The sequence below is a fragment of the Seriola dumerili genome, unplaced genomic scaffold (genome assembly GCF_002260705.1).
Source record: "Seriola dumerili isolate Sdu_G_001 unplaced genomic scaffold, Sdu_1.0 BDQW01000230.1, whole genome shotgun sequence".
NCBI classification, from domain to species: domain Eukaryota; kingdom Metazoa; phylum Chordata; class Actinopteri; order Carangiformes; family Carangidae; genus Seriola; species Seriola dumerili.
In genome coordinates, this window is record NW_019174485.1 from 2,911,466 (window position 1) to 3,192,842 (window position 281,377).

General features: G+C 40.6%; 13 protein-coding genes across 13 annotated transcripts in view; 7 read left to right on the forward strand and 6 right to left on the reverse strand.

Annotated features, from left to right (window-relative positions):
* The window catches only part of mvb12a (multivesicular body subunit 12A), a 5,886-nt gene extending 2,575 nt beyond the window's left edge, over positions 1-3,311 (forward strand). Inside the window, exons 3-10 of the mRNA XM_022755633.1 lie at positions 193-276; positions 714-813; positions 983-1,112; positions 1,268-1,405; positions 1,589-1,698; positions 1,794-1,852; positions 1,959-2,024; positions 2,140-3,311. Of these exons, the coding sequence (XP_022611354.1) occupies positions 193-276; positions 714-813; positions 983-1,112; positions 1,268-1,405; positions 1,589-1,698; positions 1,794-1,852; positions 1,959-2,024; positions 2,140-2,226 (774 nt within the window). The 3' untranslated portion in view covers positions 2,227-3,311. The remainder of the gene's footprint in view (positions 1-192; positions 277-713; positions 814-982; positions 1,113-1,267; positions 1,406-1,588; positions 1,699-1,793; positions 1,853-1,958; positions 2,025-2,139) is intronic.
* A 2,823-nt stretch (positions 3,312-6,134) lies between these two features.
* On the reverse strand, positions 6,135-10,047 carry LOC111229466 (C-type lectin domain family 4 member F-like). Its single transcript, XM_022755798.1, has 8 exons — positions 9,963-10,047; positions 8,671-8,739; positions 8,325-8,393; positions 8,034-8,090; positions 7,513-7,581; positions 6,557-6,681; positions 6,364-6,438; positions 6,135-6,149 (listed from the first exon to the last, which is right to left on the reverse strand). The coding sequence occupies exons 1-8, from the start codon at positions 10,045-10,047 to the stop codon at positions 6,135-6,137; spliced, it is 564 nt and encodes a 187-aa protein (XP_022611519.1).
* An 8,727-nt stretch (positions 10,048-18,774) lies between these two features.
* LOC111229390 (CD209 antigen-like protein E) lies at positions 18,775-23,886 on the reverse strand. The gene is made up of 9 exons (XM_022755707.1): positions 23,737-23,886; positions 23,165-23,254; positions 21,611-21,679; positions 21,265-21,333; positions 20,974-21,030; positions 20,453-20,521; positions 19,490-19,614; positions 19,271-19,371; positions 18,775-19,077 (listed from the first exon to the last, which is right to left on the reverse strand). Exons 1-9 carry the CDS (start codon positions 23,864-23,866, stop codon positions 18,927-18,929), a joined length of 861 nt encoding a protein of 286 aa, XP_022611428.1. The 5' UTR covers positions 23,867-23,886; the 3' UTR covers positions 18,775-18,926.
* A 2,774-nt stretch (positions 23,887-26,660) lies between these two features.
* On the forward strand, positions 26,661-33,872 carry LOC111229299 (transcription factor AP-4-like). Its single transcript, XM_022755577.1, has 7 exons — positions 26,661-26,820; positions 29,346-29,511; positions 29,740-29,838; positions 30,856-31,026; positions 32,294-32,440; positions 32,685-32,855; positions 32,980-33,872. Exons 1-7 carry the CDS (start codon positions 26,732-26,734, stop codon positions 33,133-33,135), a joined length of 999 nt encoding a protein of 332 aa, XP_022611298.1. The 5' UTR covers positions 26,661-26,731; the 3' UTR covers positions 33,136-33,872.
* Positions 33,873-36,545: 2,673 nt separating this feature from the next.
* LOC111229310 (sarcalumenin-like) lies at positions 36,546-53,349 on the forward strand. The gene is made up of 8 exons (XM_022755592.1): positions 36,546-36,600; positions 44,044-45,144; positions 46,901-47,002; positions 47,808-47,903; positions 49,211-49,327; positions 50,236-50,469; positions 50,920-51,290; positions 51,617-53,349. The coding sequence occupies exons 2-8, from the start codon at positions 44,199-44,201 to the stop codon at positions 52,115-52,117; spliced, it is 2,367 nt and encodes a 788-aa protein (XP_022611313.1). The 5' UTR covers positions 36,546-36,600; positions 44,044-44,198; the 3' UTR covers positions 52,118-53,349.
* Positions 53,350-58,777: 5,428 nt separating this feature from the next.
* On the forward strand, positions 58,778-96,970 carry LOC111229246 (adenylate cyclase type 9-like). Its single transcript, XM_022755487.1, has 11 exons — positions 58,778-62,838; positions 83,024-83,223; positions 83,733-83,840; positions 84,004-84,278; positions 84,847-84,949; positions 86,164-86,381; positions 87,577-87,736; positions 90,720-90,862; positions 91,369-91,398; positions 92,644-92,920; positions 93,155-96,970. The coding sequence occupies exons 1-11, from the start codon at positions 60,948-60,950 to the stop codon at positions 94,196-94,198; spliced, it is 4,449 nt and encodes a 1,482-aa protein (XP_022611208.1). The 5' UTR covers positions 58,778-60,947; the 3' UTR covers positions 94,199-96,970.
* A 3,782-nt stretch (positions 96,971-100,752) lies between these two features.
* On the forward strand, positions 100,753-143,874 carry LOC111229253 (CREB-binding protein-like). The gene is made up of 31 exons (XM_022755504.1): positions 100,753-100,840; positions 114,160-114,890; positions 119,958-120,137; positions 121,314-121,581; positions 124,248-124,361; positions 125,715-125,990; positions 126,388-126,487; positions 126,641-126,778; positions 126,938-127,055; positions 127,222-127,393; positions 127,610-127,672; positions 128,029-128,150; positions 129,203-129,415; positions 129,793-130,095; positions 130,417-130,596; positions 131,227-131,398; positions 133,050-133,168; positions 133,294-133,533; positions 133,874-133,962; positions 134,916-134,996; positions 135,990-136,046; positions 136,833-136,910; positions 137,006-137,073; positions 137,554-137,704; positions 138,722-138,868; positions 138,969-139,082; positions 139,269-139,434; positions 139,734-139,901; positions 140,236-140,397; positions 140,647-140,928; positions 141,183-143,874. Exons 1-31 carry the CDS (start codon positions 100,753-100,755, stop codon positions 143,472-143,474), a joined length of 7,452 nt encoding a protein of 2,483 aa, XP_022611225.1. The 3' UTR covers positions 143,475-143,874.
* A 2,936-nt stretch (positions 143,875-146,810) lies between these two features.
* On the forward strand, positions 146,811-158,792 carry slx4 (SLX4 structure-specific endonuclease subunit). Its single transcript, XM_022755594.1, has 13 exons — positions 146,811-147,267; positions 148,057-148,246; positions 148,387-148,614; positions 149,015-149,214; positions 150,456-150,784; positions 151,151-151,370; positions 152,227-152,426; positions 152,648-152,794; positions 153,264-153,433; positions 153,773-156,144; positions 156,797-156,896; positions 157,127-157,462; positions 158,006-158,792. The coding sequence occupies exons 1-13, from the start codon at positions 146,811-146,813 to the stop codon at positions 158,388-158,390; spliced, it is 5,334 nt and encodes a 1,777-aa protein (XP_022611315.1). The 3' UTR covers positions 158,391-158,792.
* Positions 158,793-158,870: 78 nt separating this feature from the next.
* On the reverse strand, positions 158,871-165,806 carry mcrip2 (MAPK regulated corepressor interacting protein 2). The gene is made up of 5 exons (XM_022755593.1): positions 165,207-165,806; positions 164,958-165,027; positions 163,501-163,634; positions 161,754-161,861; positions 158,871-159,372 (listed from the first exon to the last, which is right to left on the reverse strand). Exons 1-5 carry the CDS (start codon positions 165,259-165,261, stop codon positions 159,302-159,304), a joined length of 438 nt encoding a protein of 145 aa, XP_022611314.1. The 5' UTR covers positions 165,262-165,806; the 3' UTR covers positions 158,871-159,301.
* Positions 165,807-168,219: 2,413 nt separating this feature from the next.
* Positions 168,220-175,838, reverse strand: LOC111229231 (glycerophosphodiester phosphodiesterase 1-like). Its single transcript, XM_022755468.1, has 6 exons — positions 175,547-175,838; positions 174,511-174,686; positions 172,734-172,839; positions 171,601-171,693; positions 170,473-170,684; positions 168,220-170,085 (listed from the first exon to the last, which is right to left on the reverse strand). The coding sequence occupies exons 1-6, from the start codon at positions 175,814-175,816 to the stop codon at positions 169,938-169,940; spliced, it is 1,005 nt and encodes a 334-aa protein (XP_022611189.1). The 5' UTR covers positions 175,817-175,838; the 3' UTR covers positions 168,220-169,937.
* Positions 175,839-176,053: 215 nt separating this feature from the next.
* On the forward strand, positions 176,054-178,105 carry tmem186 (transmembrane protein 186). The gene is made up of 3 exons (XM_022755469.1): positions 176,054-176,105; positions 176,400-176,453; positions 177,162-178,105. The coding sequence occupies exons 2-3, from the start codon at positions 176,451-176,453 to the stop codon at positions 177,825-177,827; spliced, it is 669 nt and encodes a 222-aa protein (XP_022611190.1). The 5' UTR covers positions 176,054-176,105; positions 176,400-176,450; the 3' UTR covers positions 177,828-178,105.
* A 7,341-nt stretch (positions 178,106-185,446) lies between these two features.
* Positions 185,447-189,783, reverse strand: LOC111229233 (heme oxygenase 2-like). Its single transcript, XM_022755470.1, has 7 exons — positions 189,722-189,783; positions 189,033-189,152; positions 188,770-188,887; positions 188,052-188,219; positions 187,389-187,712; positions 187,091-187,223; positions 185,447-186,740 (listed from the first exon to the last, which is right to left on the reverse strand). Exons 2-7 carry the CDS (start codon positions 189,122-189,124, stop codon positions 186,613-186,615), a joined length of 963 nt encoding a protein of 320 aa, XP_022611191.1. The 5' UTR covers positions 189,125-189,152; positions 189,722-189,783; the 3' UTR covers positions 185,447-186,612.
* Positions 189,784-218,916: 29,133 nt separating this feature from the next.
* LOC111229327 (stromal cell-derived factor 1-like) lies at positions 218,917-232,194 on the reverse strand. Its single transcript, XM_022755615.1, has 4 exons — positions 232,020-232,194; positions 229,544-229,661; positions 224,446-224,529; positions 218,917-221,952 (listed from the first exon to the last, which is right to left on the reverse strand). The coding sequence occupies exons 1-4, from the start codon at positions 232,084-232,086 to the stop codon at positions 221,913-221,915; spliced, it is 309 nt and encodes a 102-aa protein (XP_022611336.1). The 5' UTR covers positions 232,087-232,194; the 3' UTR covers positions 218,917-221,912.
* Positions 232,195-281,377: the final 49,183 nt, after the last annotated feature.

Here is a 281,377-nt window from a genome sequence, read left to right on the forward strand (position 1 = left end):
AGATGGGAGCTTCTGACTTTCCCCTTGACTGAAAAGTCCAACTGTTGAACCACCACTAACATTAACCGCTCTCTTTACGCCTCAACTCATCATGTTACTTGCCTACTTTTAATTTAAGATATGTTCATGATGTCAGATGTGGGATATCTAACTGGTACCCGTTCTCTTCTCAATCCCTCTGACCTTGTGCAGATCAGCATCACAGAGGACGGAGCAGCAGCGAACTTCACACGCAGCTTTGCGATAAAGTCCGGATATTACCTCTGTTACAGCAAGGTAACAGTGATGAGGAGCCTTGCATACTTTATATAATAGGGTTGAACAATATGCAAAACATTTTTAAATTTAATTTTCATTGAAAAACATTTTTAAAATGATGATGATGGGATTTTTTGCTCGGGCTCTTACCAAAGGAGCATGATCCCCTTACATCTGGAGAATATGATTTTGCATCTCTGTAGCACCACAATGCTTCATTTATGGTCTGTTGCGACACATTTTTCCTTTATCAAAAAATTGCAGCTCCTGCCTGTCATTTGGATATTTCACTTGGTGATTTCGATTATATTTCGACTAATTGTGCAGCCCTACTTTTTAATACCTATATTACTTGTGTCTTTGCAGTACTACAATAGATCATGTATGTTTCCCACCAGCCCTTGCACTTGTCCTTCCAGTCTTCACACATGGACTGTATCTCTCTCTCTTTATAGGACCTGACAGGTGGTATGGTAGTGTCAGACATTCAGCTTATTTCTGACAAGGACTCTATTCCTCACGGTTACTGCTACATAGCGGAGCACCTCGAACCCAGTGAGTACACACACAGAGTTGTAAACACACAGTCCTAATATGTGATGCAGATTTTTTGAATGTGTGTCTCATTTACTCACTGCCTTTCTCTCTTTGTGTGTGTGTGTGTGTGTGTGTGTGTGTGTGTGTGTGTGTGTGTGTGTGTGTGTGTGTGTGTCTGTGCATCCAGAGGCCTCCGTTTCGAAGAAGAAACGTGTGTGTGTGCGCGTCGTCCCAGTCGGCAGTGTGGACACAGCTGTGTTGGATATCAAACTGACAGCCAAAAGCAAAATGATGTTGCAGCATTACACATACGTGGGGTTGGTAGCGCTCACACATACAAGCATTTGACTTTCCCCTCTTTTTTAATCAATGCATTTCTTAAATCAGTCAACTCAAATCAACACAGTGGTTATTTAAAGTGGTTTATTTAAAGGCCGTTATTAATGTGTCATTAAATGTGCCGTATCTCCAGAGACATCCATGGCTACGTGTTGTGGTGCAGGAAGGGATATTTTTCCAGCCCCGTACCTCAAACCAAACCCCGCAGTGTGAGCTTGGACCTCCGCAGTCTCTCACTGGAGCAACCATCACCCCTGCCCCTCAGACCCAGGTATAGTATTTTTTGAAATGTCGAATATAGAGAAGTCCTAATTGACAAAATTAGTACTTTTATTGGGGGATGATGTACAGCTCCAGTGTATACAGGTGTTTAAAACATCATCATATCACAGCTGGTCTCTCTTTATAAAAGATATAAAAGATAGGAGAAATATCTTTCTGCTTGTTTCCACAGCAACCCTCCTCCTCCACTGCCGCATGGTAAACTGAGTCAGAGACGCTACAGCCTCAGTTCAAAGGACAACTTGGACAAACCTGTCGACAGCAGTGTCCAGGGAATCACAGGTACTCCAAGTCCCTCCTCAATATAATTGATGTATCACATGTATTTCTCACTGCAGACAACCCACCCACCTGTAACCCACCTTCACTCTCTGCAGCTCTAGATGGAGTTCCCTTTTGTCTGCACCCAAAATACGACGTCCAGGCAAACGGGACGGTACGTTTGACATTTTCCCCGCTCACTTCATCTTCTCCTTCTCTTCCTTTTTCACTTCAGGCATCAAATAAAAACATGTACTCTTTGTCATATCTCTCTCTCGTAGACTCCTCACTTGAACTCCCAGTTAAACAACATCCGTATAAAGTCTCTCCAAGACATCGAAAACGAGGTTGGCTCAAGTCTGACTCTTGATTTCAGCCATATCATTCTTACTGGAGAAGTGAGTACATCAACTTCTCCCAACAAAGAACATGCTCACTTTGTTTTGCTTTTGTTTTTTTCAGTATAACTACACTTTTACCGTGGAGGAATCTGCTGCCAAGAGGACCAGACCATCACTGCCAACAGGAGGCGCCTCCTCAGCTCAGTGATCTTTGCACTTGGTCAAAGCAATAATTATTTTTGCTCTGTCCACAGGGTTTTTTTTTTTTTTTTTTTTTTAAGGATGACATCTCATATCATGGTTCAGATGAAGGATGATCATGCCTACATTTAGGTTTATAAGATGAAGCTTTAAAGGGCTTTGGGTGTAAAGAATTTATCATAGCGTGGAGTCAATTGAAAGGTCATCTTAAGGGCACTTCCATTCTTCATGAGACAGACAATCATTTAGATGGTTTGGCTGTTTGGATGCCGTGCCATGTTTGTCCCTTAAATTCCTTTTTATTTTTACCCAGAATCTTCACACATCCCAAGTTTCCATTTGCCAAAGGAAAGACCTGTTTGAATGCGATCATACGTGTAATTATATTGTCTTATATTGTCTTCAGACTGTTCACCTTTTGTAGGAATGCAGCCTTTAAACATGTTACAGGGTTAAAGATGTAAAGGACCTATGAAACTGTCGAGTGGCCGCTGTGTGGGGCTTCTCATCTGGAGCACTGTCATCATCACCATCACCATCATCTTTGTTTTCAAAATTCAGAATAACTGCTAAAAATGAAGATGCACTTGCCGTTCATTTAAGACGTGTTCTACTCGCTCTGTTGTATGTTACCTGATATTCTGATATCCACCTTTCACTGTTTCAGTTATTAACAATTTCTCAAGTGGAGCTGTAATATTCTATCAGGGCTGATCTTTGTGGAATAACTTTGCAGATGATGTTTAGCTCAGTAGATACACACATGTATCTAAATGTAGGATATAGTGAATTTCTTGTATGATGAGTAGCCTATTATTAGGTTTGTAGTATTCCAAAAAAATAATTAATATATCCTATTTTAAGGTGAAAGAAGGAAGGTTATATATTTTGCTCTTTGTGTTAGTCATACTAAAACCAGATATGTTGGGAAAAAGGGGGGAGAGAATCTGTTTTTTTTTAACTGTTTGGTGGAGTAAGCGCCAAATATTTATCTGCCTCATTGTACAATATATAATATGATTTTTTTTGTTGTTTATGTGACTGTGTAGCAGACTTTTATTGCATGGGAAAAAATAAAAACCTAAAAAACAATACTTCAGGTGTGTTGGTTTTATGCACAGTGTCACTATTCAGCATTTAGGCACATTTCAGAAATTAAGACTGTACGATGAGAAAGACAGTTTGAGAATGTAAATGTGTAACATGCAGTAGGCAAAGGGAAGAGGAGCAGTGTAGTATAGGAGCTGGAGCGATTCTGGAGGTTCGACGTGCATCCGTCTGCCAGAATCTGCAGGAAGAAGCAGCAGCTGCAGGTTGCTTGCAGAGGCTGTTGTTGGTGGACTGGGCGGTAGTTGCCGGGAAGAATCTGCAGGTGGAGGGGCAGTGCTGGCAGCTGGAAATGGCTGGAGATGGAGGTCCAGACTGCAGCTGTCTGACAGAATCTGCAAGTGGAGACGGCAACTGCCAAATTTCTGGCAGTCAACTCATGAAAAAATGGGAGCAAAAACAAAAGTGTTGCGTTTATATTTTTGTTCAGTGTATATACCATGACATGCCTTTTGCAGGTGTCATGACAACGACAGAATCTGTAATTGTATGTCTTAAAGACATGCTGTAAAGTGAACATGCAGCCCAAACCTTTCCTCAAATTATAACATTTCAATCAGTCAAGATAATTCACTTTAACAGATGTGGCCCCTACGTGGACGCTCTACTCCTTCAGGATGTGGTAGCAGTCCTCCACCACATGAGGCCGCAGTAGCACAAAACCTTTCAGTAGAGTAAAAATTGGAGATGAATATGGACGTCCATGAGAGCAGATGCAGCCCTGTGGTAGACGTGTCCAGGCCGTATCCCACCTCTCACCCAGTGTCAGCTGATTGACTCCACTCCTAGTACAGGTGTTACTATTGACATTGACAGTGACTGCATTATATTCGGTCACGCTTTATTTTAGACTAACAAGACGTCACAAGCTGTACTTTGTATCAAATTATACAAAACTATAAATAATATGTTTTTTATTAGACAGTCACAGCCTCATTGGACTCCACTCTGAGCTTGTTCACACGCTGCAGGGATTTAATGAACTGTCTTTCATCCTTTTTTATTAATTGAATGATCTCGCATTTGTTGGGAATTATTAGTTACACGATCTTTAGGTAAAGGATGCCACTATTAAAACTGTCAAAATATCTGAGGCCTTGCAAGTTACTTAGATCTCACACTCTTTTCTATTCGAGACACAATTGTCGCAAAAGTTGAGTCAATTAAAAACAGTCATACACAACACTGGAATAACTGCACATACATCTATGATACAACATTTAGACAGTATGCATTAAGAGCGTAGTTTCCCACAGAAGAAGTGAGAGGATGTGCACACTGTGGCACACATGATAACAAGATAAACTTCCTCCTTTAAAAAAGAAGTGCTTTTCATTTAGAAGACTGTTTTAACTTAAAGATTGAGAGTAAAACCTGAATTTCTTCACCAACTGTATATGATGAATGAAAAATACACAATTGTTCTGGCTGAAGCAAAATTCCACAACAACACAAAATGGTATCTGCTGCAGAAACACAAAACGAGTCATGAGCCGTAGAGTTGGAGGGAAATTAGTGATCTGTCTGAAACAGGTGCTGGCAAACAGAGAGAACTGATCTGTTCCCTAAAACACAGCAGAGGTATGTGATGTTAACAAGTCACTTATATCAGGACTTTCTGTATGTCTGCCTTTTACGTCACTAATATGCACAGACACCTAGTGCATTTCAAATGCCATTTTCTGATCCATGTTTGCCTCATCTGTTCATATTTCCATCTCTGCTTCTTTCTCCTGCCATGTTCAGGATTTCAAGCCAAGCGATAGTGATCAAGTCAACACAGATTTAAAGGAAGTGAGTGTCATGGTCATGTCAAGTTACAGTCTTTGGGGACATTGGAAATATCATGTGTCACATAAAGCAGATTTTGATGGACAAAGAGGAGCTATTTAAATTGATGCATGAAGTACTTTTTAGGAACTTCAGATCTTTTATAAACCAGTTCTTGAACATAGAGAGTTGTTCATTTAATCTTAGTATGCATAGGTTAATTAGGTTTGAAGTGATCTTGCATCTAGTAAAGTTAAATGGATTCATAGATACACTTTTTAGTTCATGGTTCACTATTTAGCTTCACTGTACGGGAGGCATGGGTACTGGGACATGCACCTAATGTGCATGTCTTTGGACTGTGGGAGGACGCCAGAATACCCAGAGAGAACCCACGCCGGCTCAGGGAGAACATGCAAACTCCACACAGAAAGGCCCCAGACCCGGGGTTTGAACCCAGAACCTGCTCACTGTGAGGCGTCAGTGCTTACAACTTTACCACTGTGTCGCCCTATACTGCATTATAAATATGTATATAAACATTCATAGATTCAGTCATTGTATGAGGAAGTAGCAGACATTTATTCAGCAATTAATCAAAGCATGCACAATACATTACACTCTTCATTATTCTTTGCATTATCTTTTGCAAACAAAGCAGTGACCACAGTTGGACATCTGTTCCTGTATGTGGCCACTTTCCCTGCAGCACAGTAACAGCATCCACACAAAGCCGACCGATCTGAAAACATTTATATATAAAAGCATATATGAGCATATTCAGGTTGTGAGGATGTAAGTCCACAATGAAATGCCAAAACAATAGGAACACTCTCTTCTTGGCAATGATTGGATTGTCCTGGGTTTAACAAAGACGTCTGCAGAGTTGGGATGGTGAGTTATGGAGGCAATTTCAATTCACAGATCCAGAAGTTTAGATCATCACATGGTAAGTCATTCCAGTTATTTTCCAATTGATGCCAACGCATTTCTCCACAGTTTTCTTCTATGTTTCCAGGGCCACTATTGTTAGGCTCATCACTCGCCCAGTAGCTGAAACCAAAAAACAAAATATACATTTTCATAAAGAATACACAAAACATTTCCTCTGCCATGTTGAACAGCACACTATCAGTTCAAATGTAATGTATTAGAAACAGACTTTCATCGCCACTAATACTATTTTTAACACGAGAAGATTTAAAGCTTTTTCTTGCTTAGAGACTGAAAAATGTGTGAACCTTGTTGTCATTGGAGTCCCATCAACCCATTTCCATGTTCCCTCTGTCTCTCTGTCAGTGAGTCCAATCCACATAAAATCCTTCAACTGTCTCGTGAAATCCTTTTTATACAGAGAAAAAAACCATCAATAACTTAAACTTAACTTGATTCCATCCTCCACCTCAGACAATGTGCGTTCATCAATGTGTTTTTAATACGTACACATAGACATACTCTACCTGTTCTTCTTTGCTGTTGATAATCATCAGGTCTGCACCTTTCTGAAGACAGTCATTTCTACTGTCTTGCCAGGTTTTCTTGGTAGAAGAAATGTAATAGACACTATCGCTGAAATACACCCATCCTTTTTGAGCATAAAGACAAACAGAAGCATCTCATTAACAACAGGAATTAACAAATCATTTCTCATTGGGATGAAAGGGAGATTTGTTATTTGTTTGTTATAAAAGGGGAAAAAGTAACAGCTACTGCTGCTGTATGGTTGAACTGTTATGATGTCCTTAATTGAACTGCCTTTGTTCTTTTAGTGAACAATGAACCTTAATCCAAACTAGTCTTTATTGTATCAACAAGAACCTGTGACACCACGGTGACCTCAGCATATCTCCACTAAACATCAAACTGAGCAGATGCCTGATGCTACAGAGTAACTACAAACACTGTGTTTCATAGGCACAGGCAGACTAAGTGTTCACTATTCATAATCTTATACTATTATATATGGAGAATATTGGCACTGACAGGAGCTGACTGTAAGTAACACACACATATTCTCCCAATGTCCCACTCATACATCTTTGGATCATTAATTATTGATATAACTAATTGATGAAACTAACGAAACTGTCATTTTAAGTGGAGAGGTGACCATTATTTTCTCACTCAGTCAGTTATGTTCACAACCAAACGCACACTTCACTTTAAAACTTAATTTCCATATTACATGTATTTATTTCTTTTATCATTAGTAGTTTATTTAGTTCTGTGAAGACAAACTACTCCTGTCTTTTCACCATCACATCACATTATCTTCATTCCTCTTAGTTACTTGTTTGGAGAGAAACTATCAACTAGAATATTTAACTGGGAACTTTCTAAGTAACATAACACTTATGACTTTCACGCTGTGAAATCCAAACTCTTCTTACTGATGTAGTTTGATCATCATACTCACCAAAGGTTTTCAGCTTCCTCTCCAGATCATCTCTCTCTTCAGTCAGGGTTTTACATCTGGCTTCAGTATCTGAACCAGAATTTCATGGTGTTTTACATCAGTCTATCAGGTGCATTGTTGGTTTCCTCTAGTTGATCTAAAACTCTATCTTTAGCTTTATATATGCAACTCTCAAGTCTTCTAGAAATTACATTTATACAATAAAAAATGTTTAGTAGGAAACATAATTGCACATATTATAAACCACACAATGTTTTCTGTTAACATCATGAGGGAATGTTGTTCATTTAGATAAATGATGTGTTTCAGGGCATGAGTGTAATATGAATGTTCAAAATCAAAACCACTTTAATTGTGTCTCCTTTTTAAACTTTACAACAGTGGATTATTGAATGAGTTGTTTTGTTAGTGACTGGAGCTATCATCATATGTAACACTTGTAACACAAATGTGCCCAGAATTGTACTTGAAGCCTTTTGGATCCAAAGCCATGAGTGTTGGAGCAGTTTAATCTTCATTACCAGAGTTGATCCTCTTCAACTCATCTCTCTCTTCAGTCAGGGAATCGCGCTGTGAAACTGTCATTTTAAGTGGAGAGGTGACCATTATTTTCTCACTCAGTCAGTTATGTTCACAGCCAAACACTCACTTCACTTTAAAACTGTGTCACTTTATGTTATTGATGTGGAGAGAAACTAACTAAATTAACTAGAATATTTAACTGGGAACTTTCTAAGTAACATAACACTTATGACTTTCACGCTGTGAAATCCAAACTCTTCTTACTGATGTAGTTTGATCATCATACTCACCAGAGGTTTTCAGCTTCCTCTCCAGATCATCTCTCTCTTCAGTCAGGTTTTTACATCTGGCTTCAGTATCTGAAACAGAATTTCATGGTGTTTTACATTAATCCAACCAAAGTTGTAGAGATTAATTCAAACAATCCACATTAACACAGATTTTGTAAAGGCTAATGCAATAATCTATCAATCATAAATGGTGTAATTTCAACACACTGTTCTCTGATACAGCTACAAACCAAGACCAGATGCCACCTCATAATCTGTGACTAAATGTACTCTGTGCTGTAACACTGACTTTCATGCTGTGAAATCCAAACTATTCTTACTGATGTAGTTTGATCATCATACTCACCAGAGGTTTTCAGCTTCCTCTCCAGATCATCTCTCTCTTCAGTCAGGGTTTTACATCTGGCTTCAGTATCTGAACCAGAATTTCATGGTGTTTTACATCAGTCTATCAGGTGCATTGTTGGTTTCCTCTAGTTGATCTAAAACTCTATCTTTAGCTTTATATATACAACTCTGAAATTACATTTATACAACAAATAAATAAGAAACAAATTTGTATGAAACACAATTGTATATACACTGTCGCCCATAAAGTTGGAATAATTTTGTTTTCAGACACAATCCTCTGTTTATTCCTATTTAAATGCATCAGTAATCACTTTTGACCAGGTGCAATGATTACATTATGTGTCCCAATTACCCAGGTGAAATTAAATAAATCACATTGTCACAATCATTTCATGGAAAAAGGAAAAAGATATTTTATTCCAACTTTATGAGCAACAGTGTATCATAAACGATACAACAGCTTCTCTTAATATAATAAGGAAATGTTGTTACTTCACATATTTGGCCCTTGAGATTCATGTCCATGTTGACATGAATCTTCACATGATTGTCTGATTGAATAACTGCATTAATAAGAAGGTGCACAGGAGTTCCTAATAAAGTGCCCAGTGAGTGTATGTCATGTAGTATCCTGTGACTTCGTGCATGTTGGGCTGTATGTTTACTGGCTGAAAATTGTGATTTCACTGCATTAATCATTCGTCATAATCCATACTTTTCTGTTTTTGTTCAGTACAAAGAATAAAGAAAAGGTGAACTATGAGAATCTTTAGCATAGTGCATTGAATAGTACTGTTTTTTTTTCATTTATTAGTTTTTACTTAGTCAAATTGAGTCTGATTAATTTCAATATTTTTTTCAGGTCATAACCAACTCTAATCTCTGTGTCATTCCCTCTCTCTCCCCCCAACTTTCCTGTCTCTATCACTAAGACTTTAATAAAGGCAAAAAAAATGGCCAAACAATAACTTTAAAAAAAGGAGGACTCACAGAGAGCAAGACGCAGGGAAATGTTGAGAGTCGCTTGCAGGATACACAGGAGTCCAAAGCTCAAAGCAACCAGTCTGTACAGGTTTACACCTGTGGCACACACACACACACACACACACACACACACACACACACACACACACACACACACACACACAAACACACACATACAATTGGATCAAACTTCATTTAAAATTTAATACACAAGATAAAATTATTATGAACATTGTTGTATATTGTTGTTATATATTGCAGTTATGTCGGTCAACCTCAAAACATTTAGGATTTCTGCCTCACCAGGTGCTGGTCCTGTTTCTCCAGAGTGGCTCTTCAATGCATCATTCCTGACTGTGGCATCAGATTCGTCTTTATGCATAACCATCTCCATATTTCAGCCAGTCGTGAGTGATCAAGCTGTTGGTGAAAGTGCTTTCTACAAATGGTGCTAGTCCGAGATCTGAAGCTTCTTTTATATTTCACTCACAGCAAAACTCTTGCTCACTCTTGTTCTTCCTCATTTTTCAGTCAGTTGTCTTTTTCAGAAGCTTTGACACAGTGTGTTACACACACACACCTATAGTACAGGTGTGCCAATACCAGGATGACGCTCACCTCCTCCACTTGGACTCTCTGTAGGAGCTAGTGCAGGAGGAAGAAGGGAGGGAAGAAATATAGGAGGCCCTGTGGCCACTGATGTGCCATTGCATCGGTGCCCAAGGGAGGATCGTCTCTCCCTAAGGAGAAGAAGAGGGCACAGGGATCGTCTCGCCGGAGGAAAAGAGATCGGCTATGGCAGGACCAAAGTAGTCCCAGATCTGGTGCACAACCAGTGGATGCAGCCTCCATTCTCTGGGGAGGGGCCCGCCCCTGAAGAGCTGATGCGCCGCAAGGTTCAGCCAACCTGGCACATGCCATCACACTCAGGGACATACTGTGGGTATGCCCACTCCCACACTACCACTGCAAGCAAATACCCTGAGTCATGGTGCAAACCCCAAGTGTCTCCCAGGACAGGTGCTGTCCTAAGAGGCAGCAAGGGGAGAGAGAGCTCCCCTTGCTGCTGAGAGCTGTCAGGACTGAGTGGGGGGCTTGGGGGTTCCCTGGCCACGGGCCTGTCCACTCCGCCGACCATGTTTAGCTCTAACACGCCAGTTGGCTTTCAAATAGAGCCGTAGGTCACCTGAAGCCAGAGTCCAGCTGGGGTGGCCCAGGCCGTGGAGCTGTCGAGACCCGCTGTTCACGACCCTTGTTGGAGCATTCCTGACCTCTCCCTAGCACAACGGCGGGCATCTTGGGCCAGCTGTAGCATTTTATTTGCATCTGGCCCAAACATGGCAGGTGGCACCACAGGCAACCTAAGCAAACAGCAAAAACCATGCACACATGCTAGTCGTCTACATAGACCTGACCAGCAATGGGCCTCAGACGGTTTATCAAACTGCTTCAGTACCAGCACCTGGTCACCCTATGTCACCCTCCTTGTCTTTGTCTTGCTTCACCAAAATACAAAAAAACAAAGAAAGAATACTTAACTGGGAACTTCGTAAGTAACGTAAGACTTGTGACTTTAATGAAGTGTTTCCTGGGGACGCTAAAAAGTGATGAACCTGGATGGGACTTGTTGTTTAATGCCCAAATGTGTCTTTTGAAGTCAAAAGCATTGAAAAACAAGTGTGTCCCCATCAGGTTCATCAGTTTTTTCTTTTTAAGTTATTGTTTGCCTTAATTCTGATAGCAAGAGTAAGAGAGAGACGAGAAAGTCAGCGAGAGAGAGACAGGATGTTATGGTGCCAAGGGCCACGGGTTGGACACGAACCCAGGCTGCAGCGGTTAGGATTATGTCTTCATGGTACCCCCCCCACATATTATAAACCATGCTACGTTTTCTATTAATGTAATGAAAAAATGTTGTTACTTTACATATTACAAAATCAAAGTCACTTTAATTGTATCTGAGTATTGTACTTGCTCCCCTTTGTATCAAGGCCATGAGTATTGGAGCAGTTGTTTCCTCATATTTGCCAAAGTTGATTCTCTTCAGCTCATCTCGCTCTTCAGTCAGGTTTTTAAAACTGGCCTCAAAATCTGATGGAGAGGTTAATTCAAACTATTCACATTAACACAGATTTTCTATATCTCATCTCCGATTCGTCTTCATAGGTGACCATCTCCATATTTCACCCACTGGTGAGTGATCAAGCTGTTGGTGGAACTTTCTGCAAATGGTGGTAGGCTTTGGTTTGAAACTTCTTTTATATTTCACTCACAGCAACACACTTGTTCTTCCTCATTTTTCAGTAAGTTGCCCTTCTTAGAAGTTTTGAAACACACTGCTAGATCAAAACCAGATTAGCTTGTCTCAGTTGAAACACCATAAATAAGCACCTCTAAAATAACTGCAGAGTTTAATCATCACAGTGTACCCTTTGGTATTTGTGTACTTGTACAGTTTTAAACCATTTTGCTCTCTGTGTGACATGTTTTTAAGCCTTTATATATGCATGCTTCAGGAGTTTTGGTTAGTAAAATTTGGTAAAAATTACTTTTAAAAAAAAAAGATTTCAAAGTGTCTTGATTTATCTAAGTTTTTATCTTCCCATACTCTTACTGTATGACTTAATTAAAGTAATGGTCATCATGAAATAGAATTTATTTTACACAAGAGTAACACAACTGGAATTGGCATGGCAACTTTGGTCACCCTCATGGATCCGATGAGGATAAGAGAAGAGTAGGGAAATGTGCTGGACCTTTCTGCTGAAGTCTGACTTTTCTCTGTCCCTCTCTCCTGGTGTGGAGAACTGTAATGTTACAGTTATGCCCCCACACACATGACAAATCCATCTGGATAAACATGCTATTGGATCGGTCAAGGTAACTTTCAGTGTGACAAACATCAGTATAAAGCCAGTATATCGTTTCTCTACAAGTGGCATTCATATTTAAACTATTTATTATTTTTGCCAGATATTGGAGCGTTTTGCAACCATTCAAACACATAGTTGTGTAATTGCCCACACATATCCATGTTTATATGTTTAAGTTTAGTTAAAATGATATTCTGTTTATTACATTTACATTTAAGTCATCGTCATCACTAATGCTAATGCACAATGCATTAATGAAGCTATCATAGGCCCATGTTGGTCGTATTAAATGTGGTTTCCATTACAGCATATTACAGCATTGTATATGATTTCTGATTAGAAGGTGGTGTCTAATAGTGTATTAGGATATCCTATTTGGTCTGTAAGTAGAGTATAATTTGGTGTATTAGTGTCTAAGTATAATTTATTTTGGATCTAATAGAGAATTCAATGCAATTTCTAATTAGGGTGTCGCTGTGTTTGTTTACTGTCTAATATAGCATATATTATATTGTGCTATATTAGAGAACTATTTAATGCAATTATTAAATAGATGTAGAGCTCAAAAGTTATGCACGGGTCTCCTACTGCACCAAGGCTTTAGTAATGTCCCTCACTTGTAAGTCACTTTTAATAAAAGAGTCTGCCAAATGAGTAAATTTAAATATTATTTATAGTTTTGTTTAATTTTATACAAAGTACGGCTTGCTACATTTTATTAGTGTACAATAAAATCAAGTGACTAACAGTTGTTGTTGTTGCAGTGTAGAATACAAGACAACAAAAATGAAGTAGAAAGTTTGATGTGTTTCCCTTTCAGGAACTAAGTAAAAATGTACTAAAGAATTCACTATTTGGTTCAGTTCATTTTAACACACTGAAGGAGCGCTGAGTATGTCACTTCATTCTTGGCTTACTTTGGCACCTTTAAATTTTAATTAGCATTATGTGCGATATACAGTATTTTCAGTGATGATTTGTTTAGCAGTATGAAAGATATTGGATTAAAGAAATATGTGTTGTAACAGAAGAGAGTTGTTTATTAAAAGATAATGGAAATGGGGAAGTACCGAGGGTGTACATTACTGATTGCATTCAAAATACTTGTTATGCGGACATAGTTCAGGTGGAAAACATTGAGAATTTAACCTGATATATAAGTTTGGTATTGGATGAGAGAAGTAGAACAGATCTGACGCCAGACAGGTGCAACTGCAAAGGTCACAATTTGAAAAATACCATTATCTTTTAGGAAATGCTTACAAAAACAGGTTGAACCTGATATAATAATATTTCCAATGAAACCTGGGATGTGTATTAAGTGTTCAGCAGCTATTAGACCAATAAATCATAACCATGTAAGGTACCCGGAACCAGTGGTGTCAAATTCTAGGAAAAGTAAGTAATGTTATTATGGGTGTTAACATACCACTGAGTTCCTGTTTTTAGTCTGCCCCTACGACCAGCTCAGTTTCTTGTACTCTGCATCATAATTACAGTAAATCTACTCTATATTAGATTTCAGTGAGTTTTGTATTTTATTAAGTGATGATTTTAGATGATTGATGTGGTGAAGATCTGAACCCATCTGGCCCTGGTGAAGATTTACTCTAACAATTGATGAGTTGTTATTTGATTTTAAAAAGAAAATAGAATAAACACAGGTCAAAGAGTTCCCTTAAACTACCTCTTGGTATTGAGGGACTGGGCATGAGTATGTGGGAACAGGGGTAGAACTGTTCTGCAGTAGGTGACAGTGGGGTGAAACCTGTGCACTTATGAATAATATCTGGTGCTTATTGTAGAGGGGGAGTTGTCAGTAGTAACAAAAGTTATTATGTAGTGGTTGTATGGGGTTTGGTACGCTTGGATAAGCATGTGTATAGGGTTAGCTCACCCCCGTACTTACCTGAGCTGGTGGTACGCTCCAGTTAGAGGCGAAGGAGAAGATAGGATGCCAGTCAGGACTGAATAGAGAGAGACAGAGCAGGTGGTAGCTTGCTGTGAGGCAGTTTAATTCTTTGACATTATGGCTCAAGTTATTTTTTTGTTGAACTTCTAGGGGTTCATTATTCTCTGTTTTTTTTTTTTGGCACTTTGAGCCTGCTAACCTGTTTTTATTTTATTTTATTTTTGGAACATCCCTTTTAAAGTTTCCAGTGTCCAAACACCATCATCTGCCCTTTATATGGGGTGGCAGTACTACAGGGGACAACAATGCAATGAAAATAACAACATGTTGGATTTACTCACTCTGTCCCTGACAAACTGATATGTTGCAAGTATGTTGTCAATAAACCTATCCAAAGCAACAATATGACATACTATATCATTGTGAGATTACAAAGAGACTGTGACAATTTTAATATCTTTGATTATTACGCTGGGTATGGTAAAGAAGTGAAACATTTATTATAATAAATACATATGAGTGACACAAAACTATAACACATCTGCTCAAGACATTTTCCTATTACAAATGCAAATACTGAAAATTAAATAAATGTATTAATAAATAGCAGTGTTTATCTTCTATGTCATTGTGGTGCAGACAACCGTTTTTTATTGATACATTATTGATACATTGATACATAGATTTTTATTGATAGTGTTGTCACACTACAGACACATCGATTTAAGAAATATTACAACCATCTGTTTTCTCTTAAGTTTTAATTAGATTGGAGTCTACTAAGCCTCTAAGACTGATTGTTATTGGGAAGTGGCACCTGGGTATTTTCTGCAGCCATGATATTCACACCTGTTAAAGGTGAACCACATTGTTGACACTGGAACTTAAGTTTTGACTAACATTTTTTTCTCTGTGCTCACTATGTCCATAAACGCTTTGAAACAAATGATATAGTTCCCTGCTTGCCACAGCGATGCCCCCCCTAAATATTCATGCCTCTCTGTGATTCCATTTGAATAAATGGTCAGGGTTAATTATGTAGATCTCAGCACAATCAAAAGTACATAATGGTTCCTCTCATTTTATATCTAAGGCCCAACCACAGCCGTAGCTGGAGGCGTTATGTTTTCGGGTTGTCCATCCCATTCTTGTGAACATTAAATTTGAGGAACGCCTTGAGGAAATTTCTTCAAACTGGGCAGGGACATTTCCTTGGAGTCAAGGATGAACTGATTAGATTTTGTTGGTCGGTCAAAGGTCAAGGTCACAGTGACCTCAGAAAATACTTCAAACAGCAATTATGAAAAATTTCTGAATGATCTCTTGCCTCTTAAATTTACATTTAATGGTAGTTGGAAATTCACACAATGGTAAATCACTGCCACCTGCTGTTTGTACTGGATGTTACATAAACTGTACATTGCCTTTTATATCATTGTCTCCCTGGATAGCTGACTGTTATCCAACCTGGAGTCTTTCACACTTTTTTCAAATAATTTATTTTGTGATCAAGGAAAAACAGATGGGCTTGGCAAATTAAAACTTCACACATTGTATTTATATTTAAGGCTGCAACTAAAGAGTATTTTGATTATCTATTAATCTATTCATTATTTTCATATTTCACTGCTCCTACAATGAATGGTTAAATATGCATTATTTAGATTTATATTTAATATAACAAATTACCGAACTCCAAAGTGATGCTTCTTTTGACAAACAGGTATAAAATAGAGAAAAGCAGCAGTGACTTTATATGTGCTGTGCCCAGAAAAATATTGAGAGTTTTGCATGATAAATAACTTCAATGGATTGTTTCATTTTTTGTGGTTTATGGTCATTAGTTATTAATGAACAGTACTGTTCAAGAGTTAGGGTTGGGTTCACTCTTCATTAACATAACCAACAGAATGTAACTGTAAGTAAATTCACACAACTGTTTGCACTTTGCTCTAGTACAGTATTATATTATAACATAGATTTATGACCTTACAGAAATAAGTTGGCTTTTGTTTGACATATAATTAATTTTATATTCAATATAATATACAAATATTACGGAAGGGGTCATTTCAAATGGTAATCTGGTAAATGGGATGCCATTAAACTATTGTAATGCCAAAGGTTGTTGAACTGAAGAAGGAGAACACAGCTACATACATGACATAAAAACTGTACAATCTACTGTGCATTATTGTGATATTAGGTAAAAAATGCTGCTGCTACAGTAGATTTAATGTAAAGAAATGAATCAATGGCAGTAATGTTTCCTAAACTGCAGATAATGAAAATGTTTCACTTAATGTGTAACTGAAACTAATGCTGTCTTATTTTATGCTTATAATTTAAAGTTATTGTTTGTAATGTATGTATTTTATGCACAACCTGATCAATATGTTCCCCTGGATAATTCAGTCACACTTTATTTTAGACTAACAAGATGTCACAAGCTGTACTTTGTATCAAATTACACAAAACTATAAATAATATGTTTAGAGAGTAAAAAACCACAGTCACAGCCTCTCTGGACTCCAGTCTGAGCTTGTTCACATGCTGCAGGGATTTAATGAACCGCCTTACCTTTTTCTTATTCCTCAGCGCCAGCTACGGCCAGAGCCAGAGGCAGATTGTTTTCGGTTTGTCCATCCATACGTACATACATCTGTCCCATCTCATAGATATCTCAGAAACACCTTGACGGGACATTCTTCAAAATTGTTGGTCAAAGGTCAAAGGTCAAGGTCACGGTGACCTCAGAAAACACTTTTTAGGCATAACTCAAGACTTCAAACAGCAATTATACATTTCACACAAATAGTTGATATTTTATATGACTATGGATGAAAAGGGAACCTGAAACTAGTCTGAGTGGCAGAGATGAGGCGGTAATTCTAGTTATCTGAATGATCTGTTGCCTCTTCCTTCTGGTGCATTTGCCTCAGAGGTGGGAATCATTAGTTACATGATCTTTAGGTAAAGGATGCCACCATTAAATTGTTAAAATATCTGAGGCCTTGCAAGTTACTTATTCACACTCTTAAATTTGAGGGACAATTGTTGTAAAAGTTCAGTCATTCAAAAACAGTCATACACAACACTGGAATAACTGCACATACATCTATGATACAGTACAGACTGAAGTGACAGACCAGATACAGGCTCAGAGAACACGAACTCAACATTTAGACAGTATGCATTAACAGTGTAGTTTCCCACAGAAGAAGTGAGAGGATGTGGACAATGTGGGAAACCAAACTTCCTCCTTTAAAAAAGAAGTGCTTTTCATTTAGAAGACTGTTTTAACTTAAAGATTGAGAGTAAAACCTGAATTTCTTCACCAACTGTATATGATGAATGAAAAATACACAATTGTTCTGGCTGAAGCAAAATTCCACAACAACACAAAATGGTATCTGCTGCAGAAACACAAAACGAGTCATGAGCCGTAGAGTTGGAGGGAAATTAGTGATCTGTCTGAAACAGGTGCTGGCAAACAGAGAGAACTGATCTGTTCCCTAAAACACAGCAGAGGTATGTGATGTTAACAAGTCACTTATATCAGGACTTTCTGTATGTCTGCCTTTTACGTCACTAATATGCACAGACACCTAGTGCATTTCAAATGCCATTTTCTGATCCATGTTTGCCTCATCTGTTCATATTTCCATCTCTGCTTCTTTCTCCTGCCATGTTCAGGATTTCAAGCCAAGCGATAGTGATCAAGTCAACACAGATTTAAAGGAAGTGAGTGTCATGGAGAAGTTACAGTCTTTGGGGACATTGGAAATATCATGTGTCACATAAAACAGATTTTGATGGACCAAGCAACTTAAATTGCCATTAAGGTACTGTGATATACTTCTGACAGAAAGGATAATAATAATATATCAATTATTGGCTGTATATGGTATACTCAAAGAGGAAGGTGATGCATTTTCCACCATGTCAGGGAAACAAAGTACTTTTTCAGAACTTTAAATCTTTTATAAACCAGTTCTTGAATATAGAGAGTTGTTCATTTAATCTTAGTATGCATAGGTTAATTAGGTTTGAAGTGATCTTGCATCTAGTAAAGTTAAATGGATTCATAGATACACTTTTTAGTTCATGGTTCACTATTTAGCTTCGCTGTAATTAAGTCGTAATGAGTTGGAGGTAGACATCTTTTTTTTTTCTAGCAGTAGTCCTCACAGGAAAGACAGAAATGGGTCAGTGCTAACCACTTTATCACTATGCCAGCCTATACTGCATTATAGAATTTTTTATAAACATTCAGTCACTGGATGGAGAAATAGCAGACATTTATTCAGTAATGAATCAAAGCATGCACAATACATTACACTCTTCATTATTCTTTGCATTATCTTTTGCAAACAAAGCAGTGACCACAGTTGGACATCTGTTCCTGTATGTGGCCACTTTCCCTGCAGCACAGTAACAGCATCCACACAAAGCCGACCAATCTGAAAACAATGTTTACACCTAAAAAATCATGTTCATTTCACAGATCCAGAAGTTTGGTTCATCACATAATTTATCATTCCAGTTTTCTTTCATTTGATGCAACATCACTTCTCCACAGTCTTCTCTTTGTCCAAGGAAACCCTTGCTAGGCTCATTCTTCGCCCAGTAGCTGAAACCCAAAACCAAAATATACATTTTTCATGAAGAAAACAACCGAAGAAACGTTTTACCTGCCATGTTGAACAGCACACTATCAGTTCAAATTTAATGTATTAGAGATAATTTTCATTGCCAGTAATTGAATTTTTAGCACAAGACAATTTAAAGCTTTTTCTTGCTTAGAGACTGAAAAATGTGTGAACCTTGTTGTCAGTGGAGTCCCATCAACCCATTTCCATGTCCCCTCTGTCTCTCTGTCAGTGAGTCCAATCCACACATTATCCTTCAACTGTCTCGTGAAATCCTTTTTATACAGAGAAAAAAACCATCAATAACTTAAACTTAACTTGATTCCATCCTCCACCTCAGACAATGTGCGTTCATCAATGTGTTTTTAATACGTACACATAGACATACTCTACCTGTTCTTCTTTGCTGTTGATAATCATCAGGTCTGCACCTTTCTGAAGACAGTCATTTCTACTGTCTTGCCAGGTTTTCTTGGTAGAAGAAATGTAATAGACTCTATCGCTGAAATACACCCATCCTTTTTGAGCATAAAGACAAACAGAAGCATCTCATTAACAACAGGAATTAACAAATCATTTCTCATTGGGATGAAAGGGAGATTTGTTATTTGTTTGTTATAAAAGGGGAAAAAGTAACAGCTACTGCTGCTGTATGGTTGAACTGTTATGATGTCCTGTGCTCTTAATTGAACTGCCTTTGTTCTTTTAGTGAACAATGAACCTTAATCCAAACTAGTCTTTATTGTATCAACAAGAACCTGTGACACCACGGTGACCTCAGCATATCTCCACTAAACATCAAACTGAGCAGATGCCTGATGCTACAGAGTAACTACAAACACTGTGTTTCATAGGCACAGGCAGACTAAGTGTTCACTATTCATAATCTTATACTATTATATATGGAGAATATTGGCACTGACAGGAGCTGACTGTAAGTAACACACACATATTCTCCCAATGTCCCACTCATACATCTTTGGATCATTAATTATTGATATAACTAATTGATGAAACTAACGAAACTGTCATTTTAAGTGGAGAGGTGACCATTATTTTCTCACTCAGTCAGTTATGTTCACAACCAAACGCACACTTCACTTTAAAACTTAATTTCCATATTACATGTATTTATTTCTTTTATCATTAGTAGTTTATTTAGTTCTGTGAAGACAAACTACTCCTGTCTTTTCACCATCACATCACATTATCTTCATTCCTCTTAGTTACTTGTTTGGAGAGAAACTATCAACTAGAATATTTAACTGGGAACTTTCTAAGTAACATAACACTTATGACTTTCACGCTGTGAAATCCAAACTCTTCTTACTGATGTAGTTTGATCATCATACTCACCAAAGGTTTTCAGCTTCCTCTCCAGATCATCTCTCTCTTCAGTCAGGGTTTTACATCTGGCTTCAGTATCTGAACCAGAATTTCATGGTGTTTTACATCAGTCTATCAGGTGCATTGTTGGTTTCCTCTAGTTGATCTAAAACTCTATCTTTAGCTTTATATATGCAACTCTCAAGTCTTCTAGAAATTACATTTATACAATAAAAAATGTTTAGTAGGAAACATAATTGCACATATTATAAACCACACAATGTTTTCTGTTAACATCATGAGGGAATGTTGTTCATTTAGATAAATGATGTGTTTCAGGGCATGAGTGTAATATGAATGTTCAAAATCAAAACCACTTTAATTGTGTCTCCTTTTTAAACTTTACAACAGTGGATTATTGAATGAGTTGTTTTGTTAGTGACTGGAGCTATCATCATATGTAACACTTGTAACACAAATGTGCCCAGAATTGTACTTGAAGCCTTTTGGATCCAAAGCCATGAGTGTTGGAGCAGTTTAATCTTCATTACCAGAGTTGATCCTCTTCAACTCATCTCTCTCTTCAGTCAGGGAATCGCGCTGTGAAACTGTCATTTTAAGTGGAGAGGTGACCATTATTTTCTCACTCAGTCAGTTATGTTCACAGCCAAACACTCACTTCACTTTAAAACTGTGTCACTTTATGTTATTGATGTGGAGAGAAACTAACTAAATTAACTAGAATATTTAACTGGGAACTTTCTAAGTAACATAACACTTATGACTTTCACGCTGTGAAATCCAAACTCTTCTTACTGATGTAGTTTGATCATCATACTCACCAGAGGTTTTCAGCTTCCTCTCCAGATCATCTCTCTCTTCAGTCAGGTTTTTACATCTGGCTTCAGTATCTGAACCAGAATTTCATGGTGTTTTACATTAATCCAACCAAAGTTGTAGAGATTAATTCAAACAATCCACATTAACACAGATTTTGTAAAGGCTAATGCAATAATCTATCAATCATAAATGGTGTAATTTCAACACACTGTTCTCTGATACAGCTACAAACCAAGACCAGATGCCACCTCATAATCTGTGACTAAATGTACTCTGTGCTGTAACACTGACTTTCATGCTGTGAAATCCAAACTATTCTTACTGATGTAGTTTGATCATCATACTCACCAGAGGTTTTCAGCTTCCTCTCCAGATCATCTCTCTCTTCAGTCAGGTTTTTACATGTGGCTTCAGTATCTGAACCAGAATTTCATGGTGTTTTACATCAGTCTATCAGGTGCATTGTTGGTTTCCTCTAGTTGATCTAAAACTCTATCTTTAGCTTTATATATACAACTCTGAAATTACATTTATACAACAAATAAATAAGAAACAAATTTGTATGAAACACAATTGTATATACACTGTCGCCCATAAAGTTGGAATAATTTTGTTTTCAGACACAATCCTCTGTTTATTCCTATTTAAATGCATCAGTAATCACTTTTGACCAGGTGCAATGATTACATTATGTGTCCCAATTACCCAGGTGAAATTAAATAAATCACATTGTCACAATCATTTCATGGAAAAAGGAAAAAGATATTTTATTCCAACTTTATGAGCAACAGTGTATCATAAACGATACAACAGCTTCTCTTAATATAATGAGGAAATGTTGTTACTTCACATATTTGGCCCTTGAGATTCATGTCCATGTGGACATGAATCTTCACATGATTGTCTGATTGAATAACTGCATTAATAAGAAGGTGCACAGGAGTTCCTAATAAAGTGCCCAGTGAGTGTATGTCATGTAGTATCCTGTGACTTCGTGCATGTTGGGCTGTATGTTTACTGGCTGAAAACTGTATTAATCATCCGTCATTCTTCGAGAAATTACATTTATACAATAAGCCCAATACATTTTGTAGTAATCATAACTGCCACTGAAGAACAACTCATTGTCTTTTTCATGAAACCAGTTTGAGACATTTGCTTTGTGACTTGGTGCATTATCATGCTGGAAGTAGCCATTAGAAAATGGTAAATTGTGGCCATAAACCAACAATCATTCAAACGATGATTGATTGATATTAAGGGGCCCAAAGTCTGCCAAGAAAACATTCCCCACACCATTACACTACCACCACCACCATCCTAGACTGTTGACACAAGGCAGGGTGGGTCCATGGATTCATGCTGTTGATGCCAAATTCTGACCCGACCATCTGCTGCCTCAGCAGAAATCCAGATACATCAGACCGGGCTGCGTTTTCTCAGTTTTGCTGAGCCTGTGCCACTGTAGATTCAGATTTCTGTTCTTGGCTGACAGCAGAGGAACCAAACATGGTCTATACTGCTGTATGCCAGAGGAGTGTGTATATTACTGTGTGCTAAAGACAGTAATTCTGTATAGTTGAACTGTTAATTATTCTTCCCATTATGACAGTCTATTAATATTTTGGTCATTTAGGCTTAATAAAGAAGTCCTTATTTAATACACAGTGTAGTTAGTAAAAGAAATATGTGTCTTCAATTCAAGATCATTTATCTCCATATGTTTATTTCAGACCAGACAACTATACACTCCTGCACTGTTTATACAACCAAGTTGTCAAGCAATTGTCATAGCCTGTATGTGTAATCACTGAAAGTGTGGCGGTAACCCACTACACTTTTCTGGTGTTTCAGAGGTGAGATGTCAAATTAGAAACAAAGATGCATGTTAGGAAGACTCACAGAGAGCAAGACGGAGGGAAATGTTGAGAGTCGCTTGCAGGATACACAGGAGTCCGAAGCTCACAGCAACCAGTCTGTACAGTTTTATTCCTGTGGACACACACACACACACACACACACACACAAATTTGATCAAACTTTTTAAGTTACATTGATTTACATGAATTCCCTGGAGACATAGGCTACCCCTAACCTTAACCTTACTCCAACTGCAGACTGATTCACTAATGTTCCTCACATAATCATATTAGTTCACATCCGATGAATATAGCATGTATTAGAATGTGAAATTATGGCAACATTTACACATACAGTTGCAAATACAGTAAATTGGCAAATTATGACCATAACAGCTATATGAAAATAAAATGAAACATATGTAAAATCAAAAAGTTGTGACTAAAATAACATTTAAAAAATATCTGCATTTAGTACTGAGATGATGATTTTTCCTTTTCAGAATTAATTTCTAAAATTCAAATTTAGTATTTAATACACAAGATAAGATCATTATGAAAATTGTTGCATGTGTTGCAGTTATGTAAGTCAACCTCAAAACATTTCTGCCTCACCAGGTGCAGCTGGAACGTTACTGTCTTCTCCAGAGCGGCTCTTTAATGCATCATTCCTGACTGTGGCATCGTGGAAGTTTTCATATACCATAGACATCTCAGATTCGTCATCATAGGTGACCATCTCCATATTTCACCCACTGGTGAGTGATCAAGTTGTTGGTGAATTGTGCTTAAATGGTATAGTCTGGGACCTAAATCTTTATGTTCTTCCTCATTTTTCAGGAAGTTGTCTGTAGTAGAAGGGTTAAAACACACTGCATGATCAAAACCACATTAGCTCGTCTAAGTTCAATACCGTAAATAACCACCTCTAAAATAACTTTAGAGGTTTCATCTGGAGTTTCACATGCACACTCTTCCTTCAGTAACACAGTAACACAGTAACTACCTCATGTATATATACATACAGTATATACATATATATATATATATACATATATATATACGTATTTATAAATTTGTACTTCTCTCTGAGTGAAGACAGCATGTTTCTCACAGGAAATTATTCACTGAAAGCATAAATGTCAATATATTGCTAACCTCCCATTTGTCATAAACTACACTTAATACATTTTATACAATTCCATCAAAGTCTTCACTACCTATATTATATGAGTCTAGACAGATGTGGATGTAAACTGCTACTTGACTGGCAGTAATTCTGATTTGAAAAGATCATTGAGTGTCACTCATTTCCATTCATTCTGTGTGTTTCACTTTTTGCTACGTGACAGCTCCAACTTTTTTCTAAGTTCTAAACCACAGTCTCTGTAGAAGTGGGTTTATGGCAAAATTACTAAGTGGACACCAAACAAATCAAAGCTTTAGTGAATGTGGCAATAAGTTGGGAGAGTATGGGACAATTTATGTTTACTTACAAGGTGGTGGTAATTATTAATTGGAAAACAGTAAAAATAAATTTGAGTTAACTGGTTGAGTCTCTTCATTCATAAAAACAGGTTTGAACAGGATTTGCAAATTATGTTTTGTCAATTCATGGTTAACAACTATAAATTATTGATGATGTCTCTTCATAATTTCCATTATATCCAAAACATACCATTTAATTTAATCCGCAGGCTATTATGATATGATATTATGTTATCTTTGCACAACAACTTCACTCCTACAGTTCCAGATTATTTTTACAGCTCTTTACCATCTTGACAGTAATATTTGTCCATGTAAATGCATGCATCCTGCCTTTCTACTTAATGGCAGTTGGAAATTCACATAATGGTACATCACTGCCACCTGCTGTTTGTGCTGGATGTTACATAAACTGTACATTGCCTTTTATATCGTCTTCCTGGAAAGCTGACTGTTATCCAACCTGGAGTATTTCATACTTTTTGCAAATAATTTATTTTGTGATCAAGGCAAAAAAATGAGATGCAACTAAAGAGTATTTTGATTATCTATTAATCTATTGATTATTTTCATATTTCACTGAGCTCACATTTAATGATTAAATATGCATTATTTATATTCATACACACACACACACACACACACACACACATACACATATATATATATATATACTGTATATATATACTGTTGCTCATAAAGTTGGAATAAAAGATTTTTTACCTCTTTCCATGAGATGATTGTGACAATTTGATTTATTCTTGACAGATAAAGTGTATAGCTTCTCAAAACTTTGCAGTCTGCACCTGGTCAAAAGTGATTACTGATGCATTTAAATAGTAATATACAGAGGATTGTGTCTGAAAACAAAATTACTATTCAAGAGTTAGGGTTGGGTTCACTCTTCACATAACCAACAGAATGTAATTGTGTAAGTAAATTAACACAACTGTTTGTACTTAGTATGTAATATATTATAACATATATTTATATCCTTACAGAAATAAGTTGTTTTTGTTTTGATTCTTTTGTTTGACATATAGTTAGTTTTACATTCAATAAAATATACATATATCACAGAAGGGATCATTTCAAATGGCCCAGGCGTTTAGGGGCCCCTCTCCTTTACTTGCAAAATGTCACTAAAAGAAATACAAAACAACCACAAAGAGACACAAAATGTAAATACGTCATTTTTGGTTATTTTGCATCTCTTTCAGTCTGGGTGTCCTATGCAAAAGGGGTGGGGGTCTATTACATGTCATAGGTGCCCATTGACTCATAATGAATCCACGGATGTAGTGTTTCATAGCATATTAACAAGCTAATTAATTAATTGAATATAATAACTATAGTGGTATGATGAACCTGAAATCACCCAGCTTCCCACTTTGACAGCTGGTAAAGTAGCCTTGAGAGCAGAAAGATGATACGTATAGACTGATCAAACGACTAACTATAGTAAATTATAGTTATCTTATCTGCTAATGTTAGCTCTAACATTAACATTTCTTCTTCTGATAAGTTATATTATTATATAGTCATAAGTATTTCTGTTCACTGTTTGCCGACATGTGTTCTGTGAGGATTTGATTTGTTCCAGTTACACACTGACTCTTACTGGTTTGTTTGTTCTGCTTTCCGGAAAACGGTCTCTGATTCCAACCAGCTGTTTCCCGCCTCACACAGACCAGCTGCACACACACACACACACACACACACACACACACACACACACACACACACACACACACACACACACACACACACACGCACGCACACGCACACACACATAGAGTAGTAGGCGGAGGCAGCAGACACACACACACACACACACACACACACACGTAGTAGGCGGAGGCAAGAGGCCACACACACACACACACACACATTGGAGGGAACCCCATCAGCTGTGTGAAGCAACACAGCTATAACTTACTTTTATTTTTCTAACTCTTTGCTCCTCAGATTCACAGATTTTGAGGTAGTGTTTTAGATATGCGCCATTGAGGAGTACAGCGAGAGCTCTGCGGTAAAAACGAACATCTTTATATTTTAACAAGGGGAGCAGTGGAGGGAGAAAAAACAGAAAACACGGACTAGAGAAGGTGGCTTTGAAAGCATGGAATATTTCATGATGCCGACAGAGAAGATACCGTCCTTACAGCAGTTCAAGAAGACGGAGAAGGATGTCATAGGAGGTCTCTGCAGGTGTGTGGCTAGCTATTTGTGTTGATATCAAACTGCTTGCATAAATCATCTTTCATGTGACTGTAGCGCGTGTGTATGTGTGTGTGAGAGATGCGGTCCGACTTCAGTTAGCACGCTAGCCTTTAGCTTCGCCGCGATACCTTGGCAGCACGAGCGTGGTTGTGGAAATTAGCAGCTTGTTGTGCCAGCTGCTGCTGCTGTTGACGGCGAGGATATAGACGATCGTTTCATCCGCGTTGTTACATTTGCTGGCCGAATGACATGTAGTGACCCACAAAGCACCTTTGCGGCCATTCGGCTCAGAAACATGTAAATTGTGAGGATGAAATCGATACATTTGTGTCTAGTTGAACAACAACCACGTGGTGGTTAACGTGTTGCCCGCCGCCTCGCTGCTTTACACAGAATCACATGTTTGTAACGACATACTTTTTTTACACCACTTTCTATTTTCGCCGAATTACTTATGTGGACAATATATCCAAGATGTATTAAACAAGAAGGTGGGAAATTGGAGTTTCGGCTGCGGTATATGTGTGGTTAAGTAATGCTCCGCGAAGCAGCCATGGTTGTGTCGTGTGCTAAAATTAGCTTAGCTTGGCTAACTAGTTAGCTATCACTGCGCAGTCGTTTTCAAACCGCACTGTATGTGCCCTCACTTATTTTTTACTGGTATATACTAACTTGTTTAACTGTAACACATCGTCTTGTAGATGTGACGGCGGACACAGAGAGAGTATCTGTTAGTAGCGGGTTAATAACTCAGTGCTAGCTCGGCGCAAGAGGTGGAAAGCATTGTTCTCCATGATGCCAGGGGGCCTGCTGCTGTAGCGGAGTCACATTTCGCTGCTGCTGCCGTCCAGACGCGCCCTCCGCCGGCCATGTTGGAGGTCCGCAGCTCCTGGCAGCTACAGCTGACAACAGCTGATTTCATCCCTCAACTTAAAAAACCCCGACACGCTTCACCTGTGTGGAATAGATGTGGATGCTTTTCTTTGCTGTCTCTGGTCGAATATCTGATGGATCCGCGTTAATATTTTAATCATTCCTAGAGTTCTTTTTTGATGATGGACAAAAGAAGATATTTCATATTTACCAAACCTAAATTGATTATTTTGTATTTCACTACATTTGTAACAAATGGTTTGTACATTACACAGCACTGGGGGATAAAACCCCCTCATTATATTCCTCAAAGTCAACTTTAACATCTCATTAAGTGAGCATGTGGTCAGTAAATAACTTTTGAGGGTGGAACAGTTGAACCCTAATAGACTAAATTAAGCCCTAAATGTCGTTTATGCTCCTGAGTGTGTCAGTACATTGATGATGATCAGGGGTTTAACCAGTAGATCAATAGATTAAGATATATTTAAGAGAGCTGTTCCCACAGCTTTCAAAGTAAGATTAAAAAATCAAGACACAAAATTAAGCAATTCAAGGACCTAGAGCTTATTTTAAAGGCAGTGTGGGTGTGTTTTTAGGCTCCTTTTGAAGTGTGTTTAGGCTGCCTTTCATAGCTTTTAGTTAAGCCGATATCACTCGCTTGTAAACACACAGTTACAAATCAGATCAGACCATTTAATTTTAGCTCTGAACGTTAGAGGATGGCTGCACAGCCCACACACTCATCTTTTATAGAAAAGAGATGTTCAGAGCCATGTGAGCTGTGTCCTTTGTCAGACCTCTCTCATTTTTGTAAACACTCCGATCTAGTACTTCAGGTTTGTTGTCTTCTTGGCGTCATGTCCATCTTTTACCTTAATGGTTCACCTATTTCTCCCCCTGAGTAAACATGACAGAGATTTGCCACCACAACATCCAACCTCATGGGGTGGAGGTGTGTGAGGGGGCACTGGGTTCAGTCACACTCAAAGACCTCCAGGCAGCTAGACTGATGAATGTAGAGAGGTCAGGACTAACGCATGGTGAAGTTCCAGGTTAAAGGTTTAAAGTGTCAGAGATTGCAGCTGATTGTGGACTCTGTTGTTGCTTTGCGTCAGTTTAGTTTATTTAGCCCAGAACTGTGGATTTCTCTCAGAGCTGTGTGTTGTTAGCTGTAGAGGTGCAATGATTAGTCAATTTAATCAATTGGCAAATTGAAAGAAAATCAATCACCAACTATTTTTTAAAATTAATGAATTGTTTAGTGTGTTTCCAAGAAAAAAAGTCAATATTTGATGGTTTCAGGTTTTGGGGTTTTGGACTGTTGGTCACGCAAAATGAGACATTTGATCATGTCATGATTTTTTTCAGTGGTGATTCTTTACACACCATTGTTTTTTTGCCAAACGATTAATCAAGAAAATACCAAGCAGACTAATTGATTCTGAAAATAATTGTTTTACCAGCATTGCCTGCGATGTTTATTACTTGCTAAAATAATTTGTAAAAATACATTTCCACATTTTACATAAAACAAGATTAAGAAACAGGGAACAAATGTTTCATCAGGAATGAGCTTGTGCTGCCGTATTGGACACAAAGCTTTCATGGACAGAATAACAATCGTCTTTCTCCCTCAGCCTGGCCAACATCCCCCTCAGTCCAGAGACGGCCCAGGACCAGGAGAGACGAATCCGCCGTGAGATCGCCAACAGCAATGAACGCCGGCGCATGCAGAGCATCAATGCAGGCTTCCAGTCCCTCAAAACACTCCTGCCCCACACAGACGGAGAGAAACTCAGCAAGGTGCAGCGAGCATTGCAAACACTGACACTTAGCAAAGATCTCCCTTGTGATGGTGTAGGTCATCACATGTGATGATGATGAAGAAGAATGAAATGATTGAGCAGAAATGATAAATGACAAAAAATGTAATTTTGACTCACTGGTCTTAATTTCAATTTCCTACAGTTTTGTAAAGTTAAATGTCTGCATACTGTTGTTGTATTCACCTTTTGGTTTCACCTCTGTCAGGCGGCCATCTTGCAGCAAACAGCAGACTACATCTTCACCTTGGAGCAGGAAAAGACACAGCTCCTGGCACAAAACAATCAGCTCAAACGCTTCATCCAGGTAACAGCCTGTGCCATTGTTTTCCACCATATTTGTGTCTCCATGTGGATAAAACTAGGGTGCTTAAACAACAACAAGGGTTGCTTTAGTCCATTTTATACAGATCGCATACACCATACATTACTATGTCAAACTGTATAGTTTCGTCTCTTTCAGGCCACCACAGGCTTACTCTTGTTTACGTGCATTAGTCTACAGAGACTTGAAACTTCATCACACTTAATCTTGTGTTGTCTTCAGTTGCACTATTGCCGTTTGTTAATGCATGATAGCCTTTTCAAATAAAACTGTTCTTTCTAATGCATTACCACCCAACAATGACTTGTGTTTATTGTGATGGATCACACAGGCAATTTGTGAGATTCCTGAAAAAAAAAAAAAACATGTAGGTAGAGTGAACAGTCTTGTTCTAATGGGAAAACATTTCCCTGTCTGGTTCAAGTACGCCTCAGGAAAATGTCATTCTTCGGTAGGCCATGCCTCACTTGACCATGCCGGTGTGTGGCATGGTGGGACTTGAGTGTAGAGGCAGGTAGGAGGTTTGATGCTGAATCGCTATCAGCCAATGACCAAACAGCACTATGTAGTGTGTTATGCTGTGATAACACTTCTTACTGAGGTTGAGTTCTTTTAAGCAACTAGAAACAGACAAATGTCAGGTATTGAACATATTCAGTTATACTGCAACCGCCTGCAGCCTAACACTACTTTCATATTTGGACAGCTTGCAAGTGTTGGCAGTGACAGTGCAGTGCCTTTTTAATCTGTATTCAGTCGTGCCACGCCATGTGAAAAATGTTTGTTTACCAGTCTCCTTTGTTTATCCTGCTGTTGGTTCACCTGGTGTTATATTTTCTTGCTACACTGGCCGTTTGTCCAACTCTGTACAAGCAGCATGTGTTGTTTTTGAATGGAGAAGAAACTCCTACTCTGATGGCAGTGGTACTAAGTTTACATAGGCACAGTGCACATCAACTGATTCACAGTTAACTTTACTTGGCCTCTGTGTCACTCCAGGAGTTCAGTGGTTCATCACCGAAGAGGAGGCGAGCAGAGGAGAAAGATGAAGGGATCGGGTCTCCAGACACACTGGAGGAGGAGAAGGTCGAGGAGCTGAGGAGAGAGATGTTAGAGCTGCGACAGCAACTGGACAAAGAGCGCTCGGCTCGTATGCAGCTGGAGGAGCAGGTGAGACAAAAAGCAGAGCCGGAGTTGTAGAGGTTGTTCATGATTTGTCACCTGTTCTCTCTTCTTTACTGTGATCTCAAAAGATCTTAACATTAATTTCAGTTGCGGAGGACTGAAACTGATGATCACACAGATGAACATAATGATGTAAGATGGCCATAATTCATTCTCTTCATAACTACTGCTTATTTTGCAAACTTAATGTTTGAATGTCCAAACAGATTATAGCTCAAGCTTCAGTTCAGACAGATAAAACATAACAGCTGAATATAAAAAGGAGGAGGTATCAGAGATAAATTAAACTCCACATTTCCAGGTTACACAATGATCCTGTCTAGAGGTCACAGTGGATATTAGATGCTCAAATAAACAAACCAGTTTGTCAGGTTTACCAGCCATTTCAGCTTCAAAACTGCAGAACCTCCACATGGTCACCAGTCCACTTTAACAAGGTGGGAGCCGGTGGCGGTGACACCAGCCAGTTCCTCGCAATCTCACTTACTAGATTTCCCTGAACAGCAGGTTACAACAGAGGCAACTGAACAGTTGGTAAAGACAAACAAACTTAAACAGGAAGTGAACAAGGAAAGTAAACAGGAGGAACAATGCAGTGGTGAGGTATGATGAGTGTCAAATGAGCTGGGCAAGTTTTTTCTTTTAATGGAACAAAATACTGCAAATCTTTCCTCAAATTAAATAGGAAACAAATTATGCAACGTTAACAAAAACCTCTTGTTAACATAAATTAAAGGGGATTTCCAGAGTTTGAGCTTTGCGATTTCTTTTTTAAATTGGGTCGTTCACAAGAAACGACAACCCAAAAGAAAAGAAGCGGCAGAGGTATCCTGACTTTTAGTTCTTTGTATTGGTCAAGCTTCAAAAACACTGGATGTTACATTTTGCTAGAGCCTTACTTCCTGGGTAAATTCCATGTACCAACATTGTAACGCTTTCTCATAACAGGTTGAAGTCTTGAGCTCAACCCTAGATAACCTTGTTGACGCCAGGATTATTCTTTCAAACCTCACAAAGCTCTATTCAGAGCCACGGAAGATATTTTACAGCTGTTACATCACGCTGAATAGCACTCCTCGTGACGAGTAAACTGATGTTAATGTGTAACAACCAATGGTTGTAGTGATTGTTGTGACGTGTGATGTAACTTTTTTCCATGTTTGCTCAGTAATGTAGTTGGTATTACATTGGCGCTGAAGCAGTGCCTGACGTAGTAAAGACTTACCTCTGTATTCTGCGTTTTTGTGTGCAGGTGCGCTCTCTGGACACGCAGCTGCACCCAGAGCGTCTGAAGGTGATCACCCAGCAGGTGGAGGAGGAGCAGGCACTCATCCAGAGCCAGACGCTGTTACGGCTGCAGCAGATCCACGCCGCCGACAGACAAACACACAGTCCACAGGTTAGAAGCACAAATACACACATGCACACACACACTTGTACACAGAAAAGATGGTGGGCATCTCTGCTGCACTTCCCGAGCCTCCTCAACAGGCTGCAGTTTGCTCAGACGGCTTCTGTGGTGAGGTGATCAGGTTAATGACGTACATTGAGCTCAGCAGTTATATGTCTGTCATATGTAAATCTAGATGATCTCCTGTCATGAGAAACATTTTTATTTTATTCCTTTTCTGTCTGTCCTCCAGGTGCTGGCTCCTCCCACTCCCCCTGCCCCAACCCATCACCCCACGGTCATCGTCCCAGCTCCGACACTAACCCAGCACGCCCACCATCACGTCACTGTGGTGACCATGAGCCCATCTGTCCACACCAGCACTGTGTCCACATCCAGACAGAACCTGGACACCATTGTGCAGGTATGTGCTGTCTGTTGTCCTTTTTTAAGTAGAAGAAGTTAATGTTCGTTTTCACCTAATAATTGTCTCTCAGTGGTCTGAAACTTTGCCGCAGCCTTCAATGTTTCTCATCCTCTCCTCTCAGGCCATCCAGCACATCGAACGCACTCAGGAGAGGAGAGCCAGCGCCGAGGAGGAGCAGAGACGAGCTGTCATCGTCAGCCCCGCCCACGTCGCCATGGACACCGCCTGCTCGGACACAGACACTGACACAGAGGGAGAGGACTGCTCAATGAAATGATCCACTCCACGAACGAACATATACACGCACACACACATACACACAAACACTTAAAATACCTACTCACTGTAAGATTCCCTCCAGGAGCTAGACTACTTTTAAAAAAAAAATCTGTCTTTGGCATTATCCAAACTCCTAAATCCAGTGGTTAAGCTCGGTGTCAGTCTTGTACTGTAAAATCTCTGAAGATTGAAAACATAGGATGGTCAGCGTGCAGAGGAGGCCCTGTGAGGATTTCTAGACGCTGTTTTTTCAATGTCTGAGCCGGTGTGTCGCTGCTTGAAAACTTAGGGGTCTCCTTGTGTAAAAAGCTATCAGCATCCATCCGTCCTTCATGTGTGTTTATGTGTGCTACATACAGTCATGGTATCAGTTACCCGTCGTCACTGGCACGCTGACAGTATTATTTGTGCTAGAAATTGATGGATTTAGCATAACGGAAAGTTGAATGTAACAACACAATAAGCACGCAGCTCTTGATTCTGAAAAGGGACATGGAGTTGCAGTTATTTCTTCCCCAGTCTTAATTTTGTTTTTTCCTTCTTTTTTTTTCCTGGTTCCTTTACTCGAGTGCCAGTGGCCATGAAACCCGACTTAAACTACAACTGAGGGCATTTCTAAATTTAAAAGTTTGGGACAAATACTCACTTAATTGCAAAGTTAATTTTGAGGACACATGTGGAAAGAAATTTTGTCTGATTTACTTGAAACAAAAGGATGTGTTATTGATATCTAAATAAGCCCTTAAAAAAAAAAATAAGCTGTTGAACAATTTACATTGATCATCTTTTGCTTTTAATGTCGTTCATGTTTTTGTTAACATTTTCTTTTTCTGTCAGGGTTACTGAATGTTGAAGGTGAACATTTTGTTATATTGAGATTAACAACTTAAAATTGGAGGTTGGTCAGGTTTTCACAGGGAGCCGGAGGCCTTCAGATGAATTCATAAAAGTCGGTTTCAGTTCAGCTGATAGTGGTTATTGCACCCCTAACTTTAAAAAAAAAAAAAAAAAAAGAACCAAATGTTGGTTCGTTGCTTGGAAACATCTGCTGGCATTTTGTGACCGACTGGAGTTAATTTTCAGTCAGTCTCCAACAATTTCACTGCATCAGACGTAAAATATGGAAAGTTTTGCTGATGTGAAAATTTCGATGATTCACCGGCTAACAAAGCGTGAAGGCTTCCGGTGTCCCTCCAAAGACTTCAGTCTATCTTCTGGTCTTGGTTTGTTGATTTCAGTGACTATGCACTAGAGTTTTTGCTATTTATGCAATCCCATCTTCAGTACATTTGTTGGCGTCATTTATACATGAGGTGAAGTTATCTATGCACCGTTGGTAGGTGTGTACATTACACCTACAGTATATGTATGTAACTTGACATGCTTGTATCAAAGAATGTAGTAGTCTCTACTCGCAAGGTGCTCTTTGTCAACCTGGTGCTCTGCTGACGAGCAGTGAGCTGAGGCCAAAACCCTTCATGTAACTTCACACTTGATCACGCTTTTTTTTGTTTTTGTTTTTTTTGGAAATAACATATGTCACTTCCACATTTTGGAATTGCTCAAGAGAGCAGGGGCGCAGGGAAGAGACACACAGGTTGTGTTGTCTCGTTGTTCAAAAAGTAACTTTCAGAACCAAGTAGGATCACATCTCACTGAACTCCATCCCCAGAAAGCATCATTGTTTAAAAGAAAACTGTAAAAAGAGTGTTGGGCAGCTGTAGTTGAAAAAACTAAGCATGCAGTGAAAGATCGATGTATGTTTTCAGTGCATCAAATGCCACAAAACGTGCTAAATCATTGTCCAGTCAGAATGAAATTTAAATGAAAAAGACTGAAATGAATTGCAGATTTTCCCAACACAATCTCTGTCTATAAAATGCACCAAATCTGTCCACCTCATGTTATGTTGCTTGTACTTCTCTCGGGAATTTGACTGGAAATCCCTGCTTGGAGCCTCTCTCCTGTCATACTCGATTTGATTCGCTGACTTGACGCTGTAAACATTCCTTTTATTTGGATTTGTATCTGTCTTTTGATCTCTTACATGTTCTTTTGCCAATTGAATGCATGTTACTAATTGCTGTTTCCTCTCATCTGAAGCGGGCTTTTGTTTTGACATTTTGTTTATTTTTTTAAGGGATTTTGGTTTTTTTTTTTTTTTTTTTTTTTTCATGATCACATGACTGATGTGTTCAGTGTGAAACTGTCTTGTGTGCGACGTGTGGACACTATTCACTCACTGACATCAGTTTTATATCTGGTTAGATTAGTGTTTTTCATGCCAAACGAGGGAGGGGAGAGTACTCGTATTGTTTTTTTTTTAGTGACGCTTTGTTAAAGGGTTTGGTGTTCTTCTGGCAGATGTTTAGCCAAGGCCTGAGTTTAGGTGAGGTTTGTTATTGGTCAGAAAAACATTTTGCCCTCAAATGTTTCTGTACATTGTGTTGCAGCACTGCTGTCTTTTGGTGGAATTTTGAGATATTTGATATGAAGCACTTGCTGTTCTGTACTGCCTGAATCAGTGATGAGGAAGATTTTTTTTTTTTCCATTTATTTTTTGTAAGCTCTTTGCTGTGACGCAATTTAACATCTGTTTATTGTGTTCTGCTTTTTTGTCTTTTCATTTGTCTCTCTTGTCCCGGTTTTCCATTTTTTTTGGTGACAAGCATTTTTTATATTTTTGTGTGAATTTTGTCTTTGTTTTTTTTTTTTGTTTTTTGTTTTTTTTGTTTAGTTTTTTTCTTTTCCATCAGTCCAGGTCGATGAGAAGCTGTTATATTTTGTTTATAAAAAACTTGGGTAAACAGGCCTTTGTAAAGATGAAAAAAAAAATAAAATTTGTACTTTTTTTATTACAATTCTTTGGTTTGCTGGTATACTTGAGTCATACTTGTGACCCTTTCTTTCCACCAGGTGGAGATATCAAGCAGCTCCTAATTCAGCAGCAGCAGAGATTACATAAACACAGGTGGCGTACAGGCCTCATTTCAATCTTTTTAATAGGAGTACAGTAACTACAGATCCTCAGCTGTGAGAAATGTGTATATTATGCAGCAATATTTGAATTTGATGTGAATGAAGGTAGTAATGAATGGTACTGGTTAACTCGAAGGTAAAAGTTGCACTTGTAAGCTCACCAAAATCTATAGCCTTTGTATACTCTTCTTAAATGATTATTATTTACAATTGGTGTTTAAACTATAAGACTACAACACAACCAGCCAATCTCCTCCTGTTTCTTTCTACTCTCAACCTTCCTGATTGGGCCAGGCAGCTGCTCAAACACACTGGCTGGTATGGGTGCAGTTGCTGCGCCCCACCTCCACTGGCATGCCCTCTGACCTTCAGCCAGAGCAGTATATATAGCAGGGGGGGATGAGGAGAAGGCCCCTGGCAGTCAAAATGAAGTCGCTGGTGTCTGTGTGCTGCTTGCTGTCTCTGCTGGCCCTGTCTGCTGCAGGTATGGTGGAGGGCGATGGGGTTTGGGTGAAATACTTGAGATCTGTACCTCTGTTAGATGCATTTAGAGAATTATTTAAACAGGTGTGTGTGAAATTGAAATGCCGATCCACTGCTTTTGGATATGTGAATTAGGTCTGTGTCTCTGAACATAGAGTTTTGCATGTCTTGCTGAGAATTGGAGTGACTGTGAGCAACGATTTGTCGGGTCATTACTAAGGGATTCATATTTGTCGAGTTATTTAAATGTGTGCAAATGAATGAGTTTCATTAATTAGCAATGCATTGATATTGCTCAATCATTTTGCTTCCAACCAGCTTTAGGCTGTGAGCAAATGGGGTCAAGGTGAGAGCTACACTCTCAGGTTGATGTTTTTCAGATATGCATTATATTTTCCTGTATTTCATAGCCTAATATGGCAAGAGTTGTGTTGAAACATTTTAAAACTTTTGACACAGTATCCATAGAAGTGTCCTGCGTGTTACCATGGGGTGAAGTGCAGAGTTTTGTGGTTGGGCAAGTGGAAATGTCAGGGCTTGAGGTGTGACACCAGCTGATGGAAACTGTCCTGTCTGCCTGCTGCTTATTCTCTCTGCCCTGCAGAGAAACACAGTGACAGCACTGACAGAGTGACTTGGACTCACTACAAAGAGTCACACACTCTGCTGCAGCCAAAGCAAAAGCTGGCTGAAATTATTGGTTTTCCCACTGGATCTCTTTCAGTTTGACGGTCTTTTCACAGCAGTTTCATGCACGTATATAACTCCTCTCCACCAGTCAGTGCTTAAGTGAGGAGTTTGGCATTTCACGGACCCTTCATGTTTTACAGGCTAACCTCTTACTCCATGTCAAGCATGAGTGAATTTTTAAACTGAGCAAATCAGAAATTACAGCCATGCCACACTCACTCAAGGTTCATACATCGCAAATGCTTCTCTGCTCCTTGATTCCACAAGTTTCAGGAAAATGTTGATACTTGGCTAAAAGCTGAGCCAGAGAATACCCTTGTCTGTCCTTGCACTGGTTCATTTTGGTCCCCACAAGTTGCCGTAGTCAGGTGTCAGGCATCAGCCAGACAAACTCGTCACCAGATACTGTGGTCATCAATGCCATGCACTGATACACATCTCTCCCTGGACACACACATGTTGATCATGTACATATTCGCAAATATTCACTCACATGTTTGAAGCTATAAGTCCATCATTAAGACGTACATAAGTACAAACAGACTCCACATATACAGCTAAAGGCGGAGCTGCATTTAATGCCTCAGTAAAGCCTCATCACTCCCTCTCTGCTCTGTCTGCAGAGCTGCTAATCTGTCATTCCAGTCAGCAGGCTCCGTGTCCAGGGGATGTCCCAACTAAAACAGGCATGAGAGAGCTCAGCAGAGGGCATGTAGGACCAGAGTACAGTAGCCCAACAGTTGGGCTGTTTAAAGTTACATAACTTAACGATCAAGTACTATTAAAAGTGAGAGGTAAAGAGGTAAGTGGTGGAACTTTATTACAACAGTGACAGGCAGAGCTCAAACAGGTTATGTGGAGTAAGAAATTCAAAAGCTCCCCCTCCACTTAGGTCTAATCAGTCACAATTATTTAGATCATCAATTAACCAGACATGCAAAACCACTGCTGCTTCCATGTTTGCTTGTGTTCCTGATTACTTTAGGAACTGATGACTAAAAAGGAGAATTGGGCTTGTATGTTATCATTGTCTCAGTCTATTATCCACCAGTTGCACAGTCAACAGGTTGTATGTCATCGCTGCCAGTGCAAATGCATTTACTGTTCTTGATATTTGAAAAGATTCTGAGTCACGTACAGCTGCACACTGTTGCAGGAATGTGAGCAATAGTGCAGCAGAGCTACAGGCCAGCCTCATGACAATCACAGGGAGAAGAAGAGCGTCATGATTCCTGAAAATAGGAGTGGAATTATCCCTCCTTCTTTTCTCCCACTGACTCATTGTGGGACTATTTCAGTCTCATAGATGTACCATCCAGCACACAGGCACCTGTCCCACTCTGTCCCCAGAACACTGTGCTCTGCCGTGGCTTCTCTGCAGCAACAGCAGGGTCCTGGGGAGAGGAACACCCTCAGACACACATTGTACTATACATTGATAGTGGCAAAAACAGTCAAAAGATCTTCTCACTGGGCTAATGACTCCTAACATAATAAGCTGATTTTTTTTTAACTGCACACTCTTCACTGGCTATCCTTTGTTGCCTCCAAAAATCTTTTATTTAGGCCAGAAGAAATTTAATCTGTAAGAATGTAAGATGTAAGAAAGTATTATAACCAAACCCTGCAGCTTGTGTAACAGCAGGCAGCATTCAGCAACTGAAGAGCCAGATATTTCCTTCAGGAGATGGTGGACAACAAAAAGAACTAAAAGAGAGTTAATATATATGACAGGCAGGTAGTAACCATCATTGCACTTACATGTAAGCTAACACGGCAGAGTCTACAGCCATGCTAGGGGCTCTAAAGCTGTGAGGTTCGACTTAGGCACAGCAGAACTTTGAGCTAAATGGTTGCAGCAGCGTGCTAATATGCTGGAAACGATAAGGCTAACATGCTGATCTTTAGTAGGTGTAATGTTTAGCATGTTCACCATCCTAGTTTAGCATGTTAGCATGCTAATATTTACTTATTAACAAGCCACTTTCTTTAGTTTTGCAGTATTTAGTCATAGAAACATTGGACAAATTGGAATTTTGAGCTAAATGAGAAGTTAAAGGATCCATAAAGAGATTGTAATTTATCCTGAGCTGGATGTGAATGTTGCACCAAATCTTATTGTAATCCATCCAATGGTTGTTGAGATATTTCAATCTTGACCAACGTGGATGACTGATCAACCAACAGTCCAAAATTACAATGTCAATATTGTGACTTGGAAAACAGCTTATTTGGTTCTCCCAAATAATATAGTAACTTATTATTTTGAGCATTTGTCTGCTGACCATTCCCTCTTAATTATGTTAATCTTGACAGAATATGTCTCAAAAATCCAACAATATTATTTTCACGTGTATTGTCTTTCATATTTTCCTCCCCCCACTGGCACATATTTTTCCATCTTCCTAATTATGTTAACTTAAATTTAATTTGGTCATTACTCACCACTAGCACAGCAGAAAATGATCTCTCTGTTTTATCCTCATAACTATCTCAAGGCATGCAGTGTGGGGAAAAGCCAGTAAACTAAATTTAGCTTGTGTGATTGCAAAGGCCTTGAGTTTACATGATTCGTGTGAATAGCAGTAGTTTTACCCAATGTTGTCTGCTCTTTCAGCAGTTAGCAAGACAGAGGGCTCATCTCTAAATTACGATGTCAAGGTGTACATATATCTGCTTCTGACATGAGTATGGATAATTTATCTCATCCGACGAAACTGAAATAAACTGGTAAATGGTCACTGGCGGACTGATCGTGTCATGTAGTGACACTTAACTTTGGCAGCTCATCTTCACCAACTCATGTCAGGATCTTGGCCATTGCTGCTGTTCATGTTACAATGCAAACAATGCTGTAGCGCTATGTCTTTGGACAATATCCAAACCTCCCTCATGGCTCGATCAGAACAGCATCCGACCGCTGTCCTCAGGTTACCCCTCACTAAGCTCCCTCTCATTTGTTTCACTCAATTACTGACACCTACAGTACACTTAAGTATGGCCAAGACACGTTTTACGAGCCCTGGGCCATGGTGAAAACCAGAGTGCTGGACAGCCGTGGCTCATACCTCGACCTCTGCCAGTTACAGCGGGGGAGTACACGATTAATAGTGACTTTCTCTTAATCATCTGCAGTAGCATCTTTGCATACACTCATACACAGTCTCCCGGAAGCTGTCAAAATCACACTCAGAAGGACAAATCTAGCTTGATAAATACCAGTAGCCCATTCCTCTTTCAGTTTATGCACAGGTGATGTGTGTACTGCACTTCATTCTTTATCTCTGTTTGTCTCTGTGTATTTTTTTTGATTTGGGGCAAAAACTCTTAAGCCAGTTAGAATACATTACCATTGTGATCAGTGACGGCCAAGCCAAACACTGGCAATCCCATTGCTTTCAGTTGTTGTTGGACTGGGTTTTTATTACAATACACAGTGCCCTGCCATCGTCAGATTCTTAGCTTAGCCTTTGGTCACACTTGAAATGAGCCAAGCTGATTGTGACTGTATTGTACTGTAATATATTTGTGCACAAAACATAGAACATAGAAGAAAACTGATTTTCAAATAGTCCACACAGAACAAAGATGCACAGGGAACATAAGCTTGATGTTCTGGTCACTAACGCTGACAATCCCTTTAGAAGGTGATAAGCTAACAAAGCATCCAGATATTAGAAGTGACAAGCAACATGATGAGAACAAAATTGTCTGATGTGTGATTCAGGGCCTTAAAATAGGGGAAAGAAACCGTCACGGGGGATGGGGCCGGAACAGGAGAGTACATGGAGTCCTGCTAGCATCATTTAGGACAGCTGATTGAGTGTTAAGCCTTCCATCCAATCCCAAAATACAAATATATCTTGACTCAGAAGCAGCTGATTTGGGTTTTGTGGGCCCAGCTTCAAGGCTTCACACTGGTATTTTCACACACACATTTAAAACATATAGTAGTTGATTGCCATATTGCTTTGTCATGTCATGCATGCTTGTGATTAGAGCAGAGACAATCGACTGAATTGGAATTTAAGTTTTAGTCGAACACTAAGATGAAGGCTTTCTATCTGTGACTATACAAGCCTGATGATTAGCCTGAACTGTCATTTAGTTTCACTTTGCTGAACTAATCGAAGGTGTGTGATTCTGAGGTCAGGACCCAGGTTATCATGATAGAGGAATTTCATCCAAAACAACTTAATTAACATAGGTAAACAGACACAGACACCAATGTACCTAAAGAATGTGTGCCATGTCTCTCATTTTTACAGTATTGTTGCTTTATCTAGAATCAGCCAAAGTAATTGAATACACGCGTGTGTGTGTGTGTGTGTGTGTGTGTGTGTGAGTGTGTGTGTGTGTGTGTGTGTGTGTGAGTGTGTGTGTGTGTGTGTGTGTGTGTGAGTGTGTGTGTGTGTGTGTGTGTGTGTGAGTGTGTGTGTGTGTGTGTGTGTGTGTGAGTGTGTGTGTGTGTGTGTGTGTGTGTGAGTGTGAGAGTGTTAGTGGTCATTAAAGAGTCAGGACTGTGGGCTGGTTGGTCGGTTGTACTTCTGGTTCAGTGCTTTTGGTTGTTGCATCTATTGTTAATAATATAATGAAGTTGCTGGCTTAATCAGTGAATACTGGTTAATATCCAGCCGTACTCCGGGTGGTTTCAACCATCATTTTGGGAAAGAAGGAATTACTCTCTGGCAGATGTCGGGGCAAACACTAAAAATGTTACATCAACATTTCACAAAATGCATAACAAAATGAATACTTAATGCAATATGTTTTATAATAACAACGTATCAAATAACAATTTCAAAACAATGTGATACTGTGAAAGGGGTCGCTTGTAGTGATGAGAATTTCTGCCTCACAGTTAACGACTTGTGGAGCATTTAGTAGCAAGAGCCAGACTTTTCCCTCAGGAGTTGGTAGAGACCCAAAACAGAGCTAAAAACAAAATTAACATTTGATTTAAATTTGCCAAGTGTCGGGAAACACACACCCAACTGAATGATAATGTTGCTCAGTAACTGGTGGGTGTTTAAATAATCAACCACTTGCTAGCAAGTTCATCCTGTCAAATTAAAAGCAAATGATGTCTCCCTGTTGCGTTAACAACTTGTTTAAAAAAAAAAATCATTGCAGACATTGCAGGTTTAACAGTGTAAGAGTATTTAAAGCTCTCATAACACATGCTAGCTTGTGACTTAGCATTAGCCTGTTTGCTCATGACGGGCACTGGTCCAGAAGCCTTACAAACAAGTAAAACCCGTAACAGGATGCCTCCGGCTAGTCGTCTTCATCCCTCACACTGACCCTATCTTGTAACGTGAACTGTGGACATACATTTAGCTGCCTCGTATCACACTGTGCACCATTGTACGCCCGTCTGTCTAAAGACCACACCGGTAGTTATAATTAAAGGTCACGGCCTTGTGCTCTTTGTACACTGTGGTAGTGAAGAGTATCTAATGTACATGTATCATATGCATGTGGCATAACAGAGAGGGAGTCCCCTGTTTTAGATGTGGTTGTTTTGAAGCCATAGTAACTGTAATCTGCTGTGTGATGCTGAGCAGGGCTGATGTCTGTTTACCTCGATGTGATGTGAACTGTGTGTGCACGAACAGCTTGTAAATGTTTTCATCTGTATTTTAATGACATGAAATCTTTCATTTTGTCCTTGAGGAACAGTTATGTCAATGGAAACACAAGTCTAAATCAAAATAACCGAACTTATCTAATTTGCCAAAAATAAATGCGCAGAGTTATTTATGGAGGAAGCGCAGACATTAAGTATATGCTGAGTTAAATAACATAAGTGAATGTTCTGTGCCAATGGCAGTCGTAATTAAGTCCTAATTTTATTGTTATGTAACATATTAAAAAGACATGTAACATACATATGTTTTTTATTTATTAGAAGTATTGGTAGGACTATTGTAGTTTGGGCTTTAGACTTTTAGTTTCACACGTTTATACTAGTCAAGCTCTATTTTTATCTAACCGTTTTACATCCATTTTGGGGTTACTGATGTTTATACACAATATTCCTTCTAATTAATTAACTCAAATCATGACAACAGTAATAAATCTATGCAATGGCAGTAAATACATTATTCTATTCCAAGCCATCCTGTCCACTCAGCTGTCTTCTTTTAGATCCACCACACAACTGTCCACTGTACGTCTGCCGCAAATAGTCCATGCCTTAGTGTCGCCATTCAAGGAGCTGAAATCTGAGTCTAATTCATGGATGTGCTGAGCTTCTGATCTGCTCTGTTCTTGCACAGTGAATAAGCACTGGTCAAGCGCTGACGTAACGGACAAAGGTGACCGGTTATTGCAGATGTCGGGCTGGTTTACAGCGTGCAGTGTGATTGGTCAGGAACACATTCCATCGCATTTGCCTTGTTTCATGTTTTTCAGCCTGGATGCATATAGCTTTGAAGAAAACATCTCAGTCACTATAACTGTCATAGGTTTAGCAGTTCACCACATCATTGTTTTACTCATTAACATTAAAACTCTCCCATGACTTTTCAGTAAAGTTTGTTAGTTAATAACTGGAATATAACAGCCTCTGGCATTGTGCATAGATTTTGCTGATCAGGAAGGATTTCTATACATTTTTATATCAAGGTTTGCCTTGCTGTAAAACACTGTTAAAACACCGTCTGGCAGTCAAAACATATGCAAGCTGAACTGGTTCAAAAAGAGGCACAAGGGAGTCTGTCACATGGCCTTTCTTCTTTTGCGCTCACAGATCTCCTGGCAGGGCCGTCCATCCACGATGAGGAGCCTCTTGTGCGTCTGCAGCTCCAGCAGCCAGAGGGAGACCTGTTCTCCTGCAGATGTGACACAGCAGAAGAGCACTCCAGCCAGAGCTCCTCCAACGACACCCCGGCCCCAGAGAGGGCCATGTGTCAGCCCTGCAAAACCACATCAGCTTTAAGCACTGATGCTGAAGAAGAAGAGCCAGCCTCCACCTCAGAGCATGAAGAGCAGGAGGAGGACGCAGCTCCCACTAAGGAGGTGGCAAGTGAGGGACAAGAAGAGCAGGAGGAGGCAGCCTCCCAGGAGGAGGTAGTAGAGGAAGAGGAAGACGAAGAGGTGATCTCCGAGGAAGAGGCTGAGGAAGAACCTTTGCAGCATCAAAGTGTGGAGGAAGAGAAAGAAGCCGAGGAGGTTGCGTCATCTGAAGAGGAAGAGGTGGAGAAAACTGAGGAAGGAGAGGATGAAGCGGTGGAGGAATTATCTCATGAGGAAGAGGAAGTGACTGAACCTCAGGAAGAAGTTGCAGAAGAGGAGGAACCTGCTGCTGAGGAAACAGTTGAAGAGACAGTTGAGAGACCAGAAGGTGAAGACATACAGGAGGACACAGAGGCAGCAGCTGAAGAGGAGGAAAGCGTGGAAACTGTTCTGAACGAGGCTGTGGAGGAGGAAGCTACTGTTGCTGGCGATGTAGTTGAGGAGGAGGCTGCAGTGGCTGAATCTGAACCAGAGGAAACAGAGCCAGAGGTCACAGCTGAATCTGAGGCTGAATCTGACGTGACTTCAGAGCCAGAGGTTGAAGTGGTTTCAGAGCCAGAAATCGTTTCAGAGCCAGAGGTCATTTCAGAGCCAGAACCGGAGCCAGAAGCAGAGCCAGAAATCGTTTCAGAGCCAGAGGTCATTTCAGAGCCTGAACCGGAACCAGAGGTGATTCCTGAAGTAGAGCCAGAGCCTGTTGAGGAAGTAGCTTTACCAGTGGACACCACAGTGGAGGAAGCTGTTGTAGTGGAGGAGGCACCTGCAGATGTTGTTGAGGAGGAGGCAACAGTGGAGGAGGTGACTTCAGAGGAGCCCGTAGAGTCTGACACCAAAGGTAAATAACAATATAATACCATCTGACATCTTAAAAGTAAAGCTGCATCATAGAGGTAACTTAAATCTTTTCACTGACACCACAGGCCAATGTCTTGTCTTCATTCTCAGCTCCAAGTAGAGAAGGAGGGATCCTGTTACAGTAAATCTGTCCCCATCCTGTTGGTACTTCTGTAATTAAAGAAGCATGCCATTATCTGGTGTCTGGGTGTTGACACCTGCTATGGGGGCTGAGTCTTAAAAGAGTTTCCCATCTCTTACCCTGATTCCACTTCATTACTTCATTCATTATACTATGGTGAGGTGGGTCAATGTAATGTGTGCCGTCTTTTTTGACCTGGTGGTTGAAAATTCTTCAGACATCCAGGGTAATAATTTCAGAATTAGGATTTTTATTGTTAAATGAGTACTGTCACTTTTTAGTTTTTGATCCTCTGTACACAGTGAGTTATATATTCACATATTTATCTAGGCTGTCTCCAAATGTTGGTGTAATGATAAGAAAACTTTTTTGTGACGTTGGCAAAAAAGTTTTTGTTGTTCAAGTCATATTGTTTTGTGATGATGAGAAACCGTACTCTCATTATTTTCAGATGTCTGTCCTGGTTCAATATCAGCAGCCAGAACTGTTCTCTCGTGACAAACAATTATTTTGTCGGCTTCTCTCCACATCAGAATTTGAGCTTGATATGAATATTTTAGGTCAGCCTTGGTTTAAAGACACAGAATTACTTCATTATTTGTTTCATTGTTGTATCCAGTTAATGAATAATTCATTAATGCTTTATAGATCACTGACAGGCTAATAATGAGGACAGGTCTTCGGCTGCCACATTGTGCAAACATTCTGTGGCTGGAGGCCAATCTTCTCATCTAAGTCTCAACAAGAAAGCAAATAAAAGTGTTTATCAAAATGTCAAACTAATCCTTTAATTCATACAGATGATGCCTCTGGATGGACCATTCAATAACTAACAGTGTGGAAATGAGTCCACTTATAAATCCATAAATCCACTTGTAAATGATGTATTCACATTTACAAAAACAAATAAAGCCGGGGGAAGACATACACCATTCAAAGGGATTTTACACAACCTGGCATTGCAAATGTTGTTAAAGCGCTCATAAATTTTTATAAAGCCATTACTAACAACTTATAAACTTAATATAAAGCATGCCTTATGAGAACGTGGCAGCCTACTAAATATTCTATTTGGAAATATGAATCTTGTTTCACTGGATGCATTTAACTGATATGGGTCATGAAATGACAGCAAAGATCTCTATCCTTCTGTCTTCCTCTCGTTCTCTCTCTCATGCCAAGCCCCCAGAATATGACACTGTGTGTAGCTAAAGAGGAATTAGCAACAACCTCTTGTTACAGAAATAAACAGACTGAAATAGCAGAGGGAAGGAATAGACCAGTTAGATGGACAACAGCATAATATAACAGTTGGGCCTGTTCTCAGCCCAGCTGGTCTGGTCACTCACAACTAAAGTCATTTACCTAGGGGATCACCTTTGTTTTGTAACCATGTCCACCATGAGTTGTTGCTAGTGATTGGTTTTGAAAACTTTGGTGGATAAGAAGCTGTGGTTCATTCAGTAATTGTTAGTGTATGCCACATAAATATGGAAAATTGTTTTCAAGGCCTTCTTTGTCATATTAAGCATTGCTTATTTCCTGCAGTCACGGGTAAATGCATGTCAGGGCCATTGACCTTAACAGTTGACTGACAGTCTGGTCCTCTGATCAGGACATGAGGTGGATCAGGCAGCAGGCCCGATGCTGAGGGACCGCTCCCATATTGAGGACACACTGCGGCTGGCTACTGCTGAACCCTCAGCAGAGTTCTCAGGTAAGAAACAAATTCATATCATCTCACAATCACTGACATGAGAAAGTACACATATACTGTCCTTACATGTGAAAGAGCACTAACACCACCACAAGCACACATGCACCCATACATGCAAACACATCAAAAACTGGACCTCCAGTGATAACACTGCGCTGCTTCCCACCGTTTCAAATGTCTTTTGGAGCGGAAATGCCTGAAGTTCTGGACTGAAATGAAAATGCTGCAGAATGTTTACAGCTACTTTGTCAGTGGAAAAGAAAAACAGATGTTTTTGAATGTGAACGAATGGAAGTTTGAGACAATTTTTGGGGCTTTTCTGCTGAAACTATTCCGGAAAATTGCTTCATGATGTCTAGATCCTGAGGGCTTTATATGTGAATGTGTGTGTGTGCTGTATGCGTGCACGTATGCATGTGTGTATGATGTGTGAGTGTGCAGACATGTCTTGGGGCAGGTGATTAATCAGTGCAAATGTGTAACTCTGTCCTCAGCATGAAAGCCCTCTCTGTTCTGTTAAACCAGATTCATTTCAGGGGAGGCCAAAGTGCTGCAGCAGAGCCAGTCTCTTAATCACCTCAGCTCAATTCAATAAACTTATTGAGGGCAATTCATCACGTACGGCCAAAGCAATTGTTGTCATCAGTAATGGTAGCAAGAACATTAATAACACTCTTGTCCAAAATGTCTTCGCCTTATTATATCCCAATTATTACTTCCAATTCCTCTCTCTCTCTCTCTCTCTCTCTCTCTCTCTCTCTCTCTCTCTCTCTCTCTCTCTCTCTCTCTCTCTCTCTCTCTCTAGCTGCTATGAAGAAGCTGTTGAACATCTACCACACGGCCATCAAGCCAATGGAGCAAGCCTACAAGTACAACGAGCTCAGGCAGCATGAAGTCACAGGTAACAGGTTCTTGTTGGAGATTAAACAGCGTTTACAGTGCAGTACTGTTTGCTTGTGTAGGTAAATATCACACACGGTGTATCAACATTCTATAGGTCCACTTCAGCAGCAGGTTAAAACCAAGTTTTGGTAATGACCGGTATATTAAACTTTAACTGTGGTTCAGCTCATTTACTGCAAAGTAAGCTCTAAATTACAGAACAGGTGTAAAAGTCTGCATTTCAAATGCCTCCCTGTGACTGACATAAATCAACTTGTTATGAATGTGCGAGAAAGAAACCACAACTCTGGTGCCAAGACAAATACAACAAGAAAGACAGGTACTGCAGCACTGAAATTAATTGGCTGATATAATTAACTTCTCCAGTTTCCTTTCCAAACAGTTAACAGTCGTGTATAAAAGCACAATAACTGTGGAAATCTATGACCAACACATCGTATCTGCTCACCTGTGTGCCTTTATCAGTTAAACACGCTGTCAAACACACCGAGTACATGGTTGCACAGAAACAGTGAAGTGCAAATAAAGTAGTAATTAAGTAGAAAAACAGCCAGGACCTGACATTATTCAAACCAGGCACGCAGAGAAGCACAATAAGGTCTCTGTCCGCTGAAAATTAAAGGGAACGTTGTGTGGGCCAGACACTCAACAACTTTGTTCCAGCACTTGAGGGCAGAAAGTATTATTTTATGCTAAGGAGCAGGATGAAGCAGGATGTGTCATGTGACTCTGGGACACCTTGTGGTGCAGAATGGAAGGACACCTTCACAGTCGGGGTATTTAAACTCGGTCTTTTAAATGGCACTGTTTTTTATCTCATTTATCATTAAAACCAAATGTTTCTATTTCTTTTGAACAATAAATTCATTCAGCTATTTCATGGCAGTTGCCTACTGTGCAACTGAGATATAAGGTGTGCTATGTTGGCCTTTTGGCCTGAGGGTGGCACTACAGGGGAGCTCATGTAGTGTCAGGGGAGCAGAAATGTACTCAGTATCACTGAGTTAAATTTGCCTATTTGATTTGGATATTTCCTCTGCACAAGTGGAAGTTTTAACCTAAAGCTAGATATCACATAAGAAAATTCCTGTTCATGTCACAAGAATGTGGTGACATGAACAAAATGCACAAAAGGGAATGAATCAAGAGCGCTGTATTCGGCAGTGTACAGTAAGATACTGTTGCAATTCAATGCAGCATCATTAAAAAAATATATTTTTTGTATGAACCTGCCTTTTTTCTGTTTGTTTCCTGTTGCTCAATCTTTCTTGTTCTGTGTCTGCCTCTCCCACTCAAAAACTGCAGATGGTGAGATCACCTCTAAGCCCATGGTTTTGTTTTTGGGACCCTGGAGCGTTGGCAAGTCCTCCATGATCAACTACCTGCTGGGTCTTCACAGCACCTCCCAGGAACTCTACACAGGTTCACACTGAAAACACTCATCAGTGGCATAACTAAAAAATCAGAGACAGCTACTATCCAGTGATTACAAGTGTAAATCACCAGGGTTGTGGTGAATAAACCACAAGTTGCTCACTCTTTCACTTGTCATGTTTATTCACCACAAGACCTACCACATAAAGCAGTTTCACTTAAAGGGAGACTATGTAACTATTCATGAACAGCTACCCTTATGTTACAAGTGGCAACTGCAAAATCATTTCTTATAATTTTCACAAGTCAGTAACTTTAAAGTTATCTAAAAGTTAGCTAACATTAGTCACCATGAGCTAATGGTCCCTACAGATGAAGTAAGGTTGGAGAAACTGGAGCATATGTTGTAAAGAACAATGGGTTGCTTTGTTCCTAATTAATTCAACAGTTTATTTATAAGTGAAAGAATATGTTATTTCTTCTTTCTCTTTATTTCTTCTGTCAGAGTTACATGGTGTCTTTAAAAACATACTGGACTGCAGCTAATGTAATGAGGGAATATACAAAATATACAGGAAAGACTCGAATTAATGGAAATAATAATATGAATTATATCTTTTTTATCTGTTAAGAAAGACAGTTAATCATATGATGAATTAATATATTGATAGTGATTAAACATTAGCTAAACATGTCTTAACTTCTTAGTTAGTGAGGAAATATGAAGGTGTTATTGTGTCATTTAATGCTTAATTAGCTAGTAATTTAGCATTAACTAAGCACATGTCAACAATAACAAATGCTTAGTTAAGCCAAAATTACTAGTTAATTAAGCATTATTTTATAAAACTCATGTTTAAAGTAAAACCAAATATCTGGTAAAATTAAATCACCCAATAAGTTTAACCAACAGATACAAATAATTTTAAATCATTGCCTCTTCATCCTCCCACCAGGTGCTGAACCCACCACCTCTGAGTACACCGTTATAATGCACGGTGAGAAGTTTCGGTCCATAGAGGGCATCGTCATGGCGGCAGACAGCTCACGGTCCTTCTCTCCCCTGGAGAAGTTCGGCCAAGGCTTCCTGGAGCGGCTGGTGGGCATCGAGATGCCCCACAAGCTGCTGGAGAGGGTCACCTTCGTCGACACACCCGGCATCATTGAGAACCGCAAACAGCAGGAAAGAGGTGATCTTTACTGATGGAAATGTTTTCATATCAAAGCAGCAGATAGACAGGATTCATTGTCTTCATCTTGTTCCGTTGCCGTGGTAAAAAGCATCCTCTACCAGCGTGAAATGGCTTCTGAAACAGCATCTATGACTTTTTGATTTCCTATTAAATGAAATTGTTATTAATGCTGTTATTGGCTGGGTGACTCATTCCAATAAAAGTTCAACACAGGCTTACACACATATTTATGTGGCTGTGGTAAAGGTGGAATCTCAATCAATCACTGAGATTGGCAGAGTCTGTTTTCAGTGTATGTGCACTCATCACATCAGATCATCAAGACCTGAGCTTCACCTGTGCTTCTGATGGAAAATTATGTGTGAAGAGCGCTTCTCATATCTTACATTTTGTGTCTTGTTCTGCATTTTGGGCCTTTCACAGAATGACAAAATGTTAATTCTTCAGGCTTTATATCTTTAATATTCCTCATCTCCCACAACGAGGTGTGCCAGTGGTTCATCGATCGAGCCGATCTGATCTTCCTGGTGTTCGACCCCACCAAGCTGGACGTGGGCGGAGAGCTGGAGATGCTCTTCAAGCAGATGAAGGGCCGTGAGTCCCAGATCCGCCTCATCCTCAACAAGGCTGACAGTCTGACCAACCAGGACCTGATGAGGGTCTATGGGGCCCTGTTCTGGAGCATGGCGCCATTAATCAACGTCACAGAGCCCCCACGGGTTTATGTCAGCTCCTTCTGGCCTCTGGACTACGCTGCAGACACCAGCCGAGAGCTCTTCATGAAGGAGGAGAGCTCACTGCTGGAGGACCTCAACCAGGTACATCTTCCCGACTTGTTCTTGTTTACAGTAAGTGAGTAAAGATACACAGAGATTGATTTAGTAATTGCTTCATTAAACAACAGGTACATTCAGCTTAACCACATTTGCAAGAGTGTAATAAACTCATGAGGTCTCTCACATATCTACCTTGTGATTTATCTTTGTGTAAGTAGTACTTGAGGTGACGAGTCCTTTACAACTGTGTCATATTCAGCTCTCCCTATTTCTATAATTCAAATTTTCTGTCTTTCTCTTTCCCCCCTCTGTTTCCCTTTCCTCTCTCCCTCTCTCCCCTCTTGGTTCTCTCTCTTTCTCCCCTGCAGGTGATTGAGAACCAGATCGAGAATAAGATCGCTTTCATCCGCCAGCACGGCATCCGTGTGCGCATCCATGCCCTGCTGGTGGACCGCTACCTCCAGACCTACTACGACAAGATGGGCTGGTTCAGTGATCCCTACGAGGTGTTCCAAGACATTGTCAATGACCCGGACAAGTACTACATCTTCAAGTCCATTCTGGCCAAGACCAACGTCAGCAAGTTTGACCTGCCCAACAAGGAGGCCTACCAGGACTTCTTCGGTGTCAACCCTGTTTCCAGCTTCAAGCAGCTCTCCTCCCACTGCAGCTGGAGCGGCGGATGTCTGCTGGAGAAAATAGAGAAGGCCATTTCACACGAGCTCCCAGCTCTGCTCAGCAGCATCGGCAAGGCCTCGGGCACGCCTCCCCCAGCGAAGGCTGCACAGGCAACCCCACCGCCTCTCCCCGGTACTTGCGAAGGTCCCGGGTGTGAAGAGAAACCCAAGAATCGCTGGAGGAGGCAGTGAGATGGAGGAGAAGGGTGCAGGAGGAGGAACAGAGGAGGCAGATGGCAGCAGCAGCAGCCAGAGGGTTTCCTGAAGTATTCCCCACTGCTGTGATTTTCAGGACTGGATGTTGGGAGACTGAGCAAAAAGAGAGAACAAGGAAGGAAGAGAATACAAAATGTGCAAAGATCGAATGTACCAAGCAGACCTGAGTCAGATAATATTTAAGAATACTTCTTAGTGCTTGTTTTTATCTGTAAGATGTACCAAATAAATGAGCTTTACTACACTGGAACAGTGCAGATGAGTTGTAGATGACGGAACCTATGAGGTGTGACTATTATATAATGAGACTCGGCTTATATAGGTCAAACCCACATTAGTCTAATTATTTAATTGCCACACCTTCTGTATCCAACAGATTTTCAAACACTTTTCTGTGACTGTAACAACTCTCTGCTACACATTGCCTTATATGACACCTATAGTACTTGTGTCAGTCAAAACAAACAATGAAAAGTGTTTGCATGTAGTATTTATGACTGCTGTTTGGAAGAAAACAAGTTTAGGAAAGGAGACATGTAGTCAACTTTCAGTCTGAAACCATTGCTGTCTGCAAAACGTAAATGTGGGGAGCAGTGAAAAAAGAAAAAGGCCTTTATTTCTACGTAACTGCTCATGATATGTTAATGTAATCTGAGAATTCTCACCGGTTCAAGTTTGTACATTATTTATTCAAGTTTCTTTCTTCAGAGAAACATGCTGGCAGCCACTACGCTCCTCCAGAGATAAATGCTGCCACTCTTATGTCTTCTGTGTTGTTTGCAAAGTCTGAAGATTCTGTCATATCTGCTGTGCTGTGTTTTTACAGTTAAACCAGTGTAGGTCTGTACCATGTCAAGGTACATATTTTCACTGGTGGGACAAGAGAATAGACAGAAGGGTACTCTAATAGTGTTTTATTTATCAATGATCTAACCATGTTTAGTTACTGTATTGTATTGCACTACTGTATACTGTACTGTCATTTTTCTTTGTATGGCACTGTACTATAGGCTCATGATAAAAGCAAGTTTTGTTTTACCATTTCTCAGTACTGCACTGGGAATGGATTGACTGAATGAAACCATGGTATTTTCCTCAAAACACATCATTAAATGGTAACTTCCTGTCCATTTACAGTAAGTTTGTATTTGTGGCCTTTTGAGCCCTCTGAACTGTTGCTAGTTTTACCTCAACATGGCTGCATACCACATGGGCATTTCCTTTAAAATGTAATCTTTTCCTGATTCTTTTAGGTCTGTTTGTAATTGTCTTTCTTTCTTTTGTGTGATTTCTTTTGAGTAAATGACAAAAAAAAAAATCTGCAAGCCTGTTTCCTTTGTGAGGCTACAAAGACATTAGAGATAAAATCTCTTCCACTGAAACAATATATAATTCATATCATTTGGATGTTTAGCAGCAAAATGCAGTGAAAGGCGGTTTGGTAACCGTGGGACATACACAAGCTAAAATCAGCGTCACGCAGCTTCAGGCGGGAGCTGCTGCGCAGGCTAATGTGTTCACACATAACAGCATCATATGGATTAGAAACACGGTCAAATGTGTAACAGCTGGATGAGCACACATGCGCCATAGCCCCATTAACAGTAAAATAAAAATGCTGTTCTTTGATAGCTGTTGGTTAAATATCCCCTGCAGTGACAGAAAACAGCCACCAGGAGGCGCCTCTATTCAATGGGTTAATCAGACTGACTGCATTACAGAGGGTATGGTAGAGGGAAAGAAGTTTTATTTCTTTCTATCAGTTGCTTTCACCAAAACCAGGGGAGCATTCCCCTATCACAGAGAAAGGAACAAAAAAGGACGCATCTCCATCTATGTAATGATGAGTTTCACAATATGCAGTATACAAAAACAAAAATGACCTTGGTGCAGAAATGGACGGTCCAGGATATTCTGTAGACAGTAGAAACAAATCACATTATAAAGGTAAATTCAGTTATGTTCAATTGTATTTGCAAACAGCAATTCCTTATGAATGGCTTAACTAAGTAGGCCATGACTTTCTCTTTGAGGAAATGCACAGTAAAACAACATTGGACTGACACCTCACATCACCATGACAGATAATGTTATTGTTTATCAGAATATCACTCCCAGTGGTAACCAGTAACTAACTGGCTCATTCGCTTTAACTAATAGTTTATTTCATTTTAGTCTTCAGATTTACAATCAAAACCCTTTGCTCTGCTGATTTTTAACTGCGCTCGCATGACGATAAAAGTGGGTGCACAGTGAGTGCGGTTCTGAACTTCTGAATCACCACCCACATCTCAGATTTGTTCAGTGATTCGAATAGAATGAATAAAGTTAAACAAAGTGACAGTCCAGTCAGTAGCTGGAGGCAAAATTTCTCACTGCTGTAAAAACAATGAATAAAATCTTGAAATCAGTAACAACATGAACAGTAGCCTATTCCAAAATAACTGTTCTTAAAAACTATTTTATCCATATAAATACACGCAATGCAAAAGGCACATTATAAACATATTATGGAAAAGTTGAATTTAAGGTATTCTGCCACAAACCTGTTCTCTCTCATAACTGTCAGTGTCACATGGACACCTCCTCTGGTCAATACAGTAAGATAAATATATTAAATATTTACATTTTGTCTATTTTTATTCATTTTTCCACACATATGGATGGATCCTTGTTCTTTTTGCCTTTTTAGTGAGGAGTTAAGTTCAGAGAGGAACACTTGGTTGGGCACTGGGAAGATACCATATACCGACTGGTGGATTTGACGGTAAGCAGGATAGTCAGGATAGTTTTCTCATAATAGATTCAATTAGTGGGTGGGTTTATTTAATCTTTTTAAACCATTATTTGCTTGAATTATCTAAATTATCTTGAATTATCTACAATAAAAACATAATATGAATACTAGTAAATGGCCCAATAACCCAAGTACTATAGCCTGGAGTTGAGTCATGCCACCAGAGGCAACACAAGTATGCAAAACAGGACAAGTCTACAGCCATGCCAGGTGCTTGTGTGAGGTCATACATAGTCAGAGCGGTGTTTTAAGCTAAATGTTGATGTCACATGGTAACACTGACAGTACCAATATACTGATGTTAAAAGGGTATACCGTATATATGATCATAAACCAAAGTACTGCATGAATTAACAATTTGACCTGATGGTGGCAATAGATGAAAAGTCAAGTTATCAAAGTTGCTACAGTTTATCATGAAGGCGATGAATGTTTGTACTATATTTTGTGGCAATGATCCAATAGTACTGGAGACATATCACTCAAAACTTGTCAGTCTCATGGAGGAAAAGTCTGAGGACCACCACAGATACATCGTCTGGGAACCATAAATGTCTGACAGTCCTTCCAATGTTATTTCAGGCTGGACCAGAGTGGTGGAACGACTGACCCACTTTGCCATCCCTAGGTCATGGTGCTAGCATGGCTAAAACTGCTAATACTGTACATGCACCTTTAAGAAGTAGAATGCATTTAAGGGAAAGCCCTCACTGTTTCATAGGAGAGGCGTTAACGCCTATGTGTCACCATATTTTTTTGTACTTTGTTCCAACACAAAATTGTCTCCTCAACAGTGCTTCTCTTAAATACCTGCAAGACAACCTGCAGCTGTCCTGCAGATGACCGTCAGCTCTATAGCAAGAAGTTAATTTCCCCATAGCGGTCAACATACATCACACCATGACACAAACACACATGACATCAACACACCTGTGCACATGCAGTAAATATTAAACATGTAAATATGTGTTTGAGCTCATATTCTGTGTATAATCTGTGTTTGCTGAGCTGACAGGCAGCACTCCCAGGTTTTAGTCACAGTGTTAACACAGACTTATCGGTGTAGCTTTATCAACTCTGCAAACAGGCCTCTCTTGTAAGCTCTTCAACATCAGCATGTACACACACACACACACACACACACACACACACACACACACACACATTTGAACGGTGCATAGAGGGTTACCTGCTTTATTGGATTCAAAGTTTAAACATTATTGCTTCTTCAAAGGAGGAGGACATACACACACACACACACACACACACACACACACACGCACGCGCATGCACGCACACACTGAATCAGCACCAGCGCTATAACCCTGTGTTATCTTGTTTATCTACTTTCTAATTACCTGCTATTCACAATCTCATCACTTCACTATCTCCACCTAGAAAATACAGCCTGGTCCGGCACTAATGAAGCGCATACCACCTTGACCACCTTGGATACTTGATATCCGACATGCCTTAGACATAAATAACAATACCTTTGTATTTCCTCTGCAATGTTTGCCAAGGATATTTGTTGTGTCATATGTCACAGCACAATAAACCATCTTTCTTTCTTTCTCATTGTTTTTCCTTTCCTTGATAAACTTGGCCTTGAAGACTGAACTTTTCCCAAGCTGACAGCTTCCTTTCACATGTTTTTTTTTTTTTTTCTTCCTGTGGTCATTTGCATTGTGGAAATGTGATGACCCCACTCTAAAACCATGTGCTATTCTCCCCCTACAGTATTTGCCACAAATTGAATTCTGAAAGATCAGTACATCTTGTTAAATTATACTAATAACATCTAATAAATGGGAAAAAATCATAAGATCTATCTCAATTGTGCATTATTTTTCTCAATATAAAGACCACATTCAATTCTTTTGATTATTGTCACAAGAATTGCTGCTTGAAATGTGTTCCCTGTTAGTAAGTGGTTTTTCCATCTGGCTTTTATTTTGAGAACAGATTCTCCACCAAACCTGACACCACTGCAAATACAATCAGAGCACTTTTACTGGCAACGGCAAAGTTAAAAAGAGTCTTGATTTCAAATATTAGATATACATATAAAAGGTAGGCTACCATATTAGATTTCATTCTTTTCCTACACATTAGACCAAACTAAAATTTCGAGCAATTGCATTTCACAGATATGGATATGGACTTTGTGCTCAGCTTAACCATCCTCAAAACAGCGATTGAAATATGTAGCTCACCCCTTAAAGGAACCTTGGAAAATAAATGAATACCCACATAAAATTCACCTCAGCTACATACTTGATATTTTGTTGTTGTTTCAGTACAAAGCAGATGTAAGTAACAAAGGGCAAACTGAGCTATCCTCCTACCATTTGCTAAATTTGGGAGGTGTGATACCAGAAGTAAAACAACAAATAGAACATGTTATATATATTCTGAAGAGGGTAAACAATAACAAATTTGTTTTTTTTTAATTTTTCAAGTAATTTTAATAAATAAGTAAAATTTTAGAATCGTTTTTCATTCATATCTAAAGGCTACACTACTGTGATGTCAAATGCTGTAACTATATCAAGTGGAGCCAGTTATATCCAATAGCTATCAAACTAACAATCTAACTAACCCATGCTACTTACATTTGTTATTTGGTTAGTCAGTAAGTTTACCTTAATAAGTGCCTACCCAACTAATTTATTGTCAAGCTGCACTAGAGTAAAAGGAAACATAGGAATGACTATGAACTGATACCTTGAGTCACCAAGTGACCCCCCCACACACCCACCCACCCACCCATATGTTAAGGCAGTACTTAATCTGTCATGAACGTAGCTCCACTTTAGACACCCAACACAACCATCGACTGTCAAGTTACACAGACAACCAGATAACTACGGCAAGCCTTCAAATTAAAGGCGCCAACTTCTCTGTATCTTACTTTGGTACTCCTTACATTTTAACTTCACAATTTAGTTCATTTTGTGTGAGATAATTAACGTTAGTTTGTAGAGGACTGTGTAGACACGTCGACTTTTTGCTAAATTATATCCGGTCTGGACACCTGTCTTCAATTAAAAAACTAATGTAAGTATACAGAGGTTAGTAAAAAATATGAATCATATTAATATATATTTAAAAAGTCCGTGTTTCTACAAGCTACAAAGCTAATTTATCGTTGAGATAGCAGTTAGCTAGCTAACTATCTTGCTTTAACCGTCATGTTAACTGTCACGAATAAATAATTTTGAAAGCTACATTCAATTAAAAGAAAATACTAAATTGCAAACACAGTGAACTGTTTGTAAATATAGCTATTTATTTCTTACGTGTTATGGTAAGCTATTTTGTAGTTTAACGGCAGACAATGAGAAGCCTATTGTCTTTGTAAAATAAACTAATAAAAGTTTATAAACTTAAATAACAGGCTGCATTATAGATGTAATATTAGTGAATAGCTGTTAGCTATTTACAATTTATTGTTATCTGTGTATCTTTTTAAATTCAATAATTTAGTTGACTTATTAGCTTTTACTATTTGGCTTTTATTGTGGGCTTTAAACGACAGAAACTGGTGGTATCGTTTTCTAACCAACTAAACAGTCTATCGCATTTCAAAGCTTCCTGTCGTCTGCAGCTTTCTCGCCACCACTTTCTTCTATTAAGCCAGTTCGAGCGATGTGTATAGTCACGAGTTGAAATATTTAACTAGTCTATCTTATTGGCCTTCTTGAAAGGCAAGACCGGAAACCGTGTTTTTTAAAACTTTGGTTCGCTTGACAGGCTGGTCCCACCAACCCGCACCGCCACAACAGCTGGGGGAGGATTTCCGACCCAGTCACAGCGAAGATGGTGGCAGCCACAGGAGTGGAGATAGTACGCTCGCCCGGATAAGACGGAAAAGCAGCCACAAACTCCCGCTGTAGGTCTGTTTTTATTTAGCCCCCAACTTCAGCAGAGAGATATATCAAGGAGGAAAAAGGGTGGCAACCAGCGGCGGACGGAAGAGGACGCACCACAGCCAGAGCGCACAGTGTTGTGTTTGTTGGACACATGCATGCCAGCGAAAACTAGAGCTATCCAGACCTAAGGAATTGGTAGAGATAAGGAGACATTGCTTTGGTGGGGGCGGTTTTTGATAATCCCACCGAGGACACATCCAAAGGGGGTTCCTTTATTGCTCTGGGGATTTTCTACTTCTTTGCTCCGGGGGGAATGCGAGGGGAGGAAATCCAGCCTCAGCTCCAAATAACCAGAGACTCCTAACTGGGTCTCCTCTCCAAACGCAGGAAATACGGCCTGGGAAAAAAGTTTAGGAGCTTTTGGAAGCGAGAGGGGGCCTATCGCTGACGTTTTGCACGCGTTTTACGACTTGATTTTTAAGTATTACTTTTTTTGTATCTAGCGCTCCTGATATTCCACAGAATAAGTTTAAGAAAAGCATTTAAATGTTACACACCGTTGGTGTTGTTATTGCAAGAGTTTTGATCATCACTATTTATAGACCAGCCTGTTCCGACCGAGGCTGTTCCTCATAGCTGTATGTTTTGCCAACTGCGCGCAACAAGTTGCAGACACTCCCAGCAGAGGCAAACCTACGCTAATTTGGGCCAGCGGATGGTATTTTCTGCGCTTCTCTTTTCGGATTACGCCTCTTTGAATAGCGCATACCCCTCCCCGACCCCCTCTTTGGAAGGCAGAGGGGGAATAAACGGTGGAGATCCGGAGAGGGAGTTCAGGAAAGGACGGGGCTGGATCCGTGGGAATAGGCCTGCCTGTCAGGCCTCTTATGATCTGATTCTTGGACTGGACAGGGCTCCAAAATAACTCAGCTTGGAATATTTGCAAGGGCCCGCTGGAATAAAGATGGAAGGAGAATGTATGAGAATAAAAAATGTAAATCCTTAGGACACTGAGCAATACATGAGAAAGGGATGTAGAGGAAGGTAAAGTCTCCTTAATTACAGATCACCCACTTTGTTTTCTTAATTAACGGAATTAACAGTTTAGTCACATTGTGGGTTGGCATTACTTTGTGTAAAATATTCACTGCATATAAAATCAATGTAAAACGAGAATGTTTCTTTTTTAAAGAGAGGGCTGATTAATATTTTTTTGACAATATTTTTAATGTAGTTTTGATGCTTTACGAGTTCATGATGTCCACACATTTTTATTTCAGCAATAGCTGTCCATAAGGACAAGACTTTGGGTGTGTTTTAAGAAGGGAAAGGACGCATAAACTGACCATTTGTCACGCATGTTGTGGAGATAAGAGGGACAGTGTAACTTTTGTAGCCATTTGCTGTGCACAACGCCAACTGTTGACAGCCTATAGCTTATCTGTATCTGCTCATACAATGAAGCCCTGGACCTGAACGCTGTTTTTTCCACGCAAACATAATTATTTCGGAATGAAGAGAAATCTGGGCATTCTTCCTTAAGCTGTCTGACTCTGTCATGTCAGCAGTATCGAAATATTGCGCACATCCAGAGGAGGTAATTTCCAGTCATGTAACGTCAGGACTGACTTGATGAAGGCATAAAAAACCGTTGCATCACTAACCAGTCCTTTCCGAGAAGGATGTTCAATTCAGGAGGCAGAAAGAGTGATGACAGTGTTTTTACCGCAGCTGGAGAGAAAGCCGGGCTCAAACCCAGAGCCTCTTTGGAGAAGGATACATGTAATGTGAGTACTGACGCAAACCCGGGGTCGGATAATGAACTGCTCAAGAAACTGGAACGGCGCGTCTTGTGTGAGTGAGTGTGCAGGCTGCTGTGTGCGTAGCAAAGACGTCTGTGCCGTGCTCACCATTCATGCAGTGTGATTATTCCAACAAACACCTTTGCTCTCTCTCCCCCTCTCTGTCTGCCTGCCCGTCACTCTCACCGCCGCCCTCTCCCTCCTCTCCGTGCCACATGTGCACACACGGCGCCCACGCACCGCGTGTAATTGCCTGAGCGCCATCAGAAGATATTATATTAATATTTAACACCTCTCCCGCACCCCCTCGTTTCCGCGTCACACCAGTCAATATGGCCACTCTGCAACATCACCGGCAGCTTCTCATGCATGGCACGGAAGTGAGCTGCGACTCCAGCGGGGATGGCGCCGTCACCGTGCGGATAACCAACAGCGCGCCACACGTGCATCAACATGAGCCACTGAGGTCTGCCAACAGTGGAGCAGGAGCAGCTGGAGGCTATGGGGCTGTGAGTAAAACGAACCCTAACCTCCACAAATACAGTATCTCTTCCAGCTGCAGCTCGGCAGACTCCAGACCAGCCGTGACCTCCACCTCCAGGGTGCAAAGGAAGGCGCCACCGTTGTTCGAACGCTCTGCTGCGCAATGCTGGGACCCCAAGTTTGACTCCCCCATCCTGGAAGAGGCATGCCAAGAGAGGTGCTTTCCTCAGACACAGCGGCGCTTCCGTTATGTCCTGTTCTACCTTGCAGTGGCGGCTGTACTCTGGGGGGTGTACTTTGGGGTCAACAGTGATCGCTGCAACCCCATGACCTTCCTAGCCCCCACAGCCTCCTTTTTGGTCCTCCTAGTCCTCCTGTTTTTATTCACCTTCACTCAGCCTTACACACGGCTGTACAACCAAACCTCCTTGTTCCTGATAGCGGTCACCTTTGCCATAACCTTAGCTCCACAGATTCAGACTGCTGGTTACACTGAGCTGGAGCGGACTGGTGGAGGGAATGCCTCATATCTCTTACCAGATGATTTACCACCTTCAACTCGTTGCATCTCCCCTGTAGGCACCTTTTCCCTGTGTATGGAGGTTCTGCTACTGCTATACAGTGTCCTCCATGTCCGTTTGTATGCCTCAGTGATGCTGGGACTCCTCTATTCTATATTATTTGAGTTATTAGGATGGCTACCATTGCTTCACAGGAGTTATGACACTACGGGATGGGAAACAGAGTTAGTGGGTTCAGCTTCTGATTGGGAAGGAGACACACTCCGCTGGCTGGGCCCAGCCAAGGCTCTGCTCCACTTGTGTGCCCATGTCATTGGCATCCACCTGTTCATCATGTCAGAGGTGCGTTCCCGCAGCACCTTCCTCAAAGTGGGCCAGGCTATCATGCATGGAAAAGACTTAGAAGTGGAGAAGGCCTTGAAGGAACGCATGATCCACTCAGTCATGCCACGGCGAGTCGCAGACGAGCTGATGAAGCAGGGTGATGATGAGGGCGGTGGTGAGAACTCTGGCAAGCGTTATTCCTCTGGTGCTTGCTCTGCCTCGGCTGTCTCAGTGGGTGGTGGGGGAGTTGGTGGAGCTTCACAAGCCCAAAGTGCCATTAGCCCCAAAAATCACCCTCACAACAATCACAAACGCAAGAAGACCTCCATCCCCCGTGGACAGATAATATTTAGACCCTTCAACATGAAACGCATGGAGCCTGTCAGCATCCTCTTCGCAGACATTGTGGGTTTCACCAAAATGTCTGCCAATAAGTCAGCACCAGCCTTGGTGGGCCTTCTCAATGACCTGTTTGGACGTTTTGACCGGCTCTGTGAACTAACTTGTTGTGAGAAGATCAGCACTCTGGGAGATTGCTACTACTGCGTAGCAGGGTGCCCTGAGCCCAGACCGGACCACGCCTACTGCTGTGTAGAGATGGGCCTGGGCATGATCCAGGCCATCGAGCAGTTCTGTCAGGAGACGTGTGAGACTGTCAGCATGCGTGTTGGCGTCCATACGGGCACCGTCCTGTGTGGGATCCTGGGAATGAAGCGCTTCAAGTTCGATGTGTGGTCAAATGATGTCAATCTGGCTAACTTGATGGAGCAGCTGGGTGTGGCAGGCAAGGTCCACCTGTCAGAAGCCACTGCCCGATTCCTGGATGACCGTTACCAGAGGGAGGATGGTCGGGTGGCAGAGAGAGCTGGGCAGAGTGTGGTGGAGAAACTAAAAGGTAAGTGGCTGTTCACGTTTGACTACCATATGAGTTTTTTTTTTTTTTTTTTTAGATGAACTGAAAGTTAGTTTACTGTAGTTAGATATTAAAGAAATTCAAAGCAGTTACAAAGAGAGAATCACCGGTCTTGGACACAGGCTCCACTGATTAATGATTTGACTTTAAAATATAAATTTGCAATTACAAAAAATACCTGTAAGTTTATTTTCAAAGTTAAGTGAGCTTGTGATAACATGCTGAACACTGGACTTATGATAAAAAGCTGAAGAGTACAGCAAAGGCTGAAAAAAATGCATGATAAGAAGAGGCCATGTCATTTCAATAAACTCATACATATACAGGATAAAGGTTGAATGTCTACATTGTCTGAACATGGTCAGCAGGGTTGAGTGGGGTCACTGCATGCCTAGACAGCACTAAAATATGTTATCTGACCAGTTATTCCTGTTGAAACAGTCACCAAACAGGAGCAGATCAGGCTACAAGATCAAGAGTTTAGAGCACCAGGAAGAGAGACCTGTTTTGGTTTAGATCAACAACAGCAAACCTATTTAAGTAACTTAGAATGTGAAACATAGAGCAATCAATTATACATAACACAGTATACATTTAATGTCATATTGTTGCCAACTCAAAAAAGACCTAATTTCCTTATGCAGGTTTTATACGAATTTGCATAAATCTTTAAGTTTGTTTTTTTGGAAAAAAACAAGGTCCGTTTTGCTACACAGATCAGGCTTCCTCTTGAACTAAACACAGTTTTGAACCATACAAGAAGTGTATCACCTCCTTAGGCTGTTTGTCCTCCTCTCTCTGACTGTGTTTGTGGCTTGTTGTTGTGGTTGGCCAGAATGTTGGAGCAAGAGATCACAGTTGGTAAGAGGAGGGCTGACCGGCTTTACTGTTCTGAGGCAGGTATTGTACTGGATTCCACTGGATTAAACAGTTGATCACCATATTGTGTCCGCCACTTGTAGGATAGGAATAGTAGGGGGATGGTGCAGAGACTAGACAGACACCAGACAGAGGATGGTAAAAGATATGGAAAGAAATTTGACTTGACTGTCTGTAACTTGTCGATGCATGGATCATGCAATTTGCTTAGTGGAAAAAAGGAATTTGTTGTTCACTGGTGTTCAGCAATTTAGGCAACTGTGTACTTGGCAGTGAACTTAAAAGGCAGACCGTCCATTTAGTGCATGGGGTTATAATAGATTGCAAGGTCATTCATCAAATGACCTAGCAAAAATAAATTTTTTTGATGGTAACAGCCTCAAAGGCCAAGATTTGCTTTTCTCTGGTTTCTGCTGATTTGCTGCTGGTTACATCAAGTTATGTTTTTTTTAAGACATCACTTGTAGCTCTGGTAATACATTGGACCTTTGTTATAACACACACACAGACACATTCAGTCTGTCTCAATACTCTGTGAAAAGCAGCATCAATAGAGCTAATCTCTCCAGCAGGGAATTCCTCGTGGACCGTCTAATCTTAGGTCTCTTGCGAACAGAGACTGTCTGTTCTATTGTCAGGCCTTATGTCAGAGTATATTCACACTTGGCTCTAAATGGTGCCATCACTCTCTATTTCCAGACTAGTGAACAGTGACAGAGTGAGATATTGACATGCAGCTTTTGATGAGGGAGAGAAAAGGGGAGAGTGGCATGTAGTTGCCAGCTGAAACAGAGACCCACAGTTTCCTGCTCAGAGAAAGAGATGACCTTAACAGTTAGCTTCTGTAGCACAGAGAAAGAGAGTTTGGCACAGGTTTTTGTAGATAAATCGACCCCATTGTCTCATTTTGAGAGAAATCAACAGTCAGAATCATGTACTGAGTGATGTAACTACAGTTTTGCACGGGAGACTGAGTAGCTGGAGATGATGTTAGTTTGCTCATCTGAAATTGATTCATTTTATTTTTCACACCACCAGAATACCCTTTGTTTGTCTATTTGAGACATATTTCCCTCTGAAAACCAAATCCATTCTCTTTGAAGTTTGTAAATTGTTGTATCACTGGACTCACTGCCACTTCTATTTCCTTTTACTATCAAACATCTATTATATTATCAAATGTACATGAGGCCACTCTTCCATTTCATTTAAAACTCACAAACAGCAGTTAATACCTGGTCAGTTATTTGGTTTGAAAAGAAGTTGCACAGTAGTTATAAATTCTCAGTACAGACTGTCTCTCAAGTGATAAACTGATAATTTGTTGTATTTCTTTCATTCCTCACTTCCCTCTGTCTGTCTTTATCTCTTTCCCTTTAATGTTCCACATCTCTCCCTCTGCTTGTCCTTATCCTAGTTGTGTTATCACATTCATTGCCCCAGACTCTCACCTGTCACCCAGGCTTGTGCATGTGGTCTGTTGTGTAACACTGCTTTAGCGCTGTCTGTCTGTCTTTAGTCAAGGATTTGCTCTAGATCCCCCAGCAGGCTGAATGATTCGCCCCAGATAGTGTGCTTTCAACCTTTCGCTTTCTGTTAGTCCCTGAACACCCATTGCCCTGCTCTCCTTTAAACAAGAACTGGGCAAACCAAGCTTTGTTTGACCATGAATGCTGCCAGTTGGTAAGATACTGTAGTTTGCGAGTAGTTGTTTCAGAAATGCACTCTAAGTGATCTATGTAATGGATTGCGCGGGGTGATTGAGCCACAAACAATCTCCCATCACAGTGCAATGCATGGAAGAGATGAGTCATAGCTCTGTTGACAAATGCATTAATTATACAGGTATGCAGTGAGGGGTGTAAATATGAGGCAAAATAAGCAATATTCTCAAGGCTTGCAGCACTTCAGTGATAGATGAGAAGTTGAGGCTAGTTAAAGTTTGAACTGTGCGAACTTCTGAAAAATACACTGGTGCAGTGTACTTGCATATCATATCCACAATCTGTTTCATGAAATTAAAATATTATGAATAAGTTGCTAAAATGTAAAAAGGTAAAATAAAAATGAAAAATTACAATGGGACATAAAATTGGACTCATGCTTTCAAACTATAACTATTATTACCGTACTTACTGAAGATACTTTGTTCATCTGCAGACACAAGCAAAAACCACTAACTATCACTTACTAACTAGCAGAGATGGAGTCAGAACAGGCCGTCTATATGTAGATGGCTGTAGGTATGATATTACTAGGTAGTCAGTGCAGATATTTTAGGAACATTGCAGGATTTCCAAAGCCACTTGTAAATCGACACACAATGAATTCATTATTGCAGTTATTGCAACAGTTTTTGCGAAGCAACATTTACATGTTTGCATGCCATATTCAGGCAATTGCATTAGTTTGCAATTAGTTAGCAAACTTTTTTCAACTTTTCTAAATCGATGAATCCTTGTTTACACACAAGACTGTAAAGATACACCGAGTGACCAGAATAAGTGTACAATGCTGTTTACACACCTTGGATACTGGAGGTAGCAGCTACCTGTTTAAATGTGGCTGAATTTGTTGCTGTCACTTTGGCAGCCGAGCCCCAGATTCAGTGAGAGGGACAAATAGGAGTGTAGTCTGCCCAACTGCTTGTTGCTAGGCTAATTTTTTAAAAATAAACCCCCATTCCCAACTCCCAATGATTGCTACTTCCCAAACAAAATGAATTACTGTATACTACAGTACTATAGAATCACAGGCAGAGATTGCTTTTAAAATCCAAGAAAAAACGATCTACCGTTAGTTGCGTTGTTTTAATTGCCAGCATTAGCCATGCTGCTAGTGTGTTTATGTACAGCACTGGCAGCAACGAGTTACAGCCACTGAGAGCCCATGTATTCCAAACCACTCTCACCCATATTCTTTTCTTTTTCTTCTTGTTTTTTCACTGCACAAACAACTCTTACTGTTTTTTTGCAGAAAAACATATGTTTTCGTGACTGAACATAGTTTGGAGACCAGACAGTTGTTGGAGATTCCTCCTGTATGAAAGACCTTGCTTGTAACCCCTTGTCACTGATCAGTTATGTAGTGTGCAAACCAAAACGATTACAAGATTACAAGACAACTTGTGTTGTGTGAACAGCACAGCAATCTGACGACTTTGAAAGTCATGTAGTGTGTAAATGGCATTAGTTGACTAAACTAAATGTGCCTCATTGGGTCACTAGATGTCTCACCAAAGGTATCAACAAATACACACTCGTTTAGGTGATCATTGGATTGCGTTGAAACACGTGCATTTCTCACTCGTATATCCTTAGATGGTGACCTAGTGATGGTCACACTCTTCTCTTGCCTACACTTCCTTCATCCCTGACTAACTTTAAGTTTTAAGCCTTCACATTGTTGTTTAATGCTGTTGGGTTGTTTCACATCATACATCCATTTATTTCCAGTGAGAGACTATGATTTTACATCCTCCATTTTCCTGTTTGGCCTTGTATCTCAATTTCACTTGTGTTACTGGTTGTTACAAGTCCACCTGCTTGAGTGCTTGTGTCTCCTCCATCCTCTCTAATCCAGTCCTGCCATGTCTCTTTCTGTTTCTAGCATACAAACACACTTGTATTTCACTGCAGGTGGCAAGGACTGCAGTTTTCTGCCCTGGATTTTTGTACTGTGGACTTTATATCCTGTCTGTATCTGCTGCATTAATGCCTTTTTAGGCTCCCATTGTTGAGTGTTGTAGCGTGGGGAAATGAGGTTGTGGAGTTTCCAGACATGCCTGTGTGTGCATTAGACTGTCTAGATTTGTATTTTTCAGTGTAGAATAGTAGGATGTCGTACATCTGTAGAGTCAAGGTTTGGACCCTAACCTGTTCTCATGGTATCATTGGGTGACACTGGCACCTTGTCGGTTTCAATCTGTGTGAGACTGGAGGTACGTTCTGTGTGTGCATATTTGTGTGTGGTGCATGTCTGCATGTATCATGTATTCCAGTGCAGTGTGTTGCAGTGAGAAGTCCATGCCCTCAGGCTGGTTAATCTGCGTTAAATCAAATGTGTCACCTAAATATGCGGCAGCAAATGGCAGATCCTTAATCATAAGCAGGCCAGCCCCAGTGGGTCATGGGCTTTGATATTCCACTCTGTATTTGTCTCTATCCACTTTTTTCCTGTAAAGTTATTTGTAACTGTCTCATTTTCAAACATCAGTGACTTATGTGTTAGCCAGCTGGATCATTTTGATGTGAAAAATTTGTTTGTTTTCCAGCCACCATATGCTTTATCATAGACTTGTCAATACTGAGGACAGTGAAAATCCCTTCTTTTCTCTTGTGTTCTCCCATGCAGTCATGACAATTCCTCATGTAGATCAATATAAAACACTACCTTCTTTGACTGTGATCTAAGCGCCAAATATATACATTCATGAGTTTATGTGAAAAGTTTCAAAGGAATAGGTCAAGACATACAGTAACTTCTCTGACAGTGAAGTTTTCCTCACTCATTTATGTCATGTGACATTTATTCAGGCTTGTTAACAGCAGGCCTTTTTCACAGACAACATCTTGACATGTAACAGAAGGAAAAGCACAGGTGTATATAATAAAATGAATGATGGCTGAATTCCATTTAGCTGCTTCAGTTTCAGGGTCCTGGTATTGTTCATGCTGACTCACTGTCACACTGTCATGACTTCCTTGGACACTTGAATAGAACAGAACCATTGTTAATATTTTTAGTAACACCTGTGCTTCTCCTATTATGACGAGTCAAAATTTCCATTTGATTAATTGATTAGCTGATGATCAGAAAATTCTCAGTTGACAAACTTAATAATCTTAATAATTTGAATGATTTCTTTACTTATGAAAAGCTCCTTAGACACAACTTAAAACTAGCTCTTGCACAAGAGTGCCTTGATGGCAGCAGAGGAGAGACAGTATTACTTGTTTACTTTCTGCAGCCAAAGTTTATATGCTGTTTTTTAGTGGACTCAGATTTTATTACAGAACATGGGAGAAGGAAGAGGTGAGCAGTAAAGACTCACAGCAGTGACAGACACCTGTAAGTTTGTTCACTCTGCTGCATTATAACTGCCTCACCTCCTCAGATCTTCACCTGTCAGTGACAGCAGCAGCACTGAAGCCAAGTGTGTGTGTGTGTGTGTGTGTGTGTGTTTTTTTATGATAGAGATAAGACATCCAGGACATAAAACAAAATAGACTGATGAAAGTCTTTGTGGCTTATATACATATATACACATGTTTAAACTGAGATTTATCACTGAGAGGTGAGCACAGATCTTAGAAACTAATTTAGGCCTTTAGATGTTCTCTTTCTACAGTAAACTCCCTGTGTGCACATGTTTCATTTTCTTTTTTCTACCCTTTTTCTCTCTCTCCCTCTGCTTTTTTACATAGCCTTCCTCCTACACTGTCGCACACACCATCTTAAACATACCCTCTGTTTCTTTGTATACATACAGCACATCTCACGTCCCTGTGTGTCTGTGTGTTTGTGCGAGGGCGATGCTCTGTATAAAGTTGAGAGGAGACAGTTGCCCTCAGGCCTGTGACCCATCATGGTGTTGCTTCGCCCCTGCTACTCTTATATCACTGGTTCTCAGAATCACTGTCACTACAAGGTTCAAAGGTCAACTGTAATCACTTGACTAGCTGGTCTTGCAAGTGTGTCTGTGTGTATCTTTCTGCGTCTGGCTGTGTGTATGATAACAAAATGAAAAGAAAAATGCTGTTCGGTAGCATCAGAGCAGAGCATGTAAAAACAGACAGAGACATAACCAGGCATACATTTACTGGTGAAGGAGACAGAAAAGAAAGATAAAAATGGATTTTTGATGATGGATCATAGATTTTGAATGTTATAGTGGAATCACTTAGGTTGTTGTTTCATTTGTTTTAGCAACATTTTGCTGCAACCCAAGTCTTTATCCTGAGTGGCAGTCTTCTCTGTGGCAAGAGTGCTGGGGTGCAGTTAATGAGGACCAGGGTTCATGTTTTATCACTCACTTTATCTTGCAGTGTCTGAACTTGGCTTCATGTGTCTTGATGGTGATAATATACTGGTAGAAAGAAATCTTTTGAAATTTGACTTGTCTGCCTTGTAAAACACCTCTTCAGTTCCTTGACAGTATTGGGACAGATTACATTGATTTTATGTGTGTGTGTTTGCCCACGTTTAATAGACACTAAAGCAGTGCTTTGTTTCATGATATGAATCAATCTAATTGAATTTCTCAATGTTTTTTTTTTTGTTTTTACTGTAGTTAGGATTTGGTGGCAGCTGAGGTAAAACTGAGACAGTCCAAGACAGACTGAGACAGTATACAGTACAGGGAAAACACTGCAGTCAGTTTCTGTATGTAGAGCTCTCTTCTGTTCTGCCTTGGTACCTTTTGTTGCTTGTGCTACGTATAGTTATTCTCTTTGTTTGAAAGAAACTAGAAATATAAAAGACCTCACTTATTGTGAGCAACTCGGTTAAGAGCAGAAGATATAAAAACTTGATTTAAAATTATTTTTTTAAGAATTTCTATTTAATTTTATAGGGACAATGCCAATCGATTAAAATCACTGTACATGTGCCTGCATTTGCCAAAAGCCTAACTTTCAAATGTCCCATGGCCAGATGTTAGTCTTTCAGACAATTATTCATAGTACAACATTGATTACTAAGTCTATCACACATTTATAAACTGGTGGTTATTGTTCTAAAAAGACCACATGGTTGGTTTTTTATATATATATATATATATATATANNNTTTTTTTTTTTTTTTTTTACACATTAACTAGAAATTGTATATATTCTACATTACTGACAAACATGTTCTGAAGCATGTCATATGTTTTCCAGTCAGGGTGTGTTTCATTCAGTGTTTTGGAAATTAGCACCTTCTACATATGTCAATGCACAATGACGACAGACAAAGGTAACTTGTAACACAAACATTTTCTATACAAAACTGTCATCTAGCTACCATAACAAACTTTAAAGAAATTCAAAGATGGAAAAAGCATCACCTGACTGACTTTCCAGTGCTGCACACACACATACTGCACAGGACTGGAGCTACAATTTCCGGCATTATGCTCTTCTGCATTATTATATTAGGTACATCCTAATTCTGTTATCATTAATGCTGTGTGTTTCTTCCAGAGAGAAAAAGGATTGTGTAGATCTGGCACTAAATCATAATTTAACAGTGACAGCTACTAACTAATGAAGCAAACCTCCAGAATATAAGGGGGAGGCCAATCGCTCTGATAGCTGGAGCTTTCTGCAGATAGTTCTTTCTTCTTTTTCTCCAAATAGAAATCTAGTTGCTCTCTATTCGTTTACATCCTAATATACCTGTAAGAACACTTTCTTTTATCCTCCACATCTCCTTCTCTTAATGGATCTGTAGTAATATTCAGTCATTGTCTCCCACACAGCTGTCTAATCAACTTCCTTTCCTATTCATCCACCCCAAATATTTCACGAGAAGTTTGTCATTCCTATTGCTCAAGAATTTGTTGAGTCAACTGTGTTCTTGTGTGCGTGTTCAGTGTTGATAAGCATGCCCAGCCCTGTCCTAGTCAGATTGCAGATGTGCAGCATGCACTCACACACACACACACACACACACACACACATATAAATTGACTGGTCTTTCCAGAGAGTTTGCTGTCTATGCAATACTCTGTGCTGTTTCTGGTAGAACTCTGGGTTAATTTCAGTAGTTAACTGAATTCCAAACAGATGAGTCATCTGCTCATATTGTATTTAATTATTTTGACAGGTCTGTCCAGTCTTGTGTGTGTGTGTGTGTGTGTGTGTGTGTTACTTATAGTTTGTATGTTAGTAGTCAAGTCATTCAATGAAACATTACAAAAACACGAGTGTGTTCCCTGTATTTAAGAGACACTATTATCACAGAAGCCTATTATCTCAAAGCCTTTATCATGGCCACATGAACCCATGTAATGATTTACTGGAATGGGACTTGTTACAGGTGGATTCACTCACTACCTGGTCTCATTTGCTGTTCTATTACACAGAGGGTGACTTGCATCGTATTTCCATGTGCCACCATGTAGTAGTTTTGGCCCTGGGAGAGAAATGTGTAGCTTAAAATACCCCAAAAATATTTCATCATTAAGTAGATATTGATAAAGTCGGCTTGCATCAACACTCAAGTTGTGTGAAAACACAATAAAAATTCAATGTTCTATCGGCGTGGGCTTTTTTAATTTCAATGCATAGTATGCAGTACAGAGGCAGATAAGAATTGTGAGAAGAGAGAGCGAGAGATGGGGATAACATTCATCAAGGTCTGTGGCTGGGTTTGAGTCACGGACATTGCAGTTATGTGGTAAGCAGCAGCTCGGACCACCAGGCCACCATAAGTGGCTTTTTTGAACTTCTGCAGGGAAATTTATTTTGGGAAAATGTTGGTAATGTTGGACTCTATCTTGGTATGCACATTACTTCTCATCAAACTCTGGACAGTCCTGATAATTTACTTCTTGTGGACAAAAGCCTACCTGACACGCCTGCCAAATTGTTACTAATTGACCTGCTCACACAGAATGCATGACTCTCAGCATAGCACAGGTCAAAAACTGAATGTGTTTGTGCACGAGTGTGTGTGTGGTTCAAGGCTGGGTCAAGGCTTTCTGTAAACTTTTATTTTGGGTTTGCACACATATTTCTGCAGTGCATGAATATTGTTAGTTCTTTGTATGTGTGTAATATCACAGCTCCTTAAAATTCCACTTTTGTGACAGCTGTATGTGTCAATGTGGCAACAGCAGCTGATGTGTGTGTGTGTGAATGCCATCTACAGTGCTGGAGGTGCTGTGTTGAATAGCTGTTGTGAATAATAGATAAGGAGTTTGCAAAGAAAACAGTCTGAAAGACATTTTTATCATTTACAGTATGTATCTCTTTAACTGTTCAATTATGTCCGAAACCAGAGGTTTAAAGTGTCCCACACAAAAGTCCAGACAAAATCACAGAATATGAAGGCTAGTGAAGTTTTTTAAAGGAAAAAATCCCTTTCCATTAGACTTTTCCTTTATGCATCTATCAAATTAATTATAAAAAGGATGCATCTATGTTTGACCATATGCTCATTGTTTTTGGTGATAGTTGGGTACTTCATGTGGTGGAGGGGAGTTATATCAGTGTTTTTTCCTGCCTTCCCCCACAATGTGTGTGTGACTTCATCAGGAGTCATAGTCTGTAATGACTTTCTAGAGGGGAGTTGCCTGTTTACCAAAGGACCTTATTGCTAGATATACCCACTTTTCCTTAGCCTGCCCACTTCAGTCAGTCGTTTTGCCAGCGCACTCTTTGGGGACCAAAGGGTGCGCACCAACTTAATGTTGGAGACAGAGCACCAACATGAAGTTGTTTTGTTCAGTATTTGTTGGTGTAGAGTAACAACAGGAGGATATAGAGATAGAGTTTTACATTACCTATGATACATCCTGCCATTTCATTTCATCCTGGTCAGTTGAGTCAAAGTTAAGTGGAGAAACCAGCATCTCTACCTATGCTTGGATGGATTTCTCCCTGAATAAGAGTTGAATATTGATGCAAAGTAGTGAGACTCAAAATAACCACTGAATTTCAGATAAAATACTGCAAATGAGTAATGTTTTTAGCATGAAAATGGATGTATATTTTCAGATGCAGCGTTTCAGCATTATTTGAGATATCTTTTTAAAAATACATGTACTGGCATTCAAAATCTGTATCAGTCAAAGTCCTACCATAAAAAGCATGTAAAGCTCTGTTCCCTGGTGGTCTGTGGAAAGAGAGAGTTGTGTGACATGAGAGGGAGGAAGAGAGGGGGGGGGGGGGGGGGGGGGGGGGGGGGGGGGGGGGGGGGGGGGGGAGAAGGAGCATGTTTTCTGGTCATAACCCTTTCCCAAGGATTTCCCACAGTCTAGCTTAGGGCAGTGGGGGAGGTGTATGTGTGGTGTGTGAGTGCGTGTGTGTGCGTGCATGTGTGTGTATACATGTGTGTGGTTGATGAGGGGCATTGTGAATCCATGGCATACAGCAGAATGAATCACCCCATGCAACGACTGTATGACTCAAATGAGACTATGCAGTTCAAGCACATTTGTGCTCACCTAAAAATATGTTATGTGGAGATAAGGCCTTATAAGGAGAATAAATATCTGAGCCTGCTGCATATGCGTATTTAATACAATACACTGTTAACCTGCCAGTGTGTCTTGAGTTAATATGTGGCCAAGTGTGTGAACATGCATAAAACAAAGTGACGTGCCAGTCGTCATTAGTGTCCCCTTTGCAGCAGGACCAAGGTTGGTCAGTTCTTGCTCAAGGACTGTCCTCTGCTGCTGAGCGACAGATTCCCTGAGAGAAACTCAGAGCTTCTGTGAAGTGAAACACTAAAATTCCGTGTTAACAGTTGTGAGTATGCGTGCGTGCGTGTGTGTATGTGTGTGTGTGTGTGTGTGTGTGTGTGCGTGTGCGCGTGCGTGTGTTCATCAGAGTGACGCAATGACACTTGGAGTGCGTCACTGCTCCTGTAAACCCACTGCACTACATGTCACACACACAGAGACACACACACAAACTTGTAGGGATGGATACAAGTGGATGTTGCAAATGTGTTCTTTAAGCATTTTGTCTTTATTAGACAGATGAGCAAAAATTATGCTCAAACACTAGTCCCCCTACTAGTGTTTGAGCATAATTTTGATTTTATTGATTCAAATTCCAATTCTGCTTATCAATCTGTTGTGATTGAGTCGTGGTTCAAATTTATGCCATGTTATGTGAGCACAAAAAGAAACCAGAATGTGTATGAAAAATTTTAAAAATCACCTTTACTTTCAGCAGATTTTAGGCAGCTGTAAATCAGTGAGTGTTATTGTTTCTTGTTGTGTTCCACATTTCTTAGTCTTTTGGAGCTGGTTCCAGTTAGAACCTGGTCTCAATACTCTACCCTATGCTAGGATGATGTGACAAAGGTCCTGTGTTAGACCCAAACATAAGAACTCATGGCCACATGGTACATGCTCACTGATCCACCAGACTGCCCATAGATGCTCTATTAATTCCCTGGACTGTCATTTAAAGGGAAAAAAAAAAGATAAAGGAGGTAGAGAGAAACAAGAGACGGAGAGAGCAAGGAACTCCCTGGACTAAAATGATGGCACAAAAAAGGGAAGGGGGAAGGGAGGGATGGATGGGAGGGAGGATTGGGAGGGTATTTGAAGGAGGATCGTGTGAGAGCCTCATCCCTCGGTTCCATCAGCGTGTCCAAATATGGAGGCATGTGCTATTGCATGAGGCCTGTAGTCAAGACCCACCACCGACCAGGGAGAAAACCGGAGTGTAGTGGGGGGGGGGGTAGAGAGTAAAAGGAAGACGGCTAAAAAATGAGAGAACGAGACAGCAGAGACAAGACAGAGTAGCTAGGTATAAAGAGACGTAGTGAGAGGTGGCAAGAGATGTAAGGTTTGGCAGGACTAAAGAGAAAAAGTTGAAGAAGAAGGTTAGAGATAGATGAGGAAAGTTGGACAGTTGGAAGGCCAAGTCTGTGAAAAGGGAAAACAAGTTGAAGTCTATTTTTAGTGCTGAAGTTGTTTATTTTCTGACTGTTCCAAGCAGCAAGATGAAAGTGAAGAATTGGAGAAAAGGTTAGATGATGCTAGAAGAGAAAAGGGGAAGTTTAGCCCCTGTCTGTCTTCTCCTTCTCCTCCTCTGCCTCAGTTTTGAGGCAGAGTTTTGAGGTTGACTTAAGCTGCTTTGATGCTTAATTGGTTTGAGTTAATGTTGAAGTGCCTCTCTTCGTCTCCCTCTGTCTTTCATATTCACACACATGTTCATTTTTCTGTGTGTGGGACCAAAGGGGAGGCTGATGACCTTTGGGTCACTGGGGATGGTTTTGATCATGTGGTTGGATGCCGCCATAAGGTCAAAGGTCATTTCTCAGGAAGTGCAGAATCCAGATTGGGACGGCCCTCTGGGGATTATCCGAAATGTCATCTTCAGTCTAAAACGTTCATCCAGACACTCTCAACAGGAGGACTTGCTGAGCAGGGCCTGGATGAGCATTTGTGGAGCGACTGTCTTACAGCAGTGTGTGTTTTAGTGTGCAGTCTGGTTAGAAAGGATGAGTGTGTCAGTATTTGTAACCAGTAAGAGGACATCTTCAGATAGATTGTTTTGTCCATTAACCCCAAAAATATTCTTTTTACAATGACATGATGTAGAGAAAATGTTTTATGGTAATTCATTCATTTGCCAATGTATTTGTATGTGTATGTGTGTCAGTGTTTGGAAGGTGGAAGTGTGTCAGTAAGAGAGTCATTTTCTGATGTGTGTGTATGTGCGTGCGTGTCCACAGTGTGCTTGGTCTTCGGATGTACATGTGGAATTTAACAGCTCAGCTATGCTTCCTCTTCATTCCTCTCTCTGTTCATTCATTCATTCATTCATTCATTCATGTGTTCACACTCATCCCTCTGAAAGTGACCATGCACATAATGTGCACGTAATGTGTGTGTGTGTGTGTGTGTGTGTGTGTGTGTGTGTGTGTGTGTGTGTGTGGATGGATGCATGTTGAGGTAGTTTTCTAATATATGAGAACACGAGAAACAAAGGCAATCACTGCAGGATGAGTCATGCACATAGTAAATACCAGGTTAGTGTGTGTGCGCGCGCGTGTGTGTGTGTGTGTGTGTGTGTGTGTGTGTGTGTGTGTAGATCATCCATCTAATATGTCTCAGGCAGACAGTTCCTCCATATTTACTGGAAAAGGCGTCGTGTGTAAGGCCTTTGGGTGGATGTGGGTTGTATATAAACTCACACACACAGTACACGGTACAGATGCACATGTAGAAGCACATGCAACTTGTCAATTGAAACACTGTTTATTATATGGGTCATTCACTTAAACACGGGTGACAAATCAAAGGAAACTGAATAACTGAGTGGCGAAACATAACTAATGCAGATGCTCTTCTTTCACACAGGACACAAAGTGCTAACTGGATAGTTTGATGAATATAAAAATGATGTGTCTCGTTTGCTACGGCATTCGCAGTCACCAGATTTCAACCCAATTAAATAGCTACAGGAGATTTTGGATTTGGATTTTTGAGACAGAGCTCATTAGCACAAATTAAATCGGAGAAGAGGAATCTGCTGGAGTGAAGTGACATCCTGCAGTCTCTCTTTATTGCCCATCCCTGATCTAGGGGTCAGATGTGGCACTTCAGAATCAGTTAACAGCCTTGGTATGTGGTAAAGTGCATGTTCAAGCTCAAATTGGTGTATGCTTGCTGCTGAGACCATCATTAGAGTGAAGGGTTGGATTGAAGGAGAGAATTTGCATTTTTTATCTTTTGTCCTCCACTGAATTCAGGGTACATGTGTATCTGTAATAACCAGTAATTCTGATTCTAAATAATTCTTTACTGTATGTCACCTAACCCACAATTGTGTTTTTTTTTTTGTTTTTTTTAAAGTTATTTTTTTTGGGCTTTTTGTGCCTTTAATGGACAGGACAGTAGAGAGACAGGAAATGGGGAGGCAGAGAGAAGGGGAATGACACGCAGGAAGGGGCCGTCCGACGCGGGAGTCGAACCGGGGGCCAGCTGCAGCGAGGACTGTAGCCTCTATATATGGGGCGCCTGCGTAACCCACTGCGCTACGTGACGCCCCCACAATTGTGGGTTTAATACAAGTTTTGATTTGGCCTGAGTTTGAGCATGCTTTATTGGGGATGAGATTTTTTATTATTAACCTTAATTTACTTTAAAAAACTAGTCTAACAATGAGATGCGTGAGAGGGGACAATTGTGCCTGGGTGGGGGGGCGAGAGATAGAGAGACTGCACCTTAATTTGATTTGTAGTGATTTTTTTGATAAGGTAATTATGTGTCATTTTATGTAGTTCTGTGGTTTAGCAGTGATGTGTGTGTAACTACAGGTGCAGACTGTCTCATGAATGGCATCAAACTTAGGTTGTGTGTGTTAAGTAGTAAAGGTTTTCGCAAATTTTAACTTGAACCCTTGACTCGGAAAGGCTGTGGCAGTAATACACGTAAAGAGTAAAAAAGTATTAAAAAGTCTAATGAAAATCAATGGAGCAGCAGTCATTTCTGTTTTGCTCATGTTATCACACATAGTTTGGGTTGGGTTGGGACCTCTGGTCCGGTGAGTGTGATCATGACAAGTTTTATGTATATACAGTATGGGGATTTCTGTGTATTTGTTTGTATGTCTGTGTGTGTTGTAGTAGTAGTAGTAGTAGCTGTCCTCAGATGAACCCTTTCTGCTCCAGCCAGCTGGTCTAAATCAATAAAAACCATTGAGCTGCATTGAGACCTTAGAGTGCTGGTGTCAGTTTCTTTCCCAGAGTGCTGCCTTTACAGAGCCTGGAGAAGATCAATACACACACACACACACACACACACACACACACACACACACACACACAGTAGAAAGCACTGCAGTGTGTTACAATGACTGGCTGCAAAGACTCGGTTGTAAAGGATTAGCTCTGTTATGCCTTATAGCTTGTTTAAACACACAGAAGCTACATGTGGCACTTTATCTAGTAGGTAGTTGACACAAAGGTTGTTGATACCTTTGCACTCAAGCATACACACATTAACCTACTGTGCACTCGACAGTTGGAAAACTACTATTTTTCACAGTCTTTTGGTCAAGCCTTTCAACGCCCTCACAATTCAAGGCCTGTTTTACAGTTTAGAGTGGGCTGTTGATAAAGTTAGAAAGATGAAATGGAAGTAGACAAGGAATGTGGGTTATGTGAGGCATGCTAAACTCAGTGACCTTCAAAGTACTCTCGGTCTCTTCCTCCCCCTCGCCGTCTCTCCACTGTTTGCCACTTTGCTTTCGCTATCTCCTTTATCACTGTCTCTTACTCATTAGCATTTTGCCTCTCATGCTGGACACATGCTAGAGTAAGTCTGAAGATCACAAAAAAAAAAGCGCCAATCGCTGCCCACCTCTCCATCTCTAGCTAGAATATTTTCTGGCTTTTACTGACAAGAAAGTAACAGAAATTTACATTGAATGACATTTTCAAAATTCAAGACATTAAATCATTTCAGTTTCTTCTGTCACTTCAGCAGCCAACCCCAGCCAACTGCAAACTGGAAGTAAGTCTATATACACATGGTATATTTACACTGAACTTTTATAGAAGTAAGTGAGTTTCTTGAATCAGTCATTGTCATTAGAAGGTGATGGCTGTGCTGATCACTGATCTGTCTGTGGGCTGTGCTTGATGGATTTTGTGCCTTTGCTTTTGTGGAAGATTTTACTTTTGTGTAAGTTTTGATATCTGCCTAATAGATATCTCTCACATCAGACATTATGACATGTCACAGTCGGAAAAGCACTGGTGTAAATAATAAAATGAATGATGGCTGAATTGCATTTAGCTCCTTCAGTTTAAGGGTCCTGGTATTGTTCATGCTCGTTCACTGTTACACTGTTATGACTAGTTGAGACACTTAAATTGAACAGAGACACTTAAGACCAAGACCTATCCTCCAAGACAAACATTACATGAAGCAAAATAAGTTTTTTTTTTTTTTAATTACTTATGTAATAAAAATAATAATTTACTGACCTTGTAGTTTAAGATAATTTAGGGGTTTCCCAGCCAATTCAGTAAAGTTGGAGTTTTCTTGGAGCCAACATCTAGAAAAGATGAGAGAAATTGCATCTTAAGCTAATACTGCATTGGCTTCAGTGTTCAGACGTGAAGATGACTGCTTGAGTGATACTTAGCTGTCCCACATGATAAGATGACCACATTTTCTATTGATTGTTCTAATAGTAACCATTTTAAACTTGGGATGGGAAAGCAAGAACTGTTCAGCCATAGCTTTGGGTCCTAGCTTCAACACTCCTTGGTGCAGATTCTTACCATAGTCTATTAAACTCTGAATTAAACACCATTCTTCCAAAAGATAATAGGTTAAGATCTGGTGACTGTGAAGGGCACAGAATTTAATTCCCATCATTCTCACACTCATTAAACCATTCAGTGACCTCTCGTGCCCTGCATTCCTTAATGTTTTCCCAACAATTTATTGTTTTTTTTTTGTTTCTTCTTTCTCTTCTTTTTTTTTTGTCATCCATCTGTATACAATCCAGCCAACAAACATCTGGTTCAGAAATTCTTTGTAAGGAGATTTAGGAGATTAGGGTTTTTGTGTAAATTATCATCCTTACAATGTGTATACTAGCAGATAGCAGATAGTTTCTGACTGTGACTGGGTTCAGGATTTTCATGGGAAAGAATGATGAGCAGCATTTTATTTTTTACCTGTCCTCTTTTCTCCCTGTACAAAGTCCACTATTACATGACCCCCAAACACCCCCCACCCCCACCCCCACATCCCATTCACTTGTTCTAACTGACCGTCCCTCTCTGACAGGGCCCTGCTCTGTGTATATTTCTGTGTGACAGTCAGTGAGCGGTTGAAGAACAAATCAAGAACAAAATGGAGAGAGGCATGGAGCCATCATTAGGCAATTCACAGCCATATGCTTCACTTGTTGTACAGAAGGCCCCTGTTAACATCCATTAAAATCTGATAGAGTACTCGGCTCTTGCCTAAGAGCTAATGGACAGCAGAGAATAGCAGTGAACCTTTGCGTGACAGTGTATGTACGTGCGTGTTTGTGTGTGTGTGTATATTTGTGTGTATATATGTGTATGTGTGTGTGGCTGTGGCTCGAGATCTCATAAATGGCCTTTGTCACTTGTTTGGCAATGGACTCAACCCCAAAGTTAGGACTGTTGCTGCCCTAAAGGCTTAGGACATCTGCCAAGTCTACATTGTCCCAGGGCCCAGAACAAAACATACAGTGCCTCCAAACTCCCAAGATAAGTTCATTGTTAGTTACGTATTCATAACTAATTTTATTTATGCAAACAAGGAAGCAGGACAAAAAGCTATGGTGAAACTCAATCATGCTCACTGGTTCCATAGTGGCCAACTTAACCTCTAGCATATTGTTGTACGCATGCAGCTGACAGCACATTAGCCCTGCATCAGTGAAACAACCATGCATCAAATCATAGAAATTGACTTTAGTTCTGCCAATAATGTGAGAAATTTGCAACTTTTTAAGACAAAAACTTATTCAACTTTATTAAATCTTGAAATCACAAGGGTTCAATGGTTTTGTTTAGACTGTACGGCATTTACTGGTATTCAGACCTAGAGGTGGTAGTAGTACTAGTAGTTCTACAGCTACTGCTCTTCAAAATCTCCTGTATGAATCCAGGATATTATTGAAGTAGTTAGTCTCTTTGCATATTAGATTTCTGTTACGCTGACTCACTAAAAAGTGGAAGAAATGGAGTAACCTGTACAGAGGAGGAGGATTTAAAGAGATGGAAGGATGATTAAAACTGTAGATCCATACAGTGAAAGGAGAGACAGACATGAGGGGGAGTATGTGTGTGTGCGTGTCTGTGTGTGTTTAATTCACTAAAGTATACTATAGTACATAGACCGACATGAACACACCTACTCAGCATCAGACTGACGCACATGCTTGGACATATGGGTGGGAGCTCATCAGTCACACTTACACAGGCTGACACATCATCACATATATTTCCTTTTTCTGTTTAATAAAAAACCGTCATCATGCATCAAAGAGAACAGAGTTCAAAGGTTAAATGCTTTTGTGCCAGAAAGGGACAGGATAACCTTCTTTAAAGGATAATTTCAGATAACAAATCAGTTTGACCCATCCCCTTGGGCTCATTCACTCCAGATCATTCCCAAATTATAGTAAAAGTAAAACATTTCATAAAATGGAAGATGATTTTTCCACAGTTAGGTCTTCACTTGCAAATTTCTTCTATACTATGAGTAACACATGATATATTGAGACGATACAAAAGTTTGGACTGCAAAACAATTAAGACAAAGCAGAAACATCATATTTTTTTATTTTATACTTAAACAACATCTGCAGTGATAATGCAGTCAGAGCATGCCAAAATTCTTCAGAAAATTGTAGACAAAGCTGAACTAGGCATGCACTGATACACTATTTATCTCCTGGAAGCCTTTTATCTCGCACATTTAAAAATTCACTGATGCAGGAATGAGTGTCTGTAGGTTTTTTGCAAAAACACAGAAACGCTGTTGAAAACTGGCTTCAGTCTGTGCTGTTAGGACAACTCGTGCCCATGGAGCAGGGTTACCAAATGAAGGGTTCCTTTTCTGAGTAAATAGTGTACATAATAATAAAATGTAAGATGAGCAGTCAGATTGAGTCAGGGAGCCCGTAAAGACTCTTTATCACCATGCTGACAAGGTTAACATCTTTAGCTGTTTGAATGAAGAGGCCAGCTAGCCAGGTTACTGTGTGTTTGGTCAGGCTGATAGCAGCTGGATATGGGCCACCACTCTAATCCACTGTTTGTGTATTTCCTTGTTGGCCCTACAAAAGTGTGAACATGGCCCGAGCTCTGGACTGATTTGCAAACATTGTTGGTGAAACACCCAGTGTTGCATTACCACCTGATTGTCATTGTGTGTGTGTATGAACAAGGGTGGCTAATGATTGGCTTATGAGGGTATGTCTGCACCTACCCACTATTTTCCCAATTTTTTTGCCAATCACTCAAAAGTCACAATAGCCCATAATTTTATTTGGACATTTCAAGTCAGATTTAGTCTGATCAGCATCCAAAAGACAGTGTTTATTTTATAATGATATAAAACAAAGAAACACAAGCTAATTTGTTAAACATTGCTAAACGTTTGGTATTTTTATTTAATAATTGACTTAAACAATGTATTATCACAAGTATAACTCACTAAATGTCCTGTAGACTGACTTATTGTTTCAGTAGATCAGAGTATACAGTTGTAACATGCAGCAATCTTCATATTAGAGGATTTGTTGCCCAGTGAATGTTTGGCATAAACAAATTGCATTACTTTGTGGTGGTTAAGCCTTCTGAGCCATCTCAGGATTGCTTTCAACTTGATGGTTACCATCAAGAATTTTAGGAACATCTTATTAATTGCCATTATTTTAATATCTGTAGATGATAACAATGTACTGGAGTACTGAAGTGTGACCTCTCCTGTGCCCCTGATGTCTCTATTGTGTGCTGCACTTTTTCCTGTCACTTTTAAGTCAAACCAAGAAAATTATGAAGGTTATGATTATGAAGTTCTAAACAGAGGGTTTATTTTGTTTTTTGCTCCCCTTAGGGCTGAGGACCTACCTGATCTCAGGGAAGAAGGTGGAGCATGATGTGCAGTGTGGCTGTTCTCAGGTGGGACTGCCAGGTGGGGATTTTGTGGGAGTCGGCCTGTCTTCCTGTCCTCAACCCCACACACCAGACCTCATTCCCGGAGGAGCGCAGGCTGCAGAGCCCCTGCTGCCCCATCAACCATCAGACAGGATTGGGGTAAATGAAGTTTAAATAAAAAAAAAAAAAAAACTGATGACAATTGTTTTCATAGCTCCTACTCTCTGTGTGACGAACAACACACGTAAGGAACTCAAACTAACATTTACATTGTGCGTCTTATGATGACTGTGCACTGGAAAATTATACAACATGAAGAAAATTGTTGCAGCTGTTCTGATTCCTCTTCATTCATCTAGTTGTAGATGAAAGGATGCTAAGCTCTGACATTGTGAAAGTGTTTTTCAAATATCAGGTGGTGTCTGACCTTTTTCATTACTCCCAAATGTGGCTCATGCACCCAGTTATTTTGTCTCATATTTGCTCATATTCATTTCTGAGTGAGTTCATTTATGGGAGAGGTAAAGATGTCAGAGACTACACCCTTTGACCAAGTCTGACCTAACTGTCAGTCATATATAAAGTGATTATGTTATATTTCATGCTCCTTCTGTATCATCTGTTTTTATTTGTCAACCACTCCCCCCGCTGTCCTTTTCTCTCTCTAGCCTCCCTGTGTGTCCCGTGGTGTGGTGTTGTCTGCAGGAGCAGAGCAGGGTGATGATGTGGCTGTGTTGAATGGCTGCCAGGAAGAGCACAAAACTAGCAGTGCAAAGGTACAACAGACATACGTTTGTCATTTAAGCTACTTAAAAATCAATCATGCTGTCAGTTCCCTTTTCTTTCCTTTCCCTTTGCTCTTCTTCCCTGTCTTCCCCTCCATCTTCTGAATCTTGTTGCTCTCACCCTCTTCATTTTTTACCCTTTCTCCTCCTCCAGTTCATCCCAGGTCACAGCCCCAGGGCAGCCAACGGCCTCCTGAGTCCCCCAATGGAAGACCCAGTGCGGGCAAGCCAGAGCTCCCTGTGTGACATGCTCCAGGAGAAAGAGAAGAAGACTAGCACTAGCACAGGGACTGGCACCAGTCTAGGCATGACTGGTGGCACAGGGACAGCGGGTCCTGGTATGGACCATTCCGCCCTGATCCAGCTGCGTGCCAAGAACTTCAGAGAAAAGAGTGACGCCCATTTTGTGGATGTTATCAGGGAGGACAGGTGAGCAAAGATGTTAAAGGTAGAATATATGACAGATATTGTCACTCAAGAGTGATGGGTAATGTAAGATTAGGGCGATAGAGAAGAGGTGAAGGGATCCATTTGGTAAGCATCAGTAATCTCAATAATATAAACCTTTCTATTAAGGATGTGTATCTATCCACTGAACCATTTTTCTAAACCACCTATTATGTTCAGGATTGCAGGGATGAAGCTTATCCCAGCATGCACTGGGTGATGGGTTGCCAGTCTCTCACAGGGATAATACACATTATTAAACAGCTACATTCCCTCTTACAACCTACATGTCTTTGAAGCATGGCAGGAAACACACACTGGAATACAGGAAGGGCTCAGGATGCTCTTAATAACAGAATCCAAAAGGGTACAGTCTGTAAAATATTACAATCTACTCAAATACTTCATCTTATATTATATATCTTATATTCATTAAAAGGTATATACACTGCAAATCTTGGTATATTTTGTTTGTGAAGGTGTATTTTTTCAGTACTATTTAATTTCCACATATGACCTTATTTTTTGTTGTTTTTTCTCTGGTTCCTAGTCTGATGAAGGATTACTTTTTTAAGCCACCAATCAACAAGATCAGCCTCAATTTCCTAGAGAGACCTCTGGAAAAGGCCTATCGCAGCAGCTACAAGGAGGAGGTACACACACACACACACACACACACACAAACACACACACACACACACACACACACACACACACCTACTTCTACATTATTACACTTACAAGAACTTTGCTTTGTGTTTGTATTTTCATCACTCTACCTGTCACTGTAATTATAACCCTCATCACTGCCATCCTCAGTGCTAACCCTTAATCAGTCCCGAACAAAACAGACTCTGGAAACTTTTTCTCATTTTCAAATCCCTGTGATGATGTTTATTAAGTACATGGATAGGAAAAGCAGAGCACAAACAAACCACAAACAAATCACACATCGAGGGGTTTTGGTCAGTGATATTTGTCTATGTGTGTATGTTTGTGAGTGAAGGGGGAGGGATTATCCCAAATATGTATATGTATCCCAAATTTTATGCCACATTAGTGCCACACTCTCACACACCCAGGACCAGTTCCAGTTAGCCTTGCAGCCCCCTGCTGTTGAACCACTGTTACTACAGAGAAAAGAATCTTTGTAGTGGCTGTTGTTCATCAGGTAGACAGGTTGGCTTCAATTCAGATTTAGTTTTAAACGGTTTTAAACAAAGTTTCTTTAAGTTTTCTTTTCAAATTGATTCAATTTTATTACACCTGCCCTTCATCCCATGTGTCATTAGTCATTTACACTAAGGTAAAGCAAGTTTATTTGTATAGTATCTTTCATCAACAAGACAAATTAGTACATTACAAAGGATGTAAAATGGCAAATAAAAAAGGCAATAGATAGAAATAAGATAAAATGGAATGAAACAGAAGCCTCTGATTAAAAATAAAAAAGTAAATAAATACATAAAAAGTCCCAGCAGTTACCTTTTGATGGCACCAATGTTCCTTTCTATCTTTGATTTCAACTTACTTTATATATTAATGAAGTTGGTGGGTAGACCTGGAGCTTTGGTGAGTATTACAGACACAGAGAAATTAGGGAACATCATCTAAGATGGCATCATCAAACAGAGGCAGGAACATCTGGGATACTGTAAGAATGATGTCTGACTTTTCAGTGTGACACCCATCATGATGGCTGGTTTTGAAATGGAGTTGTTTGTTCTTCCCATCTAAACGCTACAATCATCTCCAAACAGCCATGTAAATACTGGTAAAATATGAATATGTATGCAGTGTAAGCATGATTTCTGGGAAATTTGAGCCACTGCGTCTCCTTACTTTCGTATCCATCTTCCCCTTTCAGGTGAAAAACCAGGCTCAGGTGCAGACATTTGCGAGCTCCACCTTCAGCTCCTTCCTGGATGTTCTTCTCAGCTGTTTCGTCTTCCTGGCCTTGACCCTGGCCTGCTTCCTTCCACCTCTCGTGAGCCCAGTCACCGTGGGCCATCCAGCTCCCGCTGCCCTGGCCCTGGCCCCCTTGGCTGGTCTGTTGGAGCTGGCCTCTCTGGTGCTGTCCATACGGTGAGGAGGCTTCTGGCAGATGACATGGAGATGGACTTTTGTTCGTTTGTGGATGTTCTATTGTGTGTGGTAGTGTGCACACATCTTTTGTATCAGAAAGGTTTCAACCAATATGGGTTTTTAAGGCCAAAAAACACATTTATATAACATAAATACTGTCTCAACCTTTGACCATTTTGTAAAACGGAATCATTGTGGACTCACTGTCCATCCATCCATCCATCCATCCTTACCGCTCCTTATAGGATTACCTGGGGGGGGGGGGGGGGGGCCTGGAGCCAATCCCAGCTGACATTGGGTGAGGGCAGGGTACACTCTGGACAGGTCTGTCAGTCTATCACAGTCGATTCAATGATTTCCACAGATTAATTTTTTTCTTGGCAAGATGGAAAAGCATCTGTCATTTAGGTTGTTGTCAGTGCTGTGCCATCGGGGCCTAAGAATATGCAAGTGTTTGTATCCTATCGGCTGATGTAGTGTTTGGTTGGAATAAAAACCTGTATCTCTTGGGCCTCAGTGGCACATTATGGCAAGCCACTGATAGACCATCCTGCAGCACTACAACTCCCGACTGAAACCAAAACAAATTATTTTATGTGTTGGTTGGCTCCCACACCACAATGGATTAACTTCCCTGTTCAGATACAACTGGCTCATGTCCAGTTTTTTGTGAAAGACCAGTATTGGCTCAGACATTGGCATAATGACATACTGGTACAAGTGCAGTCCCAACCCTGCAAAAACCATTTCTACTTGTTTTTTTCACTAATGGACTTTATTTATTTTGTGGTGCGTTTTCGTGGGTATGAATGTGTCTCAGTGGAGAGTATTTAAAAATGAATCAATTTTCACTTATTGCCACTCCTAAATGGGCAATAAATCTTCATCTTCTAGCTGGGAATTAGACAGCATAGTTGTGTTTTGTGTGTCTTAATTAAGGACTGATGAGAGTCTGCTGCAGTTTTTCCCTTACTGAGTAGGAAGAGGACTGAGAGTGGGATCAGAGTTATAGGATGACAGAAAATAGGTTTTTCTTTACTCTGTTTGCTGTATCATTTTTGTTTGAGTTCAGTTGTTGCACAAGTTTTTGTTCATTCTGATTGTCGGCCTCATTTAGACAAGTCAAAGAATTAACTGATATTGGTTTTGAGTTGTGTTGTTGGAAACTCATCCTCTCTCCTCTGCTCTCCTGCAGTATGGCCTTCTATTTGGAGGAGGTGATGAACTGTACTCGCTCCCTGCTCCTGGTGGTCTCTGGATGGATTCCCCGTCATGTGATTGGGGCTGTGTTGGTTTCCCTCCCTGCCATCTCTGTCTTATCCCACCTCACCTGCAGCGTCCGCCTGCCCCTCCAGGTAAACATGTGCATTGGAAAACATTGTGGGCACACATATTCTGTGTGTCCAGGATGGGACACACAATAATTACAGTGATACTTTATATTTTAAGTAAAACTTTGGAATCATGGAATCTCTGTGCATCAGCCAACTCTTAACTCAAACTAGTGCCTCAACAGATGATGATGAGATTTGCAGCACACGGTTACACTAGGAGCTTCAGTAATACTTTATTTTATGGGTCTGTAAATTCCAATTTATTTCCAAATAATCCTAAGAGGTTTCCTGGAAAGAAGCATATACTTTGGTACTAATTACAGGTAAAATAGAGACAGATCAGTTGGTACACTTCCAGTTACTCCTGCTTAGATAGCACCACTATGAGAGTTTTATTCAGAGCATGAATATGCAAAACCTGAAACGTTTGTCTATAAACAAACATATAATTCAGCATTCTTGTTATAGGAAAGTATCTGTATAGGACACTATACAAATGTTTTATATCTCAGAGGTAAAAAGTAAGTGTTACTGTCCCTACTACACTTGCTGCACAAACATGCTGGATGTCCCTGCTTCCTACTACGATTTAACAATATTGCTGCTGCCAGCACTATTACTAAAGCTGCCATAACTGTCATTATTTGTACTAGTATAGCAACTGATTGAACTACTGCTCCTACTCTCAGTACAACTGCTCTACCTCTGCTGTTACAGGGGCTACTGCTAATTGTAGCAGTGGTAATACCTGTGATTTCCAAGCTATAATAGTTTGCCCTCACTGATATCTCTAAGCTTAAGTAAGCAGAGAGGAGTTGGGCGGTTTGAAACCTTGCCCATAGTGGTCTGAAGCCAGAGATCCTCGGAGACCAGCAGAGCTGTTAGCTGGCATTAGCACTGATAGGAACTGTAGAAGGAAAACACAGAGGAGGCTTCAGGAGGTTTTGACTGTGGACCTTGGCACCAGAAATGTTGACATTTCTTCTTCTATAAGCCCTGCATGTGAGAAGATTGAGAGCAGCCATACTTTGCAGCGTTTTTGTGCTGTTTTGAGTCAAGGCCATATCCAACTCTGTATAAGTTTGACTCTTGCCTTCCAGCTTTGAGCCAACGGCTGCTTGCAAGATGTGTGGTGTTTTGATATCTTGTTTTTCAAGGATTTTCAACACCCCATTTCTCTATCCATTTCTCTCCCACCCTGCTCTGTCTATCCTCCACTCTCTCCATCTCTTTGGGGCTTACAGATCAAAGCAGTAGTCTCATGGAGAGTTGTTAATTAGACATGCAGTTTTCTGGACTTTAATGCCTTTGAAGATATTAAGACCCAATAACAGTGCTGGGGGGGGTGGGGGGTGGAGGACATGTGTAGGGATGAGAGGGAAAACATTTTATCCTGTCAATGTAATCTTTAACAACCTGTGAATGTCCCCAAATTACTACTGCTGTGTCCATGTGTGTTTGCATGAATCAATCCATGCACATTGCAAATCAGCATGTTTCGTATCAAACACTCTAATGACCTTGAAGGATCTTTCCCAGCATTTGATTTATGAATGAGTATTTTTTGCAATGCAATATGCTCTGGGTTTCACTGTTGGTTTATATTGCATTTGCCATTTAGACTTTGGATACCCATTGAATTGTATGATAGAACTGGCAGTGCAAACATAATATTCTAATCCCTAATAAGCCATATCTCCAACTAAATAGATATCTTTGTCTTACTTTTAACCAATACTTTTATCTATAATGAAATAAAAATGAGTTAGCAAAAAAGCAAAAACAAAACAACTAAGTTAAAACATGATGTTTGATGCCAGTATTATGTTACCCTGTTCATTCTATGTTAGTAAACTATAAGTGGCCATGGTTAAAGTCAAGTTATGACATCAAGTCCATGAAGGTCCCTGACAGTAACATAAAGGTTCAGTGATTTCACTCCATTTGGTCAGAGAACCCCTTTACAGAGCTATTTATACAGTAGGTCAAACTGAATTAAAGTTTTGCTCAGTATTGATAAATCTACAGTGTAGTGTTTTCAGTTTATTGGGTGATTGTTAACTTTTATTTTGACAGGACTGTTCTGAACGGGATGCTGATTCTCATTTCAGTTTAATATAGCTGGTTAATCTCACGTCTGAATGTTTAGTTATCAGTAACTTGATAACTTAATATTAACTCTTGATATTGTTTGAAAAAATTCAGTCCTCTGAGAAACTGCAAGAGACTTGGAGAGCACCAATAACGTTTACAGTCTTCATAAGGAAATTCACATTTTCATTCATCTTTAATCCTAATGAACAATGCCTGACAATAAAAAAGATACAAAAACAAAAAGTGAAACAAAAAGTGGTCAAAAAAATGAAAACTGAAACTCTAAACACACTGACCGAACTAACTAAAATTAAACTTAAATTGAAAGGACCAAAACCTAATCTGGGCCTTAAACCTTTAAAAGTTACACATACTGCTGCTTGCACCACTAGTTAGTGAAATGCAGAGTAAAACATAGTTTGCAGTGGAATAAAGGGGATGTTATCTGAATAGACAAATTGTCTTTTTAAAGCTTTTAAAAAGAAATATGATTTAGTGACAAAATGTATTGTACAAAAGGGTAAACGTAATCTAGGGTATCAGCCTTACGGAGTGCCTGTGGATAAAAGTCATCGCTTGCACTGGCATGAAAAGAGAAATTTTATATGTTTATTTTGCATGCCAAGATAACCAATAATTGTTTTAGACAGAACACGCTGATTTTACAGCTGGATTTGTAACAGTGGATTTCACAAATACACTTTTTGTTGCTTATCGAGTATTTTTTTCAGCAGTCTCTGCAGTTGGACCATTATTTTGATCTATAGTTTTTAATTAATATAATTTTTTTTTTTTTTTTGGTGAGAAAGCAGTATTAGCCAACATTGACTGAAGCCGTGGAGAACCCTGTTGATTTTTCCCTTTTGTTTCTTTGCTAAGTCACTTTAACAACCAGCGTTTTGTCTTCAAGGTGACCATGTTCCTGTGCTGTGCCACCATCCTGGCCATCATCCAGTATTGTAACTTCTGTCAGCTGAGTTTTTGGATGCGCTCCGTCCTGGCCACTGCTACAGGGGTTGCTCTGTTACTGTTGCTGTACAGCCCCTTACACAGGTACAGGTGAACACTCATTTGCACATAAATACACAAATACCAAATGCCAACCAAGCGTCAACAGCTACACATGCAGGAGCACATATATTCCTGTGAGTACATACACAGCCTCACATGACTATAGAATCCATGGTATGTACTATAAATACTTATAATCCAGTCTGAGCTGTTCTCTGTTCAGTACTACACAATTCTCTAGTATCAAAATAGATTTTACTGTATACAATCCTCATCCACCTCTGTCTTTGATAGCCATAGGTTTGGGCTCCAAATATTAATTCATGAATAAATTTATAAATGAATTAATTGTTCATGAACATCGTAATTTACTCCGTTGGTCTGGTACCACGTACCGCCATCTACATGTTCCTCAGCCAGCAAAGGGGATTTAATCTGATCTGTATCATACGTGCGTTCATGTGTGTGTATTGTGTGTACCTTTGTGTGTCTGTGTATATATGTGACCGGTGCTCTCTCCTGACTGACACCACTCTTGTCGCTTTCAGCTCCAGTAATAACAGCTTGCCAGTTCATGGGTGAGTGTCTCCGTGGAAACAGAGGGGTTTGATGGACGAGTGACATTTGAAGGGTCAACATTAGCAATGTCTCGCTTTAATATTTTTCATAGCTACAGCTCTCTCTGGCTTTTTCTGCTCTTTATTTCCCAGTCCTTCTCTCTCTTTTCCTCTGTGCACCAGTAGTAATGGCTGCTAAATGTCACTAGTGGTGAAAATGACTCATACAGTCTGTGCTGGCTTGAATTTTGTATTCGAGCCACAAGTTAACTAACTGCACTTCTGAGGAGGAAAAAGACACTGGTGAAAACTCTCCTTCTTCATCAGTTAGCATTTTGATTGGTAGTTCCTTCTCAAGGCATTCAGGAAACACCATCTGTCATTAGATAGAATCAGTTGCTTATACTTCCCATTTATCTTTTTGTTTCAGTGGTGTCAAAGAAATTCAAAAACCAAATTAAGACAGCCAAATTTCTTTTTTCCATTCAGTGACGGATCAGTGAGGCCACAGCCTTAGTGCTGAGAGTTTATGACGCAGTTAGCAAAGTTCCAGTCAGAATAAATTCAGCTCTCTATCAGTATTTATTAGTTTGTCAACCAGAGGTTGCTGAGGTGGGTTTTTAAAGGACAAATAACACCTCATGTGTTCTTACGTTGTGCTTATATGTACACCTGTGCTAATTACATTGACAGATCAAAAACACATTGATAAATTAAACTATATTTCTCAGAGCTTTACCTGTATCATCCACTATATTGAACTCCTTGTTGCTTAGTTACTGGTCTGCATTCCAAGAGTTTTTCTCTGGATGGAATAATATAATTTTATCCCTCATCTACTACAGTTACTGATTTCCCACATTTCCCAGAATTTCATTTGACAATACCTGCAGAGAAGTGGAATAAACATCACGTCATTCACTCAATGATGGATATACAGGCGTACAAATGTAGCTAGGTAGTCAAGTTGTGAGCAATGAGTGTGATTTATTTAGGCCAGTGGAGAAACTTGTATCTCTGCCTGCACTTTGATTTTGAGAAACTGACTTCAGAAATCTTACCATCAAACTTCATTAGAGCTGGACCAGAAATTTTTCATCATGATGGCATGTCATCTAAATTTAGCACCCATCATGTAACGATAAATTGGGCTATGGAAATATCAGTATCTTCTAGCCTTCCTTCTATTGTTATCATTTAATCATATTTTTTGTTTATTCCCACATTTCTTTGATCCCCATCTCATTCTCGCGTTTTCTCTCTCAGACCGAACATCTCCACATCAGGTGATAGTGATTCAGAATCGGGCCCTGATCCTCCCCCTCGGCCTCTTGACCTTTTGGTCCCAGAGGCGGTCCTGGCCTTCTTTCTGCTTCTTCTTCTGGTCTGGTTCCTCAACCGTGAGTTCGAGGTGAGCTACCGTCTCCATTACCATGGCAACGTGGAGGCTGACAAACATCGCTCCAAGATCCAGACGATGCGAGACCAGGCTGAGTGGTTACTGGGCAACATCATCCCCATTCATGTCGCTGACCAGCTCAAGGTTTTTCTTGTTGTTTAAACAAAAATATAAGACGCAACATAATTTTGAAGGTCATTAGAACAATGCTTAATACAGACTTCTTGTTTTGTAATCAAGAACACAATATTTTCAAGGATTTAAAAAAATACAGTCTTAGTATTTTTTTCTTGAATGAAAAAGAAGAAATATGGGAATCTTCATCGCTGCATCGTAACTCAACATTAGCTCATCTTTGTCTTGTGTTTGTTTCGTCAGGTTACCCAGAGCTATTCCAAGAACCATGACAGTGTGGGTGTGATCTTTGCCAGTATTGTAAACTTCAGTGAATTCTATGAAGAGAGCTACGAGGGTGGGAAAGAGTGCTACCGTGTCCTTAATGAGCTAATTGGAGACTTTGACGAGCTCCTTCGCAAACATGAATTCAAAAGTGTAGAAAAAATCAAGACAATCGGTGCCACCTACATGGCAGCGTCAGGACTGAATGTCCGACAGCTGGCTGAGAATGACGATGACTCCCCGCACGCTCACCTGAGGGCACTCTTCAACTTTGCTCTGGAGATGATGGGTGTCCTGGACGATTTCAACAAGAACATGTTAGGTTTTGGTTTCAAGCTCCGTATTGGATTCAACCATGGGCCCCTGACGGCGGGGGTGATCGGCACTACTAAGCTTCTCTATGACATTTGGGGAGACACGGTCAACATTGCCAGCCGCATGGACTCCACTGGTGTGGAGTGCCGGGTGCAGGTGAGCGAGGAGAGCCACGCTGTTCTCAACGCCATGGGTTTAGAGTTCGACTATAGAGGTACCGTGAATGTTAAGGGCAAAGGTCAAATGAGGACCTTTCTGTACCCCAAAAGTGGGGAAAGTGTATGTCAAGATCGCACGGAGCAGGCCATCGGAGTCGGACCCTCGGCCAATAAGACTTCAGGATCTGTTGCCCAAGCAGCAGTTCTTCCTCCTTCTTCCTCTTCTTCTACTCTTCCTTCCCTCTCTTTTTCCACACTCCCTCCTCAACCCCAAAGCGCTGTAAGGCCTTCAGGAGCAGGGCCTGAGTCTGTCCTAGTGAAGTCCACAGAGGTGAGGGAGGAAGGATATAGGGACGCTCCACACCTCCACAGGCAGTCCCCTGCCACAGACATTCACACCCCTCCCTGCTCTGAACTAGGCCCAGAACCTAGTGCTGTACAAGTGGCCTCCCAGGTTCAGCCTGCTCCTCTCGCACTTCAAGAGGAGGAGGATGAAGAGGAGGCCAATGAGCTAACGCAACTCAACGAGGAGTTTTATGCTCGTCTCTGATCCCTCCTCTCCCCTTCCCCAGTCTTCTGTCCCCCTGCTGCCCCCAGCTACTGCCTCTCCAGGACTGATTGCAGGTGTGGGCAGGATGTCCCTTCCATTAGGCAAGTGTCTTCGGCATGGATGAAGAAGAGGGAGTTTGTCACTCCAACACAAACAGTGGCCACAGTGGCTAATAAAATGGCTACTAACGTCTTTCATGGGAATGTTGCCTGAGTGCTGGGGTGGGTTGGACCTGTGTTGAGCACAGCAGTTTATAATGGAGAACAGGCTGAAAGAGGGTAATAGGGAAAGGAAGATTTGTTGGTGTTGTTGTTGATGTTTTTCTTATTCATTTTTGTTATTAAGTGCCTTCAGGACTAGAACAGTGAACGAACAAATATGAATACTGAACAAAGTTTTAACAATCTTAGACTACGGAACATGCTGTGGTTTCTTACTCCATGCTCTTATTTTCAATGCAAGCATTTCTTTAAAAAAATCATTATTGTTGTGCCATATCATTTGTTTTAACTTGATCAAAGTCTTGACCTTACTTAAGGGAAAATCATTTTAGATTCTATATAAGTGCCAGTGCAGCATGATGGGCTGAGCAGGGAACTGAGGGGAGAATGAGGGAATCACATGAAGCAGTGTTAATTTATGTATTCTGCTTTGACATGAGGGCTTAATACATTATTCATTTGTGCTAGAGTCTCAGTAAAAGGGGACATGCTACAAAGCAGGCTGCATAGATTTTAGTTTGAGTAGCAGCTAAATGCACATTTTAAGCACGGGTCTTGCACAGTGTTTTCTCGACCACTTGTATTTGGTAGTTATTACCGTGTGAAAGCTTTTAAGAGTTTAAACAGAGTTCTTGTCTTTCACAACAAGTACAATCAAAAGCACAAAATCAGATAAGGGAATACAGATTTGGAAGAAAAGGTGGTTTTAAAAAGTGAGATCATCACAAAAGCAGGAAGGCACTTTAAATATACTTAAAGTGATACTCTACATTTGAGTAAGAAACACTCACCCCATGTAGACCTGAAAGGTGGCTGGAAAAATGTAGGTTTATCCTAAAAATGCATATGGTGACTGTGATCAGCTTAGACTGATGGTGGTTATATTGGATTCTATAGAAATTTCTGAAACAAGTTCTGCACTATAATCCACTTTTCTGCTGCCGTACATGTATTTCTGCTCCAGTGTCAGTCTGCTTTTTCATTGGGTCAGAACCACTCTATTGGAGCTTACTCACATGCTACATTGAAAGCTGTAAAAGTGTATAAAAAAGCAAACTAAAACCTTTTTACACCCACCCTTATGGGTTCAGGCTGACAGTAACTATATTTTTGTTGTTGCCAAAAAATACCATGAAGACCAAAACAAATATGTGTATAAACGCATCTCTCATTACTCTCTGACTTTCCTCCCCTGTCTATGGCTCTCTGCCCAAATTTGAGTATTTTTGGGGGGCATTATATACTTTTTTTTTTAATTATTATTATAGCAGACGATAAAGTGATGACAGGTAATAAATAAGGAGAGAGAGAGAGAGAGAGAGAGAGAGAGAGAGAGAGAGAGAGATGGGGAATGACATGGAAAAGGGTCCCCGGTCATACATGAACTGGGGATGTTGTGGTCAGCACCACCTTAACACATAGGCCACCAGGACAGTAAATAGTGTATTTGTTGGGGACTGTTTTCAGTGGCAGTTTGGTGCAGAATTGAGTATTTAGGGCAACAGGACAGTGTAGGTGGGATTAACTTAAAATAAACAACAGAGTCCATGTTTGTTCTATGAGGGAACATGTCACCCAGTCTGACAGTGGACAACAATGCAGCTCTGTGGCACAGAAACAAGATATATCAGGGTTTGGATACTTAGACAATACTTGTAAGTAGGAACAATTCATTGTTAATTTAGTTCTTTTCAAGAGATAAAAATGCAGAATATCACCAGACTTATCCTTTAAAACCTACACTGGGGTGAGAGTTTGATACCCAAAAGTTTTTGGATGGAGTAGCACTTGAAGTGGGACTGTGAGGGACAATCACTGTGTAGTTCTTGATAAATGATAGGGTGGTCCACATTGCTGTTGGTTAAAGCAAAAGCACAGATCATATACCATTTCTACAGTACTGTGTGGAAAGCTTTCCATTTGTTGCCTTCATTTGCTAGAATAAAAAAAAAAACAAAATATTGGTCAGTCCATCACTAGATTTATTCAATAGTTCAGTATTGTCTGCCTTTAGCTGTGTGATTTTGCTGTTGAAGGGGTGGGACTTTTAACTTTGATCCTGTCACGGCCTCTTCACTGAGGGGAGCCTCTACTGTATCAATATACTTAAATTGTGCCACTTTAATTGAGTGATCTATAGGTGCAGTGCAACCTAAACTAGCTGATTGTTTTTGTGGTGCCTAAAAGTATGACTGTATTTTTTTGAGTACTTTGGTTTTCAGAAAGTTTTTTTATCATGCTGTTGTCATAATGAGGATAGATTATGATTGTATGTTTGACAAAATTATGGTCGTTGTGCAGGTTTTGCTGCATTTTTTTTTTTGACAAATTCCATCTATTTTTTTTTTTTTGCTCTTTTCCATTTTTCTCATCCTGTCATTAACTGGCCGCCTGGAATAATGTGGTGGTGTTCCCATTGAATACCTGGCACCTCTTTAGTTCTCTTTGCTCTTTAGTCACTTCATGCTTCTTTTCTTTACTCCTGAAAGCACTTGTTTCCCCCTTGTACTTTGTGTGTGTGTGTGTGTGTGGGTGTGCGTGTGTGTGTGTGTGTGTGGGTGTGCGTGTGTGTGTGTGTGTGTGGGTGTGCGTGTGTGTGTGTGTGTGTGGGTGTGCGTGTGTGTGTGTGTGTGTGGGTGTGCGTGTGTGTGTGTGTGTGTGGGTGTGCGTGTGTGTGTGTGCGCGTGTGTGAGCGGTATTTAAGTTCCAAGCCAATAACACAGAAGACATTGCTCTTATATGATCAGGAAATCAGTCCACCACATGGCCACTGTTTAACTGTGATTTTTCTGTCACTGCCTTATCTGAAGACTAATTTCATGCACAAAGCTGCATTCTTTGAAAGAGAGAAAAGAAAATATATAAATGTATAATGATCCTGCAAACACATATCCCCACCACATCTTTTAATGTCAGGTCAACATTTGGGCTAAAGAATCTTGCCTTGAGAAACTACGGCCACACATAGATACACAGATGGCATGAAAAAAGAAGAACCATCTCTATTTATGTAGCTGTCTACATCTGTAGCATAAAAAGAATTTCCAAACATACACAACCAGTGCCTTTTAAATTAGGAATATGTGAGCTGTGATTATTTGTATCAAATAATCGTGATAACCGTAGCGTAGCATAAATACCCTGAAAATCCAAAGAAGTTTCTTGAGGAGCTGTTTTAGTAAAAAACGACATGAGATCTGCTTTGTTGGCCAAAATCTTTTTCATTGCTTTTAGAATATTTTCTAACAAGCACCTCTCCTTGTACTCTTGCAATTCTCATTGTCAATACTCGTGTTTGCCAAACCTAATAAACCATAGCACAGAAAGTTATGGAAACAAATGAGACTATCAGGTATCAATTATGAAGGGAGGTTGTTTTTTTTAGCCCACACGCCATTGTCACTGTGGCTATTCATATCTGAAACCATCAATAGGAGGTGTGGGACTCCACAGGTTGATGGGCACACCACCTCTCCAATAGCGCACATCTGTACACGTATAAATAAAATATTAAAGTGAACACTGCTGGCTCTGTGATCTGTGATACAGTTGGGGGAGAAGTGAACGTGATCTTGTTTGCATGGGAATGAATGAATGGTTTTCTTCTTTTACACTACATTTTAGTTTGGTTCTCCACTATACTCTCCTCCTTTAATTTCATTTCAGTATCATTCTTTCTACACTTATGTTGAACATTAAGCATGTATTGCCAACACGCAGGATTCCTCAAATCACCAAGCTTTGCTCATTTATGTAGTTGTTTGGATTTCATCCCTCTCTGGCAGTGTATTGACAGATGTGTGTGTGATAAGGTTTCTCTTAGTTCTGGCAGAGGGAAAGAAGTGTCCCTACAAGTCCAGCGCGCCAATCAAAAAAATGCAATCAAGAATACAGCTGAGGAAAAGTTTTAGGCATTCAGTCATTCCATTTTGTTGACGAAGTGTGATTCTGCTCAGTGACAGAAAAATAAGGAAGAGGCAAAAAGTGTTTTATTAGCACTTGTTAAAAGCATCACAGCAAAATAGCATTGCCTAATCACTCATTTAAATGGTGACAGCTCCACATGTTTTCATTATAAATTTTCTAGTAAATTCAACCCATATGTGTTTTTAATTACACTGGGACAAAAAATAGACAGAGTTGTTTGATTTTAAATCTTTGTGTAGGTATTTGTTTTATGTTTATGAATGAGATGTATTATGTATGTTTTGTGCACATTACCCATGTATCATTTATCAACACATGATCGTAATCTGTACACATTTGCACAAAGCACTCAGTGTTTGTACATATGCAGTTATTTTATGTCACATATGATTTTTTTTATACATGTGCATGTGTCAGATTTTGCCAGAAAACAATGAAAAGAGACACATATTATCAAATTGATTCAATGTGTGTCTATTTGAGTAAGTGTGAGTGTAATGGATTTTATTATTCTTTTTTTCAGTATGAGGGAAATAAATCTCAAAGCAGAAAATAGTTGAGTGCACTGTGAAGTATGAAGTGAGGACAGGTTTATGTCAAACCATTAGCTTGATAATCAGATTGAATTGCCATTGCCTTTTTTGTTTAATCAGAGGGGTGGACTGAAACCAGGATATATGCACATTGCAATTTAGCCCAATGTTGGGTTGGCTTACCAATATCCAAATGGTTCCAGTACTGTCAGGAGGGTGGAGGTCTTTGGTCCGCAAGCTAATGACTGAAATGTGACTTATACAGTGTGTATCAACAGTTTATTTCACTAAATATTCACTACCAGAACCTACGTAAGTGTATGATTTGCTTTGCACATCTATAGTCATTCACTTCTAGCAGCAGAGTAAAAGAAAGATAAGAGTAGACATCTAAAAATAACACAGATCAGTAAAATGTGATCCAAAAGAAAATCAGTGAACTATATGGCCACCAACTGACTCTATTTTTGTTGTAGCTGTACACATCTGCACGGAGGACTGACAAGCTCTGACATACTCAGCTTTAAATTTGTGATACAGAAAATCATAATATTATTTTAAAAATATGATAATTTTTACTTCAATTTAAGGAGGTGTGATGTGAGTCTAGGTAAACCCTTCTTCTTTTTAAATTAAAAAGTTATCCTACTACCGTTATCTACTTTTAAAGTGAGCCATAGCTGTATTGAATGTAATATCTAATGTTATATATAATTTAACAATAATTTTACTATTTACTACATAAAATACAGTGCAACATTGATCCATAATGTAAATGCAGATTTTTATAGTTATATAAAATTATAATTAATTTTAATTTAACATTTAAAAAGTTAACATTGAAATTAATTTAAAAATATTTATATGTAATTTACACAATGTTCATGGAGTAATTAATTTCTGAAAATGTATTAACTGACTTGTATGTACCTCTGGCGGTGCTGTAGCGCCCCCAGCGGTTAAGATGAGCGGTGTTTTCACGTAGGGCGTGATTGCGCGGCCCCTCCCCCTCCACAGCCGATCTGGAAAAGAAAAAAAAACTTTTTTGTATCGAAGGAATCAACAGCCGCCATCTTGTCGTGGCTCGGAATTAGGATTTCGGTCCAACACTGGTTTTTACGTAGAAATCGAGCATCCTTACCGCGATATGAAAGCGTCCTTCCCCCGAAAACGAAGTCTTAACACCGCCTCGGAGACATTTTGTGAGAAAAAACGGGAATTGGATCGGTGGTCGTCGGGCAGAAAAGCTCCGTATATCTGATTTCCCCTTCAGAGTGCGGCGATTCAGCCCCTGTCGCCGTTCGGGAGCAGTATTGTTTACCGTGGGCAAGCGGAGAGCAGATCGTGACTTTCGAAGTGATTTGCAAAAATACAGCATTTTTATGCAATTGTGCATTTTTGTGGAGCTTCGCGCGATTTTTGCATGAAGAAATTTGACGTCACGCAAAATGGGTACTTTGAACATCTAGAAATTGCGACTTTTGCCCCGGAATGCAGCAATCAGCCTGATTTTATCGGATTGTCATTTTGAAGTTCGATTTTTACATGGGGAATATTTTATTCTGGGTTATTTAACGATAATAATGTGGGTGTTGGGTGTTGGATTATCATGGGGTGAATGGCGGTGGCGAAGCGGGGCGCTATTGCATCTCTTTTGAAAGACACTGACTCTCGCAGCAAGGAGTAGCTAACGCTAACAGTTAACTTAGCTGGTAGCAGGCAATTAGCTAGCTATTAGCCAGTTAGTTAACGTTAGCAAGCTGCCAGCTTGCTAATGTGCTAACCGGGAAGGTTCGGATTGATAGAACAACTTCCCTGTCATAAGGTAATCATAATTATCATCTTAAGCAACCAGCCGGACAAGATAACAACTATGGCTGAAAACCTGCTGGACGTCGGACCTCCCAACTCTAAGCGGCCGAAGCTGAATTCACCTGCCCTGTCAGCGTCTGATGGACAAGGTAAAGGCCTCAACACTGTCTGTACATGTAAACACCCATATCATTCAGATTAAGACTAATATTGCCGTTTGACGTTGGCTTTCAAATCCACTGACCAGCCATGCAGCACAGTTTGAAGTTATCAGGTCAGCCAAGTGTGCTGAGCTATTTGTTGGTAGTAGTTACTGTGATTTTACTGCATTTGCTGCAGTGTTGTGGTTATGTTCTGTGGTAAGCAGGTAATTGCTAGGACTCACTCTGTACACTCTAATGCCAGTCTAATACAGCTCTAATAACAGCCGTGCAACTAATTCTACCTTCATGAATCATAACGTAATTCACTTCACAGCAAAACCAGCAAACGGTAGTGTAAACTAGCCTCCTAAATGACCACACAGTGAAAGCAACGCCAAAAGTTTGAGCGAAAAAACAAAACAAAAACTGAGCATTAATAGAAATCGAATCTCTTGCAGCGTTGTTGCATTAGACTAAGTTTTACTTAAGTGTACCTCACTGGCAACTGAGCATATGTGCGTGTTAGCAAAGAGCATGTCTTACATGTGCTGGACTTATAATTACCAGTCCTGTGGTGGAAGTATTAACGTTTGAGATAATTGTTCAGCAGAGATGTAGGTGCATAGCAACACTCTGGTGTCCTTAGTGGTAGTCTTGACACATACTTAACAGCAGGTCATGATGAAGACAGAGATATGTTAGACTAAGATTATCTCACATACTCAAATATTGTAAAGGTGGCTACAAAATCATCACACCCGTTTTAAAGTCATATGCCTATTCATTGCATACTGTGCATCAGACATCTGCATCTAATGTAGCTAATCAAATTTCCAGACAGACCCTGCTAAAGTGGTTCCATTCTTTAGAGGAGATATTAGATTTTATTTATGTGTTCAGTGTTCAGGTCTGTCTAGTATGTTGATCAGGCCTCAGTTGCCAGTGAGAGGAGGGAAAAAGGTTGCTAACAATCTTTGACACTGGTGCTTCATTCAGCTGCCAAGTGTAAAAACATGAATTAACAGAACACAAACTCCATTAACTGTATGGCCACAGCAACTCTTAGCAATCACATGAACCCACACACCATTCTGCATGCCACTGGACTGCCTTTGATTGTGCAGTAAATATTTTATTTGCCAAAGTTCTTGCTGATTGTGTTACACTTTGTGCAAGGTTCTTATGTGACATTTCTCTTTGTAGAAACATGGACACCTGATTATAAGACAAATCCCCTTTTTGGAACACCTTGTCAGCATAAATACATTTTTAAAGATAAATAAGACTATAACGTGGTATGCTGTCATACTCTATCAAACAAATTTGACATGTGTTCTTCAATTTGAGTGAGTATAAAGTAACTTAATACAACTTAAAATAACCAAATGAGGTTGTTACTTGTGTAGTAAACATTACAAACTTTGTCACATACTTACACACACTCCTGCCAAGCCCTTGGAGGCGGCTGGTTTGAGGAAAAATATTTCTTAACACTTGTCCTCAGGCTTGTCATTATCTGATATGATAAGATGATATGATGGCCGCTTGACAGATGATTCTTTGATACATTTCTGAGTTAAAAAGGCTGTTAGGAATTTATTTTCTTTGCGACAGCAAAACATGTAACATTAGCCAGCACACAAGTCCTGTAGGCCAATAGATACTTTTGGGACTCATTTACAAAAGCAGACTAACTACTTTAGATAAAGGGGTGGAAACCTTTGCTTACTAAATTAAGGCATAAGAAACTCATATTACAACCAGTGCAGTAAAAATCCCAGAGACTTAACTTTTAGCCTCTCATGGATCAATGTTTTGGTTTGCTGCCTACATATTTACTATATGGTTAAGTGTGAGGTGGTCTCATTAAACGCTGTAGACAACTGTTTCTACAAAAAACCATTGGGAAAACCACTGCACACTCTGTGTCCAGCACTAAACAACAAAGTCAAACATCTATCAGGTAAAGTTTTGTCAGGAGTTAGTGAAAATTAAAAGGGAACATAAAGACCAACATCAATACAAATAAATGTAAAAATGACCAGAGCATTTATTTTGTAACGCAGTAACTGTAAAAACTTTATATGCCACTAATATATACTGGCTGTTTGTTGGTCAACTGAGTTTAAAAATGTTAAGCCCCCTACTGGTAAAAAAAAAAAAGAGTAATAGAGCTTGAACTAAACGCTGGAACATGAGCTGGTACTTACTAAGCCGGTTGTAGTGAGTGCTTAAAGTAGTCTGCAAATGTAATGGGACCATTATTATTACAAAAAAGTTTTATACTTGGGCCAATAAAGTATGTAAGTAAAGCTGTAAGGCTGTAGAACTCCTGTTGTGCGTAATGCACAGAGTAAGATGTATGTTTTAATATGTACCTGTAGCTAAGCTAATGGTTTTCTAGAGTATCACATGCATCAAATGGCACATGTTCTTCAGTGAGTTTAATTTTCTCTAGTCTGCAAGAGAAATAATAAGCTGGACAGCCTTTGAACAAAAACAGCAGTCACAACAACAATGAATACCAACGCCCATCACACATGGCAAAGGCACCACATGTCTGCAGTGATCAATCATTAAACCTGCCTGCCTTCTCTTTATAGTTTTCGCCAGTTGCAATAGGGACTTAACGGACCCCATGGGACAGCACTGGGCAACATTATCATCAGCTGTAAATTACTGTAGATAAAGAGTTGACTTTCACTCTTTGACGACTGTCATGCCTGGAGCTTTGTGAGCAGCACCCCTTTTGCCCTGACATTTGGCCTTTGCCTTTTGCAATAGAGCCTGGTTTGAGTTGTTCGTCCCATTTTGAGGAATAATGTAGCACATTTTATGGGGAGTGTTTGTGCCTTGCATACTTATATGTGTGGTAGAGCATGTATGCTTGCAGTGGCTGTGTACTTGTGATGTTTTTACGTAGTCAAGTTTTGTGTTCGCTTGGGGAGGTTCCTTTCATTGTTGTGGCAGAGAGCAAACGCGTGCCCCCTGTCTGTCTATTCAGGCCATCTGTCAGCCTGCAGGGTGCCTCAACTCCCCTGCCCAGAAAATACATTTGTAGTGCGAATAGGTTTTATTAAGATGTCTTGACATTGTAGTGATTCATTTGAGCTTGGGCCAATGGCTGGTGTTTCCTAAAAATGTGTTAAGAATTGCTGTATTTTGATCACATTTTAATCATAGTCTGTGAAAGGCTGACGGTCTTTAGTTAATAGACCCCATTTCTCTGGCAAAGTTGGGCTGTGTGTGGGTAGGCTGAGTCTCAGTGTACTCAGAGTTTGTCTTTATGTTGATCAAAACCACAAGTGTGCTAAAATGCAACTAGTGAATATTTGATACATGGCTTTCTGAGATCTTAGTTCAACTCCATGTATCATTCACAGCCATGTCGGTGAACTCTCACCCCGCAACACCCAATTGTTCACTTACTGCTGCGCAAATGGCATCTTTAATGCCTAGCAGGCAGACAGTAAGCTCATGACGCAGCCGCTAATGGAGCCATTTATGCGTCTGCCTGCGGGCAACCAGAAAAACCCTGAAAAAAATGAAGGGGGAGCAGACGAGGGGAGATGGAGGGTGGTGTGTCACCACCCTCAAACCCCCCTTATATAAAGTGTTTATGACAGCGTCTCCTTTTTTAGCTGGTTTAGTTTGCTACTTTGTGTTTATGCTTGTGTTTAAGCCTGTTTTCCTTGTTGCAATGCAGGCTGTTTCCATTTGCCAATGTTACTACTTTCGCTTATTGCACTTGCAGCCTCCTGCATCTGGTTGTGAGGTATATAGAGAAGTGAGTGAGGCTGAAAAAAGTGCATTTTTGCGTTTGTAGACAACCTAGAAAGTTCTGCTTCTGTTTGTGAAAACCGTTGTATTATAAAAGTTGATGCTACAAAAATAAATTTTCCACCACAAACTTTAAAATATGAAAAAGGCAAGAGATCTTTTTGTAATTCTGATTTGTGCTAAAGCATTTAGTTAGTGAACAGAACTCTATCCAGCAGACTTGAAAAGAAGCATCGCATGGTCATTAAATCTCTTGCATTTCCATTTGACCAGACCTCCTCACATTTTTCATTGGGATGGCCTTGCTCACTCCAGCATGTGTCAGTACTTGACTTTGACTTAGTAATTAATGAGACGTTTAACCTAGTAAAGATCAAAATCAAGAAAGTGTTATGAGGATAGATAATTGGTTTACAAGAAGTTCATCTGGAAATACATAATTCAGCTGTCCAGACAAAAAAGCTGTAAAAGAGGAGAATGTGTGGCATAGGTTTTAAAGGACAGGAAAGTGACAAGAGAATTGAAAACTGAGGAAAAATCAAGATGGAGAACTTAAAGTCACTACAGAAAGTAGGAGTGATTGAGGAGCTACACTGGTTACTTGGACATACAAGTGGAGCTTGGCTCTATGAAAAGCCAAGTAAAAGTAGCTAAGATTGATATTTTCATAATGACGGTGTATCACATTACAATGTTAAAACAATGTGATGAAGTGAAAGGGGTCACTCATCATGATGAACCTACAGAGAATTATCAGCTGGATCGGCAGCTCTGGTCGGCTTTACAGAGCTCCCTGTTTAACAGTACGGCCCGAAACTTTACTGCTTTGGTTCACTCTCACTATTATCTCACTACTATCACAGTGTTGTTGTTGGTCAAAGCAGGCAGCTGTTTTATGTGAGAAAGCTTTTAAGACCCATTGTACACTACCTGCTCAGCATCAAACAGCAGACAGACACAATTAGCAACTAGCTTGTGAACATAGTGGAGCGTTTAGCTTCTAAAGAGCCAGATGTTTCCCCCAGAACTTGGTAGAGACCCAAAACGTAGCTCACAGAGTGAATGTTCGTCTTACTTTCACTTGGTGGCCAGCAACTTAACTCTAAATGAATGGTAATGGATGTGTAAATAAGCAACAGTTGGCTATATCAACTTCATAATACAGTGTTTCCCATACAATAATTTATTTGTGGCGGCCCACCACAGTATCAACATTGATGGCCACATTGATTTTCTATTTCATCATTTATGGTTGCACTGCTTCTCTGTCCTCTGCTCTGCTCTCTACCCGAGGCAGGGCTGTATACTTGGTGTATGCTACACACACACACACACACACACACACACACACACACACTACACTACTATCTCTCTACATCTACACACACACACACACACACACACACACACAAACACACACGCAGACAGAGTAAACAGCAGAGTAGAGATGCCGCCGTGGACACAGTGAAGCAGGTGAAGTGAAGATAACTCGAAGATTACTTACAAACCACCTGTTAAACAAGCATTTAGAAAACTGTTTTGTCTGCTGTATGTTGTTGCTGCTGCTCTAGAAACAGTATTAAGTTGTATTTAAGATAGAAATCATCATTAATCCTGGTCTTTATTGTTTTTTGAAAATGATCATTTAAAAAACAATAAGGGTATGGATATGGTAAAGATGAAAATCTGCTTCGCTAGTTAGTGGCTTCGTCCTGACTCAGGCAAATCAGTTAAATTTCCTTCACTATGAGCCTTGTTTAACCAGTGCTAGTTTGTGATTATTATTTTTATGGCACAATGTGAAGGGATACTTCATTCCCCATATTAAAGTGCAACTTCAGTCATTTGTGTAGATTTTAATAGACACTGAATACATACAGAAAATAACCTGGGTTACACTCTCCCCCTCTAAACTGTGATAGTCTCTGCATACACATCTGTCACACGCCACGCCATGCCTCTGAACAGCACAAGTAAAAACTCGCCAAAAAAATCAGTTATTGCAGGTTTAATACAGAGTTATGTAGAAAAGAAAACCGCTGCAGTAACACTAAAGTGAGTTTTACTGCGCTGGATGTCGGCACATACAGTCTGGAGTAACAAATTCTAGGCTGCATTCAGATGGTCGTTTTTGACTCTCACGGGCAAAGGCAATTTACAAAATTTACATCATCAAGTTGTGCAAAATATCACTTTTGTCTTGTTAAAAACAACCCAGTTACTACAGGTATGTGCTTCACAAGGGTTGTTTACATACATCTGTAGGCACCATTTTATTAGTTTTAGTTGCATTGCACAAATTTCAATACTAATTAATTACTTCTTTTACAAATGCACAAATGTCACAAATGTTTGTTAATGATGATAATAAATAATATTTCCATATTTAGATCATTTTAAACGCAACAAATGTTAAAAATCTGAGGAGGTGTAATAACTTTATCATAGCACAGTAGCTGCAGTTTGCAGTGACTTTGCATACCTTTCTCAATCAGTAATAATCTTTCTCTGCTGTTGGTGGATCATCATCAGTCAGGGGGTTGGTTGTCTCGAATTCAGGAGACTAAAGTGAAGTGGGCACCTTATGTCTAAAGGCAGTAATAGGGATGTCCTGTGCCAATCTGAAGGAATCAGGAGTAAATATTTTGTTATATAAAATGTTATGTAAATCCTTCATTATCATTTGTGATCATTTTGTTTGTTTGCTCTGGATACATTAGCGGTCAAAAGTTGTTGATTTCCATTAAAAACACTGGAAAGTCTCATAACACACAGTGTTGGGAGCAAGTGAACCCCAAAGCGCACAGCATCCTGCTGTTTCAGTTAATGATTATATGTCAGTAAGTGTCATCTAGCAATGTGAAAAGACCTAGATAAAAGCAAAGGTCTGTTAGGGTTACTATACCTCTAAAGTGTTGGTTGAAATTGAATTTAAATTTCAGTGTTCTGTTACTTTGTGGAAGAGATGAAAGTCTGATTCCTGTCCAGGCTTCTCTAGTGCAACAGATGCACACTGACAATCCTCTGCCCCAATGTTGGACCGTAGCTGGAGCTACTGGATTTAATGATGTCATCAATCATGATTAGCCTACAGTGCTGTGATAAATATGCATCTTTGCTTTACTACAATCAAACAAATCAAAATATAAAAACAAGCATCTGTTTTTTGTATTATCTTATCAATATAATATAAGTTAGATAAGGGTCGAGACCAAACTTGTATCTGATGTAGGTTTTGGCTGAATGATAGTCTGTGGAGAAACTAAGATGTTCTTAAGTTTGCTGTTAACTAGGACAGAGTTAAGAATTTCTGTCTGGTTGGCAATTTGTTTTTTTAAGCCTGCTTGGTTTTCTCAGGCTACTCCAGGACCTATTTTGTATAGTTATGCCAACACTGACATCACTGTAACCTGTCCATTACCAACAGGAGTCTGTAGTTAGCCAAGTTGCCCCATGAGGCACATGTAACAATTACACACTGTAATAATACACATGAAACAAAATTGTTAATAGATAATAAAAGTTGAGATACTATTTTTCCACTTTGGTGGAAATAATATATAATTTTATTTGAGCCCTAAATAAAAAAAATTCAGTGACCACTTCAGGGCATCTCAGACTAAGCTCGTTAGATTCAGATCTTCATTTTCTTTAAGGTACACATATCGAACTTCAGGTGTACTTTAAACTGCACCTTTATCTAGGCGTAGGTCTGTGTTGAGCTGGATGCTCATGTGCCAACATGCTAACATGAGCATATTAACTTGCCTGGATTTAGCGCTGCTGTTTTGCATGTTAGTATGATAAAATTCATTAGGTTACCGTGTTACCGTGCACGCAGTTAGAACTGTAACACATTGACATTTATTGTGATAGTGTAACATGCTACCTTTTGGCATAATGGCAATACCGTCAAACAGGCTGATGGGACTGGATTGATAGTTAGTTCATATTTTAGACAAAAGTTAAAGGCTTGTCCTGCTGGTGGTGGTAAATAAAAAGCTGCTGCATCCTAGTAGGATTCATCCCCTGGGTAACATGAATGTCTGTTCCAAGGTTTTTGGTAATCAAAGTGTTGATTTTTCACTGTGGACCAAAGACTTGGACTAGCACTGCCATCCCATAGCTAAACTCAATAATATGGAGAAACCTGGCTGAATTTTCTTTCCAGTAGTGACAATGAGCTGGTGGTTTTCAGTTGGCGATACTGCTGTTCATTGAAAATTATCCCCCAGAGTGATAATTTTGTTTTAAAAAAGGTATCACATTCAGTAGGAAGAGAGTGGGCCCCACATGCTGTGCCCAGTCTCTCCCTCTTCTGCTCATACCCATTTTCTTGAGAAAATTTCAGGAAGAGAGGCTCACACTGCAAAAATTACTCATTAACAGCAACGACCATTGACCGTTTTTGAAAAGGTTACCCTTTTCTACCCTCTTTATTTCACACAAGTAAATAAATAAATTAAAACACGATTTATAACATAGTTTTAAAAGTAGTTGATTTGTCCATTAATTGATTGATCAACTAAACCATACAGGGACTGGTTAACTTACAAATTTCAGTCAGTCAATCGAATCCAGAAGTGATGAATCTTTCATATCTGATGGTTTGGAATTGGTGTACACTTGCTAGCTGGAATGTAAACAAAGGTGCTGTGGTTTGCATGCTGCTCAGCTGGCACATTTGTTGGCGGTAGTGTCAAGTCTTACATGATTGGCCTGACTGGCCGGTGTAAAGGGCCTAAACCTGAAGTTGGATAGCTTATTAGCTTATCCGTTTCAGTCATATGGAAATTCATTTTTTCAGTGAAACCCTCCATGCTTCAGTTAAAAATGTATCCATCCAGCCATAGCTGAATAGCCTTTGTCAGATCTTTGCTCCACACTTCCTTCCATTGTCACATTTCTTAAATTGGTAAACCTTCTCAAGAGTGTTATTACCCACTCTAAGGAACCTTAAAGTATAGTTGAAAAACCGAGGCTAGGTTACTTTCCCTGCTCAAAGTGGCTTTCTTTCTCTCACTGCTGTGATACTGAACAGTATGTGAAAGGCTGCCAGCAGCCATGCTGCACCTGTCCCTCGAAGTCCAGACACTCAGCCCTAAGGCAAGATGACAGACAGCCCCAGTCTGGACCCCTGCTGGGGCTGCTTTTGCGGGTATTTATAGCCACCAACTCCCAGACAGGAGCCACAGGGGATATAACAGAAAAAAGTAGAGAGCATTGTGGCAATCAGTCAGCTAAGGAAGGATAATTAAGTAAAAGAGCATAAGAAGGAAGCATTAATAGGAAGTAAATGTAAGCAGGGAAAGGGGGGAAAAAAAGGCCGCTGCAAGAAGTCTCCCCTCCCCCTCCTTTCATGGTTGGGGCTCCCCTGACTGCATGTGGCGCTACCTAACCAAAACATTACTTTGCATCGTTGGTCTCCAGCCAAGGAGCCTGGGGGCAAGGTCGCACAGAGAGAGAGAGAGAGAGAGAGAGAGAGAGAGAGAGAGAGAGAGAAAGTGTGTGTGTGTGTGTGTGTGTGTGTGTGTGTTCAGAAATGAATGCGGGGCCAGGCCTGAGCACATGTGGTTGAACTGAATGCTGCTGCTCTGAGAGGATCCATGTGCTCTGCTGGTTAGAGAGGAGGGGCTGAGAGGAGAGAGTGAGGAAAAGACGGATGGTTCCTTCAGCCTTAAATAAGCTTCCACCACATGGAGCACCTGCCTGCCTGATGCCAGGGACAGATAGCGGGCTAGCATGGCAGATCTGGAAGGCTTTGTTTACTCAGGAAAGTGCATAGACCCAGTGCCATCATCAAATTCGGGTTACTGACTGAATATCAATGCAGACACCCTGCAGTAGCAGACAGCACTCCCTAACATCTGGCTTTTGTCGTCAATATGTAAGGATATGATCAACATTGACTCCCAAGTCAAATGACTTTGCAGTAATCACAGGTATTTATCAGCTGCAGCTCCAGTCAGCACTGATACATACATGACACTCAGGTGTAGGGATTGGAATTGATAAGATTTTATTGATACCAATGCCATTATCAATTCTGCTTATTGATCCGATTCTTTATTGATTCCCTTATCGATTCCTGTGGATTTTTTTATTTATTGGAAAAAAGTAGGCCTGTAAAGGTTTTCAGTGTCAACAACGCAAATTTTATTATGAGTCTCTGAACATTGAACAGGATAGATAACTGCTCTGTAGTTGTTCAGTCTCTTGAGGAAAGGGTGTTGTCTGCCTCTTTAGATCTGCTTTGTATTAATTTACAAAAAATGAAGAAAAACAACGGCCTTCGGACAGGAGCTGGCTCCTATCGTTCACTTAAAAGTGCCAGCTCGTTTGCGTCCAACACATTATTAATACGTACCTTCGCTGCTCTGCTTAAACTGGGAAGCATTCGTTGACCAGCAGCGTAGAGCATCAAACACACGGCACGCCTAATACTTAATGCCATGCTGCGTCAACAACTGTTTCAGCATGTTGCTGGTGTTTCCACCATTTCTTGAAATCTTAGTGCCACAGACATTAGCGTCATTTTGTGTGAAATTTAGCCACACTTCCTCGACTCCTTCGTTGTCATTCGCGCTGACTGCCTCTCGCGAAAGCGTGACATAATTGTTTTGCGAGGTACATGGAACTAAATGGAAGGCATCGATAAGGGAATCATTAAGCATAAAGGCAAATGGTGTAGATGGATCGAACCAGATCGAACACTCAGGTGATATTCAGAGCCCCAACACAGTAAACAGACCTGCAACCCGCCCAGCATGGTGCTGTTAAACCAGAAACACCGTGGCTATACGTTCCTCTGAGACTGTACTGGACTTGGGGTGGTCCCAAAATAAGTTTTAAAAACACACCATCACCAAGCAAAGCTTGTTACTCTGCTCTGACACTTACAGGAGCACAAACACGGGGTTGAGATGTGGAAAAACTATTTTATCAGTCTGCACTGCAGCTAGCAGCTCACTCTTTGAATCTGTGAAGATATTCCCTCCCCTGTCTGTGTGTGTGTGCTCCATAACTGCATGTGTTGATGTTGCTCCTTGCAGTTGTATGTCTGTCTGAAGTGAAAGAACTCAAATGTCCTTTTTAGTGGGTTAACTCGCTTTTAAAAGACCTGCATATGTGTGCTAATTTTGGTGTAAAAAGGGTATCTGTCTGCTCTGTTCTGCCCTTTCCCAACCTGTAGCAATAAGAGCAAGGCCCTGTTCATTATATGTGAAGTATTAAGCTTGATTTGATTAGGATATGTCTTGGATAAAGTAACATTCCTCACCTCACACTACCTTCAGCAGTGCAGCAGGAGTAAATTGTTGCCTCTGTGAGCAGTGGTGCTCCCAGCCTCAAGTATGAATGTTGATCATGGCCTCTGCTCTTTTACTCATGATGATAACATGACTATAACTTTGTCCAAAATTAGTTAATCCCTCCACAATTAACTCGAATAACAGGTTTGTTGGATGAGAAAACCATTGTTTCAGCCTACTAAACCGAATGTAACTTTTAGTGGTCATTCAGACCAAAAATGGTGCAAAGGACTGCATTGTTCAGGATGTTTTTGTTCAGATATAGTTGAGACATGAATTGAAATATGATCCAGTCCAGTTTGAGTAACAGATCTATAAATTTGAAGGATTATACCATGCTATAATCATTTTATCTTATGTTTGCAACAACTGCGAGCTAAACAGTAGAAATATTGGCCACTGCAGCACCCTGCTAGAGGATGTCGTATTGCGTTCTGGCTAAAATGTTGAGCCAACTTAAACTTTTTTGCTGTGGTTTCCCATTCCCACAAGAATGAGAGGATTGTATTTCACAGCTTAAGTTGGTTTGAATTTAGCTTGAGGCTTATTTAATGGAAGAAAATTTTATTGATATAAGTTTTTCCATCAAATTACTAAGCAGGTTCCCTAAAAATTCTATAATTTGTCAAAATGTATTGATTATTCCCTGCTAGTGTGTCCTGCACATTAGCGTTGCCACAGTGTGGGAATTTTCCCACTGGGTAATAAACTTGTGACAACACTGGCATTTAACAAGAATAGATATGTGTCGGCTCAATATCTGTAGATTAGAAGTGTTGTCTCCAGATGCTGCCACCTTCATCAGACAAAGTTCGCAGTTTGTCTTATTGTTATCAGGGTCCCATTTGGCATTGGCTTTAATTTTGAAATATTGCCACATAGGTGCTTTTGTTTTTTGCTTTGACACCAAATCCTCCACCGCTGTCCTGTCGGTCAGCTCTCCTTTTGTCACGTGGTAAGATTGTGCTTCTGTGTGATGCAACTCTGCTCTACTGCTGCACAGAGTAGACACATTCAGTTTTGTAATTGTAGCATCTGAAGAAGTATTGACAACTAGTATTTAACATATCAAATCAGATGGGTTTCATGTCAATTAAAGAAAATGAAAAAAGACAATGGAGCCGGTGTGGGTAAATTATGTAATCTGTGTGTGTCTAAACACTAGTGTTCAGTACAGTATCTTACTAATTTAAAGTATTTGCAGTTGATTTACAATTTCTCAGTGTTGATGAATTCTAATAATTTTTACAAGGGATTGTTTTTCTAGAGAGTGGTGGTCAAACAGTAACCAATACATCTGCCATGTCAGGAAGGTGATTACTGACAACAGCTTTTACTGTCACTCCTTTCATATTGGAAACCACCTGTGCCCTGCATACCTCCCAGGATATGCTCACAGTTGCTCACAGTACACACAATGCAGCACAGTTTTGAAAGTAACACTGATGCTCTAGAAAAAAAAAACACCAATAACACACTTCATACACAGAGTGCAGCACTCAACGGTACTGTAGAACCAATGGTTGAGACAGTGTGGAGGACATAAAACCAGAATGGTTTCGCCAACTCCTTTTGACTTTTTTTGTCCGAGTCCTGTTTATTGATTAGTCAGAATGGTGGTTTCCTTGAACGAGGACAGCTCTAATGCACACACACATCCCCATTTTTTCTCGCTGTCTTAATCACTTAATCTCAAACAAATCGTGGCTCCCGAGGCGCTCAGCATTATGCTCACACCTCTGGATGGTGTGACACAAATATTCCTCCGCCGCCCAGCAGGAACCGTGAGTGCTGCTGGATTCTCTGTTGTCACACTGTGTTTGTCAGCCAGTAGCGATGCTCTTATTATCACACTGAGTCTTGTTCCTGTCTTGTGCTGCAGGGACAAGGCCACAGTGCAGAACTAGATAGCATGTTGCTTCTTTAATACCCCATAATTGGGAGTGTTTGTGAACATTTGGAATTAGAAGGAGGGTCAGCTGTGGAGTAAGGGGGATATTTGTTTGATTTGACACCTACAGTCATGTGTGGCTGTATTTACTTAGCAGTAAATGCGTCTTGAACAGGCTTATTTGAGGGACCACAAAAGCAGTGTGGCTTAGGATAGTGAATATTCCTTACTTACTGATGCTTACATGCAAGATTTTCAGTGTGGCACCCTTGAAACCACCAACAAACTTCTCTGAACTGTAGTAATATTAAACTTATTTTTCTCACCTCCCTCTTCCCTCCTAGATCTGGGATCACTATCCTGGGATGATTTAGAGAATGACCTTCCAGATGAATTGATCCCTAATGGTGGAGATCTAAGCCTAATGGGTGGAATGCCTTCAAATGGTGGAGCAGCACCTGGAGCTGGTGGGCCAGGTGGTGCCCCTGCGGGCCTTGGTGGTGGTGCCCCTGTCGTCCCAGATGCAGCCGCCAAGCACAAGCAGCTCTCAGAGCTCCTTCGAGCCGGTAGCACCTCCAGTATCGCAGGCGCAGGGCTGAACTCAGCTAGCCCTCAACCAGGCAGTTTGGGGCCTCAGCTGGGCAACCCGCTGGGTAAGAGCCCCCTTGGCCAAGGCTCTCCCAACAACCACCCGTCTCCCCAGGCCCAAAAAGCAGGAACACCAACTGGAATAGCAGGACAGAACAACAACAATAATACTGCAACAATGGGCCTGAACACAGCAGGCTTCAACCAGGCTATGATTAACAATAGCCAAGGCCATGCTGGGCTACTGACCCAGGGAGGGCAGCCTCAACCTGGGCAGGTGATGAATGGTGGTCTTGGACCTGGGGCTGGGAGAGGACGGGGAGCTGGAGTAGCGGGCATGCAGTATCAGGGGCAGACAATGCAGGGAGCCGCACCAGGACCAGGAGGAGCAGGTAGTGCTTTGGCAGAGACACTCACCCAGGGAGGGCAGCAGATGGGAGCTCATGCCACCCTCAGTGCAGCCCAACAGGCAGGCAACATGAACAAGGTGAGTCACAGCGTTATTTTCCATCCCTGTTATTTTCAGTATAGTGCATGCACATTTTAGGACTACAATATATTGAGGAGAATATGAAATGTATATCTGCAACTATCATTTTTATAGAATTATTCATTTGTCATTCATGGGACTTGTAGATTGGATCATGGGTGGAAACCATTTTAACATTTGACACAAATGAATGTGATGCATTCAGACTCCGGACAGACAAACGTAATAAGCTGGTTGATGCTGATGAGTTTCTGTGTTGGTGCTCTGAGGCTCGTTCTTCCCCATGATGCAGACTGACCAGATCTGATCCACATTAACAAGTTACAATCAAAATGATGTTGTTGATTGTCATTAAGTAAACTTTTAACTCAAGTGGAGGCTTAATTTGTCAATCCTGGATCAGTTTACTTTGCATGCGCTTATTTTGGAATGAAATCATCATTAGTGGACAGTGTGGGAAAACAATAATTTGCTTTAATATGATTGGCTAGCATGACGTCATGACTGTGGAGATGCTGTTTTTCTTGTACTGCAATGACACAGCAGAAATTAAATGTACTCTGTGGAGTTTCCACTGTAAACAAACAATGTTTTATTTCTCCCTAATATGTATGGCATGTCTTAAAAGCCAGAACTACCTCAAAAACATTTTAATGGCCTTTTAATTTTTTTTAAAGCAGTTTACATAGACTTGCCTTCCTCTTCTCTAAATTTATTGGCACATTGCTGCCTTTAGGGTGCATTACCACCATTCAGCTGATATTCATCACAACCTCTCATTAAACATCGCTCAGCAGCACCACTACGGGTCAGAATCTGTACAGTGTACCTTTGATCTTTGGGTTTAATTCTTCTTCTTCTTCTTCTTATATATTATTATTATTATTAATTATTTGTCTGTTTGTTTGTTTATTGGTGTTCTCTGCAAAAGGATGTGAAATGTGGTCCTTGTCACTGCTAACTTCACTGTTGGTCTGACGAGGGTCGAGACAGCTATGTGTTTCCTCTGACAATCATATGGTCAGGTCACCACCTTTGAACTTAGGAGTTTCTTGTTTTGTCTCTACAACAGCTCCCGATATATGAAAAACTGGCAAATCCCAATGAATTATCAACAATGAATCAAGCAACCTCAGTTGCTGTCATATTAAGAATAGGGCTTTGGTCTGGATATAGTTGCTTGTTTTTGAAAAGCAGTTGTGACAGTGTGACAATTGCTAGTGGTCAGCTTACGTAGCTCTTAATTGGTTAATCAGAGTGGAGATGTTTCATGACCGACCATAACATCGCTCATGCTTTGTCTCAAATGACCCACTGTGGCAGCAAACCAAAACCTTGAAAGCATTGACGAGGAGCTTGATTTAAGCCTCCAACATTTCAAATTGATCCGTTTGCATTTATGGTATGTGCATCTGTGTCTATACATCTGCCGGTTGCTCTGTTGGTTCATCTGCACAGTCTTTTCTCCCTCTCTCAGCACTCTGAGTAGTTAGAAATGAAATGTACACTCCACTTGGCAGCTCTACTCTCACTTTTGGCAAGGAGCTGATATTGACATGGCTGTCAACTGTTCAGTCATTGTTAAGATTAATCTTGGGACTCTTAAGTAGTCGTGTGTGTGTGTGTGTGTGTGTGTGTGTGTGTGTGTGTGTGTGTGTGTGTGTGTGTGTGTGTGTGTGTGTGTGTTAGAGATAGAGTTCATAATGTTGTTGGCTGCTTAAACATAAGCTTGCCACCAATGTGGTTTCACAGGAAATCAGTAGGAAGCCATCTATTTTACTGGCTATGTGTCAGAGCCAAGACACTAAAGCGCTACGTAACCACAACACAGACAGATGCTGTGAGCTACTGAGAAGGGACTTGGAGAGATAGTGAATGCGTGTTGAGATTCATTCTAAAATAGAGGCTGTACACATGCTTTAACCACAAGAAAGATAATAAAAACTGATGTGTAAGTATCATTGAGGGGACTGTCAGCATTTTGAATTAGGCCTGTGTGTGTGTTGTAAGCTCAGCCAGTTTCCTGTGATTATCATGTCACCAACGGCTCTAGAGGAGAAAACCACTAGACCCAGTGTGTGGCTTCCTCTATTGTGCTTTAATCGCAGGTTGTAAATCTCTTTCTGGGCATTTGTGTTGGTGAGAGGCTGCTATCACTCCTTCCTGCCTCGTGCTCCTTTGTTATTGTATATGTGTGAACACTCCCCTCGCTTTCTCTGGCTTATTGGATGTCTGCTTGCCCTGTCAGTCACGTAGAGGAAGACAGGTATTGTAAACCACTTAATCAGTTAGAATGACAGAGGGCGAGTGCAGTGAGGCAGGAGGGGGGAGGGCTGCTCAGCTGAATAGTCTGGCCTGGCAGCAGAGCGGTGAGATGATAGGTGGCAACTGTCCTGCCTGCCGATGTGTGGAGTGTGTTACAGAGCAGTGGGCTGAATGGGAAGAGCGAAGCAGGGGGGGGTGGGGGGGTGGGTGTGTGTGTGTGTCCATCCGTCCGCCCGCCTGCTCAGCTGTGTTGAAAGGCTGCCAGTGTCGTCTCAGCTGGGTCTTTTTTTATCTGGTCTGTTGGAGCGGTGTCAACAGCCTGAGGGGATACAGCCTGGCCTGGCATGGCAAAGTCTGGTCTAGTCTCTCAGCAGCTCAGTGGATGAGAGAGCAGCAAGTTGATCAGTGTGTAAAGCATGGTAGTAACGGGTTTTAATCCCCCTGGCACCTCACATCTTAATGTATGCAGTCATGGCTCTTGGCTAAACTCTTATACACTCAGCTGGCATTTTATATGGTACACCTGGCTAAAAGTTTTAATACATAAGTCCTGCAATAAATGGTACATTTTATGAGGTATATAATGTTCAGTTTTTTGTTGAAACAGTTTTACAGATCTGCTGTTCAGATTACCAATATTTTAACTGTATTAGGTTATTATTATTAGCCTTTTATATTATTTTATCTGCCTGTTTTTAATCAAACAAGACCATCACAAACAGCATCTTTCAAAATGATCATATAGTCGAATCAACACCTCTAAACCAATTTCAACAAAAACTGATCATTATAACTCTGAAGTTGGGATTTAAGAAGAATCTAGTTAAAATACCCAAATGCTCTAGTGAATTAAATACCTCTTAGATCAAAATACTTAATCACACTGAGGCTAAATTCTTGTAAATCTAATGTTGCCATAAACATGTTTTGCTAATTGATGTGAAACATGGGCAGCAATATCTGAACACAACAATAGATGGTAAAGGGAGAGCCGCCTCAGCCAAAAGTATGGGGGGGGGGGGGGGGATCTCTGGCACTTGATACATTTTTATTGTCTAACAGGACAGTATGGTTGGAATCACTGTCATGATATTAGTAACAATATTTTACAATATTGATATTTATGTAACAAATGTATTAAAAGTCACATAAAATAAATTGATGTTCAGTGCAATAAACTATGTGATAAAACTGTGCAGTTTGCTTCCAAGTCACAAATTGGGTCAAAAGAATTTTGTAAGAGATAATACAATATGATCATATCATCACAGCACACTTTCATTGAAAATCACTCAGCAGTAGAATGAAATTGCCATAGTCTCCTGATATACATTTTCTTACTGTGGGGAGACCCTTGAGTGCCGAAAGTTCATTTATGGGCCTTAATTAGCTGAAAACTTAATTTGTTCTAAAAACCCAACAGGATCTTGAGAATATGACTGCCAAGTTGTGCTTAATTACCTGTCAGAGTGGCTAATTGAAGAAACATGCCAAAATAGAACAGCATTTATCTGGCGGCTCCCTTAGCTACTTGCTGCAGTGTTAGAAATTTTTTTATCAGTGTTGTCTCTGGTGGATCCAGTGGTTGCAAACAGTCTAGTAGCAGAATAGAGGGGAGGAGGTGTAGGAGCAGGAAAGGTTGGAAATGTTTCTGTAGTTGAGGAGTGGACAAATCCTTCCTGCCAATAGCTGGTGTCATGCTGAGTTGTTATGGTGCCAGAGCATCATTGGGCTGGTTTAGACCAAACCAGCACAGTCAGCCTGGCACAGCTATGTTGGTGCCTGCGTTGGCAGAGAGGGTCTTGTAATGACAAATTGGCATTGAAATGGAGGCAGAACTTGTGTTGGCATGTTGGTGCTGTTTTGACAGATGTAGGTGAATGAGAAGCCTCAAGGAAATCAAAATCCATCTAACATCTGGACTTGAAAAACATAGTAAACTGTGCCTGTTTGCTGTTCAGGAACAGTCCTTGTTTATGGAAACAGTTTAGTTAATGGCGCCACATCATTGGTGGGGAAAGTGACTTATAATCACCCAGATAAACATTTAATCACATCAAATCAATACTTGGAACTTAACCGCTTAACCATCAACAGATAATAAGAGTTCTGACCAATTAATACTACCAGTTAAATGGTTGAAATAACCTGGGACATCAGTACCTCTCGGCCACGGGTCTAACAGTTAACAGACTGTGCACCAGACTAAACCCACAGCATTTTGACATGTTGCTATGTCTGAATAAAAACCAGTAGACAAGCTGTCTGCTGTGCTGAGGACTTGAGTAGGCCTGGGCTGTGTATTTTATTTGGAGGTTTAATGCCAGACCAACTCTGTGTTGTACAAGCAGGAGGCTGGCTGTTCACACCAGAAGCACATCTCCCACTGGTCACGTGTAGAACTGATTTCTTTTATAACCTTATCAATTTATAACAGAGCTTTTATATGTTACTGCGGGTCGTCACTTCTTCAGCAACAATAAGGTTAGAATGACCATCGCCTTGTGGGATGATCTGCCAGGAGGGGCTTCTTTCCTGTGTGTGCTCTACTGTCTCACTCTGCTTAGACACTCTGCTTCAACCCCTGTGTCTTGACATTGTTTTAATGGGTTACAGACACTTGTCTATTTTGAATATTACATTTCAATCTCGTCGGTTAATGGTCGGTTAACAAGCATTGAGTGTCAGTCAGGAAAAAAATTGAAAATGAACTCCCTAACCCCATGTCCTGTCTGTCTACAAAGCTAATACTGCTACATTATTACATTAACTTTTCTTTCAATTTATCTGTTTTTTCAGATGGGCCTGGGTAGCAACGGGGGTCCGTTTGGGGCTCAGCCCTATGGCCAGGGTGCCACAGGGCCGGGCCAGCAGCTAAACCCTCAGCAGCAACTCCAGAACAAGGCTGCCCTTGCCAACAGTCTGCCACCCTTCCCCAGTGAGCTCAAAGGGGCCGCTGTCACTAGCGTGCCAAACATGGTTAGTGCTTGTTACACATAATCAGACATTACCATACAGATTATAACACAACGGTGCTTTATGTTTTAGATGCATAATTTCCTTTGATATAGAAATACACTCATGGACAGTACATGTATAGCACTATTTGAGTATTAGGGGTTTTTTTTTAGCTACAAAGTTTATTAGTGACAAAATAAATTAATTTCTGTATATCATTTTGATATATATTGCAACTGTCACTAATCACATTTACGTGTCTTGATGATTTCCAAATTTGTGTCCGCATCTTAAACTGCTATTGTCGTGTTTCAGTATTGATCATAGTCTACAGTTTATAACTGTAGAAAGTTAAATTCTGTTGCCATTTTACAATTTTCATTCAGTGGTTGCAGCACTTTGGATTGTTTTAAATCTTGCTTTGATTGATGTGCATTGATTCATGATAATTGCAAGTCGACAGACTCTATAATCAGATGACTAATCTGCTCTATTAGATATAACTTTGTTGAAAGATTGGGCAGTCGCCAAGAACTTCATATAATAATAGAGGTGGAACCATAAAGGCGGTTGAACAAATACAGTGGCTGATTTGCCACCTAATGTTAAGAAAAAGTGTTTAGACTTTGAACAGGCATATCTCATGTCTCACTTGAGATTAGATTATAAAAATGTATTAAACACATTGGTAATGGCATGTGGGGAAAATGAGCAAGTGGGTTGATGCATCATGAAATTTTTTCTTTTGCATTGGTGAAATTGTTTACTCTTCTGCCATTCATCCATTTAGTTTTTTTTTTTTTTGGACTATTCAGTAAGAAACACGTTTGTTTTGTACTTTACTACTTTGTTAATCATTTTTCTAATAAGTTCTTGGATATGAAAATAATCAATTCTTTCGTCAGGTTTCGTGTTTTGTCTGATCAACAGTCAAATTAATTAGAGAGATTCATGTACATTTAAATAAAATGGAGGAAAGGAAAACCTTCACATTTTAGAAGCTGTAACCAGCAAGTGGTGATATAATACAAACCAGTTGAAATCCCCCCAAAGTCTCATAACTACATATGGAGAATCACCTCACCTTAAGTGACTGACAAGAATTGTCAACACAGCACCACAAGCAAAAAGAGATTGACAGCATTATTTTAACCCATTACAATTTTGTGTCTGCCCTTTTCTTTGTCAACCATGCAGCAGCTCCAGCAGCAGCCTCAGCAGCAGGCGGCAATGCTTCCACTGGCCGGCAGCGGAGGTGTGGCAGTGCCTTCGGCAGGCCCCACAGCCGACCCAGAGAAGCGCAAGCTGATCCAGCAGCAGCTGGTCCTGCTGCTTCACGCACACAAGTGCCAGCGGCGGGAGCAGGCCAATGGGGAGGTGAGGGCCTGCGCCTTGCCTCACTGCCGCACCATGAAGAACGTCCTCAACCACATGACCCACTGCCAGGCCGGCAAGTCCTGCCAGGGTGAGTTGGAGTATTTGAAACAAATAGACAGTGAAATCAAATAGATGGACAGATAGATGATCTAGGTGTTGTAGTAACGAAATCCCCTTTGCTGTTGTGTGGTCGCCTTATGAAAGGGTCAGGACACAATAAACTCCATTCTTTTATGTCAGTCTTGACAAGTAAAATATACACTCAAGCCTCAAACAGTGACATTTAAATGACAACATTTTGGGATGCTGCATAGGTTGTACACCTGGATTTTTTGAATTAATATTTAATATGCAAATAGAGCAGAGTATGCAAGCTACTGATTTTAAATGTTGCTGCTATGAGTTGGTTGCAGCAGACAGGTGAAAATAATTTACAAAATCCAGTTCCCCAAAGGTGTCTTGTATGAAAGTTTGCCGGTGTTGTTGCCTACTTGTGCCTCCTATAAGCAGAAATACAACAAACTAATTCGACTGTTATGAAACAAATTAACCTTAGTGACATGCATGCACCCGTACTGCTAAACAACTCCTGACCACTTCTCCTTGTGTAACTCTACTCACAGATCAGTCAGAGCACGTATTGCTCCCAGTCTCTAGCCAAGGTCCTTAGTTAAGGGTGTGGGTGCAAACCAGTTCACAGAATGAACAATTTTCTGGGGAACATGCTTTGTGCCTTTATAAAACCTTTGTTACCATCTTGGTTTGCTTAAAAAATATCTGTTGTACAGACAACTTTACTGTTCATAATTTAAAAATTGTTTTATTATGAGCAAAGCAAAGCTGTGCAGTGTGTCTATATACAGTACATTTAAAGCACTATATCAAACATCAAGTTAGAATTGTGACCACAAAATTGAAAAATGTCTTAAAATGTATTAATCACATACTTCATTTAACTTTTTCTTAGCTACAGTCTGGGTGGATTTTATACCTACCTTACACAGAAAACTGTAGGCAGAAATAACACCTACCACATGATGTAAAAAAGCAAGCAATGGAAAACTCACAAAACAAAAAAAGTCACAAAAGTACATTGAAAATTGCATCAGCATAGATGGGGATTCACTGAATGGAGCAATCAGGTGCGCAGTGGGTGTTGAGAGTGGGCAGTTAACATTAAATGTTGATATCTTAAGTCAAGTAGGAAAGACGGTTTAGCGGCTGAATTTTTACTTTTCAGGGGAAAAAACAGGTTCTTGATAAAGCTGCACAGTGATAAAGTTATTTTGCACAATGATCAGGAGCTTTGTTTCAGGAATAAATAATCTCACGTTCACCTTTTTAGGGCGAACATTTCTTAGTAACCACGGCTAGATAGGTTTTTTATTTATGTCATACTCTTAGAGTAGACAGTGTACATGATAATGGCTACTGTATTTGTGCTTTGCTACTTTTGGGAAAAGTTTCTTTTTGTCACCATCTTAGAAAAGTGTTTCCAAATATCTGCTTAATTAATTTGATCATAAATACTTCACTACAATCTGAAGTGTCTTAAGCTTCACCACACATCAATAAAAATAACACATGAACATTAAAGACATTTTACTTTAGTCATATTCAGTTATGTCCTATGAATTGTGCAGCCTTACTTTCTATTATCTCTTGCTTACATCCATCCTCGGTCTCCATGGGGAGGTCACTATCCCGGCAAGGCATATGTTTCCCTTCACTCCTTGTTGGTCTCACCATGTGTCTCTGCCTAATTCAGACTCAAACAGGGGGATTTCCATCCAATCAAAAAACACAGTTCTCCCCTCCCACTGGCTTGCCTGCTTGCCCTTGCATCTCTGTCTGCTACTCCTCCCACCACCAATTTCTTTATCGAGATTAGCGACATTCTCTGTTTCTGCCTGCTCTTGAATCCTCAGCTTCTCTCCTTCCCGTTTCACCCTTTAACATTGCTGTGATGTAAAAAAAAAAAAAAAAAAGTTACTCTAATTTAACTTTGAGTCCAGTGTGTTTGCACTGTCCTTGGACTTGAACACTCAAGTTAAATTTCAAGCCAAACTTATTCAGAAGCTAGGGTGTGTTAAGTGTAAAGGAGTCTGTGTCTCTGCTCCCTGCATGCCAGCTCATTTCCTCTTGCTCAGGATCTCTGCTTTTCACTGCCACTGAAATAACAAGGGTGAGAGATTTTGTTTCCTAACACGTAGTTATCATCTCTACGATTTAAGGGTTATCTGATGTCTGTTGGCTTAGTTCATGTTCACCTGAGGGATCCTGGAGTCTCTGGACTGCTTGGTTGGGCTTTGGACCTAAATCTGAGGCCTTTTCTTTGACTGCACACTGAGTCACAGACAGCCACCAACATGATAGCACTGCTATGTATGAGTCTTTGCTAGTAGTACTGGCATTCTTACAAAGATAATAAGATTTAATTTTGTTTATTTGTGCATAGCCCTTGAAGCCTGAAGCCTGTAGTAATTGTTTATGGAGCAGCACTTGAAGACAACACAGATGAAGAGCTTGGACAGAAACAAAATGCATCAATTGGTCATGTGGGCACACTAGTGCTTCAGTAAACACAATATGGATCTTTACTGGGTTAAATGTAATAACCATGACATTGATTTCAGGTGATGCTGTCCATCCCTTTTGTTACTCGTTGGTGACTGAGTCCGGAAAATTGTCAGCATAAAGGTTTTATACCTCGTCGCTCACTTTGCCTCTCTCTCTGCCTGTTTTTCTCTGCAGTGGCTCACTGTGCGTCGTCCAGACAGATCATCTCCCACTGGAAAAATTGCACACGACACGATTGTCCTGTCTGCCTGCCGCTGAAGAACGCCAGCGACAAGCGCACCCAGCAGCGTAAGTATGAGCAGCAGGCTCTGGCCCACTGTCACTTAACGATTGTCTAGTTGTTCACCTTTAACCACACACCAAGCACAAGGCTGAATTACCTCCATTGACTGTGTTGAATAAGCAGGACATCTAGACATGGATTAGTTTTACAAAGGCCTCGATCTTTACCTCGGTCGTGACAGGGTATTATGTTGGTATACTGAGCTCTAATCGTCCGTAGTGACGGCTTTAGAAAGAATTAGACCTTTCCTGAAGCCAGTCAAAGATGTTTGTGTGTAGAATGTGTTTATGTTTTGCCATTCAGGCCAGTCAAGCAATTTATTTCTAGGCTTGTGCTCCTCCACAATGACTAAAAGCACTCAATGAGTAAGAGCGTGGTCCTGCTGGGCTTGTAATCTGACACACAGGAGGGATAGGAGTGTGATGGAAAGAGTGAAAGAGAGAGAGAGGAAATGGAGAGCGTGTGCTTGAGAAGTCCTGCTGATCCACTGGCTGTTGGGCTGTTTACCGCTACTCCCCACTAGAACAGAGCCGAGTTTGACACCGTCTGCCTCATACTAAAACTTCTCTTCTTTCTGTTTTGTTTTTCCGCTCTCTCCATGTGACTGTTGTCATGGGCTCATGGTCTGTTTTGTTTTATGCCCTTCCATCTCTTTTGAGACGTCTCTGGATAACTTATATTGGTTGCTGGGTTATTTATATTAGTTACTTTAACCTTTGTCTCCCATTTTTGTTCTGTTCTGTTTTTTTTTCTTTACTTCACTACTCTGCTCAGCATCTTTCATCACTTAGAGCATTCCAGTGTTAGTCTGTCCCTGTTTGGCTTGCATGTTAAAGAACATGATGCCGGGGCTTGTGTCTCTACTGCCAACGCAAACAGAGCGCAGCATTACTTTGTTCTGCCTCCTCCGATTTTTGTCTTTGCACAAACTGAGTGCTTTTTTAGTCCAACCAAAGCCTGAACCCAGAAAAATATGCTAATGCTCTGTCCCCTGAAGGGATTTATTCATTTATTCAGTTCACTGCATTTTAAAGCGTTTAGCCTTACATTAATGTTCTCACTGTATAATGCTGCCATGTTATGACTTCATCTTGCCAGAGGTCAAAGTGTCCAAATGTGTGTGTATTTGGTATTACCTGTTGAAACGAGTCTACATCTTTGCCATGTCTTCACCAAACCTGATTCTTTTCATATTTATTGGGCTTGGCACACAGCATTAACATTTGCATATTGTTTATATACTCTAGCTGGTACAGCGAAAGAATAACCAACATGGTCAACACCGCAAGCTGCTAACAGTGTAGTCAGTATGATTGTATATGAGTGTTTTAGACTGACGGATCTGTCTCTCTCCCCAGCCATGCTGAGCTCTCCCAATACGGGCCTCCAAAACCCCATGTCTTCAGTTGGTGTGGGCCAGCCCAGTGCTCCCACCATCAATACCTCAGCCCCCATAGACCCCAGCTCCATGCAGAGAGCCTACGCGGCGCTTGGGCTGCCTTACAGCAGCCAGGCCACTGGGCAGGCCCAGGCCCAGCAGGCCCCGGGCCCAGGACAGACAGCAGGAGCACAGAACGCACAGGCCCAGCAACAACAACAGCTTTCGCAGCAGATGAGACCCATCAATGCACTTGGTAAAGCCAGACAAGCTGATTTAATTCTTAGATTTTCTACAAGCACTGTTACCAGCCTTCCAACCTCATATCCACTGTTAAATTTGTGTCTGTACGTATTGATGGACTTACAAATGCACAGCACTACAAGGATCCTAATTGGGTTTGAATTATTAAAAAGAAAAATTGGAGAAGTCTGAGACCAGTTTCCCCTTCAAGTGAGTGGGTAAGTGGTCTCAGGCTTTTGGACCCCGGCCTGCTGTATGTCCAGACTGTAAACTGTTTTTTTTAAATTTTTTTTGCTGTGTAGAGTGCACTTCAGTTATGACGTGGCGGCCATCCAAAGCCATAATATATGTACTGAGCCTGATTTTGAAATCGGGCTGTGCTGTTTGCTCACTGTGTTCTGTATTTACAGGTAACCAGATGGCTCTTGGAGGTGCGGCAATGGGTGTGACCACTTCAGAACAGACAAACCTGCACACAGACTCCCTTCCCAACACACTCAACACTAACAAGTCAGTCCCTGCCAATAAGCACTGGCTTACAACCACTGATCTGACATTTTTGTTATGAATTTAGTGCACAATTTCACATTATATTTAAAAACACAGATAATGGAAACTGTATGTGATATTTCACCTTCTTTGTTCCTCCTGTTGCACCTTCAGTCAGCTGCTGTCAGACGGGTCAACTGTGGGATCAATGGGCAACCTACCCACAGCAGCACCCATCTCTGCCACAGGCACCAGGAAAGCCTGGCACGAGCACGTCACTCAGGACCTGCGCAATCACCTCGTACACAAACTGTAAGTACATACTCCTGCTGGATGTAACAGTTGGAGATTGCTTGTTAGTGTCCCGACTTGTTACTTACCCCCTCTTGCCTTTTTTTTCAATGCCAGAATTAACTGTAGTAGAAATTGGAAGACTTATTCACTGCTCCAAATTATGTTCTTCTGTGACAGAGTACAAGCCATATTCCCTACCCCTGACCCGGCAGCTTTAAAGGACAGACGAATGGAGAACCTGGTGGCCTACGCCAGAAAGGTGGAGGGAGACATGTACGAGTCAGCTAACAGCCGGGTAGGTCTTCTGAACAAGTCCTCAACAATGGCATGAGGTTGACTCGGTCACCTTATCAAAGCCGTATACACAGCGTTTTAGCATATCCACAAAATACACAGTTTGCTTATTATTTTTATTTTTATTTTTATTATCTCCTTCCATCACTCCCGCTTCCTCCCTACAGGATGAATACTATCACTTTCTGGCTGAGAAAATCTATAAAATCCAAAAGGAACTAGAGGAGAAGAGGCGCTCAAGGCTACAGAAGCAGATCATCAATCAGGCACCAATGGCCGCCCAGGGGACCCAGCAGCCTAGCCTCGCCCAGCCCAACACCTTGGGCTCAAGGCCACAGAGTAAGTACAGTTATAATAACAGAATTTCAGGTAAAATTTCATTTTTTTGAGTTAAGATGTTGAGTTTGTGTATTTAGATTTTATCCATATTGCCTTTTTTTTTTTTTTTTTTTTTCCAATTATATACATATGAGAAGTTCTTAAGAGTTTTTCATTACAGCTGGTAATGTGGTTGTTATTTATGTATATAACTTGTATTTTGTTTTTGCTTTATAGATGGACCTGTTCCTCTGCCCAACATGCCAAATCAGATCATGAATCGAATGCAGGTTTCACAAGGTACGTCAATGTTGCAGGTTACACATGGTAATTTCAGGCTCAGTTAGGGAGAGTCAAATAAAACAACTGGCAGTTATAATGCAGAGCAAAAGTAAGCTGCTTACACCTCGAAGAGAAAGTAGCACAGGAAAAAGAATAAGGGTGTAGAAAACCAAGATGAACCAGTACAGAGGAACAGAAGAGATGGTTTAGATGAAAAGAGAGATGCTAAACTAAAACGGTCTAATATTATCATCGAGCTTAAGCTTCAAATTGCACTTAACTTGAAAAATGTATCGGCGTTCAGCACCATCTTGGCATTGTGTTGAACAGCTGCATGTCCATTGTTTCATATTGTGGCCCACTCTTCTCTCCAGGAATCAACCAGTTCAACCACATGGCTCTGCCCAACGCGCAGATATCGCAGGCACCCATGGGAGCCCGAGCTGCCTCACCCATGAACCACCCACAGCAAATGAACATGAGCTCCGTCCCAGCGGTGAGGAGGGCAGGGGACAGAGGGGCATGCAAATCACAAGTGTACACACTCGCACACAGACCCATACTAGTAACATGAGCAAACTCTGCTCAATGAACCTCAGGCTTATTAAAAATGTAGTCAACTGGTCAGGTCATGAGTGTTTGGTGAATTTTTAAGACGGACGAGTCTCTGCACCAGGGACACAAATAACAAAAAAGCAAAATCCCTGCTGTTAGCAGAAGCTTAGACTACTGCTGAATGGATTTTTTCATTGTGCTGCAGCACAGCGTCGCGTTTAGCCAAAATGTGCTAGTTAGGCACTGGAGGGTTTTTGGGTAGTGAAGTGTGGGATAAAGGCACTGACCTTTTGGTAGAAAATAATGTTCCTTGTTAAAGAAGAGGCCAATTTGAATTTCAGTCCTGGGTAAACATAAGCCCTACTAGTATGACTAAATATCAACCTCATTTTACTGAAAATAATTCTAATTTGGTTTCTGACAGGCACTTTCATATTGTTTGTGACCTCTTAGCATACCATGTACCATGTATGCAAATGCACATTTCATGAATGAAATGAAACAAAACATTTGAATCACTCAGGATTTATACTTTTGTTTATACTCTTATTGTATCTTGTCTTGGCCTGTCATTAGTCAACAAATGGATCAACACATTTCAAAGGTTTAAGCTTCATACATTTCAGCAATTTACAAGCTTTTTCTTGAGGACTTGAATTAGATGAGGACAAATATGCAGAATACTCAAGTGAAAGCTCTTTCTTCCATTTCTATAAACAAATACAAGAATATAAACATTTCAGCACTAGTATCGCCTGTGAAGCAGAGGGGAATGTAGATGATTCAGATGTTGCAGCCCTCCATCCACCATCACACACACACACATACTGCCTTATTGTAGATGGAAAATATTCATAATACATCATAACTGCATTGTTGTGCAGACAGAATGTCAGTAATTTATAGATCTTTGTGATGGTGTTTGGTCAGTAGAAATACTCAAAGAATTTCTGTTGCTATAGTCATAGTAACACTTGTTTTCCTGCCTTGTAGATGGGCATGTCTCCCTCCAGGATGCCCCAGGCCCAGGGCATGATGGCTGGACATGGCGGTGGCAACATGGTGGGCCAGACGGCGAGCCAGGGACAATTTCTGGCTCAGACTCAGTTCCCTCCAGGATCTGCTGCAGTTGCTGCAACAGGCCCCATGAATGTCTCCGTGGGCCCTGGCATGGGTCAGCCACAGGCACAAGCTGCTGTCACCCAGGTGAGACACGAAGAAAGACGAGGAGTGTGTAGCTGTAGTGAGCTTAAGTTGGACCACTGATTGGTTTGGTTGTATTTGGTAATATTACCCCTGTAAGAGATGCTACAAAGTGCCAATTCCAACTAGCTGCTGCGGAACTAAACTCAAACTACTTTAACCAATCATACTACACACTAATTGCTCTTAAATTGTTCTTGTACCAATCACAAGGTGCCCTCTAAACCCCAAATTATGTGTGGTGTTGTGTTTGTATGTTTGATATTTCGACTGTATGTTTGTCTGCTTCTCGTTTGTGTGTGTGTGTGTGTGCGTGCGTTTGTTTGTTTGTTTGTTTGTTTGTTTGTCGGCCTTCCCTTTGTGTGTGTCCTTCTCTCCAGCAGCAGCAGCAGAGCGCTAACCTCCCCATGAATGCACTTGGCCCCTCGCTGGGCCCTCAACTAGCCTCCTCCCAAACCCCTTTGCACTCCACGCCTCCGCCTGCTGCCTCCTCCGCCTCAACGGCTGGGGGGGCCACTAACCTGCCGCACCCCCAGCCCTCCAGCCGCAGCTCTACCCCCACTCTCCCTGGCCCCGCCCAAGCCCAGGGTGCCACCCCGCCCTGCCCCACCCAGCCCCAACCCCAGGCGGAGCTCCCCGCAGCAGCCCAGACGCAGCCCCCGCCTCAGCCCCCTACCACGCCGGTGAGACTGAGACCCTCCGCATGCCCTCCACTCTGAAACCCCCCCTCCCTTCCCATGCAAACTCCCATCCCTCTGACTGCCATGTGTCAACCCGTCCCATCCACATCCACCTCTCTGTCTTAAAACCGCATCTTCACCATTCTTTGTAGCATCCATCACAATGGGAATGTTACATCTCTCAACTTAAGGGAGCAATGACATGAATATGGGAGGTGTTCATCTGTGTCATAGCTTCAGTTCTGCATGCAAAAAAGGGGTGTAGCTGTTGCACATAGCTCATATTTGTCTCTCTGTCTCTCCCTCCCTCCCTCTCTGTTTCAGCTGTCTCAGCCAGGAGCCAGTCTGGAGAACCGAGTGCCCACGCCGGCCTCAGCCGCCAGCGCCGACCTGCACTCGCAGCAGGTTGGAGCAGACCTGCCTGTCCAGGAGGTCAAAGCAGAGACGCACCACGACCAACAGGAGTTTGAAGCCGCTGGCGGCAAAACTGAGCCCAAGATGGAGGTGGGTTGGGGCTGCAAACCCCCTCTGTTGTCAGAATTGGAAATTTGACAACCACACACACATCATGCAACAATTGCATGTAACATTTCCAATGTTTCATCCAGCCTGCGTTTTTTTTTTTTATAAAATAAAGCTCATGTAGCTTGAACACCTTAATATCTTATTTTTATATGATACATTCATGTGTTTGATCAGAAATGCATGTACTTACCGATTGCCGTTACTCCCTTTGAATCACTGTAACACGTTTGATATTGTAGATCTCAAGTCTTTCATGTTGTTAATGTTTAAACATACTCCTGACTGCACGCTGTCAGTAGCCAGTGAGCTTATTTCTCTTTGGCAGCCATTAGCACCAAACAGTTGAATACATCAGGAGACTTGTTGATTGAGGAACAAACCATCTTTTCTTGTGTGGACATTACCGCAGTAGGATAAGCATTTTGCAGGGTGGAGTCGAAGCAGCTGCTTCAGGGATGCACACACAAAGACAAACACAAAGACACACAATTAACCTTTTCCATATTAAAGTGATGAACGTTTGTGAAACAAATGCTATCGGTCATCAAACCCCTGTGAGGTTTAAAACATAAAAGTTGTATAATGAGTCATTTGCCTGTTTGTCTATAGACTGAGGACGACTCTGCTTCAACGTTGGTGAAGAAGGAGGAGCCAGAGGAAAAGCCGGAGCCAATGGAGGTGGAGGAGAAAAAGCCGGAAATGAAGACAGAACCCAAAGAAGAGGAAGAGGGCGGGGCCAACAGCACAACCTCCTCATCCCCCTCTCAGTCACGGAGGAAAAGTGAGTCTGAAGCCAAGGGATGAATAAAACCAACTGTGAGACGGTCATGACTGCTTTTAAGTTTCGGTTAAACTTGTTATTACAGCATTACTAGTCTGATTTACTACTTTGTTTATTAGTCAACAAGCCGTCTTTGATCAGCATTTTAATGAACTGGCCGTGCAGCTGCTAGTAGAATATCTTCGACAAATCATTATACCCACTTGAAAGTTTCCTAACACAATAATTCAATAATGATTGATTTGAGAGCAAGTAATAATGCGGGTTAAATTTAGAAACAATGAAAACTCTTGCACAGTTGTGGAGTGAGTACTGCTGAATTACTGCAGACTTCCCAGAGGGCAGGCGCAGCTCATAGCAACACACAGTTGGTGTTAGTCAGACTAAACATTACAGTTATGTAAGACGGTATCCTTTGACGTACTGTACTGTTTCAGTTGTTTAATGACTAGAAACCGGTGATATAATAGATCTCAAAATGCAACTGTTTTTTGGACTACCAGGTAGTTCTCACTGAGTCTGTATTTGTGAAGGCGTGTCCTAAAATTATGTTACTGGGAATGAGACAAATATTTTGTACTTACTGTTTAAGTCAGGAAAAGTTAGTCACAGTAGCAGTTTTTCCCCATCTGTTTTTTTCTTTGTTCCCCTCATATTTAATGTATAGTAAACATTTTAAGTTTTGTCTCTTTCTTTGTAACATGGGCCTGCACGATATGAGGAAAATCTGCGCTAATGCGATAATCTTGTTCAGTATTGCGGTGACGATATGACTACATATACAGTTCCTGTGTCATCCTCCACCATCATGCCAGCTAACTTCGCAGTCACCATCAAATTGACACCACATCCCATGCATCCAGGGCTCCATCTGACAAGTCAGGTGTTTGCATGCTGAGTGTGAATGCAGGGTCTCCCCCCCCCAAATTTTTTGATGGCTTCTGTTGAGGTTGCAGCAGTGAGACTGTGTGGGTTCACTTAGTGGGTGCAGGTATATAGTGTTGTTACATTTATTTTATCTCATCAGTGCAGTACAGCTTTTTTGGTTCTTTATTGATACTCATTGGTTCTCATTATTATTATTATTAAAAAGATTTTTAAAAAGAATCAAAATTTAGAACAGGATTAGAATAAAACAAAATGAGTCTGTAGAGCAGCAACAATAATGTTTACAGCAGCAGAGTCACAGTACGTGACTATCTCTGGAGACAAATGTAAAATGTCAGTAAACTAAATAATATTCCTGACATGAAAGCACTGAGTGAAGCTGAATGAAGAACACAGACATCAGTCACTGTCAGTCATCTCCTCCATCCTCCTCCCTCTGCTGCAGGTAATGCTGCTAGAGAGGGGGTGGCTGCTGTCTCAGGCTGTAGCTATATTGTGCCAAATGAGGCTGCAGTCTACATACAGAAAGCTTTCCTTTTAGCTTGTTCATAACAGTTCGCTATTAGCTTAACATTAGTGTGAAATGAACTGCTGTGAATGGGAACCATTGGAAAAAGTAGCTTTTCTACATGATTAAAGCTTGTGAAACAGGCGGTGTGATGAAGGATGCTTATTGCCTTTTGCATTTTGACGATGAAAATACAATTTATTGGTCAGCACCAGTGTAACACTTTCCTCATCTTATCATTGCTTCTTTTTTCAGTCTTTAAGCCAGAGGAGTTGCGCCAGGCTCTGATGCCGACCTTGGAGTCTCTCTACAGGCAGGACCCCGAGTCGCTGCCCTTCAGACAGCCAGTAGACCCCATGCTTCTCGGTATCCCGGTAGGTGGCACATATGCATTTGTCACTTACTGTTTCACTTTGATGGATGCATTTAATTCTGCTGCACTACTTTAGCTCTTTGGTCAGTAACACAAAGATCTCTTTATTCATCCTGCTCTCTCTAGGACTACTTTGACATTGTTAAGAACCCGATAGATCTGTCCACAATAAAGCGTAAGCTCGACACAGGGCAATACCAAGAGCCCTGGCAATATGTCGACGATGTCTGGCTGATGTTCAACAACGCCTGGCTCTACAACCGCAAGACTTCCCGTGTGTACAAGTACTGCTCCAAGCTGGCTGAAGTGTTTGAGTCAGAGATCGACCCTGTCATGCAGGGCCTGGGCTATTGCTGCGGGAGGAAGGTGAGATGGAGGGAGCAGACTACAGGGAAGTTAAAGAGACAGTAAATGGTTTAGGAAAGACTGAAAAAGCATTGATTCTCTGTCAGTCATAAATAGCTGTTGGCTGCCAAGTTACAAAAAATTCAATTTTAACTTCTGTTCTCATTCTTAGATTCAGTTTGATAAAACGCTCAACAACAGTGTGACTTCGTAGTACCAGCATAGGTTTTACTTTCCCCCATGTGTTTGTGAATATTTTGGTACACACCAATCAGGCCTATTGATTTTCCTAATCTTGAAGGATTTGTTGAAAAAGTTTGAGATGTTTTGACCACCTTTGTCCTCTCACTTGTGTCGACAGTACGAGTTTTCTCCTCAAACCCTCTGTTGCTATGGCAAGCAGCTCTGCACCATACCTACTGGAGGCACTTACTACAGTTACCAGAACAGGTACCTGTGTGTGTGTGTGTGTGTGTGTGTGTGTGTGTGTGTGTGTGTGTGTGTGTGTGTGTGTTTATAATGTTGCACTAGCAGGAATTAAGATCTCACTGAAGCATCTCATAGATGTCACACATGCACAGTTGCTTATTAAGGGTTTTGATGGGCAATAAATGCATTCATTTGAAGTGTATTACCCTCCCCCTGCAGCCTGGGATCTGTCCCTCTGTAGCTCTAGAGGGACCACTGTGGTCCAGGCAGTACTGTCACAGCTACAGATTTAATGGCTCTGCCTCTTGGTCCTGGCACGGCATAAGACGACTAAATGGGTTTTGCTCACAACAACATTTATTAACAGCTAGGTTCTAGCATTGCATCCCATTCCCATAAAGGGAAACACTCTGAAGACCCAAAAGAGCGTCAGACACTGAACACAGCAAAGCAGAGTGTTTATTGTTTTTTCTCTCTGCATCTATGAAGGGACTGAGTGAATTCAGGATGGCCGCCCTCTCTTGTGTGACAGATGAAAATATAACGCTTTGGTGAAGGCCACAAACAGCAGTGCCCATCATTGCCTTTTTCCTCTCAGTTGAAAGCCAGCCGATAACGATTTACACCATGTTCCCTTGCACCCCCTGCTGTATAAACTGTGTATTTGCAGCCCTTTTTTCACACTTTGACTGGACACTTTGAGAGCAGAGTAGCACAGCAGCAGTAGTGAAACAGCACAGCTTGACAGACAGCACGAGGCTCCTGCAGCGCAGTCCATTTACACTCTCAATGGGAGCTCGGAGATTCTGCGCTCTCTATTATAAAACATAAGAGACAAGTGTTATTTTGTGCATAGTTGTTTTGGACACACATGAACAAATAGCTGAATACTAAACATTGAAATTCAGTGGACAAGAGCATTTAAATGTTCTGCTGTGTTTATAGTGTTGAATGTTGAATGTGTTTTGTTTCAGGTACCATTTCTGTGAGAAGTGCTTCAATGAGATCCAGGGGGAGAGTGTGACGTTAGGAGATGATCCTGCACAGCCACAAACGTAAGTAAACTGGCTATTGATATATCCACTACAAAAAACAAAAAAAAAACAACACACATTGCGTGAGGAGACCTCTGCCGTTTTTATTATTTCTGGAACTTTTCTAATTATTTTTTTTTTAACAGCAAAGGGAAATGTCCCCTCACTCATTAGAGTACCAGGTCAGATTCAGGAAGGCAACTATATTTAACAACATCTGTGGCCGGAGGCATTACCTTTCAGGTTCATCCATCCCATTTCTGTGAACACAGTAACGCCTTGAGGGAATTTCCTCATATTGGGCACAAACATTCACTTGGACTCATGGATGAACTGATTTAGATTTTGGTGGTCAAAGGTCAAGGTCACTGTGACCTCACACAACACACTTTTGCCATAACACAAGAACTCATATGCTAAATGCAAATAAATACATTTTATCACATTTTATTAAATTCCCTCAGTCTTCCCTTCTTATATGAGTCTGGACAGACGTGGATGTAAATTGCAACTTGACTGGTTGGCGGAGGCATATAACCGTGACGCAGTAATTCTAGTTCCTCATGTCTCATTGTATTTTACAACCTGAGCCAAGAAACTTTACTGTTACGCTCTCAGCATCGAACAAAGTGCTTGTCCTTCACAGTTTCTAATAAGATATCGACAATGCCTCCAGCTGTTAGAAAACATGTCATTATTGCATGTTGCTTGCATGGTGTTAACCTAAAATGTGACTTAATATTGACTTCCATCAATATTTCATAAACAGTGCATTAGCGGTTTTTAGATGCTTAGTATTTATGAAACCGCACTGAGTAACAGTCCACATGCCCACACGTTGACTTTCAAGGCCATTTTTTGTAGTATTGTGTTTAAATTGTTACCATGACTCAGCCAGCAATGAGAAACACACAGAGCTGAGAACTGAAAAACTGTTAGTGTGTGTGTATGTGTGTGGTATTTCCTACTAACTGTCCCCTTTCTTTTCCTCCCGTCTCTTCCCTAACTCTTCAGGATGATCTCAAAAGACCAGTTTGAACGGAAGAAGAATGATGTCCTCGACCCTGAACCGTAAGTAGACACAAATCCCACACCCTTTTAAAGAGAGGACAACACTAACAGAAAGCACATTCTTTCTGTTCTTCCTTTCTAGAAGTTAGTTTCATTTGTGTTGAATAATCATTTTACTTGTGTTTCCTACTTTTGTGTTCCGGTTCACATCTTTAAAAGTTATTTTCTGCCATCCACATCTGGCTTTGTTTTTGTGCGTTTGGTGCACAGTCTGCATATTTTCTCTGGAGCTCTCTGATCAATCACTTCGGTTCCAGTTGAGCCCCAGGGCAACTCAGCAACGCCACCTACTGAGTGGAACTCAAAACTCTGTGCGTCCAACGAGAGATTTTCCATCAGAGAGCACAGGCCCTGAGTACTTTGACACGCAGTGATTGCCTTTCTCATTGCCGTTGTGATTTATTGTTAAACAAGATGCAGAATACTTACTAAACCTCCCACAAAGGCGCACTTGCATTGGCTGGCTTGCAAGTGCGTAACGACTGGAGGAACATTAACCTGAATGGAGATGTTTGTGTTGCTTGCTGTTTGAGCAGTTGAGATATCAACATTCATACAAACGAAGGCCATCGGACACATGACTTGTAGCGTTTTGAGAGCTGGAACTATGTTTTTACATTAGTGCTTCATGTGCATGAAAATTCTCAGTCACCCATGTCAGAGCAGTGCACTGGATGGTGCAGTTGCCCTTTGTTTAATACTGCTAGATTTAGCATTTTGAACATTCGGCCTACTTTCTGTCTGGAAATGTGTCAAGTCTCATATATTTGTTTTCTTTTTCTTCAGGTTTGTTGAATGTAAAGATTGTGGACGAAAAATGCACCAGATATGCGTCTTACACTACGAAGTCATTTGGCCATCTGGGTGAGATGTCAAACTTGACTTTTTTTTTTTTTTTTGCATATTTTATGTACTAACTGTAACATAAGTTTGACTTCTCCCTCTCTTTCTCTTTCCAGATTCATTTGTGACAACTGTTTGAAGAAGAGTGCAAAAACACGGAAAGAAAACAAGTTCTCTGCAAAAAGTTAGTGCTCCTCTTTTTGCTTAAAAATGACTAAAAGGATCCAAATATTTGCAGATTATTTTTTGCTCAGTCGACTAATCGATTAATTGACTAATTGCTGCAAGTGTAATATTTGTACACTTAAATCTTCTTGATCCAGCTTTCACTGTAATGTTTTGTGTCAGTGGTTCCCTGCAGTGACGGCTTTGTTGTTGTTTTTGTTTTTAGCCTTGTGGTTTCACTGGTCTTCTCAGGTGTTTATGGCCCTGGAGAACAAATCTGACCTTTATGGCACATGTTGCTGACAGATGTGAGCTCTTGTTGTCTCACATAAAACAATCACTAGTGTCACAGTCGTCAGTTCTCTTGCTTTCCTCTTGCTTAACTTGACGGCTACTGCAGGTTGTGTTAGATGTGTTATAACCCTTTCTTTTCTTTCATCCTGGAAAGCCAACAGAGCCGACAGTTATGAAATGTTTCTCCTGTGTTTGCTCACTGTAGGGCTGCAGTCGACACGATTGGGAATGTACATAGAGGACCGTGTGAATAAATACTTGAAGAGACAGAACCACCCAGAGGCAGGGGAGGTGTTTGTGCGAGTGGTGGCGAGCTCCGACAAAACGGTGGATGTTAAACCAGGCATGAAAGCCAGGTGAGAGCATCACTGACCGCAGGAAGACGGGAGGTCAGGGTGACGATGTTTAAAATGAGATTTTGATCTAGAGTTCTCCATTCAGGACCAATACAGTCTCCAAAAACAGACTTAAAATGAATGTATGCTTTGTTTTGTTAAACACTGCTATTACTTTATAGTTTATATAACTTGATTATTATTTATTATTTGTCAACTAAAAAACAAGATTAGTGAGGCCATAATGTTGTAGACAACCAAAAACCTATCTCACCCTCTTTGATTTGTAGATGCACTAGTATAACTTGTATTTGTCCTGAGCTTATTTTTATTGTCCCCGCCATACAAAGCTCAGTGCCCTCCATAAAGCTTTTATACCACTCAGAGTGTTTGTGGAACCTGCATGTTTGACAAGATGGAGTGTACACCCTCCCTGAGTACCTCAGAGCGTTGTCTACCATTTCCTTACACAAGATCAAAGTCTGCAATGCTCGTCCCATCCTCGCAGGGAGGTGGCCCTCATCCAAGAACTTGTTATCCTCAGGTGGACTGATTTAAGGCTGTTTGCTTTTTATTGACTCAAGGCCACTTGGCTTGAATTGTCCCATTATGTTCCTGAGGGTCTCTAAAACCAGCGACACACAAAGAAATATCTCAGACAGCTTGTGACTCTTGTTTCCTGGAAGCCTTTAAATTTACAATTAAATGGGGGGAAAAAAGCTTTTTAAACTGCTATTATAATTTTTTATTTACTATAATATGTGCCAATGAAATACTTTGCCTTAGAATTTTGTTTTGAGATGTTTTGTGGTAACATACCTTTACCCACTGCCTAAATAAAGTATCATAAAAAGATCTGCAGCTTTGCACAGTCCACACATTTGTGTAGTTTTCAGAGCAGCCCCTCTTAACTTCATACTGCCTCCAGACGGCTTGTTTTAGTTTGCATTAACCAAAGGCCAAATATCTCAAAATATTGTAGCTTCTTGTGTAGATCAGGACATCTTCACACATTTTAATACTTTTTTATTGCAACAGGTTTGTGGACACGGGTGAAATGCCTGAGGCCTTTCCCTACAGAACCAAAGCACTTTTCGCCTTTGAGGAGATTGACGGTGTGGACGTTTGCTTCTTTGGCATGCATGTGCAGGAGTATGGCTCCGAGTGCCCATTCCCCAACACTAGGTCTGTACTCCTAATTATTCCACGTAGTATGTGGTAAAAGAGAAATGACATTTTATCTCACCTGTGAAATTTACCATGTATCCTCTCTCCACCTCTGCAGACGGGTCTACATATCATACCTTGACAGTATTCACTTCTTCAGACCTCGGATTCTACGAACAGCAGTATACCATGAGATCCTCATCGGCTATCTAGAATATGTCAAGAAACTCGGGTAAGCCTTGCCCTTCTCTTCTTTCTGCTTCACCTCTTGAAAGCTTACAACATGGACAAGAGTCTTGGGGATCCAGTTCTAGGCCAACAGATATTCTAACCTTTACACCTTCTCTCTGGTCTGATGTTTGGTGTGTGTGTGTGTGTGTGTGTGTGTGTGTGTGTGTGTGTGTGTGCGCCTCATCAGGTACGCCCAGGGCCACATCTGGGCATGCCCTCCCAGTGAAGGAGACGACTACATCTTCCATTGCCATCCTCCTGATCAGAAGATCCCCAAGCCGAAGAGGCTGCAGGAGTGGTATAGAAAGATGCTGGACAAGGCCTTTGCAGAGAGGATCCTGCATGACTACAAGGTAAGATGGAGAACATTTCTTTCAAAAAGGCCAAAGAAGGCTTACCTCTGAATATGCAGTCTGTAAATTTAGAGCAAAGGGCAAATTTGCCTCTGCATTCAAATCTTTGATCAGTTTGTTGAGGGAGTCTTGTTTTGGTTTTGATTTACTTTCTCATCACATCCCTGTCCAAATCTTGTGAAGTCAGAACACATTTACTACCACACAAAACATGTAAAAGTTGCACGTTTGATCACTGAAAACCAGCAAAATACATTTTTAAAGTTTTCAACATTTAATGTGTTTTCTCCTCCTCTCAGGACATCTTCAAACAGGCCACTGAGGACCGACTGACCAGCGCCAATGAGCTGCCTTACTTTGAAGGTGACTTCTGGCCCAATGTGCTGGAGGAGAGCATCAAGGAGCTGGAGCAGGAGGAGGAGGAGAGGAAGAAAGAGGAGAACACAGCTGCCTCTGAAACTCCTGAGGTTAGAACTTTGTATCATGGTTTAATGATGTTGTATTAGGGTAGATATGAATTCACAACTTCACTGTTTAGTCATGTATTATCATCTTTGACAGCCATTTTACCCTTAAAAGTTTCTATAGTTTGATTATTGGAATATTGTTTTCAACACATTTTGAATCAAGTTTGATTAATTTTAATGATCTCTAATGAGAAGTTGGGTCAAGGTGGCAACGAGCAACACAGTAACCTGGGGAAACACAAGGCCATCTTTTAAGATAACAAAAGACAATAATCAAATGGTGAGAAAATGTAATAATTTAATATGCAATTCTCTTTATTATCTGTCGTTACAGGGTACGCCAGGCGACAGCAAAAATGCAAAGAAGAAAAACAACAAGAAGACGAATAAAAACAAGAGCAGCGTGAGCCGAGCCAATAAGAAGAAGCCTGGGATGCCGAATGTAGCTAATGATTTGTCCCAGAAACTATACGCCACCATGGAGAAGCACAAAGAGGTCAGACTTGTTTTGTTGTTATATTGTTAACTTGCAATATTAAAAGCTGTTTATTTGGGGTATTTTTGTATTAGATGGTGAGAAATTGTTTGATTATGGCAAAAAATGTATGTTTGTTTCCTCACCATTTGATGCTACGATGATAGTTTCACACTAGGTGTAATAATATGAAAATAAATCTCTCAATATGTTTAAATACCTGTTCTAGTTTTGTTTATGCTTCTCTGACTTGTTCTCTGTCTGCTGAAGGTGTTCTTTGTGATCCACCTCCATTCTGGTCCCATGGTGAACACCCTGCCGCCCATTGTTGACCCCGACCCCTTGCTCTCCTGCGACCTGATGGACGGCCGCGATGCCTTCCTGACTCTGGCCAGGGACAAGCACTGGGAGTTCAGCTCCCTGAGGAGGTGCAAGTGGAGCACCATGTGCATGCTGGTTGAGTTGCACAACCAGGGACAGGACCGCTTTGTCTACACTTGTAACGAGTGCAAGCATCATGTGGAGACACGCTGGCACTGCACTGTGTGTGAGGTGAGTTGCTGCAATTACCGCATTGTGCTGCGTTTTTACACTGGGATTTCGCGTGTCTGAAACAGTTAGAATCACACTGTGAAAAACACTTGTAATTGGACGTCTGTCAGTTTTTACAAACATGAAGATGAATGTGGAATGAAATGGATGAACTAGATAAAACAGATCATTTGTGAAACTTAAGATAATTATTTTTATCAGACTTTTCTAGACTCTTGTTAATGACTACGCCCCCTCTCTCTCCCTTTCCACAGGACTTTGATCTTTGCATCAATTGTTATAACACAAAGGGCCACGAGCACCCGATGGTGAAGTGGGGCCTCGGCCTGGACGACGACAGCAACAGCCAGAGCGGAGAGGCCTCCAAGAGCCCACAGGAGAGCCGACGCCTGAGTATCCAACGCTGCATCCAGTCCCTGGTCCATGCTTGTCAGTGTCGCAATGCCAACTGCTCTCTGCCGTCCTGCCAGAAGATGAAGCGCGTTGTTCAGCACACCAAGGGCTGCAAGCGCAAAACCAACGGTGGCTGCCCTGTGTGCAAGCAGCTTATTGCTTTATGCTGTTACCACGCAAAGCACTGTCAGGAGAACAAGTGTCCTGTCCCGTTCTGCCTGAACATCAAGCACAAGCTTCGCCAGCAGCAGCTGCAGCACAGGCTCCAGCAGGCCCAGCTGATGAGGAGAAGAATGGCCACCATGCAAGGCAGAACCATGCCGCTGCCGTCCCCACCGGCCTCAGCTGCACCCAGTACTCCCACTTCGCATACCCAGCCCAACACTCCCCAGACACCGCAGCAGCCACTTTCCAACCAGCCGCAGACCCCCAACTCGGCAGGCGTCATGTCCCCTTCTTTCCCCAACACACCTCGCAATGGGCAGCCTCAAGCACCGGTGTCCCAGGGCAAGCCTGGGCCCCAGGCCTCCCCTCTACACCAGCAGCAGTCCCCTCTCCCCCAGCCACCCCAGCCACCTCAGCAGCTACAGCAGCAGCCTCCCCTTGCTGCAGTCAAGATGGCACGGCACATCGAGATGATGGCACAGGCCCAGCAGAACCAGCAGAACTACCGGGTCAACATGAACGGCTTGCCCATGAACCCCCAGCAGCCACAGCAGCGCATGACCGGACCAATGCAGCCACCCATGCAAATGGTGCCAGGACCCCGGGGACCACAGGTCATGCAACCTGGCATGGCTCCAGGACAGTGGCCTGGAGCTGCAGGGCCTATGCAGGCAGCTCAGACTCAACAACCAGGCCTTGTCCCAGGCCAGACCCCACAACAGGCCATGACCATGCAGCGAGCCATGATGCCTCCAGGGCAGCAACCTCAGGGCCAGAGGATGCTGATACCACAGCAACCCGGTGCCCGGCCACAAACACCCCAGAGACCTGGCGCTATAGCCCCCAACGCCCTGCAGGACCTTCTGCGCACCCTCAAGTCTCCCAGCTCACCCCAGCAGCAGCAGCAAGTCCTCAACATCCTCAAATCAAACCCTCAGCTAATGGCTGCTTTCATCAAACAGCGAACAGCCAAGTACCATGCCAACCAGCCGCAGCAACAGCAGCAGCAACAAACAGGTCAGCAACAACAGCCCGGCATGCCAACAATGCAGGCCATGGCCATGCCGGGAGGGGCGGTGCAGAGGCCGGGGATGCCCCCGCAGCAGCCCCAGCAGCCTCCTGCGCAGGGCATGGCAGCATTAGGGGCTCAAGGGCAGCTGCTGAACGCAGCACACAACACCAACCCCCAGATCCAGGAGCTCTACCGTCGGCAGCTCTTAAGACAACAGCAGCAGCAACAGCAGCAGCAGCAGCAGCAACAGCAGGGAGTGATGCCTCAGGGCCACCCCGGCCAGTTCCCTGCACAGACGCAGGGTACGGCAGCTACATACTCCCAGCTCCGTATGCAGCAACAGCAGCAGCAGATTGCCATGCAGGCAGGCGCAGGAGCAGCTGGGGGACCCATGGGCCAGCTCCCGCCCATGGCTCAGATGGCCCAGCCCGGCATGGGGATGGACTCCACCCAGAACTTGCTGCATCAGCGAATGCTCCAGCAGCAACAGCAGCAGCAGCAACTTCCCCAGCAGCAGCAGGTCCTCAAGCAACAGATAGGCTCCCCTGCCCAGCCCAGCCCAATGAGCCCCCAGACTCATTTGCTGGCTGGCCAACCCCAGGGTGGAGCCCACCTCCCCGGCCAGCCCGCACTTGCCAACGCCCTCAGCAACCAGGTCCGTTCACCCGCGCCCGTCCAGTCCCCCTGTCCGCCTTCACAACAGCAGCCGCAGCCGCCACATTCCAGTCCCTCACCGCAGGTCCAGAACCAGCCCCAGCCCTCGCCGCAGCACCCGCCTCCATCACACTCGGGTTCCCCCCACCCGGGACTCGGGGGCCCGCTGCAGTCCATGGAGCAGGGACACTTGGGGACACCAGAACAGAGTGCCATGCTACCGCAGCTTAACACACCCAACAGAGGGGGGCTGAACAGTGACTTGGGGATGGTGGGAGATGCTACAGGGGACACTCTGGAGAAGTTTGTAGAGGGATTGTAGCATTTCTTGTGTGAACTAAAACAAAAAAAAACTAAAAAAACTAAAAAAAAAAACACAATCTCGCTCCCAGGGACCCACCTTCCCACTCCTTCCTCCCAGTTTCCCCCTCGGACTCTTTATGGCGTTAGAGGGCTTTGTTTGTTCTTTCTAAGATTGAGAACAGTTTTTTGTACTGACATGTAAAAAAACTTCAGTTGTTGTAAAAAGAAAAAAGGAAATTTGGTCGAGGAAAAAAACAAAACAAAAAAAAAAGTCAACACTTCTAGGGAATGAAATTGTTTCCTAAACCCAAATGGAAGGGTATTTCTTCCTTAGGATGTTGAGGGATTTGCAAGTTGCTTCTTAAATGAAATTTAAATCACAAAGAATATATTTTTTGGTTGAGACCAAATGTGTTCAATACTCAATTTATTTTTGGTTTGTTTTTGGTATGGTTTCATGCCTTTCTCATTTTTTTTTTTTTTTTCTTTTTCTTTTTCTTTTTTTTCTTTTTTTTTTTTTTTAAGAAAATGTACAATTGCATTATATTATTCATATCTTTTTATTTTGTACCTTTGGAAAAAAAAACGTAAAGCATTTTTGTGTTGAAAATGTAAAATAATTTGTCTGGGAATTGGGCCAGGTTTTTGTTCTCTTCTCAAACTGTCATTCCTGGCAATTGTACTCTAGTGTTGTACCATTACTCCAAGATGATGCGTTCAGGGACAGAGACTGCTCCCTTCCTCTTTGTGTGTATGAAGAGCACTCAGTTGTATTAAAATAGGAAATGGACTGCGCCAGGTTGTGTATACACGGGCATGTATGCAGGCACACATGAAGACACTGACACAAACCCTCACAGTCACTAAGAGAAACACAGCTCCGACTGGTTTCACCAACACAGACAACAAGGACTGCAGCCTACATCTCAGTGGCCTGGAATTTGGAAAAATCTGTCTTGCAGGTGTAGAAAATTGTTGCTTTGACATTAAAAACAATTTGTCATACTTTTTTGTCATACAAATGTTGTAAAGTGTAAAGAGAGTGTGAGAAAGAGACCAGCCCCCTAAGCTGAGGTGGAATGATCACCGGTTGTTTGTAGGCCACATCTCGGATGACGCCCCATCCTCTGAATTTTACACTAAGTTGTGTGTTATCTAGAGATGAAGGGCACATTTGAGATTCACCCCGAGGAAAACTAAATGTTATATCAACCCTCGTTCCTCTCTCACAAAAACTTGAATTGGGGGGATTTACTTTTTCTCCTATTGTAAATCAAGTTATTAAGCAAAATACTATAAATATAAGGAAGAGAGAATGAAATCACTGTATAAACTGGTAAAAGACTCATTTCTTACTTATATACCATATTGTTAAATAAACTGTGTGCAACAGAAGAACTCCAGTACTCTGTTGACTAAATAATGAGGCATCACTCCTCCTGTTGGTTTGTGTTCATTTGTTTCAACTCAGCAGTGTTTTGTCGTCCGCTCACCAGCAAGTCTGGAGAAACATTAGTGATGGAGGTCAGAAAAGTGTTTCTCAACCATGCGAGTCAGGTTGAAGAGTCTGTGTCAGCACAATTAATGAACCCTTTTCTTTTGAGGTCACTGTGTATGTCTGTTCTCCACCTGAAGTTCTACAGATTGTGAGTTTTTCAAGTGTTGTCACAGTTGTGATAGTTGACGTGTAGTGATGCAGCACTTCTCAGATAGAGCTCACATTTCAGAAACTAGGAAAAGGTCACCTCAGTATGTTTTGCATCTGTTAGTTGCAGGGATGTGGTGAACAGTAAACATCTTAATTGTTTCTTCACCTTTATTTGAGAGTTCACCCACTTACAATGTGTAAAGCATTAACAAATGGCAAAGTCAGCTCTGCTCGAGTCTCAAGTAAAGACTACATCTAACTTTAGGAAACCCCACTCAGGAGTTTAGTCGCAGACTTTGTCAATCACATTAGTTAAGCACCTGCAACACAACAAATATTTTCAACATACAGAATATCAGGCTTGTGTTTATCAAACCTCCGAGAATGACACCCCCTTGAGAGTAAGATATGTTGAGTGTGAGCAATAAGACGACTCCTAAAGTGATCACATGTATGCCCAGGGAAGGAATAACTAGTTAGAGTTATAGATTACATCTGACATACTATACATTGTTTAAAAAAAAATACTTAGTGGTATGTTTTTCTGCAAGATGCAATATTTGAAAAGTTAAGTTTATCTGTGTGAAAGGTTTAAATCTCCAACACGGGAGATTAAGCACAATTTAATATATATAAATATATAAATGGAGATGAAATGGAACAAAGGGGGGAAGGAATTAAGGAGAGAAATTTGACTAACATTCCCAAAGGAGTAGAATATTTGTATTTTTATATTTCAGTTCAAAATTGAATTAACAGTTTCGTAAATACGTGATCAGATCTACTTACTCTGTTTGTACATGTTCCGTGATGGTGTCAACAGATGTGAAGACAAGGTTTTATTACTCAGAGAAACATCAGCTTGTCTTTTTTCAGTGGACCTACTGTAATACTGACAACCTCTCAGATCCTTAAGGGATTATAATGTAGTATTTTAGCAGAACAAGAAGCTTGTTGAAAAAAGGACGAATAAGGCACATTTGGGATAAATAAAGAACAGTCAGTGACAAACATGTCACTTATAAATTACCCTGTTTCTAATTATTACACTTCTGTACATTTAGTATTTACAACAAACATTAACTCTGAAATTGCAGTCACATGACCTGGATGACAACCAGTCATTGGTGCTCTTACCGTCACATGACCGGAAGTTCGAAATGAAGCGGTTGCGTGTGAGTCGTTTTGAAATGAAAACAAACCTCGCTGGGCTCCTGTCTATGTTATTCGTCAAATAATTACTACCTAACATTTAGTATAAAAATAAACGAGACTCTCCACTGCGACAGATCCGTGAATGAACGGCCATGAGGCTGAAAGCTACAGCTGAAGAGCTAACTCATTAAAACCTGGGTGAGAATAAGGTGTTAGCGTGAGCAGCTAGCTTGCTAACTGATATTTTCACTATAAACAAACGCCTTCAAACATTATTTCCTAAAATATTGCCTCAAGTACAACATGATTATGTCTATGTGCGATTTGTCTATTTATCGAATGCTAGCGTTGCTGTTATAAAGTAAAAGAAGAAAACTGCGTCTTAAATTATGCTATCATGTAAAGATTGAGCTAATGATACTGTTCCTCTGTTGGACCCTGAACCCAAGTTTGGACACCAGTCGGTCCAACCTAAATGATCTGTCTGTGCAGGCTGCACACAGCCGGGGACATGCTGGCATGGCCTTTTAATGTGAGGAAAAGTACACAATCATGGATGACTCGGACCAGGATTTTGTAGATCTCTGCTCAAAGTTGCTGAAACGAGTTCGCAAGAAACCAGTTGAGCCCAGGCCGCCTCGGAAAGCGGAGCATCAGCCCTCCAGTCAGGCAAGTGAAGGCGACAAGAGAAGGAGAAATAACAAAAAGAATGGCGACTCTGGGTCTAAGGTCGCTTGGACCCAGTCTGTCTGCACTGGAGCAGGCCAACATGCGGTCAGTGGAGGGACTGGACGTAATGCAGGTGATGCTGGGACGTCGGCTGTGCTTGCAGCAGCAGCAGCAGCAGCGGGACCCAGAGCTGATAGAGGTGTGACAGCAAAAGACAAAGTCCTCAACAGGATGCAGCAGTTCAAGAGAACCAGTCCTCAGAGGATGGTGCACAGGAACAACAGTCAACCAACCACGCATGAGAACGACTGTGGACCTCTTTCACAGCCACAAAGACAAGGTGAGATGACATGATGCTATTTGCACAAATTTAAACCCAATACACTGCCTCCTTTGACACAGTAAGCAGCAGGGATAAATATCTGGTTTCTTCCCCTGCTCTTTTAAAAAGTTGTCATTGTGTGTGATTGAGATAACACCGGTTGTTTTCCTCTCTACACTCTTTCCTTGGGGTTGTTCTTAGGTTTCATTCTTTTCTTGAGCTCTGGCTTAAATTCACCTTAATGTAACATGCAGGACATAAAGAAAACCAGTACTTGTAATTTGTAATGTCAGTATATGTATGTTGTAATTATGGTAATGGTGTTTCACATTTGAGGGAACTGTGGACGTGTGTTATCCACAGTATACAGTAAAGCTTGGTGATATTGGAAATAGCAAATATCTCAATATTTTTGACAATATCCTTATATTGCTAATGTGATGGTATTTTGGTGTTTTTAGAGGGAGTTTATGAGAAGTAATGATGGCCAAGCAAATAGCCACATCTGTTAGGATAGATTAGTGAAATACTTTCAGAAACTTGTATTAATCACCTGTAATGCATCTTTTAGAGTGAAGACAATATTTCTATATTAATAATAACAACAGACGACATGTACTGTGAGCAGGGTCGCTCGTCATGATGAACCCACAAAGAATTATTACCCAACTCTTCAACTCTGTGGAGCATCTAAGTGTCTTTCAGCTCATTGTTTTAGTTCCCTTGCCCACAACTTAACTGTCTTTTGTATTTGTATGTTTTTTTTTGTATCTGGTCCAACCTCCTCTCTGTGAGCAGATCCACCAGAACCCTGCAGCTCTGTTCTCCAGCTGGACAGCGACGAGGCGCTGGCCCTGCGGCTGCAGCAGGAGCTGGACAGGGAGGCAGTGGAGGCAGAGACGGTGGACCTAGAGGACGAAGGCCTCTTCTTGTGTCAGATCTGCCACAGAGACCTGTCACACATGACCCCTGAGGGGCGAGCACAGCATCTCAACAGGTCTGGTCATTTATATTGTTGGTGCTTGACAGATGCTCGCACCCAAAGAGATTTGCAGGAGAAGTTTCTCGTTCAAACGGTTGACGAGCCATAGACTGATGGACACACTGAGAGTGAGAATGTCTGATCCCTCTTTGTAGGTGTTTAGATGAGAGTGAAGAGAGCGGCCCACCTCCTCCTCCTCTTCCTCCTCCCCCCCCTGGTGTCTCTGACTGTCCCATCTGTGGCAAGAAGTTCAAATCCCAGAAGAGTCGCTCTGCCCACCTCAAGCGCTGCTCCTCAGACATGGGCATCTCTCCGGCTGTGTTGCTGCAGGCTCTGCAGAGACAGGCTGAGGAGACCCAGAATGTCCCCACTGCTAACACACTGTGAGTCAGCCTCAGTACTTCAGTCCAGCACAAGACAGCACCATAATACACCTCTGAGCTTACTGTCAGTCACAATTATTGATGCATCTTCTCCACAAGCATTTTTGAGATGTTCAGAATTTGGCTGTTGATGGTGATGAGTGCACAGTTTGTGTGATGTGTTTGTCTGTGCTGGAGCTCAACCAGGTTTCTTTGATAGCTTTGGTCTGAAGGTGGCATCATTGCAGTCAGACTGATTAACAGAGAGAGAATGTTAAACTTAACCATCTTATTTCAGCACTTGCCAGTCTTTTCCTATAATAGGAGTAGCTTGCCTGTTACCTAACTTCAGTGTATGAGTACTTACAAAGCAAAGTCAAACCTCATTCTGGCCTTTGTGTATTTTTTTTCCCTCATTCAGTGCACAACCTGGAGGCACCAAAAGGAAAGGCCCCTCCAGGACGGGTCTCCCAGCGAGGAAGAAGCCCAGGAAGAAGACTGATCCCCTGGATGAAGACACCATGGTGGCTCTGGCTATGTCCTCCTCCCTGCTGGAACAAACCGAGGCTGCTGCCTCTCACACCTCCATGACCGCAATGCTGAAGTGGAGACCAGATGCAGGTAGAGTAGCATCAATACATCATCTGTCAACTCAAAAAAGAAATCTATAAAATATTAGGGTGAGACTTATAACTCACAGTGTAGCACAGTATATTACTGTTTTCATAAAACACTTTGAATCAACCAGATTCTCAGTTCAGTTAGTTGCAGCTTATGGTTTGTATTCATGAAAGTACTTTTTGTGTTCAGTTTAATTTTTTAAAAACAGTTCAGGCTTATCATCAACATTTAATCCAACTCAGCTCTGATACCTTTGTGTGTCTAGTAGTAATACCATCTTCAGGAATAATTTTAAAAAGTTGTATACACTGCCTTTGACTTTGCTTTATCCTCTTCTGTGGTCGAACAATAAATCAAAATGCAGGAACTTGGTCAATCAAGTAAACCGATGCTGCTAAACTAGAACTATGGCTAAACTGACTGGATTCAAACACATGGGAGTTTTTAAATTTTGTCCATTGAGGCTCTTATCTGGGGGTGGTGCGGTAATGTAGTGGTTTGCGGCACAGTCACCTCACAGCAAGAAGGTTCTGAGTGTGCATTTTCTCCCAGCGCCCGTGTGGGTTTCCGCTGGGTGCTCTGCTTTCCTCCCACAGTCCAAAGACATGCACGTCAGGTTTACTACCGACTCTAAATTGTCTGTAGGTGTGTGAATGTGAGTGTGACTGGTTGTTTGGCCCTGTGATTGACTGGCAACCCCGGCTCTCGCCCAGTCTCAGCTGGGATCGGCTCCAGCGACTCTCAAAGGATAAGTGTGTATGGATGGAGGCTGTGTGTGTGTGTCTATCTTTTCATTTATTGTGTTAATAACAAGTGTGTTTGTATTTTAGAATACAGTCTGTGTTGTATTGTGTGTCTGCTTGTGTGTTACCTTTGGCACAGCCTTTACAAGGTCTCCCTACTAATGTCTATTGGACATTTAACATACAAATGCATAGCGTACGCGGTGGGCAACAATTGGTTTCAGAATACACTGGTGGTATTTTCAGTTGTAGTACCCAGTTTTATAGATGATGATATAAAGATTATACTTTAAATACTCAGATTATGTGCAGATTTATGGGCTTGCAGATGTCTGTGAAGATTCTCTGTCACAATGTTTCACATATGTGAAAACATTTTAAGTTTCACGAAACGTCTTCAAGAACCTCAAACGAATCCAGTTGCCTTCATATAGCAGTTAAAAAGGCTTTCAGATGCAGGCAGCACCTGAACACTGTCTCCTCCTCCTCTTGGTGCAGGTAAAGGGCGTGGAAAGAAGAAAAAGGGTGCCGTCCCTTCTCCTCCTCCACTCCTCCTCATTCAGGATGCTCAGGAGGCCCTGATGAGGCTGCAGGAACGTGTTTCTGCTCTCCTCCTACGCAGCCGGGCTCCCTCTCCCCCCACCCCGACCCGCTGCCCCAGCAGTCTGTGTGGCCGGAGCGGTGCTGCCCCCCTCTGGCAGAAAAGCACACTGCTGAACGGCGGCTCCACCTGTCTGTCTGATTTCTACACTCCAGAGCTCAGAGAGTTCATCACGCCTTGGGAATCGGCAACGGTGAGAGCGACCACAGATATGACTACATACGGTGTTGTATTATGTCTGTCATGTTTGAACTGAATAGTTTATGGAAATCAGACTCAATGTCAGGACTGAACACTGGTAGGTCTGTCCTGTCCTAGAAATAGGAAATTAGGCAGGTTAACATTGAAAGTGTCTGAAACTGAAAGGGAGATGCTGTGTTTTGTTACTTATCTGTAACAGCTGACAGTGGAACCAGCTGTTATTTTCCTGGTCTGAAATCGTGGGTTGATGTTATTAATATGTATTAAAAAGCCATGACATTAAAGCAAGCATAGCATACAAAGCACACGTTGACAGCTGAGTTAAATCGAAACTGATCGTCTGCATGTTTAGACTAATACAACATCCTCCAACGCCGGCAACAAGCCCGAGTCTTCTCTCCAACCTGTGAGTGAAGGAACTCCTGTCACAGGGACCAGGACCTCCATCCTGCCATCTTCCTCTCAGACCGCAGCCTCCTCCCCTGCTCCCTCCACCCCGGGGACAGGGCAGACCCCAGTGGGTAGCCAGGCCCTGCGGGACCTGATGGAGCTGGCTGAAGACGGCATGACCCTCACACAGTGCGGATACACTACCTCAGGCCCCGACAAAAGTAAGACAGACACACACATTACACAAACTGTTTACTTAAATATCTGTTTACCTTTTAGGAATTGCCTATATCCAAATTAACGGTATAGTGCCTATGGAAAAAAAGCGTTTAATTTTTCTCGTGTTTTATGATTTTAAAATAGAAGAAATCTTTCAGTGACAAATTGGAAACAAATCTGTACAAATTAATCATAACGGTGAATCAATTTCCTAAATACTTGATTGACAGAGGAAACCATTTTTACCGGTTTAACCTGTCATTGTAACTTCTGGTTGTCTTATTATAAAATATGTGTGTTTTTGTTATGGCTGTAAACCTGTAAGTATGCATGAAGCGCTTCCCTTGTAGCCTCCACTTAGCATAATCAGTCGGTTTCAAATAATCTTGTGCACGTTCGATTCCACTGAAAAATCTGTTTCTTAAAAATTCACTATTTATTTTGTATATACTGTACATGTAGTATTCAGTATTGTTTATATTTTACCCCCTCTAAATAGTGAATTTATGAGTGCTTATTCTGACTATTAAAAAAATCATCGAACTAGATATAAGAGATATTACAGTGAGCTGTAATGTTCAGGAAACAAAAAATGGACGTGTCAAGTAATAAAATCTTCTGTTTTAACTAATCAGCTTTTGTTAAAAAAGATTGGTGTTTTTTTTAGGTAAATGGGTAAAAACTGAAGACATTGATTACACACTTCCTCCTTTAAAAAGATACATTTCATAAATTTAATTTTTTAAATTCACACATACTTATACACTCTTGTAGCCTGCGGAAGCAACTTGCCAACTTACATTGTTTAAAAACTTACCTGGTCATAAGTTCTGGTCCTGGGTGTCTCTGTTCCTACAGACAAGCCGAGCAGTGCCAATCTGTCCACAAACCTTCACCTCAGTGGCTTCGTCCTGGAGGAGGCAGAGGAGCAGGCTGACCTGTGTGTGAGCGGCTTCCTACCAGAAAGAGCACACACACTCTCAGGGGACACCCACAACCAAAAGAAGAGGAGAGCTGATCAGCCAAGAGCAGATGAAGAGCGAGGCAGCCACCGATCGGTAAGAACATAAGTGATCCTCATCTTTTCTTTTAGAGTTCAGTCCAGATTTACTCACTTATAGTATCATTTAAAAGTTTTCCATATATGTAGAAAGTCAGCATTTGATTTTAATTAAAAACATTGAAGTGTTTCTTGTCTGATGCACCTGCTGTTTGCTGACATCATTATATTCCGCAGCGAACTCACCCCAGTGTTTCCTGCTGGTGTTTTCCTCTGCAGGTAGCACTATCCAGACTGGCCTCAGACCTGAGCAGCATGGTGAACAACCCTCAGCTCAGTGACTTGCAGCTCCAGGTGGACAGTGGAGAGGTTTACTTTGCCCATTCCTTCATGGTGTACGCTCGCTGCCCTCTGCTGGCAGAAATGGTAAACATTATCGCAGTGTGTGGCGCAAACCTGAGCACAGCCCTGCTACAGTGAGACAAGGGATATATAATTATGTAGAAATCTACTGTTGTTCAATTTTCATAGTTTGCTTTTAAATAACAAATGTAGTATAATTGAGAAGAGGAATTATTAAAGGAACAGAAAGACTAAAATCTGAAATCTATATATTTCATACATGTTTAGCTGAAACAACATGAGCGGTGATGTGTGGGCCTGAGGTCGTCTAATACAGTTATAGACGACATTGTATTGAATGGAGTGTGCAATGTGTTTTTTTTACTTACTTATGAGGTACATTGAAGACAAATTGCGACTGTCAATCTGAAAATTCAGGAAAACAAAATGCTACATTGAGAATTTCTTACCCAGAAATTCCATTAGTATTTTCACTCTCTTTGCTTTTGATCTCATCATTGTCTCTGCCTCCCATCCTCCGCTCCTCTCACAGGTACATGAAAGTGGTTTTGGGGTGCAGGAGGAAGGCATTTCTGCAGCCCAGAGGGTGCTGATGAGTGACGTCCCGGGACAGGCAGTGTTCACTCTGCTGCAGTACCTCTACACGGCCCACTGCTCCATCCCAGCCTCACTGCGGCCTCATGTACTGGAGCTAGCATCCAGGTTAGTACAGAGCTCAAAGCCTACATATTTATACATATCTTTATAAAGAGCCATTTAAATCAAACCATGCACTTTGATCAATGTGCAGTGTCTTGGTGATCCTCCTTACTTTTCCCTGCTTTTGTTATTGTGTATTCAATTGTATGTTTAACAACATATGGGCTGCCTAATGTTAATGCTTTTTTCGTTTATGTCCATAATCACAAGGAAAAAAGCCCTATTTTTTATTTGACTCAAGAGTTTTTGCGTGACACTTTTTACAGATGAAAATTACAAGAAAATACAAGAAATTCCTTATTTCATTTTTACGACTCCTCTCTTCTCTTTTTGCGCTTCAAGGTTTGACTTGCAGGAGCTGCAGGAGCTTTGTGAGCTCCAGCGAGAGGAGGCGGACTACACGAACCAGGACGAGAATGTCAACAACCAAACAGACCAGGCCTTCATGGAGCTCCTCCGCTCCATGTGGAATGAAGAGGATGAGGAAGACGAGGGGACGGATACTGATGGGGGAAAGGATGAAGAAAGAGGGTTGGAAGAAGATCCTCAAATCAGCGATGTTACATCTGGCGAGACAGAGAGTTGTGAGGAACAAGTGAATGAGGAAGAGCTGGAGGAGATCTACGAGTTTGCCGCCACACAGAGAAAGAGGGAGGAGGAGAAAGACAGTGTGGAGGAGGAAGAGGAGGAGGAAAAGGTAGATGATGGAGAAGTGTTCACAAAACTGACAGAACCGAAAACAGGCTTCAGTGAGAAAAACCTGAAGCTGAACTCTCAACCGGAGCCAGGACCCAGCCTGGATCGCAGCTACAGCCGCCTCTTTTCAGACTCTTGGGGAGTCTACGAGGAAGAGGATCCCTCCTCCTCCTCACGCTCAACTTCTGGTCCACCAAAGCCACACACCTCTCAATCCCTGAAACACCAGTCCCCTCATAAACCTTCATGCGAACTGCCCGGCAGAACTTTGCTTCTGTCCTCACCAAGCGTAGTCGACGACCTTTCCCCCAGCCCCCCACCCAGTACATCCAATCTGCCCATCGCAGGTCTGTCCCCTGGTCAAGTGGGTGACTGCGGTGGGGGTGGAGACAGGGGAACAGATGCTGTTAAACTGGACATGGCTAAAGAGTGTCTGTCTTTGAAGCAAGAAAGCCATGGTCCTCATAGTATTTGTGTTCCTGTTTCTCCCGATTCACCCCTGAAAAAGAAGGAACCTGAGCTCATCGTTTTGTCTGACTCAAGCGAGGAGATGGAGGTAGATGTTGCTGTTCTTAGTTCCCGCAGTCCTTCACCACATTCTTCTTGCGCCGTCCAGACCTTGCAGCGCTACACCCACATCAAACCTCAGTCAATCCCAAAACCTACTCAATCCACCATGGAAAATAAAGTGTCCAGTAGTGTAGACTTTAGTCCAGTAGACTGTTCTCTAGAAGTTTCCTGGCTGATCCCATCCACACCAGTGCAGCCTGTAAGATGCACCAGGACCAGCTCCACCCAGACCAAAAGCAGCATCTGCAGGACGCAGCTGTTCCCTAAAGAGGATATTATCTCCTCCTCTTCTCCCGCTTTACCGTTGCACAACAGACTTCAGACCTCGATCAGTGCAACCAGAGTCTCTGCCCACATTAGTCCAACAGAGGGCAGTGTTCCCAGGTTGAAACCGGACGAAGAAGTTCCCTGTAGCTCCAGTTTGGATCTCAATTTTTCCCCTGAAAGAACCAGTACTTATGATGCGAGTAAGAACAGAGAAGGGTTTGCAGTTCCCCCACACCAACCTAAGCTTTCGCACCTCTCAAGCTCAACTCACCATCACCCCCTCCAAGCTTCCTTAAAGCAGGATACACCCCTCCACGACCAGCCGCAGCCCTACAGCAGCACTCCCCTGCATACAGAGCTCCACCAGCCCCTTGTCCATCTTGCTGCTTCCCCACTTCTCCACAACCATGACGAGCAGAGGTTGACCAGTCAAGGAAGGGACAAGGCTCCATCGGAAAGCCCAGAGATGACAGAGTTAGTGAGCTTTCATCTCTCCCCTTCGTCCGACCCTTCGGATCCGTCTTCATCTTCGTCTCACAGAGGTCCTCAAAGCTCACGGAGACACAGCAAGTCGTCGAGTGAAAGTCAACGTTCTGATGAGTGCAGCAGTCGTAAGAACACAGGGGCTGAGCTCAAGAGGAGGGGAATAAGAAATGAGGAAGGAGAAAGAGAGACAGAGTGTGAAAACAAAGACACACGTGACGAAGGAGAGCAGGAAGAAGCAAAAGAAGCAAGTGTAGAGGCAGAGCCCAGTTTCCAGCAGAGCTTCATGGACGAGCCTCCCATAGCTTTTAGCGACTCGTGGGACGCCTGCATCGAGGCCAACCCAGGCTGCTTCAGTCTGAGGCTGGAGGAGAGCGGAGGATCCAACCAGCACGAGCGCAGCCAAGAACGAAGTGAAACGTCCAGGTCATCATTCTCTGCTGATCATCAACCTCCACCGTCTAGTCACTGTCTCCAGACATCGCACAGTCGTGGCAGTGCGATGAACTCTTCTCCGACCAAAGCCCAACCATCCACCAGCGTACAGGCTCATACAAGGCCTTCCTTCACCCTGCCAGCACCAGGCCCCAACAGCAGCCTCCTGGACTCTAAAATATGGGACAGCTGGGAGGAGGAAGAGGAGGATGCTCTTCCTCTCTCTCAGAGGGTGAACCCTTCAGCTCAGCTCAAAACACCAGGTATGAAAGAACATAATCTGAGGTTTTATAAAATGACATACTTACCCAAAAGTGATGTTTTTTATTTTAGTTCAAAGCATGCAGACGTGCTGTCTTCACAAAAGAATGACTGTGATCTCCATATCCTCCAGTACTAATGTTACTGTTTTAATAGAGTCACATTTCCTCTGTTCATATGCAGATGTTTGCGGAAAGTTGCTCCCAAATCTCAAATGTTTACAGAAGTCATCGTCATACTTCTAGTATAGTATACTTCCATATAGTTCCTGTATTCACAAGACTGTGTCTGTGAAGCTAAGAGGTACACAGATGCCATAATGCAACACACAATGTACCTCTGCAGTGGGATGTGGATAACTTAGTGCAAGGCTACACTTGTCAAAACAAGTTGGTCATCTGCCTTGAAAACAAAGCATGACTGCATCTGGACAGAGGAAAACAAAAAATAAATTCCAAAGCAATATAAATAAAAACAAATGCAGGAAGTGCAGCAACCTCAAACAGTCTGCACAACAATTACAGCTTATTTGTGATTTAACTAACAGGGTTTAACTCTAACCCTGTGGGTAGTTAAATTCCATAGATGAAATTTCAGTAAAGAAATCAAAGGCTGTAGTCTGACAGAAAAGTTCTCTCTGTTCTGTCTCTTCAGCATCTTCCCACAATAAAAAACGCTGCACTCCGGTGCCGATCACTCCCATGCCCCACTACTCAGACATGGACACACCGGAGCTCAAGAACAAACTCAACAGGTCAGTCAGTTCACTCTCATCTCCACCCTCATTTTAAAGAGAGGTTACAGAAGGGACACTTTTTTTTCTAATCAAAGCTATTAACTGAGGAGCCTCTCCGATTACCTCCCCTGGTGTCACTGTCAACTAAGCTTGTCTGGTTCTCCTCTCCATGTCAGGTTCTTTTCCTTCAGTCCATCTGTTCGTTCGCCTGTCTGTCACAAATGTGACTTACTTTCTCCTCTGTGCAGGTTTGGTGTTCGGCCTTTACCCAAGCGCCAGATGATCCTCAAACTGAAGGAGATCCACCAGTTCACCCACCAGCTGGTCAGCAGCTCAGACTCTGAGGAAGAGGCACCCTCTGCAGGGCGCACTGCTCAGACAAAGCCCCCTACCACCAGTTCAGCAGCAGCTGGCAGTGGGCCAGTCTCCTGTGCCCAGACAGTGAAGTTTAAAGAGCCCAGAGCACCGGCTGCCATCTCCCCTCTGAAACACAAGGGAGAGGAGGAGGAGGAGGATGGAGAGCTGCTGTCTGCCTCACAGGGCTCCAACACCTCTTCAACTGCCGCCAGTGAAGAATCTGAAAGGTACCGTGAGTCGTCTCTGACGTACTCTGCACGCTTGAGTTGCTACACATATTTTCAGACAGCTCAATAAATATTCTGTTCACTAAGACAACTTTTCATGCTCGAGACTCACAATGACACCATGAGACATTATCATTAGAAATCCTGTCACTCAATTGCACAGGGTTTTACCACTGTGATTCATAACTAAATATGGTTCAAAATATGACGTTTGAGTCGCTTTAAAACAGCAACAGATAATTTGATAATCAAAACATCATTTGTCACCTGTCAAGAAAAGATGCCTCACATTTGCTGGCAACAATTTCTTAAACTGAGTATTTTTGGATTAATTTTCAGTTTTAGATGATTATTACATGAATATGTCTATTATTTTGTGTTTTAAATCTTCTTAGCAGGCAACTGTTTATAGTCAACCCAATTTTTTAGGGCAGATTTAATAAAGGGAATACAATATTCATTTGACTAATTTTTAATTAGGGTCATAAGACAATCTATTGTCACTTAGTTGTGGTCTCTAACCACTTCCTTCTCTCTCATCAGGTCCAACCCAGAGCTGTGCCTCTCTTCCGATGGCGATTCAGACAGTGACGGCGGCATCTCTGCCTCCCAAGCTGCGAATCGCCTTCAGGATCGGCTCCAGGCGGTGCGCTCCTTCATCCTGTCGGACTCCGGGCTGTACAATCAGATCCTGCAGTACCAGCCTCTGGTCCTCTCCCAGCTCCAAGAGCGACTCAAGGCAGCCGGGATCCGCCTAGGTGCCGCCAAGCTGGTGGACTACCTGGACTCTCAGTGCATCACTTTCACCACAGCCAAGCCGGGCCACCCCGCACCCAGCCGCAGGCGGGGCAAGAGGACAGGCCGGGGGGCAAAGGCAGCTGGTGTAAGAGGAGCATACAGGAGAAAAGCTGTTACAGCTATGCTTTAAAACTTAACGATTGCCAGAAGTTGAAGGATTTACTTCAGTGTTCGGAACATTTGTCTGAAAACTTCAGGGAAGGAAAAGGCCGTGAGAAAATTAAATTATCAAGAGAAGATAAAGAAGATTGTGTGCTTGTTCCTGGAGAGTCGGCTTCAGCTTTTACCGCTTTAAACTATGAAACATTTTCTTCTTTCTAAAGTTTCTTCAGGACCTCAGTTTTTAATTTAGGTATTAAGTTTTAAATGTTGAACTCCCACTGTGAAAATAAAAAAAGGTTAATGTTGTTGTGCCCCATGATGACAAGTTGTTTCTTTCATTCAGAAATCATGACAGAGTAGCCACAAAATAGATTTTATCTTCATCTCCTGTAATGGTACAGAGATGAATTCTTACCATGTGGTGTCTTACCTCTGTTAATACCAGGTTAGGAATAAGTGCAAACCAGGATGAAATTAATTAATTCCAAAGAAATGATTGTACACAGGACATTTTTGAAAAACATTTTACTTTTTTTTTGCTCTTCAGTAGATTTATATCCAAAGATCAGCCAAGACTTACATACAGCTGAGCACACGTGAGAAAGGAGGCGGGTTCTTCAACAAGAAAAATCTCACAACTTCTATTCGATACGTCATTCAAGTAGAGAGAGACGGGTCCTTTGCAGCAGCACAACATCAAGTCAGCGCTGTGTTCACAGTCAGGTCAGTGTTGTTGCATCAGGGGCAGTTTTGTGTTGTGCACCCAGTTTTCTCTACAGCAGCGTGAAGCACAGGGTGTCAGATCAGATTCCAAATTACACACGACCCTTTCGCACCGCAGATCCTGGAGACGGACTCTGCTTCTCTCCACTCCCGTGATGCCTTCACCGATGGAGCATCAACGCAGTGCTTCCTGTCCCGGCTCAAAGCTTCAACCAGTCATGACAGGTTGGCAATGTTGGCAAGGAAGCGCTGAGCCCACCACTCCTCCAGGTCTATGGGCACAAAGTCTGCACAGAAAGAAAAACAACACAGGGGACAAAGAATTAAAGAATAATCCATGGTCTACGATTGATTCATTTTGTTCATCAATTATTAATTTTGTTACCAAATCAGATTCACACAAGGAGTGATGATCTGTGCAGATGTAAAAACCAAAAACCTGAAGGGCTGACAAAATGTCAACTGTAGAAGTGCATTCCTACACTCACTGATTTAGGTGAAGTAAATTTTATGACGGTCTTTATTTGGCGTTGCATCTTATCTTGTTTAAAACTAGAATTACTGCCTCGGTGTGGTATGCTTCTGCCGACCAGTCAAGTTGTTTTTGCAGAACATTATGATGTCACATTGAAGTTGACCTTTGACCATTTGGATATAAAATGTAATCACTTCATTTTCTTCTCATAATTAGTGTATTATGGCCAAAAATGTATTTTGTGAGGTCACAATGTGCCAGAAGTAATGAAATCTCGCTGGGCGTTCCTGATATATTGCATTCACAAGAACATGAGATCACTATCGCCTTGAACTTTGACCACCAAAATCTAATCATTTAGCCCTCGAGTCTAAGTGGACATGTGTGCCAAATTTGAAGAAATCCCTCAAGGCATTACTGAGATATCGCATCCACGAGAATGGGATGGACGGACACACAGACATACGGACATTAAACCTGAAAACAATATGCCTCCGGCCCTGGCTGTTGCCGGTGTGGCGGCATGAAAATGCAGATTAAACATTTTCTCTCCATGTAAATGTTAGAATTTTAAAATCTGTGCTACAAAGTTAAAAATCCATCTAGAGGGAAACCAAAGATTAGGGGATATCCAGGCAGCCTAAATGTCCAAAAGCTGCTTCAGTTCACACAGTAACATGTAACACACACAGTGCATTCACAAAGTATTTAGACCCCTTCACTTTTTTCATGTTATGTTGCAGCCTTGTGTTCAAATCAAAAAAAAAAAAATTCCCTTATCAGTCTACACTCATTGCTCCATAATTACAAAGTAAAAACAGAATTTCAGATTTTTTTTGCTAATTTATTTTAAAGGGGAAACTGAAATATGACATTGACGTAAATATTCAGACCCTTTGCTGTGACACAGCTGCATTGAAGCTGCCTTGATCAGAGAGGTGACCAGGAACGTGATGGTCACTCTGACTGAGCTCCAGAGATCCTGTGTGGAGATGGACAAGCTTCTAACCTTATGTTAATGGGGCATTTCAGTTTTTCCTTTTTAATACATTTGCAAGAATTATGAGCTAAATGCTAATGTCAGCATGCTAACATGTTGATGTTTAGTGTGTACAATGTTTACCAAGTTCACCATTTCAGATAAGTATGTTAGCATGCTAACATGTAACACTAAACAAACCCGATGTCATCAGGTATTTAGTCATAAACCTAAGAATTGGACAAAATCAAATTTCACTTTGATGGCGCTAGAGAAGTCGAGGAATCACCAAAGTTTTTGCCTATAATCCTGAGGGGGACATGAATGTCTGAACCACATTTCATGACGATCCATCCAGTAGTTTTTGAGACATTTCACTCAAACCCACAACTTTTAGCATCATGGTGGCACTAGAGGAAAAGTCAGGCAATCAGCGGTGTCATTAGGATTTGTCCTCTTGGGACCATGAATGTCTACACAAAAGTTTATGGCAATCCATCCAATAGTTGTTGAGATATTTCAGTCCAAGCCAACGGGGTGGACCAACTGACACTGCTAGTTCTGGAGATTAAAAAAAACACAATCCAAGGCATTGTTGAAAATGAAGGCTCACTTGATCTGAAATACACTAGATTATAGGTATTTCGTAACTCAGATTTTAACTAATGTTCATAAGATCCTGAAGCCCCATATCCTCTAATAAAATAAAATAAGGTATAGAAGAGAGCAGCTGTGAAATGGCCACAGAAGAGACACGGGAGCAGACAGGTGTGTGAACCGAGGTGAAACGCGCTACAATCAGCAGTCAGGGCTGGTTTATCTGGAACTAGCCGGGTTGTCACAGACCAATGAAGAGTTAAAAATTAAAGAAAACTATTACAACAGTTGCCCCCTGGTTACAGATAAAAGCTCAAGAAACCACTCGCCGTTTGATTCATGCAGAGAGATGAGAGCAGCCATTCAGCTTTCCTGTGGTGTGTAATAACCAGGAAGATTACTAGTTCAAGGCTCATGAGGTTATGGAGCAGGAAGAGGGTTATCTGTTCAGGTGCTGTAAACTGCAAGCAGTGATTTATGATTTATGATTTAATGAAGGCGGTTTTACTTTGTTGTCGTATCCTTTGAAGTATTTTAGCAGGTTAGTGAATGGGAATTAGGTTGATAATCAAAATCACCCCTGTGTTAAAGTGTAGTGAGGAGTTGCAGGTACTTACTCTTCATCGCAGCACTGGGGGTCTTCTCAGTGTACTGAACGGGCCCCTGGCTGCCGGCTGACTCCCCGCCGTCCCCATCCCCCAGCTTCTGCTCCACCTCCTGCCACGCTGCACACGGGCAACAACACACAGTATATATATATTGAATTATCTTCAATGCATTTAAAGTCAACAGGAATTTGCCTTTTGTGTATAAAGTAAATTACTTGTGAATGACATCCTCACATTTTATATTTACTCCACTGCTTCATAGCAGCATCTGCAAAGACCACTTTATGGATAATATAAATACTAAGTTGCTTTGCAAGCACGAATGCCCTGCAGCACCCTGGTGAGAGGCCTGGACTGCTCTGTGGTGTGTGTTTATCAGCTGTGGGTAAAGGTTTTCCAGCACCCGAGATAAACCTCAAGGTTTCAGCTCACAAACCTTCAACCTTCAGTTTACTTACAGTTAGTACATCTTGTATAACTAATATAATGATGTCAAATATAACAAGAAGAAGAACAAATTCCGAAAAAACAGTTTTATGTGTGCAAGAGGGAGGGTAAAATGCTATCTAAATATGTCTGGCGAGGTGACCATGTGGGGGTGGGGCGGGCGTGGGGGGCGGGCTGGGTGGGGGGGGATCAGATCCATCAGGCTTTCTGTCTGAAAACGACTCGACAGGCTGTGACAGCGGTTTTTCTTTAGGTGTGAGCGGTGAGGAAAAGTGACACGCTCTCCACCGGCTGAACTTTACGGTCACAAAGGAACACCACAGAGCAGTCCTTACTGGCAACGGTCCAACAGTAACACAGCTAGCTGGTTCGTGCCGATTCAGCTCCACAAGTCATTCATTTCCACCAGGGCATGAAGTACTGGCCAGCACTAAGGCATGCTGGGTAAACATCAAGACCGAGTGAATAGTGCACAGTCACAGTTTTTAATTATTAGGTTTTACTGACTGTAAGCAGCACTCCAGTCTCTCTGTGAATGGTTTGTTGAATTCTTGCAGTAGTGCCACCTTAATCCTCATTTGTGCAGCTGTTGTTTGCTCATTATTGTGTTTGTTCGTTCAGCCTGGTTTGTAACAGCCACATATTAACCCTGAGCTAATATGTGGCTGCAGCTTTGAACATAAAACATGTTTACACTGAATGATAATGTGCACTGTGGTCTCCGAGTTACTGTAACACTTCACAGACTTCTGATTAGTGAGCAATGAATCAGTAAGAAACATCTGATGTTATCAATTGCTGATAAGCTGAAATACTGCTGCTGGAAATTTTAAATAGGGCTATGACACAGTTATTTTCATTATCAATTCTTCTCTCAAATATTTTCTCAATTGTTTTGTCTATAAAATATCAGAAGATAGTAAAAAATGCCCAATAAGTAAGCACTTATCCATATATCAATGAATCATTTCAGCTCTGATTTAAATGCACATTGTTTTTTCATTTTTAAAAAGGTTTCAATTTGTGAAATCACAGCAACCAATCAAATAAAACTATGAATTTAATTAGTCTTTACATCCCCAGCTACAGTGCAGCTGCTCAGCCTGGAAGAAATGTGATGTAAAGAAGAAGGGCAAAGACAGAGAAAGCAGGAGATCATCTTCCAACCACAGTGTCCCAGTTTTGATCTTCACAACCTCCGACCTTGTAACCTTGAGAGAATGATCTGCAGTCTCTCCTGTCTTCAGGATTTAGCCCTGGATGATTTGACCTACATCATCCTCTCACCTATTGATCCTGTGACGCTCACCTTCATACACAAATCTGACGTTCTCCTCATGTGCAGGAGTGAATCCCTCTGCTGGGCTGTCGGTTTTCTGAGTGGCTGCGTTGTGGTAGCGCTTCCCGTTGAGGCGGTTGAACACAATCTTTGGGGGTGGCGAGCTAAAGAGACAAGACTGGGTTAGTTACAGAATGTCAGCTTGGGGATTGCGGCAGCCTGCATCACAACATAACACAAAAGTAAGTTCTCAAAATGAAGGTAGAAATGATTCACGTTTGCATCTTTAACTTCAGACAAATTCATTGTCGGCTGACAGGCATGTAAATTTACTTTATGTTGGATTATTGTAACTGTATTGATGCTTTTAGCCTCAGGATAAGCTTTAAACCACAACTCAAGGTCTTCGTCAGCAAATGCAGTTTAGGAACTGGTTTGTATACAGTAAGATATTGCAGGGTTTTTGCTTTATTTCATTTGTGCTTATGTAACTGAATGGTACATTCTTGATCCCAGAATGCCTTTCAACAACTTCCTGGAAAATGGCAATATAATATACTGCAATGTCAAGACCACACGAGAAAAAGCAACACAAAACACAAATTCAACACATCTTGTTGCAATGCATTCTGGTCAATTGAGTCTTACTGTTGATGTGGTTGGTTTATAGTGAATTTCACCCTGTATAACATTTTAAATTCTGATGCACATAGTAAGTATAAAACGAAGTCCTAATGCACTGACATTGAAATCTGACTTTTACCTTTACTGTTTAAGTTGTAAAAAAGTTCATTATATTTTTTCTGCTGTCAAATTAAACTGAAGTTGCAGCGAGTGTGCACTCAATTGTTGCTGCTGAAACACTTGGAAAGGTACTGATTCAACTTTAAGGTCATTCTGGACATTGTAGTTTGTGGTGCTGTTAAATTATATTGTATTACGCTCAGAGAGTGACACCGACACCGAGAAGTGGCTAATAGTATGCCGCTAGTGGTGGAGCGGCTTATGCTGAGGCGTTTATAATATTTTGTCCACCCCATCTAAGTTAGTGGGGGGTGAATTACATTGAATAGGATTTAGCTGGGTGTAAACTGGCAATCGAATGCATCATAAGTGAGGATTGTATTTCCGAGCAGCACCTGAAGGAAGCACAATATTCCTGCTGCTCTGATAGCCAGAGCCAGACAGGTGCGGTCCCACACCGGCTTCGCAGCCCGGTTAACACCCGGTCACGGGTAGAAGGGGCGTGGATACACCGTGCAAGCTAACGCGGTGCAGCACGGTACCGTCAACCGGGCTGAGGAACCGCGAGACGCTGGAGGAAAAGTTGTGTCCGATAATGGACGCAGCGTCGTTACCTAAGTCACAACGAGGTGTTACATGATCGCACTCACGGCGCACGTGCAGAGTATTTTGGGCCCACGCTGCTCAAACAGCAATAAATAAATAAATAATACATCAACACATGACTGAGTGCAGCTACTTACTTTGACGCGAGCCAAGACGTCGGCTTGAGCTTCAAGTCGCTGAATTTGCTCTCGATCTGTTGTGTGGGACCTGAGAGACAAAATTCAGAGGTAAGTAGTTTTCATGTTCTGCGCAGTTTACCTCTAATCTCTGCACACACACATACACAGAGCCAGCTCAACTGATGCAATGACCCGAAACTTCCCCATCCATGACCCAAAAGCAGTCTGATGTTACATTGCATCATGCTTTGGATAACCGTCACTCACCTGTCCTCCGTTGTGTAACAAGTTTGCTGGGACCTCTGGTGATTGTGTACATCATGTGAACGCCAGTAACCCCAGGAAATCCTGTAGTGTCAGTGTTTAAAAACCGGCCTGTCTTGCTAATAATCAGGTGCACACATTGACTGTCAACTCTGCAACTTCCAGTCCTCTGTCCGCTCCTCCTGACGCAGCCACGATAGGAAAAATTTTCGCAACGTGTCTTATTTTGTTCGCCAGGTCAGGTGCTCCAGGGTCGGCCTGAAGCCTGCAGGAGACTCGCTTTGACTTGTTGCCCGCTGTATATTAATACGCACCCCGCCGCTCCTGCTGACCAGCAGGTGTTCAGCTGTAACGACGCGACGTCCGCTGCTCCTGAGAGAGGTGGCGTGTAGGTCATCCAAGGAGAAAGCGGCTTCACATGCCGGGGATCAGTCATTCACCGTGGGGAGGGAGGGCACTGTGGTTCCTGACGTCCGAGGACAGTGACACTCTAGGCCGGACACTCTGCCCGCTACGCTACGCTGATGGTCCGGGACTGCTTGCTACACCTCGGCTCTCTGACACGATACAAGGACACTGCACACATTGATATTTTCATCAGTATGTAACGATACCATGCTTGGCCAGCGTCAAGCCACCAAGAATGAAGAATACGACGTCCGGTCCAGATTTTCAAAATAAAAACTTGCCCTATCTGATGCCCTCGTAGCATTTGTAATCTAACATCTCATGTACAAAAGACACTATGCACCACGTAAAACATGAATGGTTCATTTAGTAAACCCATTATTTATAAGATTTCTGATTCTTAGTTGGTATATATTGTGGCATTACATCATATGGTTTCTGATGAAACCAAAACACAATACAATTCATTAATCTGCTATTTGACATCTTGTGGATACAAACAGACTACAGTGTACATGAACTGAGAAAGTTGGTATTTTCTTTAAAGCTTATAAGGAGTAGGAGTGTGTATGGTGCTATATGTTATGGTTGTTACTATTCAGTGTGAATACCTAGCATTGTTTTATGTGTCTGCAGTGGATGTTTTGGGTGTCATAGTTGATATTTTAATGAATTAAGTTTTTTTTTTTAATAAATATTTTTACATCTAGTACACAAAATGAAATTCGATTCCAGTCTACTGGCAATGCAACAGGAATCTCAGGCACAGATATGTCAAAGCCTGAGAGAAACCTCTAAACTATATGGATATCAACAGAAGCAGGTAAGAAGGCATGTTTTCTGTGGTGCTGATCAAGTGACCTCTATAAGGTATGTGACTACGAAACTGCCTGTAATTTACCTGTCTACGTGGTCAAGTCATCATTTGACCATTAACCACTCCATTTGTAATTTATGGTTACACAGTTGCACCGTATTTCTGTAACTTAGTGTTTCCTCAGCGTGTACGGCTTTTACTTTGAAGTTAGTCTCTTCATTTCCGCTCTCGTTGTTTCTGTTTGTCTCTGGTCGCACTACAGCTGGGCAACCCCCATCAGTGACGTAACAGAACGCCCCTCAGACCGGGTTTTGGAGGAGGAGCTGGAGCGACCACCTTTCACCTATAAAATCAAATGCGCAGATAGATCCCCGAGTTATCAGTCATGAAGAAAATAAAAATAAAATTGATTTTTTTTCTGCAGACTTTATTATACCCTACTTATTATTTAGTAATAACTAATAAAGTCTGACAATAAATCGTATTTCTTTGGACTGACAGCATGATTGATGACAACTTAATCGTTTTTTTTTTTTTTATCTCTAATTGGAAATCATCCACTTCATACTATATGAGGACTTGTTATTTTGCTGGGTACCTTTTGTAGCATCCCTGTAAGATCTTTTGATATATGACAGTGTTACCACAGGTAACCTGGGACATTCAGATGAAATTCACCTGTGTGAGCTGACAGTCTGCCTTTAGCAATTGAAGATCAGCCAGGACAAGAAGTGGCTCAGACTGGCTTATCCAGGGTGATATCCAACACCACACCCCCCTTTCATCTGTACTATCTGGGTCAGTCACCTGAGTCTCCAGGCCAAGAAGCTAATCATCAACAGTCCACACTACACAGGCTTGGTTCTAACAGCAGAGAGGCTTAACTATGGTCTAATAGCTGGTTTGTGCTGAAGATTTTAAATTGCCCACTACTGAACTTCTTAGAGACAGAGATCTGTTTAGACCAGTGTCGACAGAAGTTCAGTATGAAACAAGGTAGTTTATAGTTTATTTTCCCATCAGCTAACAGCTTGTCCCTTCAAAATACTTTGTTTAAAAATGTATTTACAAAAACTGCATAAAACACTCATTGAATAAATGATTTACATATATTTATTAATTCATGAATGAATAATAGAAGTTGAACAACTATTTGAAAAGGCATTTTAAAAATGGAATACATTCCTGGATTTCCTCTTCAATTTCCATTTTCTTTTGCCAGCTGGGTTTCCTTTTCCTATTAGCTAATCAATTAGCTTAGTCATTTAGCTTCTTTTAGCCTGTGTGTGACACTCTGAGCTTTCAGTGCTGGTAAAACCAGGTTAATTGGCCATGGAATGTAACAAGCTCTCTGATTGGTTGGAGAGCTAACCAGTCGGGTTTTTGTAAATCCATTTTTAAATCTGAAGCATTTATTGATGGATTAATAGTTCATGAATAAATCATTGAAAAGGGAATCCAGTTATTTATTTCAATTTAAAAAATGCCTTTTCAAATATATGATAATAATTTAATAAGTTTTACAATTCATATTTTTAATGCCTTTTAAAATATGAAATTAAAGCAATGCCTTATTACTTTTCCTGTGATATCCCTGGTCCTCCATAGGAATTGTAGGTTTCAAAAGTATTTTTCTGGACTTGCTGAGATGGTATGTTAATGAGTACTCCTAACACCATTAGTTTTAGTGTTGATCTATCGAGTCTTCTCTGTTTTGCGTAGTGCCTTGCTATGAGCTGAACTTTAGGAACCCATTTGGTGCAAGAAAACATCCAATAACGAATACCGATTTCACTTTAAATGGAGACATCCAGCATTTTATTAAATTCAATCAATCATTCATCACAACTTTCAATCATACGAAATCAAATTTTCATAATTTATTTCTTTTAATTTTCAAAAGCGAAATAAATCTTTCACTTTTCATTATCCTTGAAAATTACAAGACTCATTTTTAATGATTTTAAAATTGTCATGTCCGCTTAGATTAATTTCAGCACAAATCAAAAGCAGCTGAGGTTGATATTTGGGTCAAAGAATATATATAAGTAGTTTAGCCTTCTAATTGACTTATTTCAGAGCACCATCACCTAATAAGGAATTTAGCTTGTTGAACACAGGTGTAATTAATAACATTAATTAGAGCTGATGGTCCCTGATGTTGCAGATGCTGTCTCACTGACACAGCTTACTTGTATACCTAAATGCAACAGAGCCGTCGTTAGCTTTTTTAATTACACCTGTGCTTTTTCTGCTATGAAACATATCTGCCATGAGAAAGGTCTATTTTCTGTCTATTTACATGTGTTGTGTACTACACCACTGTACTGTATGTGAGGTGCTGCTGCCGAATATATCATTAGTCAGTCTATTACATCCACTCCCAGCAGTCAGCGTCTCACACATTTCTTCATCTATAAAGCCTCATATAATCTCTGTACATTCACTCCTTAATCCCTTATTCCAACCTATTTCATCGTGGAGCTGTACTGCACTGTCCTAGTGTTTTTCCACATTTAGTGCAATGTTACTAAATTGTACTCAAGAGTAATTCTAATTCATTATCTTGTGGCTCAACAGGAGAATTTGAGAATAGTTGCAGAATGATTATTTGTTATTAGAGTACTGGACTTACTGGTATCTGCTCTACAGACACAGTGGAGTCACCTACCAAAGAGCAAATTACTTTTCTCAAACCTAATTACTTAATAATTTAGAAATAATGTAAATACTAAACTGTGTAGTTATGATATTGTACAGTGTGTGTATGCACTCTGAACCCGCCACACACTGGACTGTGCAGCCATCAAAAATGTGAAAACAAGAAGCTGCTTTTTCAGAGAGAACTCTACAACAGTAAATTGGTGCCACACAGAAGAATGACACAAACTGAAAAACCTAATATTTGTATACCATTCTTAATCTATTCTACATCTTAGCTCCATAGGTGCATTTCTCAAATGTATTACTTATAAACTTATATTCATTTTTCATACACTCCCAAAGTGGCCTCAGACTTTTTGACCCTACTGTAAATCATCTCTAGGTAGCTTACTTCAGACTAATGAGCTTTACTAAGTAAAAAGCACAGGCAGCGCATGACATGGTGTTCATGTATGTACAGAGACAGTAAAACAGACTTAATTACCAAGACAAAAAAAATCATTGTAGTCCTGAGTTGGTGAATACAGTACATTTGATTAAGGTCTATTATAGACACGCATTACCAAAATGTAAAATGTTTATATTAAAATGTCTATAAATGCAGTTGTCTCAACAAGTCTGAGAGAATTCATCATAATATTAAAATGAATCAATCAGAATAAACCTGTTACATGGCTTCTTGTTAGTAAGTATGGTGCCCAGTCTGATCAGTTTGATCGGAAATATGCATGGAAACAAAAGTGTGGCATACTGTATGTTCTCTTACCTTATGCCACATATGGGTGATGAGCAGTGAAATGTTCCTAGTATGTGTTTGAGCATATTCTGCTGGGTTCATGTGAGTGTCAGTAATGAGGTTCACAGTCTTCCACCAGGCTGTCTGTGATGTAGTTGACTTGTAGCACCTCCTGGTAATACTCTTTCTCCACTTTTGTGTTGACTGTCCAGGCAACCACCTCCACCCCTCTCTGGGCCCAGTACTGCACATAGTCCCTGTAGACGGCACACAGCACAAAGGAACACACAGTTATTCTCTGCTGTGAACAACATTATTTGATTTTAAATATGATTTGATTTTAAATTGACTATATCACTGTTACACAGGTTGTTAATCTTTCTTCTAACAATAAGTCAAGTAATCAAGCTCAAATTATCAACCTCAGATGACTGAGTTCAATGAGCCATATTAAGAACATTTTAGCTTGTCCTGTAATATTGAAAAAAGCATAAAAACCCATAATGTAATAAAACACCTTCCCAACAATTATAGCCTTGTGAGTCTAATTAAGTAATTTTAATGTCTCTATCCCATGTATCTTGAATTAAGATTCAGTTAGGATGACAGTATATGACTGTATGTTCACAGCTGCAGAAACTCACGGTGAGACAAAGTTCTTTTGTATCAAGAAGGCTGAGATGCCACAGAGTTTCCACAGCACATGATGTTGCGCCAAGTCCAGCGTGATGTCCATTAGTGTCATCCAATGGTGCTTCCATAGTGATGAGAAACGCGGGGCACCATCTCCGAATCGACTCAGGCTCCATGGCCTGTGGGTCAATGCTGTGACCACCTCTGGGTCACTCTGTCTCATCTGGGCCAGGGAACAGAAACAAAGTTTGGTTTATGCCTGTTAAACACAGTAGCTAACAATACATGGGAGGTATGTAGGTAAATATTTTAGTTTATTTAATCATAACAAGTATATTAACAATGAGAAAGGGCTAGGGATCTCACTGTCCCGCTCCATCTGAAAATAAACATGTATGCGTTGTTGTTTTAAACCAGACCGACTATGACAGACAGGTCCATTGTCAGTGTGTGTGTGAGAGAGAGAGGCGTCAAGGAGGCGTTGAGCAAGTAAATGCGCTGCAAGCAGCTCTACCATGAAATAAGGTACTATCCATTTGAAATAGTAAAATATTTTCAGTTCATTATGAAACTGCGACTCGACTAATTAGACGGTAGAGGACGTCAGTAGAGTAGGCGGTCCTTCAGTGGCCAGGATGCATTTGCGTTCACACTGCTAAAAGACTGGCCACATGTGGCCCAGACCACCTCCGGATGTGGTCTGAGTGATCGGATCTCAAATGCGTCCTCATTGCATCTTGGGTACGTTCGCACTTGTACTTAGAGCTGACCACTTGTGATCAGATCACCTGAGACAGATGTTAATGCCAGGTCTGAACAGGGCCTTAGAGAACATGATATTTAAGCTTATAGTGAAATTAATTGAGCCCTGCTACAATATTGTAGGCTAAATGGAAGGAGTTGTAACCAAAAAAATTGGCTATAGTGTGTACAAGCTGTCTAGACCAAAGTATCAAAATGTTCACACAGCCTCATTAACGGGATCCTCAGTACACAGTCGCTGGCAACTCTTCATTTAAATGGTTGTAATCTTCCCCTTTGGCTAACTTTATGGTTTTTCCTCAACTTTCTCAATCAAATATACTGTCAGTCAAATTCTTTCATCTCATATCCCTACACACTTTAGGGCATCCACTTACCCTGTAGATGACTTTAGGCTCAAAGGAGCAGACGATGCTGCTGTTGTAGAGGACTGGATGTTTCTTATACAGTTCTTTAAGAGCTGCGGCTGACTGAGAGGGGAGGAGAAACACATGGTTATTGTAGGTCAGTCAACTGTTTACAGTGTGTGTAACCACTTGGTGGTGACTAGCAGCTGTGTATGTGCAGACACACTGTGGTGGGCCCTGAACTCAAGAATGTCATTGCCTGAAACAACAACCACCACCGCAGCTCTGCATTCCTTACTCATCAAGAGGTTAAAAGTACACTGACGCAAGCTTTAACTCAGCTTTTTAATGTGCAGAATGAAATGGTGTGAACGCTGCAGTGACTGTCTATCTTGTGTGAACTGGCACACACAATAAAAGTCACATTTTCTCGTTTTTTTTTTTAAAGTAACTGACACACAAATCCACAAGAAATATCTCGTGATGATGCAATGTTACCATGCAACCAAAAAAGCAACACCACTTGCCTGTAGCAAAGTCCTCAATACGTGACCAGATCAAATTGCGTGTGTGTATTTTGGAGGTTTGGTTTGTTCCCAAGTACGGTACAAATTGGAACAAGTGTTTGCGGCACCTTATGGTACATCTCTGTGTTTGCCAAAGTAATTGTGAGCCACTGGTAATGATGAGGCACGCAACAAATGACTGGTTGACACTTAAGTAATCTACCAGTTTATTAACTGGCCTGATCAGCTGCCAGCATTAATACCAGTGCTGGGTGTTATCTGTCCTTTCATTACTTTTTTCAGTAAAGCAGTAGTGTAATGAACTATGTTTTGATTTTCACAAGGATAACACAGGAAGAAAAAACTTGCGACCCTGAGTAATGAGTAAAGTGATTTTGAAGTACTTGATTAATCAATTAACTGACCAGTTGTTTCAGCACTACAACATTTAAACAACACTATCAAACCACTGCAGATATGTTATGGTCAGTTTGTACAAGGACACAGTAAATACCATCTTTGGACCATTATAATCACATCATCGTGCTGCCTTTGTTGTGCAATGTTGACTGGCTACAGATCAATTAAATCAACAAAGTATAAGACAGATTGCACATAATCGAGTCTCATTTTGCTTGTTGGTTTTGTGGGCTGCACCTCATCTGGATGACCTTTGACATCAAAGTAGATGGTGAGTTGCAGTTTGATGCATTCTTCCACTGCCTCCTCCAAGGTTGGGATCTTCTCTCCAGCAAATTTCTCCCTGACGACGAAGGACAAAATCGTTACAGTGCTACGTCTGAAGGTCTCGCATGCACATCAAAAATGCCTGTCAAACAAATTTACAGTTCAGCTGGGATATCTGCGTCTATCTCTTCTGTGATGAAATAATGAAATGCATGTGATAATGTTCATGAGTCTCTGTGTATAAAGGTTCTTAGGATCTGCCTGACACCATTTCGACAGGATTGGAGGCTTGGCAATATAACAACTACCAGGGCCGCTGTGTGATTATAATACAAATCAGACCTGTAAAACATCTCTGCAGACTTTAGGCTCCTGTGCCATTAAAACATTTTTTGTTTCTCTTATGCTCTATTAAACAGTCCAGTATTATGTAAGAGAGGAGCACTTATCCTAGTTTTTTTTAATATCATCCTCATATTCTCATCATCATAATATTATGTAATGCATGGGCACACAGCATATGACTTGAGGAACCTTGGTTTATTGTTGTAACAAAATCTCCAAGAGAGGAGACACTCTCACTTCAGAGACAAATTACAAACATTTCTCCTCTCATGACAATTGTTTGTGAATGCTGCACTTATCCTGTGTTATTTATATAATTACTTATCACATTGTCATGGAAATTTTGCTATCTGAATAGGATGGGTTTCATATCTCAAACAGATTCTACCTCCAGTAATTTGTCTAATGCACTCATTTTTAGAAAAATGTTTTGTAGTATCTTGTAATTGAGAAAATGAAATTGTTGGACTTTTTAATCTTCCTTTCCTAGATGGTTTTTGCATCTGTGTTTATTCCAGCTGCATCGTAACTTGTTATCTTTATTTTGAGGAACTGTTTTGCATTTTTCTTTTTTTCTTTTGTTTGTTCTGAAGAGAGCTGTTTTTAGAAACCTGCTGGGTCACTTGTCTCGCCTGTATTACCAACAGCATGCCTCTGTATTAGAAGCACATTCACTGTTAAATTTCAGTTCAAGGTTTTAGTGCCACTCCTGGGTTAATTATCGCAGTGTGTTTACTTATCCTTTTAATGTTTTCTTACAGATGTCTTGGAGCCTACCAGTATCTGTTATCACAATCAAACATCTCCACCTGTTAAAATGATCATTTCAGTGTCCTTAAATTGCTGTAGCTGAACAAAACATTCTGTACCAGGGAGTTCTACTGCAGAAAGTACATTTGAAAGAGAAAACCAGTCTAGCTTTGACGAGATAGTGTTCTGACTTGCTGATAAAGGCAGCCTACATCAGCAAGCGTCAACCAAAAATCTGCCACAGGGCACTAAAATATAATGTAGAAAAAAATATTCAAAACTTTAAATCACTATCCTTCCCAAAGGACACACACAACTTGTCTAACCTGCTGCCACCCCTCCAAAGTTTTGACAAATTTGGTATGCTAGAGACATTAAACTGCTTTCCGACTATCTCTTCTTCTTATCTTTTTTCCCCCAAATTTCCAGTCAACTTGCATTTCTCTCTTCACCACCACTGGCTTTATAACCAAGGACCGATACAGACTACATACAGCGTCTTATGTGATAGACCCGTCTATGTCTATGACTCAGCCATTCCTCCAAACAGACATTTTACTTTATACATAGTTGGGTCACTCTGTCTTAAGGAGGAGCTAGACTGTACATTTGTCTCCATGATTGTATGTGGATCCCTGGATATATAGTTTACCTGAGTCGATGTTTAGCAGCTGCGTCCAGTTTACCCAAGTCAGAAAATCTCATCTGGCTGATTGGTCCTGACCCGTTGGTGGTCCGGTCCACAGTCTCATCGTGCATCAGTAATGGGACGCCATCTGCTGAGAACTCCAGGTCCAACTCCACACCAGTTGCCCCATTTTTACTGGCCTAGTGCAGAACAAGAGAGTTGAAAGCTTCATATTTCAGGAGGGTTTGTTTCTGATTTTCACCTGGAAAAAAAAAAATTGAAGATCAGCCCAAACCCTATAGTTCTGATGTCATACTGCAAAAATGATCACCTTTTCTTGTAAACATACTGATTTTCAACATTGTTGTTTAAACTGCAATGTGAAAACTGGTTTAGAAAACTACTTTAAGATGAAAACAAAGAGAGAATGGTGATATCACATTAAAAGGGAAATAGGGTTTAAGTAAGAGTCTATTAAAGCTTCCCCAATAAATTGCCTGGGCTAATATTGACCAATATAATCTTACTGCAGATATAGAGAAGTGTGTAACATGAAATAGCAGTACAGAAACAGCATCTCTCTAAATGTCAAAAATATGTTATTAGGACTTTTGTTAACTCTCAAATATCAATACTGATACTGAGCTAAAAAATAAAAATCCAGTATCAGTCAGGCCATAGAGGCTGTGTGATGATTTTTGCTATACTATACACCACTGCCCTCCTGTGAACACTACAGTTCACTGAATGACAGTGTGGGTATGTGTGCAGCACTAGTGCAGAGATAGTGCTGAATGTTAATTGCCTTTGGTTAAAAGGGACATGATGTCCTGATGGAAGAGACAAACCTGGTCCCTGATATTTTCTGCCCCTCTTTTTTAGTATACATCTCTACATACATCCCGGCCAGTTTACAAAGAGATAAATATGGCAACGTTTTTTCAGTTTTGTCTCGGATTAAGATATAACATATTCCAGTCTCCAGTGGTGGTGTGTCCCTTGCAACCACTACTAACAAGGAAGGAGAAAGCCCCCAGATCTCGCCATCCCCTCCTCTCACCTCCCTGATAGCTGCTATTGTGTTCTCCGGTGCGTCGTGCCCACCGCCCCGATGAGCGACCACCGACACCTTGCCGGAGCCAGCCGCGCCGTTGGCTGGGTGCAGCACCTGCTGGGCTCGGCTGACAGGTACTTGAGGGAACCGGAACATGGCCAGAAAGAGGTAGAGGGAGGCGGTGAGGACGGTTGTCCACACCGGGCTCCGGGTGCCCAGAAGGACCACCACGAAGACGACCGAGTACAGGGTGACTTCGTCTCCCAGCTGCAGCATCGTTGTCCTCTGCTGTCTTTCTGAATGGACTGTGTCCAAACACAGAAAGTGGCAGCTGGAAGCAAATCCACCGCCGCTCCCGGGAGCCTGTCTGTTTATCGTTAGCTGACGTTAGCGTTAGCTAGCCGTCCGTATAAGTTTACTGTCTTCAAATGCCCTGTCTGAGAAAAGGTCATGCTCTACTTACCAAAGAGACAACATTGGCTGTTGACAAGGAGCAATTAAACACTTATCTTGGGCCGAGGAGAGGAGCTTCAGCTAGTCTGACACTCAACTCAACTCAAGACAGGTGCGTTCAGGGCGCACTCTGGGCGGAAATGACAGCTCTCTCGTGTCGTTTCTGAAACTAGCAAAACTTAAATACTGTTTAATTTTTTTAAGGGTTTAAATTCAGTAGATGTCTCAGCTAAATGTATCTCATGCATATATCTAAGGTTACAATTATCCCACAAGGGGGCACACGAGAAAAAAAAACATAAAATAACAGTTAACACTGCAGAGCACTTCCGGGTCAACGGATACTTCATGTTAGCTAACAGTTGACTTAAAGTGTTGTCTTTGGTCTGTCTCTTATATAAAAAAGGGTTCGCTTCCATGTTTCTTCTTCCTTCTTCTGTGTAGTCTGTCGCCGGTCATGGTGAGCTTCCTTCTTTCTCAACCTCTTACACTGTGTTCGTTGTTATGCAAGTTGTGAAAAGTTGAATTATTAGACACATAAGCTAATTGTTAGCTCCTGCTCTGCCTGGACTGAATGGCACCTCTGTCTGGTTAATTTATACTTAACAGTTGTTACTTGTTTATTGTTAGTGCTGCCTACCCCAGCTGATTTTGTTTATTATACCCAGGATGGTCAAAAATAACAAAACATCTGTATAATGTAATGCAGTTCAATAGCTCTGCAGTTCTCTTTAAAATTTGTTAATAGGAGTTGTAGTGGTTTATGTTGCATTACTTTATATTGTGAGACGTGAAAGGATTGCTTCTTTAATCAATTAATTTATAAACAGAAAATTAACCAGCAGGAATTTGATAATGGATTGTTTTAGTTATTTTTTAAACATAAATGCTAAAAAAAAATATCTGGATCATAATTTCATAAATGGAAATGTTTGTCATAGTCTTCAATGACACTAAATGGATTTTGCAATGTTGGTTGGACAAAACAAGTAATTTGAAGATGTCACTATGGGTTCTGGGAAAATGTGACATTATTGAAAATAATTCAGTTAGCTTTAGTAATCATTGGTTGCAGCCCTATTACATTAAGTGTTGTTACTTTGTCCACCTCCTGCATGTAAGTTCAGGTCAGTGTCAAATTAATCTTTTTGATGTTATCTATCTACAGATCAGGTCAGTGCTGCAGCGCAGTTTAACCTCCCATTTACTTTCCTGTACCAGAAGATCATGTCTACTAACAGGTCGGATACTTAATGGTGTGCAGCCTCCTTCACCAGGTCACACACCCGTCCAGCAGCGCTTCCATGGACCCCTTATACCAAAAATCACAGCTCTGGTCAAGTACTCAGACTTGTCCACACAGAAGTACACTATGATTTACACCCTGCCGTACATTAAGCTCCTCAGAGCCGTGTCCAGGCTCAAACTGCTCCAAACTGCCATCACCGTGGTCATCTTGCCCCCAGTGTACGTCCTCTACCTCCAGGGAGATGTCCCCCTCTTCCTTGCCAGCTACACAACTGGGATAGCACTGTTTGCTGGTGTCATGCTATACACTGCCAGTCACATTTTCAGGAGGGTTGTGGGTATGATGTACCTGGACCCATCCCAGACTACACTCAAAGTGTCCCACCTGACCTTCTGGGGCAAGCGCCATGATATCTACCTCCCTGTGTCAGATGTTATGACCATCAGCGACACAGGGGACTCTGCAAAAGAGATAATATTGAAACTAAAGAGATACAGCAGTCCACAGACATTGTATTTCTCCACTCATTATGGACGTGTGGTGGACAAACTAGGTTTTGAGAGAGTCTTTGGAAATTTAAAATGATGGATAATTTTTAAAAAGCATGGATTTGAATCATAATGACATAATGAAATTTAACAAGCCCAATGCAATATTGGGATAATGTGGAGTCTGTTCACCATGGAAGATGGGTAATGAATATTTGAGTGAATTAAGTTTGTGATTGAAAAGTGAGGATGCGTATCTGTGGGCTTCAGCTGCACTTTGAAGTAGAACAACATGCCAAGTAACCAGTGTTGGTAATAATATGTTAATAGTATTTTAAGATTACTGTCATCTGGTAACCAATGACCTAATATGTGATGCAGAAAAAAAGTGAAATAAAATCAAAGTCTGCTTTATACAAGTGAGATTGTCATAATGTTTTACAGGCAAAAGTACAGTGAATTTTTTTTACTAAATAAAATTTCAAAGTAATGAAATGAAGTAAAGTAATGATTTAAAAGAAACTTTCCCCAACACTGTTAGTGACTCAGCTGTGACCAGACTGCTATACAGTATATTACATTTAGAATGGAGACTCATTAATACCATCACACAGAAGATAAAAATGTGATTTATATTCTTATACATGCTTTAACATTGAATCTGAACATGATTGTTGTCAGGTTACTGGTCAGAACCTTGCAGCAAATCAACTACTGCATATTATGTACATGCACAAGTTTTAAATTTTGTCCTCTTCAAATCTGACTGACCAAATGCAATATATGTACCAGTAAATAATAATGAAGCAATATAATCTTGGAGATAGGAGAAACATTCATTACAGTGAAATGTTCTGACTTGCTCTTCAACAGTGGTGGAAGAAGTGCGCAGGTCCTTTACTGTAGTACTCCATTACAAGTAAAGGTCACGCATTCAGAAGTTTACTTAAGTATTATCAGCAAAATGTACTTAAATGTATCAAAAGTTGAGCACTCATGCAGAAATGCAGAAAAATGGCTTCTTTGATAGTGTTATATAATGCATGTATGCATTATTTACATTATTTAAGTAAGTAGCCTTTTACTATTGTAGTTGGTTGGGATGGAGAGAATGGAGTAAACGTCTTTATACACAGCTGGGCAGCTTAATGTGCAAAACCTCAAACCTAATTTTAGACAACTGTGTGTCAGTGCAGTAAGAATACCATATTCAGCCTGTTTTTATTTTAAATCAATTATACATTTTTATCAAATTATCAAAGAGTAGATTTTGTGACATCTGATACTACAAACTAGTAACTATAGCTGCAAAATACATTTAGTTAGAGTAAAAAGTACAATATTTCCCTCTGACGGACAGCAGAGTAGAGGTATAAAGATGCATTAAATGGGAATACTTGAAGACAATAAAAGCACCTCAAAATTGCACCTAAGTACATGTACAGCATTTCAGTAAATGCCCTTAGTTAACTGCCATCACTGCTCTTCAATAATCTGGTGTTACTCACTTTAACAGGAAGAGCTCTGTAACTTTATTTGCTTTGACAAAGATAAAAGAAAAAACAGCTAAATGATCCATTTGGATGCAAGATGAGTCTCAGAAATGTGTTTCCTGGACACCTGCCATATCACTTAGCCCATCTTCAGCTCTGGCAGCATCCAGGGAACAACAGGCAAGCTTAATTTTCCCCTTTCCTCCTGGCTTCTGCCCCCTGGTGGCCTGGAGAGACATGGCAGCAGACATGTTTTATTTCTTACAGTGTATACAGCTGAGGTATTTTCCTTCAACCCTCTATTTAATAAACATGCACAGTACCTTTCTATGGAAATAAATGGCAGAGAGAAACAATGCCAAAGTCAACAGCAGGCCAAGTCTGGTGAAAATAACTACTGGAGAGGCTGAAACAGATTCACAACAATCACATCAAATCATAGACTATCACAAGTACAACAGTCTTCATTAGAAATAAGATTATTATGAGAGATGCTTTAAACTGAAAGTGAAGTACCTTTGCACTAGTCTGCAGCTGTTTTATTTATTTCAAATAAATCAAATCAGCAGAAAATTGGATTTAAGGGAACAAATTAAATCTTGCTAATTCTCTTCATAATGCCTTTTTTGGTTGAAATGCTAAAATGAGAAATAGTCATATTAATTGCTTGGTTCAGACTCTCAGTGTCAGAAACTACCCAATCTTTTTTTTTTTTTTTTTTAGAAATAACCAACCAACATTAGTTTAGTTTAAAATGTGACATGGAAACAGCTTACAGACTCTCCATGCTTCCCAAACTTGAATATAAACACAGCTAGTACCACACTTCACTTCCCTGTCTGATTCAGCTTTACACTTTCCTTCACGTTACCTGGGATACTGAGAGAGAGCAGCTGGCTCTGCGAGGAGAAGTTGTGAGAGAAAACATAGATGTGATAAACACAGCTGTAGTTCACTTGTCGGCCATGGTATCCAGGAGGAAACAGAAAGTGGGCAGTGTGACCGACAGCTTTCTTAGTGTAGGTGTGTGTTGTGCTGGAAGTGAAGACGATGAGCTGGAAAAAGCCTCCTGGGTATTGTGGCTTAATGGAGCAGCTGATGTTGTGGTTACAGTCAATGGAGGGAGAGATGGAAATCATTGGCTGATACAGCAGATCTGTAAAGACAAAGAGAGATGGTTGATCAAGCGGATCACCTCTAGTGTGGCTAAAGCTGCCTGTGACAGACAGGGAGCAGTAATATCACCCAGCATGTCTTTGAAATAACAAAAGTCTTGTCAGGAAAATAAAAACTATGTATGTCCAATAACTGACACAATAACACTGAAATACTTGAGAATCGTGTCCTGGTCATTCGTCTAGTCTGAAGCAATAATGACTGCTTTCATGGTAAAACTGGGTAAACTTCTGGCAGTCGATGTATAATGAGTCGCTGAAAATGATACCTGAGCAGGCGACCTCCAGGTTGGTCGGGGACCACCAGGGCCTCAATGACATATACTCCCTCAGTGCAGATCCAGACTGAGCCCTAGAAGAAATGACTCCCCACACAGATTTTGGTACAGAGTGCTTAACTTTGGATGAAACCACTGAGCCACATTTCAGCTGACTGCAAACTAAAGGTAGTGCCTTCAGGACACCCTCAGCACCATCCACTGGTTTCCAGTCACCCTGGAGTTTCATTTCCAGTGTTCCAGCACAGCGGCTGCCTCCTCCCACCAACCTGACATTATCAGGCTCTGAACAGAAACAAGAAAATAAATAAGTTTATTTTTTACCATGGAAACAGTTGAGAAAAGTCCATTTAGTGGCTCTTCTGGAGTGGTCTTCATTAGCAGAGAGACTTTGCCCAGTTGTCTTTGAACTGTAGATGTTCAAATGTTTATTTTTATCTGTTCTAGCAGCAAGGCTCTAATGATAGCAATGTCGGTATACTGGTCCATCACTTTGGTCCACAATGACATGTCTCAACAGCTACTGGAAGAATTACCATGACAATTTGTACAAACATTCTTGCACCCCTGAGGATTAATTATGATAATGTTAATGATCCTGTAATATGTCCAATATATTGATTTATGGCCAAATACCTACAGAACTGATGACATTCGTAGCAGCTCCTATCTGTCAACAAGGTAAAGCTCCAGTATAGCGACTAAATGGAACTTGTGGTGAGACTGTTGAGCCAACTGCTGTTTCTTCAGTCAATAATAACCATTGAAGCCAACAAGAGAGGAAGTCCTTTAAATGCTCAGATTAAATGGAAATGTGAAGATCTACAATTCCATGACAACTGGACGAATCCCATCTGCTGATGGAGATCATGGGATGGGAACCAAACCTCCAGAAGAGCTGCTTAATGGACCTTTTGGTGAGATCGTTTTCTAAATAAAATAATTCTTGAGAGAGAGAGAGAGGTTAAGTGACACTTGCAACAGAGCATATCGCCTTCTACCTGAGCAGGTGAGTCCTACAGGTGAACAGGTGTTTCTAGCTGACTCGTAGCTGTCACAGTCCAGAAGAGTTGACTCATTTTCTCTGCAGCGGAACTCTTTTGACCACTCAGGAGCCTGTATGTTTTCATATAGCGCCCTCTGGAGTTTTAAAGGAGCCCCACAGCCAAGCTCTCTACAGAACACCTCTGCATGCTGCCAGTCAAAATCACCTTCACACACTGTGGACCACGACTGGTCAGCTCTGACCTCCACTCTGCCTGAGCACAGAGTAGTCCCATTCACCAGCCTGACAGACTCTGCAGAGGGAGAGAGAACGTTTTACAGTGAGTGGTGTTAAAACTGTGTTAATGATAATATATAATAAACAGAACTCTGACTGAATACTCATAAAAAAGTAGATAACAGCAACATAAATGAACCATGTGTATAACATAAAAAAGAAATCCATCAAAGCCACACTGCTTTACTTGCACCTCTGCCATATTGACTCACCATTTGGCAATTTCAACATTACAGAGGCTCGTGCAGCTCTGTTAAGAGTACAATTGTACGAACCCTTGTATCATTTCGTGGTTTCGCAGTGTGGTCTGTGAAACTGCAGTTATGGACTGTATGAGTGGCATTGACCAGGTATTTAACCATGACCCTTGATCTGATATAAAACACTGGTTCAACATTGGAAAGATGGTTAAACATGGTTGAATCTGTGTTCATTATCGCATATCATACATGAAGCATGTAAACTTTTTATATAATATTTGAATGACCTAAAGATAAAAAAAACACTCTGGCCAGATAAATAATCAGCTGACTCCCATTTCACAACTATAAACAACCCAGTACAGTCCATCAGCATGACACTTGTCAGAATGTAGTTTGGTGGAGCCGCACAATCTGGACGATGCCAAGGGAACCAGACTGCTGATTATTAACACAAGGCCTCTGTATGATATGTTTTGCAAAACATCTCCCTTAACTGAGACGTCTTTTAACCAGTTTTATCCAACATAACTTGGTAAACAGATCAATTCAATCAGCAAATTAATTGTTGAAGTTGGAAAGCCTCTTTTGAATGGGTTCTATAGTTTCCTACAAAGGTAATTATGACTGTAATTAGGTACTTTTACTTTACTGAGTATGTCCACTATTGGCTACATTATACTTCTACTTCACTATCAGAGGCTCATATTATACTTTTTATCCCCCTACCGGCCGCTGCTGTTACTACTTACTTTTCATACACTTACATTTTGAAAACTATAATGAGCATGATTCGTTGTCGTACAGAACATTAAACTACTTCAAAGTATAACAAATCATTAAAATTGGGTTCATGTTAGTCAGTGACAACGTGAACTTACTGCTTACATGTTGATGCATGAGCAATCATAAACCAATAATGTAATATACTGTATGCTGATATAACAATCATAGTAGCCATTCTCCTGTCCTTTTACTTTTGATACTTAAAGTACATTTATTCTAATAATATTTACATACTTTTACTTGAGTAAAATTTTGAATGCATGACTTGCACTTGGATTAGAGTATTTTCAGCAGTATTGTTACTTTTACTTGAGGCAAGGCAAGTTTCTCATGATATATACTGAATACTAAATGGATATTTACATGGGTCAAGATGAAGCAGTTCTTTCAAATACATTTCTATTTTTCGAGAGACTGTAAAGATTATCATCATAATAGGATATCACTGATAGTGTTACCTGAGCAGATGATCTCCACACTGGAAGAAGAGTAGTGGGGTTTCACTGATACATACTCTGTCGGTGCAGAATCAGACCGAACATTGGAAGTGTCTATTTTCCATACAAGTTTTGTTGAGAGACCGTTGTTAATTTTTGCAGAAACAGCAGATCCACAGTCCAATTGTCTACACAATGCAGCTGATGTTCTCAGGTTCCAGTCAAAAGAAAGGTCATCCACTGGTTTCCAGTCATTGTGGAGTTTCATTTCCAGACCACCAGCACAGTGGTTAGCTCCTCCGATCAACCTGATATCACCAGGTTCTGAACAGAGACATAGACAGACAGACAGAGAGAGAGTTATCAACACATAAGAAGCAAAACATGACTTTTATTTTCTTTTTTTCTGTCATTTACCTGATGAATTATTTTTTTCTTCAGCCTGGAGTCCTGAAGAGAAGAAAAAAATCAACAAATAAAAATTTATATAAAGCAGTATTATAATTTCATCACAGCTAGATAGAGCAAACACACACACAATAAGCTAATAAAGCAAGCACAGGGAGGGTCAAAGAGGTTGGGGACTAGTCTATAACCTGGATGTCACAGACTCAGCTGGGTGCTGGACCTTGAAGTATTAGGACCCACACTTTAACAGAGTTCCACATTTCAGTTGTGCAAAATAATATAAACCGACAAGCTCAAACCCTGTATCATACATTTATATATATATATATATATATATATATATACACTGTTGCACATATATACACACTGTTGCTCATTAAGTTGGAATAAAACATTTTTTTTAAATATTTTTTAGCGCCAAACAATGTTTGGCATGAATTCGTTTCATCTGGGTAATTGGGACACATAATAGGATAGGAATAGGAATAGGAATAAACAGAGGATTGTGTCTGAAAACAAAATTATTCCAACTTTATGGGCAACAGTGTATATAAAGAACTTTTCAAAATAGAGTTACAATGTGCTGTACAAACATAAAAACAAAACAAAGCAATAAAATATGTAGAGAAGAGCGGCAACGTGTAAATTAACAAGGCTAGTACACCAGGGAGATTTAATATGTGTTAAAACAATGAGATCAATAGAGCGCACAAAAGAAAATAAAACCAAAAGTAAAAAAACAAAGATAAAAGCATTTAAATCAAGAATTAAAAGCTGCTTTATACAAGAGTGTTTTGAGTAATGATTGGATATATGTTTACTGTATATACATATATATATATATATATATATATTCAGAATAAGTTTTTTGTTAACTTTATTTTATATCAATATAAAATACAATTTTACAAGCTCCTTTATCAACACAAGGTTTGCTCAAGACTAACGGTGTTGCCACTTAAGTGAAGTATGTGTATGTATGTCACTCACAGCCATCATTAACATTATACATTACATAGCCCTAATATTAACTACCACAACGAAGTGCCTAACTGCAACCATATAACTGACCTTCACCCTAAAAATAAAAGTCTTAACCCTCAATTACCACACTGACACAAGACATAACATCCAAAAAATATCATCACTTTCTAAATCTAAATCTCTAAATGGTTCCCACAAAAGCAGAACTTCAAGAGCACACATATCTCAACTCTGGCTGCTCCCCGCCATTTCAAAATCCAGCATTAAAAACAGTCCTACCAGAGATGCAGAGCAAAATGAACCCTGTTAATATGAGATTCATATCCTGTTGTTCTCCGCTGGTCTGTGCCTTTTGCTGGTTTGCTGTCTGTCTTTGCTTCTTATGCAACTACATCTCTCTGACACACCAGATCCCCCTCTGCTAATCAAACAACTGATTCCATCCTTTATCTCCTCTGGTAAGTTCCTGTGGTTTTTCTGTAAAACTTACTAACTCCAATTTAGAGCTGAGGCACAACACCACCATCTGAATTTGCTGTTGAGCCACTATAAATTCCAGGGTCATTCATATTTCAAATGATTGAGGCTTCTCTTCTTTTTTGCTTTCCCACTAACGCCATAACATCAGTTGGTTGAACCTACTTGTTAAGCAGAGGTCGAAATGACAAATTGGTATCATAAGCTCTGTTGTAATTTAATGTTCAAGTTGAATTTAATCAGCAGTGAACAAAATCAAAACAAAAAAAAGTCAAACGCAAACAGCAGTTTTGGGACTCCACTGAAAACAGTTCAACAGCACAACAAATTGCAACTGCCTCCAAAATGAGTAGGCGATATGTCAACTGAGTGTACATTTTGTATGTGCTGAGTGATGCTTATCTTAGTTCCTGCTATGAGTGACTGCGCAGCACTACAGTGAATGACAGATTACGGCTGTTTGGAATTACAGTAATGAAGCACGGACATTTTTTGCTGACCAGTATCATATAAATACTGCACAGTCTTAGAGCTTTTAACACTCTGCACCAAAAGCCATTTGTTTACATTGTATTTCCATATGGAATTGAGTTTTTCTCAATGTTATATTGTTATTATGAGGTAAAGCAAATCACTTTGCGAGTATCATGCATCCAAAAATGTAACGCTGACAAAATATTATAGTGTAAAAATGATCCTGATTGTTGCAGGATGTATCTGTCATTACAATATGCCCATTTTAACCTTTTAATGCTTTCTGAAAGCACAGATGCACAGAAACAATGAGCTCGAGTGTTTTCAAATATTTGTAAGGACATAAAATGCAAGTATTTCAAAAAGATGTAATTGATGTCACCGTTTTCACTGACTGACAAAATGTGCAAGTTGTACATCAGTGCATCTTTAGGCAGCAACACATTCAACACAATGTGTAATTCTCTTTCATATTAAATCCATTCAACTAAAAATATAACCACACGGACGAAGAGTATGCATTTAATATTTCTATATGGTAAAATGCCTCTACCTCTGTATGCATTTTACCGCTGAATACAGCATACAAACCACATGCATCATAAAGTCTCTTTTCATGGTCACACTACAGTTGCATCACAAGTTGGTTCAGCAGAAACGAGTGCTATCATTCAGGGAAAATAAGAAGAAATAAAAACCCAACGAAAAATGTCAATGAACAACTGCGTCAAATGTTTGGCAAAAAACATTATTTAAAAAATGTTTAATTCCTGGTTTATTGTGTGCTACTTGCAGACAGTGCGAGTCACAATAAAGAGGATAAAGTTTGGATGGATGCAACAGTTTCCTCCTCAGATGTGATTCTTGGCAGAGCGAGTGTGTCAGAGCTCACACAAGGTACCAGGCAGTGAACCCGGCAAGGACGGCCACGCAGGCAGCAAGGGCCACCTGACAGGGCGGATGTCTGAGAAGCATCATGGCTAACTGGCACACATAGGTGGGATTTCCACTGGCAGCTGTAGAGAAGGTGGAGGAAGTGAAGGAAAACAATAAAGGGATGAGACCAGACAAAAAGCAGGAAGGCTGGATTCATCATGAACAAGTCATTTCATTGATTTAAACCTCGTCAGCCTATGGTAGATTTCCTACCGCACATGTGCTATTACAGGTAGATAGTTTGAGCTGCCTATCACCTGGGCTCCATCACTAAACTATCTCTAAAATGCAGAGGGGTGAGTCTGTACAACTGCTGTCATACTGACACCTAAGGTTTGGTTTTAAGCGACTTACTTTCCCTTTTTTGTATCTCTAATTTTGAGAATGAATGTGCGTCTTTCAGACCTAAACCCTTCAAATGATGTCTTACCCATTTTTGCAGCATAGTAGGGGCACTTGTTGATATCACCTCCCTGCATGATCTCTGCATGACTGTGTCCAAGACCTGCATCTTGGACTTCCTCTTTGATGGTCTCCCCAATCTCTTCCAGCTCTGTGAATACCTGTTTTCAGAATAAAAGTAGGTTTTTGTCATAGTTTTATCTTTTCCCCCAAAAAACAATGTGTCCCTTTGTTGGATTTTTTTCTGCAGTGTTTCTCTATCATGATCATTTTTGTGAATATCTGTTATCTGGACTCAACACAACCCAACCTCCCTGCTCCCTCACCATCATGTTAAAGCCAAAGGCCCGGTTGGACTCATCCACAATCCTCTCCTTGGTGTCAGCGTCCAGTTCCAGCTCGTTCATCCTGCTTCGGTAAAGCTGCTTGAAGCCCTTGTGACTGTGGATACCCTCAAACTGGTAGAAGTTGAGACCCTCCCCCGTTGAGGGGAGCTTCAGTGCCCTCTGGGCCACTTTCTTCAGGATCTGTCCGCCTGAGAGGTCCCCCATGTAGCGGGTGTAGGAGTGGGCCACCAGCAGCACTGGGTCCTTCCCTCCCACCTCGTGGATGCGGTCCACGTAGGGCTTGGTGCCTGCAGAGAGGCTGACCTGTGAGAGAGGACATAAAACAAAGGTCAGGAGGTTTTGCAGTTGTGCCATGAAACTTGCTCTTATGTCTTCTTTGATCATGGATGTCAACATGATTGTTTTGGTTTTAGTCCATTTTATCATGCTATCAGCTAAGGAAGAAAAACTCACTCCAATAACACTAAATGAATATTGAAGTTGGGTGAAATGCACTGCCTGCATCAGCACTTTAAGGCACACTAGTTCATGTCTGAATTTCAGTGGTGGTGCAAGAGGCACCAGGTGATTGATGATATAAAGGGCAGCCATGTCTCTTATATCATGAGACTGACATGCAGCCTCTGTGTCCTTTCTGCTGACCTGGCTCTCCCAGTCCTCTCCATAGAAATGCTCGAGATCCCTGGCCAGGGCCTCACGCCTGTGAAGCTCTGTGGGGAAATAGATTGGCGCGATGTGAGGATGATCTTTGTTCTTCTCTATCTCTTCCTCCATGGCCGAGTAGACGAAATACAGAGCTGCTGTACCTCTCTGGAAACAGAGAGAGAGAAAAAGTGGGACAGACTCACAGATAAAACAGTAACTGCCATGGGTAATGTAACATTTCTATCCGATGATTTAGGTAATTGTAAGAGAAATTTAGAAATCCACACACATCGCATACTTTTGACTTGTGAACTTTTTTTTGGCAACTGATAATTTGCAAATTTCCTTCGAATGTAACAAGCAAGACACGGCGTAAATTGAACCAGGCAAAAGGATTATACTGTACCGCTAAATTCTGGTTGCCAAAATTGATTAACAATGGTTGGGCCAAAGATGCTGCAAAATCTGCTCATTTCCATTTTCTTATTAAATGTTTTGATTAGGTTTCACCACATTAATAAATGTACTTTATATTTTCATACTATGTTCTCAAACAGATCAAAATATAAGTAAAAATCAAACAATAAACATCTGGATCACCATATTAAAAACCCTCTTATTAATGCTGCTAATGGAAATGGACTGTTTTCGATGACATCATTAGAGGTTGGACTTATTATGAGCAACAGCAACGCAGGACGACTTGGAGCCCAACCTTAAACAGCTCCCTTTTGATGCGACCTCTGAGGAAATCTTTAACAAACTGGCAGTTCTCCGCTCTGTCGTGGGACTCCTTGGTCCCCTCTGCCAACATCTCGGAGAGGTCGGTTGGCCTGGGTGGAAGAGGGTTGAAAAGAGAAAGGAGAAAGAGAGGCCGACATAGACACTTGCAATTTAAATGCTTTCTACAGTGAATCTATCAGCAGAGGACTGCCAGTGCCAAAACAGGCTGCTGACCACAGGGGTTTTCCTCCATACCTAAGAACTTCATCATCATCATCCACAACAATCCTTGCCCCTCCGTTCAGCACACCGTTGGATTTCGGCTCTGATGTCACCTTCGTTTCCATCTTGCTGGTTGTCTCACAGTGTTCTTACCTTAAGTAAGCAGGAGAGAGATAAAGATATACTGATCAAATGTATTACATCTATGATGATATGGTATGAGAAAACTAATGCCAGAAGCTATGATTCATTCCTGTGTGTTCATACAACAGCAAAAAGATGGAAAGTGAAGCATCAGGATTAGGCTCTAAGGATAAAAGCTTCTATGACTGACAATAAAAGGAAACTGCTTCAGATAAAACACTTATTCTTAATGACATGTCAATATTGTGTAAAGCTCCTAGAAATCCATGGTCCGTGTGTGAGTGTAAGTTTTGTTAAACATCAGTTTCCTATAGGGTTACAAAGCACTTATATGGCATTATAGTAGCAGTTTTTGACACGTATTTTTAAAGAAAATATTGCTCTGAAACTGACATGCCGGTGGTTACAAAACTGTCATTGCGCGTCTTCGGTATTGTGCAAGCGAAGTAGCAACAAGACATAGCTCTGTGAACACCGTGTAGACTTATAAAAATCGCTTTCTGTCAGTGTAGACACACGTACACACTAAATGTTTTTACTTTATATATATAGAAAATGGGGATAACACATTTGTTTACCTTGTTAAAGTGCTGCTGCCACGACCGTCTCAGAGCAGAGGACACCACGTACAGGGGGCGCGGTTCTCATGACAACAAACCAATCAAAGGTCTCTCTGCAGAGAAGCGGCATGCTGATTGGTGAGATCTTTACACCGTTCACCAATCGTGCTTCTCAACACAGAAATGAGGCCTCGTGCATGTTTAGTTGATTGATAAAATTAAACGAGTGTTGCAAGAAATTAAGTTTGCTCCGTTTGAGTCGATGCGTATTTTATTTTAAAGCTGCATTAGCGAAGGTTTCACACCATTTACGGTTGAATAAACACACCAGCAAAAATCCTGCCGTCTAGGCCAATGATTATCGTTACTAATACAATCTTATTCAGATAATTTCTGCCTGAGCTTGTGTTGAAATGAACTGTTTATTTTCATTTTTAATTTTTAATGTAAACCTACCTGCAGAGAGACTTCAAAGACAGACTTGTCCATGGTTGCATTCACAGATCCATACTCATCACCACACTCTGTAATGTAGTATCTTATTTAGGCCACGAGGTGTCATTAGACACCATGCAATGTACCTCGAACGTGCATCAAATGGTCATGCTATTTTGTTTAGCAGCTGAACAGTGTACTAGTAATCCAGGTCAGTAATGCAGATGGAGCAGGAGGTTGCTGTCTCTTCTCATAAATGCACTGGTGATTATTTTACAGCCAGCAACTCCTGTTCTATGAATATTTTTTTTTATTGTAACAATACTTCTAATTCTCTCACCAAACTCTGCAGCAGCTATCCCCATTTGTAGCTGTAAACCCTCATCATTGTTTTTACCTTGAGTTATATCACAACATTCTTTGCTTGTCATTGCTTCTTCGATATGAGGCCACAGACATAACAATATGTCTGGCTCTTGCACCAGCTGACAATGCATAGGAACTATATGGTTTACATCATGTCACTGTAATATTTTGTATTGTTTGCCCTCCCTATGGCCTGCTGTTTATATTACTGTTTTCTGTTAATCTATACATCTACTCAGCCTGAAACATCCACCAGATAGGGACTGTTATTGTGTGGTTGCAGTCACACCCTAGATAAAGAACATCCTCAGTTCACCTATGGGTTCCCAGAAGAACACTTGAGAACATGAACAAAGGAACAAAGGTGGTGAATTGGAGTTTTTTCCTCTGCAAAACCTCCGTGTATTGAAAGGGATTCTGGCAGCTCTGAGGCCTTCTTTCATGTATTGAAGGGCCCTGGAGAGCCCTGCTCCACTGTAGGAAAACCCCACTTCTGCTTGTTGCTGTCTTGCTCCAAAATGTCCAACTACAGACCCACCTCTGTTTGTTTTTGTCATTGTTAATAACCGAGACGAGCTTCCTATGATCAACAATATTGCATTGACCTCGACTCCATTGCTGCCGGAATGATTCTGCTTTTATATTCAACACAATTTCCTGTGTTTATGAACATTTTGGCCGCTCTTCTCTGACTCATTAGTCATTAACAATATATAGGAAGGTGCACGCAGCTTTTTAAAAGTGGTGTGTAATACTCTTAAGTATGCCTGACCGCTTGTGTATTCCCAAAGAGGCATTTATCACAGTGCAACCTAGATACTATCATGTTTGGATCACTCCCTACAAGTGCTAAACTGAGGCCACTGCTCCCTGGGGTTTACATGACGCTGCTATGATCAACTGCCCAGCCATACCAGAACCTGGTAATCACACATCTACCATGTGGGTAGTTTGTTCCCTCACATTGTTTACCACATTCCAGATTGTTTTTGGCACAATATTTTGGATCTTTATTACACAAAAGGGAAACCTTCCTGTCTGTGAAGGATTTCCTCTTGTTTTCAATAATGAAAAGGCTCAGGCTAAAATAATCCAAAGCTTGATTCATTTTGGCTCAGTTCAAATTTTAGAAGTGTTTTTTTTTGTCAAGACTAGTTGGGGATGGTCACCACAGTGGTGATATTTTGTGATTTTGTTTCATTCAGTGAAATTTTTCAGATGTTTGACCAATTATACCAAACTGTACTTCAGTCCTTGGCATTTTTGGTCTGTCATTGTCAAAACATTTGGCTCATTTCCTCCTTAACTAATATGACCTAACAATACTTCTTATTGCTATGGAAACATATCATTACAGTCTTAAAGTCTTATGTTATCTGCTTAGTTTTAGCACACCATCCATGTCACATATCAACACAGTACACTGTATATAGCTACATTTTTCAGTGAGTTAACATTAGAGGAACACTTAGGTATTTTAGAAAATACACTTATTTGCTTTGTGAGTGGAGAGATACCGCTCTGATGCATGTGTGTTAATCATGCAGCTAAAGCCAGTAGGCAACACATGGAAACACATGGAAGCAGCTAGTCTGACGGTTCAAAAATATACCTACCACCAACTCTAAAGCCCACCAATGAATATGTTGTATCTTGTTTATTTAAGCCATACTCAAACAAAAATGTAGGAAATGACAATTTGTGGTTTGGCAGGGAGACACTGCTTCCAGCTACTGTTCACCACAAAATAGTTAAAGCATGTAACTCTCTGTAAAAACTCAACATGTTTTTACTCTTCTGTTTGTGTATGGATTAAGAAGACAAGATACTACATATTAATGACTAGAGAAACCAGTAGGAGTATTTTTGAACTTTGAAGAGAGCCAGGCCAGCTGTTTCCCTCTGCTTCCAGTTTTTATACTAAGATAAATTAATCACCTCTTGGCATGGCAGACTTCAGTGTGTATTTCCAGAATTTTGGAAACTTGTTACTTAATTAGACAGAGGGATATGCTGAATATGACATCAACAGCAATCTTTCCTTTGATAATAATTACTTTTTTTTTCAATGACAAAAATGTCATATAGGTGCAAGTGTGAGTGTTGTTTGGAAAATTGTATATTTGAACACTAATGGGGTCCATGTGCAACTGCTCAAAACAAGTAATAAATTATTTTACTGTAGGAAACGGCACTTCCTCAACAAATTACACCGCCAATGTTTTTTACTTTAATCACAGTAGATAATATTAATGGCCATAACATTTATTAACAGCTAATCAGTATGGATCCCACATTTTAAAAAGCCAGTGAAGGACATTTCTGCACCTGCTGATTGAGATTCTTGTTCATACACTCTCACTGCATGCAGGACCTGGTGTCGCTTTATGTGAGACGGATTACTGAAGAAAAGATTTAATATTTGAGAACCCAACAAGAACAAAAGCATTACAGTGATATGTGTATCTAACAAGAGTGCAAGGAGCAGATATGTTTCCTCACCTCCTGTTGGATACAACACTATCGGTTTGCAACAGAGTGGCAGCTACCGGCCATACTTTTCTGATTTACAGCCATAGAAAGTGAACAGCTTTGCGTCTCTGGTGGTTTTCAGGGGCGGGGGCCTTGGTACCATAAATCCTGGTGGCTGTGGTGGCCTGCAAAGAGTGTGCTTAACCCTGCATCTGCTTTATAATTAGAAACATACCTAACTGCATTCGCAGGCAGGAAACAGCCCGGGCCTCCATGTGTGCGAGGCTGTAGGGTAACAAAAAGAGGAAAGTATACACATGGGGCAAGCATGCGATATGATCACGGTCTGGTGTTTGAGCGCTGCGATCACCTCGTTAGAATGTGCAGGTGGATGGGAGGGCAGGATGGAGAGAACCTACGAGACAAAGTAATGAGACGGGAAAGGAATAGTCATCCTGTTACTGTATGTTTCAATTAGACATCAGTGAAGTACAGACAGAGCTCCGCAGGTTGACTCATGTTCATGGACCAATGGGATTTGACTGTTACAGTACATGTACAATTCTTTTGAACACATGTGTGAGCTTAGCATGGAACAACAGTTCTGTATTGTTTGTCAATGTATATTTCATACCGAACACTTATTTTTATTTCAATATCAGAAATGTTGTCAAAACCAAACAGAATTTTGAATATAAAGCTGTTTACAATGTAAAAAACATAAGCAACAAACAGTAAATTTAACTTAATTAACTTAATGTCTCAAATTCAGGCTTCATCCAACTTAGCATTTTTACTTCTGTTATTACAGGTTAGAGCAACATAGTATTTATCTTTATCACAACTCAGAACTTTTACTTTTATTAATTTGCTCAAAGTTAAAGCATCTCATATCTGTCTGCTGTATCCTCTTTGTATTTTTTAGTTATGAATGGGCACTGAATTTTAATCTTTTATATAATCAAGGTTTATTCAACACAGCTTTTGCTGCCAATATTAGCACTCTGTCAAAGGTAATTGTTCCTCAATACAACCACTACATCACACTTACCTCCCACAAGCAGGGTGCAGGAAGTGACTGAAGCACAGAGCTATCTTCATCATGGTTTGCATTGTTTTACTTTTGACCAGAGAGAGAACACCTCAGAGACACATAAGAACAATACATACGGCTTTCATCATCTAACTTTTATTATTTTAGAAAAACAATTTCTGCGGAGACTTAATACAATGCATGCTGGGGAGTACATGCAAATAAGCTAACAATATTTCTAAATAAGTTAAATTGATGAGTTAACTAAACAATACATCAGACGTTTACCAACATTTTACCAACTGAAAGTGATAATTAAACTATATAAACTCAGCAGAACTTTCTCTTTTTGTGAGATTCGAAGTCATCAGGATTTCTTCACTTCAGCTTCATTTGTTGGCACGATATCATTTTTGAATTCAGATGCTGAAGTTTTTAACGCCTAACAACCTCTTCTTGTTGCAGATATTCTCCAGTCATGATCCATGTGTGCTGCTGTCACTGAAAGTAAGTTGTTTATTTGTAAGCCAGACAAGTTCTTGTGATGAAGAAGATCTTGCTCTGCTGAACTTGGCTGAACTTGCAAGCTATTTGCTTGTAGGTTATTTGCTTTTTTCACCCCCCGGCATTCAGTGATCCCCTTTATACTTCATCTGTGATCCACTATGTCTCCAAGGAAATCTAAAACATATGGGCAAACATTAAGTCTGATTAGAAACCATATATATTAGTGGGAAATGGGAAATCCTATTGTGTAGGTGAAAACAGTTACATTTGGTTGAAAGACACAAAAGACAGGAAATCCAGCTGATTCCTGCTGACACAAAATACAACCAGTTTAAAATCTGACTTTTTCATACATGCACAGTTCTGTTTGTCGTATTCACATCCACACAAATATTGTCCATTCAATTTGCACAAACTGGACTGTATGTTCCTGACAGTTGGATTGATTAAAATAAGATACATACAAAACAAAAGCTTTGAATGAACCTTAAATCTAAAATGTAAACTAGACTAAGGATGTTGTGAACAGTCAAACAGATCAAACATACTCCATGTAAAATCTTAAACCGTGCTGCTTCTTAGTGACAGTGGATCACATGAAATTCTTGGGGCTTCTCTTCCAAAAAGTGAGAAATAAAGGATTTCTTTCTTTTAAAGGAAAAGAAAAAAGGACGACAGACAGTTACTAGTTTGGGAAGCCATGTTCTTGGACACGCTTCACGCCGTCTTCTATTTCATCAATTGTTTTTACGATATGTCGCGTCCCACCGCCCCTGGCAACACGGGCCAAGGCCAGACAAAGCGCTCGCTAGTGGGATGTGTTTGAAAACAAAAAGAGTTAGAGATTCACTATGTTTTTTCCAGTAATAGTACAGGGGATGTGTTGTGGGGTAACACAGGGTGAGGCTGGGGGCATCTGACAATAGACAATGGATAATCTGCATCACAACATCCATTGTGCTCTGGGGTGAAATGTCTCCTAGTTTGATTCACGGAGCCCAAATATTCCCTCTTTTGAACCAGACCCAAATTTTTTTCCCTTTTTTTTTTTTTTGAAATAACAGCACAGCATTCTTTCACCAGGGAATCCACAACAAAATATGTTCTATTTTTGTCTCTGGGCATTTAGTCAGCACTGAGGGGGCATTTTAAAATTTGATTTCTTTTAAGGAAATGGAAAATGTCTACACAGCAAAGGGCAGGTCTCTATTTGTAGTTAAGTATTCCCAAATGACACTAGATTGAACGTATACTTCATTTGCCCTTATAAGGTTTAATTAAGCGCTCTGTATGATAGAGGACCCGTATAAACACACTGAGTTAACACCCTCACTGGGAGCCCTGCAAAGTTCATGGGTTAATATGTACAGAGTTTGCACCAGTTTGACATGCTGGGCGTACTTCCCCCAATTGGACTGAATTTTTGTTATACAATTTCCCTCCCTAAAACAACACATTGAAGCCAGCATACAGGACTGCTTCTCACACTCGACCTATAGAAAAAAAGGCTCGTGGGCCATGTTGCACAGTTGAATTCTTTGAAAGCGATGCCTCACCCAGCGGGGGGTTCCTGCTGAAAAGAGAAATGCGGCTCAGCCTCGGCCTCGGAGACTAATACAGGATGGAGGGAGGAAGACTACTCTGCTCCCAACATTATGTCCCCAGTGTTCCCAGTGCCATTCCCAGTCCACTTTTCCATTCCTGAATATGATAGGTGAGAACAGGCTGGTTCCTCATTTGACAGGTGTGAGATGGGCACGGGGGGCGACTGATCGGCTAATTTAATGTGTTTACCTTGGCTGCACTCGTTAGACTGACAGTCTCCACTTTAGAGCTGTGGGGGATTTCCTCAAGGTCAATCTCATCAATACTGAACAATGCCACATTACTAGATGAGGCGGGGGCCAGCAGGAGGGTGTGAGGTGGGGTGGTAGGTGCCCTTCGGGTGCTGAGCGATGTAATCTGGTCAGTTATTGTAGCGCTGCCCCTTGAGGCTTCAAGCACTTACCTTGAATACAGCACAATGAGCAAGGCAGGAAGTCAGTATTTTGGTATATATCAACAGCTGGCAGGTTTATAGCTTAATCGCACCGTTATCTGCAGCTCCATTGTGTAAACTAGAGATTGAGATGCAGTATACAGTAAGTATAGTGAGAATAGACGGTGAGTTATTCTAGATATAGAATAGGCAATAAAGTACAGTGAGAATGCAAACAATGTAGACAATACCATATCATTCTGTGCATTTTAAGCACCAGGCCCAAGCAGAAGCTGACCCCTTGGTTTCATGTTTTCATGTGTAAATGTCATAGAAAACATTTTTAACTTCATACCTCAACTTAACCCTGATTACATCAATATAAAAACTGTGTCAGAACTTATTGGTCTTCAACTGTAGCGGTACTCTTCACCTGCAGCTGATGCTGGTGCGGGGATTGTGTTGCAATGCCAACTCATGTGGAAAGCCTGTTCTGCCAAGAGGTCAACCTGGAGCATCTCATACGAGATAACGTTAGCTGTATTACAACCAATCCAACACTGAGATGTTGTGTCAAGAGAAGAGAAGTACTGAAGGTCCAGTGCAGTCTCACGTCAGTTGGTGTCCGGGAATATGAAATTTAATCTAGTGGTTTTGTTTACCCGGACACGAATTGTTCATGTTTGTCGTGACACTCTGCACGAAATAGAAACATATTTTTTGAATGAATGAAGCGCTACATTCACTAACTGCTGAGAAGTCAACAGTAGGCAGGTCGGGGAGGCTCGCCACAGAGGCTCAGATACTATTCAGCTTTCCAGCAAAACTAGTTGAATTTCAGGTTTGATTGCTATGAACCGTGTCTTACCCAGGGTGAAAATCAAACAAACAACACTCATCTTGTTCGGCGCTTCATCTCCACTTGAAGTTGCACTATGCTGGCGTTACCGCCACCATTTAAGATAATTCACTGCAGCAAATGTGAAGCCAACGTTTGGTTTTGCTGACTTCTGTTTTACCCTGAGTTCCCTGCGGCTAGGTCGAGTTTCAGTGCAGGCATGGTTTTACACTCTGCTTACTGTTAGTCACCTGACAGCCTCAGAGAAAAATAGAAATCTCTGCCAGAAAATAATTCATCAAAAGCTAGTGGGCTTTTCCAGAACCCTGTGTTAATGAGACAGTGCAGCTGATTGCTGAAAAGACCAAATGGAAAAATCAAATGCTGCTTCATGTGTAAATTAATACTTCATAATTTTTTAACGGCAGCAGCTAAACCACAGTCGCTTTTTTTTTTTTATATTCCTTTCCCATTATACTGAGGGAATGCTGTTGACAAATGAGCTCAGTATACATTCATTTCTCAACATCCTTTCCCCTAAATAACTGTGGCCTTGGGGAAGAAGAATATCAAGGTAATAAAGAGATTATACAGCGAAGATTAATGTATGTCTTTAATATCTCTTCATAAAGATGTGCATGAGATGAATTACGCTAAGATTGGCTATAGCTCATTTAAAGTAAGTGTATTTTCAGATGGTCAAAATGTATAGGTAATTACCCAAACATTCAACTGTCATCCATCATTTCAAATCCAATAGTACAGTTTTATTTATTTTTTCACCATTTCTGATAACAAAGCAACAGCAACTGCACAGAAACCTTGTGTGTAGTATGCGGTCTTGGTTGGAGAATAAGGTTGTGGGTTAGGAGATATATTCGACACATTTTCATGAGGGGATCAAGAATATGAAATATTTTTATTCCATTATAAAAAAAATGTTACCAACTATTCACTACTTATTGAAAACACCTTTGAAAGTAGCTACATATTATGTGTCCATGCAACAACTGCTGGATAATCTAATAAAATCACATTATTACATACTGAGGTGATAACTTGGGCTTTTACAGATGTATCACCTACATAAATATATCACTACACCTTAAACAAAGTTTTCCTTTGTCCAGGTCAAGACAACGCTGAGACACGTGGCCTCCACGATTTGACAGATTTTCAAGGACTCAGATAAAATCTCGGTATTTCAATCCAGATCTCAAGGCCCATTTGTTCTGCACAGACTACACCCTGCTATAAAGATCAGCTCCAGCCTGTCATTCATTATTTCTGCTGTGGACTCACAGGGTATTGCCTGGTATTTCCACCCACATACACACACACACACACACACAAGCATACCGTATGAGTGTAGGGCACATACACAACTGTTCTGCCTTTTGTTTTTTGTCATCCGTAAGGACCCCCCCCCCGACAGCCTTGGAGTGACTTGATTGTGTTTTAAATTCACCAACCTCAAGTCATACATCATTCACAGTGTTGGAAAGTTCAGTCAGTGAAATTTATTTTGCAGTTTTGAGAGTTTGCTTTCTTACTATCATTTGATTTTGATCAATCAATATATTGGTTCTTATAGCCATGCTGGCACTGTGGCTCTGAGTCATGTCCACTTCAGGATGAAATGTAACCACTGTGCTCGGATCGTCACGTCAAAAGATCGGTATTTATTTTGTGTTATGAGCCAATACCTGCCTCAGCTGTACTAATTAGCTCATGTTAGCATGCTGATGATACCTGCCAACAGCAGGTTGGCATTGTTATTTGGCTGTAGAGTCTGGTTAAATTTTGTTTGTTTTATTTTGGGATGAAGCATCTGAATATTTGTTCAAGGTAGCTTAAAGAGACTGTCATTGTATCCTAAAATATCCCTGCCTCATTCCCTACGACTCAGTGGCGCTCCGAGCCTCTCCCTGTGGGACCACTAGGTAATAACAGCATACAATCAGTAAGTGCATCACTTTTTGTCATATTAGGGCATATCGAAGAAGGGAGAGAGAGCCCTGGAGCAAGGGAGAGAGAGACAGTTCCTCCTCCAGATTCTCAGGCCTCCGCAGGTCTGTCTCAGTGGCAGAATGGACGGTTCCTGTGTTTGTGCCTGTTCCTGTCTCCTGCTGTCACCCTGAGGCGCGTCGCCATTGTTTCCTCATCTAGCGCCGGAGGTCAGGGCTGCTCCCTCACTTGCTCATGTTCTCTCTCTCTCTCTCTCTCCCTCTCTCGACCTTGCTGCCCAGGCGAAGGAGGGGAGCTGGGGGAGAGCAGGAGGAGAGGCTCCAAACAGGGCCGGTCACACCTAAATGAATTAGAGATACAGTTGGAGAACAGGCTGCTGAGCTGCAGCACTGTTGCTCCTCAGAGTGAACGAGGGCACGGGCACACACACACACACACACACACACACACACACACACACACACACACACAGATGCACACACAAACAAACACAACTCACTTGCACTTGCACACGTCCACCTTTTGTTGTGCAGCAGGGGGATTCCAGGTTTCTTGTAAACACTATGCAGGTAAACAGACTCACTGTCTGGCACACTGAGATTAGAAGCAGAGACTTTATTCTGCTGTACTCGTCTCTGCTGAACTCAAATCTACTTTGGTTCTGTCACTTCCACTGTGGTCTTGTTCTTTGGCCACAACGGTGCACATCACTTTTCCTCTTTATTCATCTCCATACCAGCCCACTATTTTATTTAGCTTTTACCGTAGCTCTTGAAACACATTCTGTGGTCTTCAAACAAAAGCTTTTAATATGTCTCAAAACCAGTGTCCAGCAACTTTTTCCGACACAGATGGACGCGCTCATTTTGAAAATAAAATATGTAAATACAGTAAATGTTACAATCGTATCTCATTGACACTCTAGCTGATGCTGCCACTAAGGAGACAACAAGGTGTGTTTGATGCCTTGTATCACTTCAAAATAGAGTCCAAAGTAGTTGTATTGCTCTTACAGTGCACGTGGCCTTCTCCTGTACATGCCAGTTTTGTCTGATCTTTCTTGTCTAACCAGGTGCTGCTCAGAACAATTTTCTGGCTCCACCATCATATAAATGTATGAAGAATAGTGTCTGAATCAAATCCAGCTCTGATATTTCAATAAATACGGATTTAGACTGAGCTGCTGTGTCTTGGCAGCTCTGCAGGATCCAGACTGAAATGTTTATACAGTCTTCTCCCCTCACAGAAAGCGTTAATTGGTGTAATTTACACATGAAATTACTATGATATTTGTGCTGGCATGTGCATAGGATGCTCTCATCATCCTCCCAAAAATAAATCCACTGTGTTAGCATGATGGGTCACGAATTATTGCTTTTAAATAAATCATCATGATAACTGTGTTAATGGAGTGTTGAGGGCCTATCATTATTGCTAAATTCATCTCTGTGTTGTATCAACTTGACAGCAACTTTCTGAGCTGTGGTCAACTGCCACCCAGTGCTATATGTGTTATAAATTAAAATGTACACGTGTTTATTCAAGAAAAGTACTCTGACCACATTTGTTTTGTTTTTTTATTACCTTGCTTCATACTCTTCAGACTCACATCTGGGAGCTGCCTGAGAAATCCACTGTCTGCTACTTTATGGGTGGCCATCTGAGGTTGGTGTTTTGATGAAGAGTACTTGAAAGGAAAGAACATTACAATAATCTATTCACGAGAAATCGATTTGACTTTATACTATTGCGAGGCAAGATCTGCAAGACTGCAAGATTTTAAAGATTTACACGTAGGCTGTAAACAACAGCTTTGTTTTGTTGAATAATGCCCCCCTCAATCAAAGCAGTAATATCCCATTTAGAATATTGATATTGATCACTTGTGTGATTTACTGTAAAACCAATTTTTTTTCCCTCTGTGATTTCCTGTTACTCAGATGGTGCTCTAAGCTGCAGAGGCCATGTCAACGGATCTGCTCAGGTCTGACTTGTATCAATTTACACATACACTGTATGGCCGAAAAATATGTGGATATACATACAGTAGTGTGCATTCAACTTCTCCATCCAGGGTTTTGGGAAAACCGGCCCCTGTCTCACCCTGACAGTGACCCCCTGCTCAAGCAAAGTCCTGGAAGAAATGCTTTTTTTAGTTCGTTGTGAAAGTACTTCACTGGCCAGCACAGAGCCCTGACCTCAACCTCACTCAACACCTTTGGGATGAACTGGAACGCCGACTGCGAGCCAGGCTTTATCACACTACATAAATGCTGCAATAATGTCTCTAATAATCAGCCTGTGCATATTCTCATTTGTCCAGGTCATAGTATCCTAAAGGAGTTTAAATCGAAAAAACAACTGGACTTGATTATTTGTCTGGGAAGACGTTTTCAGACCAGTCCCAGCCTGGTCAGATGCGTACATGAACTGATGAAGCCTCTTGGATGAGAGGTGAAAACGTCTTCCCAGACAAATAATCAAGTCCGGTTGTTTTTTTTTGTTTTTTTTTCGATTTAAACTCCTTTAGGATGTCTCTAATAATGCTCTTGTGGCTGAAGTTCAACCAGATTCCAAAATCTTGTGTAAAAACCGCTTCTCAGACGAGTGGAGGCCGTTTGAGCAGCAGATTAATGCCTGTAGCTTTGGAGTGAGATGTTCAACAATCATATATGGGTATAATGTTCAAGTGTCCACATACTTTTGGCTGTGTATATATGATCACTACCCCGCAAGAATTTCACCCACCCGGTCTTCCATCCATCCATCTATATATCTCTCCTAATGCAAACAATGAATATAAATGTCCTTTATCTCGCTCCACATCTCCTCCTCTTTCTGTCCTGTGGTGTTATTTGCTCAGCTGGCAGCAGATGCCTGGACTCTAAGCCACACAGACCTGCATGTGTAAGTCCCCGCTGGCTTCATATGTTATACTGATCGACATCTTGAAAGTCTCTTTTCTGTCCTCTACCGAAACATGCATCATATTTTCTTTTACACCTTCAACACACATCAGGCTCATTTCTCCTCACCTATAGTGGCACTTTTTTAATTTCTATATTCAGCATGACTAAATAAACAGTTCAGGCTGCAGGGTCATATAGCTTCAGGGGCAAATGATCCCAAAATGTGATAAATAACACTATAATAAATACTGTGGGGCATGTTTATCTTCTCTATTTTTAATATAAGACTATTAGAAATGGCTGAAAGAGCATCTGTGTTGCATTGTCATCAGCTGCAGGTAGCTCAGTCACATAAGGCCTCAAATTTGACTGTGAAATCCAGCATTTTCCAGCTGAGCTCAAGTTCTTAACTAATGGCTGATGCCATCTGGTCCTGATGAGGAAAGGAAACACTCTGTAAGCTTTACGTAAAAAAAAAACAAAAACCGCTGCTATTTCTCCGTGCATGGGGTGCGAGTTTGTCCAAACAGAGGCAAAGTGTTAGTGATAGATTCCAGTCACGATAAGGTGGTTTGTTTTTACTATGACATCAGCAATCTCCTGTTGATCTCAAAGCAGTCGTGAGCACCACTGCGTCACTTTTCAGAAGGGGGCCTCCGTACACTGTAAGTATAATTCCTCATCAAACATACACAGGATCTGATAATACTATCAGCAGCAATTGTCATGCACTGTATAGTACGTTCACAAAGTGAAAAATTAGTTTGGGTGGAAAGCTGAATAAGGAAAATATAAACCTGATTATACTGAATTCTGCTACACGTAATAAATCCCACCCACAGCCACTTAGCAGTTTTTAAAGTAATGTCATGGGATTTATTTTGCTGTACTGAAAACAGCAATGAAATTGGTAATATTCTGGTCTGAAAAATGTGTTTTGTGTTTATTATTTTGGTTATTTTAGAATTAAATTTTGTCAGAACAGAAACAAAGAAGCTGGATTGCAAGCCACATCCTCCATGTTCAATTAGTTGTGCTGGCACACATTCCCTGCGATGTTACACATATTCAAGACAGAGACAGACGGGAATAGTTAACAAGACAAAGAGTCTACAGCCATGCCAGCGGCTCGTTCAGGCTGTACGCATAGTGCTTTGAGCAATGCACTTTTTTCTCTCCAGATTTCTGGTCATAAACCAAGGCATTGGACACAGTTTAATATTGATCTGATGGTCAGACTCGGAGGATCGCCAAAGCTCTTACCTGCTGGTGGCGACATTGGAAAAGTGAGGAAATCACCAATTTGAGTAGGATTCACGAATGTGCAAAACAACAAACAGACATTGCCATCAGTTAATTCACACCTACGCTCCATTAACATGAACTTAAACTTCCTATGATTCATCCTACTGTTGGCCCACTACAGCTGTGTACCACCACGGGCTTTTTATTGACCTCGCTGACTTCCTTGAAGCTGATACTGAACAGGACTTTCTCCTGGGACCCTACACTATCCAGCACTAAGCCTCGGGTGACCTTACATCAGGCAGCTCAATCAGGAAGAACCACAAATACAGCTGACATAAACGCTGTACTTGAAGACATATACATTTCTACAGTGCATGCATGACATACTGTCAAAAGAATGATCCCACTTCCCCTTAAAAATCCTACGTAACGGCGCTCTAATTTAATTTGTAACAGCTTGACCCTCTTAAGTCTTGAAATCTCTTCTTCAGTCTCCACAATGGGCTGACGGGGACCTGAACAAAATGCATCTGCTGTTGGTGGATTTGAGCTTTTGTTTGAGTAAAGTAGTTTTGCATTAACAGCAGGGTGCAGCACCCCTGGGAGACGTAGGAACAAAGGCTGCTGTGTAGGCTTGTTTTTGTGAACCTGACTGTTTTCAGATCATGGAGAGGACAGTGAAGATGGTGCTTGTGATATTTTAGACACAATTTAACTACCCTAGATTGTCCATGTTATTCCCATGTGTAGTAAATTATATTGAAAAGTTACACATATGCTGATTTTAAAACGAGATAACTTTAGGTTTTGAACTTCATGGTGCGTTAAGTGAATTGGCAGTCATTTGCAATTTCTCCCCAGTCCATGCTCTTGGATGAAATTCAAGGACCTTTAAGGTTTACAGCACTAGTTGTCTCTACAGAAATGTTCTGTTTTGAATACAAAGACCAAATACTGGCAGTATCAATCATTTTCCATGCCCTTGTTATTTTACTGTACTTTCAGACACACAGAGATATGTGTATACTATTCATCTGTAACCTGTGGATCCACACAATCACTCTGGGAGAGTAGCTAGTGGAAAAACAAGACATAACTTGAAGATTTAACCTTAACTTGATTAATGTAAGTCACTATCTCTTTATGTTTCTTTTTTACAAAAATCACTGCAGCAGACAACAGCAGCAGTTCATCCTCCAGCGATCCAGATTTCTTTCCAACCCTGAACAACTTCAGGTTGACTTTGTGGGAAGTGGCAAAGCGCATGAAGAGAGACACCACAAAGGGCCGTAGCCATAAAACTGTCAAGATTCAACAAAATCTCCATGTGTGAGGATGGCTAATGGAAATATTTTGATGTTCACAGTTGCAAGAGAAGGATTTTGGAAAAATGAGAGAAGCACAGACCAGCCTCGGCCCTTTCTGTGTGGGGTTTGCATGTTCTCCCGGTGTCTGTGTGGGTTTACTCTGGGAACTCCAGTTTCCTCTCACAGTCCAAAGACATACAGACTTGCCCGTCTCTTTTCATGAAATCATGTAGGTTAAAAATACATACAGAAAACTGATTTAACAAATCTGTGTCATGACTTTTAAACAAACAAGTACTAAAATGACCAGTGCAATGCATAATTTCAACAGATTTATTGTATGGAAAATCATCCACAGATTAAGAAATGGCATTTAAAGGGTCCCCACACCACCATCATTTAAAAGACAGAATTAAAACCATCATCCCTACCGTTACACCAGAGATGACTCAGGACAGACACAACGGTTACGTTTTTAAACCACACTAGCAGCATAGATCCTCATAGATTCATTCAATAGAGCCATCGGACGTGGTCTGATTCTGATAATACCTGCACCTTCTTACAGAAATGACAGAGACTGCCTGTGATGCGGTGGAGTCAAAGACACAGCCCCACAGATAAACAGAAACCAGGATAAATGATACGATTAACCAGATTTCTCATGTTCCATATCCTGAATGTGATTGAAACTAGGAGAAGATGTAGCTATCTAACTGCTAAGAAGCTGGTTGAAGTTGAATACATAAAATAAATGTGATAGTTAAATGAATTTAATTGAATCACCATTTAATCAAATCATCGTGTAAATAAGGTATTGTGGGGCGTCGAGGAGCTCAGTTGGTTGAGCATCTGCCCCATGTGCAGAGGCTAAGGTCCTCGCCTCGTCCTCTGCCTCCCCATTTCCTGTCTCTCTCTACTGCACTGTCAATAAAGGCATAAAAGGCTCCAAAAAAAAAAAAATAAATAATGTATTGTGAAATTAGGATAATTGCTGCACAATGATACATCCCTTTTGGGGCGCCAGTGACTGTCTGGCTGAGGGCACAAAAATGTCCAGAAACAACCCTGAAGTCAGTACTGAGAGTCTCTCTGAGAAAACTCATCACATCATGTCATAGCCAGAGTTTACTCAGCAATTATCCTCTAACTCTGACTCTCCTCATGCTTACATTTGATACAACATAAACACGTAACGACAACAAGGAACCAATGGAATGTATTGAGACGTTTATCCTGTCGTATGTAGTGACAATAAAACAATTTGTGAACATGTTTATAGGTTTGAATTGGCTTCCTAAACCATTTATTTAAAAAGCTCATATCAGGAATGCATACTTACTTTGGCACAGCAGCATGGCATAGCTCCTGTGGGTAAAACATGAGCTTTTTGTATACTTTACTCTGCTTTTATTACCCACTTTCATCTCTATTCACTCTGTTGCTCGTTGCCCAACTGCACATTCATACTGCAGTCTGTACTGAATATAGACAGCCTGTGTGCCGTTTGCTCTGTTTATTAACTTGGCATTTGCCAGAGACCAGATGGCAGCATTTGGTTCTGCTCATTTTAAAGTGAGTAATTACTAAGATAGCTAATCAAGACTAATGGCTTTTTAACACACAAGTTTTTTCTTCAGAGGTGATCACTCCCTCCTCAGTCAACAGATAACATGCGGCGTGAACGGTCATGCTCTGTTGACAGAGCTGTCGACAGAGACACCAAGGCCTGGGCAGACACCCAGCATATGGTTAAATGTCCTGTCATGCTGGTGGTGATATGCTTAACACATACACACATGCATACATGAATATATACAACCCCCCCCCCCCCCCCCCCGCTTACCCCTACTAACCCTAACCCCCCCAACACACACACACACACACACACATACACATACACACACACACATACACATACACACACACACACACACTTTTGGACACCAGAACACATTAATCACTGTGTAATTGGCCTGGGAAGCAGCAGTGAACAAAACAAGCAGGACAGCTTGAGAAGACTGGTCATAAATGCAGTATGGAGCCCAGGAGGTGCCATGGAGAAAAAAAAACAAAAAACATAGTTTGTGCGCTTAGTTTAGTGTAATTAATCATCTTCATGCCATTAATCTGTGTGTTTCCTGTTAATATATGTATATATTATGCTGGGTGTTGGGTGTAAAACACAACTTTGTGTTATTACTCACATCACTTAAACATGATTTACAGGATAACAGACTGTTTAAGCTTAAAAATGTTCATAAGTTGTTGGAGTTATATAAATCCTCTGCATCATCTTCCTCAAACATCCAGGCTGTGGCAAAATATGCAATATTATATATTGCAATATATACCCGCTTAATTTTTCCATTGTCATTAACTTAATTTTTCCATAATGGGCGTGGCTGAGGGCAGTGACTGCTTTGTTGTGACATCACAAAGTCATGGAAGTCCTGTTTCTGAATACGGGCTGTGTGCATTTTTTCTGTGGGCTGAGCACTTTGATACTTTCACAGTAATAATATAGAACCTAGATCTACTTTTTAATCCAAAACGACACATGGAAATCTCACTTTACACCGTATGCGACCTTTAAATAGCAGTATCTCCCACGATAATCACAAAATTTTGATAACTTGCTCGTCCCGTGAATCCCACCTCTACCAGCTCTGCCTTTTGCCAATACAAACTACCACTGGATTTACAAATGATGCTTCCCAGATGCCACATTCAAGCACTGGCAACCTGATAATTGACACTAGTGACATGAATGGCAACACAAAATTATGGAATCATCAGAAATGTTTGTGCAATATAATATATCTTGAATGTTTCCATGGAATTGACAGAATTATGATTATAATCAACAGAGGAGAATGCTGCACAGTGAGCTCTATTTTAGAAAAAGGACAGATTACTTATTGGACTCACACACATGTCCAGATCTCTGTCTTTGCTCACCATGCAGACTTACACATGACTCTGATGCATCTCCTGACTTCAAAAGGCCATATTTCTCCGACAAAGAATGCACTGTTTTAGTGAATATGGCAGCTGTGACACTGAATTCTCATTTCTCATTCAGATTTACATCTCCATTCACTATTCCTGACCTATGGTCCTCCCTTGAATTTATCAAAGTGCTTTATGTGTGGCGGCAGTGGGCTACGTCAAATGCTGCCTCTGTCTCGTCCCAATGACGGCCTGTGCTCAGAGTTATGGATCTACCAGCTGTTTACAAGTGGCTATCAGGCCATCAGGTGAAGATTGAATGATGACTGAAGGGTTGGGGAAAGCACCAGCAGTCTTTATTTTGGTTTAGAGGCCTCCTGTGGCCTTCTGAAATCCCCTTTAGACCAACCTTACCCCGCCTGCAAACTCCCTCCCCTTATGTCTATTCAATATCTGAGAGATTGTCTGATAATTGTTCTGTTTATGTCCTGTGTTCTCTAAAAGTACTTTGTTGTAAACCTGTATTGTTGAAAGCACTTTATAAATACATTTGAGGTGAATCAGGTTATGTTCACACACACGTACACACACATGCACGTCCTCACACAATGCAAGATAAACCATGTACATACACACAGATCTAGATTTGGAGTGGATTTTCAGAAAATGCATGTTAGAATAACTCAGGTGAGTCGTCGTCATTGTTCACCATGTTGTAATTGTTACAAGAAACCTGCTAAGATGAATGTACATGTTTACTATTTTCTCACCCTCTGTGCATTTCAGAATCACACAGGGTTCTGGGCACATTTTATTGATAAGCCATATAATATTTTGTTTAATTTAATGAATGGGCTGAAAACAATAACACATCAATTTTGGAACTGGCCTGGAATTAGCTCAAAGTTGCACAGTTACACAGTATGTAAAGAGACCACTCAGATTATCAATGAGAGCCTTGTTTCTATATCATATCAACTGTTGACCGCTCAGGTAAAGAGTATCTTAATGTCGGCCGCTGAAGCTACCTGTTCAGGAAATTGTTTTCTGATAAAAAACATTTTTTAATCAAGTTTTTATTAACTTATTTCAGTATACGCAAACAGACAGTGTCATCATCTTTGGCAAAGACAACACACACAAACTCGCAAGCACTTACACCAACCAAACTTTTTTTTTAAGTATATTTTTTTGGGGCTTTTTGTACCTTTATTGGAAAGGATAGTATAGACAGACAGGAAATGGGGAGGCAGAGAGAGGGGGAATGACACGCAGTAAAGGGCCGTCCGATGCGGGATTCAAACCGGGGCCGACTGTAGCGAGGACTGTAGCCTCTACATATGGGGCGCCTGCTTAGACCACTGCGCCACTCGACACCCCGCACCACCCGAACTTTAACGGAATAAATGAGCAATTATGTTCTTCATCAACATCAAAAGAGGAGGAAAAAGAGGAGGAAAAAGAGGATTCGAGGAACTTTGATGAAAACTATTGGCATGTAGATGGAGTTTTTTCAAAAACATTTTTCACATTGGCATGGACAAGTCTCCCATAACTATTTCTGCCTACAAAAACCCAGCCGGGCCGCCGTCTTGTCTATTCCCTAAATCTTTACACTCATCAACAAAATCTCTCACCAGCTCTTTCCCAGTGCAGCCTGATGTTTAGCAGGGGAATAGTGTGTAGGTCTGGAGTCGCAGCAGGGTACTGAGAGATCACCGCGCGTTTGTCCATGTTCACATCTATTATAAGTCTCCTCATGGGTCCCTTAGGGAGGATTTTGCAGGGGAAATCTAAACTATGCCACCCAAGGTAGTTCCACAACCTCTGACCTATGTGACATCCCTCTCTGCCTGTCAAATTACATGACCTGTCTCTCTCCAGGAGGGAGTCACGGCTCAGTTCATTTTCACTGTAGCGTTTTATTATACTTTCCCACCCATAGCGAGTACTTTGAGTTATTTGTCTACTATAGCTGCAAGTTGATAAACTCTACGCTATGCATTTGTGTTTCTGTCTGCTTGCGTATATATCCTGGAAGTGGCTGTACATGCGTTTTGCATTTTTGAATGGGTCTTTGTGGTCAACCAATGTTTCTCATGAGAAGAGGGATTTCCACGTTATGAATCAACTTTGACCAACAGGGCCAGTGGTTGTTGTATTTCACTTGTTGTCAGTTTAATGTCTATAATATAAAGCTGTCAAGCCATCAGTCATGAATAGTTTTCTCATGACTGACGGAGGGAGAAAATGCTCCATTCTTATTTATAGCTAACATTTCTTGGATGCCATGTAAGGAGGTGCCTCTGCATTGTTGCTTTAAAGCCAAAAGATAACAGTGAATATTTAAATCCAGTTTTAACCTTCTATGGCTATACCCTGAATCTGGAGAGCACATTGTCCAGTTGTGTATCAACATCATATTTAGTGTGGAGTGAAATTAAGTTCACAAAAACAAAGTTGAGCTAGAGGCACTGTGGTGTGTCATGCTACTGGTTTCCCTCATTTCCTCCTGTTCTGTGCTCCTGTGAATTCTGCTTCATACTCACACTGTTGGTGCTGAAATGCATGACAGGGTTTCCAAAGATAGTTATTGTCATGTATCTCCTTAGATTAGTTTCTATGTTGGGTGTGTGGCCCTAGGTAAATGGTGCCCTGTATGCTATTGCTATCACTAACACACTAACAGGCATGCTATCAAGCCTTGGGCTAAAGCTATGTGGAGTACCTCTAAAATGTCTAGTAGCAGAAAAAGCTTTTGATAAAATATGAGACATCAATGTGGATAACTAGAACTTAAGCTTGTAAACTAAGTGGGGTAGAGGCTAAACCAGAAGCTAAGTTAAAGGGGCTATTAGAAGGTCTTCTCTGCTGCTGAACGTGGTTTCTTGTTGGGTTTCCTGCCTCCTGTCGACTCAGAAGTGAATATCAAGGTCAAATCATTCATTCAAAAATTAAAAAAAAAAGTTTACATTTCTTGCTGAGTGTCACAAAAAGCATGTACATTTGATTTTGTGTCCAGGTACACAAAATCAACAGATTAGAGCTGCGTGCCTGGACAAGAACTGATGTGACACTGTGTTGATTGAACTGACCACTGATGGTAAATGCAACACAATAACACTCAGTTGTTAAACTTACTCGTGCAGGCAAATTTTCTTGTGATTTCTTCACATCACATCAGCACACGCACACTTGTACAGTGCACATATTGCTTCCTGAGCAGCTGTGTTGTAATAGATGGGGGTTAAGGGAATTGTTGATGAGGGAAAGGAGATGTGTCAGTGTGTTTTCCGCCCACACCGTGAGGATTTGAACCGGTGAACTTACACTTAACAGGCCTGCATCTCTACAGTTGATGCTACTGCTGCCCTGCTTGGGTTAACTCAGAACAGCAACACCAGAGGAACCCATGCAATAGATGTGCAACTTTAACATAACATTAACATTTGCATAAATAAGGTTCAAGTTCACATAGGAATAAATGGTGAAGATATCTCTGAAATCTTGGCAAACACGCTGCTACCCTGTCTCCAGCCATGAGAATTTCTCTAAAACGTCCAAAAAGGAGGACGTAAAGCTGCGCTCAGTGCTGAATTACATGTGTCGGACTTTGATTTGACATGATTAAATAACTGTTGTATTTCAGTTTCCTGTAGTTTATCTCCAGTGGGAGTTTACAGTATGTGTGTTTACATTTGGTCATTTCCTTTGGTGTTTGTGTCCCGCCCATGAGTCGATACACTGTATTTGACATCACACCTACAAAATGAGGCCATATGAGACAGAAACTTATGAAACACATATGAGGATTTCACTGTGCCCTGTTCCCAAGTAAAGCAAGTTCACGATCTAGACTCCATACTGGGTATGAGAAAAACTTAACCTCTTGAGGGTCAGCCTGGAAAGTCCAGTCCAATATAATCTGATGTCTTACTCCAATAACCACACTGGAAAGAAAATGTTGGGAGCTTGTTTGTCTTCTGCTTTGGGCCAAAACCTTGGAAAATGTGCAGGAGGAACCAAGCTTGTCGTTACCTTGTTCAGATTGTTAGTTTTACAGGAACTGACACATTTGATAATATTATCATTAAATTATCTTGGCTTTAAACCAAATCTAACTTGAGGCCAAACCACTAAAATATTTCAAAAATATTAAAATATTTCAAAAATAAAATGAACCTGAGGATTTTTGGAGAGGAATTTGAATTTGACCAAACGCTTTTAATGTTGTATTAAGACTTGTACAATATTGCTTTTCTTCAAACAGTCAAAAGATGCACCTGCAGAATGAAGTTATATATTATATGTTACCATTACAGGTTTACGTTACAAAGATTTAGTTTGAATATGGTGTAAAATATATGACAACATTTTTTTTGAAATACTACTAAAAGAAAACTTCTATTCCTCCATCTTTTTGAATACAACATGAAATGCTTTGGTAGGATGGACAATGTTATGTTTGTTCTCCCACAGCACCTCTGTGATGGAGAGCTTCCTATAGCACAAAGGAGAGGTTTCACACCATCTCCTGCCATCTGAAAGTGTTACAAATGTGTCAGAAAAACTCAGCAGATGACACAGCAGATGGTGAATGCAATAATACATTGAGAATAATGGTAAACAGTGACGAAACTGAGAGAAAGCAGCAGCTTTAATCTGTGTTTTTTTCAGACCTGAGGAGCAAATTATGGTGTGCTTTAGAGAAATGTTGGCGGATTTGCCTGAACTCTGCTCTCTGTGGTTCATCAGACTTCAGAGAAATGTGGCTTTCAAAGGCCCCACTCTTACACTATAAAAAATGGCTCTTTTAAGAAGTTAAATCTCATATTCAGTCTTCAGTCACATACTTGGGCAGGTTTTAATAACTAAAAAAAGGTGATTTTATGTGAAAACACATGTTTAAAATACTGATGAAGTAATATTATCTTGACAAATAACATGATCGTTTCCATTATTTAGCAAATTAAGATAGGGAACAATTTGATTAAAGGCAAATCTAATCAGACTGGGAGATCTTTTATTATGAAAAAAATAAAATAGCACATAATTAATAATTGTATGATATTCATTATATACTTTCAGATCCCTTTTCTTTAAGTAAATGTGGCAATACTGCAAAAATACAAAAATATAAAAACACTCAATTACAAGTTGCAGTAGTCCTGCATTGAAAGAGTCACTTCAGTTGAAGTGTTATTATCAAATAGTACTCTAAGTATCAAAACTAAAAGTACTCTAATGCAGAAAAATGGCTCTGTGAGTCTTGATAATATTAAATATTATAATCCCATTATTGGATTGTCATTACTGATCATAAGTAGCATCTCAGTAGCTGGTCAAGGTGGAGCTCAGCTAAGTTTAATTTACATATAAAGTTGCACAAAATGGAAATAAATTACAATAAATTTGTGCTTAACACCAGTTCTTGAGTGGATGTATTTAGTTACATTCCACCACTGATAATATGTAGTGTTGTTACTTGTTACATAATACATATCATGTGCTGCTTTATTTTTGCTCCAAAATGGGCCATAAACAGTTTTACACGTTAGAAATATGAAATATTTTCTTTTATTGATAGATAGTGGATAAAATGTGTAATTGTTTTCCACTTTTTACAGTGGAATCAGAGTGGGTCAGTAGCGACTGCCTGCAGGGCACGTCGACCTAACAAAAGGAAATAGCTGGGAAGTCAACTCTCCACTAAGTTAATGATGCTTGTCTGTTGAATGCCAGCAGAGGCGTCTGATAACCAGGCAACAAAGACACAGTCTGCTTAGTCCTGCATCACAGTGGAATGACTCATTGAACGAGGATCATTATGAGCCTTTTGTACGTGACGCCTCCCAAAATGAGCCGTGAATGATGACATCCCTGTTTTTCTCTCTCTCTCTTTTTTTTTTCAGAAAATGCTAATAAACAAAGATGTATTACATCCTTTTCTCTGCTATGGAACAGTTTGGACTCATTGCTGATAATTGATGATATTTATCTTTTTCGCTTTCTTTCCCCCCTCTGCTCTGCTTTGTCTATTGTTCAAACATAAGGGATGTTCCTGCATGGAAACAGTGATCAACCTGTTTCCTATAGCATTACCCATGACCCTTCTCTCCTCTGTAAAGTTAGGGAAACATTCAACACTTAGTCATGATGGATCTGCTGACATTTCAACCCCCCCCCCGGAGCTGTTCACTCTAACTCCTATGGATTTGATAGTGAAGAAGTGTCTTGTGGGAAATGTGGTTTCTGTGATGTTGATGTTTCTGTTTTTCTACAATGGGGACTGCTTTGACTCTTTATTTTTTTTAATTATTTTTTTGGGCTTTTTGTGCCTTTAATGGACAGGACAGTAGAGAGACAGGAAATGGGGAGGCAGAGAGAAGGGGAATGACACGCAGGAAAGGGCCGTCCGAAGCAGGAGTCGAACCGGGAGCCGAACCGGGGGCCAGCTGCAGCGAGGACTGTAGCCTCTATATATGGGGCGCCTGCGTAACCCACTGCACTACGCGACGCCCCTGACTCTTTCGAAAGAGAAAAGACTGAGCACTGCGGGCAGCTCAACCCTCGTCTGTCTTTTTGAGTCGTTGTTTGTTGATGCTGATCGTTGACTGTGTGTTGAGGCCTGCAATTAGTGGTCTGTAGGGGGTGACCAGGGCTTGCATGTATGTGGAGGGGTCACCACACAGTCAGAGAGATGAGGGGCTGTTGGTAAAGCGATCACGGAGTGGTCAAAAGTTGGGCAGCTGTGGCTCAGGGGGGTCGTCCGTTTATGTCAAGTGCTTTGCTATACACTCCATGTACCTGAGTCGCTGGTGAGGTTAGCCGGTTGCGCTGTCGGCTGCAGCCTCGGATGTTTCAGTGCATATTCACAAGAAAAAAAAAATCAGTGTGACATTTAGAGTAAGAGACATGATTACAACAGCCTGCATCGACACACAGCGCCAAATTAAAGTTTGACATCATGTGCAGTGCTCACCGCTGTATTTCTCCATTTTTAAATTGGGATGTAAAAATATGTCTCATCATTCAAAGGCTGTGTTAAACTTAATACTCAAGGTTGATGAAGGTCAATGGTAGCATAGATTACCTAATATCACATGTATTAACCTTTACTGTGCCAAGTAGGTGGCACTTTTAGTTTTTACATGAAGCATAAATTTGTATCTTCATGTTTTGATAGTCACACCTTTATCTATGTGTTTGCATGTAATGGTACGTGTGTGTTTGTGGCATCCTAAATTCTTCATCCATACCAGATGGTTGATGACATATTCCTGTATGTTTCTGAGAGTTTAGCCTTTCTTTAGTGTCGTGTGTGTGCATGTATGTAGGTCCATGTTCTTATATCCTGAGCAGGAAACATCATGTCAGTATCTCCTTTCCCCCCCCGGCTTTCTTTTCATACAGCGAGTTTCTTCAGGAAACCAGAGGAATTACATTCAGATTCGTAACTTGTCCCACTGACATCCTTCAATGTCACTACACACACACACACACACACACACACACACACACACACACACACACACACACACACACACACACACACACACACACACAAATACACACACACACACACACACACACACAAACACACACACACACACACGACTCTATGTGGTCTCACAGCCAACATGTTTCCTATTAACTTCCATTCAGCGTGGCTGGGTATTAAGTTGTTCAAAGATGTACGATTGAGAGCCTCAAATCACGCCGGATTACCCACAAACCTCCAAGACCAAATCAGCCGAGCAATTTGTTGTCCAACCTGGTCATGTTCTCTGTCTCAGGTGATTCGACTTGAAGGCCGCTGTGTGCTGAGCGAAGCGGTGTTGTTTTCATGTGGTTACTGTTTGACACGAGATGAGAGAAGATTAACATATAGAAAATATCTCTCTACATTTTTAGGTGTTTTGTTGAACATCATCTTCACTGCAAATGCAAAAGTTACATAGCAATATCAAAAATAAACAGTGGAGTGTAAGGCCACCACTGCCAGTTACTAATTTACTCGTTCAATGTAGATCCATAAAAGAAAATTTCATGAGAAGAACTTGGATTTTTTCCTGTGTTTGTTTCATTCTGTTGAACAGTCTTCTATTAAATATCAAGCTGACACAAACCAGAGACTTCAAGAGTATGTATTTATGGAGCCATGTATAATTTTATTTGAGCTATTAATCTGTTTGGTTGTATTTATGTGTATTGATATGGACATTTATTTATTGGTTTAGTTTGCACTGATGTGGGTTGGGTTTAACAATAAAATACTATGGCAACTATCAAACTGTTTGATGTCTGCTATTAATCTCTATGGCTCTGGAGCACTGCTGTGTTGTTGTTTGGCACTGGGAAGCTTTACAGGGGATGTAGAAGAAGCTGGTTTGTGGGCAGGAGTAAATGCAAACAATGGTCCTATTTATTAACAAAATAGGAATGAAACAGATAAAACATTAATGAACAACAGGGAAGTCAACAAATATGTGTTGTGCTGATGTAAAAATGAACCCTGCCCCCAAAGAAATCTGAAATCACTGCAGTGAAATGAATAAGTTAACACATAAAAACACTGGTAGTGTTGGGAAAAATGGGCCAAGTGAGAAGGGAGAGCAGCAAAGTTTTCACAGGATCATTTTGGAATAAGTGTTCACCTGAAACATGTTATCCCTTGAAATATTAATAAAAGTAAATTATACTAAATTTTTTTTAAAAAAGGGGGCCAGTACATGAGTGACTATTCAATACTGAATTACTGTATTTTTGACAGATTTTGACAAAACATGGAGGAAGTATATATTTTCACTGTTAAAATTTACAAAGGCAGTCACTGTCTGATTTTTGGACACATCTCTTGTCAAATTAGATGCACGATCAGCTTAATCAAATGAATTAATATCCAACAAACAGACAGCTCTCAAATACAGAACTTAATACTCTTTATGTACAGATTGCTTCTTCTTTTTCCTAGACTATAAAACTGTGTTTCTAAACCTCGTCAGCCATTGGATTACTGTTTATTAACTTCATTTAAAAAAAAGGTCATCATCATGGCTTTGTGTTCTGATATGTATGTGTAAAAATCTCAGTTTTTTGTTTTCAGTCCATAACTTCAAAATCACAAGTTTGACTTTGACGAAACTCTGGGATAATAATGCATCATGTAGTCAACACATGGACCTTATACTGACTTTAAGCAGGCACAGAAAGACCTTTTGTACTGTGTCATACAACAAGTGTGTCGTGTGTTGTACACTCAAATAAAATCAAATATACTTTGCTGTCTCCTTGTGAGGTCCAGTTTTCCTGCAGCATTTGTGTCAACATTTACTCTGCTGCTTCATCTGTTGATGTGTCTCTTCATCAGTCTGCGCTTTTATTGTTCTCAGTTGAACACAGCATATCTGATTCAGACTCTAATTACCCCCCTGGATTTATTTTATTAGTCACATGTGGCTTGTAACGTTTTATCTACTTTTAATAAGAATAGTTGCACACGCTGACCCGTCACCTCTTTGTGTTGGCTTAGATTTTTTTTTCTTGTAAAAATCTCGAAGCTCCTCAGCTGAGCTGGATCAGGGCATTGTGTCCGTTAAAAACACATATTAATAAACATTCTGTACATTTGTCAGCCACCTCCATCATGGCCGAGTCTCAGCTGAGTAAGCACAGTATAGAAATCCCATAATCATTTCTGAATGTGCCCAAAAGGCCCAAACATGCAACTCTGACCCTCTAAACTGCTTGGTCCACGTCCAAACCATGTCTCATGTTCCTCGTATGTATCTCCACAGAGGTCAGAGGGGAGAGCTGTACCATGAAATTAATCCGCTCTACATAGTTCCACTTTATTAGATCTGACAGCTTTACAAAGCTACACGGGCTCCTTGGTGCTGTGGTTGAGTAAAGAACCAGCACAAATGAATACTTCTGAAATCTCAGGTGTTAAAGTATCAGATATGGATGTTAATGGGCATTACATGTGCCTTTCCTCTTTACGCCTTTACTGGAAAAAGACTTGCTGAATAGGCTTCAGTTTGAAGGTGGAAAATGTCAAATGATAGTCCCATTGAATTATTCATTGAGCCTCAAAGTCACCGTTCATACGCAATGCCAGACTTGTTTCCGTGAGGTTTTGGCTCGGCCATGCTTTTCTGTTTGAACTGGTTTAGTCTGGTGAACCTGCAGCAGAAAGTCTCCAGTGTTTTCTTTCTCTCTGTGGAACTAGAGGTTGTATGGTCTATAGTATAGCTCATTCCACCTGTCTGAGGTGTGGTACTGCCGCTTTTTATTACCATCAAAGTGAGCAAGTAACTCCTTGTGACAGTTCTTGAAAGAGAGAAGTTTCTCAACCTGCCCAAACACTTCTGCTTAGTATTTTCATTCCACTTTATCCCACTCCAACACTGCTTCAAGTGCTATGTAAGATATTACCGTTAAACCAAATGACTCCCTGTAATGTGAAGTGTGTCGCTCATGGTGATGAAAGCACTGCTCGACTCTACAGCTTTGCGTGTTTTTAGTTCATTATTTGATTTTCAAGCTCCTGCATAGAAACTCAAATTAGGCTCAATGTTAAGCTTGTAAAGTGATGGTAGCAAATATCCAAATATCCATATCCATAGATAGTAACAATAATACAGCCCATCGGAGCATACCAGCAGCAGGTGTACTCGACCTTCGTCGTCATGGTTACGATAAGCTTATGGAACAACATGGCTATGTTTAGGAAAAGATCATGGTTTGGGTTATAATACAAAGTACTTGTGTTAAGGTGAGAGGACTTTTGTTGTCATGGTTACAAAAATAAACACATGGTTGAAAGAAACAATGTTGGTTTCACTCAGGAAAGAACCTTCCATCGATCTTTACAATGACTACAGCCACTAGAGGTCACCTAACAGTAAAACACAACCATGAGTCGTGATGAGCTGCTGTACATTTTTTTACAGGACGAAACTCAGTTCAAATGGGATGCTGATATTGCTCCATGGCCTGCTGGTAAGTAGTTAGCGTTAGCTTTAACACTGAGATATGTCATGGGTCTATCCAGGCTGTGTTTCTGTACATTTGTTTTGCTTCTCTACATTCTAGGCTACTAATCAAAAATCACTTACTCCAGCTTTAAATAAATACATTTTAGATACAGTATATAAAAAAAAGATCTCTTCATCAGAAATAAAGACATAGATTTTTATTTCATATGACTTTATTGAAAAAGGGCTTGAGTATCATAGCTAAAATACTGCCTCTTGGTTTACAAACAGTGAAAATACACAGGGTAATACTCTAATACATTTCACGTATATGAAGAATATGTGTCAGAAGCTGCCTCAAAAGAAATAAAGTTATTTCACATTGTCTTGGGGTCCAAAGCCGAACACATGCACCCACTTTGATACATTTTACTTGACAGTAATGCAACAAGTGTCAAGTAAATGTGAACCTGAATGTGTTTTGACATGTAAAACTGTTGTGCACATTTGGTCTGAAATACACACTGTTACACACATTTACTGTAAAAGCTCTGGTGGCAAGTATAGGTGTGATAATAACATTGCGTGTATATTCAGCTTATACAGTTGAATCATACTAAATGTTGTCTACAGTGATTGTTTGATGAATGGCACTAACACTGCAAGGGATTAATGGGACCACAGTACTACAGAAATTCACTTTAAGTCTGTCTAGTACAGCTAATTACTTGTTACAAATGTGTCTCATTCACATAAATCATTAATGAAACAAATGCTGCTAATAGTGTGGTAAACACATTTCCCATTAATTTAATAGAGTTTACCACTTTTTAATGTCGTAACTTTTTGCTGTTATTGAGATTATTATCACATTATATATATCATAAAGGTTGAACTTTACACAGGTAACTTCACAATCTTCTTTCTAAACAAGTTAGTGTAATAATATAAAATGAATGTCCATTAACCTCTATTACATTAATGGGAAATAAATTACACTTACAGGATTATTGCACTATTAACTGCAAATTGATAAAATTATCACCTGTAACCAGTTGGTCAGCAAAAAGATCAGGCACAATAAACCAAAACAAAACAAAGACCGTAACAATTACTACGACCACCACGTCTTCCATTACAATTTTAGGGGAAGAAAAACAGGCTCTAATTTTGCAGCGTGGCAGCAGTTGAATGAAATTGAATGAAAGCCTGAGGGACGCTGGGAGTGCCCAGATTGAAAGCACATGTTGGTCGCTTGGCTCTCAACTCAAAGGTTTTGTTCTGTTTTGGCTCGGTGGCTCTATTGACACATCATACGTCAATACGTCAAGTGGCCGACGGGGACAACTGGTGGGCCAAGCTGAATAAGTTTCTGACTCATGTAACACAATGACAGTGGTCTTTGTTTTTCAATCACTGTGTGTTGGACTCAACAGATATTATCAAGTTCACCCATTTTAACTCTGAGAGAACGACGAAGCATAAGGAAAAAGTTGATCTTGTTTGGTTGATTTTTGTATCCATTTTGTAAAACAACATGTTAAAAGATAGTGTTTTAATCCTTTGGAGAAGGAATCTGTTGCATACTGTGCATAATAATTGAAAACAAACCATTACACGTGTGAAATATTGCATGAAACCGTAGAAATGAAATTTAATACTGTTTTTTTTGCATTTTATGGAATAGCCTTCATTTAGTAGCTACTGCCTACTGTACATTGCATTAAAAAACATTTAGTAAAATTATACACACAATATAAAAATAAAACCATTACTTATAGAAGACACATCTGATAATAAAGTGGCTCAAATATATATAAAAAAGGAAGATCAAAAACTTTCTTTTTGCCACCGTGAACATTCCCTTTGTGACATTTATCATTCAGCTTCATGTTTTATGTGACAAATTACTAGCTTTTCGTTCCTACCAAGGACAGGTGTTGGTATGAAAATACTGCCATTAAATTGCTCTGTTGTCACGATGACATACAGTTACCCGGTCCCTTTGATGAGGTGTAAAGAAACTGTCCAGAATTATAATGCTCTTTTGCTTTTTGCTAAAAATAAATGAACTAGAAAGTCACGCTTTTTGAGTTTCACAGGTTTCTTCATGTTACATGTTTTACTGAATAAATATTTGGTCTTTGTTTGTTGATATGTTCAATCAATGAAAAAGCTGCATGGATAAGTGTTTTATTCCACTTCTTTATCGTCTGTATCAGTACAGTATGGCCTTCGCGTAGCATCATCTTTCACTTCTCACTTTTCACTTCAGGCTCCAACAACAGCGCTTTAAGTATTTTGTGGTAAAAACATAATTGAGTTTCATATAAGACATAGAAGTCACAGCGTCCCATCTTAAATCTTGCATAAAATAAACAATGAAATACAAATATGTCAAAGGCTCTGACCCCTTATAATGAATATATAGCACCATAAGATCAGTGCTTGTTTCTTAAACAGTTTCTCTGTTTTGTTCCTGCAGCAAGCTCAAAGACAATGCAAGACCTGTGGTAGCATGGCCTGCCCTGATTGGTCCCCCCCTGTGGAGGGTTGACCCCACTGGCCAGCCTCCATGTCTGTCCCATGACCCCTCAGTCTTGGAGTAATGCCACGTTCACCTTGATCTTCTATTCATTTTAAAGAATATAAGATCAACAATATAAAGTAAGTAGGATTCACTCTTTTCATAAAACTTTAAAGTTGAGGTAATCGTATTGCTGCAAATACAACTGATTATTTTCACTCAGGTGAATTCCTGATAAACTTTCTCACAATTTGGGCTATTTAGACAGGAGCATGAAGGCAGCATTACCCACAAAACCTTGTGTGTGAGACAGAAAGGTCTGTTTCATTTATAGCTGTGTGAAGTAAAAAAAATCCTATATACAGACACATAGTCAGAGTTAGTTCATGTGACGCACATTCAAACACAAACACACACACACACACATCATCAACATGCATCCCATCATTCCAAGGTGTAACTGCATTTTGGTGCTAACATAGAGGGTTGGGGGGTGTGACTGCGTGGGGCATCCAGAGGGACCGGTGGTGGTGCTGGGGACGGCACGGTTTTGGCGGTGAAGTGCTGGTTCTGCGAGCGGTCCAGAGAGCTGGACAGGTACATACAGCGTGTTTACATGCATCCATAGCAGTGACTGGGAGGTATGCAGGTTCGACACAGGCCTGACGGCATACATGCCTTTCCTTATGTTTAGTTTTTCTTGTTACTGCGTCTTCTGGATTTCTTCACCCTGGAGAGAGATTCAGGAGGATACGTATTCATGAGACTGAAAACAGCAACATTTCTGTCATATATTCTCTGAATATGCTGCTATAAAATAAAACCCAGTCCAATGATAAATGGATGACCTGCAGTTTGAAGAGCGTGTTTATAACTTGTGATAAATGGTTAAAGATCCCCAGAGCAAAAGCTGTGTCAACTTGAGGCCTCTTATCAGATTTTTAGCTGTTCAGCAAGACAAATTCCCCCTCTAACTTCTCAGATGGTACACTTAAATAATTTTCGGGCCAATAATGTCAAATTATACAATATTTTATATAAAAAGAGAAACGATTCAATTCAAAGTCCAGATTTATCTGATGACCTGTTGGAGGGGCCAAGACTACACCTAACTGTACTGTGTAAAGTACACTAGCTCCACCCCAACCAGCTAGAACAATAAAATGGATTTACTGGATTAACAACCTTGTAATGTCATCTGTGAAACTATATGAGTCACAAGGGTTGTGTCTCTGCATGATGAATACTTCTACTTTTGATATTCTGAGTACATTTTGCTGATAATGCTTTCATTGCTTTTCTTGAATGGAGGACTTTTACTTGTAATGGAGTGTTTTTTACAGTGTTTTATTGGTGTTTTTACATCAGTAAAGGATCTGAACCTTTGACTTACGTGCAGTACATAAATGTAGCGCTGCTTACACTAGAAAAAAACGCTGCTGGGGAACGTAGTCCAGCAGCAATGATGATTTCTTTCATAAAGTAATTGGAAAAAAAATGTAACAATGTAAGTTGTGCTCAGCAGAGCAGTAATGGACACGTTAGCATGTTAGGGGCCTCAGGTGTTGGCAAACAGTTTTGATAGGTGAACCCCACAGCATGTAAATGTAATTCATGTGTAACTGTAAGTGAACATGAAAAAGGGTGACGCTGACAAAGAGCAGCAAGGCTCCCAAACAATCCTTTCAAACATTATGGGTGAAAATAAAAAATAAGGTCGGTTGTGATTTACATACAAATTTTTCTCTTGACAGTAACGATGTGGAATAAAAGCCCCATTTTCTTCATACAGTGATACATACATACAGTAGTCTGCACACGAAAGTGTTTTGTGTCTGACCAACCCTGTCTCTGAGAAATTAGCTTCATATACAACTGAACTGCAACAGCAAATATGTTTTGGAGGTAAAGTAACTGTGACCAGATTACACTTTCTATAAACGTAATGAGGAAATGTTGTTGATTTACATCTTTGACAGGTTGCAAATACACTGCTACTGAAACTACCAGTGAAATGTTCACAGACGACGTGTTTGTTTTCCACCAAAATATCTGACCTTCAAGTAAAATATCCACTTGAAGTGACCACAGCCTCGTTAAACCTTTTAATGGTTATGTTTACACTCTCACAGCACTTTGTTAAGTTTAGGGAAAGATTGGTTTGGTTTGGTTTAATACAGAAAAAGTTCACAGAGACTTGTGTTTATTTACAGTGCACCAAAACCATGATCTTTCCTGAAGCTTAACCAAAGAACTTTTGTTAGGGCCCATTTTGCCACCATCCAACACAACCACCTCCTGGCGACTCCGCTGCTGTTAATAAATGTAGGGTCATTCATTCATTTATTCATTCATGCCTCTGAATATAATCAAACCAGTCATCTCCTACAAAACGTACGAGCTGTTGCTGTTTAGTTGTATATAAACATCATTTCTAGTGTTGGTCTGACAGACTGTTTGCTGCTGTGCCACATGCCAGCTTCAGTGAACTATGACGACTCCCATGACAAGGCTACATGTTTTTAAAATATTCCATATCCACGCAGGTCTTTTACTAACACAATAAACAATAAGTCGTAACTCCTCAGAAATCACTTTATTGTTTGTTTTCACATTGTGCACTTTAAGTGTTTATGGCGTTTTTAAGACGCAGCCTGGCGATAATCACCACCAGACATGTTGGGAACATTTTTTTATGAGGAACTGCACACGTTTTAACTACTGAGCTCATTAAAAACTGAATGAGCTGCTGCAGTTTTTACCATCAACAGTCTGTGACCACAGTGCTGCTCCCCATCCAGGACAACTCTGTCTCTGATGTGCAGTAAGTGACGAAAATTATGTGGAAAATGCTTTTTAGGAAAAAAAAAAAAAAAAAGTCATGTTAAGACACTTATGAACTCGTAGGGTAAAAATGATGAACGCCTGATTCTTCTGCAGTCTTTGCTAAAGTCTCAGACACATGCTTATGAGAAAGACGGAACCAGAAACGCCAGTGGCAGATTTATCGCTACTCTTACTTGATGCTAATTATGTCACAGATAATAACTCAGCTGCTTACATCAACCGTGTCAGTGATTTCAGTGAGCAATTGTCAGCAGCCAACTGAGAAATGGCCTCTTTTTTTTTAACCATGGTAGACTCAGGACAGGGCTGTATTTCATGCCTGTGTCTGACAGCGCCGCTCGTGTCTGAGCAGAGAGAGTGAGCAGGTTTCTCTTACTTGTTAATGGCGTTCTTTAAGTACTGCTGCAGCCACTTGGTCTCTGGGTTGATGCAAACTTCCCGGTTGCTCTTCAGCTTGGCACTGTAGGAAAAAAAAAGAAAAAAGAAAAAGGGATAAGACTCCACAACCCATTTCACATGCAAGTGAACATTTGCTTGTATAATTTACTACACTTCCACGGGTGTTCACATGAAGGAGAGGCGGCAGAGGTAAAGAGGAAGTGAAGTATTTGAGTCTGATCTAAACTCACATGTAATGAATCAGCTTTAAGGACATGTCCAGTACTGGAGAATATTGTCACCTCTGGGCTTCCTTTATAGCTGGACTACCTTCGGTTGAGATTGCAGCTGTGTGGTTAACCAAACTGTTACAGGACCTCTCGGTAACCACAAGGAAATGTGACTGACATTTTAATTAGCACTGATCCTTAAAGAGGCTCCTGTAAGCTCCTCACTTGGTTTTCATTTTAGGAATTTTGCTGAATGTTTCTGCAGACAATTCAACAGGGAAGTGAGACTGTTGATGAGATAAATGACCTTCTCAGGACCACACCCCAGACTGCTTTCCTGAGCACACTAAGTTGATTTCCCACATTTTAGGGAGCCAGCAGTTTCGATTCATGTCAGTACCCAGTAAATCAACTTGCAAAAACTTGGAATTCGCTTGATAGAGGTAATCCATCACAACAGAAATCTATCACGTTTGGTCATTTGGGAACATTTTTAATGGCAGTTTTAACTGTCTGGTGTCAGTAAAGTTGTAACATTTATCTAAGAAAACAACAAAACAAACATTACAGTTGCGTGACGCACATTGTGAACCGTGTTTTCCGCATTTAAATTGTTGCTGATCAGCAGTATCAGACATTGGAGCGAGCTTCAATGCACCAATATGATTTTCAGAACCGTCCCTGCTCACAACCTGCAAGCAATAAACACCAACTATGATTTAAAATAAAGGTGACAAATTCCTCGCTGTGATGGACGGCCTTTGCTCAGGCAAGTTTCAGCTCTCTTATGCATGAAGTGGTGAAGTCTATGGAAAAGAACGGCTTCTTGCAACGTGGGAAAATTAACAAAAAAACTCATTGTTGATTTAGTTAATGGTAGTGAGAAATGTACAATAAAAGCAATTTGCACTTATTAAACCAAAACATGCAAAACCACTGGTATGGTCTTTTCAACTTAAAGGCGCCAGGCAACATTTATAATTCCCCAAAGCACAATAAAGAGCATAATATACGTTTGGGTGGGTAATAAAGGGGAAGTTGAAGAGATAATGCTCTAAGGATGCTGTAGGTTAAGCACAGTGTACCTGTATGTCTTTAACTTGATCTGTGGCTAATAAATCACAATAATGTCATCTATTTATTTATTTTTTGTGATGGCCCACTTCAACAAAAGCTCAACTTAATCTCTAATCTCCCAAAACATCGCACGACACATCCCGGTTAAAGCCCGAGGATTACTACATCTGACAAGCTCACCTTAATGTCAGGAGTAAAAAATCACCTCGGTGCTGTTTCATTTAACATCAGCAAACCTGCATTATTCTAAAAAGCAACACAGATCCCTTTGTTAGTGCATATGATAAGATGAGATAAAAATTACTCGACCTATTTAACAAATCGACCCCTGTTGAACAAATCAAAGGACCTTGGTGTTGAAATGAGCACAATATGTCAGGATAATATCTGATGTGGTTTATGAAGGCTGAGCTCAGAAACACCTCGGCTAAGCTCTAAAAACCTCAGCACATCCTACAACACATCCAAGCTGAAAAAGCAGAGGCTTAACTGCACGTAACAGGCTGTCACCCTGCGGTCGGCGGTGAAAAATCACAGCTCTCTGTTTCCACTCAGGGACAGCTGGGAGGGAGGCTCACATCGCAGATCACGCTGCACTGTAGGTCTTGTTAAACTGTCTCTGTGCGGCGCTCAGAGAATCTTAACATGTAGTTTGATGCAGACTTTTTATCTGGCAAAAGATTTTGGTCGGGCTGGTTTGGTTTAAAAAAGTCCCGAAAGGCCCAATTAAACAGTGATGTTGGTCTTAATGAAGGAATACATCTCACATCACGCATCAAAAGGTGCATTTTCAGTCATTTTCACAGCCCTCTCTGTTCCTGCCAATGTTATTTTTGGACACTGTAAGACAGCTAAAGCTCTAGTTATCAAATGTTCAGGCAAATGTAAGAGAAGCATTTTATGAGTGTGGAAGACAATACATCTGATTATAATAAAACATTTAAAAGGCGTCTTCAAGGTCTCAGTCCCTGTTCCTATCCATTTAAGGTGGTATTAAAGTTGTGCGTTATCTTTGCATCTCTGTGTAATGCTGTGTTACCTATCTGATTCTCTTTGGGCTAAAACAGTACATAAAAAATAAAAATGTTGTTTTTTCTTTTTTCATGCAGGGACGTCAGTTTGATCCCACTTCATGATTTACAGCTCTGTGGTCACAGAGAGTGTGTGTTCTTGTGAGTGAAGTCTGGCTTGTTGATGGAGAGCCGAGCCAAATATTTAGGAGAGGATTTGTTCTGTTATCAGACACTGCTGCGCTGGGCTGAACAGGGGGGGGGTGGGTGGTTGGTTGGGTGGGCGGGGGACAAGCAGTGGGGTCTCACCCCTTCCAAACATGTGGGTCTCACACCTCGGTGGCAAAAGGTCGTGTATGAGAGTTAACAACTCCGAGGTGTAGCGCCTCACTGCTCCTCTTTCTCCTCCTTCCATCTCTCCATCACACGACTCTGCAAATTAAACACATTCCTCTCCGCCTCGAACTGCTGTCTGATTCAATTTGTACCCCCACCTTCTCCTCCACCCCTGCTACCCCTTTAATGTGCCACCTCCCCGTTTTCTCACCCCATTTAGATGGACACACACGAGCAAATGAGCAAATGGCCCTGAAACTTAAAAGAGCGGTTCAGGAGCATCAATCCAAGTATCAGCCCCAAAGCCCTCAAACTAACATGTGAGTCAGGAGGCCAAACAGCTCAGTAACTGGATCTGCGTTTGCTTTTCCTCCGGGGATGTCCCCTTCTTCCCCTCCTCTTTTATTTTATTAGGGACGGCCAGCTCATCCGCTCGGGAGCCCTCTGCTGTTTTGATGTGTCTCCCTTCATCCTGTTTATCTGTCTGCTTGTCTGGATGACCAACTGAGAACCTAAACCCTAATTGACTTGGCTGGAATTTGAGGGCTGGAGTTCCACAAGCAGCAGGTAGTAATTACTTCACAGCAAGTTAATACCAACAGCATGCTGGGATAGGTTGGGTGGGTGGGGGGTAGGATGAGGGGCGCACGGTGGGACACAGGGAGTGTGGGGGGAGGCAAAGGGGTGTGGGGGGGGGGGGGGGGACTATAGTGTTACTGGCTTTCTTTCATCTGTCTCAATAGAGATACAGGAGCGGCGCTCTGCGGGCGCCTCGTCTCAGTGACTTCTTGACTCCTCACCCTGTTTTCTGGAGGGAAGTTTTGCGGCCCGGCCGGGGCACTTCGTGTCCTCTCTGACCTTTTACCACTCAGTCACCCCTTCTAACAGTCAACCCCTCCATCCTTTTTTTTGGCAGAAGCCCCACGGACTTTAACCTTTTTGGCTGTGAGGCTTCTGCCATCCCATTTTCTATAGCGAAACAAATGAATGGAGCTGTTTAGTTAATGTGTTCCAGACCACTGACATTATACTCAATGTTGCCGGGCAGTTTGAGTTGGGAAATGAAAAAAAAAAAAAAAAAAAAAGTGAATGAGGGACACAGGGGGTCAGCAGAAATACAAAGGTAATCACTTTGACCTTTAATTATTGCTTCCTTTGCAAAACAGAAACAGCCCCCTTGAGTTCTGGCCGTCACTGCTTTCCTCCTTCTGAGTGGATCATGTTGTTTTAAAGTCAGGCCTCTCGTTCAGGAAATTATGGAAGGATATTAACATTATACTTCACACATCCATCCCTAATCTACACCGTATTCAAATAACAAATGTTTTATTAGCTTTTATGATATGTAATTCATCAAATAACAAAGTGAGTGAAATTAATGAGATTAAATGTTAAGAAAGACCGAAAGAATAAATACATAAGGTCAATGAAACACTAGGCCTATAACATATGGTCAGAATGATTAGGTGTTAGGTAACTGTGCAAACTGTACAATGGCTTAATAGGAATCAAGGGTGCTGAAATGGGAGCGGCGGAGGCTGTAAATAAAGCACCATCAGCTTAAAGACGAGGTAATCAGTCAATGATTCAAACATGTTCTTATTGTGAGGCACAAGCAAAATGGAATAAAATGACTGTCACTGACAGTGAGCACTCTCAGTAGCTTTTATTGTACAATGTTGGACAACAAGGTGGATGTTATTTTCATATGCATAGAAAAAATGTAATTTTCATTTAAAATTAAGATTTTATAATACTTCTATGGTTGCAGGATTTCTGAAGCAAACATTATTAAGTAATCCTATAAATAAATTGATTTCCTTTAAGTTCCTTTTTATTTTCATCTCTTAGTACTTTGCCACTTATTATAATCCTAAAGATTATTGATATTCTTATTGATATTATATCAAGATTAAACATTGAACTGAAATGTTGCTAAATTTTTCTCTGCATGTCACTATAAAGACATTTGGAGATCGCATTCAAATATATCAAATATGACCAGATCTGATCAGCTAGATTCCACCTGCACTGTTGCAATAAATAAAAATGATTCGTGTCACATTGCAATCTTTACTTCAGTGCTGCTCCTGATGGATGGACAGTACACAGCAACTCATTCATGCATCATGTCCCCTACGAGGACTGTGCATGGACCCAACAAGGATCAGCCCCAAATTGTCCTGTCCCTGACCAGCCGGCTACATGAGCGTCTAGTAAAAACACAGACTTTCAAGTCCCTAAAGATGAGGGGGGCCATGTTCTGTAATATGTCCAAAGACTGCAGGACACCAGAAGCTTGACTTGTCTTTGATCAGCACAGTCATTAAAATCCACCTAAATGCACCGACATGTAGAAGAATGAACTCAAACAAGCCACATGAGTGACAGAATAATTGAAACGATCATAATCACTGCAGCAATTTCATACTTATTGACTTACATGACTTGGAAGGGGCAGTTGGGCGTGTGGAGGAACTTGAGCTCTTTGATGGAGCGCTGAGGAACCGTGTTGAGGGTTGAACGACACCAACACCGCTCGACCAGGCTGATGGGCTTTGCTGCAAACACACGAGGAAAAGGACAAATGAGCAGTGATGTTAGAAAAGAAGTGTTACAAGGGAGCAAGTAGGTGACACAAGCATTGTCTGCATTTGAACTAAAGTAGTTGAAAGATTATGCAGTTCAGCAGCAGATCAAGTGACTGCTATAAAGAACAGCAAACTGCCTGAATTTTAAACAATTTAAAGGGGTCGTTAAGGTCCCTACGAGGATTAAAATTGAAAATTCAAACACAGTAGCTTCAACTCCATTTCAGTTGCAATTAAATGCATCACTGCCCTCAGAAGACGAATTAAAAACATGTTTAATCTACTGTAACAAGTCTTTAAAAGCATGGGAACGTATGAGTTTACCTGCTGCAGCTCTGAACAACATGTTCATTAAAAAGAGATTAGCCCTTTCTGACCAGTCACTCACACACACACACTCACACACACACACACACATGCAGAATTTTAGCTTTTCACTCCCAGAGCATTCAGCCCCGCCACTCTAAAGGAGAAGGGCCCTCAACATTCAATTTCCAATATTCGCCTCTTTTATGAAAGAGCACTCGGAGGCTCAGACGGCATCAACAGCCTCTGTGGAAATCACCTCGAGTACATTCTTAAAATGATTACAAATCACCCCTGTGCCTCCATGGAGGCGCGCGGGGGCCCAGAGGAGAGCAGACGCACCCGAATAACTCCAAATACATGCAATTACAAAACGATTGTAGTTTTTTGCTTATTTGCCTTCTTAAAATACAACAGAGTCTCCAAGGAAATAGTGAAGGAGGTTGTGAAAATGTCAGTGCAGGGATGAAAGGCAACATGCTGCAGTAACACTTAAAATGAATTAAGAAATCAGCCTAATAGCCTTGACTGGAATCCTAATAGATTGGGCATGAATGGGGGATAAAAAACTGGATCAAAGCTGCAGCGAGAGTCAAGGAATTATAAAAGGTCACGGAGCAGATGCTGATTTTGATTTTTATAGATATTTGATTCCAACAACTCGTTCTGTGTATTTCCTTTCCAGATAAACGCACAAATCAACAAAATCAAGTGCATCAGGTGTAACTAACAGACCTTTGTTCTGCCGGTTCAGCATATTCCTATTGATATGCATGTTTATAATGCGACACCAAATGTCCTGCCACAAATGGCTAAATCCTCAGTAATATCAGCCTAATGATTCACACCCATTCACCCATTCTTTTCTCATGCTAACTAAGGGATCATTATGCAGCACGCAGCACCAGGGCCAGAAGCGAGCATCCACTGCTATCACCAGCGCATTGTTTATCCCTAATTAGAAACTAATGAAAAGAAAGCAAAGAGAAAAGACAAATACACACATTTAGATCTAAGTCTTTAATGTGCAATCAGGGGTCTCACTGGGGCCGAAACAACAAGCTTAGCATAAGGCAGCCCTGACTTGTCCCCTACCAAGGTTAACGTGAGGGCGATGCATGTGGGGGCAGAACTTCTCCACCACTGATACACGAAGGATTTTAGCTCAAAATACTAAATACAGTTTTTCATGGAAAAATATTACGGTTAATAAAATGTTACAGAAAGCTCCAGTAGTGATGCAGATGAACTTCCATATCAGTAATCCAGGGCTGTAACTAATTATTGATTAATTTTCTGAATATTTCTCATTTAATTGTTCGTTCCCAGTTAACACCTTCAACTTGCTCAGACCCCAAAGTTAGAAATCTCATAAAACCAGCAAAAATTCACATTTGATAAGTCAGAACCAGTTAATTACTGGCTATACTCCTTAAAAAAAAAGCTGTCTATTATGAATCAATCTCAAAATCTTTACAGAAATATGTTCAACAAATCAATTAATCGACTAATTTAACACAGATCACTGGTGGATGAATCATGATCAAATATAAGTTTATTCTCTGCTCACTATTTGTCCATGTCTCAAAAAACATGAGATGTAATAAGCAAAGCAGAGAATAAAAGTGCTGTGATTTACTGCCACAGCCAGAAGAGCAACAGCACTACAGGATTGGTCCAAAAGATTTCTTTGTTTTTGTGCAACAAGTGAAACTCATCAACCATCAAACTATAACAACACTTGGAGGAATAAAACTGTGACAATGACAAAGTAAAAAAAATTAAAACATGAAGCCAAACAGAATCTCCAGACATTCAGCTGATTTTCTAATAAAGCTATTCATTAGTTTCTTCAGCCAATATTAATATAATAGAAGCTCAAGCATCCACACCGTCCAAGCAGCAAAACCCTTTCCCCACCTTTAACATTGAAACATCTCATCAAGCAAAATTTCCCAGAAAAAAAAAAATGTATCAAAACTCCCAATAATGATCAGTCTATGGACCCTCTCCTGGACTCACCATTGGAGGTTGGTGCATGTGTGGCCACGGCCAGCAGAGCCATCAGTGCCAACAGTTTGACATCCATGGTGGTGAGTGAACAGGCTGCAGGAGGGTTGCTCTCACTCTCTCTCTCTCTCTCTCTCTCTCTCTCTCTCTCCCTCTGCTACAATCCAGGGCACAACTGTGACCGCCAGCTCCGCTCTGCACTGTGTTAAATCTTCAGATGGGAGGGAGAGAGAGCGAGAGCAAGAGAGAGAGAGGGAAAGGGAGGGAGGGAGGGGAGAGGGAGTCCCACTTTCTCAGGAGGGAGGGAGGGAGGGAGGGGGGGGTCCCAGCATGAGAGGAGAGGAGGTGAGAGGAGGGGAGTGGAGGCAGCAGTGGCGAGTCAGTAGAGACTTCCTCGATTGTAAATGTGTTGGCTGGGAATCAAGGAGAAAGTCTGAGGGGAATTCTTTCTCTCTCTCTCTCTCTCTCTCTCTTCTGATTTCTCTCCATTTTTCAGTTGTTCTCTTTTTCTCACTTCTCTCTTAGTTTTTCTTTCTTTTATTGCTCTTTTTTTGTCTGTTACATCATCTATTTCATTGTCTTTGTCCCCCTTTCCTCTCCTCCTTTTTCCATTTTTCTGTGCATTCTTTCATTCTGCCTGTTCCTGCCATCTGCCAAACACACACACACACACACACACACACACACACACACACACACACACACACACACACACACACACACACGATACATACAGCTTTCACCATGTCCCAACAATCACTCTCAGACTATTTACAGAGCCAGAGCTCCCTGTTGTTGCACTAATATTGTGATATATGTTAGCTGAGTTTTGTGTTGTTGTTGTTTACTGGGACACAGACCCCCCCCCCGGCCCCCCCCCCCCCCCCCCCCCCCGCCCCCCCCCCCCCCCCCCCCCTCCCCCCATCTCTTCGGCTATGTCTCTCTGTCTGTTTTTCCCGCTTGCTGACTCCCCGTCATCTGTCTTGGCTCCCATCCATAACGCCTGGTTCATGTCTTTATCGAGCTCCTCTGGACTTTAATTGTCCGCTCTGTGATGAAACCATTAAAGGACTGTTTAGGCTTCACAATCGCGCTGTTAATAGGAGAAGGGAGAAGCTGTGTTGAATAAAAATGGGAATAATGGGAGATCCTGATGTAACTATGACAGACGTCTGTGACCCTGCAGGTCTTTTCTGTTGGTGAAAGATGATTAAAAAGAAGCTGGAAGTGGAAGTGAAGCTTCAGTGATGGGCTGTCATGTTTGTCAAAGTCAGAAAACTAAATTATACATTATGTCCTCACGGCTTCACTAGTCATATTTCAAATCAAATTCAAAAGGAAGAAGAGGGAAAAAAAGAATTTGCATGAGATTAAGTATCAAAGAAACCAGTTAAGATCTTTATTGTCCTGTAGACGGAGAATTTTCTTTGCAAGGAAACAAAAACAAAAAAGACAGTGACATAGAGCAAATATAATAACACAACACAAAATGCAATGCATTGTCTGCCATGTGATGAAAAATAAGATAAGAAATTACTTGCAGTAAAAAGAGGATAATCTTTACCTAAAAATATATTTTTGCTTCATTCTGAACTGGATTTTTTTCACAGAATTTATATCATCTATCAGCTAATCAATGAAAATTAAACCTTGAACATCTTGTTATTGGTGTGACTGCTGACTTGAGTTTTTGTCCACTGAAACAGCTGATATGATAACAAAACTTGTGCTTTTGCTGATTACCTCAGACGTACAGATTTGATTTCTCTCACTTATTACCAGAGTGGAAGTTGTAACAGGTGGGAGGGTAGATAAAAGCCTTCAGACAGATGTAAGCTCTCACATGTTCCTCCAGCACTCAGTCTAACCGATGATCTGATGGAAAACGTCTGGAAAAAAGGGACTGAAACAGTGAGCAACACTGTAACAGGACACAGATGTGTGTGTAGATGTGGCTGAGCAGTTAGTATAGTGTATGCATGTGTGTACATGTCTGCACATGCGAGTGTGTCTGCACAACATGCATGCAATTATGCAGGTTTTTGTCTCCTAATGCGCCGTTCTGCTGCATTGAACCCAGCAGCTGCTAAACTGAAACTGTTCTTCATGCCAGAACTTGACGCCTTCTCTGTTGGAGGTGATTCAGCAACCCGCTCCCTCCTCCCACCCTCACCTGCAGCCCCCTACCACCACCAGTAAAAAACCATACACTGAAACCCATCCCCTGCAGTTTACAGGCCCATACCATGGCAGCGTGCTGAGAGAGTACACGCAGGTCTGAGGCCTGCTGGCTGTAAACCTGAGAGGGTGTTTACTATGAGCCAGAGACTCATCTAATATAACTGCTGTTAACAGTGAGGAGATGAACCGGAACTGAGAAGAGACAAACATCAAATTATCTTGGAGGAATTTACTTACTATTATTTTTAGGCAAACTGCTTTTTTGTTGTTTTATGGCCCAAGTAAACAGAACAAAAATTCTGTTCATGAAGCAGCAGCTTTGTTTGTTTAATTGTGCTTTTTTTTTTTTAAATGTAAATTTGCATTTTTTTTTTTCTAACTTACTTCCAGTGGTATCTAACCATGCGGATAGTTGAGATTTCTGTTGCCATCTTTAAAAAAATGTTTGTTTTTAGTCCTTATAACATTGAAAAATCACATTAAAAAAATGTATCAGCAGCATTGCATTTAAGAACCAGCATCCCACTTAGTCTGTATAAACCACAGAACACAGCCGGCTTAAAGTGTGAAAGCATATGTGCTCTTCAATCCAGGTTTTTCAAAAAAAGTGTCAAGAGCGTGCAGCTAAAACCGACCCTGTAATGTAATAATTTGTGTATTAGAGTAGGGCTTTAAAACAGGACCACAGTACTAGATTTCTTTAAGCAGGGCTGGGAAACAGATGTGGGTTTACTGGGTTTATAAGGTTTGATTTGATTAAACACAGTCCATCACAGCGAAGCTCAACCTTGCTATGAGCTCCACACCTTCAACATGCAGCAGTATTGGGATTGGCGCCATGGATGTATCGTTTCCATGATGGGATGTTTGGCAGTGTAAAATAAGTCTGTATTATGTTTCATGCAAACATTAACGTTTACATGTTAGCTCAGATAAACCCCAAATTCCCAAAACTACCTAAACCCTTGTCAATCTTATCATCGCAGGGCTGAGGGTTTGTATTTACTGAGACGCAAAAACAAATGTCAGAAAGGTTTTAGCCGCTCCTGCGCTAACATGCCACAGAAGCACTGTGGCCGGGAATGCGTCTGGCGTGTTTACCAGAGACCTGTGGGACAACACTGCCACTTGTATCACACGTGGGGTCAAAGGTCAGTGTTTCATGTCCCTGGATTGGGTTACCGGCGGCAGAGCTGCCAGGTCTTTGTTGTGGACCAGCCCGGATAGACGAGCCTGCACAAATGGCTGCCATGATGAGGGATATGATGGAGAGCAGACGAGTGTTTGGTCTGCATCAGGTCCACACATGCAACGCTTGCCGCACCATCCTATCTGAATTAAGTAATTGCCCAAATAAAGATTATTAGGTGCAATAATAGTGTTTGTCTCTTACAAAACAGAAGTGAATGTGTAAGGATGTGGTTAAATAGGAACTAATGGGGTTTTTAACGAGAGAGGAAAAGCAGAAAAATCCTGCTGTTTTCCCATCATGCCGCCATTCAGGGTTTGAGGTGAATTTGCAGGATCAAACAGATTTAGAGGCGAACATTAACACACAAGTTAAAATCTCCCTGAAATACACAGAAGAGTATAATATACATACCCTCTGTCCACTTCAATAATCATCTTTCATCAGCAGGTGTGTCATGGCACTTAAACCAAACGCACACAAACACATTTTTAACGTCTCTCATGGCCTCCCGTGTAAAAATGAACCCAAATAAACACAGACTAATCTTTTCACTAATCTCCCACGTGACGGCAGATCCCCACTTTCCTGTTGGGATCTATGTGTGGAGATTGCTTTGTGGTCAAGAGTTGATTGTGTTTGTCCAGCAGTTTGAGTCTGGTGCTGAGTTTTATTTTATGGTGGCAGAGCAGATGAAAGGTTTCCCTCCACTGGGCTTAGATAAACAGTAGTTCACAATCACTGCCGGGCCTGTATGTGAGGCTCAAAATGTGCAGTGTAAACACACATTAATCAACATGTGGAAAAATTCTCAAGAGCATCAAATGTATTGGCTGCAGGGGAAAGTGTTGAGTAAAAACTATTCCTATTTCTAGTTAGGTCGTTTACAGAATATTAAAAAAAAATCACAGTTTAAATGAGTTTGGATTGGATTGGGAAAAATACTTCTACTGGAGATCCGTGTGAGGTTTTTGTAAACAGGATAAACAGGAGGTTTTGGGGTTTTAAAGTATGTGTTTATGTGTGTGCTAGTGTCTGTTTGTGTGTGTGTGTGTGTGTGTGTGTATGTGTGTGTGTGTTTAGATGTGAGGGGCTGGGTGTGTGATGTGAGTGTGATGTGTTTCTTGGGATGGGGGGTCCTTGTTATCAGTTAGCACATTTTTCTCTGGGCAGCTCGCACACAACAACACAAACACACACACACACACACACACACACACACACACACACACACACACACACACACACACACACACACACACACACACACGCACACACACACGCACACACACGCACACACACAGTGATTAAGTTAGATGGATTAAAGAAAACATTTTCATTAAACACACGAGTCCATTAATGAGTAATCGATCAAATATTCTCTCCAGTGGCCAAAAATGATCGTCTGTTTAATTATTAACGGATCAAAATTGCTGCAGCTCAGTGGGGGACAATTCTGTTCATGAGGGGTTGAAAGAGTGATCTGGTTACAACAGAGTGTTTATGTGAAAGTGTATGAGTAGCTCTTTTAATACTCACATGAAATTCAGATTAACATATTTAGTTATGGAGTCACTATGGCATCCAGTCTCTTTCAGTATGGACACTGGAGGTGTATGCAGGCCTGTCAGTATTTCTTTCATCACAAAGTGTTCTCATAAATGTCCTTGTGACACAAAAAGAAATTCTTCCTGTCTGGGTCACAGCATCATGACTGTAATTCTCACCTTTATGAATGTAATTCTGTGCGAGATGGCTACAAAGCTAAACTTACAGTAAATGAGAGTAAAATGACATAAAATGAGAAGCAGACATTCTCTGCACATGTGTGATTCAGCTGAGTTATGTTCAAATGCAGACGTAGTGTAAAATAATCTAAAATTAGAGAAGGCTTTGCTGGAGGGAGGAGGGTTTTTTGTTTTATTTCTTTTGAGTCATTGAATTGATTTATAATACTGGTTTTAGGATTGTATCTTGGGAATGATATAATTTTTCCAAAACCATTCCTATAGTGTTTACTGATAATCAATATGTTACACGATCTCCTTTATTGGGATTTACACCAGTCAGTTACACTGAGCTAAAGTAAGATGGTGACATTACAGTAAACTCAAAGCAATTACAGCCTAACAGAGTCACTGACCTGGCTCATTCATATCATAAGTACTTAAGGAAGTAATCACTCTTTCAGGAGTTGCCAAATAAATAAATCGTATCACAATTAAACACGAATGAAACTTTGAATTGAAAGTCTCATTTACACACATGTAGGATGCTCGGTTCCTGTGGTACACTTTAGATAAAAGAGACATCCCAGATGTAATCAGGACTTTCAAGCGTTCAGTGCATATATGATTAGTGACTAAATAAAACATCATTAAACAAAATAACACACTGTTTTCAGAGACATTCACTAGTAATCAAGCATGTCAGCTTTTGACAGTATTGAAAGTAGAAAACTCTCAATTGACACAACACACCATGACAGAAATGTTGCACTATACAACAGTTTTAATCAGCAGCGCTGAAATAATAGCCCAGCATTATATGAGCGCTCAGAGGGCAGCAGGCTAGTAGCAGTCCTGAAGAAACAATGATTAAAGACCATAAAGGTCTTGGCTCAACAAAACAAGGAGAAAGCTTTTCATTGACTGAGCCTCTTGACCATTTTAATCCTGCACTTCCCATTCACATGTACAGCACATACAGTCAGAAAGCTATGGATGCCAGCAGGGAGTGATGATAAAGGCATTTCCATTTGAATAAGTGTCTGGTCTTTAGGTAGAAACGTCCTGAATGTGTTTGAAGTTTTCAGCCCTCCTTGGCTGTCAGTTATGGGAGAAAGGCCTCTCAATGACTAATCCAGTTTACTTTGTGCCCGTCTGTGGAGGAGAGAATCTGGCATGACACCAAATGCCACTCTATAGATGCTTTTCCAAACAAAGGCAAAAAAATGGCTGCCCCTCCTCTGCTCTCCTCCTCCTCGCTCTCGTTTCCTGCTTGACAAGCACATTGAATCTGTCTCGTCTTTCATATATTTGTCGAGAGCATGGTTTGTATCTGACCCCGTTGCCATGGTTTCAGCCCCTGTATAGGGCAGTACATGTGTTTACTGTATATATTACGCGATGTTAAGAAAAGAGAGGGCGGTCTGGAGTGGTGGTGCCCTTTGGTGCCGCGTTCAAGAGTGTGAGACTGTGAGTGTTTTTAATGTTGTGCAGTTGTCTGCTCCTCTGCTCAGAGAAATGCCGGAGGCCATACGAAGGGATGGTCATCACAACTTAAACTCTAATTGGATGGGATGTACTGTGAATGCTCAGCGACCACAGGCGTGTGGTCAAACCACATGGGTGTGGTTCTGTGTAAGTCTGTTGTATGTAAAGGCACTTTACAGACCAAGATGAGAAAAGAACAAGTTCTTGAGACAAAACTGCCCTTACAAGTTCATAAAATACCCTCTTAAATATGGAGGGAAAAAAATACCCTTGATAATTTTGGTATTCATCTTATTCATATTTTCTTCATCTAATCATATCTATTATTCAGTATAATTATGTTGTCATTTGTGGGAGCCCATGATGCAGAGCTGAGGTTTTTGCTCAGTAAACAGTCAAGTAAACAGCGTGAAGTTGAAGAAAAGTTTGGCCAGCAGTATGAGAAAATATTGACCTCAGACAAATGACTGCAGCAACAAAAATAACACAATCAACAGGGTAAAAAAACTAAACAAAAACTGAACAGCTGAAGATGTGGATGCAGATTGGGAGCAGAAAAATGTGAAATAGCAGAAGCAGTAAAAGAAGCATGAAAGGTGTTATGTAGTTTAAAGTAATAGAAATGTTCATCATATAAATTCAATGCATGAGTGTGCACTGAGCATGATAACACACACTTTTGTGTCATTGATGCAGACTTCGTCTGGATGCGACAGTTTTCATGACATCACCTCTGAGATTCTTGTTAAAAAGACACATTAATGGAGGCATCTGTTTGCCCCCCTCCCCTCCTCTAGCCGTCCCATGACGATGTCTGATTGAGGGGTCTGTTTCAAATTGACAAGTTTAATTTCCATGAGTTTGTCTTAAGCCAATGCTGATGGAGGCCAAGAGGCCTCGGAGAGAAAAGGAGATAAATTGAAAACACCAGGTTACATGGCAGAGATTTAAAGAACATATTCCTCTGTTGAGTTTTCCGAGTTGGCAAACTAAAGCCGAATTGGCTCGCACACATCTTTCAGAGCTCTTGCTTTGATAGTAACAACTCTGCAAACAGCAGCGTTTTGTTGATTTCACTCTGCAGTTCGTCTGCTCTGAAGCAATTCAGTGTGTAAAACCTGTGCAGTCAAATGAGATGGATGCTGTCTTTGTGATGTAAATTACTTATGGTCTCTGAAGGCTTAATGGGATGTATGCCTGGCACATCAGGAGCAAATCTGTTGGCTTTGGCGCATACCCACATAACTTTTATTTAAACACCCCACACACAGACACTGCACACATCCACGTTATTTCCAGCACTGGCTTCTCGGCACTTCTTGATCGACACACAAACAAGCGGAGCAGCGCTGTGGAAGGAGGCCAGAGCTGAGGCCAGGCACGGATGAGATCCTCAGTGTACTGGGACAGAGCTGAGGTCATGACCCCGGCAGATTGGACAGCCAGTAGTGGTGTGAGTCCTCCTCACTGCTCCCAGTCTGGCCAGAACTCACAGTCTGACAGGTGGGGGGCAACAAGTACGTTGTTGTTTTAAACTGTTCAAGTAACAATAGTTGACAGATTGTTTGTGCTTCAGCGGCCAACATAACCCTGTGTTAAACAGAGAAAGCCTGTTCTGGATAGGTGTTTTATTCCAAACCACCTGCCAAACAGAACATTGCTATGGGGAGTTTGTTGGTTGAAATTAAGACTGTTGTCATGGTTATTACTAACAAAAGATAACACTAACTCTGGTGTTAAAGCTGAAGATGCCTCCCTGTCCTCCACATGCCTAATTATAACTTTGCTATGTGAACATCATAACTGTTTATGGCTGAATGTAATTCTTCAGTATAGGAGACTACAGCTTTAATTCTGACTGCATTTCAAACTATGAAGGAAAATCTGAATATTGAGCAGCAACAAAATCGGTCGCTGATACACTGCTGCGCTAATCACAGGTTAGTGATTTTTCCTTAAGGCTAGCCAGGCCGTAACGTGGTGCCTCTCCCTGCGTCTACACTGCCTGCGCTGCGTGAGGGTGGTGGCTCTCTCTCTCTACATAGAGTTTGCAGGTTACTGGAGTGTTGTTTTTCTTGTTATTATAAATTCATTTCTTAATGCCACTGTCTCCACATACAGCTGTTAAAATGGTTTAAAAATATACTTATATTTTTTCATGTCTGTATCGTTTGCAGATTCAGTCTGGACAGAGACAGCTAGCGGAAGGTGTCAGCTGTATGTGATGTTGCTGGTATGATGTTAATATGACATACACAGGTACTTCCTTTATTTCTGCTGGGACACGCGTGCGGCACCACACCTCCAGCCCTTGCGCTAATTAAGCTAACCCGTCATTACCAGACTTTATACTGAACGCACAGAGGCAGTAAATAAGCCGAACCTCTGACGTCAAAATATCAAAGCTTTACTGGGGTTAGTATCTGTAATGTAAGTAAATATAATTACCGAATAATAGTCATATTACTGCAACACATCACTAAGTAATGCGCTACTACCAACGCTGCAAAAAAAAGGTTTCTTTGTAGTTTCATTTAAGACAAATTTAGCACATTCATAAAAAGCTTTCATAAGGTATGATATGAAATTTTTTTGTATATTACACAATCCACTTTTAGATCCGCTATCAAACATCTCACTCAGATAAATGTCAGGCTTCCAGATGAGACAGATTATTACACAAGATATTCTGGACCTTCTGAATGGTCTCCTCTTATTGTTTCCTCTTTCATGACAAGCTGTTTCACTTCTCACTTTCCCCCAATTAGGTCATTTTCCTCATTTTCACTCACCACCTCTCCATCTCTTTGAATTTTCTGTTTTTTTTTTTTCCTACTCTAAACTGTTCTTTGCCTCTTCTAATGTTACCAGTCATTTACTCTATCCATCCACAGACTGCGGCACAGGCTTGTTTTCAAAGCATTAGAGCCTGTTTTCCCCGTCAGCAGGGAAAACCAAGCAGTCGATAGGACCTAGAGCCTCGTCCTGTCAACATATCCTGGAGAGGGAGAGAGAGAGAGAGATTAAAGTGCACAGTCAGGCCAGCCAGACTGTGGTTATCCACACAGAAACACATGTACAGTAACACGAATCCACAGGCATCCGGGTACACAGAAAAATACACTAGTTGTCATATGAAGGTATGTAGAGTATATATTCATACACATACCGTATAAAATTACATTTATCATCAAACCATGTTCACATGTCCAGCTGCTCTGTTTCCAAAACATCCTGCACATCATCAGCATCATAAGAAGTCTGTCTTTCTTCTGTGCTTCTGTGTTTATGATAGATTTGTCTCATGATGTCTTTCTGTTACTGTTCTGGTCACTCAGTTTGTGGCTGCAAGAAAAAACTCAGACTGCAATGAAGCATAGCATCGGTTCGGGCAGAGCGCTGACGCTGTCCTTGTGTTATCTGACTGACATCCTTTGTTTCTTTCACAATGCTTCACAATCACTGTCTAGTAATGTCTGATCATATTCAAGGGGAATTACTTCTCCACCAAAATCCTCATTGCTGATCAGACTGTATGAGAGCTGAACCCTTTTCATCAAATATAACTGTATAACTGTTTTCTATGAATGGCCAATTGCTTGAAGTGTTTCTGAGCAAATTAGAGGAAGCCATTCTTCCGCAAACCATTTTAATTTTTAGTGTGTATTGGTTGGCATTTTGAAAATAATTTTTCAACAGCGATTTTAAGAGATATTTGTTTCACAGAGACTGTCCTCCTGTTCAACTCATGTACAACCCACAGTTATGTGTTATTGTTAAGTGAATTCTACGACAAGTGACGTAGTATACAGAGTGACAAAGTCTGCATAGGAGGAGGTTGGGGTGGATGAATGGGTTGACACAACACAGGACTTTGGCTCTAGTTCTAAGATCTGAGTGTAAACCCAAGCTCCTCAGGCTTCAAAGTTTCCTGTTAGATAAAAAGAGACATCATGAGATTGTAAATTCACTCTTGACCTTGGAAACAGTAGTTGACAAAACAATCTCACCAGTTTTCCACTGTATTGCACGAGCTTCCTCGGTAGATGGAGTTAGGCATGGGAGTTTGGTGAAAAGTGATCATAAATGACACTGTTAACTCCATTCCTTGTACTGTTGCTGTTGTATTTTTTCGTTTTGTAAAGGCAAAAAATGACCCCACCTTTCGCAGTCTTTGAATAACAGCTATCACTCTTCTTACTACCGTGTGCACATCGATTTGTTAAGAGGACGAGTGTAAGTTATTGTTGTTCAGCTTCAACCGCACAATAGATGTTGGATGTTGGTTTTGTGTAGCCTCACATTTCCTGCAACATCTGCAACAACCTGGCATGCTTGTTTAATTTAACCATTCAAGACTGAAGTGAGGAAATGAAGAATAAACACAGATGTTGCAAAGTTTTTTGCTCAGTCTTGCTCAGTTTCTGAATACTATACTGATTTCTTCCCATCTCATATGAAAAGCGCTTTTATGATGAACCACTCTAAAAATACAGACATAATAGAATACAATATCAGTGAAATGACTGATCATATATCAGCAAATGTTTTGAATAGGGTCCATGTATATTTAGACTGTACAAACAAGAAAGAATAATGTGATAAAACTGGTTCCATTAGAGCTGAGAGGCCCTGAACTTTAAAACAAGCCTTCTGTAATAAATATAAAGACTTTCGAGTCTTAATCGCGCTACGCTTTCATGTAAACATCCCCCTTTTCAATCCTACACTGAATCTCAATCACACTCTCCATTACAATAAATATTTCCGTGTCCAGCATTGAGTTGAGTTGCATTTGAGACTGAAAACTGGCTGCTACTCAAACCACTTTTGGCCACTCAGCTTTTTGCTGGAGAACCATTAACTTGTATTATGAGTCCCCTCCTCTCAGCATCACCAATTTATGACCCGTCTGTGAAAACATGACAGGACTTTCTCTCTCCTCCTCCCAGTCAGAGGGATAACAAGAGGAGAGGTTTACCCGCCCACTTTAGTCTCTGTAAGATGGTTCCCAGATGGAAGCGAGGTATAAAATCCTCACGCTAAATGTGACGTGACAGATCAAAGTCCACATGACGCTTTCCTCTGAAACGGTGGCACAGGTTGGTTGTAGGTTTCTTCTCAATCCTTACTGGAAAAAAAAAAAAACCCAATCCATTCATACCCAGAGGAAGATATAAGCGGCATCACAGAGGTCACCCTTGTGGAAGAGACAACATAGATTTAATGTTACAACTTAAGCGGTGAACACACATCCAGTGAGAGAGATTTATGTCTGTATCTAGCTCTCATAAGATAATGCATGACATGAACACAACGTGACAGTTTGTCACTTTGTCATTTATGTCGTCAGCTTAAGGAATTATATTAAACTCACTGTGAGTCAGTTTGGAATCCTTTGAGGTATTAACATTCGATATCCGTCTTTAAGATGACCCTCCATTCAAAAATTCCCACACTACTGAGACAGAAAATAGAATTGTCATAAATCTGTTTTGGCTTTTACCAGAGGAGACATAATATGCAAAGCATGTTAAATCATTTATCCACTGTATCACAGTTCCATGAGTGCATACAATTTTAGCAAGGGAAATCAAGCCAGAAATGTAGCAATAGTAGAAGTTTCCAAAATCTAAAATGGTCGTAAATTCTCAGCTATGTGGCTGAGAGCAACAGACAAAGTTCACAGTAAATCAAGTTAATTTAGTTCAGCTTAAAAATGTAAGTTCTCCTGATGCTGATGTGTGAAAATTATGAATGAAGGTAAATAGTTTGTCATTTTATGAGTTTTCAAGTTCAATAAATTTATGATTTTATGTTGTATTGACTGTTTAATCACACAGTCATTACAGACAGACTTGCTTTCCTTTCACATTTCTCAGTTTTTCATCTGATGTGAAGAATTTACAGCTGCAGAGTTGGTGTGAACACGTGAGGCTGCTCATTGTGCTTTATCATGAAACAAGCAACCTTAACTTAATCAAACATGCATTAAAGACAAAATGCCAGTTTCCATCATGGATGGGTTCTTCAAATTACAAAAAATAACAGTCTCCTAAGAGTTTTAACTTAATACATGCTGGGAAGTTTGCAAATACACTAATTTTCTTCTTTAAAACTTAATGAGTTGAGTGAACTCTCAGCATTTCATTCATTCATCTTATCATTTCAAGTTAAAAGAACAAGTCATATTTATAATTTGTATGGTCTGAAAATTAATTTTAGGTTAGATTAAACTATAAGAACAAAACCTACATGTTTTAGAAATGGTAAGTTTGTTTGGGACTATTTTCAGCTATGGATAAATACACATTTGGTGCATTAGTATTTATTGATGGAACTTGTCACCCAGTGCACCAATGTGGTTTCCTGATTTGTTTTCGATAGTTTTTGGACAAAAATAGAGTCTTATAGCACAGAGGAATAATCTGGCTTTGAATAGACTGCCAATACTTGTTAGTATAGGATAATTCATCACAGGCTTTGGTCTTTTAATAGAATTTGTTGACAAGTGCCTGACTATACAATAAGTCTAAATAATCTAAAAAAAAGCCTGAGATATTTGACTATAAAGTATTAGCACAGCTATGGTGTATCGCAGACACAAAATCAAATGAGGTGTGTGAAATGACGCATGGCAAAAGCTTTTCGGCATGTTTGGTCCTTCAAAGCTTTATCTGGTAACGGTAGAGTTGTCCACTACTGAGCCATGAAGGAACACACAAAAAAAGAGAAAAGTCTTAAGTGTTTTACAGCCACCCATAATGATCTCTCCTTCAGAAATCGATGACAGTAAAGGCTAGAGTTACTCTGGGGAGACGAGCAGACGATGACACTTCTAGTTGTGGACTGTTTATATTGATCAGACGCTCATCTGTGCAGCTTTTAAGGACCTGATCCTCTTGTGTATGGAAAAATGATGGATAGATATTTGGATGTGAGTAGACAGGGTTCACATAGAGACAGACACAAACACTTAACACACACACACACACACACACACACACACATAAATTCCATCTTGCTCTCACCTCTCCATGCACCTAACACCCATCTTGAAAGATGCCTATGGACTGGTCGCGGTGTAAGGTCTCAGCGAGTTGTGTTTGAAGTGTGTGTGGGGGGTTTTCTGGCCACTGACACACACACACACACTCTGACCTTTGGTGCCAGGCCCGGGGCCGAAGACCCTGCTGAATAAAAGAGCAGATGGTCGAGAGGTGGCTTCAATGGAAACTAAGAAAGAAAAGAAAAACAGTGCGAGGAAGAGAAGAAAGAGAGCGGGCAGGTGTGTGTGTCCGTGTGTGTGCTGTACTCAGTAGTTATATCTTACTGTCGCTGTGTATCTGTTTATCCAGGAGCAGTCTGCTTTACAAATGAAACTTAATACTATGGTGTTTGTGCAGCATGCACAAATTCCCAGAGACGAGGAGACAGGCCACACACACACACACACACACACACACACACACACACACACACACACACACACACACACACACACACATCTGATCCAGATCTGGTAGTAGTGTGTGTGTGTGTGTGTGTGTGTTACTGAGCTCCCTACAGGGGAATACTATGAAGACATCTGCCTCTATGGTTAGCATCACTTATCAGATTCAAGGCAACAGACTTCACTGAGTGTCCACACACAGAGCAGACACACAGTTATTTATCGATTATCTGCAGCTGTTACTTTAACAAAATCTCCTGTGAGTGACAAGGTCGTACATTAGATTCTTTCTACAAATCAAGCCGTTTCCCTGTCAAACATATTAGCAGATTAACAGAAAAATATAATCAGGCTAAAGGAGAAGTATTTTCAAACCCTCTGAGTCATTTCCGCAATAAAGTTTCATGACAAAAAGGACACAAGGACCATGCCCTTGCCCCATCTTTGTTCCTGCACTCAGCAGCTGCTATAAACAGATCCCCAAACAGAGTTTCCATTAGATTTGTAACTTTTAAGCCCCAGAGTGCATAGCTATGCATCAGATGATAAAATGTGCCTAAAATAGTGGCAAAGGCTGACCTTGGATCTGCCTATTGGTACAAAGTTTCCGTAGCTTCGGCAATACTCAGGGGGATTATTATGGGTTCCCAGAAAATTAAGTTAAAAAGCATCAGTGCAGCAAGTTTGTGCCTTAGTATCAAAACCATTTGCATATGAGGTGAGATGAGGATTTACGCAGAATAAAGATACCTGAAAATTTGAATAATGTGCCGTTTGGTTTATTCAGTGATGTGCCTAAAGACCTGCTGAGGTTTGAGAGGCATCTGACCACTGACTGAGCAATGAAGGGAGTCACAATGACCTCTGTCATTTTTAGTGACACATGTATTACAAAGTTCAAACCAGGAAGATCTGCATCATATGCAGTGGAGCACTAACAGTGTGCGAAAGGTCAGAACGATTAGCAACCAGACTGGAAATGTGAGACACCCACATGAGAAGAAGGAGTTGATCCAGGTGGATGAGGTGTACTGTATTTGTACTATATTGACAATCTTTTTTGTTTTTCAGACTCTCAGGATGCTTTCCCCCAGCAGAAGCCTTGCAACCCATTAAACCCAAAGTTTTTTAAACTGGACTAAACCTGGTTGAAAGTTCATTTTATTTACATATACATATCTGTGTGTAACAAGAGTAAACTTGCCCAACATGAGAGCATGTTTGGCAGACATGGCAGGCACACACACAGACAGACACACACACACACACACACACACACACACACACCCCCACACACACACAGGATGAATTGTAATCATTTTGATGATACCTTAATGTTAAAACTTTTAGTGCCAACACCTGCTTAAAAATTTTATTTTGTCCACTACTTTGGTTTACGACCAAACTAATGACATTCCAAGTATTTGGTCGTAAAGCTGAATTTGAGTTTAGTGCTAATTAGCCAATGTTAGCATGCTGATACGCTAAACTAACATGGTGAGCATGGTCACTTTATACCAGCTACAAAATAACTATTATGAGTGTGTTAGCATGTAGCTTAAAGCAGTTTTTACCTTTGGGGTATCTATGGGAAATATATTCAATATTTATGACCCCAATATACAGTAACATATGCCAATGCAGATGTGGTTTGTCTACTTGTGAATGTTCTTCACCGTTTATGGACCACTCTTGTCACCACTGATTTAGATTAATCACCACATGAAAGTAGGGTTGGAGAAGCTGAAGAAAGGAAGGAAAGAGGAGAGAGGTGAAGAGAGGAGACACCTGGTTTGTTTTCACATCTTTGACTAAATCAACACTCACCATGTGGGACCAGCCATCTGTTGACAGCTCAAGTCACTATAGCGGAGGCTGAGGTTACAGAGGTGAGAGGAGGAAGAAGGGTGAACGGCTGGTGTGTGACAGCAGTGGCTGAGGTGCATGTTTGCATACATGTATGTTTTATGTGGTGGTCGAGATGAGCACATGCTTGTCACTCGTACATGACCTCATCCTCCATCAAGTCCCTCAAAACAAATAGATAAATAAATGTCTGCATTATTGAGAGCATGATATTAGTGAGGCAGACGGTGGGGATAACGAGGCAAAGTGGAGGTTCAGGTCACCAACATGAACATTTACAGAAATTCAGGAACACTGGCGGATGAGTTTGCTCCATGCAACCTCCAAAATAAACACACCAGAAAACACTTGACATGTTTCAACATCTGCTTGTCAACATGTTGGCTGCATGCTGACGCGGCTTCCTCCGCCATCTGAAAACATTCGGAAGCGTCAATGAATCACTAAAGTGTTTACTGTTGGGATGGAGAGGGGTCTGTGTGTAGCTTTGTGTGTGTGCAATGAAATTCGTGTCTACGTGCTGCTGCATGTATGCAGAGCGTGTGACAGGAGGAGAATCTGGTGGACATTATCACCACTCAGTTCTGTCCACAATCAGGAGGCACTTAACCGCGCGAGACAATCACTGCAGGGTTCGTGAGGTCAACACATCAACCGTGCAGCAGCAAACAAAAGGCGTGCATGTCGGAGGCTATAACACGGGAGCCGGTAGCAGTGAAGACACCACTTACACAGATTCCCAATGAATGGAAAAAGAAAATAGCTGCCTGGATTACACGGTCCATCTGAAAGTGTGTTTGCATTAGGGGCGTCAAACTACTTCTTGTCGTTTTAGGATCCCTGAGAGAGGCAAGACTTTTGCCTTTTGTTTACACCAGCTGACAGTGGCAAGAACTACCACTTTATTAAATGCATTTTCCATTGTTTACACCCTCAGCTGTCCACTGATCAAAAACAGATCTTTCTTTTCCATTCCCATTTTAGATCCACAACAGTCACATACAATGCACCATGAGGGACAATAGTTGTTTTCTCATGTGAATTGTGGCTCTCCCTTGGCAATGGATTCAGTCTGCAACCTGACCTCCTATAATTACATTTATTTACAACACATTTTTATGCCAATTATGTTTTGAGGGAAACTTAATTGCCGCCTGAATAAACTTTTTTTTTCCACACAAGGAAGTGCTACATTTGCTGCAATTTATAGGAAGGTGGTCGGGGCGCCTGAGGTGAGGTTTAGGCAACAGACCAGTTTTTTCGGTTTAATGATGAAATGGGAAAATGTTCTGTGTTGTACCTCCACTGACTTTTCCAACATTCAGTATGAATGTCTCTTGTAGGAGACAGGGTTGGCCGATGTGACCTCCCCAATGTGAAACCATAAATGCTGAGACTACTGATGAGTTACTCTAAGTGTCATGTTAGCATACTGAAAAAATCATCCTTATTTTAAATATGATCATAAAAGAGAAACATGGGTGACAGCAGCAGTAGGTATCACCCTGGCATGGTGGAAAAGAGAGTGGCAGCTGGCTTTGAACCAGCTATTTGACGAATTTTGATTTTAATTCTTTCATTTGATTTTATCCATTTCACCGTGACATGTCTGTGATGTGTGTTGTATATATAAACTTGGCTTGCTTGCTTGTGTGGTCATCTGCCTTGCTGAAATGTCCCTTAGCAAGACCCAGTGTCCCCTCCAGCTCCAGGGTTGCTGCTCCCATCCTGTGGTCTGACCTCCCTGAATAGGAGCAAGTAAATACAGAATTCGCCCTCAGGGATCAATAAGGTAACACCTTGTTATTTCCAGCAGGAAAACTGGTGAAATTGCCAGATGGAAAGAACAGAACAGTGTTGTGGATTTATTTTATGTCTACATTTTGCACCTTTCATTTTATTCATTCAGTTGATGGTTTTTGGCAGAATGAGTCAATAAATAAGCTGTAAAATTACCTGAAATTTCCAGTTTACCAAGACTCCAAGAGGTTTGTAAGAGCCCCACAATGCCCATAGAAAAACTGTAACAAAATCTTCCTGTGACCTCCAGTGTGATCGTGAAGGATGGAGAAATGCCTGGAATAAGAAGAGCTGAGGAGATGAATACAAAGGATTGTGTTGTTAAGGTAAAATGTATTAGAGCATTTAGAGGAAGAAGATATGGGAGAGTGGACTGTGACTGGGAGGTATGAGGTGGAATATATTGTATTACGGGTATGCCTTCCAAAATATCTGTCTAACTGATACACAAATGGAACTTTATATTAGTTCATTTATTTTCGAAATGTGTCTTGAAAGTGCTTCTTAACCTTTCCCATCCTACAAGTACTCTGGACCAGCGACTTAATTCCAAACAAGAAATGAAAAATCGCGGTGTTATCTTTGTGTTACTGTGTTTAGTTCTCAGTAGTGATACCACGGCCCATATATCAGCCTGGGCTTAGATCTTTCCTCCAGTTATCTGTCAGAGTCTGCTCAGTATCTGTTCAGATGTTCAGTTTGATAAATGTAGTCCCACATACATCATGCCCTCAGATGCACTTCAGACCTTCCAGAGGGTAGACAAGTATTTCTGTAAGGACATTACACACACACACACACACACACACACACACACACACACACACACACACACACACACACACACACATACACACACACACATGTACATGTACATGTACATGTACATGTACATTTGCAGCACTGACATCAGACACAAAGTGAAAAGTCAATGAATTTTTCCATTATTGTAAGTTCACTGGTGTAAAAACAACAAAAGTTCTACAAATGGAAATTCTCAAGTAAACAATGGTAACTCAAAACTATGCTTTTGTATAGGACTTTAGTAGATGTCTGATACACACACTGCACACATTGACATGCATCATAAACTTTGATTTCTTCTTTATGACAAACACTGTTAAAGAAATCACCTCTGAGGAAACAAGCGTCAAAAGGATTTTTCCAAACGTTTCCAGAGCGTTAGCCTCCAATGAGCTGTTACACAAGTTTATACCCAAGCACCAACCTTCAGCTAATTTACTGTTTTCCATCCGGCTCAGCCAAGCTGAACAGGTTAGTACACCAAACAGTGGGACCTGTCGCCCAGGTGGAGAGCTGAAGACATCCGTCCACAGCAGGAGGAGCCCAGACTGAATTATGGAAGGAGATGGAGCTCGGCGGGGCGCCAGCACTCGCTTTACTGTTTATTTACCCTCCTGTTTAACGAGCTTTATGATTCATAAGCCAGCGCTAACGGCCTTTATGGGACCAAATATTTATGTAAGTTAGACCTCTGGTCACTGGTGAGGAAACTTACAAACACACACACACACACACACACACACAGAGGAACACACTGATCTGTTTTTCAGTCTGCCCGGGAGCTATTTCTCATTATGAACACGTGGCCACAAAACACCTCAAAGCAGACAGCTGAGATTAGCTGCTGATGAATGACACAAGTCTCTGTGGTGTGTGTGTGCGTATGTGTGTGTGTGTGTGTGTGTGTGTGTGTGTGTGTGTGTGTGTGGGTGTGTGTTTGAGAGAGAGAGAGAGAGAGAGAGAGAGAGAAAGTAGGAGCTTAAAGGAGGACTGACCGATGGAAAAAGGGGCACAACAAAGAAAAAGGAGGCATGGTGACTGTGCAGTAAAGGCTTAAGACAGATGAACAGTGGATGCAGCAGAAGCCAGCTGGGACTAAACTCAGGACTTATACGAAGAGAAGAAAGAGAGAGTGATGGAGGGACACAGTGAGAGAGTGATGGTGCTGCTGTCTTCACTGGTGGCCTTGTGTGATTAGCTGAGGAAGCTCTGGTTCCCATTACCACCCAGTTAATTCCTCTGGACCTGTCTGGTGATGACGTCAGCAGTGATTTGGGAACCCCAGGCAAACTCAGGCATGAGGCCTCTGTTGTACTTTCAACCTTTCTCTGACTGAGAATGTTGCTATTGGCAGTGGTTGAAGGGGCACGTGGATAGATAAATTGAGGCAGTTATAATTTATATTTTTATAATAGCAATGTAACAAATTACTTTGTGAAAATAATGTGACTTTACTCTTTGTTTCACTCTCTGCACTACCTGCTCACCATCGATCAGCTGTCAGACAGAGTTAGCAACTAGCTAATAGTGGAGTATTTAGCAGCTGAAGAACCAAATAGTGGTAGAGACCAAAAAAGGTGTCCAGAAACACATCTCCAAATGAATAATAACATTAAGTCCTCACTTGCTGGATGTCTAAATAAGCAACTGTTTGCTAAAACATAATTTAGATACGTATGTAAATAAAAAGCATTTGATTCTGTTGATCATAATACAGAACAGCTTCAAATCAAATTCTCTTAAAATGAGTGTAGGTGTCCCACAAGGGTCAGTTCCAGATCCTCCTTCATTCCCTATATAAAAAATCAGTGTTATCTCTGCCATTCATAATTGTAATGCTAATTTTTATGCTGATGTTAACTATTTTCTATGCCATGGGCTCTTCTTTTAATCTGGCCATTGCAAATACAGACCATTTTTGATACATTTGAGTTATCTGTTAGCAAATATAAACTTTTTAAATTCTGACAAAACAAAATACATGCTATCCTCAACAACACACAAAACTCTGACAAGCAAACTGAGTGTCACAAATTGTCTTAGAAACAAATCATGTGTCACATCTACCAGCTGGAAGACCATTGTACAATCTACAATTCAGTTGGCTCTAGATTATGATGATATTGTATTTATGCATGCCTCTCCCTCCACCTTAAAGCCCTTGACTCTGTGTATCACAGTGCACTACACTTTATCACAGAGGCTGAATTCTTCACTCACCGTTGCATCTCATATAAACACAGAACTTCCAATTTCAGGTCACTGGATAGTTTAACATCAGCTGCAGCCCATGTTCAGAACTGGGTTCAAGTGCTGTGCTCCCTGCTAAAGGAATGAGTTCCAGAAAACCTTGAAACTGAATTTGATGAAAACCTTGAATTTCACATGAGGATTTTGAAAGACTTTACTCAAATATTTGAAATGTGACTTGTAATTGCTTTACTTGCTACATACTATGCTGCTGGAGAGTTTTCTTGAAAAATGCAAATGCAAGTGTGATCATTTATTTGGTGTGTAAAATCTGAATTTGCTGTAAGACACTGTCAGGTACACTGTATGTGGTCTTCTTAGAAGAAGTGGAGTAGATGTACACAGCTGCATTAATTGGAAAAATTCAAGCAAAGTACAAAGTTATTTGCAAATTAGCTGAACTGACTCCATATCTGTCTGGTGTGTAGATTTGTGCTGTGGAATGTGGACTGGTGTTGATTTGAGTGGCAGTGGTAGTTAATCTTCTCCAGACCCATCTGTATAACCCTTTTGAGGCCTTTATAATCCTTTAATAACCTTTGACCAAAGACCTCTTTATGACTTTAATCATGATGGCCGGGGTCAATCCACTTAGCACCAATCTCTCCTCCATCACTTCCTCTTAACTTCCTCTTTCAACTGACTATCATGAGGGCATAAAAATAAAAGCCCTGCTCGTTTTCCTTTATCAGATATCTGATCAAGTTGTAAAGTCTTTCTTTGTCCTAATACAAAGGTCCCTAATCCATGATGATGATTCTAATCAATTTACGAGAGTTTATCTTTCTTTTACAATCGAAACAAGAATTTTTAAAGCCACTACCTGACTGCCAAAAAAAACATAAAATTATATTGAATTAAATCATGCTAAAGGGCCTGTAAATGTCAGACCATGTTCCTTGTTTTTCACAAAACACTCTCACACAATCAGCTGGTCGTACATCCCCGATTCAGTTCAAGATGAATGTCGCAATTCCTAATGCATAAACAATTGAATGCAGTGATTATCATTCAAATGCTCCTCTGGGATTATTACATTTAGGCACCAGCTGCACTGCAGATGGATCCAGTGCACTATGATAGAAATGTAGGGTCAGTGTGGATTTTTATGTGTCCAGAATGATTAATTTAATTGTCTTACTGTGCCAAAAATCATTTGTCTGTGATTAGCTTTAACAGAAAACACTCAGCTGTATCTGTAACAGGTCCAAGTTAGTTTAAGGATCATTTGAAACATCAATAAATCTGCATTGTTTTAACAAAAGAGACTTCACCCTGTGCTGAAAGAGAGATAATCGATATAAAATAAAATAAAATAAAATAAAAAAGAGATACAAACTTCTGGATGATAACAAATGCACTTTTCAAATTCGTGATGAAAAAATGGTAGCGGTTGGGACCTAATTGTTTTTAAGACACTGAACGAGAAACTGAGCCTATTTTCCAAAAAGGAGATTGAGTGTTGTGGAAATGAACTCTCTTTTGGTGAGAGAAAACGCCCCCCAGGCATATGGCTCACACTTAACCACAGCATTTACACCCCAAACAGCTAATGCCCACCAGCCTGGAGGAAAAACGTGCACCCAAACAAAAACCAAATCTAAACGTCTCAATCACTGTGTCAATCTGTTTGAGTTTAGACTCAGTGTGTTGGGAGTCTCGTCATGCCTCCATGTCTGAGGATTAAGGGGTCTGTTGGCATACAGGGTCTGTACTCCTATAGTCTTCCATACTCTCCTTTTTTACACCTCAATAAAGGCCAGTTTGCTAGGAGCTGAAATCCCCCCCATCATGAGCCTCCTCTGCTGCTCTCAGATATCCATGATCAGCTGCCCGAGTTTCTCTCTGATAACTCAATAGGCACACCTGCCAAGAAAAATGTAACTGTGCTTGTATGCAAAATAATGGGAAAAAAAAGCATATCAAATGTGTTGATCTGTATTCTGCCATGCTTGAAGTTTGAAATTGAGTTAGTATTGACAGAATACCTCCAGACTGCTTAGATTTCGTGAAATAAGCTCAATAGGAATGGAAAGACGGGGGAAGAGACAGAGAAAAAGAGAAACACACAATTGCATAGACAGATCTGGGAAATTCAAGCAAAAATGCAGTTACAGAAAGGTGACACACACTTAGTTGTTGCTTGTCATATAGCCTAAATCATATCATATCAGTGGGATTTTCTACATCTCATTTCATAATGATTTGGCATCACCTGGCCTCTGTAAGCACGAGTTTACTGACAAGATGAATAATAACTTTCTGCAAACACTTTCTTTGTTGAGCAGTTTATGCTCTGACAGAGCAGGGTTGAATAAAAGTGGATGTAGCACCACAGCTAATATAGCTTTGATATAGCTTTCTTTTTGTTGGACTATAATGCAAATTTAAATGCACTTATTTTTCTTAAGAGTGATGTGAAACATTTGTTTCAGTGACCTTTCCCCTGTGAGCAAATCCACTGATTGCGCCAATTCCACTGAAGTGAATTTATTTTGCTGCAAAATGTAGATGTTTAAACTGCTGCTGTGACCAGGCCGTATGACAGTTCAGTTTCATGTCATGGCATCGTCCCACAATTATTTCAGGCTTAATGAAGCTGATGTTCACGCGACATATCGTCAGTGTTTCACAGTTCTCATTTCACAAACTGAGAGTATTAGTTATTCCTAATTCTTGTACAAACACAAATGAATACACATGTTGATTGATGTCTACACACCAGTATGAGCCCACCAGGAAGATGTATAGACACACACACACACACACACACACAGGCACACACACACACACACACACACACACACACACGCAAACGCAGAGTCAACAAGGACCACTTCACCACGCAGAACAACCAACTGGAACCCAGGTTCCTCCAGAATAGCATTAACCCCATGACTCCCAGAGACAAAAACATTGGCTTCTATAGAAACCGCTCTATAGGATGTTAGTTTTGTGAAGTCTCCAGGCAAATCACAAACAGGAGTCCTCTTTTGCCCTCCTTTTCACTTCACATTTTTACTTCACACAAACGGACAGCCATCATTCAAAACCCATCTCGTTCCAGTGGCCGACCCACAAAGGCTGGGAAGCTGCCATTGAGGGGGTAAGAAAAATCGCAAAGAGGGAGAGTTTTCATGTGTCTAAGTCCATGGTCAACCTTTGAGCGCTGGACTGTGAATGAACCTTTGGTGATGTTCAGGCTTTTGATGAATGTCATTAACATCATCTTGAGCTGCACCAAGGTCCAAAGGCCAGGGAAGACCATCTCTATTCAATCTTTAATGATAAAGCTTTTTGGTTGCCCTCCCCTTGTTTCTAGATCACCAACCTCCCTTTTTTGCACCTTAGAAATGCTAATTGGAATCAAAGTAACTCACCCACACAGTCCGTCCATCTGCAAAACATGCCTTGGCTTTGGAGTAACACTCAAACAACTGTGTCTTCGACACACAGATGTCATTTTGTGACTGCTTTCCCGTAAAAGGTAAACATGAAAGATTACGGTGCGCTTTGCGCTGCAGTAAAAATCCACAAAGTGTGGATTCTGTTAAGGAAATGAGCTCTGTAACACATCTGCTGCAGCGTTTTAGGACAGTCTCCTTCATACCTCTGGATCTGGGCAGCAAAGAGGCAAAGAGCATCTCAGTAAAAACCTTTAAGAGGCATGAAACACTGCTGTTTTTGAAAAGCAGAGGGATTTCACTGGGAGTATCTCCCCTTCTAGTCTTTCATTTACCTTGTGACTTTGGAAACCAGTATTTGGCTGGATTCACACTGAACCTGAGAGTTGATGCTTTTGCACTCCAGGCACATTACATTTATACACCAGGAATACCTTGTGTTTGCCAAGCTAAAAAAAACAAAAAACAAGAAAACGTTCAGCTAGTTTCCAATGAAATGAAAGCAGTCTGATATTTTAGCTGTGTTTTGTAGAGATTAAACAAACATGATAATAATGTGTTGATCAGTGAGCTTCAGAGGTGTTGGCAGATTTTATTTTACTTTTGGACAGAAACATGCTAGTTGTTAACCACTGTTTTTAGTGTTTATTCTAAGCTGAGCTAACTGGCTGCTAGCACTAGCTACATATTCACCATACAGATATATAGGCTGCCAACATATTTCCCCAAATTCTCAAAGTTTTTTTTTCTAATTAAGTTAACTAACTTGCTAATGTGGTTAGCTTTGCTGGTTGGGTGATTGACAGCAGCAGTTGCCAAGTGACAACAAAAAGATGCGTCCAGTGTTTTTTTTTTTCCTGTTCAGACTTCTACAAATCACAGCGGAGCGGTGCATCTCATGTCTTCAAGTCTGTAGTAGGTCATAGGTAATCAGATACTTTCACAGAATGTAATGTTTAAAGACTGTGACTTACTAACATGGTCACTTTGGTTTGGGCAAATTGACCACAGATAGTTCTGTGTAGGGCTGCATCACTCAGCACTACTTTTGAAGCACTGTCTCAGTCACGACGGGAAGTTTTCCATCAACATCTAATCACTATTGAGTCAAAGTCTTATGTACTGAGTTTGATTGTCTGAAGAAGAAGAAGAAATTATAGCATTATTGTTTTTACCTTTGTAAAAATATATAGACAATGAGACTAGACTGTCTGTTTATATCTTGAATTAGACTTAAGGCTGCAGTTGATTGCTCTGGTTTTGTTCTTGACTTGGTCTGACCCCCAGCTGTATATGTATTAGACCCAAACTCACTGATGTAATTCAATTCCTTCTTGTGAGAGAGATTTACAGATAGTTTAAAGAAACCATCATGTCAGCTCATCACCTCATATACTTAACAGACCTCAACGGCTCCGCAGCTTTTGCTCTCATTTTCATAGACGTGTCTGTTTCATTCCCTTGTTCCCAGTCTGTCTTTCAATATCTTTTCATTCTCTCTTCCCAAACATATTATCGCTCCCCATCAGCTCTCCGTCATGTACAAGGATCCGTCTCACTCTCAGTTCAACAGCTCTGTCTTATCCTATCAGCAAGACCATCTGAGTGCCGCCTCAGATCGCTGTTACATCGCTGACAGACTAACATCACCGTAAAGGAAAAGCAGCGCCTGCCTGGATCCCCTTTCATGTCTCTTTCCCTTCGTATGGTCCCTGAAGTTAAAATTGTACCAGAAAGGCATCTTAAGGATTGAAAATGTCTCCTCCAGTTGCAGTTGTATTTTTATTGATATCTGACACATATTAGAGATATTCCTTTTTTTTTTTTTGGCATTAAAGCTTAATTATCATTAGAGAATGTCTCTCTTCTCTTGTTTTATTCCTGTTTCTATTCTCCCCTTCCCCCATCTTATCTGTTTTTTCTGTCTGACTTGCTTCGTCTCTCACTTTGTGTGACACTCGTCTCATCTCATCACTGATCCACATGACTGAATGACAACTCTGATTGGTGTAGATAGCGATAGAGTTAACAGTGCTCCATCTCCCGACCCCCTACAGGCTGTAAACCAGACCAGATGACTTCTAGATGAGAGTTATCGTCCACTTAGAGGGAGCGAAGGGTCAGGCTCTGGGACACACACAAGCATTTAGGAAAGTGTTATTAGGGGCTTGGCATGTGTTTATCATGGATTTAGTTAATGGATGACTGGATTATGTTCTGACAGCTGAGGTGCTGTGGTACCAGAGGCAGCTGTGTCTCCAGGTCACCACATGGAGGGTAAAAATGTTGTTATTTCATTAGCAGGGCATATAGCATGTGTATTATTTAAAATATATTTAATGTTGATAAAAAAAATCAAATGTCCTGAACTAAATATTTAAATATGTTAAAACATTTTAAGGTGCAGGCACACTTTTCCAATTCTACTCCTCTGAGATATGAATTTATAAGTCAGTTATTTTGTGAGCTTTTGTCATAAATGTGGGAATAAAAGTGTATAAAATACTATACTGGTGTCCTTTCAATACAGTAAGTGAAATGTTTTTAATGCATGGCTGGCATTGAGATAGCATAAAATACAGAATGGTAGTGTTGAATGCTGATTTTACCCATGAAAAATAACAGATATGATTTGACACCAATAGGAAGTATGTTCCTCCTGTTGTAATCTCCACTGTATTGATATGTTGATGTGCATTTTACTACTCAGTTTTCAGCATTTTTGAGACAAAGACACTTTGAGACAAATTTGGCACAAAACAACATGGTTGAGAAGCGCTACATCATCCAAAAACCTTATGCTGCATTTTAGGGCTTTGCACAGAAAGTTGAATGAGGCAAGGCGGCCACCTTGGAGTTAGAGGTAATTTTTGATCATGACCTGCCTTGGCTTGGGAATTAAACCTGAGCCAAAAGTCTTTCCTCTTTATGCAATTGTAATGTAAAACTCACAGTAGGTGCATCTCCTTCACCTTTCTTTATTGGAGGGACGCTGTGTTTCTCCTACTTTTTAATACACAGACATGAATTAGTAAAGATATTTGTATACAGACAGCATCTGGAAGTTTGGCTGCAGCACAGAGCTGGACATAATTCACTTCCATTCACTTTATGACCCACACAGGGACTGAGAGGTGGAACATCTTTGAGTCCCCCAGCATATTATCAGAGAGACAGTATGAAATAGATGAGCAGGACGATACAAGCCTGTGCAGACGGTCAGAACCTTTGATACTAACTTTACTTTGGATTTATTTGCACATGTGGGTTCATGTGAAACAAATCAGTTCATTACTGCATGTCATAACTACACAATAAAATGAAGACACAAGGTTGTTGCTTAAATGTGTGCATGCCTCATGTCAACACACAGTGTGGGATCTCTCCACTTCCAAGATCATTCTCACCTCTGTCTCCAGGAGAGAATGAATATCATATGAAAGAAACAGTCCCTCAGTGGAATCCAATCCTTTGTTTTTACAGCTGTACAAAGGGAAGAGTGAAGCAACTTCATTAAAACATTAAATCACTTCTCTGCTAAAAGCCCGGAACAAGATCTTTTGCTGTTCAGAGTAAGGAGAATGAACTTGCCCTGTAATACAAAGAAACGAGGTGAAGGGACTTCCTGGGGGTTGTTCAGGCATTTCAGGCCTCACACAGACCCAGTGTACATTCTGTCATACTTGCATTTAGAGGTTTTGAGTCATGTTTCACCAGGGCTGTGGGCAGCCCATTATCCTCACATTATAATCCATTGGGACCATAAGCTCTCAATTATTAAATGTAATATTTACATCTCTCCTTTGATTGAAAAAAAACATCTACAAGTCTGTTTAAAATCTTAAGATCACGACTTTCAAATGCCACTTTCGGATATTTGAATTTGTATACATTAACATAGGACAAAGCTTTTGAACCCTACCTTTTAGGCTTTAGCTCATTTTGGGCATTTTACTGCCTTATTTCCAGGATTTCATGATGCCTCTCCACACTTGAACATGCTTTAACAGAAAAACTGTCACTGCAACATTTAATTGTCTCATGAGACAAACTGTAAGTCAACAAAGTAGAAACTGTGACAAAAATGGCCACATGAAAGCACTAAGTATCAAACTTCATTTGAGAAGAAGACATGCTGCTAATAGGCATCCTGATATGATTCACCTGCATGGGAGTGGCTGTAAGTTACTTCAGGGTGCTAAACTGAACATTAAGTTAAAATACAACATTTGAGTTACACTGATTACACACACATATAATACATATACGATCTTTTAAATATTTGGAACAGTTGTCAGATTTAGACACCTTTTGTTTTTACTGTGACTGAAAATGAGACGGAGACAAAAAAGGGTAAAAACTAAAGTAAAACAAAACCACATTTACAGACAACACAACATCTCCAAGCAACCCGCTCCAAGACAGATATAAAAGCCAACACAAAAATGCATGAGATGACAAATCCTCCCTGCCTTGATGTTGTATGTTGGAGACATGTTGATTTAGCTGTAACTCAACCATCTGTCATGTAAACCATCACCATCAATGTAAACCTGCGGCACTGACCCCAGCAGCTTGCTTTTATGGATGGCCCTGACCATGTTTAGCTGTCCCGGCTAAAACTGTCACCTCCAATTTGTGGGCGAGCAGGTAAGAAAACAGTGGAGTGTGCTTGCTTTGATGGACATTATGAGCGAGGAAAGGTCAACCGCCATAAAGTTTGACCACCGAAAAACATAAAATAGACGGTGAAAATGCATAAAATACCATGTCGCCATGTGGAAAGATGCTGTTAGTGAATGTTTATAGATGTATGTTTAGAAAAGACAGAGAAAGAGGGAAAGATATATAAAAAAAAAACCCCTGAAAGAGACAGAAAGCCTGAGAGAAAAAGTCAAATCCAATCAAATCCCTGAATCCTAAGCTGAACAACCTTCTTTTTTTGTTGAACAAACTTCACAAGGATTCAACAAGACTGTGATGGATGTTCATTTGAGATTGAAGCATCAGTTATAAATGACGTGCATTAGCTCAGCTGTCTCTACTGGTTCGATACAACAGACAAGACATTGTTTAGATGTCAAGTGACGTTCGCACTGTGAATGTTTGGAGCTTATGAGCTTCTCAACAGCCAAGACAACCATCTGATAAAACAGACCATCAGCTGTTGAAGTGAACTTCTGGGAATGTATTCTTTCTCACCATTCTTCCATTTTTGTATCATATCAGTGAGAGCTCTGAGAGAAAAATAAACAGATAGAAATAGACACAGAGACAGAATATTAAGAGCAAAACAGAGATGTAAATAAGAAGGAATGGTTTCACATATTTGGGAAAACGCATTTGCTTTCTCACAGAGAGAGAAAATTATGATACAATGAATTTGAAGCTATAGCCAACAGCTGATTAGCTTAGCTTAGCTTAGCTTAGCATGAAGACTGGAGGAAACTGCTAGTTTGGCTGCAGATAAACGACAGATAACAAAATCTACCTATCAGCACAAAGTATAAGTATGTTGTTTTTCTTTTTGGGCAAAATTTGTGCAAAAACTTTTTGAGAAAAAAAGTTTGAGCACTTTTTGCCTGGAATCCTCCATGGTGATGATAAGACTGCAGATAAGCTCCTGTAAAATAACAGTGTGGTTTTTACTTTTCTTTTCTTTTCTTTGTTGTTGTTGTTGTACAGATACTGTGTGAAGTTGTGAGCTTCAGAAGTGATAATTTACTTACCCTTAGTCTGAACCAGGCTATCTGTATGGGCAGAGATATGTGTCACTACAAACTGAATTTGAATCATTTATATTTGAGTTTCTATTGTACAACTTGAATAACTGTATGGAAAAACTGAACATGAATAACATAATTTAAAATTGAATTTATTGGTTTGGAACTGAATTCTAATAAACTTGAAACTGTGAATGAAAATTAATTTACTCTGAGGCAGTTTCAACCTCCTACTATGTTTTTTATATGGTATTTTTTATTGCTTTACATTGTGTCTTTAAATGTAACCTACTATTTATTATTATTATTTATTAATATTAATATTTATGCAAATAGCTAGAGCTGTTTCACCCCTTTTCCGGTGTTTATGCTACGGGCTGCAGGCTCCAGCTATATTTTTCCCATACAGACATGAGAGTGATCTCAATCTTCTCACCTAAATCTTGGTGAGAAAGTGAATGAGCATATTTTCCAAAATTAACTAAACTATTCCTTTAAAGACCCAATGTGATGAAATCAGGACTCATTAAAGTTCAGATTATTTAATCTGCAGTGTATATCATGACAGCTTTGTGATGACAGAAAACATGCCCATCGCTGAAAAACTGAAGCTGTCACACTGTAAACTCTAACCTGGCCTTAGATAACATGGGAGATGAATGCAGGAGGCAAATGTGGGAGTATTAAGGAGAGGGTGCTGAGTTTATTGGGGTCTCCTCTTATCTTTGGAGAAGGAAGAGTGAACTGGGGGTTGAGTTTGAAGAGGGGAGATGAGTTAGGGAGCTTCCGAATCGCAGCAGTGTTTTTATTGTCACTCGTAAACCTCTGATGATCCCTGGGCGCGCAGGTTAGCTATAAACTGCCATTTAAGAGCGTCCGGGAATGCTCCGAGCCTTGACTGAAGCTAGGTAGGTAAAGGGACACCGTCGGGTCCGACAGGTTTACGAGGCCTCCCAACCCTTTTTAAAACAGACAGGCTTTTAGCTGTCTCGGTGGACGGGGAGGATTCCTTTCCTGTTGATCTGAACAGGGAATTCCAGACATAAGTGAACCAGAACAAGTGGGATCAACGCTTTTTTTGCGTCGACCCAATGAGCTGGAGCCGAAGAGGTGAGGTGACAGAGGTGTCAGGATGGAGTCAGGAAGACAGAGGGGAAGAGGCTCTGTGTGTTTACCTCCACACATGGCTGCACGACATTGTCGGCTTGTCAGCTAGTGGAGAGGACGTCCTGCCAATTACACACAGCCCAGCTTTCCCATAGCGTGCTGTTTGTTTGTGTAAATAAACATGGCTAGAGAGATTTGCATCGCTTTCAATACAACAAAATTAATCTTTTCATTTTGATAGTAAATCATAAGTAAATGTAATCAGCCTGACGGGTCTCAGTGGACAAACATTTAAAAATCCAGACTTTAGACTTTAAATCTACCCCTGAATGTTTGAGCATCTTCTGAGAAAATAAACTATATTCATCCCTTGTGTGTTTACATTTACTGGCCGTCATCCCCGCCACCTCTCAGCACCCAGATGTCATGTCGACTCTGTTTTTCTCATGTTGCACTTGGACGCAGTGCACATTACGCTCCTCTCTTTACCACAACAATGACGGGAGGAAGTAATGTCGTATCAAAGTGGCCTTAATGGATCTGTTATCTAGATGATCCACGTGTGATACTGTGTGTAGGCCATGACGAATGGTTTTTAAACATTCAACTCGGAGTCGTTTAGCGGACTAATCCACACAGAGCTCATTTATCAATCTCTCACTCAGGCCAAGGCCAAACACACAGAAGATCCCAGGTTGCCCTTGGTGGGACAAACACTGAATCAGCAGCACTTGATTATATGATTCCTTCTCTGACGTTAGGTTATTAAATACCTTTTCCTGACGGTATGGTATACAGGTTAGCTGTCGTTTTGGCAATTGTCTGAATTAGTGTTAGATATTGGTGTTAGATTGTTGTTCTCTATGAAGTGAACCTCTTCATGTGAGCGTAGCTAAGAAAAACTAACGCTGACATGGCATCAAAACAGAAAAGCAATATTCACTTCATTATGAAAATTTCCCCCATGCAAAACCAAAGCTACTGCAGTGTTGGTGTGTGCAACAGGACAGTTTTGTTTTTCTTTCAAGCAAGGAAACCTGATCCACAAAATGAAACAAGCACTCTGGCCACAGCGCCTGCTGTTATTCAGAAACACTGCATTTATACCATTACATTCCTGTCTCATCGATAGGAATCAGAGGTCACTCCTGAAAGTGGCTGAGTGCAGAACATTACAGGAAAAATGGAAACCAAATCTGGAAGCTCTCTGTACTGGACTATTTCCACACCCTGCTTTATTGAATGTTTAAAAAAAAAAAAAAAAAAAAGATCACAGTTTAGCTCTTGGGGCTTAAAAGTTGGATTGGAGACATGTTGAACAAAGACAGAATTAAAAATGATCTGAAAAAAAAGAGACCAGAAGGCGTGTCCTGGTGTCCATAACCTTTTGTTTTTTCTTAATGTTAGGAAAGTCATGCTCAGGTTGTTCATATGATGTGATGAGTGATGGAGGTTGACCAGGGAGGGTGACCTGTGTGTCAGACTCATGTACTCATGTCAGCAAATGAGCATGTGTGTGCTTGCACGCACCCATATGTTTAAGTTTGGGGAGTAACAGATAAGATAATAGGATAACATGTTTCTAAATACTAAAAATGGCTAAAATAATCTGCTACTTTAATGTGTTACTGATCGTGGGGCCTGTTAACATTTTTCAAAAAATGGATGTGAATACTTTGAACCATGTTTCAGTTGAAGAAAGTGATTCCTATTGTGAGAACATACGTGGTTATTAATCTGATTTTCATTACGTTCTCACCAAGGAGAACTTTTCTGAACCTACAGTGATCATCCTGTTTCACATTTATTTAAACAGATACAGTGCGCAGTATTTACACCAAATGTGCTGTGCACAGGTGTCTCCTATACATGTATCAAATCAAATCTTTTTATCAAATCCAAAAGTTAATAAAAGAATTCACATTGCAAATTGCTGAATTTCTGTTATTTAGATCACTAATGAATTCCCTCACATAGAAACAGACCCCTGTCACCTGCAGTAATGTTTTTGACAAAAGTCAAAGAACTGTCAAGAACTTTTACCATCTGTGTCATAATAAGGATTTACATCATTTAATGTTCTTCTGTTCTTTCTTGTATATAGTGATCAGAATATTTTATTGACCGCAGCAGGGAAATTCATTCCTTGCCGCCTCCAGGACTGACATGGAGCTGTGAGTGTGTCCTGCTCAGTAACAACCGAGCAGAGCGGCTCCTTGAGGACATGAGACTTGATGCCATGCCCCCTCAGGCTGAAGGACATTGTCTCTAACACAAAGCTACCACCGCTAGGCTGCAAACTTGTAATAGGTTACAGCGCAATAGTAGGACGTTTTTATCACTTCTCATGTGGTGTTGATGAGAGATCACAGAGTGCTCCTCGGTGGAAATAGAGCCGCAGGCTGTTTATTGTTCTGTTAAATCCACATGAGCAAGTCAGCAGACGGCAGCGGGCTCCAGATGGAGCGCTGTGGAAACACATATCACAGCCTGCTCAAGGTGACTTGATCCCATTTTAGCTCATTCATGGAGATCGGACAGTTCTGTCAACACCAATAAAATACCTGGGTTGAATGTTCTAACAATGTGCATAAAAATAATATTATCTGAAACTGATTAGAGGATTACTTCTTCTTACAGAAAAAAAATATTGTTGTTTTATTGTTAAGAAAATGTGAAGTACAACATGCATACATGATCAGGTCTGGACTGGTCAGTGTAGCTAGTTTGTGTGTAAACCAGAAACATTTCTTATGATCTGTATAGTTATACTGTGAACATGTCAAAGAGATCTTAAAGTAAAGAAAGAAAAAAAAAGGAATTTTATGGTGACATGTTTTGTACCTTGAATATCAGCATTTTATTTTTGTATGAGGTTACAATGAGGTTACACTCTCAGTTCCAGCTCTGTATGGTCGTTGCTTCTCCGACAGGGTTTCTGCAAGTCTAACACTCACTCAAAAAATTTAGAGATGAACACGTGGAAATCAAATAATCATCACTACACAAACAACCACCACAACTAATTAACATGGAAGCTAACAGCAACACTGACTTTTCTCTGGTGACGATGTTTGTGATAATACCAGTGATAATGAAAATTACAATTGTGACAGAGGCCTTTCAAATTCCCAACTCCACACTATCGGTCAGTTATACAACATGCAGAGCCCACACTGTGTGCAGTCCTTTAGGTCAGGGTCAATACCTCATATCCTCTTACTTCTGCTCCCCCTGACCCCCCACGGTTTGGCCATCACCCATATTTACTGACTGAGCTTTTAGCCCCACGGATAGTTGAGGCCAATGGGGATATTTGCATTTCCTATGAGGTCAGAGGTCAAGTTTAGTTCTCTTAATGGAAAGTTCTCCTGTGAGCTGCCGATCACAACTAAGTATGCCTGAGCCAAGTCTTTGTTTCCCCCACTGGAACCCAAATTAATTTCAACCTAAAGTGCGTCTGGGAGCAGCGAGTGGAACAAAGCTGCTCTGGGTGATGATATAATGACTGAAGTGCTATCGCTGAGGAGAGAAGATGTACTCATGGGAATGTGTAGGATGTGCTAGTGAGTTATTGCTGTAATGAAGACAAACCAGACAACGCACTTCAAGGTACATATTTGGCACACTAGCTCATATAAAGCGATCAAGGAGTGTTTAGCTTCTACATAAACCTGCATGTCTATATTGTTTTTTTATCCCATGTATTTACCATATGTTATATTAACATCACACTGTAGATTGAGCTGCAGACTCACTACATCCCTGTGTTGCCTCCACTTAAGCTTCTTATACAGAGAGCAATAAACATCTTATTGAAGCAATATTAAGTCTTTGTGGAAACTCAGAGGGGGGGGTCTTCCTAAAAAAAGATTAGCCAACATGCATTCAGTGCCAGGCTAAAGCAAGGGATTAAGTTTCAATATGGTTAGAAACAACTGAACCGGCCAAATACCTGACACACTCCAGAGTATGAATCTGTGCATCTGTGTTTTATAACACAGCAAATCTTTTGACTCGTTTGAAAAAGGAAAGCTGTCTATTATTCTCTGAGGATACAGATGAGAATTTATTAATTTCTTAGTTGATCAAGAAGCCTGCCAGAATATAACTCAATAAACTTCTTAGCCAAGTGTTTTCCCCCAAGCTGCAAGCTGCAGTGTGGATTCAATTTAAACATAGATGAGGAGAATGCCAAAAACTACTATTTTGAAGGTTAAAAAGTGAACGAATCATGGACATGTATCGCTCCCTTTTTAGATATTTGAATGAAATGAATAACACAATGAGAGATTTGACCAACGCAGGAAAATGAGCACATGTCAGTTTCCCTTCAGACCGTACTGTGAGCTGATGAATGGAAAGCAGCTATATTTGATTCAAACAGAGACGCGGACAGTTTGATGAAGCACGTTTATCCAGTGACAAACGATCCATCATCTGACAAAATCAAACACCCCTAACATCTGAATACACACCACCAAGCATCCCTGTCTGCCATGTGTGTGGCTTTTACATGAAGGTGCATGAAGGTGCGTGTGTGTGTGTGTGTGTGTGTGTGTGTGTGTGTGTGTGTGTGTGTGTGTGTGTGTGTGTGAGGGTGTATTCAGCCATGGTTTCGTTTAGACTGAAGCAACTGTGTAGTACGTTGGGCACCTAGTCATGAATACACGTCTTATGTGTGTGTGTGTGTGTGTGTGTGTGTGTGTGTGTGTGTGTGTGTGTGTGCATGTTACATATCTCATATGGAAGCGATTGAGCCAGGAGAACCTGTTTCTCTTTAGGAGGCAACAATTCCGTTCATCATGATTTATAGCCTCTGATGGATGTCAGATACCATTTCTTGGGTCTTTTCAAAGTGTAAAGTGTAAAAAACTAAGATATTTGTAGTGGATATAATGGTAGAGATGAGATTAAAGTCTTTGAAAGTAAGTATAGTGCTGCCTGTAAATAATTCAGAGCTCAGATTATCCAAAAGGTTTAATTGGCTGCAATTTTCTAAAAGAATTGAAACACAATAAAAACAATTTATATTATTATAAATCTTTTGCCATTGCCCTTGACTGCAACATATGATATAATCAAGAGGTTATAAAATCCTTAAAAATGGACTCCATTGCATTTTTAAAGGTCCCACATTATATACAGTGAAATTTCCATGTCTTTTTTCTTATTATAGAGCAGGTCTAGGTTTTATATTAATACTGTAAAAGTATCAGTCTACAAAGAAACACACACAGCCTGTATTCAGAAACTGGGCCTTAAAATGAGCCGTCAGGATTTCCGTAACTTTGTGATGTGACAGCAAACCCTCAGCCATGCCCAAAACCCATCTTGGGGCAGGCCCAGGATTTGGTTTCCCTAAGTGTTTATTTGAAATCTATTATAATTTCATTTGACCAACCAAAACTGTCAGCCAATCAGAAGAGAGGCTCACCGACCTGTTGTTACTGGAGCTCCAGAGTGAAGCCTGAGAGAGGACATGCGAAACTACATTGAAATAGTTTTTTGGTACTTAAAACAACATACTGTATATATGTTCTTATGGATCAACACTTCAACTAAAACACAGGCGAAAGTGTAAAATATGGGACCTTTAAAAAATCTGTCCCAATGAAATGAATCACATTTTGATCACAATGAGGAACTGAGGAAACGTTTTTCTATTCATTTCCTCAGGCTACGTTGACTCACAAAACAGAGACACGTCATCATCGCCTCCAGCACAAAAATGCACTTCCTGAAATGCAGGGCACTTAGAATAGTCCCTGCTCTTTGATGGAAAGGACAAATTGATGAATGATCTGTGGGATAGATACACATGAACCATTCACCAACATAAGATTGTAATCTGTGAGTTTCACATTAGCTGGAGCTGTGACTGTAAACCAAATAATTCAGAGCATTAAAAACCCACTCTGAAGTTCAGATTTGTCTATTTATTCTTGAGCAGATGGAGAGCTCCGCCTCGGCCGGTCTTCGCCTGTTTTGTCTGATTTATGATTTAGATCTGATCTTGTCTGCCCGAGAGTTATGTGTTGTGGTGAAGTCTGCTCTGCTCTGTGATGCTTGTGGTTGACTGTTTATGGTTTTTGGCGCTGAACTCTCTCATTCAACTGCAGATTTGATTCTGTTTGATTGGTCACAGTCAAGATGTTTTTGTTTTTTTGCTGTAAAGCAGGTGCAGAGGCTGTCTGTAGTGATAAAATCAAACTTTTCTAACTTTTTATAACTTCCAATACTTGTTGTGTCCTTAATTGAGATTTAAGCAAATTAAGCCTGTGGTTGTATATTGTAATGATAAGAGCCTTACACACTCAGAGCACTGCTGTGAACAACCTTAAAAGACACCAATGATGGTCTTAACAGGGCATTAAAGTGACTGTGACCAGTTGTTCACTCTGTGCTCTTTTGAGACCATCATATTTTGTTTTCACACAATTTGATTAATGGTTAAAAAAAAAAAAATATGGAGGTTCAGGACAAATAAAAATGAACAAGAAACCTTCCACAGGAGTCACAGATGGGAAGCAACAGTTTGGAAACCATTTGTATTTAAAAGAATCTGAACATACGATGAGCAGCACTATAGTGCCAGTTTCAGTCTGTAAGAGTCAGCATATGTTTGGATGCTGGAACAGAATTACAAAGGGAGTAATACAGAGGGGGATGTCACTTGTGATATCACTGTAAACCACAAATACAGACTGAGAGTGTGGAGGGCCGTCGTTTTCCCTCTTTCATCACTGCCCCTCGCTGCACCGCTACCAATGTTTCTGTATTTGGAAGGAAAGGGGACGAAGGAACTGTCTCTTCACAGAATGAAGTGTGGAATTTCATGTAAAAGCAGAGGGATGGCAAAGGGAAGAAATGGCACTCAAAGAGACTGGGGCACAGAGGAAAATAAGGTTGAGGGAAAGTGGGTGTGCAAAAAAAAAAAAAAATCACATCAAATCTCAACTAATTGTTCACATCTAAATGTTTAAACACACTTCCAGAGATGGTGGCTTTATTTTTCAACTCTCGTTTCAAAATGAAGCCAGTGTTCTCTCACAGTCACAAACGATCAGACTCAGCAAAGATTTTTCTGGTATCTTGTAACTGGTTCTGGTTCTTGTCTGGATGTTTATTGAGACATTATTTGTGAACAAGCAAAGATTTCTGCCAAACCTCTTTTTAGGAATGTAGAAGGGCTGAGCTGCTGAGATGAGAAGTATGTGCATATTGATCATACTTTGGCCATAATTAATCTAAAGAAATTACATACAGGGGCTCTCAGTAAAGCAGTGTTGTTGATAGCAAGCAGCCGAGCATTTGGGAGGTAATGGAGAGGACAGACTGCAGAGAAGGAACCTGCGCCAGACAGTCATTTATCAAAAGGCCAGGAACATCATGACACCATATCCCGTGGTTGAAGAGGAGGTTTCTGGGATATGTTGAACTTACAGAAGGACTGGTATTTGAAAGGAGCAACAGAAGAAAACTAAACCACCCCCAAAATTGAATCTTTGCTCAGTAGGAGTTGGAAAATGTGGTAAATGTACATTGCATCCTGAAAAAGAGTGAGATGTAAACCAACTGGCCCTAAAGAGCAACCGTCCCCCCAAAGACGGGTCCTCTGGGTCCTCATTCAGAACAAAAAAATTGTTTATCAACTCAATCAAATTAATACCTCTGGACCGCTGTGATTCGCTGGATGTTTTATTTCGTTAGTGCAGTCATGCAGGCTCCTCTGGGTGTGTTTGCGTTGGAATATATGAGGGTTTGGGTTAGGATGTATGTGTATATGTTGATGTAAGTGACCCTATGTGAGTTTGTGTGTTGGCATGATTGAATTTGTGTGTGTGTGTGTGTGTGTGTGTGTGTGTACGTGGCTGCGTGTTCGGTTGTGTGTGGCCTGTTTTCAGTAGAATGAGGTAGGCAGGACAAACACTGGGTCTAGTTTATCTAGTGTAGTTCACACTGCAGGAAATGTAACCCCGGCAATAAGAGAAGCCAAGTGGCTTATTTCAACGTCTCAACCAATTTTCTCACTTTTAACCTGGCATTATTTTTTATAATGTGTAATTCTGTGACACAAATTAGAAAAGACAAAAAATATGTCACTGCAACTTTATATGTGTGTGTTAAATTTGAATGAGCTTAATTTAAGAAAATAAAAAACAAGAAGATAAAGAGAGAGATAGGGTGCATAGCAAAACGATCTCCCATCTAAAGCCCCGCCCTGACCCCTTTACAGGCATCCTCAGAGGCCACCTAAATTTCCCATGGGGTCCTCCTTCTATCAATGCGTTCATTGTCTGTCTGCACTGGTATGACTGTTTTGCCATGCTAATGATCTACACACTGATATAAGTTAAATGGAAACTGATCTACCCTCACACCCTCATACTCCTGTCCCGCAGGCTGCATGTCCAACCGATCTGCATCTTAGTGCTTGGACATTAGCTATCTACACGCCTGCCAGTTTATTGTCAGATTTGTTATGCTGGTTCTGTAAGGTCAGCCTTTTTTCACTGCCAGCATGAAGTCTGTGTTTGATTTATCTCAGAGTTTTTGGTTGTATACATCATGATTCCCAAACATGGGCATTTGTGCCCGAGATGGTACATCTGCAATTATCAGGGCATATGTGGAAAGACTGTGGAGTAGCTCTGCTTGAAAGAAATATTTTAAAATCTGTGTCCAAATATTTGTGTTAAAGAGGTGGAAAGTAAACAACCAAATAGGATTATAAACTGTTGTGATGCTGATCTTTAGTAAATTTAGTGTTAAAGTGACCAAGAAGCTGCCAGACAGGCACTACTCATGGACAACCGTCCACCAGCATGAGCCAGTAACACCTGAGCACCACATGTTGGCACTGAGAGCGCATGAAACCTGGTAAGCAAGCAAGTAATACTAATTGACACAGTTAAAAAAAGTAATGGATAAATAGTTGCATTAGTTAGCAAATAATTTGTAAGTAAAATGGTTGACATGTCTGCTATGACAGTAGTGTAAATGCAAACTGACCTTATCCATTGAATTTCAATATGAGAAAAAAATACAAAATCTACTTTTAGACTATTACTAAATAACATCCACCTTGAAATGAATTTAAATGAACACATTTAGAACATGTCAGATGTCGAGGGGTGCTTGATATCACCTGGTGCATCAGATGAAAAAGGTTGTGAATGACTGGTGTAAACCCTAATGTTTAAGTTCATCTGGAGCATCACCTCGTTCACACATTTGAACATTTTGATGGCCCTTCAAGAAAGAACCTTGTCCTTATAAAAGGGAATTACGATTCTCTTGAGCCAGGTGTAAAGGTTGGAACCAGGTACCAGAACCGGCTGCTTGTTTAACTGTCTCCAAGAGCTCATTAACCAACAGTCAGGATGAATTGCATTTTAATTAGCCCAAGTATTTATTCAGAGGCTAAAAAAATTCTTTGTGGTCTCATCAGTGAAATTTCAGCCTTATTCCCATCTTCTATCAAGGCCTCGGCTCCATTAATTGTTTTCTCTGAGGACCCACAGATCACAGTCACACCTCTCCAATAATCACTGCTGCTCAATTTATTAGCCGCACAAAAAGTTTATGTAAGCTTTAAAGTGCCAACTGTGCAGGGTGCTCAGCTGGTTTCCATTTTTCTGTCATCATGGTTTTGTGTTTAAACACAAAAAGGCTGCAGAGCGTGGCGAAATCAATACCTCACAACCAAATACCGTGATAATTAATGGTCGTGTTGCTTTCCTCCAGTGGTAAGTACAAAATGTTAAAGGCCTTATGGGGACTGGGATATTGTACTTCTCGAGGGCTTCAAGATGTTCTCCACTTCCACAACATTTTGGAGATGATTTTTGATGTTGTGATTGTTACTATGGAGACACCATGTTTCTAAAGCAGCCCACCTAGTGGATGTATATTCCCAAACGAGAACTCGATAATAGCTTACCAAGCCAAGTGTCCCTCTAATGCCATCCTCAATTACTCTGATAAGGAAATAATTAATGAGCCTCTTTGCCTTCCCCTGAATTGAATACATTTTCGTATTTAGGTGAGGAGCTAAAAACGGGTCCTTTGGAGGATCAGGTTAAGCTCTAATTGAGTAGAAATAATAAACTCTCCCCAGGTTCATGACTTTGCCTGAGGGGGAGGTGTGGTAAAGATAACACAGCCTGGGGTCTCCACACTGACAAGCTGAGAGCAGCATTTAGCACGACATTGAAAAAATGTTTGGGGTAACACTTTACACTTCTGAGGTGCACCGTGACCGGACTCTCAGAGAGTCCTTGTTTTTCCAGAGCGAGCGGGCTTTGAGCAGTGGGCTTGTGTCTGAAAGATGTGGTGGGAGTGAGGCCCTCAAACGCAGAGGGTCACTTCTGTTTTATGTTCGCCCAAACCTGCTTGTGTAGGCCTCATTGTATTCAGGAGAGGTGAGGATCCATGTGATCGCTCACTTGTCCAGAATTAATCATGTTTCGTCATCCCTTGCTTCCATCCAGTGCCATGTGTGTGTAGCTGAGACACATTTTACAGATGCTCTCATCTCCTTTGACAATACAGTGACATGGATTCATGCATGATCTTGATTTTGTGATATGACGTTTGGCCATTCAGCTGTGAACTTATAGTGGAATTTAGCCTTTACAACCCGATGTTTGACCTTGGCTTTTCAAAACAAACCCTCTAAGTGGAGATAGTCATCCCGTGTTGTTTCAGTGAAGTGTGAGAGGAGAGTATATGGCCAAACCAAACCACTGCAACTGAGGCTGCAAATTTATGATTGCATCAACCACTTATAAATCAGTTTAATGTGCAGAAACCATTTAGTAAAAACATAGGTCAAGTGGCCTTACATACTGTATACGGAGTATTTCTCCCACTTAAACAGTGACAGTCATAAAGCATTTATGTAGCTATGTTAAGCATGTTGTTTAACTCCTTGGCAAAATAAACTGGTTATAATCTTTGACTTCCACCAGTTTCCTCTCGGTGTCGGCATAAACACTGTTTACAATTGACAATTATGTGCAGAACTTTAACGTGGCTGTAGGCCAGATGGAGGACACAGTAGGAACCCGCACAGCTGGGTATATACCGTTACTCCCAAGCCATGGGTTATAAAAGTTCAGCTTTTCTTTTGTTGCTCAGACATGAAAAAGTACATTTGTCTACGTGCTATCTTGAGGTACTTAAGTATTTTATGTGAATTCATACTTAACTTACTAGTTTAATAAACAAACAAACAGATATAATGAACTCCACACTGACTGGCTAAGTCATTAAAATGCTGCTTACAGTACATATTAACACATCAGTAATAAATGTCCAATAATGGGGGTGTTGTGAAGTAACACTATTTATGATATCCGTAATATTTGAGAAATTAAATTACTGATATTGTGTTAATAATACACATATGATAATATCATGATGGCAGATGTTTCAGTCTTGTGGATCTTTTGTTTACCAGTACCTCTGGTTACCTTTTCACTCTCAGTTGAGTATAATTGTTCTTTTGCACAGTCAAAGTTACAGACTCTTTCAATCTCTCATCACTCGTATTTGAGTCTAATTCATTCAAAAAGAGACAAAACACACAATAAACAAATTAAAGATGAATTTGTCTAACTCTAATTATTTTTTTTCTTCAAATTCTCTATAGATATCGTGATAATATCGTTATTGTGAATTCTTTTTGCCATGATAATTGTGTAGTGAAAATCTGTTATAGTGACAGCCATAATAGGACATATGATATAACAATGACAGCACAGTTTGCTGTTAATACATCTATACTTTTACTTGTAATGGAGTATTATTCCACTGAGATAGCACTATAGTATTTTTACTTAAAATCAGGACGTGACCACTTCTTCCACCACTGCTGCTGCTACATCACATATTTAGCAGTATCTCTTAAATCATCAGATGAGTCAGACCGTTTTTAAATATAATATAATATATAAATTAATATTTTTTAAATATACGTTCTCATACACACGTGATAATAGTAATGCTAGATGAGATGCCCAATAGATGTTTTTTGTACTACAGTATGAAAGCAATTATAATACCAGTGGTCTGCAAACACTGATTCATGTTTCAGCAACCATCATTATTCAGACGGGTGTTAAATTCTCCATGAAGACAAATATGTACTCAGGCTGCAGTAATCCATCATCACTGATTGTGATCAGATGAAGCACTTAGAAAGCAGTATGATAACAATGGCATTAATTTAAAGGTGGGGATTTAAAGTGCTTACCATAAGTACCTTGTTAGAGCTCTGCCACACTTTTGAACGTTCAGGGCAGTGAAGCACGCATGTCTCATTAAAGCTTTAGCCACCTTGCTAATAGCCCATAATGATGGAGAACAATACGTAATAACTGAGTGAATGATTGTATATGGATGTAACAGTGAAGCTGTTGAAGTGATATTTAGGTCCTCTGTGATCTATTTGTCTTGGAGAAAAATATCTATAAATCAGTAAGAAATGATATGACATCTTTACGTATACCTGTTGACAGTGTAATTCATCACCACTGGCAAAAATGTCACACTGCGTCAATCTGGGCCTAAAGGAAGGATAATATGATTGTGCATTGTAACAAGTTAAATGTGGATAATTCAACTATGACCTACGCCAATGTCTAATGTCTAGGCCTAATATGATTTACATTTAATTATCTGTGGTTGTGAAAAGCAAAACATGAGAACTTGCTAATTACTTAGCATGTTAACTCCACTCCTTGCCAAAAATCAAAAGCGTTCTTGCATGTCACAGCTTTCACATGGGAAGTTTGATGGTTTGCTTCCACCAGTCTGTTTTTTCTAGACTTGCATGTGGCAGCTGCATGTTCAAGACATTTTTCTGTATATCAATTCTAAAAAATATTTAACATAAAACCGATTAGGAAAGGTATTTATAAGTACTGCCTGACTCATTTCAAGTGGTCTATTGGCAGCTTTCATAACACAGAACAAAAGCTGCGTGTTAGAGTACAACACCCATGATGTGATGACAATGGGACATATGAGATGCGACGTTCAACACAATACAAATGACAAAAACACATGGTTAATGAGGTCCAATTTACCTAATGTATTCAGTTGAGATGGTGCAAAAATATATACACAGAGTGCATCATAATATAATAATATATAATAGAATTATACAATATGGTACAACATATTGTTATACTTAATCTGGCTCAATTTCTGTCTCAAAGGTGCTTGTGGTGGATATGTAATTTTGGAATTAGACTGATTAAATTACTAAATGAATATATTCAATCCTCCCAGTGAAAAGTCATTTGAAAGCGGCTCCGCAGTGCTTCAGTCATCAGCGGGACCTGTGGAGCGGATGATCTCCATCACACGGGCCCGTACAGCTGGTGGAGGCCTTACAAGCCTAGCGCCTCCGGTGTGTCTGATCTCTGGGGAAGAGAACCTAATACCTCCCTCCCTCCTTTTCCCTCCACGCTTGGACGAGTGCGCTCACTGTACCATGAGCCACAGAGTATGTGATTTCACTGTTTGGGTTGGCAGCCCTGACCGAAACTGTCCGCATCTTTAAGAGCAGCCTGCTGGACTGTGAGGGAAAAGACAGGCGGCATAGAGGAGCTATTTGAAAAATGCCCTGTTTAGTAAGACGGAGCTGTGCATTGTATTCTGGTACAATAGATGCATAGTTCATGACAATCACTTCTGTGCTGAAGCATTTCAGTGGTGTTGTGTCATGTGTTGCTTATGTTTTTGATGTTCACAGCTGAATTCCGTCACTGAGGTCATATCTGTAAATGGGGATCAGAGACAGTCTTTGTTTATGAGATGTTTAGGTCAAACTCTCAGCAGTTATTGGTTTTTACCCGCTGACTACAAGTATACTTGACACTAATCCTGAACTTGGACAATTACACCTTGACATAGCCTCTCTATTGTCACAAGTGATGTTTTCTTGTCTATATTTAGTTTTTATTTATGTATTGTCAGCTTGTAATACATGCATTTACTTACTTTAATGCAGCTTATCAAGTCACCTGCCAAAAAAGAAAAAATACAGCGATCTTTTGATTCAATAAACAGCCAAAATCACATCTTATTTCCTTTGTGTTTAATTATTTTGTAATACTTTATGCTTGTAATACTCCTTGAACAGGCACACCTTGATTGATCAATTTATTTTGGGAAACAGAGTTTTGTCAGTTTTATTATTATTTTATCATCCAGGGATGAGGCCTGAAGAAAATTCCCGAAATTTACAAAACTTATAATATGTATGATGAGATTGAATGTTACTGGTGTTTCAGAAGGATCTTTGCCTTTTTCCTGTGTCAATCCTGTGAAAACAAGTCGATGGGGGGGCGATGCATTCCTCTAACCATCTCCAAACAAGAGGTCTGTATCTATTTTTGGAACAGCTCCTGTGTCCCACACATGCATGATTCCCCTGGAGTGTCTGGCGACATCTTTTTCCCAGAGATCTATGTATACACGCGTCCTGGGTCATCTTTATTTGTCATGTAGGCACTCCCAGATCAAATGTGTGGTTCCCAGGGACAAGGATTGCCTTGTGGAAGTGGGCAAGATGGTGAGAAAACCAACAGAGATATAGTAATGTTCTCAAATGCCGATATAAATCAGTAGAATTTAGCATCTGGCATCAAGAATTGGCCAGTTTCCTCACTCACAGATTAGAAATATATGGCATATTGAAACTATAATATGGCACATCCAAAAGATTTACTGTTTTATTTACTACATCAGAATCAGATCTTTAATTGTGGAAAAACATCAAATTCTCAGCTCGTTTTAAGTTTCCACCATAGTTCCAAATAAACATGTCATGTTGAATCATGTAGATTCATCAGACGGTTGGTCACTGTGCATCCTCTCCAGAGGACGCTGGTGGAAAGTCTCCCAGAGTGCAATAAGGTCTGGATCTTCTCTAACAAAATGTTCTGTTGCTTTCCAAACACACTGACAAAGTGTCAGATGCAGTAACTCCATGGTCTCTGCTGCAAAGTGAGAAGTATCAGTGATGTCCAAAGTTTATGAACAGTTCAATTTTTTTTTTTTGTTGTTTTGTTTTTGTGCATGTTTAGCATCAGTTGTAAGTACTGTATTTTCATACTTGTTGTAAGTCATCCAGATAGTTTCAGTTCAAGATCTGTGTTTCTGCAGAGATTCTGCTGCAGACTCAGTGCAGTGATGGTGAATGGAATTTATTTTGTGAAGAGAAAAGAAAAGAAACGACCTTTGAAATTCGAGTTTGTCAGCCAAATCAGGAAACTATGCAATTCATCAACAGAAAAGACACAGTTGTTCATGAATGTGATCTGAATATTTTTAGCCACACTAGCATGTAACTGTAGGTCGCTCTTTGGTCTAGACTGAAATATCTCAAATAATTATTGGATGATTTGTCATCAAATTTGGTTTATAGCCACATACCTACAAAACATTCCCATCAGCCTCAGCTGTATGTTTTATTTAGTGCTAATTAGCAAATGTTTGCATGCCAACGCGCTCAACTCATGGTGAAAATGGTAAGCATTTTATCTGTTCAACATCAGCTTATAACACTATCAGCCTGTGTGAGTATGATTTGAGCATGTTAGCATGCTGATGTTAGCATTTTGCTCAAAGCACGCTGTGCCAAAGTACTGTTTGGGTGTAGACTCTTGGTCTTGTTAAAAGTTGAGAAGTCGCTTTGAGTTGATCTTGACATATTGTTTTAGGAGTATTGCATACCAGTACAGATACAAAATTTGATAAAAAAAAGAGCAATGTTTACATTTAACTTGGGCTTCGAGCCACCGTTATACTATGCCATCAAGTACGAGACGAGATGAAGCTCACTGCAGTGCTGAGAATAGCCATCCGACTTCTTCTATGACAGTTGATGTTTTCATCTTCCTTGGTACTGCTGCCAAAATCTATTTTCTTGGCTGAATAAGAGAGGACATAACTCCATTTTAAGAGCTCTTAAAATAGACATGCACTCCTTCTTCTGTAGATGTAGAAATAACTTAACTATTGGACAGAATAAGTGAGTGACCCACATAAACATTCTGAGACTGACCAAACAGACCGTCCACTTGCTTCCATTAAAATATAGGGTTACAGGTTAATGCTCATGACTGATTCTACGTTATCTGCGGAGCTTGGTTGACAGATTTCAGCATTATTCTCAACTTGGATGTTTCTGAGCCTGTCAGTGAGTCAGCAGTCATTTTCCTATCTGTATCTAAGCTCTTGGATGCTGAATTTAGTCTTCAGTCAAAGGAACTTGATGCCAAATTCCAGTAAGAAAAGAGAAGATTTTTGTCATGCTTTTCATGGTCAATTGGGAAAAAAAGATCATGAATAAGATGTTCATTCAGCTCAGATAGGCATCAGTCACAGATGAACATTTTTGCTGAAAAATGAATTAGAGACATACCAAAATTTAAAGAAATGCATCTTTGTTGATAGATTAACAGTTTCTAGCACTATAGTTAACCTGCTGCCAGGTTTGATCATTCTCTGGCAGGGTTTTCCCTGCAGGGATGATTGATTGGTAATATGAGAAATAGTTTTCAGATGAGTAAGATGTTGCACAGGGAGGAATAATGACTTCACTGTATAAAACGGAGACACAATCAGCTGAGTATAATATGGCTTTAGCTTGCTTGTACACGCCCAGTCATTTATCAGCAAGATGTCAAGAGTCAGGACAGGAAAGTCACTTTCTGATCCAAAAAACAATCAATCAGTTTGACCATTTACTGTAATAATATGATAATTTTTATGTGTAATTGAATTGCAAAAACTCTTAGCAAGAGATATCGAGCTGAAGTGGCTGGTAGGGAAGACGGCTTAATGAAAAAAGAAAAACACATGCTGCTACATCTGTTTTTCTCGTCCTGATCATAGTTATCTAATAAGAAGCAGGAGGTGAGTGTGTGTAAAGTACATTACTCCCTGACGTCATTCACAAACCTTTAATTCCTCCATGCCATTAAATCTGATTGTAATAGCTTCTTTAGACAGTTTGAGCCTTTCTAGCCCTGACGAGGTTGGAGGTCCTGATCTTGAATCCTTGCAGCACTGAATGAGGCAAAATGGAAACAATTCGATTTGAGTAAATGATCCAGTTTCCCTTAATAGGTTATTTCACAGAGCTTTCTTTCCCTTGATCACTGCAGTCTTCACTAGCAGTACACTGAACCCAGAGGGTCTCTGTCTGGTCTGCTGTTTGCAGACACAGCAGCTACAATGGAGGTTTGGTGCGGGGGCAGTGAATTTTAAATCATCAGTTTCTTTCTCTTGATGGCACCCACACGTTTCCTCAGTGATGTTTTAAAGTTGGGTTTAGAGTTCACCATTTTTGTCATTAACAGGAGCTACGAAATCCACATTTGGTCTGCAAGTTGGAGCCCGAATGGAGCTTAGGTGGGTCAAGAGGAGTTGACCTCTGCCGAGTGCTGAATCTTGACAGACCTGTAGGTAAACACAAAGCTCGGACTCTGATGCACATTGTGAGACTATGGTCTCAAAGCGATCACACACCTGGTCTAACACTTGAGTTAACCTTATTCATATGTGCGTACAGATTTTTTTTGCTTTATTTTAATTTCCTCTTTGGTCTCAAAATGCATTCAATAATGTGGGAGTTTACCAAATGAAAGAAGAAGTTGGTTGAAGGTTGTATATCAACCCTGAATCATGACATAAGTCCTATAATGCAGTGAACACTGCAGACCAAAGAATACTTTAGTAGTGAGTATAACGGTGAATTTTTACTAAAAGTCAAACTTAACAAAGGTGGTCTGGACAACAATCCTGCCACTATTTCACTATGTATAACCCTGAACATAGCACAATGACAAACTACACATTATGTGCCTTACATCAATAATTTAAAAAGTACACAAATCCTTAAGCACCTTGATGAAATTGTATTATTATTGTAAGTAAGTAAAAGTAATTTTATCCATCTTATGCCTGCATTTGATACGCTGTTAACTTAAGAACAAAGCTATATTCTACCATTCGGTAAGACGGTGTAACTGTCATCTAATCTTATGTATTTTTTATGCATGAAAGTGTTTATGAGTCTAAATTAAGTGTTAGTAGCAGAAAATTAGGAGGTCCACAAATTCTGTATTTGTATTTCAAAACTAACCAAGCTAAACTGAGGTAAAATAACTTGATAACTACATTATAGAAGGTAAAGGTGAAATTGAACTTCTATGAGGTTAAATTCTATTTAACTTAATGAGGCCACTTCTTCTTCCTTAGACATTTAACAGGTTGCTGAAAGGTCAACAGTGAAATTCAGCTAACAACACATTTCCTCACAAAGTGCACCACTCATTTATCTTTCTTCAGATT

What these genes read in the sequence shown, in the direction of transcription:
- LOC111229466 (XM_022755798.1), bottom strand. Translation starts at nt 10,047, where the DNA reads ATGGTTATGCATAAAGACGAATCTGATGCCACAGTCAGGAATGATGCA. An exon ending in GTTGAAGAGGATCAACTCTG is followed by an intron (nt 7,582 to 8,033) that starts GTAATGAAGATT and finishes ATTCTGGTTCAG; the next exon opens with ATACTGAAGCCAGATGTAAA. An exon ending in TCAACAGCAAAGAAGAACAG is followed by an intron (nt 6,439 to 6,556) that starts GTAGAGTATGTC and finishes CTGTATAAAAAG; the next exon opens with GATTTCACGAGACAGTTGAA.
- LOC111229390 (XM_022755707.1), bottom strand. Translation starts at nt 23,866, where the DNA reads ATGGAGATGGTCACCTATGATGACGAATCTGAGATGTCTATGGTATAT. An exon ending in GAGGAAGCTGAAAACCTTTG is followed by an intron (nt 19,615 to 20,452) that starts GTGAGTATGATG and finishes ATGCTCAAAAAG; the next exon opens with GATGGGTGTATTTCAGCGAT. An exon ending in TCAACAGCAAAGAAGAACAG is followed by an intron (nt 19,372 to 19,489) that starts GTAGAGTATGTC and finishes CTGTATAAAAAG; the next exon opens with GATTTCACGAGACAGTTGAA.
- LOC111229299 (XM_022755577.1), top strand. Translation starts at nt 26,732, where the DNA reads ATGGAATATTTCATGATGCCGACAGAGAAGATACCGTCCTTACAGCAG. An exon ending in AGCTCAAACGCTTCATCCAG is followed by an intron (nt 29,839 to 30,855) that starts GTAACAGCCTGT and finishes GTGTCACTCCAG; the next exon opens with GAGTTCAGTGGTTCATCACC. An exon ending in GTATGCAGCTGGAGGAGCAG is followed by an intron (nt 31,027 to 32,293) that starts GTGAGACAAAAA and finishes TTTTGTGTGCAG; the next exon opens with GTGCGCTCTCTGGACACGCA.
- LOC111229310 (XM_022755592.1), top strand. Translation starts at nt 44,199, where the DNA reads ATGTGTCAGCCCTGCAAAACCACATCAGCTTTAAGCACTGATGCTGAA. An exon ending in CCGCAAACAGCAGGAAAGAG is followed by an intron (nt 50,470 to 50,919) that starts GTGATCTTTACT and finishes TTAATTCTTCAG; the next exon opens with GCTTTATATCTTTAATATTC. An exon ending in TGCTGGAGGACCTCAACCAG is followed by an intron (nt 51,291 to 51,616) that starts GTACATCTTCCC and finishes TCTCCCCTGCAG; the next exon opens with GTGATTGAGAACCAGATCGA.
- LOC111229246 (XM_022755487.1), top strand. Translation starts at nt 60,948, where the DNA reads ATGGCCACTCTGCAACATCACCGGCAGCTTCTCATGCATGGCACGGAA. An exon ending in GATGTTATCAGGGAGGACAG is followed by an intron (nt 84,279 to 84,846) that starts GTGAGCAAAGAT and finishes TCTGGTTCCTAG; the next exon opens with TCTGATGAAGGATTACTTTT. An exon ending in AACAGCTTGCCAGTTCATGG is followed by an intron (nt 91,399 to 92,643) that starts GTGAGTGTCTCC and finishes TTTCTCTCTCAG; the next exon opens with ACCGAACATCTCCACATCAG.
- LOC111229253 (XM_022755504.1), top strand. Translation starts at nt 100,753, where the DNA reads ATGGCTGAAAACCTGCTGGACGTCGGACCTCCCAACTCTAAGCGGCCG. An exon ending in AATCACCTCGTACACAAACT is followed by an intron (nt 126,779 to 126,937) that starts GTAAGTACATAC and finishes CTTCTGTGACAG; the next exon opens with AGTACAAGCCATATTCCCTA. An exon ending in CCATGGAGAAGCACAAAGAG is followed by an intron (nt 140,398 to 140,646) that starts GTCAGACTTGTT and finishes TGTCTGCTGAAG; the next exon opens with GTGTTCTTTGTGATCCACCT.
- slx4 (XM_022755594.1), top strand. Translation starts at nt 146,811, where the DNA reads ATGGATGACTCGGACCAGGATTTTGTAGATCTCTGCTCAAAGTTGCTG. An exon ending in GTCCCCACTGCTAACACACT is followed by an intron (nt 148,615 to 149,014) that starts GTGAGTCAGCCT and finishes TCCCTCATTCAG; the next exon opens with TGCACAACCTGGAGGCACCA. An exon ending in AGCGAGGCAGCCACCGATCG is followed by an intron (nt 152,427 to 152,647) that starts GTAAGAACATAA and finishes TTTCCTCTGCAG; the next exon opens with GTAGCACTATCCAGACTGGC.
- mcrip2 (XM_022755593.1), bottom strand. Translation starts at nt 165,261, where the DNA reads ATGATGTACACAATCACCAGAGGTCCCAGCAAACTTGTTACACAACGG. An exon ending in ACGTCTTGGCTCGCGTCAAA is followed by an intron (nt 163,635 to 164,957) that starts GTAAGTAGCTGC and finishes TTGTCTCTTTAG; the next exon opens with CTCGCCACCCCCAAAGATTG. An exon ending in CCCCAGTGCTGCGATGAAGA is followed by an intron (nt 159,373 to 161,753) that starts GTAAGTACCTGC and finishes CTTTCTGTGCAG; the next exon opens with ACTTTGTGCCCATAGACCTG.
- LOC111229231 (XM_022755468.1), bottom strand. Translation starts at nt 175,816, where the DNA reads ATGCTGCAGCTGGGAGACGAAGTCACCCTGTACTCGGTCGTCTTCGTG. An exon ending in TCAAAGGTCATCCAGATGAG is followed by an intron (nt 171,694 to 172,733) that starts GTGCAGCCCACA and finishes CTCCCCTCTCAG; the next exon opens with TCAGCCGCAGCTCTTAAAGA. An exon ending in AGCCTAAAGTCATCTACAGG is followed by an intron (nt 170,685 to 171,600) that starts GTAAGTGGATGC and finishes TCCCTGGCCCAG; the next exon opens with ATGAGACAGAGTGACCCAGA.
- LOC111229233 (XM_022755470.1), bottom strand. Translation starts at nt 189,124, where the DNA reads ATGGAAACGAAGGTGACATCAGAGCCGAAATCCAACGGTGTGCTGAAC. An exon ending in GATGATGATGAAGTTCTTAG is followed by an intron (nt 188,888 to 189,032) that starts GTATGGAGGAAA and finishes TCTTCCACCCAG; the next exon opens with GCCAACCGACCTCTCCGAGA. An exon ending in CCTTTGGCTTTAACATGATG is followed by an intron (nt 187,224 to 187,388) that starts GTGAGGGAGCAG and finishes TTCTGAAAACAG; the next exon opens with GTATTCACAGAGCTGGAAGA.
- LOC111229327 (XM_022755615.1), bottom strand. Translation starts at nt 232,086, where the DNA reads ATGGATGTCAAACTGTTGGCACTGATGGCTCTGCTGGCCGTGGCCACA. An exon ending in ACATGCACCAACCTCCAATG is followed by an intron (nt 229,662 to 232,019) that starts GTGAGTCCAGGA and finishes GTGTGTTTGCAG; the next exon opens with CAAAGCCCATCAGCCTGGTC. An exon ending in AACTGCCCCTTCCAAGTCAT is followed by an intron (nt 224,530 to 229,543) that starts GTAAGTCAATAA and finishes TTTTTCCTACAG; the next exon opens with TGCCAAGCTGAAGAGCAACC.